The 261,821-nt window shown below is 40.2% G+C and overlaps 4 protein-coding genes and 1 non-coding gene across 11 annotated transcripts; 2 read left to right on the top strand and 3 right to left on the bottom strand.

Annotated features, from left to right (window-relative positions):
• Positions 1-9,109: 9,109 nt before the first annotated feature.
• Positions 9,110-38,413, bottom strand: Rbm10 (RNA binding motif protein 10). 5 transcript variants are annotated; one of them, XM_021626257.2, is made up of 24 exons: positions 38,011-38,413; positions 35,663-35,804; positions 24,749-24,932; positions 22,965-23,210; positions 21,216-21,285; positions 19,434-19,507; positions 17,893-17,979; positions 15,944-16,004; positions 15,634-15,810; positions 15,135-15,295; positions 14,868-14,965; positions 14,684-14,771; positions 13,312-13,495; positions 13,070-13,209; positions 12,842-12,959; positions 12,663-12,754; positions 12,398-12,562; positions 10,708-10,857; positions 10,551-10,616; positions 10,284-10,472; positions 10,124-10,198; positions 9,737-9,843; positions 9,529-9,658; positions 9,110-9,448 (listed from the first exon to the last, which is right to left on the bottom strand). In XM_021626257.2, the coding sequence occupies exons 2-24, from the start codon at positions 35,677-35,679 to the stop codon at positions 9,323-9,325; spliced, it is 2,805 nt and encodes a 934-aa protein (XP_021481932.1). In that variant the 5' UTR covers positions 35,680-35,804; positions 38,011-38,413; the 3' UTR covers positions 9,110-9,322. The 5 variants fall into 5 exon arrangements, with proteins under 5 accessions (XP_021481932.1, XP_021481933.1, XP_021481934.1 ...); XM_021626258.2 differs by having other exon boundaries at positions 15,138-15,295; XM_021626259.2 differs by lacking the exon at positions 22,965-23,210.
• Positions 38,414-38,770: 357 nt separating this feature from the next.
• Ndufb11 (NADH:ubiquinone oxidoreductase subunit B11) lies at positions 38,771-40,783 on the top strand. Its single transcript, XM_021626261.2, has 3 exons — positions 38,771-38,971; positions 40,278-40,408; positions 40,571-40,783. The coding sequence occupies exons 1-3, from the start codon at positions 38,771-38,773 to the stop codon at positions 40,692-40,694; spliced, it is 456 nt and encodes a 151-aa protein (XP_021481936.1). The 3' UTR covers positions 40,695-40,783.
• Positions 40,784-45,643: 4,860 nt separating this feature from the next.
• Positions 45,644-45,832, top strand: LOC132650268 (U2 spliceosomal RNA). Its single transcript, XR_009588639.1, has one exon. It is a non-coding gene; the product is annotated as a U2 spliceosomal RNA (small nuclear RNA).
• A 34,398-nt stretch (positions 45,833-80,230) lies between these two features.
• Positions 80,231-92,727, bottom strand: Rgn (regucalcin). 2 transcript variants are annotated; one of them, XM_021628695.2, is made up of 7 exons: positions 92,570-92,727; positions 91,918-92,095; positions 89,654-89,836; positions 84,796-85,011; positions 82,957-83,088; positions 82,487-82,641; positions 80,231-80,895 (listed from the first exon to the last, which is right to left on the bottom strand). In XM_021628695.2, exons 2-7 carry the CDS (start codon positions 92,078-92,080, stop codon positions 80,845-80,847), a joined length of 900 nt encoding a protein of 299 aa, XP_021484370.1. In that variant the 5' UTR covers positions 92,081-92,095; positions 92,570-92,727; the 3' UTR covers positions 80,231-80,844. The 2 variants fall into 2 exon arrangements, with proteins under 2 accessions (XP_021484370.1, XP_060231177.1); XM_060375194.1 differs by lacking the exon at positions 84,796-85,011.
• A 21,676-nt stretch (positions 92,728-114,403) lies between these two features.
• Positions 114,404-259,789, bottom strand: Jade3 (jade family PHD finger 3). 2 transcript variants are annotated; one of them, XM_060374452.1, is made up of 15 exons: positions 259,489-259,789; positions 251,766-251,854; positions 201,788-201,890; positions 197,707-200,670; positions 176,761-176,817; positions 174,723-174,802; positions 168,927-169,084; positions 155,583-155,660; positions 152,770-152,960; positions 146,648-146,859; positions 140,505-140,672; positions 137,398-137,514; positions 121,191-121,661; positions 120,055-120,172; positions 114,404-117,355 (listed from the first exon to the last, which is right to left on the bottom strand). In XM_060374452.1, the coding sequence occupies exons 5-15, from the start codon at positions 176,807-176,809 to the stop codon at positions 116,451-116,453; spliced, it is 2,547 nt and encodes an 848-aa protein (XP_060230435.1). In that variant the 5' UTR covers positions 176,810-176,817; positions 197,707-200,670; positions 201,788-201,890; positions 251,766-251,854; positions 259,489-259,789; the 3' UTR covers positions 114,404-116,450. The 2 variants fall into 2 exon arrangements, with proteins under 2 accessions (XP_060230435.1, XP_060230436.1); XM_060374453.1 differs by lacking the exons at positions 155,583-155,660; positions 197,707-200,670 and having other exon boundaries at positions 259,489-259,787.
• Between the last annotated feature and the right edge of the window lie 2,032 nt (positions 259,790-261,821).

The raw sequence follows: 261,821 nt of genomic DNA, 5'->3' as shown, positions 1-261,821 counted from the left end.
CCTGGAGAGAAAGGAGTAGGAGACATGGGGAGAGAAAGGGAGGGATCGGATGAGAACACACCAGTAAAAGTACTATTAAGTACTATTAATAGTACTAATAAAAGTACTATTATCCAACTCTGAAACCAGATAGAACAAATTTGAACTCTAGTTCAGCCACTCACTGAGCTGAGCGACTTTAGGACAAATTACTTACCTATCCTGTGTCTCAGATTGCTTATCTATGAAGTAGGGTGACTACTTTTGAGAAGTTGTGAAGATAAAATGGATTAATAAAAATAAATGGATGTAAATTATTGTTATTGTCCTGCATACCATTTTCCGACTCCCAAAAAGACTTGCCAAAGATCCACAACAATAAAGATAATCTGAATCCAGAGTCTCGGTTAGTAATCTAAAATTACTTCGACATAAGGCATGAACAAACATCTGTGCGGCATTATCTCTGATAGATGCCAGGTTTAAATCCTGGCACCTGTGAGGGAAAACTTCAGATCCCGAAGAAACTGTAAAGGCCACGCCCCTCACAAATTATACCTAGCACCCTAGAAGAGCTTAAAAACCCTCTGGGCGCTACTCACCTTCACAGTTTATTGTATGGATTACCAGTGAACTCTAGTTTGTAAGGCAGACTTCGGGATTCCCCGTCAACACGCCCCTTCCGCAGGCTGATCCGCCCCCTAGAGAGTAATTCATAAACTGACACTTCTAGTGGACCAGGTGCGAAGGAGGGTTCGCACCACAGCCCCGGCCCTCATAAACGAATAAAGCGGCAACCAAGGACCTCTCGGTGGCCCAGTAGCCCTGAGTCCGCTCGGAAGAGCCAGGCAGACAGTCTTTCCTGGCCTCCGTTATGAGGCACCTCTGCTGGCGTCGGGGACCCTGAAGTGTCTGGGTCTCACTGCGCAGGGTAACCAGCCGCGGAGACCTCATCAGAGGTCACAAAGGCCACTGTTACCTCCACAGTGCCACGTTCCCACTGTCACCCTGTCCGGTCCCGAAACAACTCTTGCTTTGACTTTAACTTCAAACTTCTTTCCTCTTGGAGAGCCCGAAAGTTCTGTTCTGCTGACAGATTACCCATAGGCAGACCCCAAGCCTTCCCCAAGCATCCCCTAAGCTCTGCTTCCAAGGAGTATAAATCTGCATCTGATAACTACCCCATAAAGCAGACTATTAAGTGCCACCCAGATCCCCAAGCACTGTCTCCTAACGGTCTCCTCAAAAGTAGACACCCTCTGAATGCCACCTGGGCCCCACAACCTCCAAATTTGCCCATTAGAGATGCCCGAAGTTGGGATTAAGGAAGCACCCTCTTCCAAATGCTGTCCAGGGGCTTGGTGGCAATGTGCTCCCGCTCACCCCAGTGCTGGGCGGAAGCCTCGCCTTCCTTCTGGAGATAAGCCGAAGCCACAGGGCAACGGAAGAGCAAACCACCTCCGTCGTGCAAAAGGAACCAGAGTTTGCGCGGAGCTCGGAAGCGCGGGGCCTTAGAGGGCCGGGTCTGGAGTGTACCATAGATACCCAAATAAAAGGGCGCTTCTGCCTACTTCTGTGCTTCTGGTGCCTGTTTCAAGAGAATATATCCCCTACAGGTTGTGGTACGATCCCCATACGCAATGCATCCTGGGAGTGGTAGTTTTGTCCCGCTAATGCCTGGTGCACGTGGTGGGCATCAGCCCCTAAAAGACGGGAAAAATGTAAGCCTGCGTTTATTTCCTAGAACTGTGTACTCTATGAGGGTGGGAAACGGGAACGGAACATGATAGTGCCTCTAGGTTAGAAGACACAACCAACATAAGCTCAGGAAGGCTGAGACTCTAGTGGCCAAAAGTATTCATTTTCTTTTTCCCGTTTGTGGAGTTGAAGATGTGGGCTAGGTGTTCCTTGCCTTCATGGAACAATATTCTATTCCATCGTGAGAAACAGCCCGTAAACATAACAAATAAGAACAAACATATACATATCCATTATAATAAGTAGCCCGTGACTTCATAAATTACATATGAACATAAAAATGTGTGAGTGTTTTTAACAGGAATCCCTTATGCAACTTAGGCTGCCTTGGAACTTGCTGTATAGCCCAGGCTGATCTTGAACTTCTGATTCTCCTGTTTACTTCACCAAGTTCTAGAATTATATACAGGCATGCTCAGCTGCAAATGTTAATATGTAAAATAGTTTACATGTATTTGTATATAATGTATCTTATATTTAGTGCATTGTGTATATAACTGTATGACTGACTATACATTGTATACATAGCATATATGTAACTATTGTATTGTTAAAGGATGTATGATTATATACAATAGTTACATATATGTCATTAGGCAATGTCCTGCGTGAACTTACATAAAACTAAATGGCACAGCTTTGCTCATTTAAGCTAAATGGTTTAGCCAAGGATTCCTAGGCTACAAACTATATATATACATATACATATATATATATACAAATATATATACTATACAAACTATATATATACATATACATATATATATACAAATATATATACAAATATATATAAATATACTGTATATATATATATATATACTATCTATAGTATATGTATTTTATGTGTGGACTAGTGGTATTTGGGCATCAAAACATAGTAAAACTAGAGCAAAAATACTAGACAATATGTGTTGTACTTAGTGGTGAAATACTTGCATAGAATGTGCAAACTCATGCTGGGCGTGGTGGCACACACCTGTAATCCCAGCCATTGGGGAGGCAGAGGCAGGTGGATTTCTGTGAGGCCAGCCTGGTCTACAGAGTGAGTCCAGGACATCCAAGGCTATACAGAGAAACTGTTTCAAAAAATTAAGAGAAAGAGAGAGATTGTGCAAGCTCTGGATTTGATTCTTGGTACTTCAGAATAATAATAACAATAATGCTGGATAATAGGAAATCATGTATAATTTTTGGGAATAGTCAAATATGCTTTCTGTACATACACCACTGTACATGATATTTGCTAAATGCTATGGAAAAAAATAGACCACAGTGAGGTGAATTTGTTAGGATAGGTTGCGGTTTTATATAGAGAAGAACACAATGGTTTTTAGAGTTGGAGAGGAAGGAGGGGCATTAGATGAGGTTTGGGGATAGATCAGCCACGTTCTTATAAATGAGATTGAGATGTTTAGCATTTAAGATTCAAGGAGAAGGGCTGGGGAGATAAGCTCAGTGGGTAAAAGTACTGCTTAAACTTGAGGACATGAGTTTGATCAGGATCTGAGCACACTTAAAAAAAAAACGGGCATGATGGCCTAGGCCTGTAATTGCAGTATTGGGAGGTTGGAAACAGGAGGCTATCTGAAGCTCACTGGCAAGCCAGTCTAGGTAACAGGTGAGTTACAGAGTTAGTAAGCAATTTTTCTAAAAAGTAAAGGGTGTGTGTGTAAAGGAGGGAAATACAGAAGGAAAAGGGAGATAAATAATACTAAAGGTGTTTGAAAAAGCCATAGGGAAATACACTATTTTATAAGCTTACCTGACATACATATGTGTGTGTATATATATATGTAATACATACCTTTACATACTGTAATGGAGGTGGGCCACATGAAGTGATGATGCCCCCCTCCCCTTCCCTAGAGCCATAGCCTTAACAAAATCTCCAGCACCAGGCAAGGGAAACCACCTTCCCAATTTTTGGTCAGGGGCCATCAAGAGAATCCCCCCAAAACACAACCCCTTCACAGAAGGGAAAATCAGGAAAACAGGGTAGAAAGATTGTAAGAGCCAGAAGACCAGAAAGCCTACTGCTAGATAGTGTCTTCTAGACATGACAGAGAAGCTGCATCCAAGAAATCCCAATATGGTTTCCTAAACAAGAATTGCATAATGACAATACCAGTTGAGATGGCAATGTGGGGAGGAGGGGTTACAGACAATCAGTGGTTGCTAAGAGAATCAGTTTTCTGAGACATAACCTCTTGACAGGTTGTCCAAGTGATCAGCCTTACAAGTAACACTAAATGAACTCAGTAGGATATATATATATATATATCCTATATATATTGTATTATAGATGTACCTACTGGGGCTGGGCATCCAATGGTCACTTCTCTGAATTTTGACCAGTTGTGGATCCCTGTAATGGTATCTGTTGCAAAAATAAAGCTTTGGTGGGGAGTGATAGCTACACTTACCTGGATATAAGGATAAGTATGTTAATATATATATCATTCATATATATATATATTCTGTAGAATATATATATATTCTGTAGAATATATATATATATTCTGTAGAATATATATGGGGGTCATGGGGGGAGATGGAGAAGGGAAAAGGGTAGAAATGATGTAATTCAGTACTCATGTATGAAATTCTTAAAAATTAAAATAACCTGGGCATGGTGTTAAACACCTTTAATTCCAGCACTCAGGAGGCAGAGGCAGAGGTAGGCAGATATCTGTGAGTTCAAGGCCAGCTTGATCTAGTGAGTCCAGGACAGCAAAGTTCTACACAGAAAAACCCTCTCTCAAAAAAAAAAAATTTAAACAAATGTGACACAGGTGAAATGGTTCAGCAGGTAAAGGTGGTGTGCTTGCTGTGCAAACCTGATGACCTAAGTTTGACCTTTGACTCTACATAACAAAAACATTGAAAGAACCAATTCTAATTCCAGAGTTGTCCGCTTCATATGTGTGACATGCACATGATGATGATAATAATAATAAAGTTTAAAGATAAGGTGGAGAATGACAGAAGGTACCTGATGTCAACTGGCCTCCAAACTTGTACACATAGGTATGGACACTTGTACATATCGACATATACATACTATCAATGAGGAAAGGTAACAGGATTTTATTTTTCAAGACAGCATCTTACCATAGGTCAGGCTGGCCTGAAACAGCCTTAGATAGCTGGGGCTGACCTAGAATTTCCAGTAATCCTCCTGCCTTAGCTCACCAAAGGCTAAGATTATAGGAATGAGCCACCACACCCAGATGTAACCGGATTTTAAGCACAGGAATAATACAAAAATAATAAAAATAAAATTAATAAATAATAAAAAGTATAAATAATTTAAAAAATATTGCCATGTTGGGCCTTATACAGGCTAGGTTAGCACTCCTTCAACTGTGTCACACCCCAGCTCAGTTGAGAAAACAGTCTGGGTGTGTGGAAAGACCATTTTTAATAAGAAAGGGAAAAAGAAAACCACTGGAAGTTAACTGTCAAAAATCCAAGAGGTAATGCTAAAAGAGCAGTCCAAATCAGTAAAGTGGAAGCAGAGAGGAGGAGTCCCCTTCTGGACTGATTTCAAACTTACACATGCTAGATTTGCTGAGAGATCAATCAGATTTGGAATATGAAAAATAAAGCCATTGCTGATACATCAAATTCATGGCCTGTGTGGCTGGAAGGATGAAATTGTCACCCACAGGCATTGGAAATACCCCATTAGGAGCAGGAATGGGGCAGGACCAAGAGTTTGCTTTTACCTGTACTATACTCAAGATAACCTGTTGGTATAATGTTCTTGTGGAATGTATACAGTTTACCCTTGTTCTGATTTCTCTACCCCACTATCTGGTTTCTACCTGAACATTGCATTGTGATGTTTATTCTAAGAATCACCTATCTCAAGTTTGTGTAAACAAGCCACCATTTGTTCTCTGTATTTTCAATTAAACAACCAGCCAATGCCATGCAATGGAGAAAATACATGCTGGTCCGGAGGGAAGGAGAAGGAAGTGTGTTGGGGGAAGTGGGAGAGTGAGTCTTGGAACCACCTTGGAGAGAGGAGTTATAGCCACCAGGAGTGATGAACCAGACCTAAGATATGACTAAAAATATAAAATGGGGGATATTCTGAATGGTAGGAAACTATGCGGGCTTGGAGGTTTAGGATGGAGTAACTATTGCCCAGCACTGTGCTCTATGTTAATTAAATAAATCTAGAGTGTGTGGTGATTTGTGTATACAGTTGGTTTAGGAATAACCACTGTTTAACTAAATGGTAAATCAATGATAAATATTAATAGCCAACAACAGGTCCCCAAGGAGATACTGCTCTAGAGAAGACCACCAAGACTCTGGAGGCTATGACAGGAGGATTGCTGGCAAGTCTGAGACAAGCTACACTGCTGAGTTCCTGTTTGAGCTACTGTGAGACTCAAAACAGACAAATGAATGCACACAATTTTAATACTTAGGAGTTGGAGATAGGAGAATCAGGAATTTGAGGCCAACCTTGGTAACATAGAGAGTTATAGGCTATCCCAGGTTTCATGAGATCCAATTTAAAATTTAAAAAAGGAGGAAAAATGAGAAGGGTTGAAGAATGAATATTGAATTCAGAGGGTGAAGTCTACACCAGAGCTGTGAACTGAAGATCTGAGTATGTGGCAGCTAAAACTATGCATGACTTTTTAATTGTCTTCACTTTTACCAATGGGGTGCATTACGGATATAGCGTATGGTGTATATACAGCCATATTGCATAATTGAAGCATAACCCAGAACCTTCCTTCCCTCCCTTCTCCAAATGTAGTCTTTGCCTTCCTATGTTGCTAAGGCTAGCCTTAGACTTTTGGGCTCAAGTAATCCTCTGGCTCATACCAACCTTCTGGAATCTCCTGTCCAAGTATCTGGGACTACAGGCTTATGCCACCATGTTTGACTAAAGTTTTATTCAAAATGGAGTCTCAGGGGTGGCAGTGTAGCTTAGTGGTAAGAACACTTGCCTAGCAGGCAGTGGTGGCACATGCCTTTACTCCTAGCATGTGGGAGGCAGAGGCAGGTGGATCTCTGCGAGTTTGAGGACAGCCTGGTCTACAGTGGGAGCTCCAGGAAGCCACAGCTACACAGAGAAACCTGTCTCAAAAAACCAGAAGAGGAGTGAGAGAGGGGGAAGAGAGACTTGCATAGCATGGGTTCAACCTCAAACACCACAGACACAAATAACAGGTTCCTGAGAGATTCAGAAAATTGTGCTTCGTGCATTTACTCCTGCCTCCAAGGTCTGTTATGTGTCAAAGCCTGTTCTAGCTAGTAGAGATATAGTAAGAAGCAAAACTGACAGAAGTCCCTTCCATCATGGTGCTTTTGTTTCAATTCAAGCAACAAATAACAGATACGGAAAATATTTCATATGATTGTACATAGTGTGGAAAGTAACACAAGGGAACACATGGAACATGGAAGGGGAGGCTTGGGAATTTTACATGGGGCAGCCGGGACAGACCTCCCTATGGGAGCACTGCTAGAATGCTCAGACAGCACGTTTCCTTCAGTCTTCCTTTGGTGTTCCTGACCTTAATGCTTTTGAAGATTATAGGCCTTTTTACAATTCATTCCTATTTGGGTTTGTCTAATGTCACCTGACTTGGATAAGGGACTCAACCAGGTGATGGCTGTCTCTTTCTCAGCCAGTCTTTATGGGAAACAGAATCCTAATACACCATAAAGACGGAACCTGTCAGGTTTCTCTCCAGTAAAGTTACTAGTTTTCCTAGGTATTAAGTACATTTAGGAGGCTGGAAAGATGGCTCTGTAAAGAGCACAAGGTGCTCTGAAAGAGAACTGAGGCTTGGTTCCCAGCACCTTCCTGGAGGCTCATATGGGGTGTTCCACATTCATGAGTTCACACACAGATTCAACCATGACAGAAAATGTTTAGGGAGGGCTTAGAGTATCAAGGAAGGCCCTGGGTTGTCCCTAGCACCAGTAAATAAATGAATAAATAAGAAATTACACCTGCCTTTTATACGTACTTTTCCTTCTTCATTCCCTAATACTGTGTAATAACTTACAGAATGTATGTATTGTATCAGATACTACAAATGATCCATAGATGATTTTAAGTGTACACAGGTTCTATATAAATCTCGTATTTTTGTATAAGGAACTTGAGTTCGGCATGGTGTCACATATCGTAATCTCAGCACTTAGGAGGTAGAAGCAGAAGGATCAGTTTAAACCCAACCTTGAAAATATTCAATTTGAAGCCAGCCTGGTTGAGAGACCTGTCTCAAAATAAAACAAAACTTAAGGTGGGAATCCTGCCATTTTGGTTCAGGTGGTGAAGAGCAATAACATTCCCAAAACAATGCCTTGCAGATAAATAAGGGACATTGTGTTTCCTCCTTCTTTTTGTTTTTGTGGTATTTTCCTAACTTATTGTGTAATCTACGTGTAATAAATGCCATCCCCACCTCAGCCCTGTTCTGCCAACCACTGTCAAATTGCTTGGACTTCCAAATTAATGGAATCATCTAGTATGTAACTTTGTGTCTGACTTTTTACCTAGTGGTGTTGGTGAGGTTCATTTGATACATTTATCAGCATTTTCTACCTTTTTGTGTATTTCATTCTACAAAACATAAAGCTTTTGTTTCGTTGGACTTTTGGACTATTCCCAGTTTGGGGCTATTACCAATTCAACTGGTACAAATATGCATATAAGCCTTTTGTCGATGTATTTTCATTTGTGTTAACTAAATACCGAAGAATGCAATTGTTAGGTCACCAGGCACATGCATCTTTAACTTCATATGAAGTTAGTTTGCCATACCATTTTACCCTACAGCCATTGAGACATGTGAGTTCTCTGGGGATTCTGGTAATCCCTGCCAGTGGCATTAAGTATAACCTGGGAGTCACAGGTGGTAAACCAGAGTGAGGCAGTGTTTACACATGTGGATGAAGGAAACAAGGGTGCTCATGAAGACATCCTTAGGCTGGGGACCTACAGACCAAGCTTCCTGTACCTCTTTGGGGTCATCAATATGTGAAGGGTATAGGGACAACCAGGGTTTAAGCACTTGCTGTGTTCTACATAGAGATGCCTGAGAGCACTGTCTCCAGCCCAGAATGGTCCCTATAGTCTAAGGACCATAGGCTAAGAGCAGGTTAGGGTTGAGTGAGGACAGGGAACTGGGAATTCCCAGTCCAGGTTCTGAGTCACAAACTTCTGGTCTCTGATAAAAGATGGGCCATGGCTAGAATCTTGCTAGTTGGGTTTCTGGCTCAAGTATTTATTTATAGCCACCATTGCCATTCAGTTTTGCCTAATAGCTATCTATGCATTCTGTGCCTGTGTAGTAACAGACCATGCTGGGTATGAAGAAGTAGAAATGGAAGATGCAGGCGTTTTAGATTTTATTACAAAAGAAACATGATTTGAGCCCAATTTCCCAGCAAAAGTCACCAACTCCAAGTCTAATTTGGTGAGGGGCTTCTCTGGTTAGGGAGTAGGCTGGTATATAGAAGAGCCTCCCTCAGACCACTCCAACACCTCATCTTCTCTGTCCCTGGATGGACAGCCCATGTCTGTAGAAACTGCTTTCAAAGTTGTTCACTGGGCTTCATTGAAGCGGGTCACCATTGTCTTGTGCAGTGTCTCCTTGTAGGATTCTGTTGATGTAACCCCATAGGAACTGCCCCGGGCGCCCAGGCCAGAACCTCGAACCCGTGTTTGGGCCTGTGTAAGGGAGGCAGGTTTTGTCAGGCTGGTAGAGTTGCACTGGGATTGTTGGGGCCAAGTGGCTCATAGAGACTCACCTCAATGGGCGTCACAATGCCCTGTTTCTTGCGACCCAGACCACTGCCTTCTTTCCAGCCCATGGCCTGGAGCATGCGACTACCAATGTTGTCACTGCCTAATCCATCCCGTGTGGGCTGTTCAAAGTCTCTGCAAGGGACCATGTATAGTGTTAGTGGTGTGCCAGTACCAGACTCTGTCTCACCTTGTACCTGGCCCTGTACTCACACAGAGGCTGTAGATATGCCACCGTACTTCCTCCTTTTGGGTTCTGGTGGCTCGGGGATACCATACTTCTCCCTGCGTTCAGCTGCACGGTCTCGGTACTTCATTTGCTACAAATTTGTACATGTGAGGATATTGGAATTGGCTGTTATTTTCAGCAAACATAAGCATGGATGAGGTGGGGGCCATGTATGTCTCTCTGTATGGCCTGGTCCTAGGTCCTGAGGGTCAGGACATGATAGAATGGGACCTGGGAAGAAGCCTCACAGCAATAGGACCATGATGGCTGTCAGGCTGTACTTGGCTAAGGAACTTTAAGTCTCACTGCCTGGAGGGACAGGGACTTGAAGGGGCATATGGGATAGAACCTAAGAGTTGGTCACACCTCACCTCCATATCATTCTTTTCTAGTGCTTCCAATTCATTTTCTGACAAATGGGCTCGCCGATGAATCTCAAGGTTTTGCTGCAAAGGGGATAATGATAGAGTAAAGCAATTGGGCTGGGATAGGCTTGACATAGGATATCCTGCCAACTCTCTGCTTAATCACCTTGTGGAGCCCAGAGAGCTGCTGGTGCCGGATGAGTGCCTCCTTGCTGGGAAACTGGCGGCGGCAGAGCAGACAGGCTAGTTTCTGCCAATCTGTGAGCTTTTCTTCCCGCTCTGGACCCCCTCGCTCCTGCTCCTCCTCACTGTCACTCTCCCCACTATAGGCTGCCACCAGTCCTCGAGGTGGGCTCTGTAGAAGGTGAGGAAGAATAGTCAGTCAAACTTGCTGAGATCAGGGACCCCTACCCCTTTTTGCCCTGAAACTCACTGGACGGTCATCACTGGCCAACTTTGGGAGATCCATGCTGGTATGTTGTCTTTCAGCTAGCGCTCCCTGAGGTAAAAGACACAGAAATTCAGGGCTTCACAGAGGATCCTAAAAAGTGATGAGATTGAACATGGGGTGATGGACAGTCACAACACACCTTTTTCTCAAGGATGGCATAGCCTGCATCTGCAGTTGCAGACTCCCGCCGTTCATCATCTCGTAGAGCACTAATAGGCTGGAAGCTGTTTTTGAAGTTTTCTTTTTGCTTGTTGAGACTGCGGGCCCACCGCTCCATGTCCTTGGCAATCTAGGGGTTAAAGGTGAAGGTTAAAGTTCCATGAATTCCTCAAACTTGGGGCTCTATTCTCTTACCCATGGCTCTTGCAGCAGCAGTCCTTTCTGCTCCATAGCCTCAAATCTATACCTTTCTAATCGGAGCTACTATAAAAGCCTGTGTGTACCTAGCTTCTGGGCTACAACGTTTAGGACTCACCCTTGTAGAACAGTCCTTTACAAACTATAAAACAAGCTCAAATATCTCCACTTCCTCCAAACTATCCCATTAAAAATTAACTCCCCTCTACTGGTCCCATCCCCAAATATTCCTTGCCTCCCATCTACTCCATGTGGTTTGCAAAGGCACAAATGCAAAGGCAGCAGAAGTAGTCTGGGCAAAGAAGGCAGATACATCTGGGAGGCAGAGCAAGTATGTCAGAAGGACAGTGGCTGTGGCATGAGATCCTATTCTATTTTGGCTAGGGATCCTTTTCAAGACACCCCCTGGTTGCAAACTTCAACTTCTGACTGGCACGTCTATTACTATTTATCCTTTCATTTTTATCTTTTTAAATGTAGAAAGTACATTTAAATGTAGTACTTGTGTACTAGGGGAAAGGGTACTGGGCCTTGCAAGATACTAGACAAGAATTCTTCTACTGAGCCATACCCCCAGCCTTGTGTGTGATGTCCTGGTTGTTTTTTGTCAACATAATACAAATCTAGGCACATCTGGGAAGGACTCTCAATTGAGAAATTGCCTCCAATAGGTTGGCATGTTACAGATTGGCATGTTAGTAAGTGTACGGGGCATTTTCTTGGTTACTTATCGATGTGGGAGGGGCCAGCTCACTGTGGGCAGTTTCCTCCCCTAGGCAAGTAGTCTTGAGTTGTACCAAGAAAGCAGGCTGAGCAAGCCATAGAAAGCCAGTAAGCAGTACTCCTCCATGGTCTATGCATCAGCTTTTGCCTCTAGGTTCCTGCCTTCACTTCCGTTCATGATGAAATAAATAAAACCTTTCATGCCCACATTGCTTTTGGTCAGTGCTTATCACAACAGTAACCTAACTAAGGCATGTGACAGACATCATGTCACATTTACTGTTTGGCATTTTTCCCAGGGCATGAACCATTTTCAGAATTCCTCAGGTTGCTGAGAAAATATTTATTTCTTATTTCTAAGCACTGTGCCTCAATGTCATACCTTTTCTCTGAAGTTCCCTCTACCTTCTCTCTACTAGAAAACGCTGCAGTGTTTCTTCTCCTATTCAACTCCTTATGGGCCTATGAGAATTTCTCTGGGATCAATATACATCCACCAGCAGCATGAAGGTTCCCTTTGTGGGACAAAAAGCTGTCAGAGCTCACTCAGATAGGACAAGTTACTTCATAGTGGTAGGTGGCCCTGCTGCTGGTACTAAAAAAAATAGATCTGGTTCCAGAGTACTGTCTATCTGAAGCAGTTACTATCTCTGTCCATGCTCACCCATCACCCCACTTCTCATAGCAGGAGAGGGCAAGAAGTGACAGAACATAGACTCCAAACATCCAGATGATGGCTGGAGGTTCACCTGTTGGGCTGTCTTCGTCTTATGCTTCTCTTTCTTCTCTTTTCCCTCCTTCGATGATGCCCCTGAGTCCTTATGTCCATCAGCAGACTGCTCCAAGGCAGGTATGTAGGTCCGCCGCTCCCCATCCCAATATAGGTACTGTTGACTCTGAGCATTGTAATAATACTGAGGGAGAGAATGGGAAGAAGGGACATGAGGGAGGACATCTAGAGCTAAATGTCAAAAAACCACACTCCAGCTTTCCCTAGGCCACCCTGTTACCTACCTGAGAGTTGGGGTCATAGTATAGACCAGTCTGGGGGTCATAGTAGTAGCCAGATGTCTCATCATATTGGTAAGTAGAAACATCAGGAACAGCTGCAAGGAGGAAAGGCAAGGTTGTCAAGAATTCCTCTCTGCTTAGAGAAGTCCATATAACCTTACCCACAGGCTATGAATACTCACGGTACTGGCTGTAGGAGTCTGGAGCAGTGGGACTGGTAGCCGGTGGTAAGGCAGAGCTAGGATGAGTAGGGCTCTGGAGCTCAGACTTGAGCACAGCAGGTGACATGATGGTATATGACTATTCATGGGTCACATAAGGGAAAAGGACTCAGTGTCTGTTAATACTATCCACTTACGATTCACCATGCCAGCCCACCAGCCTCCCCAGAGTATCAATATCATTCTCACCTGGCTGTTGGCAGCAGTGCCCTGGCCACTACTCCCCTCAGCTGATTGCTGATAGAGCCCAGGGGCAGCACCAGGCTGGGCTCGGGAGAAAGCCTGCAGTGACACAGAGTCGGCCCCTGCCTCAAGGGAGGCCTCAGGACCTGAAAGGAGAACCATGGAGAATGCCCATGAATGTCAGAGAGCATAAGACCATGGGCAACTAGGCCTGACAATTATGCTTAGCAGGAGAGGATGAGGCTCACCTGCTCCAGCTGGATCCCCTTTGGTCCCAGTCATGACAGGGCCCTTGGTGTTCTTAAGATAGCCATGGGCGTAGAGGGAATCTGTCCCCTGGTTGCTGCCATAGCCTTCATCTTGTTGGTAGTAGCTGTAGTCAACTGGTGGCTCCTCAGGGGCAGCCCAGGCACTCTCTCCACCCTGGGAGGCCTAAAGGGAAGATGGGAGAGCATTAGATCAGGAGAGGACATAAGGGAAGAGATCTACAGAAGCAACTGATCTATATGTGGAGTTAGGATTTGTACTTGACAGAAAAGCATGTAGTCTTAAGTAAAAAGCAAGGGATCACAAGAGAACAATGGAGAAAAAGAGACTAGAAAAAGGATACATGCCCAAATACCCCCTGGACTAACACTGATGAAATACATGTATTGCTCCTTAGACAAATCTCTTGCCTTTCCCCCCCTCTTTTCTGCCACACTCCTAGAACTACCATGCTGGCCTAGAACTGGCAATCCCATTGACTTTGCCACAAAGTCATAACCCACCTCGGTGCTAGGATTATAGGCAAACATCATCATATCTTGCTATCCTCCTAGTCTTTATTCTCTTCTACCATTTTTTTTTTTTTTACTTTCCTTTCTTTTTGGTTTTTAAGACAGGGCCTAACTCTTGCCTCTATCTCATAAGAACTGGGGTTATAGGCATTTACGACCACACCCAGCTTCCATATATTTTTAAAAAAGATATTTATAAATTCCTTTTTATTCATACTTAAACAATGCCTTATACACATATGCATGCAAAACACACACACACACACACACACACACACACACACACACACACACACTTGAAGAATATGTAACACATTATATTAATCCAGGACAATTTAAAAAAGTTCTACCCAACAGCATAGAGAACCAACCCAAAGAGTGCTGTCAAGAAAAATACAAGAGATAAGGACGGAAAGATAGCTTAGCAGATAAGAGCACTTGCTGCTCTTGTGAAGGACCCAGGTTCGGTTCCCAGCACCCACATGGTTGTTCAAAAGCATTCAAAATTCTACATGCAGAGGATCAGATACCCTCTTCTGACCTATGAGGGCACCAGGCACACATATGGTACACATACATAGGTATGGGCAAAACACTCATACACATAAAAATAAAGTAAAAGAAAAATCTTAAGTCCAAAAGGTAACTGGGAAGGATAGAAAGGATGGAGTAGGAACGGATAACTACCTAGAAAGGCAGGAGCAAAATGGAAGGCCCACAACACTTGTTATATAACAGGGCATAATGTTTTGATAACAAGCCAACTTTGTTGTTTGCAGAGAGTACAGAAGGGTTAAGAAAGTCAGGTGCCAGGGTGATGGGGACAGAGGAGATAAAGTACCTGTGAGATTGCCCACTGGGCAGCAGCAATGGCAGTACTGGCCACAGAGGCAGCATTGATGCGACTGCCTTCATTGGAGGCCATATCCCTGGGGAGGATAGTAGAAACTGGAAATGAAACAGGGAGCCCCAAGGTGCATGGGGCAGGGGTACAACCTGTGAGAGGGCTTAGGTGGGGCTCTGACCTCTTAGAACCCTTGGCAAACTCCACGTTGATGGTCTTGCCATCGATGGTGAGCGGAGGGTGCAGGGCTTGCAGGATCTGCAGCAGCTGGGCTGCCTCCTATGGGTGAAGGGGTGGCAGGGACCCAAGGGTCAGGCCCGGGGAGGCCCCCCGGCTCCATTGCCCCATTTCCAGATTTGGACCGCGGTGAGGGTGGGGTAAAGGTCCCTCCTCCCTACCCTGGGGGCCGGGACTGTGGCTGCCCGGCCCCCCCCTATGCCGCCCTCACCACGATGGTGGAGAGCTGGATGAAGGCGAAGCCTCGGTTCAGCTGGGTCTGCTTGTCCTTGATAACACGCACATTGGAAGAGGACAGCACCGCATAAGGTGCTAGGGCCCCCAGGATAGAGTCCATGGTGCTGTGCGGGTTCAGGTTGCGCAAAATAATGGCTGTGGGAAAGGGCCCAGTGTTAGGAAGCACCTCTGACAGTCTGCTGGGGGGGGGCACTTGTGGATCCTCATTGCTCCCTGTTGTCTTGCTCATGTACCTTCCTCTTCCTCTTACCTCTTCCTCCTGAATAAACTCTGCCTGTCAGTCCAGGTGCCAGCTTTGTCTCTTATCTATCAGGAACTCTGTCATACTCCCTTTGCTCTCTACATATGTTTATCCCCATACCAAGTAGAAACACCCGCCCTCAAGATGTATCAAATTCTTTTCTCTGCCCTGAGAGGTCCTAGACCAGAGGCCTTAAAGCATAGAGGAAGGGGGAAAAGAATGACTGACTCACTGTCATTGGCGTTCTCGGAGCTTGGCTCTGAGCCCTGTGACAGGGCTTGGGAGGTCAGCACTCCCTGGGCCTGGTAGGGCTGCGGCAGTGGGAGTAGGCCCTGGCTTAGCTCCCGGCCACCCAGAGGCAGTGCCTGCTGATCCAGTCGAGTGCCAAGGGGCAGCTTCTGCTCTGCCTCTGTCAGGGATTGTGGAAGGTAGGCTGATGACAAAGGTGGAAGCTCCATCGCTGGTCATACTCCCCAACCCTTACCAACCACATACACACTGGTCATTCATGCTTCTTGCCACTCCCAGTTAACACAGCTCACCTGATTTGGGCACACCACATTTGAAGCACTTCTCTCGGCGTTTGAAGTTCTGGACACCACACTGTGAGGCATAGGCCAGGTGGTCAGGACTTTCCATGATATCTTCCAAATGTGGACCCACAGAACAACATAATCCCCAGGAAGGGAGTTTTCAGGGTCAGGGGTGACAGGAGTCTTCTGGAACTTTCTGTTAATCTTCTCTGACAATTTGTTCCCAGCACCAGCCCTCTTACTTCAGCAATCAGCAACTATCACAAGTTATAGCAGTTGCTTCCTCTCCCCAAATTCTTGGGACTATCAACTCTCAGGATTTTATCCCTTCTTCCTGATACTTGCTTAATTAACAGAAACCTTCACTATTTCCTACTGGAAGTCAGCAGCTTTTAGTCAGATCCATTCTCTTCGTTATTGCTACAACTAGATTAAATTCTGCTGTTTTTACATTTTTTCTTGGACATTCCAGCCACCAGAGACCTTGTCTAGCTTCCATCATATTCTATTCCTGTTCCAGTCAGTTTCTAAGCAGTGCTCCTGTGTCAAGCCCAATGCCATGTGATCAGGACACTCTGCTTACACTGCGTTGACAAGACTAAGGGACAGAGAATGGGCTGAGAGGGCCACAGCTCACTGAGCTGGGATATACACAGAAGCAGGGATGTTAGATCTGGGAAACTCAGAGGTTAAGTTTTGCTGGGAGGGACTAAGAGACTTTCTACAGCTGGTAAAAGAGGGCATGCAGAGACAAAAGCCAAGGCTGGCATGGGAAGATGATGACAGTTAAAAGAGGGTCTTCTTGCTAAAACTAGATATTATTAGAGTGTTAGGCAGGGCAGGTAGGGCATAGTCAGAGCTGAGTTTCAGCTGCAACATCACAAGTGAGGCTAGAGAAAGAGGGATGACACTAATAAAACAAACAGGTCTCTGTGTGAACTGGATGGGAGGATTTAGGAATTGGTATAAACTGTGAGACTAGCAAAGGAAGGAATGTGGCTATTCTGAGATGGAAGTGACAGGATCTGGTAACCGAAAGACATGTAGGACAAAAAAGGAGGGGAAAAACACAAGGAACGCTGGTTTCAAGGAAAATATGCAAAAGATGAAGTGCCATTATCATTTTGTCCTTCTTTCCAGAGAGGCTGAGTACCTATACAAAGATGACAGATACTATTCTCTCACTAACCAGACTCCTTCTCAGGGAAAAGACAGGGTCTTCTATTAGGTCTCAGCCTTCCTTACATTTCAGGACTACAGATGGTACTGGGAGATGTAAAACTGGGAAGATCTCAGGGAAGACCTAAGGCCACCTGGGGAACAGGAGGTGGCTATGTGGGCTAAAGGCTCATACATGGTTCCACTTCTCTGAGCTTCACCTTCCTCCCAGGGAATATGGCAGTGATCACACAACCTATAGGGTGGACCTTTGAGGCTTAATATTGGCATGGCTGTATCAAGGTTGAGTTACCCTCAGAACACTCTGTGCCTCCTTTCAAAGGTAACAACAGGCAATTACAGAGTTGAATATGGGCCAGAAGCATTTTTGTGTTATTCTCCCATCAACAGTTTCATTCTTTCAACAACTTAATCAGTTGCTCACTCACCTCTTAAAGACGAGGAAAGTGATGTAGAGATAGGATACACACCTTGACCACCATCAAAGCAGACATGAGATAGTCTGCAAGCAGCCTGGCTTTGAAGACAGGTGCAGCAAAGCAACCTGATTAGCTTCTACACAAAGTAGGCTTATATTGTCAGTGATTATTCATCCGTGTTATTATTTCTTTTAAGTCTACTAGACCTTTAGGCAAGGCTGTGTTTGATGATGGCCATGCTCACTGAGGCTGCACAGCCTGTCCCTGAGACCACACTTTTTCTCATAGGCTCTGAGAGAGAGTAAGGTGCTGCTGGAGCCAATTTTCTCCCCAGCACAAGCTGCCCATCCACCCCTGTACCTTATTACACAGCCAGTCCTCATTGATCTTGGGCTTGGGGTCACTGTAATGCATGGATACCTTCTGGCCCAGGATGTTGAGGGAGTGCTGTGGGAAAAAGCAGAGAACAGTAAGGCCTTGGTAGCAGTGCCCCACACACCATTTCAGCAAAGGAGAAAAGAGTGAGCGAGCCCTTCAGCTGGATGGATGAGGGACAGGGATTGAAGGGAGTTTGGAGAACTGATGGAGGGAAGATGGAACGGAGGGAGGGAGGGACAGAAAGCACCACAGCTCTCAGGGCGCAGCTGCTTGTTGCTTACACACATACATACACACACATACTCAAGCACGCATTTGCGTACACACACACACGTACACACACACACACACACACACACACACCCTATCAGGCACATAATGCTTTGTTGACCAACGACTGCCAATTTTGGAGTACTCCCCCAACTTGGCCCTGACAGTCAGTGCTAGGCCACATCCAGGGCCAGCACTACATAGGCTATACTGGGAATGAGGGGAGATGGGCAGGGAAGAGAGAGGAGGGGAAAGAAAAAGAGAAAGAGCGCACGAGCGCTAATGCTGGAGAGGGGGAAAAAAGAAAGCCAATTTAACAGATGGAGGTTTCCCGCCATGAGGCCACCTTCCCAAGGTTGGCCAGGTCCTGGGCCCACCGCACTAGCCTATTGACCCTACCCACAGAGCCGGCCACAAACTGCCTATCAGGACCCTCCACTTTACCACAGCTGCCCCTTCCTCCCCTGACACTTCTCTGCAATGCTCTACACCAGTGACAGGACAGGGCTAGGTAGCCAGGTTAGACTCTTGAGTCTTGGAAGGTCCCAATGCAGCTGAGTTGGGATCTGCGTTGGGATCCAATGCCAGGCTAGGGGAGCCTGCTCCCTCTGTTGCCTACAGAGCATAATTCCTTACTCAGAAGGTAGAGGTGGGGCCTCCTGAGGGTGGGGAGGGTGCTGTGAATGGGAGGGACTGGTGAGTTGAGCCCAGGGTGTCAATAACACTATCACACTTGACTGGAACTTTCAACCAAAAGCAGTGTTGTCCCTCTGCATGGAACTCAGAGGGTGAAATTTACATGTAGGAGATAGCTGGCAAAACAAGTCTTGCTAGTTTATGTGCCAACATCTACGTTCCCCCAATGGCAGTACTTCCAGTGGTCCTGAGAGCACAACCAAGTTCTGGCTCTGCAGAAGGGTCTTGCTTGGGTGTGGGAAACTAAGGAAAGGAACCCATCCTGGTAGCTCTTTCTCTGAAAGCTCAGCCAGGAGAGGTGAGGGAGCGCTAGTGCCTGGCAGTAGGAAGGGGCCAGGGGACGGTGCTGAGAGTGGGCCCCAGATGGGAAGCCCAGTGGGTAGTGAGAGATGGGAAGAGGAAATAGTGGGGGTCAGGAGGGGGGAAAAAGGGGGCAGGGGTATGGGACACAGGGCCACAGGGCAGGGAACTGTGTCCATAAGATTCAGGCGATGGGGAGCGCTCGATTATAAAGTAATATTTGTTTGGGGAGGGGGGTTCAAGTGCGGCAAAGCAACCTGATTGGCTTCCATCCATCGTGTAGCGTCCTGCAAGTGACTAAACTCGACGAAGGCGAAGCCCCGGCTCTGACCTGGAGACAGCATTCAGATACAGACGCAGTGGGTTAGTCAACAGCTTTGGACACACGGCGTTCCCGGGGGCAGAACCCGAGGGGAGAGGACCAGGGGCAGAGAGGGAAATGGGGAGAGGAGAGAAGAAGAGAAAAAGTGATCAGAGAGAAAGAACAGGGAAGGCAGGAGTCAAGGTAGATGGTTGGGAAGGGCAGGAAAGAGGGAAAAGGGGGAGTGGAGAAAATAAAAGTAGGAGAGTCAGATAAGGATAGGAGACATATATCCCAACTGTGCAGTGAGATGGGGCTCAGGCAATCTTGCCTAGCCAACTTGGGGTGACAGAGAACTGAGAGGGAATGTATATAAGGAGAGATCTGTCTCTAGAAGAGGAGGCTGCTTTGGCTATACATAGGCTAGAGCAAATAACTCATGGGCAAGCCTAGAACAAGGCCAGAAGGAGTCCTAGAATAGGTATTTAATCAAAAGAGCAAAAGAGAAGCCAGGCTAAGTTGGTCTGTGAGGCTACTGTGGGTTCCCAGCCAGCACAGAGGAAACCAAGGGTGGTTAGGGGCACAATCTCAGCTTAACCTTGGTGTAGGAGAAGGGGAGAATAATTGCTAGGGAGCCACTTCAGTGCCACCATGGGGAGACTATAGCCACTGACAGCCAAGGTTCTCCTAAATAGGCAGATGGTGGCTGGAGATGGCCAAGAGGACGTTACAGGTAAGAATCAGCAGGTGCCTACGAGAAATGTCCAAAGCAACTGAGAGGCAATAACTGGGATGCCTCCTTAGGAAAAGAAACACAGATTCTGTCAGTGAGTGATATAGCTGGAGTAAAGCAGAGCAAGACCTACATGTCACCGAGATAGACTCTATACCTGGACAGGGCTGAGAAGGGGCTTGGGGCTTAAGGTTCTGAGGAAGTAACCCCTTCAGAGGTAGCTATGGAAGGAGGTTTTGGATGAGGTGGGTCTGGAAGGGCATGCTTGATCTCCAGAAGAATTGCCATCAGGATTCATGGGAAGATGGGATAGTATAGGGGAGCAGGCAAGGGAGGATGGAGAGACGGAGGAGGTGGAAGGAGGAGAGAGACTGAGATTGAAAGAGAAGTCCAGGCAGAGTGAGGCCCCACTGTGCCTGCCTTTGTGGAGCGTGGGTAGTGGTCCTGCAGAGATAACTACCCCCACCCTGCTAAAACCTCAGGCCAGCTCCAAGCAGCCTGCAAGAGGGAGGTGTGGCTAGAAAGTTCTAGCTGCTCCTTAGGATATACTTTCAATGAAAGCCATCCCTAACTCCCTTCTTGAGACATATAGGTGGGTCCGTTCCAGACCTACTTTTGGTTAGAGGCTGTTGTGAGAGTGATGTGGAGGAGACCAAGGGGCAGAGGAAGGAGAAGAAAACATATGTCCTGGGAAGGGTCACCACCTCAGATACTCAGAGTCCCAAAGAAGAGGTTTTCCAGAGCCTGGCTCTGGCCTTGCCCCCAGGGAGTAGTCGGCTCAGCCCAGAGCTGCATCCCCTTCAGGACAGCACCTCCGTGGTAGGCTGTAGCTGCGAGAGTAGGGGATGGGAGGAAAAAGAGGGTACCACCCCCAAGCTGCCCATTCCCAGCTGTGGCAGGAAGGGGAGTAGGGAGGGGAAGAGAAAGGGAAAGGCAGAGGCAGAGGGAGTTTTGGAGGCTGGGACTGGCCAGCAGAAGGGGAAGACACTGGGAACAAAAGCTCACCTGAGGATTTGTTCCGCATCAGCCGGACCTCCCGTGCTTGGACACCATGGGACTGCAGTTGGCCACGGATCTGTTTAGGAAATACAGAAGTGGGAAGAGTTCAGCAAAGAAAGCAAATGAGAAAACGAGGCCATCTGAAGGCCTCTGAGCCCAAGAGGTCATGAAAGAAACACATACACACACCAATGCCTCCTCTACATTTTTCAAAGCTTTCTCCAGTAACAACAACTGCAACCCACACCAGTACTCAGTCTCACTTCCAGCTCTGGACTTGCAGAAAGTAAGTCAAACAAGACAGAAACACAGTACAGGGTAAAGGATGGCAGCAAGATGACCCCAGGGGCACAAAGACAACAGGAGAGCAAGTGAGGCAGCAAATCAGGAATGGTGGGCAGGATGATCTGACAAGAGGCTTAATAACAGCCATGAAGCATAGAAGGTGGAATACAATTCTTGTCCATCACAAAAGAATTGTTCCCTCTCCTTGACTTACACCAAAAGCTACATATGACACCAAGAGTAAAGGGAAGGACAGGATCTGGAGCCATTCTAGCCATGTGAAGAGAAACTTCACGGCATGGTGGTTGATCTGGAAAGCTTACTGAGTAAAATGAGCCATAGGGACTAATTAGGCAACTTAAGAGCTCATGTGAGGCAGTCTCTAGGCTGGCAGTACCTCTTTTGGTGAATGGGGAGTTTATGCCAGACACTTTTGGGGGAAAAGTCCCCATGCTTCTGGTTATCAGCTCATCAGGGTAATAGACAAGAAATCAAGCCTTACGCACACTGGTATGCAGGAAGATGAAAAGTAAAGATACACAGATCTTATCAAGATTCCAAATAACCAGGGAGGGCTTGAGAAATAACAAGAACATGGGCTCTGGAGTCCAGCAGCAGTCCAGGTTTAGACCCCAACTCTACTCTGCCACTTTCTAGAAAACAAAGCAAGTCACTTTGCTGATTGGGGCTATTTGGGACTGACTACTATGTGTCCCTTTCAGAAAGAGCATCTGTGAGGATTCAATCAGCCTGGCAAGTTGCCCACCCTACCATAAAATCTCAGGTAATGCCAGCAATCAGCCTGATCCTAGAAGCCCTCACATTTCTTATATGGGATTGCTGCTGCTAGAAAATGGGCATCTGGCAGGCCTTCTGGGATGAACTGACTGGGGCTGAAGGTAGAAAGGAGTACAAGGATCAAAGGCTAGTCAAAACTCTTCTTTAGTAATACTCTTGGGTTTTGAATGTAGCTTGCCATAAGACATCTGCATGAGAAGGAAATGAGTGAAAAGAGGAAGAGGGAAGGCAGAGAATGTCAAAAAGGCAAACAGGGTTGAGAAGCATTAAGAACCACTTATGGATAGCTGTGGCCAAGCTGTCACTGCTGACAAAAGGGGAAGAATATGGAAGTTCAGAAAAGCCAGTGGACCCTAACACCTCACTCTTACGGGTTTCTGCTACCAAGAATACCCAACACTGGGCCTGGCCCTCCATCCACATATACAAAAAGGGTGAAAGCCAATGGAATATGCAGGAGGGATGTTCTTCTCTCACACCCACCAGCACTGCACACCTGGCCCATCCTGAAGGATGGATAGTGCTGGGGGACAGGAGCCGGTGGGGAAGAAAAGAGGAAAGGTGCTGTGGTTGGTGGCAAACGATGGGTGGAGAGAAGCTGAGGGCCCTGGAGGAGACCCAGACTGGCCTCCTGCTTTGCCTCCTGCCCAGGGCCATTGGGGGGGCACGTACGTCATCCTCAGTGGCTGCCTGTGGCAGCATCCTCAGCATGACGATGTTACTGGCCTTCTCCTCCTCCTCCTCCTCCTCCTCCTCATCCTCCTCCTCCTCCTCCTCCTCCTCCCCTTGCTCGGTCCGATAGTCCTGGTCCCGATAGTCGCCGTCTCTGGGGAAGCCTGGCGGGCCAGTGGGACTGTGCCTGTGCCGCCGCCGCCGCCTACGCTGAGTCTCGGAGCCCGGGGAGGCCTCGTAGGAATCCTGGCCAACAGAATGAGATGAGAGACACCAGACGGGCAGTCAGTCTGGGTGGGCCTAGTGGCTGGCCGCTGGCTCTCTGAGACAGGCAGGCTCTGAAAGCCAGGGGTGGGCAGGCGGGCTCCGGTTAAAGGCTCAGGCAGGCAGGGTGGGTAGGCCTTAAACTGCAGCCTTTTTAAGGCTGTAAATGTTCCATAGGATACTTTTTGGGAGCGCCCTCAAGGAATGGCAGTATTGGTGTGGAGGAGGAACTCCCAAAGAGAGGTTGACAAAAACACAGCTTAAACCTCCTTGGGATAAACTACCCTGGGGTGAGCAAACTAGACCTTCAATTTCTTTTGCCAGCTCAGGGGCCTGTGTACAATTGTTTACTGTGCCACTGAAAAATACCTGTCTCCTATAATTCCCAGCTCAAGATTGGGTCCTGGGACCAAGCCAGCAGCTTAGAAACAGTGTTTAGATATGGGCCAGAGGCAGCCAGCAGGAGTTGGTGGGCCACTATGCTCCTCCTTGGTCTTTGGTCCTCAGTCCTGTAAAAGTCTCTGTTCACTATCAGTTTCCTTCACAATAGAGTGCAGTTGCTGAGTTCTTGATTTCAATACTAAGCAGGTCAGGCCTGAGCCTACATCCTCCCACCTGCAGAGGATAGACAACCAGATGCTGTATTCCACACTTGTCAATAGTCCCTTCGCAGGACCCACTATACCCATGGAGACATTAAGAGATAGTGCTTAACAGCAGGCAATGGAGAAGTCTAGATGCCTGTAGGCCCTGGCCAAACAAACAAAGCTGGTGGTCCACCAGGGAAATATTCAAATAGCCCCTCCAGCTCAGATAATAGTTCAAATACAATTTCTCACCAGGGTTGGGCTTACAAGTGTATCCTTTCTATTCTACTAGACCGAGATCTACCTGCCTACCTGTTAGCATTAAGTCTCTGACTGGTCCCCTTAGACTGGAGTTCCCCAAGGCAAGAGTGTTTCTAGCCCTCAGATGTGGGTTCTCTCACAGTGAGCTTCATGCCTCACCCTTTCGGCTAGGGGTAACTACCCACATGAAACTGACTTCCCCAGAGGTCCTTTCCTTCCCTTCTGTCTAGGTTTTGTCAAGACCAGGAACAATCACTGTTAGCTTCCCAGAATTGTTTCGCTTGGTTGATAATTCTGTTCTTAGGTTGTCCTCCCAACCCTAGATACTGGGTCCCATGGAAGAGATCTTTTTGAGTGCACTAAATTAGTGGGGGCAGGCAGTATAGAGCTTGCAGTGAACCAAAGGCCAAAACTGAACAACAGGGAAGAAGGGAAAGAAGTAGTGGCTAGGAGCCCTAAGAAATACAGAGTCAAGCAGTGTGGAAGCCAGGGAGACCCAACTCAGGAGAAGAGCCCTCAGAGAAGAGAGCAGGGACAGACCCTCCCCTAGGTGATGCAAAGCAACTGAGCAGCCCAAAGGCAGAGGAGCAGAGCACTGCCTACACCTGGTGCTGCAGCCAGACACACAGGCCTTTCAGGAGCATTGCCCCCAAGGCTTGGCCTTGCCCTCACCTCTGCACTTTGCTCTTCAGATGAGTCATCATACTCATGCTTGCCCTCCTGACTGCCATACTCTCGGGGGTATGAGCGGTAATCCATATCTCTATAATCATGGTCCCGGCTGCGGTTCTCTCCACTATCATCTTGTGATCGATCAGTAGCTCCATAGCGGCCAGTCCTGTCACCACGACCACCTCTAGGAGAAGAAGAATGGGGATTAGAAGGCCATCCTTTCCAAAAGGCTCAAGACATGAGAGTTACCCAACAACCCTCTCTATAGGGTCTCAATCCCACTCCCCAGACAAAGGACTTTTGTAGAGGACCTGAGTTCTTGGCACCCAGATTGGGCAGCTCACAACTGCCTATTCCAGCGTCAGTGTCTTCTTCTGGCTTCTGTGGTCATCTGTATTCACATGCATATACCCACATACAGACTCAAACACCTAATTAAAAATAAAAAAAAATTCTCTAACTATAGTTAACTATAAAATAATTATCTCAAAGTTGATTTAATTTGTAAATCTTTGACCAGTTAAAAGACAGTAATCTTTTAATCATATGGTTATAGCTCAGTGGTAGAGTACTTTGCTAATATATAAAAATTGCTGGTTTCCATCTCAGACACTGGGAAAAAGTATTAGGTCTGTAGTTCCAGCTACTCAAGACCCTGAGGCAGGAGGGTTGAGCCTAAGAGTTCAGGGCTTGCCTGGAAAAAATAATAAGGACACCCCCATCTAAAAAACTTGGGTTGTGGGTGTAGCTTATGGCAAGCATAGTAGTGCATACCAATATAATTCCAGAATTTAAACTTGAGAGGTAGAGGCAGGAAGATCATGAGTTCAGGATTAGCCAAGGTACAAATAAATTCAAGGTTACATGAGCCTCTGTCTTAAAAAACAAACAAACAAACAAACAAACAAAAACAACAACCAAGTATTTAAAAAAAAAAAACAATACATGTTCATTTAAGTTTGGTTCCCTGCACCCAAGTCAGGTACCCACACTGACAAGTAACTCCAGAGATGTGATACCCACTTCTGGCTTCCCATGGGTACATGAACACATGTAAGCATACCCTCACACATACACAAATTTAGTAAATTCAGGCTATAAAATTAATATACAAAAACATATACTTGGCCTATATTCAAATAACCATTGTTTAGGAAACAAGAAGACAACTTACCTCTGATTACATCTAAAAGGTTAAATATTGGCCTAGAAAGATGGTTCAGCAGTTAAGAGCACTGGCTGTTCTTTCAAAGGACTCTGGTTTGATTCTCACCACCCACACAGTGGCTCACAAAAAACAGCCTGTAACTTCAGCTCCTTGGGATCTGTATGCACAATGTGTGCATACACATATGCAAACACATACTCATGAATGAAAATAAATCTTTAAACAAATAATAAAATAGCTACGGATGTGTAAGATCATATGACTATTCTTCACATATATGAAGATTTTCTTCCTTCCTTTGTTTCTTTCTTTCTTTATGGTTTTGAGACAGAGTCTCTCTATGTAGCCTTGGCTGTCCTGGAACTGGCTCTGTAGACCAGGCTGGCCCTGAACTCAGCAAACCCCCCTGCTCCTGACTCTCCAGTGCTGGGGATTAAAGAAATGAGCCACCACCTGGTTATTTACTTTTTCTTGAGATAGGGTTTTTGGTATTTATCTAAGGCCGACCTTAAACTCACTTTGTAGACAAGACTAACTTGGAATTTAAGGTCCTTCTTTCTATACCTCAAATTCTAGGATTATAGGCATGGGCTACTATGCCAACTTCGATCAGGAAGCTGGATGTGGTGGTGCATTCCTTTAGTACCAGCACTAGGGAGGCAGAATCAGGAAGATCACGGCCAGCTTGGTCTATAAAAAGGAGTTCCAGGTGAGCCAGGGCTGTTACACAGAGAACCTTGAATCAAAAAAAAAAAAAAAGTAAATGGAAGAAATTAAACCATAATAGAAAAAGTTCAAGGGCCACCTTTAGTGTCACATGCCTACAATCCTAGCCTTGAGGAGGTTGAGGCAAGAGGACCTTAATTTTGATGTCAGCATGGTCTATGCTGAAAGAAGAAAAACAAAAAACAAAACAAAACAAAACAAAAAAAAAACGACCAAGGGAGTGGGGCCGAGTAGGGAGATGGCTTAGCAGGTAAAGGTGCTTACTGCCAACAATGCAAGCCTGACAATCTGAGTTTGATTCCCAGAACCTATATGTAGATGGACAGAACCAACTCCACAAACTTGTCTTCTGATTACTATATTCACATTGAGATATAGTTCCATGGTAGAGCATGTATCATGGAGCTATGCACAAAGCACTGGCTTCAAATCAGAAAAAAAAAAGTAAATTAGGAAAAAATATATTATTTATATCCACTAAGCAAAAACCTTTGGTCCTATAGCCTTAAAGGGGAAAAATTACTATGTAAAAATAAAATACTTAAGCTTAGAAAAATATAGAGACCTACAATCACAAGTTACATTAAAAGACAAATACTATAAAGAGCTAGGGGTGCAGCTTTATGGTGACTAGCTTGCACGAGGGCTTGTGCCTAGCGCCATAAATAAAGAAAATGAACTAGTATAAGCAAACAAAGTGGGAGTGGTGGTACATGCTGTAATCTCAGCACTCAGGAGGTTGAGACAGAAAGATGGCAATGTTGAGGCCATTTTAAGCTACAGAGGGAGACCAAGACTCAACAAAAAATCCAAACAAGCAAGAAAATATATAAACATGACATTTTTTTTTCCAGCAACAAAGTTAGACCTTTTTCTAAGATGGATGCAACTGTGTATAGTCATATTAAGTGAATTAAGACAATCCCAGAATGACAAACATCATGCTTTCTCTGTGGTTCCTATATTTTATATGGATATATAAAATCGTGTATATATTTTACATATTTAACAAGAAAGTAGAAGCAAAGCTGCCTAAGGTAATAAAATACACTAACATAAAAAGGGGATAAAAGATAAAAAGGGGAGGGCACAGAATATGGTTAACATACATTATACGCCTGCATTAAAATGCCCTTATATGATAGTACCATGAACAATAAATACACACAATAATTTTCTTTTCCTTTTTTAAAATTTTTTGTTTTTTGAGACAGGATTGAAACCTGTTTCAATACAGGTTTAACTGCCTGGATTCACTTTGTAGATCATGCTGGCCTCAAACTCTCAAGAGATCTACCTGCTTCTGCCTTCTGTACTGGGATTAAAGGCATGCACCACTACTCCTGGCTTGCATGTGCCACCATGCCTGGCTCACAGTAATTTTTCTTAAGAAAAAAATAAGAAAACCTACCAGGTATTTTTAATTAAAATATTATTATATATGTGCATATTCTATGTGTGTGGGCACTTGGGCCAGAGCTTGCATGTAGAAGTCTGAGGGAAACTTTGCTGAATCTGTTCTTTCCTTCAAGCTTTATGTGACTTCCAGGGAATTGAATTATGTCTCCAGGTTTGTGCAGCAAGCGTTTCACATGTTTAAACATCTTGGGCCCCAAATCTAGCAGTTTTAAAAGCAGGCACAAACCCAGTTAGGTACTATTGCAGGACATTTGATCCCATTGTGAACCCTGAGATTGTGAACTGTAAAAGCCTGTTTTGTTGTAGAGTGGCTCAGCCCTAGCACACTTTAATCCAAGAGCTTTTTGTAAACAAGAGCTAAATAAAGCCAACCCTAGGTCAAGAGGCAGAGCAAGAAATCAGCTGAAAAGTATTAGGTAGTAAGGAAGGACTTTGAGAGAAGGATATTTAATTCAGTGAGGAGGAAAAAGAGGTAAAGAATGAGGAAGAGGAGTTGATGGTTTTTGGTTTTTAGCTTTCTGGCTTTTCCCATCTGGGATATGAGCTGAGTAAGAAAGGCTTTCTCCTTTGGGACATGAGCTGAGAAGGAATGTCAAGTAGGTGCTTTCTCTGCCTCTCTGAGCTAGTCAATTTTCACTCCTGAGTCTTCATTGATAAAAATCGAACAATTTGGGATTTTCATTTTTACAAGGTACTATAGCACATGCTTTTAACCCCAGCATTCAGGAGGCAGAGGTGGGTGGATCTCTGTGAGTTCCAGGACAGCCAGAGTGTGTGTCGTGTGTGTGTGTGTGTGTGTGTGTGAGAGAGAGAGAGAGAGAGAGAGAGAGAGCCTGTGAGAGAGAGAGAGAGAGAGAGAGAGAGAGAGCCTGTCTCAAAAAACAAAACAAAAAATAAAAAACCAGTAACCTAGAGGAAGGTGTGTGTTGGGGGTTCGCCGGGTCTTCCCAGAGTTGGGTCGCTTGGGAATGCAGCCCAAGGCAGGTGATTACTACAAAACCCCCACCCCTGTTTGGGTGAAACTTTTTCTTCTTCCCCCTTTGACTAACCAGTCTTCCCCTGCAGGAGAGGTGCAAACTTTGGTAACTAAGAACTAAAGAGGCCCCAGCGGTTCCAGAACTGGATCCTGCCCCTGCCCCGACTGTGCCGGCTCCGGCAAGGTGGCTGGGGTGGGGAATACAGCCTCTGCCCAAGCTCACCCAGGGACAATAGATCTTACATTTTTGAGCTCACAGCTGTGATCACCTGAGCAACATCTTACGATTGGGCCCATCACACTCTCACAGAAGTGGGAGATACTCATGGGTCCCATCCCTCCATGAACGTTTAGTGACAGTGAAAGAGCAAGAGCAGAACTAACTCCATCTTGTTTTTCAGACACCATTTTGAATGCCCTGTCTTTTAGGTGACCCAAGTTCTCCCACCAGGAACTTGGCAAGTAAAAAACAAAACAAAACAAAACAAAACAAAACAAAACAAAACAAAAAAACCACAGAAGGAAACTGGCAAGTGAAAAATCCCAGGAGGGATTGGCAAGAAATTAGGCCCTGCACCTGGAGCCAACCAGTGAAATAAAAGTACATATATAGTTCTGGGTCTTGCCCAGGTCAAGGTATTCCCTTTTCAATAGCCTGTTTCCCTCCTTATGGTCTGGCCAGAACCAATCAGCTTAAAGGTCAATCTACCTCAATCTACCCAGTCCCCTCTTACCCAATCCTGTAACGCCAAGGCTTGGAATTCCCCACTTGCGGTTTTTCCCTTTAAAAACTCTACCCTTCCTAGGCTTGGGGCACTCTTTCTGAAGTGCTGTATCAGGGATGATTGACGGCCCAAGCTCAAGCTCAAATAAAGACCTCTGTTTGCTTTCATCAGACTCCTGTTCCTGGTGGTCTCTTGGGGGAGAAGGGAGGTCTCTAGATCTAGGCATACCATTTGGAGGCCCCAGCAAGATTTCCCAGGCTTCCAGGACCCCGATCCGGAGGGTCTTAATCTGGTCAGTAAATGTTTTTTTGTTTGTGTGTCTTCTGCTTTTGGTTTAAAGCATCAAGGTTTCTGTGTAGCGGCAATACCTGGCTAAGGAAGACACACCATGGAGTCACAGCTGTGGAGGAGTCGAGAAGACGTTCTCAACTCTGTGGGGATGGAGGGCCCCACTCAGTTTCTGTTTTGTTTTCAGTTGTGTCTCACTACAGAATCCATTTTGTCTTTCTGTTCTGTTTGTTGGTGTCTTGTGTAGTGTTGAAGGACATTATGGGACTTCCTCTAACCTCTCCCTGTTCCTACTGACCCCTCCACCTTTACGTTGGTCCCCCTCCCAGCATCCTGTCACTGGCGCCCCCTTCCCTCTCCAGTGAGGCTGGGATGAGGTTGGCAGGGACTGCCCCCTGCAGGAAAGTGCATTTTCATCCTGGTGGCGCCAGACCATCCAAATGTTACAGACCCTACAGCAGCGACTGCTGAATCTTGGGGCTGAGGGAGCTTCGACCTTAGATTATATGTGGCGACCCACTGATTTTAAGCATATTAGTCAGTGGAGGAAAAGAAACTAACCAGGATTCCCTCAGTAAGTGAACAGAGAAGAGCCCAGCACTGAATTCCCACACGCCGGCAGCTCGGACATACAGAAGAACCCCGGCCCCTTCGCTGGGTCTTCCCAGAGTTGGGTTGCTTGGGAATGCAGCCCAAGGCAGGTGATTACTACAAAACCCCCACCCCTGTTTGGGTGAAACTTTTTCTTCTTCCCCCTTTGACTAACCAGTCTTCCCCTGCAGGAGAGGTGCAAACTTTGGTAACTAAGAATTAAAGAGGCCCCAGCGGTTCCAGAACTGGATCCTGCCCCTGCCCCGACTGTGCCGGCTCTGGCAAGGTGGCTGGGGTGGGGAATACAGCCTCTGCCCAAGCTCACCCAGGGACAGTGAGCGCCCGGGGGCGGGGTGCCTTCCCCTGAGACTGGGGATCAGGAGGCAGATTCTATAGGACCACAATTCCCATTGATAGCAATGGCAATCAGCCTCACCATTACTGGCCCTTTGCCACCGCAGACCTCTATAATTGGAGACCCCAAAATGCCCCCTTCGCAGAGAATCCTAAAGACCTTATCAGCTTTTTGGAAACAGTTCTTTTTACTCATCAACCCACTTGGGATGATTGTTGACAGCTTTTGCAGGTTCTTCTCACCACTGAAGAAAAGGAGCGCATTCTTTTGGAGGAATGTGCTCGGAACCAATGGCATCCCAACTCAGAATCCAGCTGACCTAACTGGGATTATAACATGGGCAAAGATAAGGGGCGCCTCATCAGGTTCTGTTGGCAGGTCTCAAGGCGGCTGCTAGACAGCCCACTAATTTGGCCTGGGTATATAATGTTAGGCAGGAATCTAATGAGAATCCAGCAGCATTTTGGAGAGGATCATGAAAGCCTTTTGGCAATTTACACCCTATGATCCAGAGCACTCAGACAATAAATTCTCGGTGGCCCTGGCTTTCATTAACCAGTCAGTACCAGATTTTTAAAAAGTTACAAAAGCAAGAAAGACTAGGAGAAAAGTCTCTCAGAGATTTGGTTAAAATAATGAAGAAGGTTTTTAACAATTGAGAAAGTTCAGAGGAGAAGCAGATTAAAGCTAAAAAGAGACTGAGAACTTTAATTGGGTCCCAAAACAAGAAAAGGCCTTCGATGAGCTAAAACAGGCCTTATTGTCAGTGCCAACTTTGGGGCTACCTAACATCACCAAGCCTTTCCACCTGTTCATGGATGAACATAAAGGAATTGATAAGGGAGTCCTAACTCAGATACTGGGACCCTGGAAGCACCCAGTGGCATACCTGGCATACCTGGTAGCTGCCAGATGGGCCCCCGTCTGTGCATCATTGCAGCCACCACTTTATTGGTAAAGGATGCAGACAAATTCACCTTGGGGCAAAGCCTGACCATTACCACTCCCCATGCCATCGAAGGGGTGCTAAAGCAGCCACCAGATAGATGGCTCAGTAATACCAGAATAATTACCAGACCTTGCTGATCAACCCTAGCAGGATCAGTTTCCAACCACCTACTTCCCTGAATCCTGCAACAAAGACCTGGACCCTCCTCTACATGACTGCACTGAGACACTGGCTCAAGTGCACAGCACTAGGCCAGACCTGATTTGGGCTGATCATGCCTGATATACACACGGAAGCAGTTTTGTCCATGAGGGCCAGAGGAAAGTGGAGATGACTCTATCTACTGAGATAAAGGTAATTTGGTCTCAGTCTCTTCCTATAGGAACCTCCACATAGAGCAAGGCTCTGAGATTTTGGGAAAAGACCTTGCAGCCAACATCTACATGGACATCAGGTATGCCTTTGCCATAGCCCATGTGCACGGTGCTATCTACCAGGAACAAGGCCTACTCACAGCTAAAGGAAAAACTTAAAAACAAAAGAAGAGATTTTACAACTATTAAGGGCCTTATGGTTACCAACTAGACTGGCAATTAATCACTGTCCTGGACATCAGAAAGGAATATCCAGCACAGCGAGAGAGAGGAAACAATTTGGCTGACAAAGCCACTGGTGAGGTGGCTCTACAGGAAACTGTGGCCATATTACTAGCTATTGTCCTTCCTGACCAAGGGGACCCCAATTTACCAGAGCAACCAGAATATACCCCCGAGGAAGTCAAATGAGCTCGAAATCTGCCCACAAGTCAATTGTTGGACAAGTACCTTTTGATGTTCGCTGACCCCTTTTCTGGATGGACAGAAGCTTTTCCCACCAAGTCTGAAAAGGCTAAAAATAGTAGCTAAGAAATTGCTGGCGGACATTTTACCCAGGTATGGATTTTTCCACTTGATAGGATCAGATAGAGAACTGGCTTTTGTGTCTAAGGTAAGTCAGGATGTGGCAAAGTTTATTGTGGAATATTGCAAATTACACTGTGCATATAGGCCCCAGAGTTCAGGACAGGTAGAAAGAATAAATAAAACATTAAAAGTGCCCTTAACTGGCCGGGACTGGGTGTCTCTCTTCCTTTTTGCCCTCTACAGGGTTTAAACCAGCTCCCATTGTCCCAACCCTACAAACCTTTGCTATTGCTGAACTAAAAAGACAATGACTTGTTATTTGGGATTAGAGCAACTCAATGGGTTCACAAGCATGTTTGGCCCCTGTATTCTAAATGAGCTTCTACAGTATATGAAGCAGAGGCTGGAAACAATACAGCTAATGGTTATGAGACCCCACCCCCCACCAACTGCATGAAGACAACATAAGACTCTAGAAGAATACCCATGATTGGGCATCAGAACTTTCTAGTAGAGGGGGGAATGAAAGAACAAGAGCAGAACTAACTCTACCTTGTTTTTCAGATACCATTTTAAATGGCCCTGTCCTTTAGGTGACCCACGTTCTCCCATCAGGAACTTGGCAAGTTAAAAAAACCCACAGAAGGAAACTGGCAAGTGAAAAATCCCAGGAGGAACTTGGCAAGAGCAAATTGGGCCCACAGAGGAACTTGGCAAGAAATTAGGCCCTGCACCTGGAGCCAACCAGTGAAATAAAAGTACATATATAGTTCTGGGTCTTGCCCAGGTCAAGGTATTCCCTTTTCAATAGCCTGTTTCCCCCCTTATGGTTTGGCTAGAACCAATCAGCGTAAAGGTCAATCTACCTCAATCTACCCAGTCCCCTCTTACCCAATCCTGTAACGCCAAGGCTTGGAATTCCCCACTTGCGGTTTTTCCCTTTAAAAACTCTACCCTCCCTAGGCTTGGGGCCGCTCTTTCTGAAGTGCTGCATCAGGGACAATTGACAGACCAAGCTTGAGCATGAATAAAGACCTCTGTGTGCTTGCATTGGACTCCTGTTCCTGGTGGTCTTTTGGGGAATCTCATGATCTAGGCATAACAGCAGTTAATAGCTGACGGAGGGAGAGACATTTTTTCTTAGTCATATAGTCACTGGCAAACTGCCAATGCTCCTGTAAACAACCCTAATGAAAAGTAGTACTGGGGCGGGAGACACAAAATGGCTCACTTATTGCCAAGGAAAGAACTGAGTCTCACCAGTTGTCCTCTGACCTCCATAGACATAGGTCCCCCCAAATCAATAAATATATATATGAAAATAGAAGAGAAGATAGTTGGGAAATGGCAGGAGCTTAGCACGATTAGAGTAGGAGGGGGACAAGAGAGTGAATATAAAATATGAAGGTATAATGAAACCCACTGTTACAAAATATGTGCTAATAAACATTAAAAACATGTAAAACAAACACTAAATATTTGAGGTAAATATTACCTCAAATACATATTAGACTCAGAATACATATTAGCTCAATGCACTGCATAATTCTGCTTAGTTGGTTTTATTGAGATCAGTCTCACTATATAGTCCAAACTGGTTTTAAACTCAGCATCTTCCTGCTTCAGCTTCCACACAGTGGGTAACAGGATTCATCATATCAGAGAATGTTCTTGACTTATTAAAAGCTACATTTTAAAAATTCTTGTATATATCATACTTAAAAGAAATTTTGACTGGCCAGGGTGGTACACAATGTGTTTAAGGCCAGTGAGTTCCAGGCCAGCCAAGGGCTACATAGTAAGATCTTGTCTCAAAAATAGAAAGAAAAAGAGGCATTTTGAACATGTTTCTTTAAGACAAGAGACAGTGGTTTACTGCATTTGACACCTACTACTTTTATCTCTCTTCTCTTCCTCCCCTCTACCTTGTGCTGGCAAAGGAACCCAGAGCCTTGCACATACTAAGCATACATTCTACTTCTGAGTTACATATGCAGTCTGCCCCCAATATTCTTTTGTTTTGTTCTATTTTATAGGAGGCAGGGTCTTCAGAAGGCTTGGAACTCACTATGTAGCAAAGGGTAACTTGAACTCCTAATAATCATCTGCTTCCATCTCCTGAGGGATAGTATTACAAGCCCTGTGCTATGGCACCTAATATCCTTAATTATAAAAATCCCATGTGTGAGCCAGATGTGGTAGCACAAGCACTCAGGGAGGCAGAGACAGATGGATCTCTGTGATTTCAGGGCCAGCCTGATCTACAAAGTGAGTCACAGGACAGCCAAGTCTATTATACAGAGAAACTCTGTTTCAAAAAACAACAGCAAAATTCCGTATATGTATGGCTGGAAAGATGGATCTGTCATTAAAGCTCTTGTCTCTAAAGCGCAAAGACCTGAGTTCAGATCCTCAGAACCCAGATAAAGTCAGATATAGGGGCTGGAAAGATGGCTCAGAGGTTAAGAGCACTGTCTGCTTTTCCATAGGTCCTGAGTTCAATTCCCAGAAACCTCACGGTGGCTCACAACCATCTATAATGGGATCTGATACTCTCTTCTGTCATGCAGGCATACAAGCAAATAACGTGCTCATATGTATAAATAAATCTTAAAAAGAAAACAGTCATATGTAGGAGCATGTGTTGTAATCCAGTGATGGAAAGCTTGGAGGAGATAGACGGGTCCTTGAGTATAGACACACATGTGCTGAAAAGAGACCACTCCTTTGCTGTGTTGTTTCTTCTGCCTAGAAGTGCCCCTCAGCATCATCCTGGGATCAGTGTTCATGTCAGGGAAAGAAGTAGATAACTCACCGTCTTTCATACTCCATGTCTTGATAGGATCTTCAGGAGCTGCTGGAGCCCCTCTTCAGTTGCTGGCTCTGTCTCACTTCCCAGCTACCCTTGCTGCTGCCACCATGATCTGCCAGCCTAGGTGATAACTCCTGGAGAGACTCTGCAGAGGATGGACAGAAGAAAGGGGTCAAGGCAACTGGAGCAGAAAGGGCCTCCTTGAGAGACTGTCACAGTCAAAGTTATCTACTGTCTTGTAGCCCAAGGACACTGTTTTCCACTTTCTTGTGCTCCTGTGCATCAGTGCAGGAAGACAGCCCCTACTTGGCTTTCTGCTTCCTTTCCCCACAAGCATTAGGCAAGACTTCACTGCCTTTATCAAACAAAGAGCATCTTACAGATATTTGGTGGAACCACAGGCTATGTGACCAAGGCTTTGAATTCTTAGACTGGTAAACAAATATAAGTCCATAGTTGCTTGCTGGGAGAAGAGGCCAAGTGCTGAATGATAAGACAAATTAGATAGTCACAGAAATAGGACGTCACAAAAATTGGATGGGGTTGTAGTTGAGGAGGTAGAACACTTGCCCAGCATGTTCAAGGCCCCAGCATCACAAAGCAATTAGCAAAACACCAAAAGATAAAACAGTAACAAAAGACATCACGACATAGCCTGGTGCTGTGGCTCTCGCCCTTAATCCCAGCACTTGGGGAGGCAGAGGCAGGCAGATCTCTGTGAGTTTGAATGCAACCTAGTCTACAAAGTGAGTCCAGGGCAGCTAAGACTACACAAAGAAACCCTAAAAAGACTTCACAACAATGGGAATCCCAGACTCCTCCCCATGGGTCAAGGTATCATTTCATCCTACCAACAGGATGTAGCTATACCCCTAACAAGGCAGTCAGAAACCTTGAAAAGCTTTTGGAGAGGTAGGGAGGGCTAACTTGGCAACAAGACAACTAACACCTCCCTGGGCTCCTGGCCAACACAGCTCTGGTCCTCAACAGAGCAAGTGGCTCAGCCCTGATGTGCAGCCCCTAGGTGGATCTCTCCCCAGGGATCTTGGGCTAAGCTTTCCAGAGGCAAAAGGGGCCTCTTTCCCAAGTGGTTCCAAAACTATCTTGTTCTACTAAGAAGGGAGCAGTCACCTTATCCAATTTTGGGGGCTGCCATAAGAACTACAAGTCCTAATGCATGGTGCACATATCTGTAATCCTAGCATTTAGGAGGCAGAGGCAGGCAGATTGCTGTGAGTTTGAGGCCAGCCTGTTCTACAAGGAGAGTCCAGGACAGCCAAGGCTACACAGAGAAACTCTGTCTTGAAAAACCAAACAAACAAAAACACTACAAGCCCTCAGAGTGATGTGACCCAAACAAGAATCAGAATTATCCCTGAATCTTCAGCTGCCACTCCTTGTACAGGAACCAATTAAAGCTAGGCAGTTACAGTACTTGCCACCTTTCCTTCAGGTACACCCTAAGCCAAGGGTAACCAGTTAACTGCTCCTACATGAGGAAAAGAATCACAACCAGGAACCCCAGTGTCTGAGAACCTGATATAAAATGCTCAATGGCAAAAGGGTGAGTCAAACATTGTCATACACACAGCACAGTTAAGATTCAAAGTTACAGAGGAGCTCCCAAATAACCAAGGGCCAAGACTACAGGATACCCACAAGGGACTTAATCAAGCAGCTTCCCCCTTTTAACACTTGGACATCAGTGTCACAGATACAACTCCCAAAACAAAACCATACATACATAGATGTACGTGTCTGTGTTTGTATTCGCTGCACCACCCTTCCATCCATCCCCACACAAGCACTCACTAAATAGGTTGTGGTTGGTCAGTAAGAAGACAGCTTCCTGATAAGGAGCGGAGGTCAGATACACACTCCAAGGATAAAAAAAATACAGTCACTTTCTCCCCGCTCGCCAACCCCATCCCTGCCACATAAATGAATAGAGGCCTCAGCTGGAGTATTTCCCCGTGGACAGTTAAGTAACACAGGGCAGTCAGCACACCCCTGCTCTAACTCCCCCTCGCGTTCCAAAAGATAAAGTTCGGTGGAGCAAACACAGTAAGGCACAGTACCCCCACTTCCATCTGTCCCTCCCTTCCCCCAACCCTCGTGCACCCATCCTGTTTCCCATTCGCGCACGCGCTTTTGCTTTCATAAGAAAAAGCCGGGGTGGGGGACGACACCCCCTCTCAGGTGCAGGCTGTGCGTGCATCCCTCAACTCTGTGCGAACCCCGCGTGCGCAGTCTGGTCTCTGTGCCTCTTCTATGCACATCGGACCCCCTCCCCCAGCGCGCACCCCGCTCCCTAACCTCGGCCCCCAGGATCTGCAACCAACCGTGCTCACCTTCTTGGCCCTGGCTGTCAAGGGAGGGCTCCCAGGCATCACCTCCACCCGCCACCACCGCCTCTAGAACTACTAGTTCAATGGGAGCCGATGCAAGCAACAACCAAGCCCAAGGCTGGGGGCAAAAGAGAGGGAAAGGGGAGGGGAGACGCGCTGCCCTCCCAAGGAAACTCAGTGCCGCCTCCTCCCAGCCGGCCGCAGTCACCAACACAAAATGGCGACGAGAAGGGAGACGGCGCTCCGACCACCATCCACCTACTAAGGGAGCGCGCTCTGGCCGGCCTTGACTATTGGTTGCCGCCCGCAGTGGGCTGGCCCTGGCATTCTCTGATTGGCAAGCATATGCTACCGCCCCATTCCCCGTGAGAACGGCCCAGGAGTCCAGAAAGAGTAGGTATTGGCTACCCCATGAGGCCCGCTTTTTAGAAGCTTGCTTTCCTTTGAAGTTGAAAGACAAGCGGAAGCTCCACCTCTTTCCGCACAGGTCCGTCCAGATGTCACCGCTTTCTTAAGAAGAAAAGGAACAGACCTTTCAAGAACAAATTCCTCCCAGCCTCACAGAAAGGGTAAAGTTGATTCGGTGGGAGGTAAAACAGAGTCCGCACCTCGCTACACTCGAAAACAAACTTAGACCAGGGATCTATTTAGCGAGGCGAAGGCGGAGCAACAAAAATCACACAGGGCTCAACTGCAGTTGCGCACATCGTATTTCCGTCCCCCTCAGTCTTCCCCTCCCCCAGACTCGGCAGTACAAGCTGTCATGGCGGCCTGGCTGTTAAGTTTGTACGCTCGCCGCCTTTCAGCAGCTGTGGCGATACGAGGGCTCCCGGTTGCCCGCGTTCGCTGGGAATCCTCCAGGGCTGTAATCGCCCCATCCGCTGTGGAAAGAAAGCGGCAACAAGAACCGACCATGCTCTGGCAGGAGGACCCAGAACCCGAGGACGAAAACGTCTATGCGAAGGTGAGAGGGAGGGGAAAACGTGACGCCGCAGCGACCAATCTGGGACAGGCAGACCGATGTCAAAGAGGATGTTCTCCGGCCTGAGGCTTGGCGCTGTGGACAAAATCTTAAAAGATTCAGGAATTTTGCCTAGCTTATTTTCCTCCCTTTTTGTTTTGCTGTATTTGGTCTAGGACTCAAAGCGGGATTTTTTTTTTTTTTTTTTTTCTGTAGACAGAAATCACACTTAAAGTGGGCAGGCAGCGCCCTAAGCTCGTTAAAAGCATTATAACCATGATAATACTGAGATGCCACATCTGGCAGGTTCCAGTCTCTGCTAGACACTTTGTATCTATTAAGTCATCTAAATTGTAAAGCAGCATGATTTTTGAGGTAGGCAGTATAACTTGTTACAATTATGTGGATGAGAATACTGAAACATACATTGCTTGCCCAAGGTCACATAATTTGGAGTAGGTAGTGGAGCTGATATTTGAATTTAGGACTGAATTCCTATATTTTATGAATAGTAGAGACTGGAGTCAGAAGCCCTGGTTTCAGAATTATTCGCAAAAAATAAAAAAAATAAAAATAAATAAAAAAAAAAACAATTATTCGTTTGTATTGACCTTGGGCGAGTAGTTTCATCTCTTGGTGCCTCAGGGTCTTTATAAAATGAGAAAAGTAATAGGACAGCTAAAAAAAAATCAAATAAACAAACAACATATGTGCTTTGTATGATTAAAGGAGTCAAAGTGGTCCTGCCACTTTAGGAGTACTCAGAATTAGAAGGTGTTTATTTTTGCCATTTCCACTTTACTGGGATATTGTGAGGTTTGTGTATTTAAAAATGCCTAGCTTTATAAGTACTTCATCAACACTAACCTCTGGTTAAGAGGGTTAAACATACAGGGTGCTATAGAATAAGTGGGCCCATAGGATATTGGCAGTATCCAACCATTTGAAAGCTTTTATAAATAGCACTTTCCAAGGGTGCAACTTAACAGAAAAGGTGAGTACCCCCAAACAAGTAGGTGAGGCCAATTATTCATTTGGAAATAAAGTCAAAACCTTGGATGAGAAGGTCCTGATGGATTCAACAATGATTACATTTGGAAGAAAGGCTTTCTAGGCAGTAGGAGCAGCAAACAGCAAAGCTCTGCAGTGGGAAGGAACTTTACATATCTTAAGACTAGGAAAAGGAATTTAGTGAGGGATAAGAGATTGGCTAGAGATTAGAGGGCAGATTAGAGACCAGGTCATGCAGGGCCAGCATATAGCTTTATGGAGCAACAGGAAGCCCTTACTGACCTTTCCTTCTCTTCAGAACCCAGATTTTCATGGTTATGACAACGACCCTGTGGTGGACGTCTGGAATATGCGGGCTGTCTTCTTCTTTGGTTTTTCCATTGTCCTGGTCTTTGGTACCACTTTTGTGGCTTATTTGCCTGACTACAGGTATAAAGGTTTTCCAAGAGAATAGAGTGGGCAATGGTAGAGGTTAGAGGAGTCTCTGGCCAGAATCCCTGCCCTGCACTGATGGGGGATGGGGTGCTGAGGTGGGAAATTGTTGTCTAATGAGGATTCCTCATATCAGACCACACCTGTTGCTGCTCCTAGGATGCAAGAGTGGTCCCGCCGGGAAGCTGAGAGACTTGTGAAATACCGAGAAGCCAATGGTCTCCCCCTCATGGATTCCAACTGTTTTGATCCCAGCAAGATCCAGTTACCAGAAGATGACTGATGAATTATTGAGAGAACTTAAGAAGCACTACTTTGCCCCCTGTTATTCTCCTGGTTCCTCAGAACACTGTATTAAAGGAATTACATGTATGACTAGTTACTCTTGCTTTTGTTATGGAAGAGGATAAATGACAGAGAGTGTGTGACAAGCTTTACAAGAGCCACTGATGCCGATCTTGATTGCCTGTTGCTGTGTAACACTAAGGTTTGGTGGCTTTGTACTGTATTCCATGGCTCTGTGGATCGAATAGCAAGGGTATGTGGCTCCTGTTGGATCTCAGGTGGTTGCTATTAGGTAGTAGGGCTAGAGTCATCTGAAGCGCAACTGGTCTGTACAGCCAAGGTTTCTAAAAAACATGTCTGGCACTTCAGACTTCAGCACAGTAACCTGAGTTTCTTCAAGCAGTGACTCTCAACCTTCCTAACGTTCCAACCATTTAATATCGTTCCTCATGTTGTGATTCCCAACCATAAAATTGTTTTTGTTTCATAACTAATTTTATTACTGTTATGAATCATAATGTAAAGATTGGGGAGGAGGCATAGAGATTTGTCAAAGGGGTCATGACCCACAGGTTGAGAACCACTTGCTTAGAAGAGTTGAAGGCTCTTCTGGATGGAGATACAGCATATAGAAAGAAGTTGACAGCAGACATCTATACAGACAAGCTACTGCACTGTATATAACCTTCCACATTTGAAGGTGTGCTGGGACAACTGGTGGGTGAGAGCAGAGTTTTTCCATTGCTGAGTATGGGTATTTGGCACCCTGCTTTCTCTGCTTCTCTCTGGGGTTCCTGGCTTCTCTACTTCTGTCTTGTTTTTATTTATTTTTTTTTAATTAAGCTTCTGTCTTGTATGCTTGTATGAGTCTGGATGCTTCTTCTTATCCTTCTAATCTAATTCTGGAGGGTTTCCAACTTGACATACATCTCAGGACTGGGGATGTAGTTCAAGGGTAGAGTATACTGTAAGTTCCATCCCAGAACCACATACTCAAAAAAGATTCTGTTCTTTTTCTTCCTTCTCCTACTCCTTTTTCATTTGTTTTTAGTTTTTCAAGACAAGGTTTCTCTGTAACAGAGTACCTGCTCTGGCTGTCCTGGAACTTGCTTTGTAGACCAGACTGGCCTTAAACTCAAAGAGATCTGCCTGCCTCTGCCTCCCCAGTGCTGGGATTAAAGGTTTGCACCACCACAGCATGGCAAGAGTGTATGTTTCTACTTGCCTTTCCATCTTCCTCTTGTTCTCCCTTTCTCCCTCTTTCTCCTTCCTCTTCTCTCATTATGTTCATCCCTGATATAAGCTGTTTCCTTGCTATTGTCTGTTCAGTCATGTGTCCACATACTGCTTTTTTTTTCAGCATTATGAAAGCTAACCTGATGGGGGCAGGGAGGGTGAGCTTCCAGTTCAGTGCCAGCATGATTTCCTGCAACCAAAGAATGAAGTGTCTTCAAAAAGAATATTACCATTTAGTTATGTTGGGCAATCAAGAGCAGTGACCTGTATTGTTTTGGGAGCCTTCCTGGCCTATAAATTGTAAGGAAATAACCCACTCCTGGCCTTGAGATTTTTGTGAACAACCTATAGTTTCTGGGAATATCTTTTTCCACCCATGCACTGTACCTTCATTCAAACTCTTGTTTGCTTTTTTGAGATACGGTCTCATAGCTCAGGCTGAGTTCAAGAATGACCTTGAACTTCCAATCCTTCATTTACTTCCAAAGAGCTAGGATTTATAGGTGTGTATTACCATGTCTGGCTCATTCAAACTCTAAACATTATTTTGACTAAAATTTACAGACACAGGCTTTTGTAGGATTTTTCTCATTTATCATGGTGGGTATCATCTGCACCTAACCAAATCATGAAGCTTCTAAGAATTTCACAGGTGTGCCCTTATATCCAATGCAATTCCCTTTTGCTTGCTCTTTTTGTTTGTTGCATGTTTTCCATACAAGTTTCTAAATTTGTAAAACATTCAGAGGGGCCCAGGTGCAGTGGTACATGCCTATAATCCCAGCACTTGGGGAGTCAAAGGCAGACAGATCTCTGTGAGTTTGAGGCCAGCCTGGTCTACAAAGAGAATCCAGGACAGCCAGGGCTACACAGAGAAACCCTGTCTCAAAAACCAACAAAACAAAAACACTCCGACATTAGCATTATATGATCTAGGTAATTACATTTTTTATTTATGTGTGTTTGTGTGTGTGTGCCACAGAAGACAACTTTGCAGAAACTGATTTCCACCTTTAGCCATGTAGTTCACAGGGATAGAACTCAGGTCATAAGGCTTGGTGGCAGGCGCCTTTACCTACTTGAGTCATATATCACCTGCTCTGCACTATTTTACAAAATGTGGTCAGGATTATTAAAGGCCCACAACTTAATATTCTACACATTCTAGGAATCAGCTTCTAAGGGGATAGTTAAGAAAAATTTTAGCAAGGTTCAATACATGATTCTGTTGCTTATATCATTTTCTCAAAAGATCAGTATTAGATACACTGGTTTGGATGGGCTAACTTAAGTTAGCCTTCCACAATGCACAATCATTTTCCCTGAGTCTTTTTTACCTCATCTTAGAGTATACCATGGGACACCATATGTCTCCTCACCTCTGAAGGGTTAAGTGGAGCTGGTTCATGCTGTTTTGAAAAGCTTGGGGCCAAGAGTCATAGAGCTGCACTCTCATCTTCTATATCTACAAGGCTCTCCTTGTCTGATATAGCCTTTAGGCTAATGCTACAGCAGGCTGCTACCTCTCCATTGGCCATGCTTGGCTGCTGAAAGGGCCCCAATCTGGATAAACAATCTCCTCTCCAGCATACTTTGAACATTATTTTATTATTTTTAATTATGTATATGTGTGTGCCAGCAGGTGCTCATGAAGGCCAGAGGCATCAGATCCCACTGAAGTTAGAGTTACAGGTGAGCCACCCAACTGGGTGCTGGAAAATGTACTTGGGGACTCTCTTCAAGAGCATGTTGATCTCTTAGCCACTGAGCCATTTCTCCAGCCACCAGAATACATTTTAAAAGATATGTTTATCTTATGTATGAAGGTTTGCCTGCATATATGTCTGTGCATAGCATGTGCAGTGCCCACGTATGCCAGAAGAGGATGAGGATGTTGAATTCCCTGGAACTGGAGCTGCCTATGTGAGTGGTGGGAATTGAACCCAGGTCATCTGAAAGAGCTGAGCCACAGCTGGGGGTGGTGGTACACACCTTTGATCCCAGCACTCAGGAGGCAGAGGAAGGCGGATTGCTTTGAGTTCGAGATTAGCCTGGTCTCTACAAAGCGAGTCCAAGATAGCCAAGGCTATACAGAAAAACCTTGTCTCAACAAAACAAAACAAAAACCTAAAAAAAAAAAAATAGGCTGAGCCTTTCATCAGCCCCATTCCATCTTCATTTTTTTTTTTTTTTTTTTTTTTGAGACAGGGTCTCACTATATAGTTCTGGGTTGCTAAGAACTCACAACTCATGCTGTAAACTAGGCTGGCCTTGAACTCAAAGAGCTCCACCTGCCTCTGTGTTTGCCTCTGCCTTCTGAATGCTAGGGTTAAATACTTGCAGCACCCTCCTAGGCAAAGCCTTTCCCAAGATAGAGGCCCATGGAAATGGCAAAGGCTTCCTTTCTGTTTTAAGTGCAGATGGTGATAGTATCTACAGAAAATGTCCACCATAGCTTTCTATGCACTCCCATATTTACTACCTGAAGATTCCTACTCTACAGAGACTGCTCCCACTAAGATCAGCTAATTCTGTCTTCTCCATCAAGCTATATTCCATATATTCCTAGCTTCTTTTCTGTTTGTTTTTTTTTTTTTTTTTCTTGAGGGGTGTTTGTTTGCTATTGTTAAGCCCTGGCTGTCCTGGAACTTGCTATGTAGACCAGGATGGCCTCAAACTCACAAATATCTGCCTGCTTCTCCCAATACACTTTCTCACAGACAGGTGAGAAAGGTGAAGTTAACTCTAGGTAAGTATAATTGCCTAGTCCTGGAATAAGCCATATTGAGATTGCCTCCACAGATGCCACACCCTAGGATGGCTTAGCTTCAGTTGATTGTCTTTTTACCCACAGTAGAGACAATGCAACTGTTATTCCCACATTCACCATTATCATGTTTCTAGGTGCAGAGTATTGTGTCAGCTTTTTCTGGGGAGACAAGAACAAGCATCTTATCTATTCACTCCAGATATTTCATCAAGGACAAACTGGGGAGCTGAGGAAGCTTTGAGAGTGTGAAGTCCTGAGTGAATACCTGTTGTTGACATGGCTGTAGCCATACTAAGAATCCCAAAGTCTCAGATCCATGGGAAAATGGCAAAGCCTTTCCCAAGATAGAGGCCCATAGAAATGGCAAAGGCTTCCTTTCTGTTTTAAGTGCAGATGGTGATAGTATCTACAGAAAATGTCCACCATAGCTTTCTATGCACTCCCATATTTACTACCTGAAGATTCCTACTCTACAGAGACTGCTCCCACTAAGATCAGCTAATTCTGTCTTCTCCATCAAGCTATATTCCATAAACCCTGCCTCCTTATTTATCTGAATCCCATCTCTGCTAATTCTATACAATAAACATGCTGAGCTTCCTAGGGTGCTATGGTTCTTCCATCAAAGAACCTAGTTTACCAGAAACCAGCTTTTCTTTTTGTTTGTGTTTGCTTTTTCTTCATTCCATTGTTGCCCCTGTTGGAGCCATGCAACAGACTAGAGAAACATTTCCATATGTAGCTTGGTGAACATATGGTCTTAATTGGGATTACTTACAGAAACATGAGTGAGGGGTTCAGCTGTTCTCATTTTAAGACAGCAATAACAATTCCATTCCTAGAGAACAGCATTCCACAAAGATAAAAATTCTAGAGGGACAGGTGTTCAAGTGCATTCTACTCAAAGCAGTGCTCAGCATAGTTTGTGCTTGAACATTTGGTCAACTTCTTAGCCTTTTGGCTAAGATAAAGTGCTGTCTCTGTTCTTAATCAGTTTATTATACAACATGTCCTTTGAGGAAAATATATTAAATTATATGGAAAGAGTAAGGTATTCCATCTCCCTGCATATATATGGAATACCTTACTCTTTCCATATAATGCATGAATCTAGCATTATGAGACCCTTAGGAATGGTACATTTTTTTGAGAATTTAAAATTGGCACATTGCCAGGTGGTGATAGGACACACCTTTGATCCCAGCACTTGGTAGGCAGAGACAGGTGGATCTCTAAATTTGAGGACAGCCTGGTCTACACAGTGAATTCCAGAACAGCCACGCTACACAAAGAAACTCTATGTGTTACAGGATATTTGATCCCACTGTAAACCCCAAGATTGTGAACTGTAAAAACCTGTTTCTTGTTTGGTGTGGCTCAGCCCTAGTTGATGGATGAAGTGTCCACTACTATATGTATCTTCCATGTTCTTAGCTATGAAGAGGTACTATAGATCTAGCAATTACAAAAAAGGCATGGAAAGTCAAGTTTCCAGTCAGGATGACACTAAGCATTTTGTTCTTATCATGTGTGTGATCTACCATACTGATTTAGTGGGAGAAAAGGGGAGGAAGAATATGGTCAAAGTACATGACATGCTTGAAAGAAATTATATAACATTCAACAGAACATACAATGAATATATATCAATTAAAAAGTGAAAATGTAAAAAAAAAGTGAAAATGTGAATAAAGTGTAATTAATAAAAAAGAAAAAAAAGGGAAATGTTAAATCAAAAAGTGTTAAATATTCATTAAGGGAAAAGCAGTCATCTTGCTCTGGTGATAAAAGTGCATTTTTTTCCAATAAACTTAAATTTCTAAATTTTGGTTTTATCAAGATAGGGTTTCTCTGTGTAACCTTAGTTGTCCTGGACTTGTTTTGTAGACCAGGCTGGCCTTGAACTCACATGGATCCACCTGCCTCTGCCTCCATCAGTTCTGGGATTAAAGATATGTACCACCATGTCTGGCTAAATAAACTTTTTTTTTAAATGTGCATGGGTGCTTTGCTTATATATGTGTCTGTACACCACATGCATGCCCAGTGCCCAAAAAGAACAGAAGATGGTGTCAGATTATCCCGGAGTTACAGATGGTTGTGAGCCTCTTTGTGGGTGCTGGGACTCAAACCTAGGTTCTCTGAAAGAGTAGCTAGTGCTTTTAACGCCTGACTCTGCTCTCCAGCCCCGGCAAAAACTGTGTTTTCAAAGCAGGTTTTCACTATGTAGCTTACTCTGGCCCTGAATTCTGTGATGGTCTTGCCTCAGCCTCCCAAGTACTGGGATTACAGGTATGTGACCCTATCCTGGCTCAGTAAAATTATTTAATTAAAGATAATTAATGTAAGCTGGGCATGGTGGTGCGCGCCTGTAAATCCAGCACTTGGGGAGGCGTATCTCTGTGAGTTCGAGGCCAGCCAGATCTACAAAATGAGTCTAGGACATCCAAGGCTACACAAAAAACAAAAACAAAACAAAACAAAAAAATCTCAAAAGAAACAAAAAGAAGAAATTTAATATAGAGAAAAATATATGCAAAGCTCATTTTTAAAAATAAATTAGCCATACCTATGTGACTAGCTTTCAGATTAAAAAAAAAAAAACAGAAAATATTGACTTTTAAAAAAATAATAATAATTATTATTATTGTGTGTGTGTGTGTGTGTGTGTGTGTGTGTGTGTGTGTGTACAAGTGTGTAAGCGTGAGCACATGCATACAGGCTGTGGCTGGAATGTTGAGGTCAGAGGACAACTTTATAGGATTAATTCTCTCCTTTCACTCTGGGTTCCGAGACTTGAACTCAGATTACTAGGCTTGCATGGAGACCACTTTTGCTTGCTGAGCCACGTTGTATGCCCACTCTCCTGACTTCTAAAATATAGACTATTTTGTCTGCTTTTGAACTTTCTATAAATAGGATCACTCTTTGTGATCAGCTTCTTTCATACAATGCAGTATTTGTGAGATCTATTTATATTGCTACATATATTAGTTTCCTTTCTATTTTCAATTTACTATACAAACATATTATACTCTGCCCATGCAAATGTTGCTGGCCATTTGTGTTAGTTTTTGTGTGTATTTGTTAAGAGTAATTCTGTTGTGGAAATGGAACCAAAGGCCTCTTATATGCTACACAAGTGCTGGGCTTCTATGAGCAATATTTTTTTTCTTATCCAAAAGATCTTGGTTTTGCATTGTAATAGGTGTCAAATTGTCTCATCTCAGTATAGGTGACCCTCCTCCCCAGGAAACAGGAATTAGGATTGGAGTCTTTTATGTTGTTATGACCTCCACAAAGCTCTAGGGAATTCCCACATAGTTCTGAGACTTCATAGGAATTCTACAAAGACCAGGCAGAAGGGGAGGAGAAAGCCCTGAGTGAGTAAGAGCCTGAATGGATGTGTATTTTCACATAAGCATATCCTGTCCAGAACTCGGACCAACTGGCCCACGGTATATTTGCAAAGCTACTACCCATGTTGGCTTAGCTCAAGAGAGATGTCAGAGCTTTCCTGGAAGTCCAAGTATGAAGGTTTATGAATGATTGTTCAGTGTGTGTAACTGCACTTTCCTCCTCTAGAAATTTTACCTGAGACTGCTTATCTACAGAAAACTTCCTACTGAGACTTGCTACCCCTCCCTCTCTGCTATACCTAACAAACACACTGAGGTTTCCGGTTGCAGTAGTTAGAGAACCCCATTTGACCCCAGCATCATTTTATGCATGTCTGTTCTTTCTTCATTTCCTCAAAGCCCCTAACCAGGGTTCAGACTCAAGCCTTGGCTGCTGAGGAAACCAAGGTTGCTGAGAAGCAGTGACAAGAGAAGAGTGGTCATAAATTAGAAGGCTGGCATCTGGGAAACTCCATCCATGGGTCTGCTTAACTTACGGGGCTGCCATTATGTGTGATGAAGAGGTAGGCATAAAAATTCCCCCTGTTCTGCAAGTACATCTTGGCCAGTCATGGTTTGATTCTACCAAGGGCTCAACTGAGAGAAGAGCAGGAAACTGGTGTGGTCTGGCTACTTCACAAGGTACTGGTGGCTTGTGCTCTGGAGCCCAAAACTATAGGCAAAGTGTACTAGCAGGCCAATAATAACAGCAGAAGGACTTGGGGCTGCTTCCTGGAGCTTAAAAGATAGGGTGCATCTCCTGCAGCTGCATATCCTGGTCATTCAGGACCACAAGACTGGGTTTAGGGATCTCAAGGAGCCTGTTTTTCATGCTGAAAAGGTTATCAGAATGGTTTTAGGGTGAAAAGGAGAAAGACTTGTCTTCTGGGACTAGAGAGATGGCTTAGCAGTTAAGAGCACTGGCTGCTCTTCCAGAGGACCTGGGTTCTATTCTTAATAGTAGCCCACAACTGTCTGTAACTCCAGTTCCAGGGTATTTAATGCCTTCTTTTGGACTCTGAGGGCACCGGGCACTCATGTGATGACAGTCATTGAAGCAGACAAAACACCCATACATATAATAAAATAATTTTTTAAAAAAAGATTTGGCTTAGGTCAGTCTTTAGTGAGAAGGCAGGAGGTTCTCAGAAGATAGGCTGGTAGGAGGCTCAGGCAGTGAAGGACACTGATGGTCAGTAGCCCCTCTTTCAGTGTCAGGAATCAGATCCCATTACCTGAGGATAACTGCAGAGGTAACATCCTGAGAGTGAGGTCAGCCGATGGCCTGACCTCTAGAGCCCCCTATCTGCCAGGTGGAGGACTTCAAGGAAACACCATATTCCAGACATAACAGGGCTGGTACATATATGAACTCAACAGATACTGTGACAGCACACGTAAGACTGCAGAAATTTAAACCAAACAAAATCCCAACATAAAAGAAAAATGGACACAAAGTCCCAACCCTTAGCAAGAAGCCATATGCAATTGATAGCTGCTGGCAAATGTAAAATCCACTTTTTTCCAGTGAAGTGTCACTGAGTATAACTGAAGCACTCCATGTCAGGCCTCATGCCCAGAAGTAGTTGGCCAACACAAATTGGACTCCATGCTTTTTATGTGCTCTTTGTTGTCATTTGTCTTATTTATTTTGACGTTGCTGCCTGTTTTGACTTTTAGTTTTTGTTTTTTTTTTTTTCTTATTGTGAGGGAGAGGAAGAGAGAGACAGAGACAGAGAGAGAGAGGGATGGGGAGAGAAATTTGGGTAGGTAGGAAAGATCTGGGAAGAGTTAGAGGTGGGGAATGGATATGATCAAAGCATACTGTATGAATATGTATATATGTATATATGAATATCCTACCACTACAAAAAGCAACTTGATAGGAAAGGGTTTATTTCAGCTTACAACTTTCAAATCACACTTCATTCATTGTCTTAGGGTTTCTATTGCTGTGAAGAAACACCCTGACCACGACAAGTCTTATAAAGAAAACATTTAATTGGGGCTGGCTTATAGTTCAAGAAGTCTATTGTCATGGTGGGAAACATGGTAGCATGCATGCAAACATGATTCTGGAGAAGGAGCTAAGAGTTCTACATCTTGATCCATAGGCAGCAGAAAGAGACTGTGTTCCGCATTGCCTGTAGCTTGAGTATCTGAGACCTCAAAGACCACCTCCACAGTAGCACATTTCCAGCAATAAGGCCACAACTGCTCCAACAAGGCCACACCTAATACTGCAACTCTCTATGAGCTAAGCTTTCAAACTCTTGAGTCTATGGGGGAGGCACTCCTATTCAAACTATCACTACCTTTGAGAGAAGTCAGGGAAGGAACCTGGAGATAGAAACTGAAACAGGAGACACGGAAAAATACTGCTTACTGGCTTGCTCTTGATGGCTTACTCGTTGTGCTTTCTTATACAACCCAGGACCACCTACCTACCCAGGAGTAGCACAACAACAATGAGCTGTGCAGGCAATCTGATGAAGTTATTTTCTCAACTGAGGTCCGCCCCCCCCCCCAGATAACTGTAGCTTGTGACAAGTTGAGAAAAAACTAATAAGCACTATTATTAAAATGGCAATAATCAGACATGGTAGGTACTTGAGTCATGTGTTTTACTTCAGTAGAGAAGAATATTAATAACATGGAGTCCCTTGTTAAAAACAATCATCAAATACTGCAACAGGGTGAGCAAGACTACTCAGCATGTAAAGGTACTCCCTCTAAGCCTGAAGGCCTGAGTAATCTCTGGGACTTACAGTGGAAGGAGAGAACTGAGTCCTCCAAGTTGTTCTCTGACTTCCACATGTGTACTGTAGCATATGTGTGTGCACAAATAAATAAATAAGTAAATAAATACAATATAAAATAATTTTAAAAATTATGCAATAGACTCAGCTATAAGAGATCTTGCTATTTAAAAGGAACATGCTGGCTCATCTTATGTCAACTTGACACACAAACTAGAGTTATTTGAAAGGAGGAAACTTCAATTGAGAAAATGTCTCCGTAAGATCGGACTATAAAGCATTTTCTTAATTGGTTATTGATGGGGGAAGACCCGGCCTATTGTGGATGGTTCCATCCCTGGGCTGGTGGTCCTGTGTTCTATAAGAAACTAGAGTGAACCAGGCAGTGGCGGAACATGCTTCTAATCCCAGCACTCGGGAGGCAGAGACCGGTGACTCTCTGTGAGTTCGAGGCCAGCTTGGTCTACAAAGGGAGTCCAGAACAGCCAAGGCTACACAGAGAATTCCTGTCTTGAAAAAACAAAACAAAAACAAAAAGCAAGAAAGAAAAGAAAAGAAAAAAGAAAGCAGGCAAGCGGGCTGAGCAAACTATGAGAAGCAAGCCAGTAAGCAGCATCTTTCCATGGCCTCTGCATCAGCTTCCTGCCCCTGAGTTCCTGTCCTGACTTTCTGTGTTGATAAACAATAATATGGAAGTGTATGCCAAATAAACCCTTTCTTCCTCAACTTGCTTTGTGGTTATTATGTTTTATCACAGCAGTAGAAGCCCTAACTAGACAGCCTCCAACATTTACAGAATCCATTACACAACCATTCTATCCATTCACAACTAAAAAAGAGGCAAGTGGCCAATTCTCTGGTCATTCGACAATTAACTGGCTACCTGGCTGAATTTCCATTTTCAGAGTCTAAATATTATCTTGTCCTGTGGAGTAGATATAGAGAAGGACAAGCTTGATCTCCAGAGCCACACTGAGAAACCTTATTTCAAACAAAACAAAACAAAACAAACAAACAAACAAACAAAGAAGAAGAAATTCAGGCACACAAATTCATTAACGTTTTAATGAATTTAAGAAGGACAAGTGACACCTACACATTGCAATTTCAGGCTTCTCCAAAAGGAATTCTATAAGGCATCTGGTAGGCATTGTTCGCAACCCCTTTTCGTGTATTATAAAGTGTAAAATATTGACATCTGTAAACAAGTTTTTTTTTTTCCAGTGGTAATATGATTCTACCTACCCCTTAAAGACCAATATCCTCTCATAGTAGAGCTTAGGAGAAACATGAGAAGAATCACTCTTGAGGGATATATGCAATTAGGGCCAGAGATTTCAAAGCCTGGAAGACAATACAATTTTCTAGACGTGGTGAAAGTGAGAACTTAAGACAGGACATCTGTCTTCAGATAGAGGTGGACTTAACTTACATTATTAATTCATTAAACGTCTGTCATGTATTCACACTGAGTTGGACACCTCAGATGCAAATGTGAACAGAAGGATATTCTTTCTTCAAGAAGCCCATAGTCTGGTAGGTCAGACAGTGGCACATATAGAATTACCACACCTTGTAGATAATTCACAATAGTTACAATGACCTTTGACAGGCTAGAAAGGAGGGTGAAATGAATAAAACTCCAACAGAGGAAAGACAGATTTGTGAAGAATGGAACCAGAAAAAAAAAAGCTTATACTGGATATACAGCTCCAACTGTTCAGGTTGAAGTAACTATGCACGTAGCAGGCTGCTGTTTGCTTCTCTTCTTGTGTTCTTTGTCTTTAAACTCCAAATACCTTACCTTTTTTTTTCTTGTTTTTTTTTTTTTCTTGTTTTTTTTTTTTTTTTTTTTTTTTTTTTTTTGAGATATGGTTTCTCTGTGTATCCCTGCCTGTCCTTAAGCTGACTCTGTAGACCAGTCTGGCTTCGAAATCTTAAGAGATACTGAAAGGACCAGGCCTGATCCCCTCCCAAAAAAGTCATCAGTCCCAGGAACTAGGCCATAGGTCACCAATTACAGGAATAAGAACATAAAACTCCCTACCCAAGGAACATCCTGAGGATAACCACAAGAATGGGAAGGTATCTTATCTCAGGGTGGGGCATCTATGCTGGGCAGCCCACCGACCTAACATTCCTGAGGTGTATAGATAGCTCACTCAATGTCAGTTATGTCAGTTAGCCAATCTCTCTGTAACAAGCTTGCCCTTGCTGAATATCATCCAATCGTGTAAGTTGTAGGCTGGGAATTCCCGGTTCTTGCTCAAGCCTCAAATAAAAAACCCTGCCATGTAGGTGCTCGGGGCTCTCCTCTCTGATCCACTGCATTGGTGATGGTGGAGAGACTGAGCCTAAGCCCAAATAAAGTTCTGTGCTCTTGCATATGTCGGCCGGCTCCTGGTGGTCTTTGGGGTCCTTAAGATCTGGCATGACAATACCTTGATGGTAACCAACAGTTCTTTATTGGAATTTTAAGACCCTCTTTTTATTTTTTTTGAGACAGGATATTTCTGGCTGTCCTGAAACTCATAGAAATCTGACTGATTCTGTCTCCTGAATGCTGGGATTAAAGGCATGAGCTACCACCACCAAGTTTAGGGCCCTCTTAATAAGAGAGAAATCATGCCTGGTACTAGAAATCTAGCCAACTACCCAGGGCCAGTAAAGTCGCAGATCCTGGAAGAGGATCTACAACCACTATTTTACTAAATCAGGATAATCTCTAATATCCTAAGTATTTGTCCATCTAATATCCTAAGTATTTGTGGGTATAGGTAAAGTGTTGTCTTCACTTCTAATCAAGGAAACTTCTCTTTTCAACAGAGAGAAGTTGTGGAGCCTAGTTTCAATGGATACATCTACAAAACGACTCCTTTATCAGAGAACATTACAAAATGGCATGGAAAGAATTAAGTCTCATCAACATGACTGCCTACACATGAGCTGAACAAGGACAATAATAGATATACTAAGCTGGAAGGGGGAAAGTCCGGGAGTCCTCAACTCTGCACAAAGAATTACAGGCAACTAAGGAATGCTAAGAACCAGAGAATCAGACCACTCCAGAGAATAACACACCAGTTGGTTATCTGTTGTAGGCGACGATTAATATTTACTATTATTTATCTTTTAGGAATGCTGCTGTTAATCCTAATCAGCTTTATAACCAAATCACCACACAGAGACTGGGTTTATTTAGTTAACCTAGAACACAATGCTGGGCAATAGTTACTCCATCCTAAACCTCCAAGCCCTCATAGTTTCCCAACATTTAGATTTCCCACATTATACTTGCTTTTAGTGATATCTTAGGTCCAGTCCATCTCTCCAAGTAGTTCCAAGATCTGTCCTCCAGCTCTGTTCTCCTAGCTCTCCCCACTTCTGGCTCCTCCCTTTGTGCAACACTGTGGCTAGTTGTTTTATTTTGACCTGTTTACACAAGAGTTGAGACAGGTGATGCTCAGAGTAAGTATCACAATGCAATATCCAGATTGGAACCAGAGAGTGGTGGGGAGAAATCAGCATTTGAATGAACAAGGGTAAGGTGTATACATTTCAAAAGAACATTATACCAACACTTCCCCCTTTAAGTCCAATAAAAGGCTCCTTTTCTTTCAATATAATAATAATGAAATTGTTAAAACTTTTAGGTAAAATCTACATGTGCAGTGTCCTGTCCATGTGTATTTAGCACATGGAGAGGGTATCTTAGGAGAAAGTATTTGATTATCCTATCTATCTTGACAAGTTAAAAGTTCTATACCTAAATTAACTTTTATCCTTATTGGTATTACCTATATGAAAGGATTTCTTAACTTCTAAACAACTTAAGCTTAATTGTGGCACTATAACTATTTGGTCTTCAACCCCATCAGAGACTTGAAAAGGAATAAAATTAGTTGTTAGTGTAAGTAGGACGTGCATGTTAGCAGCTTCCAAAAATTAAAATTTTGACAGAGACAGTTTGCTGACTGAATAGTTACCCATAACTCTTTATAACGTTGGAGCATCATCTTCAGCCTTCTGGCTCTGAATATTTGACAGATATATATGTGAAACAGGAACTATTTAGGACTTGCTTACCCTGTCTTGGCAGAGTTCAGCAGTCGACTTGTCCTGCATTTAAGTTTGCCCATTTTAGGCAGAATTTGTCTGTTGTAAAGCAAGGGTATTTTCTTTACCCAAGTGGCTTGTTTGCCACATTTGACACCATTTCCATATGGAGGTTCTTTGATGCTCATTATCTTCTTTGAGGTAGGTGGGATGCTGCCAGGAGATGACTTGTCTCATTGTCAAAGAACCTTTAAAATAATAAAAATATTTTTAAATGCCATATTCCGTAGGTCTCTGAAGTTTTTGAAGACTACCTATCTTTATATTATTGATCTGTATACAAAATCATATCTATCTGTTAAACCTAGGATGTATACTCCTGTTATAAATTAGACTAGTGTCTGAAATGACTATCAGTTGATTAACAATTAACTTGCATTACCTAATACCTTAACCCGTTTTTAATAGCTGTTTAAAGGTATTGAAAGTAACCTTGAAATTGAATCAATATACTAAAGCTTATATCAATGTATCAAAAATAGACTTAATTTTGCATCAGTATGCAATATCCTATACCAGAGTTAAAATTAACCTTATTTGGGAATAACAAATAAAACCCTAGGTTGAGTAGATTCAATAATCTACCTTTTTTCTATTCCTATAAGATATCCCTGGATATTCCTTGTTTCACTTTGAATAAGACCATTAATAATAAACATCTCCCAATGACAATAAAATTTCGTAGCCAAAGCAAACAACCAAAAACATACCCAACCCCTTTAAAGAAAATTCGACGCCGTTCTTATGGATTTCTTCTAGCTGACATTTTGGACATGTAGAAATCCTGTAGGGGGGCCAAATAAAATTGGAAAAAAATGGTTAATTAAGCAAGCAATAATATTTGTGGCCCAGTCTTTGAGTGCTGGGAAATTTTAAGCTTAATAAAAGTCCTCTTTGGAACTGTCTAAAATGCTGGACCAACTAAAATTAGTAGCTTTCTTCAAAGTTCTTTTGGGAACAGGCTTTGATGAGAAAACAGCAACTGAAGCAGTTGAGGCAGGAGCAAGCAGAATGCTGGAACATGCAAGATGCTGGAACAGATGTGTCAATGTCTCAGCATGCTGAAGAATGATTGATCTAGCATTTCTGGTGTCCAGTTCTTTTGTTCTGCAAACATAATTTCTCACAAGCATTATAGAGTTCTAAAATTATAAATGTATGAGATGTGCAGGATGAACCTAAACTGTAAGCCAATTTGATCTATGCAAATTAAAAGGTTAGTATAATACATTTTGAGGATATAGTCAAGGATTTATTGGCCAAGTGTTGTTGAAGTTTTGGCTGGAGACATATTTTTATGTTTCAGTCAGTTTTAGAGTTGTTCCCATGTAAAGGGATCAGCAATATGTTACCATTATTATTGAACATACAATCATTATCATGTTGAAATCAAAACAAGGTTGGATAGATCAAAATATCTTTTTGGGCTCTTGAGTACCTGTTTTATTAGGCCAAGTTGCTACCTATTTCCCTAGAGAAGCCTCCCATTAGAGAGACAAGCTGGTTGCCTTGAGCAATAGAAAACGCATGTTTTAAGTAAACTTTATATAAACTCCTTTTTAATTTAAAATATAAGCATACTGTAGGTATCTTGTACCTGTTTTGAGATTTAGCCCTAGATTTTTATATATGTTGTAGCTATTTGTCCTATCCCCTTGTTTATATAGAATGGGCAGTTACGCCTTTATAGCCAAACTTTATTTAAACACCCTCTTACCTTTATCATTTAAGCATACCCTAGGCATCTTGTACCTTTATCATTTAAGCATACCCTAGGCATCTCGATATTGGCTATTTTTTGGCTTGCCCCTTTTTTTATACAGACTGGGCAGTTATGCCTTTATAGCCGAACTTTATATAAGCTCTCTTAGCATTAGCATATAAACTCCCTCTTACCTTTAGCATTTAAACATAGCCTAGGCATCTTGTACCTGGGCTTTACATTGATAGTGGCTATTCTTTGGCTTGCCATCTTTTTAATATGGGATGGGCAGTTTTGTTTTTTAAACATATGAATATAATTTTTGAGTTTTTAGGACAAAATTAGGTTGGCATGTACTTTGTCATCTTTAAGCCTCTTGTGTCTTTTTTGCATCAGCATAACCAACATTTTTCCCCTGTGAAACTGTCTCACGTTTAAAAGAATAAGGCAGTTTTCAGAGCAGTGTGACATTATCTCTCTTTACATAAACCTAAAATATATATGAATCCAACATTTAGACCAGTAAGGACATAACATCCATTATTAAGAAAAAAAGAATTTACATGGTAACCTTAAGGAAAATTTTGTCATTTTGAATCTCTGCAAATGGCTAAACAGCTGGAGTTGCCATCCTGGCTTTTATTATGTAAATAAGCTTGATCCAGAACTCAGAGATCTGCCTGTTTCTTTTTACTTTGTGTTGGGAAGAAAGGCACGTGTCTTCACCAACTTATTCATATATATATATATATATATATATTTTTTTTTTTTTTCAAATCAGTATCATTGTAACTCAAAGCCTTTAATTGAAAATCAAACAAAGAGACAAGAAAAATTTAAGTTTGGGGTCAGTTGTGCCAATTTATGCTGGAACAACAAAGCCCAGTTGGTTATTTTAAATGATGTTTCAGTGAATTGGGTGACCCTTACCAGAAAGAGCTGACAAGTATCTTGCAGCCAGAGAGCTTTGAATTTTGGCCTTTGTTAATCTAATTATTAGGAAAAGTGCCCTTTTTCTTGTCTGTAACTTAGTACCCCAAACCTTGGCTTTTTCCCCATTTTCTCCTTGAACTTTCTTGGAGAAGAACCATCACCATTAAACATATTGCAACAAGATCCGTGACTATGACAGCCAAAACAAAACCAAAAGGGATTAAAACACCCTCTGTCATGGCAAGTTTTTATTTTAGATGCAGTTTAGGCCAAACTCTGTCTAGAGGTTTGTCTGCCTCCAGTTCCTTTCTTTCCTGCCATGGTTACTGAGTTGAGGCAGCTGAGCCAGCCACAGTATAAAGGAACTACACTTATTTACCCCTCAGTTAGACTGCAGTGGCAGTTTTGTTAAGACTCAGCTCTGCCCACAGGAGGCTGTCTTTTGCTCCTGGGCTGGTTTAAGAGTCTCTCTTAAAGAGACAGTAATTGACCTGGTAGTTTTTAGGTTTTAAGTTTGGGTTTTATCACTGGGAGCTTACGCCCCCCACCAAATTATGATAAAGTATGATTTAAAGGGTGTGGATACTTAAGATTAGTTGGGCACCATTTGTTGTAGGCAGTTAAAATTTACTATGGATTTATCTTCTGGTAATGCTGCTGTTAATCCTAATCAGCTTTATAACCAAATCACCACACAAAGACTGGGTTTATTTAGTTAACCTAGAACACAATGCTGGGCAATTGTGTTCTAAACCTCCAAGCCCTCATAGTTTCCCAACATTTAGATTTCCCACATTATACTTGCTTTTAGTGATATCTTAGGTCCAGTCCATCTCTCCAAGTAGTTCCAAGATCTGTCCTCCAGCTCTGCTCTCCTAGCTCTCCTCCCACTCATTTCCTGCCCTCTGGCTCCTCCCCTCTTTTCTGTCCTCTGGCTCCTCCCTTTGTGCAACATTGTGGCTATTTGTTTTATTTTGACCTGTTTATACACAGTTGCGACAGGATGCTCAGAATAAGTATCACAATGCAATACCTGGATTGAAACCAGAGTGTGTGTTTTTGGGGGGGAGAAATCAGCATTTGAATGAACAAGGGTAAGGTGTATACATCTCAAAAGAACATTATTCCAACAGTTATCAGATATCAAATGGTCATTCCTGAAAACATACATACAAGTAACATTATGCAGAATTAACAGGTTGTATTTATTTATTTAGATGTGTGTGTGTGTATTTGTGAGTAACAACAACCAATGAATAAAGGCCATATATTTGAAAGAGAGCAATGAGGGGGATGTAGGCAGGGGTAGAGGGAGAAAAGGGCAATGATGTAATTATATTATAATATCAAAAAGAAAAGAATTAAAATAATAACTATTTTAAAAGTCAAATGTTTATATATATGAAAATTTCAGTGAAAGGAGAAAACACTCACAACAAAATCTTGACACTGAAATGTTAGGGGTGGTAGAAACTGGCTTCAAACAAAACTCAGATGGGTAGAAGCTATTTATTCAACTCATATTTATTCACTTATATATTTTTTAATTTTGTATGTTGTAAAAGATCAAATCTAGTGCCTCCTATATGCTAAACACAGGTTTACACATTAAACTACACCATCAGCCCAACAATTATTTACCAAAGTGCCCACAGACAATGAAGAACAAAACTATAAGTATTTCTGCCCTCTTAGTTTTTCCTATTCTAGCAGGAATGAGGAGGATGTAGTGTCTCGAAGATAGTCAAGGCAGGGCATCTGGCAGATCATAAGATAGTCATTCATGACCATTTCTCTGACTGGATCACCTTTCCTATTGGACTGAGTGAGCATGAATCAGGAGAGGCCTCCTTACTGACTCTACCATGTATTCACATATAACCAGTTCCAATAAAGATTACCTCAGTATCCATCTAATTCTTGCCATATGACCCATGAAAGACCACTTGGCAGGCAGCACATCATTATTTCTCCATTGAAGCCTCTCCTACTCTAGGGAGTTTTTTTCCCTCAGTTTTGTTTTAAATAACTCTATATTGCCTCTGCTCACTTCTTGTCTGTGCTTTCTTATTCTTCTTGTTCCACCATGCAACAAATTTAAAAGCCACTGTTTCCAAGGGTATAGTGGTACAATCCTTTAATACCAGCACTTTAAAGGCAGAAGCAGGTGCACATCTGTGAGTCCCAAGCCAGTTTGATCTACATAGCAACTACCAGGCCAGGCAGGGATACATGTCTTAGAAAATAGCCACTGTTTCAGGTGGCTTTAATAAGACCATTGATCTTCTGACATTCTGTGATCCTGAGTTAAGATCACTAAAAACCAAAAACAGTTGGTTGCTCTGAAAAACCCACATCAGGGACACACAGAAAATAATCAACATACCCCAAATGGCCAGTCTCAGGAAGGGCAAAGGAGATGCTCATTTCTTACTTATTCAAACACAGCCCTGCACAGATGGCCCTGTACAAATGGCCCATAACATTAGACCAGTTCGGTTTTTTTTGAATTGTTATAAAAGGACCTCATTCCCTCTCAGAGACCCCATTTTCTCTCTGAGAATTTGTTCGCTGTAATCATACAATTTTATGAAGCTGTCTCTTAACCCCTTCCAAAGACTGACTTTTGGTAGACAAGTTTAACATGCCTTTAAGAGAGCAACATAATACCTTGAGTTTCTCATGAATCAGAGTTTACAACATAAGCTAAATTGCATAGCTTTAATCTTAAATTATGTACTCTTCAATGTCTCTGACCCAGAATAGTGTGTGTGTGTGTGTGTGTGTGTGTGTGTGTGTTGTAATCATTTGCTGAGAGAAGCCAACAGGTTGGGAACAGACTTATACAACCAAGTTTGGCTACAATATTTTGGAAAAAAATAATGGATATATATATATATATATATATATATATATATATAACTTTACTATATATATATATATATATATAGTAAAGTTTCATCCCTTGTAAATATCCCATTCCTTTTCTATGTGATCCATTCTTTTCTGTTCAATAAATACAGAGCAAAGCCCTTTGTTAAGACCAGATAGCATTCAGGGAGACATAGTGACAGAGATAAGACAGCATTTGAGCAGACACAGACACAAGTAACAGAAAGACTATAGCTAGGCTATAGATTAGGCCAGTAATGATGGACTAGAGACAAAGGGAAGACAGAGAGAGAAGTGGAGAACTTAAATTTTGGTTCTATCTTGATCAAATTATGCCGAGAGAAAGTACTGTGTTTTTATTCCTTACTGTGATATGGATACATTTTGGTGCCTCTGAGGTTACCTTTAATGTGTTAACCAATACAGATTGCCATGTTTTATTCTTTCCCACAGCATATAAGTATTAGATCCAGAAGAAACTCAATTTCCCCAAATTCTGAAAGGAAGAGGTGAAAAATGGCTATCTGTGGTGCCAATTAGTAAACCAAAGTACATGCTGGCTTTCAGGCTCCCTCAGTATCACAAATACCTGTTACACATTTCAAAGTCCATTCTAGCATTCAAGCTCTTCCCACCTCCTCCTCTACCCTAAACTTCCCTAAAGCTAAACTTTATGTAAAACTAGGTAAACCAACTGTTTTAAAAAAAAAAAAATTTCCTCTTGGGGGAACTCAAGAAGGCTCTTTTTCCCCCAGTTTGAAGGGGAAAAATAAACTATTGGTAATCTTTTCCCAAATTGGCCCAGATACAAAAGGGATTAGTGGACACACCTCTAAATCACTTAAACCATCCTTTAGAAGAGCAGCCAGGTTTGCACACATGTCCTAGCCTTGTTTCCAGTAGAAAGTCGGATTGGAGAAGCCTAAGTTTCATCTTCATTGAGTCTTGTTGGTCTACCTGTGTTTATTTATTTTTAAGTCTTTAAAAATATTTTTGTGTATTATTAGTGCTCTGTCTGCATATATACCTGCACGCCAGAAGAGGGCACCCGATCTCAATATAGATGTTTTTAATCCACCTTGTTGCTGGGAAGTCCTGGAAGAGCAGACAGTGCTCTTAATTACTAAGCCATCTCTCCAGCCCCTTTACCTGTGTTTATCTGCACCACAGCAGTGTTTTAGAACAGGAAAAAAAATGACAAAGTTTGCCACTACTGTGAGAAAGCTTACAGCCCCCTCCCCCATTCCAGCTACTCTTTCTTCTTATAGCCTTTCTATTTCAGCTATGCTCTCTTGCTCTGTCTCCCTCCTCCCCCTCTTTCTTCTCTTCCACTCTACCTCTATGTTCTCCTCTTTATTCCTCTGTTCTGCTCCTGCTTCTTTCATGGCCAGATCTAGTCTGATGGCCATGTTCAATCTCTGCTCTGGACTCTTCCAGGTGCCTCTGGATGTACTCTCCTTCATATCTACAATAAAAGCTTTTTCCCTAAGTTATACCATAGGGCAGTCATGTTGTTAGTTTATACAATAGTCATCTTAAAATTCTTTCTTTGCCTCTCTCTCTCTCTCTCTCTCTCTCTCTCTGTGTGTGTGTGTGTGTGTGCCACACCATTCATTTGAAGGTCAGACAACAACTTACAGTAGTAAATTTTTCTACCATGTGGGCTCTGAGGATGAAACTTAGATTGTTAGTCTTGGCTACAAATGTTTTTACCCACTGAGCCATCTTGATAATCCCAGCACATAGTCTTTACTACAGTGTGATTTTGTAAATACACTTTTTTAAATTAAAATTTTATATTAAGCACAGGTTATTTACTTTGTATCCCAGCTCTTAATAGCCCTCTCCCTCAATCCCTCCCAATCCCACCCTACCTCCCTCTTCTCCTCCCATGCCCCTCTCCAAGTCCACTGACAGGGGAAGTCCTCCTCCCCTTCCATCTGACCCTAGCTTATCAGGTCTCATCAGTACTGGCTGCAATGTCCTCCTCTTCAGCCTGGGAAGACTGCTCCCCACTCAGGGGGACTTTTTTGTTTTTGTTTTGTTGGTTTTTGAGACAGGGTTTCTCTGTGTAGCCATGGCTGTCCTGGAACAAACTCTGTAGAATAGGCTGACCTCAAACTCATAAAGATCCACCTGCCTCTGCCTCCTGAATGTTGGGATTAAAGGCATGGGCCACCACTGCCCACCAGTTGGATATACTTTAATCTTCCCTCTCCCAAACTTGGCTTATTGTTATTATCCTGTGATGACAAATACTAGTCTCATAAATTTTGGTGCTTGTATAATGGAGGGTGGTGCAGGGCCTCAGGTCTTGCTATATTGTCCATGCTGGACTCCTGAACTCAAGCCATTTCTTGATTCCATCTCTCAAATAGCTGGGACTATATGAGTGCATCATATAGTCTGCAAACTTTTATTTAAAATACATTTAACATTTTTGTATTATAAAACTTGACAAGTTGAGACTTTCCTCAGAAGAGGATATGGAGCCTAGGAACAGTTTATAGCAGGAAAGTAACCCTAGCTTGAGCCTAGCTAGATCATGTTTCCTCTGAATGGCCTTGGACAAGTCACTTATTCTATTAGAACCCATTTCCTCTGGTAGGTATTAGGGGTCAGTTATCACCTAATCTGCAGCCAAAACCTTAAATGGCCGTTAACAGCAAAACAAACAAACAGGCACACAAAAATTTCAGAGTTTACTATACATTCTAATCACTTTTCATGGATCACTATCTTCTTTTTACAGATGCACCACTCAGTGTACCCGATCAGACTGCCTTCATTCAAATCCCAGCTCTGCCACTTACACATTTCCGTAGCTATATTACAGGGATGTTAAAAGCTTATCTGTAAGGCTTTGATGAGACATGAAAGGTGTTTAGAATTATTCTTTTTTTTTTTTTTTTAGATTTATTTATTTATTATGTATACAGTATTCTGCCTGGATGTATGTGTGCAAGCCAGAAGAGGGTACCAAATCTCATTGTAGATGGCTGTGAGCCACCATGTGGTTGCCGGGAATTGAACTCAGGACCTCTGGAAGAGCAACCAGTGCTCTTAACCTCTGAGCCATCTCTCCAGCCCCCTAGAATTATTCTTAGTACATATAAACAGTCGATAAATGTCAATCAAGGGCTAAGGCTGTAGCTCAATGGCAGGTTTAACAGATGAGTTCTACCCCTAACACCTCTTCAAAAAAACCTTAGACACTGAAGTCTCTCTGTGCAAAAATCTCTTACAATTTTCTCATAAAGCAACCACAAGAAAAGAAAAAGAGGGACTGGAGAGATGAAGAACAATGGCTGTTCTTCCAGAGGGCTAGGATTTCATTCCCAACACCCACATGGTGGTTCACAACTGTCTGTAACTCCAATCTCCTCTAAGGGACTCCATGGGCACCAGACACACACACACAAATAGTGTACAGATATACATGTAGACAAAAATGACCATGCAATAAAATAATTTAAAATATTTACTAAAAGGGGAAAAGAGAATCACATTTCTGTGAAATATAAGTACATTTGCATGAAATAATAGAGTATTTTTTCTTCCCTTTCTTTCTTTCTGCCTGCCTACCTTTCTTGCTTTTTCCTTCCTTCCGTCCTTTCTTTCTTTCTTCCTTCCTTCCTAAAGGGTTTTTGAGAGAAGCTTTCACTCTTAGATCAAGCTGGCCTGAAACTCACTACATAGTCTAGGCTGGCCTTAAACTCAATTCTCTTGCTTCAGCTTCCTGAATGGTGGAGTTAATAGGTATCAGCCACTATACCTAATGAATTCAGGAGAGTTTCTATGTTATTTTCATTAATTATTATTAATAATTAGTAGTTACTAATATTTGCAAGATTCCCATATGAGACCTTCTTATTGTGAGGTTTTCTCTTTTGTAATCATGTTACAGCCTGATCCTAGGTCCCTTCCTCCACTCCTTCCAATCCTACCCTCATACACCCCTCTCCCCATTGGTCCCTCTCTTTCTTCTTAGAGAAGGGGAAACCCTCAATCGGTACCAACCCACCCTGGAACCTCAGGTTGCAACAGGACTAAGCACATCCTCTTGCACTGAAGCCTGACAAGGCAGCCCAGCTAGGGGAAAGAGATCTAATGGCGGGCAACAGAGTCAGAGAGAGCCCCTACTCCTAATTGTTAGGAGACCCACATGTTGACCAGGCTGCACATGTATAAGGGGTCTAGGTCCAGCCCATGCATGCTCCTTGGTTGGTGGTTCAGTCTCTGTGAGCCCTCACAGGTCTAGGCTAGTTTCCTCAGTAGGTCTTCTTGTGGTGACTTTGACTCCTCTGGCTCCCTCTAGCTTCCCTCACACTCTTCAGCAAAACTCCCCTAGCTCCACTTAATGTTTGGCTGTGGGTCTCTGAAAGTCAAACATCCGTTTCCATCAGCTGTTGGGTGAAGCCTTTCAGAAGACAGTTATCCTAGGCTCCTGTCTGAGAGCATAGCAGAGTATCATTAATAGTGGCAGGGGTTGGCTCTCTCCATGGGGTAGGTCTCAAGTTGGGCCAGTCATTGGCTAGCCATTCCCTCAATCTCTGCTCCACCTTTATCCCTACACTGCTTGTAGGCAGGACAAATTTTGGGTTGAAAGTATTATGGGTGGCTTGGTGTACCCCTTCCTCCACTGGACATCTCACCTGGCTACAGGAGGTAGCTACTCCAGGCTCCTTAACCCTCCCTGCTAGGAGTCTCAGCTAGGGTTACCTTCATAGACTCCCCAGAGCCTCCCCATTTCCAGAGATGCCCACCCCATTTCCATTTTCTCTCCTGTTCTCCCCTCTCCCACCCAGATTCCTTCCTTAATCTACTTCAGATGTCTGTTTTATTTCTTCTTCTGAGTGAGAGTCAAGCATCCTCCCTTAGGCCCTCCTTGGCTTCTTTGGGTCTAACATGGTTTTCCTGTACTTAATGGCTAATATCCACTTATAAGTGAGCACCTAATGTGTGTGCCTTTCTGGGTTTGGGTTACCCCACTCAGGGTGATCTTTTCTTGTTCCATCCATATGCCTGAAAATTGCATGATGTCCTTGTTTTTAATAGGTGAGTAGTATTCCACTGTGTAAATGTACCATGTATTTTCTCTCCATTTTTCAGTTGAGGGACATCTGGGTTATTTCCAGATTCTAGTAATTATGAATAAAGGTGTTATAAACATAGTTGAGCAAGTGTCCTTGTGGTTTGGTGGAACATCTTTTGGGTATACGCCCAAGAGTGGTATAGCTGGGTTTTTCTCTTTTAAACACAGAGAATATATATTTATTAAAGAAAAGAGAGAGAGTGACAGAATGGCTCAGCACATACCTCACAAATATTACCAAGTTCAATACCTGAACATATGTGAAGGTGAAAGAACAAGACCAACTCTATAAAATTGCTCTCTTACCTCCACATATATGTTAAGCCTAGTTCTTTTCAAACAAACAAAATGGAAACAACTCCCAAGAATGAGAGGGATTCTGAGAGAGGAATACCCCTATTGTGATTTTTGCTTTTCGTTTTTTTTTTTTTAAGACTGAATGGATTAACAATATCTTATTGTTATGCCCAGATCGAGAGACCCCCAAAAGACCACCAGGAAGCTGATTCCAATGCAAACACAGAAGAATCTTTTATTGCAAGCTTGAGCTCAGGCCACAAACCATCCTTGTCACATCATGTTAGGCGAGCAGCCCCAAGTCTAAGGGAGCAGAGTTTTTAAAGAGAAAAACCACAAGCAGGGATTTCTAGGCCTTGGCATTACAGGATTGGGTAAGGGTTGAGCAAGCAAGTTGGTGGGTACCATCTGGCAGAGTTGCTGAGGGAAGTAAGCATATCTACAGTAAACATCTGGTCCGGTTTGGCAGTTACCTGTTTGTACATTTGGTGGTTTATCCTGGAACTGGTTGGGTGGAGGGTCATGTGTTTTTTCTTAGAACTGGGTAGGTGGGGGGTTGTTCTTGGGTCAGTACCTTTTACAAAATGGATCCCTAATTCAAAATGGAGTTATCTTAGCCCTTACACTATAGATTATAAGTAGGTCTAACTATATATCCCAAAACTCACTAACATCAGCAGAATTATTTTTTTCAAATTTTAATTTAAAAAATCAGTGGGAATAGATTTTTTAAAATAACTCCAAAATTAAAAATAAAGCAAACATCAAAAATTAAACAGTAAAGTAGCAAAGTTAAAGTTAAAATATGAAAACTAAGTAAAACATAAAATAAAAAGTACATTTTCTTTATCTATTCACTTCTGTAGACTGATTGCTAGGAATAGCTTATTGCAGCAATAAACATGGATGTAATTCCAAGTCTGTGGTATGATTACTTAGATCTAGTTTTCTGGGTATAGACCCAAGAATAGTTAGCTGGATCATATGGTACTTCTATTTTTTGCTTAGTTTTTTTGTTTTTGTTTTTAAAATTTATTCATTTATACAGTATTTTGCCTGTGTGTGTACCTGCAGGCCAGAAGATGTGCACCTCACTACAGCAAAACTAAAAGTAGCCAAGCACACAAACACACGACCACAGCCAACATCAAAATATAAATATCTAAGAGCCACTGGTCATTAATCTCTCTCAATATCAGTGGACTCAATTGTCCATAAAAAGACACAGACTAACAGAATGGATGCATAAACAAGACCCAACAATCTGTTGTATACAAGAAACACACCGAAGACACAAAGATAGACATTACCTGAGAGTAAAGGGCTGGAAGACGGTTTTCCAAGCAAATGGACCCAAGAAGCAGGCCGGAGTCGCCTTTCTAATTTCTAATAAAATAGACTTCCAACCAAAATTAAAAAAAGATGAGGAGGGATACTTCATTCTCATCAAAAGAAAAATCCACCAAGAAGTTATCACAATTCTGAACATCTATACCCCAAATATAAGGACACCCACATTTGTAAAAGAAACATTAATAAAATTTAAACCACACATAGATCCCCACATATTAATCATGGGAGACTTCAATATCCCACTCTCAATAAAGGACAGGTCAACAAAACAGAAATTGAAGAAAAACACAATGACTCTAACAGAGGTCATGAATCAAATGGACCTAAAAGACATCTACAGAACCTTTTACACAAACACAAAAGAATTTATCTTTTTCTCAGTACCTCATGGAACCTTCTCCAAAATAGACCATATCACAAAGCAAGCCTCAGTAGATACAAGAAGATTGAAATAATCCCTTTGTATCCTATCAGACCACCATGAACTAAAGCTGGACCTCAACAACAACAACAGAAATAGCAAAAAGCCTACACACACATGGAAACTGAACAACTCGTTACTCAATGACAACTGGGTCAGGGAAAAAATAAAGAAATTAAAGACTTCCCAAAATTCAATGAAAATGAAGGCACAACTTACCCAAACTTATGGGACACAATGAAAGCAGTGCCAAGAGGAAAGTTCATAGCATCTAAACATCTCATAGAAGCAGCTTAATGGCTCACCTGAAAGCCCTAGGGGGGAAAAAAAAAAAAGAAGCAGACATACCAAGAAGAGTAGATGGCTGGAAATCATCAAACTTGGGGCTGAAATCTAAAAACTATAAACAAAGACAACAATTCAAAGAATCAATGAAACAAAGAGCTGGCTCCTTGAGGAAATCAACAAGATAGACACACCCTTAGCCAAATTAACTAAAAGGCAGAGAGACACTATCCAAATCAACAAAATCAGAAATGAAAAGGGGGATATAACAACAGACGCTGAGGAAATCCATCAATCATTGGGACTTACTTCAAAAGTCTGTACACAACAAAATTTGAATATCTAAATGAAATGGACAATTTTCTTGATAGATTCCACTTACCAAAGCTAAATCAAGACCAGGTAAACAAATAAAATAGTCCTATATCCCCTAAGGAAATAGAAGCTGTCATCAAAAGTCTCCTATCTAAAAAAAGCCCAGGGCCAAATGGTTTCAGTGCAGAATTCTACCAGACCTTCAAAGAAGAGCTAATTCCAGTTCTCTTCAAACTATTCCACAAAATAGAAACAGAAGGAACATCACCAAACTCTTTCTATGAAGACACAGTCACCTTGATACCTAAATCTTATAAAGATCCAACAAAGAAAGGGAATTTCAAACCAATCTCCCTTATGAACATTGATGCAAAAATACTCAACAAAATACTTGCAAACTGAATCCAAGAACACATCAAAGATATCATCCACTATGACCAAGTAGGCTTCATCCCAGATATGCAGGGGTGGTCCAATCAACATAATCTACCATATAAAATAAATGGAAGAAAAAACATAATCATCTCCTTAGATGCTGAAAAAGTATTTGATAAAATCCAACACTCGTTCATGGTTAAAGTCCTGGAGAGATCAGGGATACAAGGCACTTACCTAAATATAGTAAAGGCAATATACAGAAAGTCTATAGCCAACATCAAACTAAACAGAGAGAAACTTAAATCAATCCCACTGAAATCAGGGACAAGGCAAGGCTGCCCACTCTCTCCTTATCTCTTCAACATAGTTCTTGAAATCCTAGCTAGAGCAGTAAGACAATTAAAGGAGATCAAGGGGATTCAAATCAGAAAGGAAGAAGTCAAAGTATCACTATTTGCAGATAATATGATAGTATACATGAGTGACCCCAAAAATTATGCCAAGGAAGTCCTACAGTTGATAAACCCCTTCAGCAAAGTGGCTGGATACAAAATTAACTAAAAAAAAAAAAAAAAAAAAAAAAAAAAAATCAGTAGCCCTCCGGTGTACAAAAGACAAATGGGCTGAGAAAGAAATTAGGGAAATGACACCCTTCACAATAGCCACAAAAGGCATAAAGTACATTGGTGTAACTCTAACCAAGCAAGTCAAAGACTTGTATGAAAAAAAAAAATTCAAGTCTCTGAAGAAAGAAATTGAAGAAGATATCAGAAGACAGAAAGATCTCCCATACTCATGGTTCGGTAAGATTAACACAGTAAAAGTGGCCATCTTACCAAAAGCAATCTACATATTTAATGAAATTCCCATCAAATTACCAACACAATTCTTTACAGACCTTGAATGTAAAATTCTCAACTTTATAGGGAATAACAAGAAACCAAAAATTGCTAAAACAATCCTGTACAACAACAGATCTTCTGGAGATATCTCCATCCCTGATCTCAAGCTGTACTATAGAGTAACAGTAATAAAAACTGCATGAAATTGGAGTAGAAGCAGACTGGTGGATCCATGTAATAGAATAGAAGACCCAGAAATAAACCCACACACCTACAGACACTTGATTTTTTTACAAATATGTAAATACTATAGAAAAAGATAGAATCTTCAACAAATGGTGCTGGTCTAACTGGATGTCTACATGTAGAAAAATGCAAATAGATCCATACTTACCATCCTGCACAAAACTAAAGTCCAAGTGGATCAAAGACCTCAACATAAAACACTAAACCTGTTAGAAGTAAAAGTGGAGAAGAGCCTGGAACTCATTAGCACAGGAGACAACTTCCTGAACAGAACACCAACAGATCAGGCCCATGAAACTGAAAAGCTTCTGTAAAGCAAAGAACACTGTCATCAGAACAAAACGACAGCCTACAGACTGGGAAGTAATCTTCACCAAATCTATATCTGACAGAGGGCTAATATCCAGAATATATAAAGAATTCAATAATTTAAACAGCAACAAATAAGTAATGCAATTAAAAAATGGGGTTCAGAGCTAAACAGAATTCTCAATAGAGGAATATGAAATGGCAAAGAAACACTTAAAGAAATGCTCAACCTTCCTTAGTCATCAGGGAAATAAAAATTTCATCTCAGAATGGGTAAGATCAAAAACTCAAGTGACAACACATGCTGGAGAGGATGTGGAGAAAGAGGAACCCTCCTCCACTGCTGGTGGGAATGTAAACTTGTACAGCCACTTTGGAAATCAATCTGGCATTTTTCTCAGACAATTAGGAATCCCACTCCTGGGCATATAATCAAAATATGTTCAACTATGCGACAAGGACATTTGCTCAACTATGTTTATAGCAGCTTTAATTGTAATAGCAGAAGCTGGAAACAACCCACTTGTCCCTTAACTGAGGAATGGATACAGAAATTGTGGTACATTTACGCAATGGAATGCTACTTAGCAATTAAAAACAAGAAAATCATGAAATTTGCAGGCAAATGGTGGGAACTAAAAAGATCATCCTGAGTGAGGTAACCTAGAAGCAAAAAGATACACATTGTATATACTCACTTATAAGTGAATATTAGACATATAATATAGGATAAATATACTAAAATCTGTACATCTAAAGAAGCTAAGCAAGAAGGAAGATCCTGGTAAGATCAATCCTCATAGGAAAGGCAAAAGGGATTGACAGGGAGGGACATAACAGGGAACAGGAGGCCTACCGCAGAGGGCCTCTGAAAAACTCTACCCAGCAGGGTATCAAAGCAGATGCTGAGACTCATAGCCAAACTTTGGGCAGAGTGCAGGGAATCCTATGAAAGAAGGTGAAGATGAAAGACCTGAAGGGGACAGGAGCTCCACAAGAAGAGCAACAGAACCAAAAATTCTGGGCCCAGGGGTCTTTTCTGAGACTGATAACTCCAACCAAGGACCATTCATGGAGATAACCTAGAACTCCTTCACAGATGTAGCCCATGACAGCTCAGTCTCCAAGTGGGTTCCTTAGTAATGGAAACAGGGACAGTCTCTGACATGAACTCAGGGGCTGGCTATTTGATCACCTCCCTCTGAGGGGAGAGCAGCCTTACCAGGCCATAGAGGAAGACAATGCATCCAGTCCTGATGAGACCTGATAGGCAATGGTCAGAGGTAAGGGGAGGAGGACCTCCCCTATCAGTGGACTTGGAGAATGGCATGGGAGGAGAAGAGGGAGGGAGGGTGTGGTTGGGAGGGGATGAGGGAGGGGGCTACAGCTGGGATACAAGTGAATAAATTGTAATACATTTTTTTTCAAAAGCACACAAAAAGATTTATTTATTTATACAGTATTTTGCCCGCATGTGTACTTGCAGGTCAGAAGATGGGCAACAATCTCACTGTAGGTGGTTGTAAGCCATCATTAGGTTGTTGGGATTTGAACTCAGTACCTTTGGAAGAACAGCCGGTGCTTTTAACCTCTGAGTCATCCCTCTGGCCCTTTTGCTTAGTTTTTTGTTTTTTTGAGGAATCTTCACATTGACTTGGATAATGGTTGCACCAGCTTACAAACCCACAATCTTTCCCCCCACATCCTCAACAGCAATTGCCATTTTTTCCCTCAATGCTAGACATTCTTTTATTCTGCCAAAAATAAATAAATAAATAAACTTGCTCACGTTCAAAGACTCTGGGCCTGAGATACTCCATGGCTTCCATTGGTGATGACATAATGACATTGGCAGAACAAAGAAAGGGGAAAAACAGAATATTGATGTAAATTTTCTAAGGAAGACCTTTATGGGCTATTTACACAGAATTCTTACCCTGATTTTACAACCAGAGAAGTTAAGAGTCTACCAAGTTCACTGCCAAGTGTCAAGTGTCTGAAGTTAATGACTGGATCCAGGATAACAGAGGCAGACTTTTATAAAAAGAGATACAGACTTACGTTGTATGGAAACAATAAACATATCCCTTCTTAATTAATTTTTAATTAAAAATTAATTGTATCAGTCTTTTGTTTACATGTGTGTCTGTGCACCAAATGTATATCTGGTGATCCCCTAGAAGTAGAGTTATGGATGGTTGTGAACTGCCATGTCAGTGCTGGGAATCACACTCAGGTCCCTTCCAAGAACAACAAGTGCTTTCAAGTACTGAGCCATTTCTCCGGCCAAATTGATAATGATTGATAATGTTTTTTTTTTTTTTTTTTTTTTTTTGAGACAGGGCCTCACTATGTATCACTAGTTGGTATGGGACTCACAGTGTAAACCAGGCTGGCATCAGACTCACAGTAATCCATCTGTCTCTGTTCTCCAAGTGCTAGGATTAAAAGCATGTGCACTATCATGTCTAACTAACAATTCATTCTAACTATCAACTATATTTTTTTGAGACCAGGTCTTGCTATGCAGCCCTGGTAGGCCTGGAATTCACTACTGCATAGAATCATCTGCCTCTGCCTCCTGGATGCTGGTATTAAAGGTATGCACCACCAAGCCCTGCTCAAGTTCATTATTTTTTTTTCTTTCATTGAAAATAGATCTTTTTTCATATAATATATTCTGATTATGGTTTCCACTTTCCCTATTACTCTCAAATCTTTCCCACCTCCTTTCCCACCCAGATCCACACCCTTTCTGTCTCTCCTTAGGGAACAAAAACAGGCACTTAAGGAATAATAATAAAATAAATAAAAAGCAAACAAATAGGAATATGACAAAACAAGCAACCAAAAAAAAAAAAAAAAAGACCCAAAGAAAAAGCACAATAAACACAGTATAGATGCAGAGATATACACGTTCACACACTCAGAAATCCCATAAAAACTCCAAAACAGAAGCAAAGGACCTGTAAGGTAGAGGGAAAAAAAATTGCCCTGACTTAACATTATGAGACAGGGAGCCTCTAAAGATGAAGTTGAATTCATTTTGTGTTGGCTTTCTACTGCTGGACATGTAGAGTGGTATGTTTTATAAGTGACACATGGGAGAAAATTAAAATTTTCACTTGCAAGTAGCTATCAATTGGAGATAGCTTCTGGTATGATGGCATGTGTCCACTTTTCCTTTCAGCTCTAGGACCCCATCTAATGCAGACCCTCAGTGTGCTGCATCGGCCTCTGTGAGTTCAAATGAGCTTCGCTTCTGTTGGTTTAGAAGGCCTTGTTCTCCTGCTGTCCTTCAGGCTCTCTGGCTCTTATTCTCTTTCCGCCCCCTCTTCTGTAAGGTCCCCTGAGCCCTGGGGGAAGGGAAGCACTAGGATACCAAGGCTGAGGCTCTGAACTGTGCAGAGTTGTGTTGAGCCTAGAAAGCTCTGAAAGTAAGAGCTAATTGCTCCTTTCTGGAAACAGCAAGCAACTGGGTTGTTCTCTGGCTTCCATACATACAATCTGATTGACTAGCTAACCATCTAATCATTTAAGCAACTGTTTTAGTTAGACTTTTCTAAAAGAATCTTTTTTAAATAATGTTTTTTCTTTTCTTTTTTAATTAATTTTTTGTTTTGTTTTTTAATTGTTTATTAATTAATTCAATTTACATATCAGTCATAGGCCCCTCCTCCTCTCCTACGAGCCCCACCCTCTCCCTCCCACATCCCTTCTTCCCTATTCTTAAGACTAGGGAGTCCCCCTACCCAGACACCACAGCTCATCTATTCACATGAGGACTGAATTGTCTTCTTCCCCTGTGGTCTGGTAGGGAAACCCCATCAGGGGGAAGTGATCAAAAAGCAAGCAACATAATCTGTGTCAGAGATATTCCCCACTCTCCTAACTAGTGGGCCCACATGAAGCCTAAGAAGCCCTTAGGACTTATCTTCTTGGGGTCTGTGCATTGTAATATGTCTATCCTGTACAATGTGACTAAAATCCACTTATAAGTGAGCATATATCTTGTGTGTCTTTCTGAGTCTAGGTTACCTCACTCAGGATGATCCATTAATTTGCCTGCAAATTTCATGATTTCCTTGTTTTTAATGGCTGAGTAGTATTTCATTGTGTGAATGTACCATAGTTTCTTTATCCATTTTTCAGTTGAGGGACATCTAGGTTGTTTCCAGATTCTGGCTGTTATGAATAAACCCACTTTGAATATGGTTGAACAAATGTCCTTGTGATATGGTGGAGCATATTTTGGGTATATGCCCAAGAGTGGTAGATTAAGCTATTTTATTTTATATGTATTAGTGTTTTGCCTGCCTGTATACATGTGCAGTGTGTGTGTGTGTGTGTGTGTGTGTCTGTGTGTGTGTGTGTGTGTGTTGCCCATAGAGCCCACACGAAGGCATCAGATCCCCTGGGACTTGAGTTACAGATCCTTGTAAGGCACCATGTGAGAACTGGGAATTGAACCTGGGTCATCTGCAAGAGCAGCCAGCATTCTTAACTACTAAGACAATTCTCTGGTCCTGTTCTAGTTAGCTTTAACTGTCAACTTGGCACAGTCTGGACTCACTTGAGAAGGGAGTCTCAACTGTGGGTTGCCCAGGTCAAATTGGCCTGTGAGCATGTCTGTAAGGGGATTGCCTTGATTGGTAATTGTTGTAGGAGTGACCAGTCCACTGTGAGCAGCACCATTTCCTGAGCAGGTAGTCCTGGGTTGTATAAAAAAGCTAGCTAAGCGTGAGCCTGAGCGTAAGCCATCAAGCACTGTTCCTCCATGGTTTCTGCTGTATCTTTGGCTGTGAGTTCATCCCTTGATCAGAGGTAATGCTCAGTGGAATAGCAAGCACTCCTGCCTTCAGGTTCCTGCACTTTGTGATGGACTGTGACTTGCAAATGTAAGATGAAACAAATACTTTCCTCTCCTAAGCTATCTTCGGTCAGAGTGTTTTATTTCAGTAGAAAAGCAAACCAAGATTCGCTGTGGTGGCACATGCCTTTAATCCCAGTACTTGGGAGGCAGAGGCAGGAAGATCTCTGTGAGTTCAAGGCCAGCCTGGTCTATAGAGTGAGAACCAAAACAGCCGTGGCTACACTGAGAAGCCCTGTCTTGAGAAAAGAAAGAAAGAAAAAAAGGAAAGAAAGAAAGGAAGGAAGGAAGGAAGGAAGGAAGGAAGGAAGGAAGGAAGGAAGGAAGGAAAACAAGAACAATAACTGGCCAGAAAAGATACACATAGTGCAGAATCATGTCACGGAGGAGGTTTCCAGTACTGGGGAAAGGGTCTATAGTCTGTGTCCACTAAACAGGTTTCCGGATTGGAAGTTCTAGAGAGAAAAGTTGGAGGCTTTTCTTTGAGGTCTGTTCTTCGGAATTTTCAGAATAGTTCACCATGGCCCCTAGAGCTCTTCACACATTCTGTTATGCTCTGACCCACCATGATGGGCAGAAGTGACTGGCTTTGGAGTCTAAGCAACTTTATTGTGGAGAGATGCCTTGTTTTATGCTTCTTAGATCATCCCTGATCTCTTGAGGGTTCACAATGAAGGTTTTATTTGCCCTCTTTGGGGTCCTGGTGTCTGCCAACTTTGTTGCTATTTAAATTTCCTTAGTTGAGGAATGAGGATCAGAAGGAATCAAGTAAAAAGCAAACAATATGTGGACAAGAGTTGGGGTAGGTAGAGGAGACGAGTCTGGGATTCAGATCTACCATGTTCCCTCGAAAGTCCAAACCTTTGCAGGTTGGGCTTGAGCCAAGTGTTCATAAATAAATTTATGGAGGTGCTTTCCATAACTAGTGACCTTTATGTGCAGAGACTAGATTCTTATCAACATACCAAAAACAGAGAACTGAGCTAAAGCTGGACCTCCACCCAACTCCTGACTAACTGCTGGGTGACACATACATAGAACACCCGAACAACACTGCAAAGCTTATGAAAACTGAATTGACATTGAAACCATAACTGCATGAACTTGTGGTTAGAACCTAACTCTATAGATTGCCTACTGAAACAGACATCAACATTCTTCATAGGATTTTAACCAGATGTAGTCTCATAATGTGCTATTTAAATTTCCCAGGAAACAATTCAAAATTACTCAGTATACAAAGCAATGATATGCCCAACTCAAATGGGGAAAAGAATGAAATCATGCACGTGTGGAATTATCTGATATACAATTATACAACAGCTACTATAAAAATGATTGAAAAGGCCACTGTGAAAGTTCTGAGAAAAAAATATTAAAATGGGTTGAAGAGTGTAGTTTAGCAGTAGAACACTTGCTTAGCATGCTCAAAGCCCATGCCCAGGATTGCAAAATAGACATTATTTGGGGAAGTGGAATATGAGTATAACCCTAGCACTTTGGAAGATTGAAGCTGGAGGCCTTGAGCTTGAAGTCAACCTGGGATTCCTAGCCAGACTCTAATTCATGATGCACACTTTCAATCCCAGCACTCAAGAGGCAGAGGCAGGTGGATTTTTGTGAGTTTAAAGCCAGCCTAGCCTGGTCTACAAATTAAGCTCCAGACTAGCCAGACCTATACAGTGAGACCTATCAAAATTAAACAAAACCAGAAAGAAAAATTAATTCTATAATTTAAAATCCACCAGGCATTCATTAAAAAAATTATACAAGGTTAGAGAGATGACTCAACTGTTAAGAGCACTGGATGCTCTTCCCAAGGACTAGGGTTTGATGCCTAGAACCCTACATGGCAATCATATAGGGTTAGGACCCTATCTAAGAATCAAGTCTGCAGGTTATCCAACATTCTCTTCTGGCCTCTACAGTCACTAGGCAGGCATGCAATGCCAACACACATACGGACACACACACACACACACACACACACACACAGGCAAAACACACATACACACAAAAATTTTAAAAGAACAAAAATGTATACAAATAGATAAAGTTAGAATCAGGATTCAAGAATGTTTTGTTTTGTTTTGTTTTGTTTTTCTTTCTAATCCAAAAAAAGAAAAGAAGGGGAAAAAAAAGAATAAACAGGAAAATAGAGAAAATAGATGAAAAAATGGCAGAACAAAACTGGAGCTCATTGGCCAGTAAGTCAGGTGAGTTAATGACCTCCAGGTGTAGTGAGAGACCGGGTCTCAAAGAATAAGGTGGAGAGAGACCAAGGAAGACAGTTGATAGTTTGATCTCAGGCCTCTACGTGCACACATATGTACCTTTCCATGTCTATGTGTATGCCCACACGAACACACAAACACACACACACAGAAACAGAGAGAGAGAGAACACAGAAAAACCTCGTAAATCTAATGGACATTTATATAACATTCTGCCCCAAATAGAACACACATTTTTTTTCTCAAATGCATATAGATCAGTGAGAGTCTATAACCTGGCTCATAAATCCAACTTCAATGAATTTCAAAGAATTGAAATCATAGAAAGTGTGTTCTCTGTCCACAATAGAATTAAACCTGAAATCAATGACAGAGACCATAACAGTAAACTCTCTGATTATTTCGGAAATTATACAACATTCTCTAGGACTGGCAAGATGGCTCAGCTGTCCTTGCTAGGAAGCCTGACAACCTGAGTTTTATCCCTGGGACCCATATGGTGGAAGGAGAGAACAAACTTCTGAAACTTGTCCTCTGATCTCCACAAGTGCACTGTGACATGTGTATGTGTGCACTCACATGCACAATCAACAAATAAAATGTGGTGTAAGTTTTAAAATGGGCTGGAGAGATGGTTCAGTGGTTCAGAGCACTAAATATTCTTCCAGAGGACTTGTATGCAATTCCTAGCCCCCACATGTTGCTCAAGACCATCGGTAACTTGAATTCCAGGGAATGTGACATTCTCTTCTGGCCTCTGCAGGCACCAGGCACTTAAAGAATTTATAGACATACATGCAGGGAAAACATAAAATAAATATTAAAAAATCTATTCTAAGATGGGTGCAGTAGCGAATGCCTGTAATTCAAGAACCCTGGAAGGCAGAGGCAGGCAGATCTCTATGAGTTTGAGGCCAGCCTGGTCTACAAAGTGAGTCCAGGAAAGCCAAGGCTATACAGAGAAACCCCGTGTTAAAAAAACATATTCTATTTTACGAAGAGAAAAATAATCTAGGAAATTAAAAATATTTAGAATCAAACAAAAAAAAAAAACATGAAGATATAAGCTGAGCATGATGACAGGTCTGTACTCCCAGGTACTGAGGGTGCTGAAACAGGAGGAGCTCCGGGGTATGATAATTTAGGCCAGTCTGAGCAAAATAGCTAAACACTGTCCTAAAACAACTGTGAGTTCAAATTGTTTCACTGGTTAACTCTGTTGAATAGTTAAAAAATAAGCAACACTAATTATATACAAACGTTTCCAGACACATGCAAGCCCCATGTGTTTAAACCTATGAAATGCTAATGGAAGTCATTGAATAGTTGGTGAAAATTTCCATGTTCATGTGTTGGAAGACTGAAAAGAGTAAAGATAATGGGGTGTTTAGTTTCTATTGTCAACTTGACAGAACTTAGAATAACCCAGGAAACAGGCCTCTGGGAGGCTGTATAAGGGTGTTCCCCACTAAAGGGGGAAACCCCACCAAGAATGTAGGTGGAACCAGTTCATGGTCTGGGGTCCTAGACTGAACAAAAGATGAGAAATTGAGTATTTTTTTTTTTTAATCTCAGGTTCCAGACAGCAGATATACTATGTCTCACACTCCTGCTTCTCCAGCCGAGAAGGGTCCTGGCATGCCTTCCCCTCCTTAATGAACTGTACTTGCAAATTCTCAGTTGAAGTAAATGAGAAGTTGGTTTTTGTAAGATGTTTTGTCATATCAACAAAAAGTCACTAATTCAGGATCCAACTCTCAAACTAGCCTACAACTTTTAAAGGATTTCCAATTAACATTGGAGTATGATTTATTCAAGGTGATTTAAGAATTTATAAATTGGGGCTGAAGAGATGGCCCAGTGGTTAGAGCACTGGCTGCTCTTCCAGAGGTCCTGAGCTCAATTCCCAGCAACCACATGGTGGCTCATAACCATCTATCTATATGAGATCTGGTGCCCTCTTCTGGTGTGCATGAAAACAGAGAATAAAATAAATAAATAAATCTTTTTTTCAAAATTTATGAATTGGCTGATGCACATTGCATTTCAGTGCTTGAACATGTGTTTAACGCACATCTAAGTTCAATGTCAAGAACCCGAATATGAGTAAATCAAATATTATTGAAGGCCAAACTAACATAATTAAAACAATTTTGAAGTTGGAAGCTGGAAGTGGTGGTTCATGTCCATCATCCCAGTACTCCAGATGCCAAGGCAGAAGGACTGTCATGAGTTCAAGGCTAGCTTGGATGACAGTAACATTCTATCTCAAAAAAAGAGAAACAAAATAAAACAAAACTTAAAAAAAAAAAAAAGAATGTATTTGGGGAAATCACGCTATCCAGTTTTGTGTGTGTGTGTGTGCTTGTGTGTTCACATGTGTGTTCTTGTGCGTATGTGTGTATACTAGGGACTGAACCCAGAGCTTTATGCATGGTGGGCAAACCCTTCACCACTGAGCTTTATCCCCAGCCTGTCACTGCCCAATTTTAAGGAAAATTTAAAGGGACAGAAAGCAGATCAGTGATTTTCAAGGGATAGGGCACAAGCATGCTGAAGGGCAAAAGAAAAGGATAACAGTGGCACACAAGTAAACTTTTGGGAGTACTGAACAAATTTAGTATTTTGTCTATGTGGTTGAAATGAATATATATCACATATATAATTTTATATACTTTAAATATGATTCAGATAATTATAGCTCAAAAATATTGCTTTAAAAATTCTTTTCAAGCTAAGCATGGTAGCACACATCTGTAATACTAGCACCTGGGAAATGGAGGTAGGAAGATTGGAAGTTCAAGGTCAGCCTCACTTACACAGCAAGTTCAAAATCAGCCTGAATTACATGAGAGAGACGTCATTTAAAAGAGAAGAGGAAGAAGATAAAGGAGCAGCAGCAAGTGAAATGGCTCCGCCACCTGAGTTCAGTCCCTTCAATCTGCATAACAGAAGGAAATAACTGAGTCCATAAGTTGTTCTCTGACAGATTTGTAAACACACACACACACACACACACACACACACACACACACACACATATAGACACACAAATAAATAAATGTAAAACAGCATAACGAAAATTCTCTGCAATGTGTTGTATTTGTTTTCATGTCCAGTAGGTGGCAGTAAGAACCATCAATTGTGCCATGGTGTTTGAATCATATCCTCAGGCAGTGTTTTAGTTTGTAAAATAACACACAGAGTCACATAATCATTATAAATCATCACCAAGTTTCTATGCATCGAGTTTTTGAAGCTTTTGACACAGCAAGTATGGAATGTAAGAAAAGAATATACATAGTCCCATTTCAACCCCCAGAGCTGATTGATCATCATCAGGCTGATTGATGGATAGTTAAACTAACTTTTGCATTTCTACAGGATTCATTTTAGAAGAAGACCTAGCGTGTGTTATCGAAAATACTTGTCATTCTCTGGGGAAAAAAATCTTCTACCTTTAAAAAATTGTAAGGAAAGGAATCCAGGGATGGAGGTCACTGTTAGTATATGTTCTTAATTAATATGCCACACCCTGCGTTTACTCCCCAGCACCCAATCAAAACGGTAAATTCAAGCTTGACCATGCTATAACATCATTGCTTCATTTAAAAATAGATTGAAATCTCATTGATGTCAGTCCCTTAATTCTCCAGCTTCAAAGCTTTTTCTTCTGATAGCAAGGAAGAGCTGCAGTTCACCCTGCATAAGAATATGGGGCAATTCCTTTGACCCCGAGACCAGTTACCTGTTGAAAAAAAAAAAAGAGTGAAACTGATGAATTATACATGGTCTTCAAAAACCATTGTTACAAAGCCAGGCATGGTGGATCCTACTTGTAATCCCAGCAGTTGGCAGGCCGAGGCAGGATGACTGCTGTGAGTTTAAGGCCAGTTTGAGCTATATAGTGAGATCTTGACACACACACACACACACACACACACACACACACACACACAAACATCATGCAAGTTTTGATTTACAATGATATGTTCAGCTACTTTTAATAACCCCCATTTTATTTTTTATCATGATAAAGAATTAGCTGACAAGGTATTATATATAATATATATATGTATATACACACACACGTACACACACACACACACACACACACACACACACGCTAGTCCAATGAGCAAGCGTGCACATTAATATAAAACAGTTGATTTCTATCATATTTTTCTCACCTGCCAAAAAAGAAGAAAGTATTATGTTATATAGCCCAAGGTGGCTTTGAGCTTACCAAATTCATGCTTCAGCTTCCCAAGGGCTGAGATTAGAGGAGATTACCACTACAGCCAGTGTTTCCACATGTGTTTTCTTTTCTTCTTATTATTATCATTTATTACAATTTATTCAATTTTTATCCCGGCTGTGGCCTCTTCCTCCCAATCCCACTCTCCTTCCCTCTTCTCCCCTTATGCCCCTCCCCTAGTCCATTGATAGAAGAGGTCCTCCTCCCCTTCTATTTGATCCTAGCCTATCAGGTCTCATCAAGTCTAGTTGCATTGTCTTCCTCTGTGGCCTGGTAAGGCTGCTTCCCCCTCGGGGAGGTGATCAGAGAGCCTGCCACTGAGTTCATGCCAGAGAAAGTCCCTGCTCCCCTTACTAGGGAACCCACATGGAGACTGAGTCTATGGGCTATATCTGAGCCAAAGGTTTTAGGTCCTATCCATGCATTGTCCTTGGTATAATTCTCTTCAGGGGCCCAGGGCTCAGTTTTTATGGCTCTGTTGGTCCAGCTAATTATACTCCTAAAGAAGCTAAATAATTAAGATAATCATCCTCATTCAGAAGGACAAAAGTGATAGACATCGGAAGCAGAAGACAGGGAACAGGACAGGAGCCTACCACAGAAGGCCTCTGAAAGACTCTACTGATTGAAGTATCAAAGTAGAGGCTGAGACTCATAGCCAAAATTTGGGCAGAGTGCAGGGAATCTTAGGAAAGAAGGGACAGATAGAAAGACCTGGAAGGGACAGGAGCTCCAAAAGGACACCACATGTGTTTTCAAATTCAAAAGGTGTGTTTGTTCTGACACACACATACACAAAAATTGTTAAAAACCTGCACATCTTTTTATGGCATCAAAACAATCAGATGACCTTACAAATACTATTGGAGCATGAAAATATTTTTTAAATACTTGAAGTAGGCCAACATACCATCCTGAGCTTTACATAACTTATATTCTAGAAAATTGAAATAATCAAGTTTAATGTGATTAGTTTAACATGCTAAATAGAATTAGGTTTGGAAAGTATATAAAAACACTGATCAATTATTTAACAGAATACCCTCCATAACGACTCACGCCACAAAAAAGACCATATTACCTTGAAAATGCCACCAGCATCAGGCTGCCTCAAAAGGCTTTCAGTGTCCAGCCCGTCCCTGGCACAGGTCACATACATTTCAGAGTAATCCTTCCCTCCGAAGCAGCATGAAGTTGTTTTATCAACAGGCAACTTCACAGTTTGGAGTCTTTTTCCTGGGTCACCAAATATTTTATTTGAAATTTAGTTCTAGAAATTTCTCATATACACAATGTTTCTGGACTTGTTATGAGTGGTACAGATAATCTAAGAGACTGTAGAGGTCAGAATTCATTTCCTAGAGGAAGTTAATGTAAGATTTCACCATAGGAAAAGAAGTTCTGATTATAAATTTGGGGTTCTATGTTTTGCTTTTATTTCCAAAATCATCCAGTTAAGAGCAATACTATGATTCTAACTGTATTCATATTGGTCTCTAGCACTGGTGTTTTCTGGACTGGGAGGGATTTTCTATTTTGCCTCTAGCCTACCTGTCTCAGGATCTAGTCGGATTACTCTTCCTCCATTGTAACAGGCTACCCAAAGCTTTCCCTCTGCATCAATACACATTCCATCTGGGATTTGTTCATCTTTCTCCATCTTGTAAACAATTCTGCGGTTGGCTGTGGTTGAAAACAAAACCAAAAACACAACAAAACAATGGGTCACACAATGCTGAGAAGGAGACAGTGCACTCTCAAGCTGCTTATAAATATTGGTCACTCGTGTTTGTCTAGTGTCTGGCATATGAACAAAGGATTTTTATCACATGATTTGGGATAGATTCAGTCCTTTTTTCTTTATAAATATATATATATATATATATATATATATATATATATATGTCTAGGATTTCAGAAGGAAATAAATGCTTTCTTTTTTCCCTCTTTCTTTTTTCTTTCTTTCTTCTTTTTTTTCCAGTTCTGGGGATAGAATTCAGAGCCTTGTGTAAGCTAGACAACTGCTCCATCACTAAGCCCTATAAAGCTGAATTATTTATTTAGCGACAAGGTCTCATACTATATCTAAGGCTTGCCTACAATTCATTGAGTAGCTCAAGCTGTCTTTAGAGTCTTAAAGAAGTCCTCCTGCTGGACTTCCAAGTGTTAGGATTAGCCTTGAAGAATCAGCCACCATAACATTTTCAGAATTCTTAATAAAGTGTCAATAGGTAACTCTCTGAGGCCAACCTCAACTAAAGCTTTGCAAGCCCATCTCAAACATTCTTTAGTTTGTGGTTAGATCACTATCTTAGTTACCCAAATTCCTATGTTGACCAAGTCTAAGATCTGTAAGGCAGCTTAATTGTACCATATGAACAATGCATGTACAAAACCTGGGGAGACATATATTCTCTTTCTTACTTGCTACAAATAAAAAAAAAATATTTAAAGAGCTTGCTTCCTAAAGGAAGGGCATTCTAAAAACCACAGGCTGCTTAAAGAAGATCCACACTGAAAGGCAGAAAGGGGATAGAATTGTACTTCAGGGCATACAGAAAAAAAATGAGTGTAAACCCCAGCACCTCAAAAAACAATCCAGAAAAACAGCCAGCTACAGAATTCAGGTCATTCCAGCAATCAGATTGAGATATAACGGAAAAATGTTAAAACCATGTGTAAGAAAATTAGGTAAGAATAGTCATAAAAAGAGCACTACATACTTCAAAGAAAAGCATCTGTACTGGAATAGTTTGCCCTTGATTAAATCTACATAGTCTTATGATTTTTTTTCAAGTCATTTTTATGATTGGTTTTGCTCTTCCTGTCTGGAACTTTTCATCAAACAGTTTCAAGGTCTCCCTTCTAAATTCTTCTAAATAATTTCTTTCCTTGAAGTTTCCAGTGATGGCTCATTTTACAGAACATTGATGGAACTGGACCAACCTGGAAGCACTTTTCTGTTATTTTTCCATTTCAAAGGTTGCTCATTTGCCTCTGAATACTGGCCTATGGTTAACTAAAGATCAAATAAGAATCAGGAACCAAAATTTTCAGTCTTCCTTCTTTTATCACATTGGCACTGTCTGATAGGGTGGGATTCATTCTCTAAGGAGACCCTTTTAGTGATGGAAAGGAAAATTAAAAAAGGCCTATCTGCAGTAGGCCATCTACAAGCCCTAGTTCCAAGTACCAGACTTCAGATGTATTGAGGATCACAGTTTCATTGGCAGCATAGCCATCATTATAGCCACCATCATTATATTGGGAAGTTCTCTACAATTTCTAAAATTAAGACTTTTTCACTCAGGCTGAGGAAGAGATCACATACTGATCATGAGCACACACAAATATGAGTGGTATTATGAAAAATAATAAAGATGTTCATACAAATCTGTCCTGTTTGCAGGTCATAGTCAAAGGCATCCACAGAGTAGGAGAGGCTGTCAATGTAGTAGAAAATTTTATGGTCCAGGGACCAATCCAAACCATTGGAGATGTCCACTTGGTCAAAGTATTTCTTCACATTGTGATCAGGAAAGAGGGAGTACAAGGACCCTTGGTGCCGCTCAAGAACTGCTGGGGCTGTTTCCTCAGCCATGGTACCTTTGTGAAACAAAGAACCTTAGCTCAGTCCTGCAGATTTTCATCCTGCGCAAAGTCCCATCCTTCCTCATGAGAGATCATTTTCAGTATTTAAGTCAAGAGAATTTTATACAATCTCAAATGTAAATAATCTCTTTTATATCTTTTAAAGATGGCAATCTTTTTTCTTATAATGCAGATAAAAATCCGCCCAAAGGCTTGTTGTGGTGACACATACCTATGATACCAACACTTTAGATCATAAGACAGGATAGTGAATTTGAAACAGGTTGGTGACTTTGAGGCACAGTTGCCCCCTTCTCCCCACACTTTAACAATTTAGAGATATGGTTTCAAATAAGAAGGGGTAAACATGTACTAACCTCATTTTCTACAACTGAGCACAAGTATAAAACCTGATCAAAACACACAGTTTAAACCAAGTGTGGTGACCACCTCCCCTGTACTCCTAGCACTCTGGCCTGAACACACAGATCAGATTGTAATCAGCATTCCAAAGGTTTTGGGAATAAAGCTAATGAGTAGAACTTTTTGGCCTCATATTAGCTGAGAGGCACACATGTGGGACAGCTCCTCCTTGTACCTAATGCAAAGCAGGTTGGAATGACTGACCTTACTCTAAAAGTAATATGCTGCTTCCTGAAATAACTATGTCATGTTTTAAATGATTTAAACAATGTTCAGGGCCTCACAACATAATGTCTAGAATATAACCTAAAATCATTTGGTGTTATAATTTGGTGTTGAATGTCTCCAAAAGTCCATGTGTTAGAGGCTTGGTACCCTGGGGTGCTGTAGCTCTTTAAGGGGTGGAGCCTATTCAAAGTCTTCAGGACATTGGAGGAATGATCTTTTTTTTTTTAATTTTATTTTTTTCTTATCAGTTACATTTTATTAACTCTGTATCCCAGCCGTGTCCGGATCCCTCATTCCCTCCCAGTCCCTCCCTCCCTCCCTCATCTCCACCGTGCCCCTTTCCAAGTCCACTGATAGGGGGGACCTCCTCCCCATTCATCTGATCCTGTTTTATCAGGTATCTTCAGGACTGGCTGCAAAGCCCTCCTCTGTGGCCTAACAGGACTGCTCCTCCCTTCGGGGGTGGGGAGGCCAAAGAGCCAGTCATTGAGTTCCTGTTAGAAATAGTCCTTGTTCCCCTTACTATGAGAAACCAATTGGTTACTGAGCTACCACAGGCTACATCTGAGCGGAGGTTCTAGGTTATATCCATACATGGTCCTTGGTTGATTTTAAAGGTATTATGGCCAGTCTAGTCACCCTTGCTTGCTGGCTCACAAGGTATGCAGTTTGTTTGACCACACATTCTCAGCATAATGTGTTGCCTCACTAGAGGCCCAAAGCAATAGCATTATTTGATCATGGACTGGAACCTTTAAAAACATGTATCAAAATAACTTTCTCTTTGTAAGGTATTCACCTCAGTTACCTCAGTATTGTGATAGAGAGTTGACTAATACACTTAGAACACAGAGAAAGGTGGATAATTCCATCGCTGTAGGAAATAAACAGATTCTGAAAATTACATGGCACAGATGCTGGAAGGCTTTGGTAAAGACTAATGCAAATCTTATAAAAATAATTATAAATAGTCATGAAATGAAACTCAAAATAGAAAACATTACCAAAGCAGTAAAAGATGAAAAGAATAACCAAACAAAAATAGAGAGTACACTGGACCAACTTATAGCAGAAGAGCATCAACAAGAGTAGAGTCTGTATAGTCAATGTTAGATCAATAGAAATTAGGCAAAGAGAAAAAACTTTGGAAGAGAAATGAACAGAGCATGTAGCCATGGTGAGCAAAAGGGCAATACCTCATTGAATTCTTAGAGAAAAAAGAAAGAGTCCAGAGCCAAAGTTTTCTGAAGATTGTGTGGCTCAAAACTCCTAAGATTGGAGAAAAGCATAAAAATTTTCAGTAGATTTAAGAATTTGAACAAATCTAAAATACAACAAACAGAAAGAAACCCACACTTAACACACTATGATCAAATTGCTGAAAACCAAAGTCAAATAAAGACGATTGAAAACAATGAAGGAAAAATGTCACATTTCATATGGTAGGAAAAAATGGCCAATTCATTAACAATAAATAGTAATTCAAAATGTGTATTATTTAATAGTAGAGCTTTAAAATACACAAAGCAAAACGTGCCATAACTGAAAAGAGGTAGAAAAAATTGAGTTACACTGGAAACAATCAGTACCCTTCTCTCAATGGTAGACAGAAGCAGATAGAAGGTTGGCAAAGCAACAGAAGAACTGAAAGCTGAGTGCTAGTGATGCTTACAGAATGCTTCACCCAGCAACAGCAGAGTATGCATACACCTCAAGTGCTCCATTCACGGAAGTCATTATTCTTTAGTAGTCATGGAGATAGACGTGGATGTCACATGATCTCAGAGGCCAAAGCAGACTCGGATTAGAATGAAGAAACCAGAAAGCCACTATTTCATACTTTACTTGAAAGAAGATGAAAATAGATTGCAAGTATGAGAAGCAAACATGAATGGGAAGAGGACAGAGTAGGTCCTCCTGGAGTGGGCAGGTCCCTCAGCAGTTTCCTCCTATCTCAAAGATGGGTTTGCTTCATGAACATTCTTTCACACTAGCTGCCTCACAGGAAAAGATGGAAGGACATGTGAAAGGGCTATCCTTCTTCTTTTCTCCTTCTTAGGTTGTGCTGTATAGCCCAGGCTGGCCCTGGAATTGCAATATTTCTGCATTAACTAAGTGCTAGGATAACAGGTGTATGGCATTAAGATCAGCTTTATAACTCTTTATCTGGCAGAAATTATTGGGAAAAAAATCTCAGTGGGTTCCCATCTTTAATCTTTCAACCTGTATTGGGTGTTATCTGTAGTTGTACATAGTCCAACAAGATGGGGAACTATATACAGCCAGTTTCTCAGACCTCATCTGCCTTTCATAGTGATAGTGAGTCACTATAGGAAGAGTGGTATTAGCCAATGATATGAGAAAGAGGTGTGGGGACATAAAAACAGAAATGGTGGCCTGGTGTGATGGCACATGTCTTTAATCCCAGCACTCAGGAGGCACAGTCAGGAAGATCACTGTGAGTTTCAGACCAGCCCGTTCTACAAAGCAAGTCCAGGACAGTCAGGGCTCTATTACACAGAGAAACCCTGCCTCAAAAAACAGAGAAGAGAGAGAGAGAAAGAGAGAGAGACAGAGACAGAGACAGAATCCACTTTGGCTAATTTCCAGGGTAGTTGTGATGGGAGGTAAATGAGAAATTAAGTATAAAAAAATAAATTACAATTAAAATTCTTTTAAAGTTATGTATAGACATATGGTGATTTATGTGTATCTATAATCTCAGCATTTGGGAGATGGAAGCAGGATGAGTGCAAGTTTGAGGTAAACCTGGGCTGCAGAGGAAGTTTGAGAGAATCCTGGGCCCCATAGTGAAACTTTTTCTCAAGGCAACAACAACAACAACAAAAACCAGCAGTTATTATTTAGCAGAGGAATGCAATAGGACCTCAATATCACCAGTGAGGGGAAGAGGAACAGTTTATGTCTCCATACTTGATGCCCTGGGAAGGACAAGACATTACCTCCACAATATTCCAGCCACAAATGGCTAACATCAAGCTAAGCACAAAGAAACATCAGACATCTACAAAATGAAAAAATGTTCTATTATTAAAGAGGGTGGGTGGGACCATATTCTTCAAAAATGGCAACGTCATAAAAAAAGAGGGATGGGGGGTGTCAAGGAAATGTTCCATATTAAGAGGATGGCAAGACAAATAAGTACAGTATGCGATCCCAAACTTGATTTCTCATTAGAAGGGAAAATTCCATAACAGACATTATTTGGTCAGTTGATATAACAGGAATATAGATTTATTGAATCAACGCTAGACTTCTGTAAGTTGCTCACTATATTGAGTTCATGTAAAATTATGTCATTTTCACTAGGCATGGTAGCACAGGCATTTAATTCCAGAACCCAAAAGGCAGAGGCAGGTGGATCTCTGTGAGTTCAAGGCCAGCCTGGTGATCTATAAAGTGAATTCTAGATCGGCCAAGGTTGCATAGTGAGACTTTTTGTTTCTGGAAAAAAAAAACTATTTTCATTAGGAAGCACACACACAAATTATTCTAGAGAGAAATAGGTTTAGATAGAGTACGTATTAAAGCAAGAACAAAAAGCCAAGCACAGTAGCACAAGCCTGTAATCTCAGCACTCTGGGAGGCAGAAGTAGCAAGATCTCTGTGAGTTCAAGGTCAGCGTCGTCTATAAATCGAGTCCAGAGGTACCTTGTCTTGAAACAAAGAAACAAACAAAGACAACTGAAAAACAGAACAAAATGTTTATGAGTAATTCTAGGTTAGGGTATATATAGACATGTTCATTATGTAATATTACTTTTTGTGGTAGAACACTTATCTAGCATATATAGGTTTTTTTGTTCCATCCCACAGCAACATACACACATATACACACACACAGATAGAGAAAATGAGAGAAAGATTTAAACATAGCAAATAGAAAAGACAAGAAAGAGAGAAAGAGAGAGAGAGAGAAGGAAGGAAGGAAGGAAGGAAGGAAGGAAGGAAGGAAGGAAGGAAGGAAGGAAGGAAGGAATCATACCAGCAAAGTATCTCCCAGCAGGATCCACCTTCCCATCATTGAATCGATTGTTTTTCTTATCTTTATCCACTGTGGCTAGGACAAATACTGATTGATCTTCCCAGTTCAAAGTGCAGAACTTGGTTCCAATGGTGGCAACATAGCCTCCAAACTGTCGAAGTGCCACTGAACTGACTGGGGCATCTGCAGAGGCAAAGGAAATAGCTAGAAGGTAGTAAGCACTCTGGAAGTCTCACAGCACAGAGGTCATTATGTCATGTAACATTTCTTAGAAAAGGGGTCCAGTGATTTTTTTTTAAAGATTTATTTATTATTTATACAACATTCTGCCTGCACACCAGGCACACTATAGATGGTTATGAGCCACCATGTGGTTGCTGGGAATTGAACTCATGACCTTTGGAAGAACAGTGAGTGTCCTTAACCTCTGAGCCATCATTCCAGCCCGGGTCCAGTGATTTTTAAGGTACCGAAAAGGTGTCTGATGATGTAGCCTCAACCTCAACATTTTCTTGCCTCTACTTTCTGAATGCTGGTATATGATGTGCATTATCATATGCAGTTAATACTATTTTTAAAAGTATTTAATTTTTAATATATTTGTAATTTGTTCCTCATTTCTCAAGTATTTTTGAAAGCATGCATGGTCAAAATAATAGAATTGTACATTAAATGAAATGCAATCTATCTCTTTATTACATTACTATATTTTTATTTTAATAGTTTAGCTTATCTGGTTTTAATACTCTTTCATGCACTGAGAAAACCCTTTTTAAGTAGAGATTACTATGGTGAGTATTCACAGGAAATACATTTATCTTAATTTGTTTAGAAACATTTCCTAAGCACCTCATTAATGCTAAATGCTCTTAGCTCAAAGCCCTGCTCAGAAGTTGACTCAAGCCCTTGGGAGCCCTGGGAATGTACAGGACCCTATAAGGGGGTCATGCTTTTAACAAGGATCCTAACTATAGCTTCAGATGCCTCCTGAAAGCTTAGCTCCCTAACCTCCTGCTAACACACAAACCCTTTGCACGACTGGGAGGCTTTGCAGATTAGGGGTAGGAATTTTGTGAATGCTGGGAATGAGAGACCAGAAAAAGCACAGGCAGAAGCATTTTGCCTGGAGCTGTAAATACGTATATGTAAATTAGATACTGCTCCTAGTAGCATTTGAGAAGTGGAAGCAAGAACCTGTGAATTTCACAAAGAAAGTCCTTGCCTACTAAAGAAAACTAAGGCCTGTGAGATAGCTAACCAGGCAAAGGCTTTTTGCTACTCAGCCTGATGACTTGAGCTAAATCCCCAAAACTCATATAGTGGAAATAAAGACTCCCAAAAGTTGTCCTCTGACTTCCACACACGGTGGAAGGACTGAACTCCTGCAAGTTGTCCTCTGACCTCAACATGTGTACCATGGCACCAGTGCTTCCCACACAAGACAAAATCAATTTTTTAAAAGATAGCTACTGGGAATGGAGTTTGTGGTATGCACAGCCCCTGGATTCAATCCCCAACACCAGGGGAAAACAAGCTTTAAGTTCTCATTTGGATTCATGGGAAGATACCAGAAACCAGAAATTCCTGTAATCCTAGGAAAATCCTGGTATCTCTTCCCATGAATCCAAGGACAGAAACAAACTTGTTTGTCTACTGATAATCACACCCAGCCTACTGCCCTGAGCCATGAAAAGCCCTACAAACTCCTTATCTAAAACCACAAAGCTCTCTTGGGAGTACTGTCAGGGATCTCACATTTGTGCAGTGAACACAGCCCTGGTTGATGCTTTTGAAGCCTAACAACTCTTCTTTTCACAAAGAAGTGAGTAATACATCTTACATCTGTTGTTGGCATTTTTTTTTTATGGAGATTTTGGCCTAAGCAGGGTAGATGGCTTTTGCTATGCCACTAATGGAGTCTTAGGCTATGGATGCTATTATCTGAAGGCAACCAGGAAAGAGACACTATACTACCTCAACATCAAAACAATAATGGGGGACTGGAGGTATAGCATGCCTGAGGCCCAGCATCACAGGAAGCTGGGAATGCTGTGCTCCATGCAAGAGGATGAGGAAAGTGTTGATGATCCATCATTTCCAAGACACAGAGAACATGACAACCCAAATGGTTTCAAAGCATTTTCAGTTAGCCTTTAACAAGAACCCAGGGCAATGGCAAACATGGTTATGCCTGCCCCCCGCCCCACCACTGGGAAAAGATAGCTAACTGCAAGCAAGGAAAGGAGCTCAGCTTTCATTCTTACCAACAGCCACTCGTTGCACTTGCTTGCTGACTGAATCCCATCGACAAATCTTCTTTGCAGGGATGTCTACAAAGAGCAGAGAGTTGGATGCTTCCTCCCATACTGGAGACTCTCCACACCTGCAGTTCTCCCGTAAAACACATTCAATTTTGATGGAAGACATGTTTGTAGGAAAAGCCTGTTATCGGCAACAGAGAACAAATGCAAGGCATGAAGCAAATTCAGCACAGCACTCAGTACAGATGGCAGGCGCATCTTGTTTTATGGCAATGTGCAGGTAGTACAGTTTTCACTAGTTGCAGAGCAATTCTGTATGCACCAGGCTTCCAACAGCTTGACAGTGCTTAGAATTTTGAGCAATAAAGTATTTATTTTTAGTTAAGGTGTGCACAGTAGCATTTCTATACACTGTATAACTTTTATATGCACTAGGAAGACAAAATCTTATTTGTTTTCTTATAAAATTCATTTTATCACAGCAGTCTGTGACCAAATCTGAGATCTCCTTGAGGTATACCATTACTGGATGAGAATAGAAAAATGGATGTCTTTCCCCATCAGAGCAAGGTGTGCAGCATAACAGGAAGTGGTATGCAGGAAGGCGAATGAAGAGCAGATAGAACATGGCATGAGACATCCTCAGTCTACTTACCAGTGAGGGTTTTTTTAAAGCTATCTCTAAAATAGAGAAAGGAAACACTCTGCCATCCACACCTGGCGGTAATGATGCTCAGCAAGACTGTAATTCAGCAATGCCTTTTATGCCAGCACCCTGGCCTCGAAGGGGCGGGTAGCTCCCTCATTGGTGGCCTCTCTGAATGTCTGCAGGTTGCCTTTCTATGCTGTCACCCCTCCCTCATCCATTGATGTTATTGATCTCCTTGGGAGCCAGCCAGATTTTAGAAATGTGTTTATCAGTTATACTGAATTAAGAGGTTTGGAATATGGCTTGGGTAGAAAAGTTTCCTAGTCTGTGCTAGGCCCTGGGGTTAATATCGAGCACTGTCCTTACCCTCCCAACTCTCCCCCCACCAAACCCATGCTCATTTTCAATTCAGACAATGGCAGGTGTGAATTATATATGTATATATACACACATATACACACATATGTATATACATATGTATGTATGTAGAGTGGCTGTGCTGGGGATAGAACCAGGACCTTTAATACAATCTGCTACAGAGCTTCACTTCCAGCTCCACCATGAGTAAATGAACTCATAGCCCCCTTAGTTGCATCTTACTTCCTTGCATGAGGCCAGTTTTTCAGGGAGCCTTGAATCCCACAAGCAAAGAACATTCTATGCTTGGACTTTAGGCCAAAGACTGTGACCAGTGAACTGGGAGAAATTAAAGAAAAGAAAAATTATCAGAAAGAAAAGCGCTCCGTCAAGAATTGTCCCTTGAAGAGGCAAGAAACTTTACTCTGTAAGTCTGCTCCAGCAGGTGCTAATGCTGATGGAAATTGCCAGTACCTTCATGTTTTTTTCCCAGGTATCTACCTGCTTCGAACTAAGCAGTCCCACACATGGGTGGGCAAATGAATACAAGGAGGAGGGGATGGGAAACAAGTTTTGGCTTAATCTTTCCTTCAATAAACTGCATGCTTTAGGAAACAGCTCAGGCCTGTCTGGAAGTATTAACTACCAGCGCTGTAGCATTTGCCATGTCCATAGGCTGTTAAAAATTGGCCCAGGCTCTAAAGGGCTTTCATGCTATCAATCTTAGATAAGCTCCAAGATCAGACGTGGGACTTTTGCAATAGCATTATTTAACCCGCAGTTTGTTCTGCAAGCAGTGTGTGTGAAGGGGGGAGGGGCCAGTGCTGCCAAACAACCCTTTTCGGCCCGGGGTTTCTGGCTGCAAACTGGTGGCTTGGGCGGGAGTGGGAGAAGAGTGGTGATAGAGGGCTGATGTCAGGGGTCCGTCCGCGCTGCACGTAGAGTACCTGGGCCAAAGGGTATTCTTGCACAAGCTGGTAGTGCTGCGCGGCCTCCAGGGTTAGGGTACAGTGACAGCAATGGCAGAGCTCTGGGAATCTGAACCCCGCCTTGCTCCTGGTATTGGTCTCTGGATGCTATCTGAAGACTGGGGTGAGCAAATCTAGCTTCCCGGTCGCCTGAAAATCGTTTTTCTGTCTTTCCTACCAAGGCTGTCCTGTCCTGGATATTCACAGCGCTAGTGACTGCGCAGGTCACGCAGAGAACCTTGGGAAGGGATATTCACAGGGTTAATGACTGCGCAGGTCACGCAGAGAACCTTGGGAAGGAACACAGAGCCTAGGCAGATTGGTAGCCACAGGCATGGGGACGGGCGGAAACCAACAACCCTGAGGGCTTACCCTTCTCCCTCATTTATCCCACGCTGTCCCGTCCCCAACCCCCATCCCTCCACCTCCCATTCCCCCATCCCCCCACCCCCACCCCGTCTCTGGCAACTGGAAGTATCCAGCTGAATCCACTCTGGGCAGGCGTGAGAAGCGGCAGGGGTACAGCAAACGTAAACTTTGGAGTTTGGACAGCTCTCTAAAGTTAATCTCTTAGTTCAGCAAACAGAAAGAAGTTGTTAAAATGCCTAAGGAATTGGGACAGGGATCTGGTTAAACACAAATAGGTTAAAAAGGAAAGAACAAAGCGGTTAAACAAAGCCTTCCTCTCTCAAGCTGGGAAGACCTTGTTGGCAGCAGGCCAACTCTTGCAAAATACTTTTTGAAGGGAAAGAAAAATGACTTTATTTGATTTTTTTAAAATCACATGGAATTAACGATCCTACACAACATATGCCAAACATAGCTAGCTACACTTTCTCCCAAACACCCTTGAGTTTGGGCTGGCGCTAGAACTCAGTAGTATAGTGCTCAACTGGTATGCCTGGAAGTTTCAAAGTACTTTCGTGTTATTTCGCTTCCCTTCATTTTTGTAGGGTTGGGGTGAAACTCAGGGCCACTCACTTCCAGGTGTTCTAACACTGACCCATATTCCTAGCCCCTAAGAAATTGTTTCTTGACATTCTCATTGTGTAGTCCATAATGGCCTAGAATTCACAGTACTGCTTCCTTCATCTAGAATTACCAATCTGTATCACCGAACCCAAATCAAACTTAGCCCCCCCCCCCCCATTTTCTTTTGAGTCAGTCTCAGGCAGCATGGGCTGGCTTTAAACTAGTTACGTTGGTGAGAACAGCCTTGAATCCTCCTGCTTCTGTCCCATTTTTCTTTCTTTTTTTAATATTTATTTTTATGTGTGTATTTTGCTTGCGTGTAAATAAGTGCATTGCATGCATATATGCCTGGTGCCTGTGGAAGTCAGAAGAGAGTGCTGCATCCCTTGGAACTGGAGTTACAGATGATTGTGAGCCAAAACATGGGTGCTAGGAACAGAATCCATGTTCTCTGCAAGATTAGCAAGTGCTTTTGCCTGCTGAGCAATTTTTTCAGCCCTACATTTATTTTTTTCTTAAAAAGCAATTGAGGGAGGTAGGTATAGTGATGCAAGGATATAATCCTAGTACTCCGGAGCCGGAAGCCAGAGGTCACTGAAAATTCAAGGACAGCCTTAGTTTACATGAGGGGTTCCAAGCCAGCCATGGAGGCATAATGAGATAATTTCAAAAATTCAAAATTAAAATAGAGGCTGGGGAGATAAGATAGTTGGTAAAGTACTTACTGTGCAAACAGGAGGACCCAAGTTGGGTTCCCAGCATGTGGCATATGTCCTCATATCTATGACTCTGGAGTAGAGAATGGAGGATCTCTGGAAGCTCATCTAGCTAGGTGAGTTCAATCCCCTTCAATATAGTGGAAAGCAAGAATGGATTCCCACAGTTTTCCTCTGACTTCCACACACACACACTGACATAAACATGATTTCTCTCTCTCCCATAAATAATGTAGTTTAAAATAAAACATAGTGTTTCCCTTGATATTTGTGTGCTTTATTGTGTGTATATACTCTAAGATTACATATCCTAAATATAATGTCCCATTCTTTGTCTTCTATACTAAAATTCCCTGTTACATTCAAAACACCATCAGTTTGGCATTCTAATTTATAACTCACTAAGAATGAAAGGAAGAAAATGAACAACCCCAAGCATAAGAAAACTCCAGACATGTTGGACACAATTAGAATAAAATCAGCTCAATGTTTTCTTTCTTTGGGGACAGTGCTGAGGATGACAACTTAAGCTTTGTCCATATGCAGCACACATAGTACTCCTGTGCTGCACCCCCAGAATATAATCCAAAGTTTAAAGACAGGAAATAGAAAAATCAGATTCTGGCTTTCTTCACCCAAGGATATACTTAAGACAATCACTCTACTGTGTTTTCACACATCTGCAAAGTAAGGAGACTACCCAAACTGTGTGTTCAGCTGCGGAAAAACATCAGCAAAACACACTAAGTCATCCAGAGAAATATGAGAACATTTTTTTGGAGGGAGTGAGACAGGGTTTTACTCTGTAACCTAGATAGATCCGGAACTCATGATGTAGCTAGCCCAAACTGGTTACAAACTCAATGAGATCCTCAACATCCTAAATGCTGGGATTACAGGCGTGTGTCAGCACACTCAACTTTGGCTGTAATTTCTAAGCAGTCTTTTCTTGTTCCTGTGCTGTCTTCCTCTGCCTCCTGGAATGCATATGGCTCCTTTTCTATCCTGTATGTCAGCCCAGATCTTTCCCAAAGCTACATCAGGATATTAGCCTCTTTGAGCAGTGAGCACGATTGGGGAGCAGCCCAAACCAATACTCTTCTTAGCAAGCTTCCTGGTGTGCCTTCATGAATGGCACCATCCAATCAGGGACATCTCACCAGATTTCTGTTTCCTAACGCAAGTCTAGTTAGTCACCACGTCTAAGAAATTCCCTATATTGTAGCCATAGCTGGAACCTGGGTCCTCTGCACTGGGGTAAGTTTTTACAAAATGGTGCAGATGTCAACAAATGCAGTTTGGTGAGGTGCCCAAGATAGCAGCAGCTCCTGACCAAAGTGCAGAGATCAACATTACCCAGAATCTGTGCCTTCTTCAGTACAAGTGCTTCTGGGTTGAAATGTAGTAGCCAGAGCCACCTCTGCTGCGGGGACTGCTTGCTTTCTCAGCAGCTTCTCCACACAGAGCTTATGAAAGCCAGGCCAAGCAAGACAAGGGTCTGCTTCTGTGCCAATATGATCGTTAATAGGTTTGGGGATAAGTCAGTTAATTGCTTGCTCTGCAAGCATGAAAGCATGAATGCCTAGAACCTACCAGGTGTGGTGGAATGTGGCTGTAATCCAAGTGCAGGGAGGTGAAGGCAGAAGACTTCCTGGGGGTCAAAGGACAGACAATGTAGCCTAGTTGGTGAGATATGAGTTAATGAGAGACCCTGCCTCAAAGGAAGGACATCCCCAGGCAAAGGTTAATAATTCCAGTCTCTTGATGGGCAGGGAAGACAGACGTTCTTTGTGCATTTGATCTGACCAGGTGGCCTTTATGAGTCTGTAGCTGGTCCAGAACTGACTAGTGTGGCCTGAAGACTATTGCTGCAACCTCCATGGAAGCTTCTGTGGCCCTCATGCTTGGATCCAGGGTCTTCGTGGTTCTCACCCTACATTAGTGTCATCTGCCCTTTAATGAAATCTCCCTTTAATGGCCTTCTAGTGATTTTGATACTGCTTTAATTCATTCAGGCCTCTACTATTTCTCTTCTAGATTTCTGCCTGGGGACTCCATCTCACCTCTCTGGATCTGCTGCCAAAAAGATTCATAAGACAGGGAGTCATACTGGTTTGGAAGTGGTGTTTGTGGCCTTTATTTTCTGTCATCATCCATGCTGACACATAACGTTTGTTAAAATAGTCACTGTTTTGTTTTTATTTTTCAGGGAGAGACAACCTTATTTTTTATTTTGGCCCTTTTGAAACAGAGTTTTATCATATAGTCCTGGCTGTCCTGGAACTCAGAAAAGTTCTCATAGAATTCAGTTCCATGTAGAGTAGGCTGGTCTTAAAATTCACAGAGATATGATTGCCTGTGCCTCCTGAGTGCTGGGATTAAAGTTGTGTATCACTGCACCTATCTGGGATAACTTTACTTAAAAAAATTCTCATCTTAGAGAAAATTTGTATCCTAGTTTCATTTCTGCTGCTATGTTTGGGCAAGAAGGGGTTTGTTTATTTGACTCAAAATTCCAGTCTATTATTAAGGTGAAGTCAAGGCAGCTAGTCACATTAAATCCACAGTCAAAAGCAGGAAGAAATGGATGCCACATGCATCACTTGCAAGTGAGCCAACTCTCCAGGCCCTATTTAATTTTTTTAAAGTGTATTACGTGTGTGTGTGTGTGTGTTGCCTGTATGTATATATCTGCACAATATGCATGTCTGGTACCTATGGAGGCCAGAAGGAAGAGGTAGATCTCCTAGTTGGGATTGAATGGTGATTAGATAATGGATCAGATAATTGTGAACCACCAGGAATCCAACCTGGGTCTTCCAGAAGGGCACTCAGTGCTCTTAATCAACCTATGAGACTCACTTCTTCCTCCATTTAGGTTCTAGAGATCAATCACAGGCTATCAGGCTTGGTGGGACAAGAGGCTTTTAAAAAAACCTACAAAAACTGAGCCATCTTTTTGGCCCTAGTCTCGTATTTATATTGATCCATCACAGTCACAGAAAAGCCTTGTCTGATGTTGGTAATCTATGAACTAATTCATATTCAGCAAGAGAAGATGAAGGCCTTGGCACTCCATCACTTACCTATATCCCTAGCATGGCACAATTTTTATGAAACCAAATTGGAGTTAATAATGGGAAGAACTTAACAAGTCCTCCAACAAGAAATGGCTCTAGTTTAAGAAGAAAGCCATCAGAGTGATTTTTTTTTCAGCCTTGTATGGTGGCATACACCTGCCATCCTAGCATTTGGGGATGCAAGTGTCAGCAGCAGCAGGGACAGCTCTACATTGTAGCCTGTAGCAGCCTTACGAGTTGTCTTAATAGATTTAGGGACCTAAATACATTTAGGTAAAACTAGAGCCTTGGCTCCACCACAGCAAAGATTTTCAGGATGAGCCAATAAGGAGCAGAGTTGAAGTTCAGGAAAAAAACGTGAAGAAAGGCAGGCAGCCGAAAAAGCCAGCACACCCAAGTGTGTGAGTATGAGATTCTCAGAGAGGAGTCACTTTGAAGTCTCTTGGCTTTGGCTACAGAGACAATTTTGATGGCTCTCAAGTTACATTTCAAAGGGCTGCTAAGCAATCCTAGAATTTTTTTGATAAATGAGATTATAAGGTGGTTCTGGAAGAGCCTTGAATGGGACTACAACTGATAAGATAAAATCAGGAGCCATCAGGGCTGCACAAGGGATCAGGGTGTGTCTTTTTACTCTAAAGGGGTATCTGGTGAGATTCCTAGGAAATTTCAGGTTTTCATCTGGGAAGGGAAAAATGCCTTCAACAGTTGTTAATTATGTTGAAATAAGTTTTAAATTAACTAATTAATTTATTCACTTTATATCCCCACCATAGCCCCCTTCCTCCTCTCCTCCTGTTTCTTCCTCCCTCCTCCCTCCCCTACTCTTCAGAAAAGGGGAGCCCCCTCCCACAAACCCACCCCAGCTCATCCAGTTGCATCAGGACTGAGTGGTCTCTTCCCCTGTGGTCTGGCAAGGCAGCCCTGCCAGGGGTAAGTGATAAAAAAGGAGACAACTGAGTCCATGTCAGATACAGTCCCTGCTCCTCTTACTAGGGAACCCACATGAAGCCAGAGCTGCTGATCAGGTACATATATGTAGGGGGCCTAGTTCCAGTTCATGCATGGTCCTTTGTTGGTCTCCACAGGCCCCCTTGGGCCCTGGTTAGTTGGCTCTGTTGGTCTTGTGGAGCTCCTGTCCTCTCTGGTCCTTCTATCCTGTCCCCCACTTTCTCATAAGACTTCCTGTGCTCGCCCAATATTTGGCTGTTTCTATCCACTGCTGGGCAGAGCCTCTCAGAGGACAGCTATGCTAGGCTGTCTGCAAGCATAGCAGAGTATTGTTAATAGTGTCATGGGTTCGTTCTCTCCCATTGGGTATGTCTCAGGTTGGGCCAGACATTGGTTGGACATTCCTTGAGTCTGCTTTATCCCTGCAAATCTTGTAGGCAGAGTAAATTTTGGGTTGAAGATTTTGTGGGTGTGTTGGTGTTCTTTTCCTTCCACTAGTGTAGTTAGTGGGTGTCCTCTTCAGTCTCCATGACCCCTGCTACTCAGAGTCTTAACTAGAGTCACCCCCCAAATCCTCCCAGAAGCCTACCCTGTCCTAGGCCTCCAGTCTGTCACAGAGATGCCTCCACCCATGGTTTACCTTCTCTCTGCAGGTCCTCTGTCCTCCCTCCCCAACTCTCCCCAGCACTGATCTCTATGCTCATTGCTCTCCGAGCTCCCTCTCCTATCTTGTAAGTTTTATTTTATTTTAAATTATATGTATGTGGGTGTCTTTGTGTGGGTATGTGCACATGACTGTGGGTGCCTGAGGAGGCTAGAAGAAGGTGTTGGATCCTATAAAGCTGCAGTTAAAGGCAGTTGTCAACTGCCTGACTTGATTATTGAGACCCAAACTCAGGTCCTCTGCAAGCACAGTTGACTCCTGAGCAAACCATCCTCTGCACATTATGTTGGGAATATTCTCAGTTGCTGAGGGGTTTCAACCAGATTTTGGGATGAGGGACTCCTTTCGTTTCCTGTGTCCCCATAATTTCTCTTTGTCTTTCTATCCTGATTCAAGGGCAGGAGAATCGAGTTTGAGGACACCCTTGCCACTAACAAACAAAGAAACAAAAATGATTTTTTCCCGTAAAATGGAAGAAGGATCTCAAAGGTAAAACAAACAAACAAACAAACAAAAAAACAAACTGAATGACTGAATAAAATTCCATTTCATGTATACATATGCACCATATTTTCCTTATCTATTAGAACTTCGGATGAACAGTAACCTGGCTTCCTATATAGCTGAGAATGACTTTCAACTCTCAATTCTTCTACCTCTTCATCTAAGTGCTGCTGTTATACGTATGCCCTACCACACCTGGCTTTTTTTTTTTTTTTAAACAATATCTTGCTTCATGGGCCAGGCTTTCCTAGAACTCACTACGTAGCTTGGGTTTATTTCAAACTCTGCCAATCCTCCTGGTTCATATTCCTTGGTCCTGCGATTATAGGCATATGTTACCATGACTGGCAGCCAATCACTGTACAACAAGACATACATTTTCTCAAAAAATTTCTTTCTTAAACCACAGGATCAAGAAAGGAACACATACTGAGTGCCGTTCCAGTTGACTGCTGTGTGAAGTACAATAGGCAAGATAAAGTAGGAAGGGGGGGATTGCTGAAGAATCAAGAAATTAGCCTTGGACTGAAGTGATCTATCTACTTTTTAGTCAGTGGTTTTTGGAGAGTTCCTAAGAATTCTTAGGGATTTTTTGGGGTGGGGGGGGAGGGGGAGGTTAGGGGCTAGGGATCAAACAGTGCATGCTGGTTAAGCACTTACTAGGTAGCTACATTCCAAGCCTGAATTCTTAGTTTAAAGGTGCCCTAGGGAATGAATGTTCAATGGTCACAGCAAAGGGATGTTTATTTGTCAAGTCAGGAAACTCAAATTTCAGCACAAATGCTTTGGAGTTTTGTGTGGTATCAGTAGCTGACAGTGCCTGATAAGGTCTTTTCCTTTAAGGCTCAGGGGCAGTTTTTCTCTGGCATCTTTTAGAAAACTCAGCCTTCAAGTTTGAGATTTTGTACAGGCTTGGGATGTTTTTCCCTCTTTGTGGCTTTGATGGTGAAATTCAGGGAAGTCTTCTCCTGCTGAACTCCATTCTCAACTGAAGGGTTATGTTTGGAAACTGCCACTTATGCCTACTGTGTCTAAGCTGAGGTCATATTTGAGACCTCTTAGGATAGGGCAGAGTTCAGAATTGGGAATTGGGAGTATTTTGCAAGTATCTGGGCAAACATTTTCTTCCTTAAAAAAGTTTTATTTTTACTACTTTATATACATTGGTATTTTGCTTGCATTTATGTCTGTATGAATGTGTCAGATCCCCTGGAATTGGAGTTGCAGACAGTTGAGAGCTGCCATGTGGGTGCTGGGAATTGAACCCAGGTCCTCTGGAAGAGCAATCAGTGCTCTTAACCAATGAGCCATCTCTCAAGCCCTGCAAACTTATTACTAACTCAGAAGAGTGAAAGACAAAGAAGACAAACAAAATGAACAAAAATTTCAGAGGGAGCCACCTTTCTTTAGACAAGTGTACTAAAAGGACTTTGTTTTTTCTTGAATGACAGAAAAAGAGTAGAGATACATAAAGTTTATTTTACTACATGCACTGGGAGGGAGGGGAGCTAGGTTACAGCAGGTTCAGAAGACAACTTGGGCCCTTGACAATTCTTTTTTTGCAGCACTGGGAATGGAAGTCAAGGCCTTGCTCATGTAAGTCAACTACACTCCCAAGGAGCTACAACTTCGGTCTTATTGAAATGGAGTATCTCTTTGTAGCCTTGCTGATGCTGGAACTTGCTGTGTAGACTAGGATAGTCTTAAATTCACAGCTCTCCTGCTTTGGCCTACTAAATTCTGGGATTACAGGAGAAAACCATCATATCCAGTTTCAGCACTTAACAATTTCACCAATCCAAGAATATTTGAGGCTATTTCTTACTTCTTGATATATGAAAGCAAAGAAGTGGAGTCTTTCATGTTACATCAATTGATTTTTTTTTTATATGTTAAACTGACCTTATTTCTGAGACAAATCTCATTTGCATTATCTATTGACCTGTGGATTCAGCTTACTAAGTTTTTGCTTTTATTAAGGTTTTTCTTAAGAGCTTTCCATAGATATTTATGGAGACCATTAATCTGGTTTTTCTTTTGTGTTTGTCTGGGTTTAGTACCAAGGTAATGCTGGCCTACTAAAATGGGTTACAAACTGTTTTTTTTTCTTGCTCACTTTGGGGGAATTTTTTGTAGAATCAGTCACATTTGTTCTTTGAAAGCTGGTTAGACCTCACAAATGATGTCACCTGGACATAGAGTTTCCTTAAGAAAGTTTTCAGGTGTGTTATTCAATAACAAAGAGCTATTCAGGTATCCATTTTCTCTTTAGTGAGCTTTCAGTGTGTCGTAGGCATCTGTCCATTGTCCAACTGTTCATCTGGCATTGACTTTTCAGGTATGATTGTTCTTCGTATTTTGCTGTTATTCTTTTAGTGTTTGTATTATCTCTTCTCTCATTTCCATACTGATAATTTGCCTTTCTTTTTTTTTTCCATGGTAAATCTCACAAGAGTTTTATTTATCTTATTTTAGTTTTTCAAGGAACCAACTTTGGAGCGTTAACCCCAGTATTCAGGAGGCTGAAGCAAGAGATCAGTTTAAGGTCATCTTCTGCTGCATAGCCAGCCTGAGCCTAGTCTGGGCTAATAGTAAGACCTTGCCTCAAGAAACAACAACAAAAATAAAATAAGTAAGCAAGTAAACAGACAAAGCAACTTTTGGTTTCAAGAAATTATTTTTTATAAATTTCAGTGCTAATGTTCATAATTTCCTTTCTTCTACTTAATTAGAATTTCTAAACATTTACTCATATTTTTACTATTTATTTGTGTGTGGGGGCATTTGTAATTGTTAGTGTGATTGTGTGCACATGTGAGTGTAGATGGCAGAGGCCAACATCCAGTGTCTTTCCTGGCTTGTGCTTGACTTTTATTTCTTCAGATGGGATCTCTCATTGAATCTGAAGCTCATCACTCCAGCTGGGTTTGCTGGTTAATGAGCTCTTCCGGCTATCTAGGTGCTGTGGTTATAGGCATGGCAGGCATTTTACATGGTTCTGGAGATCTGAACTCAAGTTGTCTTGTTTGTGTGGTAGGTACTTTATAGACAGAGGCATATTCTCAGCCAGTTGTTTTGTTCACTTGTTTTTGAGATAGGATCTCACTATGTAGTCCAGGCTGGCCTTGAAACAGGTGTAAAGTTTTCACTCTTTAACATCTTAGCATTATAGTCTGGTTGTACATACACTGGACCCTTGATTTCTAATGTAAGCACTAAGTGCTCTAGAATCTCCCCATATATTCTTTTATAAACATCATACTTAGGTTTTCTTTTCATTCCATTCAAGATATTTTTGTTGTTAACATTGAACCTGAGTCCTGTTCATGCTAGGTAACATACTCTACCATAAGACTACATAGCCATTTAAAACGTGTTCTATAATTTCATTTTGAAAAGTTATTTTCTATATCTGTATATCCATCCATCTATCTATCTATCTATCTATCTATCTATCTATCTATCTATCTATCTCTGTCTATCTATCTATCACCTATCTCATCTATCATGGTGCTAGGATTGAATCTGGCATCTTCGTTATACTGAATACAAAGTATGAATCCTGCCACTGAACTGTACCACCAGCCCCTTTTATTTCTTTTGGTGAGTACTCTGATGTATTACTTAGAACTGTGTTTTTCAGTTTCTTCTATTTGGATTTTCCAGGAATGTTTATAATTGATGTATAATTTCATTTCATGTGGTCAAAAAATATACTCTGTTTGACTTGAATCCTTCAAAAAATTCTTGGTTTAAAATAAAAATTTATTCCCTCATAGTCCTGTATAACAGACGTCCAAGGTTACTGACATTGAACTAATATCAAAGTACTGGCAGGAATCACTCCTTATATCAGCTTTTGGTGGCTGTTGGTATCTCTTGGATTATGTCTTTTGAAATTAATCAGAGATGGGCATGGTGCTACATGCCTGTAATAGCAACAGTTGGGAAGTTGAAGGAGGGTTAGAAGTTTGAAGCAAGCCTGTCCTATGCAGTGAGCTCCAGACCAGCCTGGTCTATATGAGACACTGTCTTAAAAGTATTGATTTGAGCTAGGAGTGGTAGCTCTCACTTTTAGTCTCAGGACTCAGGAGGCAGAGGTAGGCATATCTCTAAGAGTTTGAGGCCAGTTTGGTTTACATAGTGAGTTCTAGGCCAGCCAAGGTTACATAGTGTAATGGAAGTTTTAGTTTCTTTACGAACTTAGTTATGTTATGTAAATATGTTTTTGCTTTAATCCCAACTGTGGGATTTTAGTTTGGCCTAATAATTACCTCCTTCAGGGTGTGGACTTTGTCAGCTGGTCTGTGTCATGCAGCATGGAGAGAGGTGTGGTCTAAGACTCTGAGGGATATAAATATGAGAGCCCAGGAAGAGAAGGGTGGCAGTTTGGAGAGGTTAGAGAGAGACCGAGAGAGGTGTTTCAATACAGAGGCTTGGAGGAGACTACTTGCTGCGTTTGCTGTCGATGGAGATTGGTATAGTCCCCAAAGAACCCCTTGACCTTAAACAGCTTGGAAAAGTAAAGGGGTCTTCGGCCCCTCTCCACACTAACCTTTCTCTTACAAAGGGTTAAAGGGTTGGTGGAAGGGAGGTAAATGTCGAAACACCCTTAATAAAATATAGCTTAAAAAACAAGGGCAACAACATGGGTGTGACTCTACCTGAGACTCCTAACAGGGGAGATATGAAGACTGAAGTGACCACCTCCTAGCCATGGCAGGACTAGTGGACAAAACATTTGTTCCAAAAATTACCCTGCCTGCAAGAAGTGCAGGAATAAAGAGGGAACAAAGATAGAGGGAATGTCCAAACCAGAATTGGCCCAACCTGAGACCCACCCAACTGTAGAGAGCCAGACCCTGACACTATTAATGATGCTGTGCTATGCCTGCAGATAGGAGCCTAACTTGATTGTCCTCTGGGAGGCTCCACCCAGCCTAGGATAGAAACAGAAGCTGGGACTTGGCAGCCAAGCAAGTCCTGTGGGAGTGCTGGAGGAAAGATGGAAGGGCCTGGTGGGGACAGGAATTTCACAAGAAGACCAACAGAGACAACTAACTCAGGCCCATGGGGCTTTCAGAGACTGAGACATCAACTAAGGAGCATGTATGGTCTGGACCTAGGTACCCTGTATATATGTGGCCAATGGGGGGCTTGGTCTTCATATGGGTAGCCTGGCGAGTGGAGGTCTGTTTCTAACATGGACTCAATTGCCTGCTTTTGGATCATTTCCCCTGGCAGGGCTGCCTTACCTGGCCTCAGGGGATGAGTATATGCTCAGTCTTGATGTGACTTGATGTGCTGAGGAGGGTTGATATGGGGGGAGGGAGGCTCTCCTTTTCTGAGCGGAAAGAGATTGGGGAAGAATGGAAGGGGGAGGACTAGGAAGAGAGGTGAAAAGTGTCACCTTTGGGATGTAAAGTAAACAAAAAATATGAAATGCCTACAAAAAAACCAAACAAAAATAACACAAAAAAATGAGTGCAACAGTATAGTGAGACACTGCCTTAAAACAAAGCGAAACAGAACATTTTTTTTAATTTTTATTTTTTATGTTAATTACATTTTATTCACTTTGCATCCCAGCTATAGCCCCCTCCCTCATTCCATCCTATGCCCTGCCCCTCTCCAAGTCCACTGATAGGGGAGATCCTTCTCCCCTTCCCTCTTACCATAGTCTGTAGCCTATCAGGTCTCATCAGGACTGGACGCATTGTTTTCCTCTGTGGCCTGGTAAAGCTACAACAGGGGGAGATGATCAAAGAGCCAGCCAGTGAGTTCATGTCAGAGACAGTCCCTGTTCCCCTTACTAGGGAACCCACTTGGAGACTGAGCTGCCATGGACTACATCTGTGCAGGGGTTCTAGGTTATCTTCATGCATGGTCCTGGGCCCAGATTTCTTGGTTCAAAACAGAAGATTTTTAAAAATCGTGTACTGGCCTAGAATGGTCTGTGTTTTTTTTTTTTTTTGTTTGTTTGTTTGTTTTGTTTTTGCTTTAGTAATTTTCTTGGTCTTTTAAAAATTATGTTAAGAGAAAGCCTACAAACTCATGGAAACTGAAGAACTCTCTCCTCAATGATCACTGAGTCAGGGAGGTAATAAAGAAATTAAAGACTTTCCAGAATTCAATGAAAGTGAAGGCACAACAAACCCAAACTTATAGGACAGAATGAAAACGGTGCTAAGAGTAAAGTTCATAGCACTAAGTGCCTTCATAAACAACTTGGTGAGACACCCATACTAGCAATTTAAAAGCACACCTGAAAACTAGAAGAAAAAGAAGCAAACACAACCAAGAGGAGTAGATGGCAGGAAATAATCAAACTCCGGGCTGAAATCAATAAATTAGAAACAAAGAGAAAAATACAAAGAACCAACAAAACCCAGGGCTGGTTCTTTGAGAAAATCAACAAGATAGACAATTCCTTAGCCAAACTAACTAAAAGCCGGAAAGACAGTACCCAAATCAATAAAATCAGAAAGGAAAAGGGAGACATAACAACAGACGCTGAGAAAATCCAAAGAATCATTAAGTCTTACTTCAAAAACCTGTACTTCACAACATGGATGATTTTCTTGATAGATGCCACTTATCAACCTAAAATCAAGATCAAGTAAATAATTTAAATAGACCTATAACCCTAAGGAAAAAGAGGCCGCCATTAAAATCTCCCTAGCAAAAAAAAAAAAAAAAAAAAAAAAAAAAAAAAAAAAAAAGCCTTCAGCCAGGTGGCTTGTAGCACAGTGTTGCAGTGTTGGAGGTTGGTTTGATGCATGTTACTGGCCCTCAAGATCTGGTTATACCTATCCTTGTTTTGTAAACCTGCCTAAGATATACCTGATTGATTATTGGCCTATACCTGGGCAAGGCAGAATGGGGTAGGCATGGCTAAGGTTTCCAGGCTTTGGAGGATGGGAAGTCATGGAAAACAGGTGGACAGGAAGAAAGGAGGTAGGAGGACGCCACAATGAGCTCGTGTGGAGAAGAAATCACATGGTCCTGGAGGAAAGACTCTAATAATGTTGAGAAAAGGCCCAGAGGAAGAATATAAGCAAGTACCATGGAATTATGTATGGAAGGTAGACCAGATATGGAGAATCAAGATGAATGGCATTGGATGGGGGCTGGAAGATGGATGATGATGTTAGTGAGCCAGCATAAGTGAAATATCTGTCCAGCCCAAGGTAAATAAGGGAATTATAAATCTAACAGATGCCTGTGTTATTATTTGTTATAGCAGGTTAAATAATATCACCGCAAAAATCTTAGGACTAATAATAAACATTATATAGCCCAACACTCACTTTTTCATTTACTATAACAGCACAGAATTCTACCAGGCTTTCAAAGAAGAGCTAATAGCAATACTCCTCAAACTCTTCCACAAAATGGAAACAGAAGGAGTATTACCAAACTCATGCTATGAGGTCACAATCACCCTCATACATAAATCATACAAAGACTCAACCAAGAAAGAGAATTTCATACCAATCTCCTTATGAACATTGGTGCAAAAATGGTCAATAAAATACTTGCAAACTGAATTTAAAAACACATCAAAAAACATCATCCACAATGACCATGTAGGATTTATCCCAGGGATTCAGGGATGGTTCAACATATAAAAATCCATCAATGCAATCCACCATATAAACAAACTGCAAGTTAAAAACTACATGCTCATCTCATTAGATGTTGAATAGCCTTTGACAAAATCCAATACTCCTTCATGTTAAAAGTCTTGGAGATATTTATCACCGTGCACAAAACTAAAGTCCAACTGGATCAAAGACCTCAACATAAAACCAGATACACTAAATTGGTTAGAAGAAAAAGTGGGGAAGACCTTGGAACTCATTGGCACAGGAGACAACTTTCTGAAAAGAACACCAACAGCACAGGCTCTTAGGGCAACAATTGATAAATGGGACCTCATGAAACTGAAAAGCTTCTGTGAAGCAAAAGACATTGTCATCAGAACAAAACGACAGCCTACAGACTGGGAAAGGACCTTCACCAACCCTATATCTGAAAGAGGGCTGATATCCAGAATATATAAAGAACTAAAGAAATTAAAAAACAATAAACCAAGCAATCCAATTAAAAAATGGGGTATGGAGCTAAACAGAATTCTCTATAGAGGAATACAGAATGGCAGAGAAACACCTAAAGAGATGCTCGATGTCCTTAGCCATCAGAAAGATGCAAATAAAAACAACCCTGAGATTTCACCTTACACCCATCAGAATGGCACAGGTTAAAAACTCAAGTGACAGCACATGCTGGAGAGGATGTGGAGAAAGGGGAACCATCCTACATTGCTGGTGGGAATGCAAACTTGTACAACCACTTTGGAAATCAATCTGGCGCTTTCTCAGACAATTAGGAATAGTGCTTCCTCAAGATCCAGCTATACATTATGAATTCCTTAGACCAAATCATTTGTCACTTTAAGTGTTCTGAGCTATACATGTTTAGAAAGGACAAAAATTAAGATGGCTTAAGTTTCATCTTAGAGTTTTTTTCGTCCCCTGTAGTTTTAATTCTGCATATACTAGTCTTAGAAGAACACAAGTTAAAAACAACTTGACAGGAATTACCCTTGTGGCTTGTTTTTCGAAGTACTGAAAACAAACCCTAAGCTTCTTCCCTAGGTCTTGTAACTCAGCAAGGCTTGTGAATGGAAATAGTGCCCAACCACATTCTGCTTTAAAAGGTAAATACAGATGAGATAAAAAGAAAAAAAAAAGATTCAGCTATACAACTCTTAGGCATATATCCAAAAGATGCTCAAGTACACAAGGACATTTGCTCAACCATGTTTGAGGCAGCTTTATTTTTAATAGCCAGAAGCTGGAAACAACCCAGATGTCCCTCAATGGAGGAATGGATACAGAAAGTGTGGTACTTTTACACAATAGAACACTACTCAGCAATTAAAAACGAGGAAATCGTGAAATTTGCAGGCAAATGATGGGATCTAGAAAAGATCATCCTGAGTGAGGTATCCCAGGAGCAGAAAGACACACATGGTATATACTCACTTATATAGTCCTATAAGATAGGATAAATATATTAAAATATGTGCACCTAAAGAAGATAAACAAGAAAGAGGACCCGGGGTATGATGATCAATCCTCACTTAGAAAGACAAATGGGTTGGACATGGGAAGTAGGAGAAGACAAAAAACAGGACAGGAGCCTACTGCAGAAGGCCTCTGAAAGAATCTACATAACAGCTTATCAAAGCAGATGCTGAGACTCATAACCAAATCTTCGGTAGAGTGCAGGGAATCATATGATAAAAGGGGGAGTTAGTATGAATGGGAGAGGACAGGAGCTCCACAAGGACAAAATATATTAGGGGATGGGGGTCCTCTATGAGACTGTTTCTCCAACATGTATGGACCTGACTTCTATCTATTCTCCTGGACTTTTTTTTTGACATGGTTTCTGTGTAGCTCTGGCTCTCCTGGAACTTGCTCTGTAGACCAGGCTACCGTCAAACTTAGAGATCTGCCTGCCTCTGCCTCTCAAGTGCTGGGATTAGTCATACACCATCACCGCCTGGTTTATTCTTTTGATTTTTCACTTATTTGTGTCTTTATATTTTAAGATTTCTAATAGATATCATAGAGTTGTGTTATTTAATTCCTAAGCTCTGATCAGGTATCTGGGATCTCCAAGAGCTCCCCCTCAGGTTCACTCACTTTCTTGGAGATTATCCTAATTAGAACATTATTTCCTCACTATGAGTTAGTCCTACTTTCTATCCTCTCTCATCTGAATGAACACTCAAGGATTTATTTTTTACTTTCCAAGGACACTGTTTCAGAGAGTAGGGTCATACATACTTATGCCACTCCAACAAGTAGGCCTGTGTATGATTACCCAAGAATACTTAGGGCTACACTGGAAAAGGGTGGGAAGGCAGGAAAGAGAAAAGTATATTTCTGTAGGAGATTTTACTGATCGAAAAAAAAAAAAGTCGTGTTTTGCATTTCACAAATTTGTTTCAGTTAAGAGCAAAAGTGTGTCTCTATGGTAGAGAGCACTCTCCTAGGTACAGTCCCTAGCACTGCAAAACAAAAGTGGAAGTATAAAACCAATTTCAGGGTATTCCAGTCCAGATAGGTCTGTTGGGGATGAGGAGCACCTCTCTGGAAGGTTGGGGAGCACTTGCTCTATGCCCAATGTATTGTTTTCCTACTTCTGATGTAACAAATTGTCACAAATTCAGTGGCTATTTTTATTCTATAGAAGTCTAAAAGCACAGTGTAGGGGAAAGCAAGGTTCCTTTTGGAAACGTCTAAGGAGAATGTTACCTGGCCATTTGTACTTTCTGGAGACCATTGGATCATGGCTCTTCATTGTCACATATCCTGCTTGGAACTTTCATCTTTCTATCTTCCTACTTTGTATAGAGTACCCCGTGGTGGTATTGGATGGGCCTGCCTAATAATACAAGAGAATCTCTGTAGTTCAAGGATCTTAAATTTAATTACATTTGGAAGGCCTCTTTAACAATGTAAGTAACACAGTGGGTTCTGGAAATTAGGATGTAGTCTTTTATAGCTAGTTAGAAGATTGACTAGTTAGGCAGGATAAAAGACCTCCAGGTTCTCCTGTGGGGTTTACCTTGTCCAGATTTATGTGAACCGTCCTGTTATTTGAATATAAGCATTTTTGCTTTTGTGTAAGTTGTCCAATTTTTAAAAGATTTATGTTCATGACTGTTTTATCTGCATGCATGTATCTGTACTATGTGCATGCGTAGTACCCATAGAAGCTGGAAGAGTGTGTTGGAACACCTGGAACTCGAGTCCTGGATGGTTGTGAGCCACCATGTGTGCACTGAATCTGGGTTCTCTGCAAGAGCAAGTGCTCTTTCTTAATCACTGAACCATCTTTCTAGCCACTAAGATGATTTTGATTTATAAGTTTTATCAAAGATGGCAGTATTAAGTGGCATTAAATCCATTACAAACCCTCAACCAAGGTTGCTTCCTTCAGAGTAGGGATGCTTGGAGAAGGTACCCTGGACAGAGGAATCAAACATGATTGTTTGGACTTCCATCTTGAGGCTGCTGTATACTTAGTTGTAGGGCCTTGAACAAGTTTCAACCATTTGGACTGTTCTCACATTTGCCAAATGGAGCCAATAGACTTATCTTCCCATAGTTGTGGATAGGCCTGGCATAGCAGTGTTTTATTATTTGAAGGCTTATCTGGTCCCAAGTGTGTTTCCTGGTTTGTCCTTGGCTGTTCCATAATGGAAAGTCTTGAAAGTAACCTTTATTTTATTCTTTGCCCACACAGTTCTCAGTCTATTTGGGGATTCTTGAGGGTGACACTGGGACAAATCGTCTGAGATGGAAGCAGTCCTGTTCCTCATTGCTGCATCATAACTATTCAGTTAGCAAGTATAACTGAAAAGGCCAAGTGGCCACTGCATTGATGGAGCCAACAGCAGCCTTTCTGTTTTACCCCTACAGACCCTGTTTGCAGACACAGGAAAAATAGGGAAGAATTTACCTAGAGTTTCTGTTTTTTAAAGTATAAGAGGAAAAATATCAGGTGAAAAGAAAAAAAAATGCAAGGATTATAGTACACAGGACAGGCTTATCAAAGCAGGAAGAAGCATTTAATGTCCACATCCGTATGAAGTAGTAGAATGATCTAGAATAAGGACTGTCCAGCTGAGATTTATTTATTATTTATTTTTAGGGCTGAAGGCATTACTTTTCGTGTAATTTTAATTTTCTGAATTTCAAGTTTTTAAGAGCTTAAGGTCAGGAGGAGAGCTATGAATGGGATGTAATGTGAATAAATAGATAAAATGTAAAACGTTTAAGGTGAGAAAATGACTAAACTAAACTATGATTTCCACATGTGCTTCAGGAAAGTAGCTCCATTACAGCTCAGCACTTCCCAAAACAACTCAGCAAAAGGTAGTTCTGCAGATGTTCTCACCTTCAGCTTCTGGCTATTATGAGCCCAGCTTGAGCAGCTGAAGGTTCATCTTTCCAGACTGTTTCTAAGCTAATTGCCACTTATTTATCCTAACTGAAATGGAAGGGAATTGAAGTAGTAGTGAAGGGAGAGCATGTTTGGAGCCTTGCAAAATGCTCACACCTCAATCAACTTCAACATGATTGGATTCAGAAGCATAAGGCCAAGGAACTCATTAGTGACTAGACACAATAGGTTGTGTAATTCCTTGCACTGCAAAGACAAAGTCTTTAGAACATATAATCTCTTCCATTCTGTGACATAAACTTAACTGAATCTCTAGAGGCCTCCTTTAACGTGCCAAATCAAGTGTTACAAAGTTAGATGGATAAATGCATAGATAGCCCCAGGGTGGAATTTATTAACTAAACATTCTTTTAAAACTTGTATCACACAATTGCTTTTCATAAAACAAACCAAGAAAATCAACTGATATGTAATACATTGTCTTTGAAATATACATCAAAGTTAATATGTGCCGAGTATATACTTTTGCTGTTGTTGTATACTTTTACTTCGGTTTTATTTTCTTTCTTTTTTCTTTTTTCAAGACAGGGTTTCTCTGTGCAGCCTTTGCTGTCCTGGACTCACTCTGCAGACCAGGCTGGCCTTGAACTCAGAGAGCTCCACCTGCCTCTGCCTCCCCAAGTGTTGGGATCAAAGGCATGCACCACCACACAGGTAGGGGCTTTGCAGTTCAGTGGGAGAGTGCTTATCTAACATGCTTATAGCCCTGGTTTCTATCCTCAGCACTGCAAAATAGAAAAAAAATAAGCAAGCATATTGAGGATTTTGATCTTTCAGGGAAAATATTCTGGGACTGTGCATCAGCTGGCTTGCTCTTTACATTCAAACACTTCTTTAACACAGACAAATGTTCACCTCCCACTAGAAATGTACACATTCTTATAAACCCAAAACTTTGTTGGCTGTAACAGGATATATTTGTAGTTTAATGTCTTCAGAATGAAATACCAGAACAGTTACCTATTAACAAGCAAGTGAGGTAGGTAGAGGCAGAAACAATCATCTTTGTCTATTTTTCACTACTGATTTATTCAATGACCTTTGATAACTTGAAATGTTTACTACTAAGTCCTGTCATGAGACCATTTAACCCTCATTACAAGACAGACTCCCAGAGCTCCACATAGAATGAGGATTATAAACAATAGCCTTGTGTATCTTGTCACATTACTTGGGATTCATGTCCCTGGCTATTTTCAATGATGATTCTAAAGTCTATCTTACTGGTCTGATGAAATCTTTGCTTCCGGGCAAAGTACAAAGGGTTGTCTTTGACTCCTGGTATTGATCTGAATCCTGAATATGTGCTCTCTCTCTCTCTCTCTCTCTCTCTCTCTCTCTGTCTCTTTCTCTTATTGAGACAGGGTCCTGTGATGCGTAGCACAGGCTATCCTAGAAGTTATCTTCCTGCTGGGGTTCTAGGTGTGTGTCATCACACCCAGATGATTTGTAGTTCTAAACATTCAATTCTTCCTCTACAACCTCCCCTTCAGTTTGCTTCATGGGTATTATTTTTAAACATACAGTAAATGCATTAAAAGAAATCAGTATGCCAAAATAGAAAATTACCACACTGACAGTAGTTAAGTTTTCATAATTTAATGAAAAAGTATTGATAAAAATGTGACATTTGAAAAAAGACCAAATTCATCTTCAAAACTTGAATTACATAAGACAAGATGAAAAACATTAACAAGAGGTAATACTTCAAAAAACAAAATGCATTTGGAGCATTTGGAATGTATGCAACTGAAGGCTCATTTATTTACCCAGAAAAATCCTGTAAAAAATTACCATTTTAATCTCCCTGACTTGAATGATATTTCAGGCAATACTCTCCTAGTGGTATTACATATAGAATTTGGCTAAAGCACTGTTTCTATGTTTGCTTTCCCCCAACTCAGAATTCAAAGGCAAGAAAGACCACTGGCAACCCACTGGCTTTAATGTAAGAAATTTACAACTCAACTCCATTATACTCTCATTACCACAAAAGTGTCAAATTTATATATTCCCTATGAGTATTCAAATAAGCACTGAAGCCGAGTGTTGAAGAGAGGAAATTCTCTTCCTCATTTTTCAACTAAAACAAAATACAGAACACCTACTACACGTTATGTTATGTTCACACATGTTCATAGGCACATGAGAAACATTTTGAAGATGCAGACAAAGGAGAAGCAAAATACAGAAATTTTCAGAAGAGGGGAAAAAAAAAAACTCAAAAGAAACCTTTAACAAGGCTCTAAGAATGAAAGTGGGGGACAGGTAAACTGCTTAGTTTCCTAGCTCCATAGCATTGGCTAGAGGGCTACTGCCCTCTCACTGGCACCTACTGCAGCTGGCTTTTTTTTTTTTTTTTTACCAGCATGAAACTTCAAAAATTGAAAATGGCCTCTTATTTGAAAATTTTCTCTATGTTCCCAAACTAGAAGAAAGAGAATATTTTTTTTTAAGGCTAAGAAGAAAAGGGAGCTTAGAATTAGTCTGCCTCACATTTTTACAAACTACTACTTTCCCCTTTTTCTTAAATGGGAAACAGACTTGTTTCATCCTCTGCTTCAAATTTCTCTTCCTCTAGAAATGAATCAAGGCTGATTATTTGGTAATGTGGTATAAGCAAGTTCTGAAAAATGGCTCCAACTATTATGCTTGGGAAATTGCCTTAGATTCAAAATTCTTACAAAGCTAAATTATATCCATGTGTTAAACACATGCTTTCAAATTTCTGTCTGATAATAAAAATCTGTTTCAAAATTAAAGCAGGTAAGAATACTTACGCCTCTGTGCATTACACTATATTTTAATTATACCTCAATAAAAATTTTATAAACATTAAAGCAGGTATACAAAAACTGTCAGCAAAACTCTAGTCAAACTTATTTGAAAACAACACAAAAAAACCCTGACCTGGTACAAATATCCCAGAAAAGGTCACACTTTGGGAAAGGCTCTGGCTGTCTTCACATATGCCTTGAGAAGCAGAGCATTTTCCTTGGAAGTAGTACTTTTGTACTTTGTAAACACTATCCACAATTTAGCTTGTTACCTGTATAAGAGAATTGTGAGTATGTCCCCAACAAGCAGGTCTAGGAACAGGCACTGGACACTTAGGAGAATTGACTTTGTAAGATACGATACTGTGAAAGAAACTCAACCTTGCATAAAGCAAGGAAGACACTAGTTAAGTGACAATATCTGAGAATGTTACTCTCCTGGTCTTTCCCTTGAAGAGGTTTTACAGATACCAGTGGCATTAGAAACTTTTTACAGACATGAGCTTTAAGGGAACACGATATAGCTTCAAAAGATAAGAAGTTTTAGTGTCAGTCATGCTCTCTTGCAAATCCATTGACAATGCAAGGATTCTTAATATGTTGATTAATCAGTGTGTTAATATAACTGGCAAGCTGCCCTGAAGTATTCACTGAGGAAATACTCTGGGCCCAATTGTTTCCATCAGCCTCCGATAAAGTAACCCAACAATCTGCAACTCTTGTAATGTGCTTATAAAAACTAGACAAGAAACTTTTTCAAAAATTTCAAATCATTTTAATATCCACTAGAAACCTTTTGGTGTTTAGATTTCCCCCAGCATATAGGGCAAAGGTTATTCTTAGATGTTTCTGATCATCTTTGCATTGAGCTGTGAGAATGGGGATTTGTCTTGCTTTTTCCGTGGCATTCTTGAGCAGAATCATGGGAAGGATTTTCTCGATCAGAACTCTCTCTCTTTACTCTTGTTGCCTCACTATTTACCTCCCCCTCTACTTCTGAATCGCTTAGTTCCAAATCAGGGCAGTACCCATCGGTTTCCTGATAAGAAGCTCTTCCCGTGGACCGCCTGAGAAACTGTCTACCCCACAACTGCTCTTTAGGGCTCACATTTTTAGTTGGCTTAACATAGTACTGGAGATCCTCAGTGGGCCTCACCCATGTATTGGTGGCCTCCTTAAAGGACCTGCTAAAATGTTCTATGCCAGGTTTTCTAACGTTGCCCTGACTGGGCAAGTTGGAGCTGAGCATGGACTCTTGGTCACAGAACACCTCATCTGAATTATCTTTCTGGGTGATGTCCCCAGACCAGTTGCCTTCCAGGCCATTGGAACTGGCAACCCTGGAGTTAGGCTGACTCTTCCCGTTCCCTACAGATGTCTGTCCATGAAGGGCAGCCTGAAGGGCTAGAGGCTTCCCTGATGATTGACCATGATAGAACTCTGCAGATGGAGTTCCCCATGCAGGACTAGAACTCTTGGTTTCACTTCGAGAATTACTTCTGCTAGCTGACAGACAATTACTCTTGCTTTCCAGTGGATATCTTGGATATCTTTTCACATCTCTATTCAGCGGCTCCTCAGGCATCTGTGGGCTCCTTTTATTGTGACCAGGTGAGCTGCTGCCAGAAGAGGAGGGTTGTTGCTCAGTTTCGGTAGAGCTATCTCTGCAATCTTCTGATTTAGGCATTTTTAACTTCAAGGTAATTCGTGGTGGTGGGTAAAACAATGAGTTTTCTAGTGCATTTGTCAAAGGAGCTCCTGAGATCAAAAAGAAAGATCTGTTTAATAACTAATTTAATTATTAGCATATCTGAGTATCACAAAGTGAATTCATAAATATATTGTTTCAAATGTCTAATGAACATCTGTATTTGATGAGCCTGTATACTATGGTGAACAGCTGAAGTGAGCTGTAGTAGAGGATGAACCCAGAGAGCCACAGAAAACACTATCCATATCTCCCAACCTTTTCACCTTTACTTTCCTAACCTACAAAACAATAACAACAACTAGTGTGCTCTGTCTTATATCCCTATCTCCACATCTTTCATTTCTTTGTGTATGTATGAGTGCAATTGTATATGTATGTAGAAGTCAGAAATGATTGTTTTCTTCAATCATTCTCTACCTTATTTTTTTGAGACAGGGCTTTTTAATGAACTCTGAGCTCAACAACTGGCAACACTAGCAAATGTATGAGATCCTGTTTCCACTTAACCAGTGCTGGAACCAAATCACAAGGGTATGTACCACACAGATTTTTTTTGAGTGTTGGAGACTGAACTTCACTAACAGAGCTCTTCCCCTAGACTTTTCCTTGCATTTCATTTCTACAAAGAATGTTATTCTAGCCAGGCATGGTGGTGCAGGCCTGCAATCCCAGCACTCTGGCAGGCAGATCTCTGTGAGTTCGAGGCCAGCCTGGTCTACAAAGTGAGCCCAGGATAGCCAAGGTTACACAGAGAAACGCTGTCTTGAAAACAACAACAAAAAGCAAACAAAAACAAAACAAAACAACAAAAGAATGTTATTCACAGGCGTTTGGAATGAGTTTATGATTGGGCATATGTATAGGTAATGAGCAGGACTGAATATGCCTCAAACCCAGATATTTCTGATCTTATTCTCCTATCCTTTCCAGGCATCCCCAAGGAAGCCAAAGAGAAAACCTTAAAAATACATTACAGGTTTTGGTGGAGCAAAGGTAAATAAGTATTTTAATCTAGCATTAGAAGTGGTGAGAGGTTCCTGAATATTTTATGCCTTTAATCTATAATATTATGATTAGAAATGATCATTAAAGGGGGGTATGGGATAATTTAAATAATATTATTGGACCAATAATAGCATGTGTGTGGAGGTAGATGACAACTTTATGGAGTCAGTTCTTTCCTTCCATCTTTACATGGGTTCTAATTGTCAAACTTAGGCCACCAGGCTTTCAAAGTAAGTGCTATTACCTGCTGAGCCATCTTGCCAGCCCTGGGCAAGGCTTGACAATGGTAATGGCCAGCAGGAAAGTATCATAACATATAGAATTATCCAGGGAAGTATTAATTATCCAGATATATCACCCTACAATTGGTCTTTGCCCATTATTATCTTAATATATATATCTTTATAAAAATGAGATATAGAGAAGATTGTTTGCAGTTATCCTAAAGGGTTTCATGCATTCCCCAAGGGTCCACTTTGAACAACTACAGCTCCCATCTCTGCTAGGGTTTGCCACCTATTGATGCTGCAAGTCATATTATAATCAGAAGCTACTTGGGTGAGTTCAATCTTGTCACCACACAGGGGACAACTCCCTGTTGCCTTTGCTTCTTATTACTTTGGCAGTCATACTGCACGGTAATCTTGTGACTGAGTAGCTCTGCTACTTCGTGTTATACCAGGCTACTATGACCCATAGTCACAAATACCCCAAGAGCTTCTAACATCTGACACCTTGTTTCTACATGTCTATCTTATTTTATGGCTGGCTTTTAGCAGGTGCTGATTCTGTACATTTTGCCCAGATACCCTTAGTGCTCAGGTTCTTCCATCTATCTCTGTATTAAGACAAACACAGGGAGGTGTCATTGTATATGACTGTCATAATTCTAGTCATGCTTCCACTTTGGGTACTGCAATTATCACCACCCATCTCTTTTACCAAGTCTCTTGTTGACTGCTCTATCTTCTAGTTTAGTTCTTAGTCCCTAGTACAGTGGTTTTAAACCTTCCTGATGCTGAGACCCTTTAATATAGTTCCCCATGTTGTGGTGACACCCCCAAATAAAATTATTTTTGTTGCTACTTCATAACTGGAATCTTTCTACCATTATGAATTGTTTTTCAATGGTCTTAGGTGACCCCTGTGAAAGGGCTGTTTGGCACCCCCAAGAAGTGACCATCCACAGATTGAGAACCACTTCTCTAGTAAATTCTCAATAAATATTAATGAATAAATGAAAATATTAAAAAATTTTTAAACTTCCGGCTGAGGATATTTTAACAGATGACTTTTAAGAGTATCCATTATGAGTAACCTTAGAATTAAATGGTTTCTGGGAACCAGGATTTGGTGCTAGCTTCTTGATTTTTTTTTTAATTTTAATTTTTTTTTTAGCTTCTTGATTTTAAGTAAATTTGATAATTAAGAAAATACTTTCATGACTGTAATTAATGGCATCAAATGTTTGTCTGGGATCTAGACTATCTACCTCAGACTAACAACCCCTCTAATCCTATCCTGAAATTTCTTTTCCTTCCTTCTTGTTTAGGGAGGGAGCATGTTTCTTTCCAGGAATTTCTTACCTTGTAAATTGAAAATAAAAGAGGTCACATTAATTATTAGATTGAAGAAAATGAAACAATTTTTAAGTGGCATAACAGATACAAAATTAAATTGTAAAAGTAATATATAACCAGATTTTCTATATTTGCTCAGTCAATTTTAACAAACAGGTTACCTTCTTCAATTTGATCATTGATAAGCTGAACTTGCAAACCGAAGATCTGTTCCTGCACTTTGGTGTGTGACAGTTTAAGCTTCTCTCGCCTGCTTATCATGTAGCATAGATTTCGGACCTGCAAGAAAATCCCCAGCAAATAAAAATGTTTGTCATGTTAAGCAAATTTATAGTTTAAATTGTTCAGCTACTTTGAAGACCATTGAATTCTGGAGGCTGTGGGAGTGAGGAATGAAGACATGATCCAAGGGCCACAGACCATGACCAAACCAAAGGCATTACTACAACATGACAATAATGGGGACATGGTTCCTATGTCAATCTGCTAGAAGAGCAAGTACTCCCGGGTTCTCTCTGAAACCTACTCTCTAGTCTACAGGATCAATATTTATGTACACAGTCCAGGTGAGACGATAATGGTATCATACATTAGTTTTCCCTTTCCATTACTGAGTATGAATGATAGCACTTGGCATCTGTATCATCAGACCTGGCTCATTTCTAGAATTATACAATTATGAAATTCCCTAGGGTAAACACAGCACTTAACTTTTCTTTGAATTTTGTAGCACTTAATTTACCTGATGAATAATATATCACAAGTTAAATAACCCGGTGAAGTGGCTGCCAACCAGAGATGATTTTAATCCCTAGGTGGAATATGGTAAATTTGGAAAACAATTTTGGTTGTCAGAACCAAGTATATAAGGGATACTAGCATCTAATGGGTAGAGATCACTGATGTTGCTAAACATCCTATCCTCCCACTTATAATAAAAGGCAGTACTCCACAATAAATAAATTTGCAGCTTAAGATGTCAGTAGTGCTGAGTTTGAGAAGCCCTGACACAGTGCTTTTCTGGACAAAGTTAACTCTTTAGGCTTTAGTCTCAGGAATATGCTAGTAAAATATAGCTCAGCCATTTTAGCAGTGAATTAAAGTTCATGGGGCAAATGCATGAAGCCTCTCCTGTTACTTGTCAAAATTTAAACAGAACCCAACATCTGGGGCTATAGTGAACTCAGACAACAAGGAAGAACACAGAAGCTCACACTATAAATGAAATGGTCATTTAAGAAATGGAAGTGATATCTCCAATCTCTATGTAGACATTAGTCAGAACTGGTCACCTTACCCTCTCTAGGTCCTGCCGCAGGTGCATAAACATTCTCATGCGAGTATGAATGCTTTCTTCTTTTGGCTGTACCAAGCCATTTTCTTCCTCCTCTTTTGGAGGAATTAATGGCTTATTGAAGTTGCTTTTACGCTTGAGTTTCCAGTAGTTATATATAAAGTCGACAGTTAACGTAGACAGCCCCAGCTCTTTGGCAACATCATCTACCTGAACCAAAGTATAAAATTCTTCTTCTAGCTCTCGAAGCTTCTGTGCCCTTAGGCTGATCTTTTCGCCTTTTGCCTGGCTCTGCTCAGCAACTCTGTGATGATGGTACTCGGCTTCCCCGGGTTTTGGCTTGTTTTGGCTATGCTTGAGGCAAAATGACTTGAATTTTACTTCATCCCCCTCATCTAGAATGGTCTTCATTTCTAGGCCGTGCTCAAAGGCACAGGTGACATGGAAAGCGGTGATACAGCTTTTCACAGAGCACTGAAAGAGAAAGAGTGTGTCAGAGCAGCAGATGGGAAGAGGTTGGAAATCTCTGTATCTCTGGGCCCCAACTGTGAGTTTACTTAATGCAAAGAAAAACAGGGGGAAGGCTTGACCATGACAAATATTTTACAAGAAAAAAAAATGAAATAAGAAGAAAATATTTTATTTACAAGTAAAACTTTTATAAATTATCCAGAAAACTTGCTCATATAGAAAACAGCAAAAAAACAGCTAAAAGTATTAAACTCACATTTTAAGATTTCAATTCAAGCAGCATACATTCAGTTGCCTTTTTTTTTGAGGAGTCTTTGATTTATGTAAAGTTACATGGATATGCTTTTATTGTAGAACTTTTCACATACTACTTACTAATAACTGAAAAATTCCTGGCCATAAGGCTTAAAACAAAAGCTATGTCAACAATTCAGGCAATATCATAAACTACTGAAAAAGCAGTTGCTCAGAACAAATGAAAGAAAAGACATAGTATTGTTGCCAGGACATTCATGGTCACAGGAATTCCAATACCTAAACAACTTAACTTCCTGAAATTGTTCTTATACAGCTGAGCTATTCATTGGACTAGACAACTAGCCATGAAAAAGCTATTTAATTTTAAATTAATTTAAATGGGGCCAAAATGTTGTTCCCCATAACACTTGTGTTGCATGTGTGAGGCTCTGGGTTTCATCCCCTAAACTGAAAAAAAAAAAAAGTTAATTAAAATTACATACAATGAGGACCAATGACTCAGCAGGTAAGAGGGCCTGTCATCAACACTGTTGGCAAAATTAATTGCTAGGTCCTACATGAAAGGAGAGATCTGACTCTTACAAGGTGTCCTCTAATTTCCACATATGTGCTTCCCTCAATAAATACATGTTATTTAAAAAAATGGCATACAATGAAAAAGTTAACTCCTCAGTCATATTAGCCACATTTCAACCAAACTAGACAACACACACACACACACACACACCCCATTTCTATCACTGTATCCAGTTTCACTGGAGAATATGGTTACAGACGTTTTAAAATTAAGTTTGTACTATTCTGCCCTCCACTGATAGATTTAACACATTTATTAAGCATGACTATGGATCACACACTGACTATTCATAGAGAGACAAGAGTAGGAAGAATTTAGCCCCTAGCAGATGCATTCCTGTGCTTAAGCTAAGTTACCATTTGTTCTAAGAAAACAGGATGATATATGTATTGTCAAAACCGTTCTGGCTTAAATTAAATGTCTTTAATTATCTGAATTAAAAATTAAGAGTAAATATTTTTTAAAAGTGAAAAAAGAACTCAGACTGATACTCCAACCAAAACCATGCATGGAGGTAACTTAGAACCTCTGCACAGATATAGCCCATGGCAGCACAGTCTCCAAGTGGGTACTCTAGTAAGGAGGAACAAGGACTGTCTCTGACATGAATTCAGTGGCTGGCTCTTTGATCACCTCCCCCTGAGGGGAGAAGCAGCCTTACCAGGCCACAGAGGAAAACAATGCAGCCATTTCTGATGAGACCTGATGGGCTAGGGTCAGAGGGATGGTGAGGAGGACCTCCTCTAGCAGTGGACTGGGGGAGGGGCATAGGAGAAGAAGAGGGAAGGAGGGTGGGATTGGGAGGAGATGGGGGAAGGGGCTACAGCTGGGCTACAAAATGAATAAATTGTAATCAGTAAAAAAAATTTAAAAAAGTGAAAAAAGAAAATATAGGCTTTTTCATAGTTAAAGCAAGTGTTATTTTTTTTTTTTTTTTAGGATTTATTGAATTAACCTAGAGCACAATGCTGGGCAATAGTTATTCCATCCTAAACCTCCAAGCCCACATAGTTTCCTCCCATTCAGATTTCCCACATAATACTTGCTTTTAATCATATCTTAGTTCCAGTTCTTCTCTCCTGGTGTTTCCAAATCCTCTCCTCCTAACTCTCCCCTCCTTCTGCTCCCTTCTTTTTCCTTCCCTCTGGACTAGGATGTCCCACCCTATTTTCTCCATTGCTCAGCGCTGGCTAGTTGTTTAATTGAAAATACAGAGAACAAATGGTGGCATGTTTAAACTTGAGACAGGTGAAGCTTAGAAGAAACATCACAATGCAATGTCTAGATTGAAACCAGATAGTGGGGCAGAGAAATTAGCACTTGAATGAACAAGAGTAAACTGTATACATTCCACAAGAACATTATATCAACATTTCCTCCTTTAAGTCCAATAAAAGGCTCCTTTTCTTTCAATAAAATAATAATTATAAAAGCTATGAAAACAATTAGGTAAGATTTACATGTGCAACATCCTGTTCACATGCATTTGGCAACTTAGGAAAAACTATCTGATTATCCCATCGTGAAAAGTTTAGCACGTTCTATACCTAAATTAACTTTTATCCTTAGTGGTATTACCTATATGAAAACATTTTCTTAAATTCTAAACAACTTAAGCTTAATTGTGGAACTATAACTATTTGGTCTTCAACCCCACCAGAGACTTGGGAAGGAAAAAAATTAGTTACTGGAGTAAATAGGAAATTCCTATTAGCAGCTTTTGGGAGACTGCATTTGGAGGCCACTGTACTTTTTGTACATGCATTAGAGTCTTGATAATTAAACAGATAAAACCTTGGATATTAATAAAGACAGAAAGAATACAATATATGATAGGTTTTAATTCAAGATACTCAATAGGAATGAAAACAAAACTTCTATATGTGTTTTGATAGCAGCATTATTTTGTAATGGTTGGCTTTTCTTCTTTACCACCCAAATGTACAAACCTCCAATTATAATACACATGACTTTAAAAAATATTTATTTAAGTGAATGTCTTTGTGTATGTAGTACCCGTGGAAGTCAGAAAAGGTGTCAGATCACCTGGAACTGGAGTTACACAGTTGTGAGTAGCCTTATGTGGGTGCTGGCAATTGAATCTGGGTCCTCTGCATGAACAATAAATGCTTTTAACTGCTGAGCCATTTCTCCAGCTACCAGAATTATTTCCTTTAAAATGATATAATTTTATGGTAGTTTGCCAAGACAATTATCATCTATGCACTGTAATTCCAGTTTCAGGTGATCTGACACCTTTTCTGACTTCCACGGGTACAAAACTAAAGTCCAAGTGGATCAAAACCCCCAACATAAAACTAGACACACTAAACTGCTTAGAAGAAAAAGTGGGGAATACCCTTGAACTCACTGTCACAGGAGACAACTTCCTGAACAGAATACCAACAGCACAGGCTCTAAGAGCAACGATCAATAAATGGGACCTCATGAAACTGAAAAGCTTCTGTAAAGCAAAGGACACTGTCCTCAGAACAAAACGACTGCCTACAGATTGGGAAAGGATCTTCACCAACCCTATATCTGACAGAGGGCTAATATCCACTATATATAAAGAACTAAAGAAGTTAAACAGCAAAAAATCAAGTAATCCATTAAAAAATGGGGTACAGAGCTAAACAGAGAATTCTCTGTAGAGGAATATCGAATGGTAGAGAAACAGTTAAAGAAATTCTCAACCTCATTAGCCATCAGGGAAATGCAAATCAAAATGACCCTAAGATTTCACCTTACACCCATCAGAATGTCTAAGATCAAAAACTCAAGTTACAACACATGCTGGAGAGGTTGTGGAGAAAGGGGAACCCTCCTCCACTGCTGGTGGGAATGTAAACTTGTACAACCACTCTGAAAAGCAATCTGGCACTTTCTCAGACAACTAGGAATAGCGCTTCCTCAAGATCCAGCTATACCACTCCTAGGCATATATCCAAAAGATTCTCAAGTACACAATAAGGACATTTGCTCAACCATGTTTGTAGCAGCCTTATTTGTAATAGCCAGAAGCTGGAAACAGCCCAGATGCCCCTCAGTACAGTGGAGGAAAGGATGCACAAATTGTGGTATATCTACCCAATGGAATATTACTCAGCAATAAAAAACAAAGAAATCATGAAATTTGCAGGTAAATGGTGGGATCTGGAAAAGATCATCCTGAGTGAGCTATCCCAGAAGCAGAAAGACACACATGGTATATACTCACTCATATAGACATATAATATGGGATAAATCTACTAAAATCTGTACACCTAAAGAAACTAATCAAGAGGGAGGACTCTTGCTAAAATGCTCAATTCCTATAATCTGTTTTTTAACACCCCATTGATTGTTGCCAAAGAATGTCTTTTATTATTTGTTCTATAATTATTTAATTTCTCTTGAATTGCCAATCCTCTTATAAGAGAATACTGTCAACCATTAAAGCAATAGGGAGGATTACATATTTTTGAAACAAGTCTTTCTACATAGCCCTGGCTATCCTGGAATTTACTGTGTAGCTCAGGATGGCCTTGAACTCACAGAGACCTGCCTATCTCTGCCTCCCAACTCTGAGATTAAAGCGTGCACCACTATGCCTGGTGGGAGAAATACACTTAAACAAGTTCAACTGGATAGAAAAATTCAGGAATGGGGTATAATTCTAAGACCATCTAATCCAGCCTCACATTTATTATTTATTGAACATATTCTATATCTGATTTATACACCTGCCCCTTCCAGTGAATATAGTCACATACTAGATTCTTCAACTGACAAAAGCTCATAATCTTACAAAACAAACAAACAAACAAACAAAAAACCCAACACTCCTCCTTAGCTTTGGGTAGTTCTTTCGGAAACTTTGATTATATTACTTGGAAATATGTATCCTTTAAATTTTCCACATATTTGATGAACTTAAATGAAAATGAGGATGATGCTAAGCTTAAGATGCTTTTTTGAGTTTTTTTTTAAATTTTATTTATTTTATTTTATGTGTACAAATGTTTTGTCTGTGTATATGTTTGAGTGTCACATGACCATGGAAGTCAGAAGAACTGGAGTTACAGATGGTTTCGAGGCACCATGTGGGTGCTGGGAATTGAACTCAGGTCCTCTGCAAGAGCAGCCAGTGCTCTTTACCACTGAGCTGTCTCCACAGCCCCTATTTGAGTATTTTTTTATTATCACTTGGCTAAGAAAATAGACAGATACTTGAAAACCAACTGGTAAAAGGCTTTTTTAACTACCAATAGAACGTTTAAAAACGTAATGTCTCTCACAACAAATTTATAGAATGTAGAAAAATAAATTACATAAAAAGACAAATATATGGCTGATAAGTAGGAACGTCTCTTAGCAAACTGTGCCATAAAACCACCTAAGTTTTAGAAAAGGTCATTCTGTGGTGTTTATAATTGGAAGTTTGTATACTCTGGGGCTAAAGGCGAAAGGCCAGCCAGGTTTTTGGAGCCAAACATTTATTTATTGCTATTATACGGTAATGCTGCTATGAAAATTCATGTAGAAGATTTTGTTTAGATTTATGTTTTCATTTCTTTTGAGCACTGTGTAGCAAAGGATTAACCTTGCCCAAAGAAAGGTTTGTCCCTTTTCTAATACCTGAGAAATGACAAGTAATTCTTGTCTTCTAATACCTCAGAAATGACAAGTAAGTTCTGCCTGATAAAAGCTGTCTTTGTTTACTTGGTGTGTGACTATGGTAGAGGCTTTGGGTTACAAGGTATCTGACTTTCAGAGAGACCAGGCAGTAACTCTTTCTATGTGGTGAATCCCCAATATTGCCTCCAAGGCTCTGGTGAGTGAAGAAATAAACCCTGAATGCATTCAGTCTTGGGGTGGGATGGTGGGGAGCATAAAATGTACACCCCCTTGGACAAGCTGTGGACTTTAGGCAGGGAGTGGAGGACATAGTGGTCACTGACCCTGCCCAATGCAATTAGACACAAACCCAGCTATCTGCAGATTACTGTGGAGGTTGATAGCAGAGTTAGAGCCAGAGGAGTGCGTGGCCTTTAGGGTTGATACTTTGTGATGTGTACTTGGTTGTTAGGCAGGCCCAATCGAGGGTTATCAACTTATTTCTGCAGCCTGTTTTGAGGTTATTATTAACTCCTGGGTGAGATCTAGCAGGCACAGTGGTGAGTTCCCTTAATTCTTTCTTTCCAGTGCTTTGTTTGCTGCCCATTATTTGGTGCACTTGCAGAACACTCCTCAGCTTATGCATAACTGTCCCTGAAAGCCTTAAATCAAGTATGAGGGCTCAGTGTAAATCTTTCCATATTCCTACACAAGTGTGTGTATGTGGTGAGTGGAAACTTGTTTGGCTCCTGGACTGCTCACTATGGCTAGCACTGACTTCTAGTAGCTAAAAAACGGAAGCTTTTAGAGCAAATGCATTCCTGATGTGGATAGGTTTAGCCCAACAGAAACAGCAGCCTTGTCCTGTCACTGATTTTAGTGAGACTGCTTTGAGTTTCTCTCCATTTAGTCTGATGTTGGCTATTGGCTTGTTTTATATAGTCTTTATTATATTTAGGGATGGGCCTTGTATCCCTGATCTCTCTAACACTTTTATTATGAAGGGGTGTTGGATTTTGTCAATGGCTTTTTCTGCATCTAATGAGATGATCATGTGTTTTTTTTCTTTCAGTTTGTTTATGATAGATTTTTTTTTTTTGTTTATTGATAGATTTTTGTATGTTGAACCACCCCTGCCTCTCTGGGATGAAGCCTACTTGATGATGGTGGATTATATGTTAAGATGTGTTTTTGTGTTTGGCTTGATGGTGGGAGTGTAAACTTGTACAACCACTTTGAAAATTAATATGGTGCTTTCTCAAAAACCTGGGAATAGCCATACCTCAAAAGACCCTCCTGGGCATATATCTGAAAGATGCTCCACTATACCACAAGGACATTTTCTCAACCATGTTTACAGCATAGCCAGAAACTGGAAACAACCTAGATGTCCCTCAATCAAAGAATGGATTTTAAAAAAACTGATACATTTACACAATGGAATATGACTCAGCCATTAAAAACAAGGAAATCATGAAATTTGCAGGCAAATGGATGGAACTAGAAAAGAACATCCTGAATGATGTAACACAGACCAAGAAAGACATACATGATATGTACTCACTTATAAGCAGATTTTAGTCATATAGTACAGGATAGACATACTACAATGCTGAGATCCCAAGAAGGTAATTCAGATGGGCATCTTAGATTTCACGTCGGCCCATTAGTTAGAGGAGTGGGGGATATCTCTGACATAGACTATGTTGCCTGCTTTTTGACCACTTCCCCATGACGGAACCTCCCTACCAGACCATAGGGGAGGAAGACAAACCTTAGTCCTCATGTGAATAGATAAGCTGAGGTATCTGGGTAGGGGGACTCCCCTGTTCTGAGGAATAGGGGGAAGGGGATGCAGTAGGGATAGTGGGATTGGCAGGAGAAGAGGGAGGGGCCTATGACTGAGATGTAAATTGAATTAGTTAATTAAAAAAAAAAACTAACCAGAAGCAAAAACAAAAACAAAATTTGCTGGCCTGACTGTATAGCCAAAACTGGATTTGAGTTTCTGTATCTCCCAAATGCTTGAATTATAGGTAGGAATCACATCATATATGGCTCATGTTTAAGTTTAGCTTCCCTTAAAATGCTCTGGGCTCCCAAATGCAGAGACTGTAATAGTCTTAGAACAAGAACAACTTGTATTAACAAATTATGAAACGTGAAAAAAAAAAAACACTGAAGTGTTTTCCTAGGTGGTTGAAAGAGAATGCCCTTTTATCTTGTTCTGTGCATTTGTGGAGACTAGAGGTGTCTTCCTTAATAGCTCTCTTTGAGATAAGGTCTTTTTCTGAACTTGGAGCTCACCATTCAACTGAATGGTTAATCAGCTAAGTGATCCCAGGAGCTATTTGCTTCTGCCCCTGTTACTCCCAGGGCTGTGGTTACAGATGTATGCCAAACATTTAGTTTAAAATAGGTGCTAGGGATTCAAATTCAGGTCCTTATGCTTGTGCAGCAAGTACTTTCAACCACTGAGCTATCTTCTCAGCCTTCCTTTTTATCTCATTATTTTGTTTTCCTCATTATATCACATTTAATAAGCACTGAAAAATGCACTTTCTTATTTAGCAGTTCTTCACTTGTCAAAGATTTTATCTTTTAAGGTCTATTTCCATCACAACTGAACTCATATTGGCCTAACAGTAAACTCATGCCAGCTTTCCCATTTATAGTAAATTCTGTATATTTGCATGTGATTTCAGACAGGCCCATATCTCTCTACCATCAATCTAAGCCACAAATGTTGGATGATCCTATTTAGTTAGGGATTTCTATCAGCATAATCATTTATTCTAGGGAATAATAATATGCACAATTATAATTATTACCATTCCCACTAGCATGCACATTTATCTGTTAGGTACTATGCTTAGCTCTTTGCCATCTTTTAAGTAAGTGCTATTATTGTCTCCATTTATAGACGTGGAAGCCGAAGCCCAGAGATGTTAGGTAACTTTTCTAAGCTTATACAATTAGCAAGAATTAGAACCAGGTTTCAAATCCTAGGAGGCGGGAACCCATGAGTTTCCTCTTCTTTCCGCCCTGCCCCCCGCCCTCTCTTCCTCTTTCCCTCCCTCCATCTTTTCCTTCTTTCCATACTATATTTTTTTTTGTTTGTTTGTTTGCTCTGAGACAGGGTTTTTCTATGTAGTCTTGGCTTTCCTGGAACTCAGTCTGTACACCAGGCTGGCCTCAAACTCAGAGATGTACCTGCCTCTGCCTTCCAAGTGCTGGGATTAAAGGTGTGTACTTCCACCCCCAGCTTCCATACTGTATTTTAAGACAGGGTCTAGCTATATGATTTAGGCTGGTCCTGAACTGGTGTTATTACTGCCTCAACCTTCCAAGTGCTTACAGGCTCAATTAATCACGCCCAGCTTCAAAGCCATTTTTTTTTTTTAGATAGTATCTTTTTATGTAGACTTGGGCTAAGCCTCAAGATCTAGAAATGAGAACTTCAATATATGATATAGAATATAGAAATTTAGGAAATCTGGGATTTAGAGCAAAGCACGTCTAGAATCTGGGCAAAATCCAGGGCTTCCTAATCAAGCCAAGATTTAAACCAAGACTTTAGTGTCTACTGAAGGATTATCACAAGCCTTCATGCTCAGAAAAAAGGCTCTTATTCCCTGATGTAAAAACTATAGATATTGGCTGTTCTGTATCTCAAACCTGACAGTGTTATAGTCTGTCTTGGCCAGGCAGACATTATCAAAGAAGAGGGATAGCACCAGGGTTGGGGCGAGGGACATGTAAATTCCCATTGCTATGAAAGAGAGCCAGAATAAACACTGTACATAGCTCAGAAATTTTCATAAAACAATTACAAGCAAAATACTCAAGATATATTTGTTCCTAATTCTTGCTATAACTCCAAAGAGTAATTAATGCTAAGGAAAGTTGATATCTATTGAATTAATTTCATTGTTCACTGTGTTTCTTATTCTTACAAGAAACAAGATGTTAAATTACCAATGTGTTTGAAATTAACTTTATTTAATCTGGGTGTGGTGGTGAACACCTGTAATCTCAGGAAGTTTAAACAGTAGGACTGATAAAGAGTTTGAGGTTAGTTAGTATAGGCTTCACAGTGAGTACCAGGGCTGCTAGGGTTATATAGCAAGATACGTCAACAAATAAACAAGCAAATAAAAAATTATATTCACCTAGTGGTGGTTAAAAAGAGAAACTTTTGCTTGTTTTGGAAAATTCAATTGCAAACTGGAAACTACTCTATTGGTATAAGCAGAATACGGATTAAAAAAAAAAACCCACAAGAATTAAGATAGTCGTGGGGTAAGAGGTTGCAAAGCACTTGCCTAGCATGTCTGAGGAACTGAGTTTGATTCCCAGTATGATAAAACACCAAAATAACATTAACAAAAACAACAGAAAAACATTTTAAAAGTAGACTTTTGTATGTAGGTAGTGTCTTTACTGCTACATGATTCATTTTTCCTAAACCTTCAGCTGATCTATCTCAGCTGATGATCTCGCTTGCTACCTCACTGAAGAAATGACAATGACCAAAGAGAACTGCAGAGTCTCGCCAGTAAACCTACTTGAATTACTCAGTCTACCTCTAAATCTATTAATCAGAATAACTATATGTGCCATCTTAAGCATCCCCCACTCCTATACTTTGTCTTCTCCTTCCTCACCTACTGAAAAGGCTTCCTCCTCATTGGATCACCCTGTTTTATAAACATACTATTTCATCTGCAAACAAGTATAAGCACAAACTTGTTTCCTCCACCTCAACAGCTTCTTTATTTTATGTTTCCAGTTCTTTGCCAACTATCAAACTGCTAAATTTAGGGATCCAATATGAAGTACTCAACTTATCTGACAAGCTTTTTTTTTGTTTGTTTGTTTTTTTAATAGAAAAGAGCTTTCTCTTCTTGAAATACCTTCTCCCCTTGTTTTTTAAACCTGAATGGTTTTTTTCAATTGTGGTTTTCCTTGGTGGTTTGTTTTCTGTCTCCTCTGCTAAGTTTTTCTCTTTACCCTGATACGGTATTTCCCCTCTATCCTTACTTATTCATTGATCTTACTCAATGCAGATATTAGCACTTTAGGCCAAGGTTTATATTATTAACTTGACAGGATCCAGAATTACCTTGGAGATAGATCTTGGGGAATGACTATGAATGATTATCTAATTTAGGCTAACTAAAGTGGGAAAACTCAACCTAAATATGGGTGGCACCATTCCATCAGCTAGGGGCTAGACTGCATTAAAAAAGAAAAGAAAAGAAAAGAAAAGAGAAGAAAAGAAAAGAAAAGAAAAGAAAAAGCTACCTGAAAACAAGCACTGACAGCTCTCTGATTCCTGACTGTCGGTACAGTGTAACCAGCTGCCTGAAGCTCTTGCTGCCATTACTTCTCCACCATGATGGCTGTATCCTTGAACTATGAGCCAAAATACATTCTTTCTCCCAAGTTGCATTTGCTGAGTGTCTTCTTTTCCCTCTCATATATTACAACCTGACAACAGTTTCCCCTCCTTCTCTTCTTCACTATCTCTACCCCACCAACTCCCTTCTCCCCCAGATCCACTTGTTAGTGCCTCCCCTTATCAAAGAGTAGGCCTCCCAGGGACATCAAGCAAACATGGCCTAGCAAGCAACAACAAGACTAGGCACATACCAAAACATCAAGTCTGGACAAGGCAACTCAACAGAATGATAAGGGTCTCACAAGTAGGCAAAAGAGTACGGGATGGTTCCCAGTGTTATGCTGTGTATCTTATTAGAGCAACATGAAAACTAACTAATATAAAAGGCTTGTCAAGTTTATGTCTTCTATCCATAACTTCCTCCTAATCTCCAGAATTATGTATACAACTGCCAGCTAGACATTTCCTAGAATATATCTACACGTCTATCTATCTATCTATCTATCTATCTATCTATCTATCTATCTTTGATATATATAAAACATAAATGTTCAAAATAGAATTTTTGGTTTTCTCCTTCAAACCTACTCTATCTATAGGTTTTTCATAGAATCCTACTACTTATTATATTCTCAAGACCACATTCATGTGTATAACAGATTATCATAATAGACTTTCAATTGTTTTTCTTATTTCTTTTTATTTCAATTTTTTATTTATTACAATTTATTCACTTTGTATCCCAGCTCCAGCCCCCTACCTCTCCCCCTCCCAATCCCACCTTCCCTCTCTCTTCTCCTCCCATGCCCCTTCCCCAGTCCACTGATAGGGGAGGTCCTCCTCCCCTTCCATCTGACCCTAGCCTATCAGGTCTCATCAGGACTGGCTGCATTGTCTTCCTTTGTGACCTGGTAAGGCTGCTCCCTCCTCAGGGGAAGTGATCAAAGAGCCAGCTACTGAATTCATGTCAGTGACAGCCCCTGTTCCCATTACTAGGGACCTTGAGACTGAGCTGCCATGTGCTACATCTGTGCAGGGGTTCTTGGTTATCTCCATGAATGGTCTTTGATTGGAGTATCAGTCTTAGAAAAGACCCCTGGGCCTGCTTTTCTTATTTCTAAGTTCCTATCTTCAGTCTATTCTGATTTAAGAGCTCACAGTGGGTTCTTCTTTGTTGATAGGATCTTACTAAATATTCTAGGCTGGCCTAGAACCTATGATCGTTTTTCTTGGCTTACAGGCCTGTGCCATGCCATTTGGGTTTATTAGAGAAATTTAAAGACTTATATAATAGATTACAATAATAAGATTCGTATACCATCAATCTAACTTCACTGAGTGTTGGTACATGGTGTATTTTGTTTTACCTTTGACCCACACAGTTCCCTGTCTTTTATATTATTTTTCTCCCATAAATTAGCCCACTCCTCTGCTTGAAAAACTACCAATGACTCCTTTTGTATGTGTGGTGTATGCACACAATGGTTCTTTTCTAAACTCAGTGAAAAAAATAAAAGATCTTACCAGGGAGATGGAAAACTATACCTGGAAGCCTTTACCAGGAGATGGCAAACTATATGGCACTAACTAAATGCAAACACTCATCTGCTTTTACATTTTTTTGTGTGTGTGACTAGACATTAAAACTGGTGCCTTTAATAAACTAGTAAAAATTACATGCAATTTAAATTTTAAAGTGTATAACCACTGGAATATAGGTAATTAGAACATAGCTACGTTTATTGTTTTAAATATTGTTTAAATATTGTCTATGGCTGTTTTTACAGTGCAAAAGTAGTACTGAGCAACTGTGAAAAGAAACTACATGGTCTACAAAGCCTAATATATTTACGATCTTGCTATTTATAGAACAAATTTATTAGACCTTGCCCTAACCTATAAGGCCCCATAAAATCTCTTTGATCTTCTTTTCCTAAACATCCCATTCATCCTGCTGGATTCTTTCTTATTGATCAAATAGGCCAGGCACACTCCTATCTCATGGTCTTTTCAATGGCTGTTTCCTCTGTCTGGAACACTTTCATCCTAAACATCTACATAGCTTTTTCTCTTGCACCAAAGTCTTTGCTCAAATATCAACTTTATAATTAGTCCTACCATACCACTTAAACTTGTAATTCATGCTCCCTGCCTCATACTTCCTAACTTCCTACTGCCATCTACATTTTTCTTTCCAGAGTACTTATCACCTTCTAACATTTTATTTAACATCTATTGCTTATTGTCTACCTTTAAAAAGCTAAAATATAAGCTCTACAGTGCAAAGTTCTGTTATTTCATTCATTGGCAGAACCAAACCCTAGTATACAATTAGGTGTATACATTCATTGAATAAATTAAATCCCTTGCACTATAGTTTGAAATAGAGATGTAGTTCAGTAGTAGAGCACTTTTTAGCATACTTGAGATCTTGGAATTAATCCCTAGCACCACTCAAAAAATAAAAATGCACAATGGCCTCAATTTAGTAAGATTTCTCTAAAATCAAGAATCTGAAATAAAAATAAGAACCAATGTTATGCAGATGTGAAACCTTCTCTAGAATGTCCTATCTACCCATCTGTTCATCCATCATCCATCCATCAATCTAGTATTTATTTATATATTTATTGCCTGTTGGACATGCTGATGTGTGGGGAAAAGCTTAGGACAAAACTAAGGAAGATAAAACTCATAAAAGAAAGAATATGGCACCTAAAGGCTGCAATGCAAACTCATGTCTGCAAAGGTTAAGGCCAATGTTTTCTCCCACCAGTTATGTTACTGATTACTAACCGGTATAAAAATAATCTTTAACAGCAAAATAGTGGGACATATGGGTATTACAATGAGGAGAATAATTAAGTTATTGAATATAGATTCAATGTCCAGTATAAATTAAATAATGACACAGAAAATATTTTGTTTCAATGGAAAATATGGATCATAAATTAATTTAATACTATCAAACATATATACATTTATTCAATGCACCTTAAATGAATACTAACAATAGGATAAATTCACAGATGAACGGTGTAGCACCTTGGCAATTAAGAGGCTCATATAGGGAGAATAAACAGGAGATAACTTAGATAAACAAAGCCATGTGTTAGGCTAGTAGCTTATGATTTCTATTGCTGTGATAAATCACCATGACCAAAAGTAACTTGGGGAGGATAGGATTTGCTTCATCTTACAACTTGCATCCAGGGAAGTCAGGACAGGAACCCAAGGCAGAAACTGATACAGAGGCCCTGGAGTAGTGTTGACTACTGGACTGCTCCTCATGGGTTGTTCAACCTTATTTCTTAGCACCCAGCACCATTAGCTTGGGAGTGATATCACCCATGGTGGGATGAAATATCCTGCATCAGTCATCAATCAATAAAAGGCACCTCAGGCTTGTCTACAAACCAAACTATTTAGGGGCATTTTCTCAATTGAGTTGTTTCCAAAATAACTCTAAAAGCTTGTGTCAAATTGTTATAAAATTAGCCAGCAGAGTCAGTATATATCAGAGAAACATTTTTCCTTTATAAACAATAAAATATATAGTTATGATAAATAAAATGGTCCAAAATAAATTTTAAAAAGCAAGATAAGTATTCATATTTGTCAGTTGACAAATCTGCAACTTATCATGCTAAGCAGCAGTGACTAAATGAAACATCTAGAGTCACTGCCCTAAGTTATGACATTACAGACATCCCTTTCTCTGAAGGTCTGTAGGCAAAACTATTTCTACTTGTCTGCATCTTACATGCGGTACATCTATGGAATGAAAGGTCAGTCTTTCCTTTCTACTTACAAGCAGAGCCACTATATGTTTGGAACAGAAAGTGAATTGACATTGTATCTCAGATATCTCTGAACATTACCTATATTACCATATGTAACATAGATGCCTATGAGAATGGTTTGTGAAAAGATGTATTTACTATATGCATATGAATGCTTTATCTGCAGATATACCTGCATGCAGATGCCAGTATAGATTGATTAAGCCACCATGTGGTTGCTGGGAATTGAACTCAGGACCTCTGGAAGAGCAGACAGTGCCCTTAACCACTGAGCCATCTCTCAAGCCCCTGAGAATGATTTTTAAAACTAGTCACCAGACTTTACCTATTCAGATGTACTTTCCCACACACAAATAGTTTACAGTGCTATCTATCTAACCATTCTGCATCTTAAAGTCATTGACAGTTAATGGATGAGACTTATCAGAACATGGGGTATATATTTTAGAGTTATAGCTTATTCCCACTCACAGTGAAGTCACTCAGCTTCTGAGTCCTGTTAATATATGAGCTTTGCCACTAAAAGATGAAGGTTAAATATGCTATGCATATTATTTTGAGAAGGAGTCTCACTATGCTGTTCAGTCTAGCCTTGAACTGCTTAGCTGAAATGATTCTCTTCTGCCTCAATTTCCTGGGCCTAAGGTATGTATCACTATTCCTGGCAATCAATATGAATGTTGAAAAGAATAGGCCACAGGTTGGAGAGATGGCTTAGGGGTTACAAACATTTACTGCTCTTTGAGAGGATTTAAGTTTAATGCCCAGCACCCATGCTGGGTGGCTCACAACCTACTTGTAGCTCAATCTGCAGGGGATCCAACACTCTCTTCTGCCCTCTTGGGGGCATCCATACACATACAGATAAATAAAAATAAATCTTTGGAAAAAAAAAAACAGGCTAAACACTCCAAAAGCAACATGGGAAAAGATTTCCACAAATGGTATATCCATTTGGCAGCATCCTGCAAATGAGTAGGAAGCCTACAAAGTGATTTCTGGGACAGGAATCACTTTGTGAAACAGGACACTCTGAGATCATGCATGAGTCAGGTCAACTTGGTTTTAGCTCACTTCGTCACTTCTCAAGGCACTTACCTGTATGCAAGCTCCGGTCTTCAACTTGCACAGGCTGCAAACTAAGGCCCATCGCCGAGGTGGAATATGAGAGATTTTTGTGATTGGTTCCATTCTCTCGGGACAGGCAATGCTGACCTACAAATAAAACATCATCATAAGGCAGAAGCACCAAGGCATCTCAGAAGTACTTTTCATCAACTATAAATGATGTTATATGAAGCTAAGAATATTAAAACAATGAAGTAAGCCATATCTCCCAAGTTTAGTATGGAACTAAGAATAAACAAGTTTTTTTCTCCCCCACCACTCAGTCCTTCAACCATTTTTTGTAATGTAAACAATTAATATGTGATGAGAGTGCAAGAGTGTAGACTACGTAGGCATGGTTACCTTTAAAAAATCAAGATATATCCCTCTTTACTTAAAAGCTATTAAGGAAAGGAATCAAAGCTCAAAAATTCTAGAATCTGTCTTAAGTTTGGGATGGTACCATGCATGCCTTGCTATTTCATTTAATCAACTAAAGATAAAGACAGGCAGTGGCAGATCTTTTATATTGTTTACAGAGCAGTATATTATTGTTAGAAAGTGGCAGCAAATTTATGTAATGAAGAGACTGTAGCATGTAATTAAAAAGGAAGAAGATGATACCACTTCTAAAACCCAACTTTAGATTTTTTTTTTCATTTTATTTTACATGTATAAGTGTTTTGCCTGTGTGTGTCTGTTAACCACATGCATAAAGGCCAGAAGACGACACTGGATTCTCTGGGAGTGGAGTTACAGATGGTTGTGAGCTACTATGTGGGTGCTGGGAGTTGAACCTAGGTCTTCTGGAAGAGTAGCCAGTACTTTCAACCCCTGGATGATCTCTCTAGCACCAAAAAGAAACACGTTTTAAAAAGTGAATAACTATCAAACAAAGATGATTCTTCTAGTTCAAGTTCTGTCCTAAACAGGAAAGAGAGCTCTTTAATAATCAAAAATGTATTGGAAATCAAGAATTAGAAGTCTTAGAGAAAGTTAATTAACTGTGAAGTTTTTATTTTTTATTTTTGTTTATTTTTAAGATAGGGTCTATATAGCCCAGGGTGGCCCTTAACTCATGATCTTATTCTAGCCCTTTAAGTGCTGTGATCATTGGTGAATTGTTTTATTTTTATGTGCGTGGTGTTAGGGATCAAGCCTAGGCCTTGCATGTGCTTAGTGAATACTTTGAGCTATGTATCCCAGCTCTTGTTTTTTGTCTGTTTGAGACAAGGTCTCACTATAGCTTAGGTTAGCCTTGAGATTGCTATGGAGCCCAATCCTGCCTTTCCATCCAAATATGCAAGATTTATAGGCATATGATACCAGCCGTGGCTTCAACTTTAAAAAAAAAAAATATTCACTTTATATCCTGATTGTAGTCCCCTCCCTCATCTCATCCTTGTTCTGCTCTTCCTTTCTCTTCTCCCTTTATAGCTCTCCCCTATTCCTCAGGAAGTGAGCCTTCTTTCCCTACCAAATGACCCCAGTCTATCAAGTTTCATCAAGACTGCCTGTATCTTCTTCCTCTGTGGCCTAGCAAGGCCACTCTGCCAGGGGGAAGTGCTCAATGGGCAGGCAACCAAGTTTGTGTCAGAGATAGTTCCTGTTTCCCTTACTGGGAAACCCACATGGAGCCTGAGCTGTCTATTGGCAACATCTGAGCAGGGGGCCTAGGTCCTCTCGATGTATGGTCCTTGGCTTGTGCATCAGCCTCCTGGGCCCAGATTTGTTGGTCTTCTTGTGGAGCTCCTGTCCCCTCCAGGTCCTTCTATTTCCCCCGTATTCCATAAGACTCCCTGCGCTGGAGAGTTGCCTTGCTCATGTTAGGTAAATAGTCTACCACTTACTACACCCTACCCCAAACTATAGGGTTTTTTTTTTGTTTGTTTGTTTACAGGGTCTAGTTAGTTTTCAGTTCACTGCACATCTCCAAAATGGCTTCCAGATCTCACTCCTCCTTCCTTAGCCTCCTAAATATAGGGATTATAGTAATGTACTACTATGCTCAGTTTAGAAGCCATGTTGTAATTAAGTTAATAAAGAATAGCCCCTCAATAACTACTTGCAACTAAAGGACGGGGTAAATAACAAGGAATAGAAATTTGAATCTTAGGTAAATGTTGAGTTTAAGCCCCCAAAAGAACTTTATAAATAAAAGACAACTACGTGTGGAGCTCTTAATAGCAGAATTTGGGAGGCAGAGGCAAGTGGATTTTTGTGAGTTTCAGGGTAGCTCGTCAATAATATCATGAGACCCTGTCTTTTAAATGTAACAAACAAACAAACAAACAAACAAAGTAAAGGACAACCACCATTGCTCATTTTATTTGTAACAGCTTAAAATCAGAGATGCAAAGCAGAACGGATAACAGTATATCTATATAATGGTAAACTACTAAGCAATGTAAATGATGTACTACTGATACATACTACAACATGCAGTACTAGCCAGACAGAAAAGAATACTCACTCTATGAATTCCAATTACATGAAGCTTAAAAACAGACAAAACTTATCTATAGTGATAGAAATTAAAATGGTTGATTCTCAGGAAATAGAGAAAGAAAGGGATGTAAGGGAGCCTTCCAGGATGCTATTTGTATATTTCTGTGGTATTTAATGTTTTATTCTGATTTGTGGTTACAGGTATTTTAAGGTAAGCTTTACTTTAAAACTGTTGTCTCTCACACTTTTTTTTTTAAAGTAATTTATCTTACAAATAGTAAATCATTTTAAAATATTTAAAATTGTGCATATATGTGTGTATGTGTGTGCAGGTGCCTCTAGAGGCCAGAGGTCATCAATTCTCTGGCAGGTGGCGTTATAGGCGGTTAGTCATGAGCTGCTTGACATGGTGCTGGGAATGGAACCTGGTTCCTCCACAAGAGCAGTATTTGCTCCTAATAGCTCAGCTACCTCCAGCTACACATCCTTGTCTTTTATGCTTCCTCTCTCATACAAATTTAACAAATACCACTGAAAGTATCACGAATAAATACACAAGTCTGGACTAACATGCAAAGTTGTGTCCAAGAAGACCTGAGATAGCACAGGAATCTCAGAAATACAATTGAGCAGGAAGCATTTCCACTTACCTCAGGAATCCACAAGGCACAGCTGACATGAGCCCATTTGCTCCCGGTCCTGGTGGTCTTCATGGCTCCACCTTTCTTAGGGCATAAAACACACTGTGGATAAATGCCCAGGACACAGGAGCGACACAGCCAGCTGCCTTCTGGAATCTTGAGGATACCATAGCATGCCTATACATAGGCATGAGGAAGAGAGGGAAGAATGATCAGTATATTTCTATTAGCCTTAACAACTGCCAGAATCCTCTCTGTTTTGGGGAGAAAGACAAATATAGCTCAACGAGCTCATATCCAGGATTTAGTAATTTTTAAACTCTAAAAAGAAATCATGCTTGTAGTAGCATCTGAACCAAGATTAGCATGGGAAAGTGTAGGTAGCTATGGGAACTTTAAGGAAGAGAGAAAAAGACTAGGTGGCGATTCACTCCAAGGTTAATCCAATTACTGAGAGTTGGACTGTAGACAGTTTTCTTTTTTAAATTTTACTGAAAATAATGTTTCCTGTTTTCCAAACTGTCTTTAGTGTTTATATAACAGGTTAGCTAAGAAATAATGGAATAACTTCAACATGTGAGGTACTATTGTGATCAAGAAAAAAATGTTGGAAAAAAGTGAAACTTAGGAAGTACAAACAAGTTAATGTTTATAAAGAGTCTAATAGTACCTGGTACATTCAGTAAATTATGTAAATTATTTGCTTGGGTTGAATAAAAAATCGACTTGTGAATTGAATCTCAATAATCCATAGTGAGTTCTGGGGGCCTTTTCAATTCTTTATGAAATGATATTGGAAAATAAATGAATAACTCAGAAATGGAAGATTTTTTAAATATTATTCTAGATGGCCCCATATTCAATTTTGTCCATTTCCCCCTTTATTGCTCTACTTTATTTCAGAAGAAACATAGGTGCCTCTAGGTTCCCCACATGGCCAAATATATCCTATACCATCATCTGTTTCAACCTACCAGTTCTAAAATTTCTGTGGGTTCCAAGAGAGCCACACTTAGGTAAGATTTATTATGAGTTATCACCATCCATTTCTATTCTTTTTCTTTCCATTTCATACTATGCTTCCTTTTTCATCTCTCAGACCAAATTCCAGACTTTTATTACCCACTTAACTTCATGCACTGGCCCCCTGTACTTACACTTGCTTCTTATACTGAGGCTCAGAGGCTGAACTTCCTTTTGTTCCCTATCCATACCACTATTGCCTCCATCCAATTCCTTGTCACACTATTCTAGGATGGATTTATTTCTAAATTTGTTTACTCATTCTTCACATCTTTAACCTTCCTCTATTTAATTATCAGATTCTTCTCAGTATAATCAAGAACAGCAGCAAATCATCCAGGGCCTTTTTCCTATTCTTATTTTATTTGCCTACCCATCATCTAAACTAGGTGTTGGTTACTGCTTAAGACTTGTTTTGTAAGGCTAACAAACTGAGAATGCATTTTATATTTTAAAGAGTCCTAAAAAGAAAAAAAAACAAAAAACAAAACCAAACAAACAAACAAAAACAAACCACGATGCACCTGGCAAAGTCTGAAGTGTTTCTGACCCTTTAGAAAAAACGTTTGCTGTCCTGTGATCTGAAGTTTGCACCTTACTATTTCTTATCACCTCTCATCACAGTTAAATACACGGTATCCAATTTGTTTAGGTAGGTGTCCCAGTTTTCTACATAACTGTCCACTCTGGTTCTCATGTCCATGTGTCTTGCTAGGCAGTTTCCCTAATCATCTTCCTTTTGTATAATTAAGACACTCCTTACTTCCCATACCTGGATTAAACTCTAGCCCACACTCCCACATTTCACTCAGGTTATGGTGTCCTCTTGGACCTGCCCTACTGCCTGACTCCCATCCTCTACTTCATGTGATTTCCCTCATCAACTACACAGTCATCGTCGGTATTGTACTCTCCTCATTTTGTTCTTGTGCTTCATACCCTTAGTGAGAATGGAAGGTCACTAGCCATAGCATTCACCACTGATTTATCTCAAATGCCCCTTCCCACTGCTTACTTTGAGTAGGTGTGTTGTGAGAACTAATAATTTGGCTTAAGACCCTAAGCCAGACTTCCAACTAGACTGCTCTCATATGAGTAGAACATAATTTTATAAGCTTCCTATCTTTGAAACCCTATTTTTCTCTGAGGCCTAGAATGTTGCCAGGGAAGGACAAAAAAAAATTCCTCCCCAAAATAAAGCCTTTTTGAAGCAGTTGTTGGTTCTAAGAATGTTCTTGGCCTTTATATGGAGCACAAATAGTTTACAGAGTGAGCCCTTTTATAGATAATAGTCATAAGATCACAAAAGCTTATATATCAGTGATTCTCAACTTTCTACTGATCACAAATGCTGAAGGTTGTGAGTTCTGCTAAAAAAATAGCATGTGTGTGCTAATATTTTTTAAGCATAATTTTAGGATGTTAGACTCAGTGTCAACAACATTCATGAGAGGTATAAAAACTCCAAGAGCATGTGACATTAGTCAAATTCAATCCAATATCAATCTAAATATTCAACTTCTAAGAAATAGAAATGGATATACACAAGAGGACTTGGAATACTTTTCTTTATTTCCTTCCTTCTTTCCGTTCTTTCTGTTTGTTTTTTGAGACAGTGTTTCTCTGTGTAGCCTTGACTGTCCTGGACTCACTTGTAGTCCAGGCTGGCTTCAACCTCACAGTGATCCACCTGCCTCTGCTTCCCTCAGTGTTGGTATTATAGGCCTGAACCACTGTGCCCAGCTCTTGGAATGGTTTTAACTTTCACATACTTTTAAAGAAAAAAATCAAGATTTATGATATTAAAATCTAAAGTCTACTGGTACAAACTTCTAAAATATGAATATATTGTTGTCACTGAAGAAGAAATAATGAACATGATATGGTAAATTATGTTGAATCAATCTAGATACCAATATAGGTTTTCAGAGTGAATCTATATTCTATATTATCATTTAAGTCAACAGAGGGAGCTCTAACCTTAGTTATTTATGATCCAAATTATACCCACTTTATAGGAATCTCAGTATTTTATTCATATACTTCCTGTTTTCTTTCTGAGACAGATATATTTATCTCTATCCCAGATTGGCTCACCAAACTCATGAATCTCCTGCCTCAAGTATACTGCCATACCCAGCTTGGAAGTTATTTTAATGAAATGTCATATTGTAGTAAATTCCCAGCATCTACATTTACCAGTTTATAGTCTGGCAAGGCTATTGCCAATGTGTAAGAGGGCTATCATTTATAGGTATATTTCTAAAACAAATGCCATAATTTTTTTTTAAGTGGGGGATTATTATGTAACAGTTAATTCTGTTAGTCAATGAACCTGAAAATAACTCTTAATATTTTTTTCCTAATTGAAAAAGACAAACATAGAAAATATTACAGATGACATCTGTCTTATTTCCTTAAAGCCTACTATAGATTCAATCATTATCTGAAAATTCTTTAATAAGAAACATGAAGTTCAGAACTGTTCAGATCTTAGAAAAGTTATATACATGGTATATTATATAAGCTCAATGGGACCAGGGAAAATACCATATAATATGTTAGTATTTCTCTAAAAAAATATGAGTATTTGCATAAATGGGTAAAGAGTATAAACAGCTTCATATTAGCTAAGTTCTGGTATTGTTCCCAAATCAGTTCTGGTTCAGAATTTCAGATAAAAGTGAAATCTTCAAAAAAAAAAGTGAAATCTTTAATCTTTAGAAGTTTCTAATTTTAGAATTAATTTTATGAGAGGACTTCTCAGAATCTTTAAGTTCATAATCAAGCTATAAGTTTCTACTGAAAATATAATGCAAATACCAATAATTGATACAATGAAGATAAAATTTCCAAATTCACTAACAGATATAACTAAATGAAGGAAAAGCTAAATTGGTGTGGTGGTCTGAATAATAGTGGCCCCATAGGTTCATATATTTGAATATTTAGTCACCAGAGAATGGCACTATTTGAAAGGATAGAAGGATTAGGAGGTGTGGCCTTGTTGAAGGAAGTGTCTCACTTAGAGGTGGGCTTTGAGGTTTCAAAACCCATGCCAAACCCAGAGTCTCTCTCTCTTTGCCTACAGATGTATCTCTTAGCTAATGTTCTAGTGCCTGCCTGCCTGCCACCATGTTCCTTGTCATGATGATATTAGCAATAAAGAGTTGCCTTGGTCATGGTGTCTCTTCACAACATTAGAATAGTGATTAAGATAATTGGTGACAACAATTCTGACTTCTTCCTACAATATAGAAGGTTAAGGTTAGGTGGCCCAGAGAAGTCTGAAGTCCTGGTTGTTTTCTATCCCCTATGTTGTGCAGGCTCATTATTCTAATAGTTTTGACCAAAATGATCTTTCTAGAATACAAATATCCTTTTAGGGTTGATGGGATGAATCAGAAGTTTATGAGTTTTGTTAGAAGATCCTTTTTTTCCCTTCCCTATGCGTATCTTCTTGGCTTTTTCCTACTCTACTCATTCATTCTTAAAGTACTTACAGATACTTCCGACATATTTTATCTACTCTTGGCTACTCTCCATGAACATATTCTCTTCTGACTGAACAGACCTTTCTGGTTTAACTGACATCTGTTTTTAGTCATTAAGATTCAGTATAGGTGCTACTTGCTGGAAGTTGTTTTTGACAACTTCCATGCTTTACCACAGCAGCATGGATTTATAATCTATAAAAGCACCTGGACACTATGGTAAATTGACAGCTTCTTTTTAGTCATTACACTTTGGTTGTCCTGGGGTGGGGGGCAGAAAGCATATCTGGTTCTTCATCACTGTGTTACCATAATGCAACACAGTCCTGTGTGTTTAGTATGTATACAGTATTTGATAGATAAATTAATAATAATAATATGAATAAAATATACAACATGTTCAGAAGAGTAAAAAATCAGGTAAGAGAAATCAAGAACTGAAATGAATACAGCTTGGAAGATATGAACACACTGATAACTTAAGGTAGAATACAAGATTGTGTATGGGTATCCTTATGGGTACATGGGTGTTTGTTCATGTGTGTGGAAGTCAGAGGTCAATGCTGAATGTCTCCTCAATTGCTCTCTACCTTGTTTACTGAATTGGGGTATCTCAATGGATTTGGAGCTTGAGTTGCCTAGGCTGGCTGGCAAGCAAGTACCAGCAAACCTCCTGTCTGTGCCTCTGCATTTGCAGAGCTGGGGATACAGATGTATGGCTTTGCTTTTCAGTTCTCTATATGTGTTTTGGGAATTCAGGTTCTCATGCTTTGGCAGCAAATACTTCACAATTTAAGAAGAGATTTTTAAATTCAGACAATGGCTGTAAAATGGAGACAGGAGAGTGTTAGCAATATTCATCACTGTACCTCAAGAGACCTTGTTTCAAGAGAGCACAGAACATAGGATTATGGACAAAAGTTGAAATGAGTGCTGATATCACTAACATTATCATCAATAATATGATAGTGTGGTAGAAAGTATTTCAAATAACTAACTTTGGTAAAGTCACTTAATCTTTATTTACATTGTAAAACCAAGGCATTAAAACAGTCCTTTAGAGTCCTAGAATCCTGTGGGTTCTGAAAGTAGGGTTGACCTAGGTTTCTGGGAATAGTACATAGGGAGGCCTTGGGTACTAAAATAAGAAATCTTGCCTTCTATTTAAAGGTTACTGATCATGAGTTAGGGATAATGCCCTAGAGATTCTACAGCAGAGAAAAATCTTCAACAGAGGAGATTCTCCTAGGCAAATCAAATGAAACAATCTCAGTGGTCTGGACAAGAAGTGACACAATAAAAATCTATGTTTAACATCTCAAGAACAGGTCATAAAGCAGCTAAAGCTAGAAGTAGTGTTTCTAGAGAAAGTACTAAAGAACAGCAGAGCCTAATTTTTTATTTTCACCTTTAAATGTAAGACATTGCCCAGATACGGGTGTTAGAAATAGTAATTACTGAACTTCAAAATTTCTGATTCATGGTTCATCAGGTAAGGACACTTAAGCCAAGCCTGATGATCTGAGTTTAACACCCTGAATCCCAACACTAGAAGAATCAATACCTAAAAGTTTTGTTTTGACTTTGACACTAATGTTGACCTTGTATGAGGCAATGTTCTCCATTTGCACTAACCTGATGCACACAGACGTTACACTTATCGCAAAATACCATATCATTCCCTTCTTCGCTGTCTGGAGACTGGCAGACATCACAAATCACATCTTCATCATATTCTATTCCTAGACCTTCCTCTGTCTCAATAGCATGGTTCATATTTTCATGGCAGAGGCGTTCCAGGACTTCTATTGTCTTTTCCATAAGAGTCTCATCAATTGGTCCATAACCTGCAAAGAAATAAAAAAGGCAACACATCAGTCAGCTGTCATTCCCAAATCACCTACTGCAGGGATAGAGAGAACACTAAAGGATAAAGCTATTTTTTTTTCTCTGATCTAAAGCAACTAGATTTCAAAGATTTTTTTTTTTTAGGATTATTTTTTCCTTCTTCTTCTGAGACAGGGTTTCTCTGTATAGCCTTGGCTGCCTTGGACTCGCTTTGTAGATCAAGCTGGCGTTGAACTCACAGAGATCCACCTCCATCTGCCTCCCCGAGCGCTGAGATTATAGGCGTATGTCACTGTGCCCGGCTTCAAGGAAGTTTTAAGTAGAGAAAGTCTAACATCAATAACAATAAAATTAGTGTTTGATACATTAATAGAGAAATACATTTTACCGCATTTTCTTAAAAGATTACAGAGCCTGTCATTTGTTTTTCTAAATTTTAGTCAGGGGGCTAGTGAGATGACTCAGTATGTAAAGACATTTGCTGCTAAGTCTGATGACTTGATATTAATCCTTGGGAGCCAAATGGTAGTAGGAGAGAATCGACTCTCAAAAGTTCTTCTTCACACACATGCCACATGAGATGTGGTGTATATATATATATAAAATTAAAAAATAAATTCTTATCACTCTCCTGCTAAAACCTTAATCTATTTTCTTATTCCTACTATAAGACCAACAATTGTAACTTTGAACACTTTAATTTGTTAGCATATTAAATCTCTTATTTTTTGAACACAAATAATGTATTATTAGCAAATTAGCTTCATTGAGAACACCTAATGATTATACTAAGAATTTTTAATATACTATATTAATTCATAGAAGAAAATTCTAGGTAATAGGTATACATGACTATGTATATAAAATACTGTTTTTCAAACCTGATTTTAAAAAAATCCATACCATTTCTTAATGACAAATAGTAACAGAAACCTATTAGTATTCACAAAGTTTTGAATGTAATTCTGAAATTCTCCTTTTGTTTCTGAATCCTTTTTTTAATACTTACATTTTTTCCTCACATTCCGAATTTAACCCAACTAAAATATTCATAGAACTCATGTTGGTTAAAACAAAATACTTTTCTTTTTAAAGAGGATCAATGATTTTTGGGGGGCAGCATATATTTGAATAATTTTCAAAATGATCCACAATAACTTTACCAAATGATATTTTTAATATAAGACATCATAAAGAACATTCAAATCTGTATAAATTACCTTTTAAATTTTGTATCTACTTATGAAGCAAAATTTTTTCTCAGGTTTATTTTTCAGTTAAGACATATCATATGTACATTAAAACATATATACACTTACTTACACAAACACACATATATGTATATATTACATACACACACAGATATGTAGGACCAAAGAGTATAGTATTTAGTCTGGGTATGTACCCAAAGAACTCTATAATCCATATGTGGATATTTGTATATCCATGTTTTTTTTTTCTGCTCCATTGACAATAGCAAGGAAATGGAATCTGTCTAAACAAATGCCCAACAGATGGATTATAAAAATATAGTACATGTATACAGTATAACTTTATCAAGCCATAAAGAAAAATGAAATTCACAAGAAAATGGATGGAGCTGGAAAATATTATATTAAAGTGAGGTGTCAGAAACGTAAATACCATGTTCTCACTCATATGTGGAGCCTAGAGTCTAATTTTAAAATATCTATATTTATGTTAGAGTGATTATGTATAGAGGGCAGGAAAATAGAAACACACCTATAAGAGGAGGAAAAAAGGGGCTGGAGAGATGGCTCAGTGGTTAAGAGCACTGTCTGCTCTTCCAAAGGTCATGAGTTCAATTCCCAGCAACCACATGGTGGCTCACAACCATCTATAATGTGAACTGATTCCCTCCTCTGGCAGGTGTAAATGCAGATAGAACATTCATATACATAAAATCAATAAAATCTTAAAAAAAAAGAAAAAAAAAAAGAGGAGGATATAAAAAGAAGCCTTAGTTTAAAGAGAAGGATAGGAAAGGTAAAGAAACACATGAGATTTGAAAACAGAAGGGAGAATACTGAGAATGGAAGAGTTTAAGAAGTGGGAAGTGGGGAGATGAGGGACTGGAGACAGGGTCAACCAAAACTCAGTATGTAGAAAATATAACAGAGAAACTTTCTACCTTGAAAGCTAATTTTAAAAAGTGGAGTTATCATGTCTAGTTATGAGAACTCAAATTCCAACTTTATCTCATATTAGCTATGTAACATTTTTTATCTTACTGTTCTTACCTATAAAATAAGAATATTATCAAATTCATTATCTTATGAGGATGGGATGTTTGCAAATTGCTTAGTGTGGTACACAGTATGTAGTCAGCATACACATTTAAAATTCTTTAATTTGAGTAAAACTGCTTAATTTAATATTATCTATCTATCTATCTATCTATCTATCTATCTATCTATCTATCTATCTATCTTACAATTTATTCACTTTGTATCCTGGCTGTAGTCCCCTCCCTCATCTCCATCCAGTCCCATCCTCCCTCCCTCTTCTCCTGCTTTGCCCCTCCCCTAGTCCACTGATAGGGGAGGTCCTTCTCCCCTTCTATCTTAAAAGTTTATTTTCAGCTCTAAATTGTTTGAGTACAATATCATTCATCCTAAGGAAAAACTCGACACAAGGCAAAAATCCTCCTCAAAAACTCTTCTAAGGGTCTAAGAGATGGTTCAGTGGTTTAGAGTACTTGCTCTTCCAGAAGACTCAGGATCAAGTCCCAGAAGCTACATGGTGGCTCACAATGATTCACAACTCCATTTGAGGCCTTCTTCCAGCCTTTTCAGACACCAGGCATGAATGTCATTGGTTAGTTAGACACACTGGTTAGTTTTTTAATGTCAGCTTGATACAAGCTAGAGTTATTAGAGAGGAAGCAAGACAATAAGTAGCACCCCTCCATGGCCTCTGCATCAGCTCCTGCCTCCAGGATCCTGCCCTGTTTGAGTTCCTGCCCTGACTTCCTTTAGTGATGAACAGCAATGTAGAAATGTAAGCCAAATAAATCCTTTCCTCCCAACTTGCTTTTTGGTAATGGTGTTTTGTCACAGCAATAGAAATGCTAAGACATACGCTAAACTCTCATACACACAAAATGAAAGGAATATATCCAAAAAATTAAAAACTGAAGTTCAAACAAACAAAAATATCCCTGACATGAACTGATTGGCCTGCTCTTTAATTACCTCCCCCTGAGGGGGAAGCAGCAATACCAGGCCACAGAAGAAGACAATGCAGCCACTCCTGATGAGACCTAATTGACTAGGATCAGAAGGAAGGAAAAGAAGTCCTCCTCTATCAGTGGACTTGGGGAGGGGCATGCATGCAGAGGGTGGAGGAAGGGAGGGATTGGGATGGGAAGAGGGAGGGAAACACGGGGGAGGGGATACAAAGTAAATAAAGTGTAATTAATAAAGAAAAAAGAAAAATGTACTAATTATAACTCATAAAAAAATAATATACTCACAATGTGTCTTCCCCTTTTTTCCTCTAAACCTTCTCATATAACGCTTCCCATTCTCCTTCAGATTCATGGCCTCCTTTTTTCCACTAATTGTTGTTTCATGCACACACACACACACACACACACACATACACACACCTAAATATGACTTACTCAGTCTGTATAATTTAACTTGTATGTATGTTTTCAGTTCTGGATAAGGAATCTCTGTGCTCTTCCCTGGGAAAGTCTTTTTCTCTTACTTTCAGTATTCCTTAGTTGCCTGTAGTTCTTTTTATAGGGTTGATCTTGGCAAAATAACCATAAGGGTGCAGTAACAAATAGCTCTATAATTGAATATAAGATTCAACAAGAGGGAAACTATAAACTACTGGTACAGGAAACCTAGCTAATCAGTGCAATCAAAGTCATGGCTATTGAATGAGAACCTACAACCACTACTTTACTAAACCAACACAATCCCTAACTACATCCTAAACATTTGTCCTTATATCCACAGATAAGAGTAGTTTTCATCAAGGAAACTTGTCTTTGAAACAGAGACCACTACAGGAAATCACAGCCAATCAAAATGCAGCACTGTAGAGCCCAGTCTCAATGGATTGATCTACAAAACACATCCCATCTAAAGCTCAAGAAACATTGCAGAAGAGGGAGAACAATGATTTTAAGAGCCAGAAGACCAGGGAGTTTGCTGTGATATTGTGTATCCCAATGATATCAGAAGCTACATCCATAAAATCTCAATGTGACTTCCTGAACGTGAGCAGAACAAGGATGACACAAACAGGCATGTTAAAATAGACTGGGAAAAATAAAACCTCACCCTTACACACACAAAACACCTTTTCTAAGATTACATAAAATATGGTGAACTGGATGGGATCCTATATCAAAAAAAGATCAGTAGAGAGAAAAGAGGAAAATTCCAATAAAGTCTGGAACATCAGTTAATGGTGATGTTACCTGTGCTGTTTCTTGACAAAAATATTTTGTCTTGACAAAAATACCATGGCAAAGAAATATGTTAATATTAGAGAAACAGAGGTATACATTTGTATTTTCTGTACTGAAATCAAGCTATTCCATAATAAAAAGTAAAATCCCCATCCAAAGAGAATCAATTGTAAAATATTAAGCTTATAGGGGAGTTTTTTTTTGTTTTGTTTTGTTTTTTAATCGAAGGAAGCACTGTGATGACTGTGTTATCTATGAATTCTATAAGCATGAAAAAACCACACATTGAGGTACTGGATTAGGTTGTCATACTCTGCCTTTGTCCCTTTTATATTTCCTTCTCTGTGATTTACAGTCTTAATTGTCCATCCCTAACTCCTCTAAAGGGCAAATAAAGAGAAAACAGAACATACTAAGTTTTTGAGAGCAAAAACTAAAATTTATTTGTTAGCAGAATAACTGCTATCACCAAGGCAAAAAGGATTTAATGTAATTTTAACTTTTAAAAAATACGTATTCATATATTATCTTTAATAGAAAACTCACTGAAGGTAGCTAGGAACTACTTTAGAGATATTTTTCATAGGTCTAACCATTTTAATTCTGGGGAACAAAATTAAAATCCTTGTATTAAAGAACAATTGTCAGAGCAACTTGTCACTTGTAGTGGGCGCTATTAAATGCTATAGATTGACCGTTCCTTCAACACCTGGAAGACAAATCTCTCTACCTCTGGCCCTGCTCATTAACGTTTTCCAGGACTAATCCAAGAACAGATTTCAGTATCCTTTTCAGCCAGAAGTTTAATCAACCATCACCACACTAACAACATTATGAAGCAACTTCATGAAACTTTGAACCATCTGTATTTGTACTGAATTAAGAAAACATCATTTAAAAGTCATTACTCTATTTTAATATAGATTAAAATTAGTACAGATAAATGCTGCTATATTTTATGTACTTAATTATGAATCACCTAAGGACCAATACATGGAAAGAGCCTAGACCCCTGCTCAGATGCAGTCCGTGGGCAACTCAGTCTCCATGTGGGTTTCCTAGTAAGGGGAGTAGGAGCTGTCTCTGACATGGAGTCAGTGGCTGGCTCTTTGATTACCTCTCCCTGGCGAGATGGCCTAATTAGGCCACAGAGAAAGAGGATCCAGACAATCCTGATGAGACCTGATAGGTTAGGGTCAGATAGTAGAGGAGGAGAACCTCCCCTATCAGTGGACTAGCGGAGGGGCATAGGTGAGAAAGAGGGAGGCAGGGTGGGCACAGGAGGAGATGAGGGAGGGGCTACAGCCAGGATACAAGGTAAATAAATTGTAATAAATAATAAAGAAAAAAATTAAAAAAAGAAAGGAAAGCAAAATAAAATCAAATTTTACAGGGTTCTAGCAACTTAAAAAAACTCCCTGAGGTCAAAGCACAATTTCTTTGTAAGAAAACAGATTACCCATTTCTCCAAGGTCTTCATTAAGTTCCTGAAGCCAGAAGATGTCCATGTCATCTAGGTCATATCGGCATGTAGATGCTGCCAGCTCTAGGGTATTGATATAGCCAGGCTCTGCAGACTCTGGGCTAGAGCAACGGATGTATTTCCGGGGCCGGACAAACAGAACATCCTTTACTTTTTCAGATATAATCCTAGAAAAGCAATAGAAAAAGAAATTGGCAACAATCAACAAATGACAGATTTCAGGTGCTGACAGGATAAGCCAAACGACTCTGGCTATACTGGGGATCATGCACTCTGGGAGATATGGTGGATACCTTTCTAGAAGCAAATAGTTCTACAAATTCAGTTTCAACATCTGCAGTGAACTTATTGACTGATAATGATAGGCTACCATTTAGTCTTTTAAAAATGATAATGTATTGTATATTCTTGGTTTAATAAGTTACCAAGTATATTTAGAAGGGAAAATCTGGTTATGAGTCTTGACTGTACAAAGCTACCATTAAACATATACCTCAGCAAAACCCATGATTTTCTTCCATGGATAGAATACTATATGGTAGTGCAGAGCACAGGTTTTAGACTCACACAAGCCTATTTTTTTCTGCCATTCATTTTCAAAGTGGTCCTGGAAAATTACTTAATTTAGGTAGAGTTCATTTTCATTGTGAAAAAGTAGGGACAAAAATAATAAATCAATAAAATAATACCGAACTGGTAAGATTACTATGCTTACATGAAATAAAGTATTTGGTGTGGTATACAACCAAATCAGATTTCAGTAACTTAGTGACCATTACATTTTTATTATTTTCATTATGCAAATGAGTTAGTCAAGAGATCATAGAGTTGCACAAATTCAAGGCCTTTCCCAACCATATATAAGAGCAGCCACAGGTCTGAGCCAGGGCAATATGATGGAATGAAAGATTCCTACTGGTGTGTGTGTATGGGAGGACTGGAGAGATAGATCAGAGGTTAAGAGCACTGTCTGCTCTTCCAAAGAAGCTGGGTTCAACTCTCAGCACCCATATGGCAGCTCACAACTGTCTGTAACTCCAGTTCCAGGTAGTCTGATACCCTTACACCAATGTGCATAAAATAAAATTTATAAAAAAGAAAGAGTCCTACGGTTGCATCAACCTTTGCAGTGAGCTTGAGAAAATCTATAGCAAGAAAACCAATCAAAAGAAGAAATGGAAAAATTTCATGCCCATAACTTATTCTACAATTGATGGTTTAAATACCAGATGAGGCATCAGAAAATATAACCAGGAAGAAATCTGGATTATTATTTCCTGGCAATTTTAAAGAACAGAGTGGGTTATCTAAAAAAGAGAAAGAAACAGACACACTCATGTTATCATAAAATAATGAAAACCATTCCTGTGGAAGGATTTGAGAGCTAATTTAATTCTAGAGTCATTATATATGTAAAAGGGTTAACAAGCATATCAATACATGTAATATTTATAGTCAATCACGTAAGTGTAGAGTAGATATTTTCTTCTAAGCATTCTTCCCAAAGCCCATGACTCCAAATAATTTATTCTGAATAAAGTTAATAACTATATATACATATAAAAATTTCTATCATATGGAGATTCAAAGACAAAATCAGTAAGTATTTGAAGAAAATGAAGAAAACTTAAACATTAATTGAAGCTAAAATTTTGGGAACTGTATTCAGAGGCCTGCTTCCAACTGAAAAGGACAAAAACACATGTTTTTCAGAGACTTCAAGATCAAATATACTGTGATTCTTTGGTGCATAGCCTTACAAGGCAGTTATAGAATATTTGATTTTCCCAAGATATGTCTTTTCTAAAAAAAGACTTTATAGCTAATGATTCATCTCAAATGCTTTAAATTACACAAAGAAAAAGATAGATTATAAATTTTCTTGAATGAAGCTTATGTTTATAAAGCTTCTGGAAGAACACAAGGAGAATATATAACATTAGGGTAGGCAAAGATATTTTAAATGAAACACAAATGTCATCAAACACAAAAGGAAAAGACTGAAAAAAAAACCCACACATACTAAAACTGGTTATTAAAAGAAAAAAAAAAGGCAGTTCATGAGGCAGATGATGTTTGCAATTAAAGACAGACAACAAAGGGTTTACATTTATGATGCATATTAAAGTCTAACAAATCAATTTGGAAAATTCAAACAATCCAATTAAAAACTAGATAAAATATTTAAGAAGACACTTCACAGATCAGGCTAACATGTGGCAAATAAACAATAAAAGGTTCTTAACCTCATTAGTTATCACAGATATTGAAATCATAAACACTGTTATCTATTAGAATGGCTAATATTTAAAAGACTGACCCCACACTGGTCTATGAAAGTGTAAATGATCGTAAGAAACTGAAGCAAATAGACCTGTTATTACATTGCTGGCTTGGGCATGAATTGATATAAGCCACTTTTGGCAGCAGGTATTATAGTTATAAGGTATGCATAGGATATGAACAGATACATGTCCTTTGACCTAGCAAATCTACTCCTTTAAATATTTAATTAAAACATACAGATGTGAAAGATGAGTAAAAAGGCTCAGTTTCTGCAACTGCTGGAAACAACCTAAATGTCTACTGAGGGTGAATGGATAAATAAACTGTGGTATATTCACACAATGAATATGAAATAGGATGCATGGGTGAAAAATTAATGAACTACTACATGCAACAGCATGGATGGATCTCACAAGCATGATGAACAAAACAATCCAATCTCAAATGAATATATACTATAGGATTCTATTTATATGAAGTTCAAAAACTGGCAAAACTGTTACCTACGGTGAGGGAGATCAGTTACTGGCAGGGAGCAGAAGAAAGGCTTCTGGGGTGTTGGTAATGTTCTATTTCTTGATCTGAGTGGCAGTTAAATGAATATGTTTAATTCATGAAAATTCATTCAGCTATACAATTATGCATTCCATATTCTCTGGGTGTACATCATATTTCAATGCAAAGTTTAACATAATTAGAATGGTGATATCATCTCAGTCATCTTTCTATTAAGTATAATGAACTAAAGTCTGAACCTGAGGACTGAAACAGTAACACCAAATGCAAGAAAACACATGGATAAAAGGTCAAAATAATGTAAATTTACAAGGAGAAGTTACTGAATTTATGACAGAGATCTGTGAAAATGTTACTTTGGGATTTTATTTTATTTTGGAATTTTGAGACAGGGTCTCACTATGTAGCCCTGGCTATCCTGGAATTTGCTATGTAGATCAGGCTCATCTCCAAATCACAGAGATCCACCTGCCTGTGCTTCTTGAGTACTGAGATTAAGGGTGTATGCTACCATGCCTGGAGGATTTTATTTTTTTGAAACAAGTTCTTGCTGTGTTCCCTGTTTCAGCTTCCCAAATGCTGGATTACAGATTACAGGTTTGTTAGCAACCCTACGTTGGGACTTTTTAGAAAATAGTTTCATTTACACACACACACACACACACACACACACACACACACACACACACACGCTCACGTGCTAAAATGTCTTGACTATCAAAAGACAGTTAAGACTGTCTTTTGCTTCATGTGTATGTTTGAATGATCATATGTGCATGCATGTGTGCATGTATATGACTGCTATAGCTTTAGAGCAGTAGTTTTCAACCTTCCTAATGCTGAGATCCTTTAATAAATCCTTTAATCTCATGTTGTGGTGACTCCCAACCATAGAATTATTTAGTTGCTACCTCATAACTGTAATTTTTCTACTATTATGAATTGTAAGTATTTAATACATGACCTCCAAAGGGGTTGTGACCCACAGGTTGAGAACCACTTCCTTAGAGACAAACAATAGGCTAATCTTTCTACGATTTTCTTTGCGAGCCATTATAGAGCCCCAATGAATGGCATCAGATCACTGATAAGAATTGGGGTTGGAGAGATGGCTCAGCAGTTAAGTGTGTGTAACTGCTCTTGCAGAGAAACCCAGAGTTTGGTTACTAGTATCACATGTTATTTCCAGCTACAAGAGATCCAATGCTTCTGGCCTCCATAGGCACTTGCATGCATGTGCACATACTCTTTCACTCACATAGTTAAAAATAACAAATTTAAAAAGAATTAACACAAATTTTATATATTCTCTTCTGAAAAAGGGCAATTATTCCTTAATTTTTAAATTTTATTTTTGATATCACTTTCTTTTTAAAATTTTTCTCTCATATATTACACAGTTTCCCCTCCCTCCTCTCTTTATTGTCCCTTTCCTCCGCCTCTCCCCTAATTCACTCCTCCTCCTTTCCCTTCTGAAAAGTGCAGGCCTTCGATATCAACCAAACATGATATATCAAATTGCAATAAGGTTAGGCATCTCCCCTCATATAAAGGCTGAATGATGCAACCCAGTGGGAGGAAAGGGTCCCAAAAGGAGGCAAAAGAATCAGGGACAGCCCCTATTTTCACTATTAGGAGTCCCACAAGAAGACCAAGCTACACAACCATGAAGAGGGTCAAGGTCAGTCCTATGCAGGCTGTGTGGTTGGTAGTTCAGTCTCTGTGAGCCTCTATGATGCCAGGTTAGTTGATTCTGTGGGCCATGTTCATTTTGATTCTTTTTTATTTTCATTTTTAATTTTCTGAGACAGGGTTTCTCTGTGTAGCCTTGGCTGTCCTGAACTTGCTTTATAGACCAGACTGGCCTTGAACTCACAATGATATGTCTGCCTCTGTATCCCCAAGTGCTGGGATTACAGGTATGTGAAACCATGCCTGGCTGTGGGCCATGTTTTTGTGGTGTTCTTGTCCCCTCTAGCACCTACAATCATTCCTCCCTCTTTTCTGCAGTATTCCCCAAGTTCGGCCTGATGTTTTAGCTGTGGGTCTCAGCAACTATTTCTATCAGTTGCTAGGTAAAGTCTCTCCGATGATGATTATACTAAGGTCCTGTCTAATGATATAGCAGGGTTTAATGATATATAGGGTCCTAATGATATAGCAGAATGTCATTATGAAACATTTTATTGATTTTCCCCCAGTCATGTTTGGTTCTATCCTAAGTTTCTAGGCTATCCAGCCTCTGGTTCCTGACCCTCCAGGCAGTGTCAGGGGTGGGTGTCCTTTCATGGCATGGGTCTCAAGCTGGACCAGTCATTGGTTGTCCACTCCAGCAATTTATGCATCATCTCTACCACAGCACAACTTGTAGGTCGAAGGTATTGTGGCTAGGTTGGTGTCCCAATACCTCCACTGGAACTCTTGTTTGGTTGTAGAACATGGTTCTGTATCCCCCATTGCTAGGAGTCTTATCTAGGGTCACCGTCATAGATTTCTGGGAGTTTCCATTGCATTAGCTTTCTAGCTCATCCCAGAAATGGCCCCCAAGTCCAGTTGTCTCTCCCAGTACTTTCTCCCTCTGTCTTCCTCCCACCTGATCCCTTCTGTTTCCATTCCCACTACCCCAATCCACCCATGATATCTATTCTACTTCCCTTTACCAGAGAGATTCATGCGTTCCTGCCTTGAGCCCTCCTTTTCACTTAGCTTCACTGAGTCTGTGGATTGCAGCATGATTACTCTTTATATGTTTCCAATGTATTTCATTATAGTCAGCCTTCATTTCCCTTCTGTATTCCTTTCGGATCTATCCCTTACCTCCCTCCCACCTTCATGCTCTTTTATTTCTGTAATCTACAGATTTCAATTTGTCCTCCCCATATTTATTCATGGGTGGGGGAGTATTCACTGGAGCACGGTTGACCTACCAGGGACTACACCCTTAAAGAAAAATTACTTTCTTCTAACACCCACCAACTAATAGCTCCTAGGACTTAAGAGTCCTTTCCTCTATCCTTGTACAGATATTTTCTGGCCACGACAAGACTGCTGCACTCATGAACTCATAGCTGCTGTTTTATTTGGCCACTATCACTTAATAAAAACACCATAAGAAAAGAACATAGAATTTTTCTCATGTCAAGAACATAGACACAAAAATGATTAACAAAATTATACCAAAAGAAATTTTAAATTCAAATCAAATGGGCGTATGGACTGACTATACTGTTTCACAGCCTAACTTTTTAGGTTGAAAACCTAACCTAAATGTGACTATGTCTGGAGACAGGGTAATAGGGGTAGGGTAGTGAAAGTAAAATGAAGTTATATAGATAAAGCACTAATCCAATAGGACTGTTTGCCTTATTGAACAGAGAAAGAATTCTTTCTGCATGTTCATCAAGAAAAGGTCATAATAAAAAAGTGTCAGGAAGGACTAATGCCCTTATCAGAAGCTGAATCCTGCTGGACCTTAATTCTGGGAAGGTCAGCCTTCAGAATTTTGAGAAATAAGTTTCTGTAGTTATAGGCATGCAACCTATGGCATTTTATTATGGCAGACCAAGCTAATACATTTAGGTTTATTTCAAGAATGCAAGTTTAGTTCAATATTAAAACAAAACAAAACAAAAACTTCCACTCTCGGGCATGGTGGCACATGTCTTTAATCCCAGCACCCCCAGAGGCAGAGGCAAGCAGATCTCTGTGAGTTCAATCTTAGCCTGGTTTACAAAGTGGGTCCAGGACAGCCAAAGCTACACAGAGAAACCCTGTCTCAGAAAATAAAACAAACAAACAAACAAACAAACAAAAAACCCCAAACAAACAAAAAACCACCACCACCAAAAAAAAAACCCTTCTATTACAATCCATGATATTAACACACCCAAGAGACAAATCCATACATGCCTATCACTTGACACAGAAAGAATATATGAGATGATAAAAATTATGAATGGATTAAGGATTAAAAGCAGAGATGAGTTTCTTCAACTTGATAAACAACATTTATCAAAACCCTAGAGTTGGTATCATACTTAAATAGTGAAAGACTGAATGCTTTCCACCTAAGATTGGATAAGAGTTTCTGTGCTTAATGTGATATTGGAAGCTTTAGCTACTGTAATATGTCAACAAAGAACATAAAAGATGAAGAGTCTACGAAGGAAGAAGAAAAACCATTCTTATTTTCAGATGACATGATAGTATATGTAGAAAAATCCCAAAGAACTGAGAATTTGGTGGCTCATGCCTGTAATACTAACACCCAGGAAGATTGCCCACAAGTTCAAGGCCAGGCTAAGTGATAAGTAAGATCCTTTTTAAAAAAGGGGCGCTAGAGAGATGGTTTAGGTGTTAAGAGTATTGTCTTTGTTTTTGGAGGGCCTGGTTTAATTTCCAGTACCCACACGTATATTCACAACCACCTCAAACTCCAGTCCCAGGAGATCCACACCTTCTTCTGTCCTCTGTGGGCACTGGACAGACATATATGCCAGCAAAACAGCCATACACATAAAATAAGTACATACAAATTAAAAAAGACATACAAACAGGAAAACACCTATATGTATATATATGAAACAAAACAATAACTTAAAAAATTAAGTGAAATTATGAAATTTGCTAAAAATGGCTGGAGCTAAGAAATACTGAGGTAATTCAGATCCCCAAAGACAAATGTTCTATGTTCTCTTCAATATGTGGATCCCAGCTTTAAAATTTTTTAGATGCTGACTTAACTTGGAATGTTTGTATAGAGACCAGGAAGCCAGAAAAGTGCCACTGGATGAGGGGGGTTGTGAAGGCCTTAGGAGGAGAAAAAGTGGAATACAAGTGATACAATAGTAGCAAGGAGAATACTGTCATTTACAACTGGTTAAATAGAAATGAGGTGGGGGATGAGACAGATGAGGGAGTAAGAGGGAGGGTTAACTAAAACTCAGGAGACAGAAAAACCCACATGGAAACCCATAACTTAAGAGCTGGAGGACAGGGAGAAGTGCTCTAAAATATTCTTTTTGATATGACATGACTACAGCATTCATGAAGTCACAGCAGCCATAATTAACTTCATAAGACCAACATAAGATTTGGTTCTTCTACATTCCATCAAGGACAGGGGAGGAGCTTGTGAAGCCCTACTCCTCCCACTCCTCCCAACTATTGGCAGTTGATGGCCACTGTGGAAGATGCATTTTCTTCAGTGGTGTAGCTAGTAGATGGCTGCCTATGCTCTAGTAAATAAACTTTTAGCCATATTCATGTAAGTAACCCTAATTAAGCTGAAAAAATACACATGAAAGCAGGAGGGATATTTGTTGGATAGAAGTGCTTTAACAGAAATAAGAGGGTAATTAGAATAATAGAAGATGCATATGATCAAAATATATATGCATGAAATTGTCAAAGAGTAAATTTTAAAAATGAATTTATCTCATTTTGAAGTAGATGGAGGGGGGAAGTGGGTGAAAGAGGGGGTGGGGAATCAGGTGTGAGGAGAGCAAGATGCAGGGTAGGCTGGGAGAAAGGAAATCTGTGTGGTGGGGCATTTCTGGGATACAATAGGCTCCCACGACTCTATGAGGGTGACCCTGACTGAGACTCCTAGCAGCAGGGGAGTCTCTCTCCACCTCCTGTAGCCACGCAGGAGTGCCAGTTGGAGGGAGGTTGACAACAACCCACCCACAAAACTTGACCTCAAAATTGTCCTGCCTACAATTACTGTAAGAGTAAATATAGAGTAGAGATTGAGGGAATGGCCAACAAGTGACTGTCCTAACTAGAGACCCAGCCCATGCGAGAGAGCCAACTATTAATCATACTATTAATGTCACTATTAATGATACTCTGCTGTGCTTAAAGACAGGAATATAGCATAACTGTCTTCTGAGAGGCTTCACCCAGCAACTGAGAGAAACAGATATAAAGACCCACAACCAAACAATAGGCAGAACTCAGGGAGTACTTTGGAAGAGGGGGAAAGGATTGAGGGAGCCGGATGGGTTAAGGGCACCACAAGAAGCCCTACAGAGTAAACTAACCTGGGCCCATAGGGGCTCACAGAGACTGAAACATCAGTCAAAGAGCATGCATAGCCTGGACCTCGCCCCCTACACATATGTAGCAGATAAGCAGTTTGGTCATCATGTGGGTCTGTCTCTAACTCTGTTGCCTACAAAAGTAGGATCCCTTTCCCCTAGCTGGGCTGCCTAGCCTGGCCTCATGGGGGAGGATGTACTTAGGCTTGATATGACCTGATGTGCTGGTACCCTTGGGGGGGAACTCCCTTTTTCCTGAGAAAAGGGGAGGCTGGTAGAGGAGGGGTTTTAAGGGTGAGGCTGGGAGGGGAGGAGGGAGGAGGTGTGAAGGTGGGGTTGGGAGGAGAGGAGGGAGCAGGTCTTTGAACAGGCTGTAAAGTGAATAAATAAATAAATAAATAATGAAAAAGCCAAGCATAGTGGCACATGCTTGTAGTTCCAGCACTAGAAGAGGCAGGCAGATCTCTGTGAGTTCAAGGCCACCTTGGTTCAGGACAGTAAAGGCTACACAGAGAAACCCTGTCTAGAAAAAAATTTAAATATTTTAAAAAATAATGAAAAGTAAAACGGGTCACTAAAAATAGATCATACATTTAAATGTAAAGTGTAAAACTTAAAATTCTGTTTTAAAATATAAAATTCTTAAAAGAAGCACAGAAGAAAATCTTTGGGATGGATATAGGATTAAGTGAAAAATTCACAGATTTGATACTAAAAGCACAATTTAAAAGAAAAAAAAATGACCTCAAGTAAAAACTTTACTTTCTAAAAGACTAAAAATGAAGAAAGGAAATTTACATCTATATTAAGCTGTAAGTAAATGAAAACCATATTTTATTGAGGCAGAAGCTCTCTATATAGCTTTCTCTGCAACTCCTGTAACTTGATATGTAGATCTAGCTTGAACTCCTAGAGATCTGCCTGTTCTGCTAAAATTAAAAATGTGTACCACCTTCCTGGGGAAAAAAAACCCCACATATTTGGCATAGGACTCATATCGTAATTGTATAAACAGTTCTGAAGACTCAATTTTAATAAAATAAGAAAGCTATTGAGGTGGCTCAATGATTAAAAGCATTTTTCACCAAGCCTCATGAGAGAACTGATTGCTAAAAATTATTCTCTGACCTCCACGCACAAGTGTGTGTGGCTATCTTCCCCAAGAAAACCCCCCAAAATGAATCAGAAAATGATCAAATATCATGAAGGTACATTTCACTTAAGAGGATTAGGTCCTATACAGAAGCCAGTCTTTCAGTCACTTCATGTTGTGGGGCCAAATAAGGCTGTTTTTATTTAATAACCCAAAACATTAACTGAATTAATTTAAACTTTGAGTTAGGGTCTCATTATACCAGGCTGGCTTTGAATTCTTGCTTCCCATACTGTGTGCACCAGCATGGCATGTAATTTGAAAACACATATGAAAGCACAGAAATGTATTCTTTTTCAACATTCTATATATCATGTCACAAAGATTTAAGGTGGCCTACAAAGTTCAAAAAGTAAAAACTACAGGACTGTTTAACTCCTGGAAAATGTTAATTACTAAGAGTAGCAGGTACAATAAGCAATTGTGATTGATAACAGGTGTTTCAAACATAAAGCTTAAATCCTATAACTGACCCACCAAATATTGTTGATTAGTATTTAAAATCAAAGGTACAAACTCCAGTGGCTGGGGAGATAAATTTGTTGGTAAAGTGCCTGCTTTAAAAACACAAGGACGTGTGTTTGATTAACAGAACCCTTATTAAAAAAAAAAGCAAACAAAAAGAAGCCAGGCATGCTTATGTGTTCTTGTTATCCCAGCACTGGGGAAGTGTATCACTAGGGTTTACTGGTCATCCAGCCTACACGGAAAATTCCAGATCACACAGACACTCTGCCTTAAAAAAAGAAAAATTAAGGCTTCTTCTTCTACGTAGCCTGAGATGTTTTATGAAAATGGTTCCTTATTCACTTGGCCTAGAAAACTCTACAAAATCATGTAAATTAAGAGGGTCAAATCTTTGTGTTCCCTTTAAGAGTATCCTTGAAACTGTCTAGATCATCAAGGGCATGCACATCAGAAAAGTCACTAAGTATCTGAAAGATGTCACTTTTTTGTTTTGTGTTTTTGTTTTGTTTTTGAGACAGGGTTTCTCTATGTAGCCTTGGCTGCCCTGGAACTCACTCTGTAGACCAGGCTGTCCTTGAACTTATAGATATCAGCCTGCTTCTGCCTCCCAACTGCTGGGATTAAAGCCATGAGCCACCACCAAGAAGTATTGTGTTAAAAAAGAAAAGAAGTATTGTGTGCTTTTCAGTTGTTATAATAGTGGAATAAGTAGGTGAGCCCAGGCCAAAATAGTGGGGCTGGGCACAGGATAATGCTCAAAAAAAAATATATATATATATAGTAATGTTGATCTTAAGGATTTAGTTGTACAATCTGTAGTCATTGAACATATACAAGTGAACAAAGTACCTAAGATACATACAAGTACCTAAATGGGTTATTGAACTTACAGAGTTCATGGTCTTACTAACTCATACATGAATGCCCTCTGTCACTAAGAGATGATCTTCATTAAGAAAGAAAAGGCTGTTTTTAAGCCAGAATAAAAAGGTATCCCTGAAGAAACATAAACATTTATGGTATGGGAATAAATTCAACATAAAATAAATAAAAATCAAATCAAAGTTTATTTTTAAAAATAAAGATGCATGACACCTGAGGAATGAAATCCAAGATTGTCCCCGAACTCCACATGCTTGTAGATACACACACACATACTTCTATTAAATTAAGGAAATATGATTAACATATCCCATAAAAATTATTCCCAAAGTGTCACCCATAGACTATCAGTATAAACAATGTGTAAGGAATGGCTAGAAATTCTTAGCTGAGTATACTGTTTGATGTCTGGAATCCCAGCACAGAAAGTGGCAAAGAACTACATGATAATATCCTATATCAACAAAAATAAAACAAACTTAAGCCTCACACTTCAGATATATTGAATCAAAAGCTCTGAGGATATGGTTTAAAAGTGATTTTTTTTTTTTAAATTTAGGATTTCATATATGTAGATGTGTCTGGTCTGGAACTTGCTATGTGGACTAGGCTGGACTTGAACTTGAGATGTGTTTGCCTGCTTCTACTTCACAAATGCTGGGATTAAAGGTATGTACCACCATGCCCTCAGCAAGAAGTCTCTTTTAACAAATCCTTCAGGAACCTTTGCTAAAGAAAAACATATACTACAGAATAAGTCTTATTTGACATCTTCTAAGAAATTGAAAATACAGTCTATCTAGCAAGACCAACAAGTTCTGAATTTCATTAGGGAATTTAATATGATCAATAACTTAGTAGCTTACCTTGATAAATTAAAATTAAGGGCTTTATAAGATAAGCAAAAAACTATGGGAAACAGAAGGAATTTAATACAAATCACAACATTTAAAATGGTAAATATCCTAAACTATCAGAGCAAATATTGGAGCATTGGAAGGCCTCATATGAATTAAAGGATATGTGTTTAACTGTGAGAGGAACCTAACTTAGTCTCCCAATTTTCTCTTCTTAAACCATCCTAACTTTATTGTAGTACATGAGACATACTCCATGTAACCCCAAAAATTAAACACACATTCATAAAGTACATTTCATAGACTGACTAAACATCAAGACCAAATATCAATTAAGGTGTTTCAATAATTCTTAGAGTGTTAATGGAACATGTAGCACCACAGTTGTTTTATACATATATACCTGTATGAAAAGAATTTCAAGTCTTTGAAGAGAAAAAGCAGAAATAAAACAATACTGGACAATAAAAGAATTTCTGGAGGTATCTCCATCTCTGATTTGAAGCTGTACTATAGAGCAATAAAAAATTCATGGTATTGTCATAACAGGTTGATCAATGAAATCGAATTAAAGACCCAGAAATAAATCCATACACCTATGGACACTTGATTTTTAACAAAGAAGCCAAAATTATATGATAGAAGAAAGAAAGAATCTTCAACAAATTGTGCTGGTCTTAGATGTCTGCATGTAGAATGCAAATAGATTCATATCTATCACCCTACACAAAATTCAAGTCCAAGTGGGTCAAAGATCTCAACATAAAACCAGATACACTAAACTTGATAGAAGAAAAAGTGAGGAATAGCCTCGAATGTGTTGGCACAGGAGACAACTTCTTAAACAGAACACCAATAGTGCAGGCACTAAGATCAGCAATAAATGAATGGGACTCCATGAAACTGAAAAGTTTCTGTACAGCAAAGGACACAGCCAAAGGACAAAATGACAGCCTATAGAATAGGAAAAGATCTTCACCAACTCCATATTTTACAGAGGTCTGATACCCAAAAATATATAAAGAACTCAAGAAACTAGACATCAACAAACCAAATAATCCAATTAAAAATGGACTGTAGATCTAAAGAGAATTCTCAACAAAGGAATCTCTAATGGCTAGGAAGCAGTTAAAAGAAATGTTCAACATCTTTAGCCTTCAGGGAAATGCAAATCAAAATGACTCTGGGATTCCATCTTACACCTGTCAGAATGGCTATGATCAGAAACACGAGTAACATGCTTGCAAGGATGCAGAGCAAGGGGAACACTCCTCCATTGCTAGTGGGAGCAAAAACTTGTACAGCCACTTTGGAAAACAATATGGAGGTTTCTTGGGAAACTGCGAATTGATCTATCTCAAGATCCATCTATACCACGCCTAAGTATATACCCAAAGGACATTGCATCATGCCATAAGCACACCTGCTCAACTAAGCTCATAGCAGCTGGAAACTGGAAACAACCTAGACGTCCCTCAACTGAAGAACAGATAAAGAAAATGTACATTTTCACAACGGAGTATTACTCATCTGTGAAAAACATCATGAAATTTCGAACTAGATCACCTTGAGTGAGGCAACCAAGACTCAGAATATAAGTGGATATTAGCCATAAAGAAAAGGATACAATCCATAGACCCAGAGAAACTAAGTGAAAAGGAGGGCTCAAGGCAGGAATGCATGAATCTCTCTAGTAAAGGGGAATAGAATAGATATCATGGGTGGACTGGGGTTGGGTGGGGATGAAAACAGGAGGGATCAGGTGGGAGGAAGACAGAGGGAGAAAGTACTGGGAGAGACAACTGGACTTGGGGGTCATTTCTGGGATGAGCTAGAAAGCTAGTGCAATGGAAACTCCCAGAAATCTATGAGGGTGACCCTAGATAAGGCTCCTAGCAATGGAGGATACAGAACCATGTTCTACAACCAAACAAGAGTTCCAGTGGAGGTATTGGGACACCAACCTAGCCACAATACCTTCGACCTACAAGTTGTGCTGTGGTAGAGATGATGCATAAATTGCTGGAGTGGACAACCAATGACTGGTCCAGCTTGAGACCCATGCCATGAAAGGACACCCACCCCTGACACTGCCTGGAGGGTCAGGAACCAGAGGCTGGATAGCCTAGAAACTTAGGATAGAACCAAACATGACTGGGGGGAAATCAATAAAATGTTTCATAATGACATTCTGCTATATCGATAGACAGGACCCTAGCATAATCATCATCGGAGAAACTTTACCTAGCAACTGATATAAATAGATGCTGAGACCCACAGCTAAACATTAGGCCAAACTTGGGGAATACTGCAGAAAAGAGGGAGGAATGATTGTAGGAGCCAGAAGGGACAAGGATACTACAAGAAAACTCATAGAAATAACTAAACTGGACTCAGAAGGGTTCAGAGCCTGAATCGTCAACAAGGGAGCTTACACGGGACTGATCTAGGTCTTCTGCACATGTGTTATAGTTGTATAGCTTGGTCTTCATGTGGGACTCCTAACAGTGGAAGCAGGGACTGTCTCTGACTCTGTTGTCTGTCTTTCCTTTCTTCCTACTGGGTCTCCTCATCTAGCCCTAATAAAAGAAGAGGTGTCTAGTCTTACTGCAATTTGATATGCCATGGCTAGTTGATATCCATGGAAGGCCTGCCCTTTTTCTAAAGAGAAATGGAAGAGTGGATATGTGGGGGAGAGGCAAGGTGGTGAGAGGGACTGGGAGGAGAGAAGGGAGGGTAAATTGTGGTCAGGTTGTAATAAAAATAAAATGAAAAATGAGAACAAAAACATGAAAATATGAGTTTTTATTTCATTCATCATGTTCTTCTTTTTAGGTGTTGGGAGGTGGCAAAAGCAAGTGAATCTTAGAATGTGTGTTAAATAAGAAAGGATTTGGAAGATTTCCTTAGCAGAGTATGGGCTACCTGGGCCTGCATTCCTAGAAGTGATCAATAAGCACTTCTAGAACATACATAGGATATATCAACCTGGTAATAGGAACAGAGAAGTTAAGAGTGTTTATCTCTATTCTTTAAGACCCTAACATATATTGGGCATGGTGGCATATGCTTGTGATTCCAGTACTCAGAGGGTTGAAGCAGAAGCATAGTAGTTTAAGATTATTTTGTGCTATATAGCGAGTTAAAGGCCTGACTAATCAATACAGTGAGACTCTATTTAAAACAAACAAACAAACAAAAAAAACCCCAAAATAAAACAAATCAAAACAAAAACACAAACCCTAATTCAGTAGCAGAAACAAATGTACAATTTAGATCTGTACTTTCTCATAGTAAGCAGCAGGTTCTACCAGCCCTGGAGTTGTGTCTTCTATTTATTCATTCTTACATTCCCTCAAACTTAGAGGGAACATCTTACTTCATGTTAGACTTGTTTTAGACTAACACCAAAACCAGTAGGACAAAATGTTTTATAAAACCATTTTTGAAGTGTTTACTACCTGAAGTGTTTACTAGTTCCTCTGGAATCAAAACTCTTTTCCATAAAAATTTACAAGTTGTTTCTACCTTAAGTTTTTAAGTCTTTAAAATGAAGGTCATGTAGTTTTTGTTTTGGAAGCTGTATGTTTTGGCTACTTATTAGTACTATCACTGAGGTTCCATTTATATTGAAACAATTTCCTATGGAAAAGTTATATCTGCAAAGACTAATAATGGCTGAGTCAGATATGAAAATCTTAGAGTCTAAGGCCTTTTCCTAATTTAAGTTGGACTTCAAAGCATTTCATCTTATAAATCTCTTAGATAAATAAGCTAGAATTTATTGATTAATCATGACCTGGTATAACTGTGAGTTAGGTTAACTCTGTATGTTAGAAATGTATAGCTTCTCCTAAGTTTCTACCCAAGAAGTACATAGAAAACCAAGAGAGCTCTTTCCTTAAGTCAAAGTTGTAAACATGCCAATACCTGAGAGAAGGTGTTGGAACACAATCTGGATTGGCAGGTACTTGAACACCTTTTTCCCATTCTTCCTTCCATGTGTCAGTAAAGAGGTAATAACTGTCTGGATTAACATGATGAGAGTCAGGAATTTTCATGGCACTGATGAGGTCCTTTCGGAATACCTGGAGAGATACATTGCATATACTTTAAAATTGCTATGAAACTGATAATATTTAATATCTTTTTTAAAAAAAGAAAAGATCATCCCTTCTCACCATCTATTTCCAATAAGAGAAACATCTCCTAATTCCTAAGTGGGTAGGCCAATTTCTGTTTGAGAAGATTTGACCTATTGAAAGGGAAGCCAGCACTTCTGGAAAGAGACCATCCAGCATTACTACTACTACTTGAATTTAAATAAACAATATTCCAACTGATCTTTTTTTCTTTTTAAATAAAAGAAACAATCCTCAGCTCTCTTAAAGTAACAAATACCTGCTGAAAACTTACAATTATTTAGGCATTTACCTCATTTAAAATTTTACTTAGAAATAATTATATATATATATGAAACATTATAAAATGTACAGTATTCTTATATATCTTTCAAGTTTGACATATTATTAACATCTTAAATGACATTGGAAATTGCTCTAATTTTTGTTTGTTTTCTTTTGAGACAAGGTCTCATTTCATAGCCGTGGCTATTGCTATGTTAACCAGGTTGGTCTCAAACTAAGAAATCCTCCTGCCTCTGGCTCTCAGTGCTGGGACTAAAGCCATGCACCACCATACCTGGCCTCAAAATAAATCCATCTAAACTAGAAATATTTTGATTTAGTTTTGAAACAAGATCTCTATGTAGCTTAGGTTGTTCTAGAACTTGCAGAAATCCTCCTGCATCAGCCTCACAAATGCTGGAATTACAAGCTTGAATTGCTATACTGGACCCTAAACCAAGAAATTAACATAATGATACACCACTACTTAATCTAAAGACTTCATTCAATTTTCACCAATATTTTTAGTCTTTTTCTGTTCTGGAGTTCAATCTAGAATCCTGTATACCTCCTTGGTATCTTCTAATTTGTGACAACTTCTCAATCTTTCCTTGTCTCCCATGACTGACAGAAATTATGCTATGTTCTTATTTTATTTTATCAGGGATGTATAATGTTAAATGTCTTGTTTACTGGTGATAAATTTGACTACTCAGTTCAAACGTATTTTGTTAGATTTCTTCAGCTAGTGTCTTACTGGTTTCCATTGCTGTTAGCTTAGTATATTTTCATTATGTAATATTCTCAAATTGTAAACAGTTGCTTATTTCCTATTAATGAAAATTATTGATGTTTTATAAACATATTTGATCTTATTCTGTATATGTACTTTTAAGGCACTTGAGAAGGTATATTCTTTATTGTCTGTAGTACCAAAATACACACTTTGAGAGATACTAGTGAGATATACCTTAGTGGTCTAAGATAAATGTGTCTACATTTCTATAAGATCAAGGAAAGAGACACATCAAACAATTTTAGTCTTTAACACTTATCAAGTCTCTTAAAGGAGAATGTCAAACTCCTCTGTAACATGAAGTTTACATAGTTTATGACCCAATAAAACATTGAATTCTCAGGAGGCTGCAGTTATGTTTAAGCTGTGATAATTTTTATAAAGCATAGGGCCAAATTATCACATAATCACATGGTACCATTTATATGAAAAAGAGCTCACCTCATTTCTACTTTATAGAGACAAGATAAAATGTTTGTTGCTTTCACTTGGGAAAGATTTTTAGGGCACTGCATGGAAGAAATCTACAAAGGTGGTCAGGTGGCACAAAAACATGATCTTACTAAGAATACTGGCAAACTAAAATTAATTGGGTTGATATACAGGGAGAAAGCTAAGGCTACAAGAAACAAAAATCAGTGGTTTATTATATAATGTTTCATATAAGTGGATAAAAGACCACACACATATCATTTATCATGTTTCACAAAGAGCTCAGTGTTCTAAGTGATTAGCATGAGAGAATGAATCATCATTTTGATGAATACTGCAATACATTTTTGTAAACTATTAGAGTGCCTTTAATTAGCCAGTGGTTAAGTAGCAGTGACAGTTTATAACTAAAGTCTTTGGGGAAAGATAATACTGTGGTAAATCTTATCTTAGATTAGGAAAAGACAACTAGAGCTAAATATTTGACAATTGCTCCAAATACTTCATTATTTTTTAAGTTATGTTCTGTTAGAAAAGGATTTAGTTATTATTATGTACATGAGTGTTTGCCTACATATATGTATATACACCATGTGCCAGGTTCCCACAGAGGAGAAAAGGGCATCAGATTCCTTGAAACTCTTGAGTTACAGGTGGCTGTGAGCTGCTATGTGCATGATAGGAACTGAACCCAGTTCCCCTATAAGAACAGTAAGTGCTGAGTCATCTCTCCAGCCCTCTTTATAAAACATATCAAGTGATTACAAAGTCACACAAAAAAGTCCAGGGTACAATAGAAAATTAGTTGTCAAACTAAGAACTGGGAATAAGAAAAGACAATTAATAGGCACCAACACTAAGATGACAAGAATGTTAGAATTACTGAACAAGAATTTTCAGGCATCCATGATAATTATACTTCAGTACAAAATTACAAACAACAAAATATCAACAAAGAAAAGATAAGCAAATAGAAATCTCAGAATGGAATAATACAATAATACAATAACCAGGACTGGAAATATGGCTTGGTGGTTCAATGCTTCTGTAGCATTGTTGAGGCCTTAGTTTCAATTACTACAACTGCTTTAAACACATACACACACAAGAAAAAAATTGTGAATGAAAGAAATCACAGGATCTCAGGGCACACAGTAGAGCACAGTAAGGAAAATGAGCTCTTAAAAAGCAACACACATGCAATTTTTAAATCACAAAAGAGAAGAAGAAATAAAGTAGAGCTTAAGAAATAGTGAAAAAATAATGGTAACAGTTTCCCCAAACTTGGCAGAAGATATAAATCTCAGATTCAGGATCTCAAAAAGAATAAATAAAAAGAAATCCATAGAGTTAGAGACATGGTTCCAGGGTTAAAAACACTTGTTGCTCTTGCAGAGGACCCAAGTTTGTTTCTCAGCACAGGCGGTACATGACTGTCCATACCATAGGATTTGACACATTACTTTTACATTTCCATGGTATAATCAATCAGCAAAATAAACAAAATGATAACAGATATCATCAAACATAAAATAAATGAAGTCAAATAGTCTTTTCTGACAAAAGGACTCTAATTAGAAATCAGTAGACACACCAAATAAAATAAAAACTTGAAAAGGAAATTAAATATGAAAATTAATAGAATACAGCTAAAATAGTATTTAAAAGGAAACATATAGCACTAAAAGTTACACATTGAAAAAAAAAGAGGCTTGGAAATATAGCTCAGTGGCAGACTCAAGACATTGGGTTTGATCTTCAACACTACAAGCAAAATATGTTTCATTAATAACTGAAACAAGGGCTCAGTTGTAGAGCATTTGCCTAATAGCTAAGTAACCATGTCAAAAAAATCTAGAATAAAATAAACCTGAGGAAAATACTATGAATAAGAATTGAAACTGATGGAACTGAAGAGAAAAACTAGAGATGATTTTACTGATATAATGAAACAATTTCAAAAACACAAAATTATGTAATTACGTAGGATAACAACTTAAAATATAAAGTAGGGTGGGGATGTAGATCAAAACTATAGTGCTTTCACAGCATGTGTGAGGCCCTAGATCTAATGCGTCTAAAAGAAAGCCCTAAAATATAAAGTAAATATATATATATGCTTATGTTGAAATAAGGTATATATATATATGTATATATACATATTACATATACATATGTAGCTATTTTTAAGATAGGGAGAAGACATAAATCTGTAAAGAATATTATCAAATATATTATTAACTAACTCAATCAAGAAGTGAATCCTTGCCTAACATCATCCCTGTATTTTAGTATGCCAGTCGTAATGACTAGTGAAGAAAAAAGGAATATTATACTGGAGAAACCTCATATTAACCAAATGGTAATCCCCTTGATACAATGTGACAAGAAGGGCTCTTTATTTTATTATAGTGTTCTTCCAAACCTTAATTATAGTCTAATCATAAGACAAACCCACAAATTCACACTGGAGAAAAGTCTACTGAACACTCAACAGTATTCTTAAGTTTTTTTAAGATTTATTTATTATATTCTATATGTATGAATGCTTTGTGTGTGTGTGTGTGTGTGTGTGTGTGCGTGTGTGCATGTGTGTAAGATATATGTGCCTATATATGTGTATCTATATGTGTGTATATATATGTTTACTATATATATGTGTATATATATGTGTGTATCTATATGTGTACTATATATATGTGTATATATATATGTGTATATATATGTGTACTATATATGTGTAAGATATATGTGTCTAATGCCTGAGGAAGGCAGAAGGTGTCAGATGCCCTGGAAGTGGAATTACAGATGGTTCTGAGCTGCATGTGGATGCACAGAATTGAACCTAGATCCTCTAGAAGGAATGCCAGTGTTCTTAACTGCTGAGCTATCTTTCAAGTCCCTTTCACTTCTGTTTTTGTATATTATATTCCCTAAGTTTTTCCTGTATGGTAGACACTTGTAAAAATACTGTGACATTCTACCAACCTCACAAAGATCTCTGTCCAAGTGACCTCTGAGGAAGGGAGAAATATTCTCTGCTGGATACACTTAAAAAGTAATCCCCATCAGTTACTTAATTTCTGCTGGAATGAGTGGAACCTAGACTTGTTTCTAGCTATAAACTATGGAACAGGTTTTAGATGATAAAGCTGGGTGGTTTTTTGTTTGTTTTTAAAAACATCAATGTCACACTGTCACATAAAAATTTCATTTTAGCATATGGGAGAGAAAGATTCTCTTTCCTGTCCCTGAGAAAGTAGCCATGTTGTGAGAAAAGGCCAGATGGCAGGAAACTATAAAATCTTTTAGGAACTGAGTGATGTCAAAAGACTGTAGGAAAACAGGAATGTTGAGTCTTTCAGCTTCAAGGAAAGGAATTTTGCTCATAACTTGAAAGTGAATTCTTCTCTAATCCCCATGAGAACATCCCAGTGAGCACAGTGGTTGCAGCCCTGAAAGACTCTAGTCAAACTCAGTATAGATTCCTGACCCAAAGAAACTGAGATAATAAATGTATGCAGTTTTAAGCCACTAATCTTGTGATTATTTGCAATGCAGAAACAGATAATTAATGCACTCTCTTTTTCTTTTCTACTTAAGAATTTCACTTATAGTGAAAATGAAGATACAGGGTCAATTTCTAACAATATAATTTCCACCAAGGAAAGTCTGTATGACCCACTAAACGCAAATATAATCCTAGTAGGTTGATGCTCTTGGAGCAGATGCCCAGCATCAGAGAATTTATCTATTTTTTTTTTTCTGGGCTAGTAGTATTTCAAAAACTGTTAGGGCTCAGTCTTTCCGTTCTCCACTATCTCCCACCCTCTAATGTAACTATTTTCAACATTAGGCTACAAGATTTTGGGATCCTTCACACATAATCTAGCTCTTTTTAATTTCCTGGCTAGCAAAGGACTACAGTAATCTTCAAATGAAATAAGTGTAAAAATTACCATTCTCATGAAGGAGAAAAGACAAAAAAATCTCTCTTGGAAAATTAAGCATAATCATCAGAATGAGCCTATAAATCTGGGTATTATAAGTATGGTTACATTTTTAAGTGTAAAATTGAGTATCTGATCTCACCTCAGCAGATTTCTTATGTTCCTTGGCATCTTTTGACTTCTTCTTATACATTGAGCCAGAAGTAAAAGAGGTGGAAGGACCTGCAAAAGATAATTAGAAAAAAAAATACTGAAAATAGTACCCATTCCTTTAACTAAATGCTAACTAACTAACTAGATATGAAAGATATGATAAAAGCCCACAGAGATCTTATACTACTGAAGAAAGTATTCAACTGTACCCAAGAGAGTCTCAATGGAGTTTAACATTTATTAGTGACAACTCAGATTATAAAAGCCTTAACAATGGCTATGAAGATTCAACTTCATGTAATATTATGGAATAACCCAAGTCATGTTCTGCCTGGAGAAAAAGATCTACTAAGAAAAAAAAATAGAAAAGAAAAAAGAAAGAGAAAAAGAAAGAAGGAAGGAAGGAAGGAAGGAAGGAAGGAAGGAAGGAAGGAAAGCCACCATAGAAAAACTAGACTGTGAGACAAATATCTGTCAGTACTTCCCTAAAGGCTATTGTTAAGGCTTTAAACAAACCAATGGTTTGAACCACAATTAAACATTTAGTACCTTAGTTAAAATCTAAGTCAGGATCTACAGTTTATATTTTCTTTTTATTTATTTATTTTTCTTTATTAATTACACTTTATTCACTTTGTATCACCCCCTGTGGTTCTCTCCCTCCTCCTGCCCCAATCCCTCCCTTCTTCCACCCTCTGCATGCATGCCCCTCCCCAAGTCCACTGATAGGGGAGGACTTCTTTTCCTTCCTTCTGATCCTAGTCAATTAGGTCTCATCAGGAGTGGCTGCATTCTCTTCTTCTGTGGCCTGGTAATGCTGCTTCCCCCTCAGGGGAGGTAATTAAAGAGCAGGCCAATCAGTTCATGTCAGAGACAGTCCCTGTTCCTATTACAATGGAACCCACTTGGATACTGAACTGCCATGGGCTACATCTGTGCAGGGGTCTTAGGTTATCTCCATGCATAGTCCTTGGTTGGAATATCAGTCTCAGGAAAGACCCCTGTGCTCAGATTTTTTGGTTCTGTTGCTCTCCTTGTGGAGTTCCTGTTCTCTCCAGATCTTACTGTTTCCCACTTTCCTAAAATTCCCTGCACTCTGTCCAAAAGTTGCCCATAAGTCTCAGCATCTGCATTGATAGTCTGCAGGGCCGAGCTTTTCAGAGGTCCTCTGTGTCAGGCTCCTGACTTGTTCCCTCTTTTCTCCTTCTTCTGATGTCTAGCCTCTTTGCTTTTCTGGATAGTAACTGAGCAAGAGTCCTCCCTCTTGATTAGTTTCTTTAGGTGTACAGATTTCAGTAGGTTTATCCTATATTATGTCTATATGAGTGAGTATATACCGTGTGCATCTTTCTGCTTCTGGGATAGCTCATTCAGGCTGGAGAGGTTGTGGAGAAAGGGGAACCCTCCTCCACTGCTGGTAGGAATGTAAACTTGTACAACCACTCTGGAAAGCAATCTGGCGCTTTCTCAGACAACTAGGAATAGTGCTTCCTCAAGATCCAGCTATACCACTCCTAGGCATATATCTAAAAGATTCTCAAGTACACAATAAAGACATTTGCTCAACCATATTTGTAATAGCCAGAAGCTGGAAACAGGCCAGATGCCCCTCAGTGGAGGAATGGATGCACAAATTGTGGTATATCTACACAATGGAATATTACTCAGCAATAAAAAACAAGAAAATAATGAAATTTGCATGTAAATGGTGGGATCTACAGTTTATATTTTCAATAATTTTTTCTTTCTTTTTAGAGACATTCTGTTAAAATATTGGTAGATCCAGCTTTTGTTATAAGTAAATTTTAGGTAAAAATCAAAGTGCTATACTCAAAACAAATTCTTCTGTTTAATTTATACAATTCTGTTAAAATTAAAAAAGTAAAAAGTGTATCCTGACCTTTCCTTCTCAGAAATAACTCAACTGTTGAAAGAAGCATGAAATAACTTATTCTGAAGTAAAAAAAAAAAAAAAAAAAATCCTCAAGGGGCACATTTACACAGGGCTACTAGCTGGTTCTACTCACATTCATCTGAACTGTCACTGGTGCTGACGGGTCTATGACGTTTCATCATGGTGCATCCTGGGAAAGAGAACAACACTGAGTAAAATGATCAATATGCACTTGTCCTAGAGGCCAGTTAACATTGTCCCACATTGAGAGGCTGACAACCAAAGAACTGCTATGAATTTAAAAACAGCCTAAATTATAAGAGTGAGACCATCTCAACAAACCAAAATAAAACAATAGAAGCAAACAAAATAAAAACAAAGGACAGTATCCCTTAGGGCCCAGAGTAGCAACAACAGGTAAACTTTAGAAAGTGATTGGTTTACATCAAATACACCCTCATATGACCAAGAGTAATGGGAAAAGAATACTACTAAATCCTACAATAAAAATATCCAAACCTACAGATGTTGAGTGGTACTGCTGGCTAAAATCAAATAAGGAGGTCAAGCTGGGTTATTGACAGTCAGAGACACCAATAAGAACATGAAAAGAAACAGCAGAAAAGAAGATATAGCTTTCAGGGTCCTAGGTTGAAAGGCACAGATGCCTGAAAAGTAGCTGTCTGAAGAAAGTGAAATACACTTCATGTTTAAGAGAATGACTACATAGCTTTTCTTCTTGGCCCCTTTCCTTGTTCTCATTTTCAAAATAAGAAACCGAATCTAAAATATTTCAACATACACATAAGCTTTTTCTTTTCTTTCTTTTTTTTTTTAAGTTCCAATATTGTGACACTTTGGACTACATCTTCCAATGCTTCAAATGTCCTTCCCTGAGTGTTGCCAAGAACAGATTAAAAGAGTCTATCTTTCTGGTAACACACTCACACAAGTTAAGGAAGACACAAATCTGGTACACTAAAAAACAGGAATAGAAGAGAGAAAAGACAAGACCTCCAACTCCAAGGCCCAGAAAATATTTTCAACAAAATTATAGAAGAAAATTTCCCCAACCTAAAGAAAGAGATGCCTATAGACATATAGTAGCTTACAGAACACCAAATAGATTGGACCAGAAAAAAAAAAATCCTTCCACCACATAATAATCAAAACACTACATGTACAGAACAAAGAAAGAATATTAAAAGCTGCAGGAAAAAATGCTAAGTAACATATAAAAAAGAAGACCTATTAGGATTATACACAACAGAGACCCTAAAAGCCACAAGGGCATGGGCTTCTTGGATTCTCTAAGAGATCACAGATGATAGCCCAGACTACTACACCCAGAAAAGCATTCAATCTCCACAGATGGAGAAAACAAGCTATGCCATGACAAAACCATATTAAAGCAATATATATCCACAAATTCAGCCCTACAGATCATACTAGAAAGAAAACTCCAACTGATAGAGATAAAATACACCCCAAAAAACCACAGGAAATAACCCCACACCAGCAAAACCAAAAGAATCTCTCTCGCGCTCCTTCCCTCCCCCACAAAAATAACAGGAATAAACAATCATTAGTCATTAATATCTCTTTCTCAACATCAATAGAATCTATTTCACAATAAAAAGACAAAGACTAACAGAATGATATGAAAACAGGACCCAGCATACTACTGCACACAAGAAATACCCCTCAGCAACAGAGATAAACATTACCTCAGAGTAAAGGACTGAAAATAGATTTCTAAGCAAATGGACCCAAGAAGCAAGCTGGAATAGCCATTTTAATATCTAATGAAATAGACTTTCAACCAAACTTAATCAGAAGAAAAGGGGAAGGACACTTCATTCATGAAAAAAAAAAAAAAAACAAAAAAAAAAAACAAATCCAACAAGATGACACCTCAATTCTGAGCATCTATGCCCCATATGCAAGGGCAAGAAACATTTCCAAAGCTTAAATCACAGAGAACCCCACACATTATTAGTGGGAAACTATGACACAAACACTTAATAAGGTCATGGCAGTACACACCTGTAATCACAGCACTAAGGAGGCAGAAGCGGGCAGCTCTCTGTTGGTTTGAGGCCAGTCTGGTCTACAAAGCAAGTCCCAGGACAGTTTATACTCTATGGTAAGGCATTACCTTCAAAGAAAAAGCAATTTGAAACAGGGCTTCTCTGTATAACAGCCCTGGCAGTCCTAGAACCCATTTTGTAGACCAGAAGACAGTAGCCTTGAACTCAGAGAGACCCACCTGCTTCTGCCTTCCGAGTACTAGGATTAAAGACGAGCACTACCACACCAGGCCCAATATTTTGATTTTATAACTATCTGTGCTGAGACTTACTTCACACAAAGACAAAATAAACAATGTTCGGAACATTTCAGAAATTGTTGAAAATCTGTCCTAATATCAAGCCAAAATTCATTTAATATTTTTATGTGAAATTAAAGCCAATAACTCAAAAAGCATTTTTTTAAAAAAATGTAGCCCTAAACCCTGGCCTAGAACTTTATGTAGACCAGGCTGACATAGAAAGCAATAAGATCTACCTGTAGTATTGGGATTAAAGCAGTGTGCTACCACACCTGGCTTTAAGTAGACATTAAAAAATTAAAAAAAGATTTATCAATTTTTATGTGTCTGTGTCTACATGAGATTATGTATATCATATGCATGCAAGAGACTTGTAGACATCAAAAAATGGTGTTGGATCTTTTGGAATAGGAATTACAAGTGTTTATGAATTGTCATGTGGGTGCAGATAACTGAGCCCAGGTCCTCTGCAAGAGTGCTCCTAACTGCTGAGGCATTTCTCCAGTCCTATAAAACAGCAGCATCACATATTCCAACACAATGTTATCTAAATACATGCTAACTTGATACCGCCATCCCAAAGAATGATAGTAGAAATACGGTGAAAAGTCTTTGCTTGCTATGTTTCTATAAAAGCAGGAAACTGTTTAATAACAGTTAAACATATATATATATATATATATATATATATATATATATATAAAACATCTGAACATCAGGCAGAGTTAACTGGCATTGCATGGTATGACAGCAAAACCAATGTAAAATGTACATGCCATGTATTTAAAACCAAGGCAGCTGTGAAATCATGTGAGGTAACACAGGAGAGTACTGTGTTACAGCACAGAATCATCTGATTCATTATGTACTTGATTTTGAATCAAGTTTGTCACTGAATGTTCAGAAACGTTTTATTATTTCCAAACTTTTCATGATTCTCATATTCAGCCATGGGATTCCTCCCCCATATGGGGACATGACCTACAGCTTAAGAGACTATGATCTAGCATATATAATCTAGCATATATATATATATATACATATATACAAAGAATCAGCCACCCCTTATAAATGAGCCAATCGATAAATGGGCAAATAAAATAAACATACGGGGCTAGAGAGATGGCTTAGTGGTGAAGAGCACTGGCTGCTCTTCCAAAGGTCCTGAATTCAATTCCCAGCAACCACATGGTGGCTCACAATCATCTATAATGGGATCTGATGTTCTCTCTTCTGTTATGCAGGCATACATGCAAATAGAGTGCTCATACGTATAAGTAAATATTAAAAAAACACACTTTCAATTCTCAAAATTAGTACAAAGAGTCAATAACTGTGAAAAAGTGTTTAATGTTCATAACCATCAGGAAAGAAATTAAAACTACACTGAAACTGAGAAGTGGTGATACACACCTGTAATTTCACTTGGGAGGTAGAGGCAAAAAAAAAAAGAGGAATTTACAAGGCCAGCTACAAAGCAAGTTCCTGCCTCAGGTAAATAACCCAGCAACCAAGCAAAACCACTGAAGTTTTACTTCACTCCAGTCAGAATAGTTATCATCAAGAAACAAGAAATGGTAAAAATGTGGGAACTAGGGGTGGACCGAGAAACTTTATCCTATACATTGTTGTAAATTAGTGCAGCCAACATGGAAATTAGTATATGGACAATCCTCAAAAAACTAAAAGCAGAACTACCACATGACCCTGTCATACCACCCCTGAGAATATACACAAAGGAACCTAAACCAGCATATCACACATCTATATTTACTGTGGTACTATTCATAATAGTTAAAATGTGAAATCAGTATAGATACCAGTCAATAGATAAATGAATAAAGAAAATGCAGTGTGTGTATACAAAACAGTTTTATTCATCCACAAATTATGAAATTACATTATTTACAGGAAAATGGATGGAAGTAGAGATCATATTAAGTGAAATAAGCCAGATCAGAAAGACAAATACTGTGTTTTCTCTCATATCTAAAATGTAGGTTTAAATATATATGTGTATATGTATATACACATACAAATTTGTGTGTATGTGACATGAAAGTAAAGGAGGATCTATTTAGAAAGAGGAAGAAGACTAGCAAAAAAGAGAATGGAGGACAAAAGGAAGCAATAGAGTGAATATGATCCAAGTATATGATATATTCGAACAAAAATGTCATGAAACTCATGGCTTTGTCCAATTAATATCTGTTAATAACTTTTAAAAAGAGAATCATAGGAGAAAAAAAATCAGACATAGAAGACGAAGCATAGGCTCCTTACATTCAGAATTCTTAGAATTTCACAGCATGATTTGCCAAAGAAAAAAATCTGCCCTCATCAAAATGAAAAGCTTTTGCTCTGAGTGAAACCATGCCTCAGAAACAAACAAAACAAATAAAAACCAAAGTTCTTTGGTGGGGAGACTGAAACATTATAAAATGTATGCATTTTGATGGTTTCACAATGTGTAAATATGCTCTTCTCTATGGAGTTGTACACTTAAAATAGATGAATTGTATGGCATGTTACTTATTCCTTGATAAAGCCAAGATAACTTAAAATTACCATAACATTTCACCAATGAAAACTGTTTTTGTTGTCTCAAGAATAGCAACAGAAAAAATTATCTGTTGAATAGTCTTCAAGTGACGACCTCATGAGGTAAGAGAAGACAACACATTCTTATTCTCTAAATCTTTAGCTTTAGAAAACAAAGGAAACTCAAAATGATTTTTTTTTCTATTGAATTCTACTATGAGATTACTTTTTCCTTAAATTTTGCCCACATTTATACTAACATCCACCACTTGACTTAAAGTAATCATCAGAATGAGTATTAGGAAGTTACTTTTATACAGGTGTTAGTAAAAATGCCAAGCACAGACTAATACTGTGTTAAGAGAGGGCACTTATTTCCCTAACCATAAAAAAGAGTACAATGAAACAGAAAAACCAAAGACAAAGGAGGAAGACATGTTTCTCCCTAGACTTATAGAAAAGGGAAACAAGTTTAGAGAGGACTATGAAGATAGGTAGTACAGGCCTAAAGTTATCAAGGAATTCTGACTCACAGTTTCAACTGCACTGAAGTGCCAGTGAATGTAGACATGCTAAATTACCCACAGGTCAAGAACCCTTCACAGTTACTGCAGCTCTTGGTTAAGAACCCCACCTTATCATCAGTGGCAGAGCTCTCTTCTCTGTCCTTCACCTGCTGCAACACTCAGAGGAGAGCAGGCCCTGGGGGTGAGAGTGTGGAAGATCTGGCCCTGCTTCTTGTCTGCTATGTGGTGGAAATGGCGAGGCAGAGTACCTCTCCCCTTTCCTCTTCCACTTGCCTTTTCCACTAGCGTCCCCAACAGGATCATGAGAGCAGGCCCTCCCCTGGGCAGCACATTAGAGCTGACCCTGAAGACAGGGATTTGGCGAGACAGCCCTCCCTTGACAGTAATGGCAGGCAGGAGAGCTGGCTCCCGGGGTCCTGAGAATGGGAGAACTGGCCATGTCCCTCACTGGCTGCAACACTCAGGAGAGTGGGCCTTGCACCTTACCGGGCAGCAGGGTAGAGCTGGCCCTGGTTGTGGGGGTTACTGGTGAGCCAGCCCCATGGACATAAGAGCAGGAAAACTGGTGGGCTGACCAGCTCAGATACCTCTCAGGTCCAGATCCAGGGCGTTGAATTGGCCCACCCCAACATCTACCACATTGATGAACTGCTGGAGTGCATGAAGGGCCCTATCCTACAGATGCAGAGCTACAGGATCTCCATGACACAGGGCAACAACAGGATATCGAAGGGGAGTCCCAGTGAGGTTCCAATATCAATAGAGTAGCAGAAGCCAGAGGCCTTGTACCAGACCAATGAGTCACTACAATAAACATTTGCAAGCAAAGAAATGTGGACAAAAGTGTATAATGTGGGACACATTGTGACACGCTACAGCTTCTACAATGAGGTACTTTTCCTCTGTTAGAGGGGAGTTTACAAGGGTGGAGGGTGAGTACAAGGGGAGGGGAAGGTGAGTGGGACTGGGGTGCATGAAGTGAAATTCACAAAGAACCAATAAAAAGTTAAAAAACAAAAACAAACAAACAAACAAACAAACAAGCACTTTAACAATGATTCTAGATGTTGACTACCTGCTCTGGCAATCACGAAAATCCAAATTCTAGAGGCATAGATTTAATCATACTTGTGATTCAAGTGAATAAAAAATGTCATATCATAGTAGATAAATTCCAGAATATAAACATCAAAGGCACCATGCAGTTGGGAACAACTGTAAGAAAGTGCTTCTTTCTTTAGATGCAGGCTGAAAACTTGCCAATAGATTTTAGATTATGACATCCCCATTGTAGCTCTTCAGCCTCTCTCCCCTCTTGGGACAGTTAGAACCCATAGAAAAATGAAGCCATTTATAAATATAAAAAATGATCTATTAATCACTTTTACTTCAATGTATCATTCAATGACCATAAGGAATGAAAATGCACGATAAAAATGGTTTGTGCAAACAAAGAGGAAAGAATGGTTGGGATATAAATGCAGGGAACTGGTTGAGATGAAATGCTATATAGTCTTGTTGTTGCAATAAAAAACGGGAGCAATGAAAACCAACTTTTCATTTCATGCATGGTTGCCATTCAACCCTACCTCTTCAGAACTTGTTTCAGTTTTATGTTTTTACTTTAACCAAGATTTTATGTTTAAAAAGACAACTTATGTGATCAGAAATTTTCTTAGCCCATTTAATAACAGTTCACAACCATTAATATTTTTAGAAATTAACAGCTGTGCTAGTTGATTTTTTTCCTGTTCAGCCTCAAATATAAAACTATATTAAGTACAATGAAAATAATGAACTTGAATGAATGAATGTAGTTTGGTAATCTGTTGTTTTGAGAGAGTTTGATATAATCCATGCTACTTTCTACCTTACACGATTGGCCTATGAGCTCTTGTCTCTATCTCCCATAGTATCTTTATCTGGAGATAAAGTCTCATTATATGCACCCCAGATAGGACTCAAACTTGAGATTCTCTTACCTCAGTCTCATGAGTGCTGGGATAACAGGCATGTACCATCACACTTGACCTAGATTGCTAATTTTTGTAGAGGAAAATAATTGTAGCTCTTCATATATAAATACTGCAAGTACATAGAATCTTTCAGCTAGCACTGTGCACTGCATGGATGTTGCAAAATACCTTGAAGGATGTGTCATAATGAATGTTTTTCATATATATATATATATATATATATATATATATATATATATATATAGACACTATGTGCATTCCTGGTGCTCATAGAGTCAGAAGAGGGTAGCAATGGATCCTCTAGAAGTGGAGTTACAGATAATTGTGAACCACTATGTGGGTGCTAAGAATTGAACTTAAGTCCTCTGTAAGAACAAACAGTGCTTTTATCTGTTGAGCCACCTCTTCAGCTCTTGTGTGATTTTTTTTCTAATCCTCTATTTTATTGTTTTGTTTTATATGATATTAAATGGTGTGTATTGTTGTATGATGATGTATATAAAAATTAGGAAAGACTTGAGGATGGTAGTTAAATATTTGGCAGCTATTCTAGAAGGAAGCCATAATTTCAGGAGTGGTTGAAATATTTCAGAAGGCCCTTCTTCTAAGAATTTAGTGAACAATTTCAATGTTAATATGTTTTTGTGATTTTTTTTTACCTGAAAACTACTTCAAAAATTCAAAAACCACAGCCTTGTCTTAGGAAATTTATTATGAGCTTAAAAAGAAAAATCTACAAAATCCTGTTAGCCAGAATAACAAGATCAGGTAATAAGATCATGGTAACAAGACAGTTACCATGACTTGAGTGATCACAACGTAAAAAACTGATGTGTGATAGGCAATGAGAGTGGGGTTACAGAGTTAATCCTAAAATCAATCAAGGCAGATGTGGGTGTGAAGTGAAGGGGAATTGTTGTTTAGCTTATCTCTAGTCAGAGTGGTAAAGAGGCAGTCAAATATCGACGTTAACATACAAGTCAGGACTAACTTTAAGAGCACTACAAAAAAGAAAGGTTGAAAGGGCAACAAATGAAAGGGTCTAATAAACATGTTAATGCCAAAATATAAGAAAGAATATTTTTGCTTCACATCAGAGGCCCTAATTTCCTATTACATACAAAAATCTTCTAGGGACTTTACAAAAACCCAAAATTAGAATTTCTTGTTTTAAATTCTTTTTTTTTTTTACATAACAATGACTGCTTTAATATATCTATACTCATGCTAAGTTTTGGGTTTTACTTTTCTTTTTCTCATTTTTTAAACTGGGAATTGGAGATTATTCATTTTAGCCTTTCATCTTTCTCTTGTATACACATTTAGTGTTATGATTTTTCCTCTCAATATTAAGTTATATCCTATAGTTTTGGTACATTGTATTTTCATTTATATTCAGGTCATTATATTTAGGTTTTTCCTCCCACTTTAAAAAATATGGCTGACTTTGAACTTAGAACATTCTGACTACTTCTTGAGAGCAGGGGTTATAGGCATGCCTTACCATGCCTGGCTCCTGATTTTCTTTATCTTTTTCAACTCATATAAAGAATCTGCAGCTATGTTTATACCTCCAGTTAAGGTTTTCACATAATCTGTAACCAGGACTAAAAATTATAATTCTGATTTAAAACATGAAGAATATATAGGTATGTAACCATACAAGTTTTACAAAGGACTGTAATCAAGGTCCTTACCACGAACCGTTTCAATATCTTCCTGTTTATTTATAATTTCTTTTAGCTCTGAAATTTAGATTATATACATTTGTAAATGTTACAGGAGGGGCCAGGGATGTAACTCAGTGGCAATATTCTTTGCATGTGCAAGATCTGAGGTTCAATTTCCCCAAAACTATAAAAAGAATTTTAAAGAGGTCATAGTAATAGCATTTAAGAATCTAAAGAGTTCTAGCATACATCTATAATCCCAGAACTTAAGCATCTGAGACAGGAGGGTCAGGAGTTAAAGCCAACCAGAGCTACATAGTGAGATCCTGCTTCAAAACAAGAATAAACCTAGAATGTGAACATTACCTCAGTTCTCTACCTTTTCTTATCATTTTTGGAGGAGGTTCTTATATAGCTAAACCTGGCTTCAAACTCCTGATCATCCTCCCTCAATTTCATAAGTGCTGCAATCACAGTTATGTGCCATCATGCCCAGTTCTATCATTTCTTCTATTGGTGTCATTTCAGGGTGACTTTACAGCACTTTGACTCTAGAATGCCTTCTGAGTTGATTAGAAAAACAATTTTCTAATTGTGGTATAGTATAAGCTCTGGCCTAGGACTCAAGAAGACTTGCTGCTTCTCATTCTTATAAACCTTCCTAGGCACTATAAACAATCCAGGGCGAGTTGCTGATAGACGAATCAAAGACATGTAGCCTAGAATTCTTCTCCTTTATCTATTGTCCCAATTGTCAGACAGCCAGTGTTACCCTTCAATACAGTCCAGTAAAGACAAGGCACATAGCAACTAGAAGATTAATTATATACATGTAACTATAAAATATTTGTTTTAAAAAATAAATATACCAAAACGCATACATCCAATTTTAACCTAGTTTTTGAGAAAGCCTCGAGTAGCAAATATTTATTACTGCAATATTTTCTCTAAATACACAGGCCATTTTTGTTTGGATTTGCCTTCTGTTCCTTTGGCATGGTATTTCTTTAAAAAAGGTCAACAGAGGAATTTTTTTTCCTTTGGAATTAATCAAATGTTATTCCAAAACAAATCAAGAAAACATATTTCAAGGCTGCTTTATAATTTTAATTGTATGGTTCAATTGCCAGTAGGTATCAGGCTAAAATTTGAAATGAGCATACATGCACAAGCACACACACACACAAGCAAACAAAACAAAACCTTATATAGCTCACAATATAAACTTTAAGTTTCTAGACTATGCATCTAAGGCACTTCACAAGGTACTTAGAGCTACCTTTTCATCTCACTTTCCTTATACAATTTATCTTGCATGACATTAAGTCCTTTGCTGTGCACCCAGTCACATATTTGTGTTTTTTTTTTTAAATTAATCATGTTTGTAGCAGCTTTATTCGTAATAGCCAGAACCTGGAAACAACCCAGATATACATCAATGGAAGAGTGGATACAGAAATTGTGGTACTTTTACACAACAGAATACTACTCAGCAATTAAAAACAAGGAAATCATGAAATTTGCAGGCAAATGATGGGAACTAGAAAAGATCATTCTGAGTGAGGTATCTCTGAGCAGAAAGATACACATGGTATATACTCACTTATAAGTGGGTACTAGACCTAAAAGATAGGATAAACATACTAAAATCTATACACCTAAAGAAGATAAACAAGAAAGAAGACCCGGGGTAAGATGATCAACCCTCACTTAGAAAGACAAATGGGATGGACATTGAAAGTAGGAGAAAACAAGTAACAGGACAGGAGCCTACTGCAGAGGGCCTCTGAAAGACTGCCTAGCAGTGTATCAAAGCAGAGGCTGAGACTCATAACCAAACATTCGGCAAAGTGCAGGGAATCATATGAAAGAAGGGGGAGTTAGCAAGACCTGGAGAGGACAAGAGCTCCACAAGAACCTAATATATCTGCGCACAGGGGTCTTTTATGACACTGTTTCTCCAACCAAGGACCATGTATGGATATAACCTAGAACTCCTACTTTGATGTAGCCCCTGGTAGCTCAGTATCCATGTGTGTTCTCTACTAAGGGGAACAGGGACTATTTCTGACATGAACTCAATGGCTGGCTCTTTGACTTCCCCACCCCGAGAAGGAGGAGCAGCCTTGCTAGGCCACAGAGGAGGACATTGCAGCCAGTCCTGAAGACACCTGATAAGCTAGGGTCAGATGGAAGGGGAGGAGGTCCTCCTTTATCAGTGGACTTAGAAAGGGGCAGGGAAGAGATGAGGGAGGGAGGGTGGGATTGGGAGGGAATAAGGTAGGGGGCTGCGGCTGGGATATGAAATAAATAACCTGTGATTAATACAAAAAATTAAAACTATGTAAAAAAGAGGTACCTCCAAAAATTAATTAATTTTATGCATGAGTCTGCCTACATACATATATGTGCACCACACGAGTGACTGGTGCCTTCTGGGGTCAAAGGAGGATGCTGAGTTCCCTGAAACTGGAGTTAGAAATGGTTATGAGCCACCACATGGATCCTGGGAACTGAACCCAGTTTCTCTGCAAGGGTAAGTGGTCTTAACCACCAAAGCCATCTCTCCAGCTCCGTGGCACTTTCCTGAATAGATACATTTGTGCACATTCCTCTCCTGGATCACTCTATATGTCCTTATCATCTCTCTTTCTATTCCTAGATAGTGCCCAAAACTGTAAGTGACTCTGACACTTACTAAATGAAGTAAATAATTAATTTCGTTGGTACTTTAGTGGCTTTGAAAGTAATTTCAAAATGTAGAGTTTCAAAAACATTCTGATAGGGAAAGTAAATAGGTTTAAAGGATGAAATTATGGAATCCTAGGAAGCAACTACTTTGCAGTCATACCTAAGAAGGACTAATGATTCAAATATTGAACAGAAATGAACTAAAATTCCAGCTATACTCCATTCTACCTAGATGATGGATTACATTGAATATAAAATATGATGGATGATGGCACTTTATTTTAGAGAGCAGGGCTTTGGGTTCTGTATTTTAAAGACCCCCCATATCTAAGTTAAGATCAAATACTAATTTTGGTAAGATATGGGCATATCACAAATTATTTTGAAGAATAAATATTCTAGAGCTAGGTGTATTTCTTTGTTACTTTTCAGTTGCTGTGATAACCAAAAGCTACTTGGGGAAGAAAGTGTGTATTTAAGCTTACACTTCCAGGCAACATTAGTGAGAGAAGTTAGGGCAAGAACTCAAGGAAAGAACCTGGACACAGGACTTGATCATGGAGGAGTGCTGCTTACTGGCTTGCTCCTTAAGGCTTTCTCAGCCTACTTTGTCATACACCCTAGGAACCACATGGTCAGTGCTGGTATCACCTATAACATACTGAGCCTTCCTACATCAATCACTAATAAAGATAATCAATTAAGTTGGCCAAAGGCCAATCTAGTGAGCACATTTTCTCATGTGAGGTTCCTTCTTCCCAAATGACTCTAGCCTCTGTTGAGTTGACATAAAACTAGCCAGTGCACCATGGAAGCTGGTAATCCCAGTATTTGGGAGGTTTGCAAATCTGAGGTCAGCCTGGGCTATACAGTGAGATCCCATCTCAAAAAGAAAAAAAAAAAAAACTGAAAAAATACTTAATGAAAACTTTTGCCTTTCAGATGACACTAAATCCAACAAAATACTAGAGAATATTCTCAAACACCAGTATGATGAAATGTCAAATTACTATTACTAAAAGTCAAAAATGTTTGAATAGCAACAAATTCACATGGTTCAATATTTCAAGATTTTGTTCACATATAAAAACAAGAAAAGCTTCCTTCCCTTGCTTTTCTTCTTTTGTCTCCAAAGTCCATACTCACTATAGAGAACTTACAAACTTAAAAAAAACCAAGTATTTTCTTAAAAGTATACTTTTTTATTCTTAATCAAACCCCTAGTTTCCTTAAGGAGTTATATTCCACTTACCAGACTCATGGTAATTGGCCTGTGGGTCCCCAGAGAGGAGTCAGGTCTTTTCACCTGCACCTCAAATTTCTAGGTCATATCTGATCACCATCTTTCCAAATTCCATTTGCACACGGCACACAGGCCATCATACAAAAATCCCTGATGGTGTTTAGTGGAAGAAAAGTTATGTTGACAAAAAAGTGCTCTATCTGTGTGAGCTTAGTGGAAGTTGGGGTTCATGTGTGTCAGATACTCTAGGCTCCTCTGATATTTATGTTTGCCTGTTTGTGTTTTTTTTTTTTCTGTGTGTGTGAGTGTGTGCTTTTGGGTTTTTTGTTTTTGTTTTTGCTATTCTTGCCTTATAGTTACATGCAGATGGCTGCCATCTCTGTGTCTCTTGACAGAGGAAGGGAACCTTCATGAACACATGCATATATGGCTGGCATGCTGAGACTATTTGATGCCATCTTTCTAGGTAGCCACAAAAACCTGTGAGGAGTAACAGGTGCTTCAACTAACTGGCACACTCCCAGGTCATAGTCAACACTACATGCTGAGAACAGAGTTTCAATTTTAATCCTTCTGAGACATCATTTCACAGACCATCCACTATACAAACATCTAATTAATGTAATGCTTTGGTGTGTTCATGGGGTCTTAAACTGCTAAATTTTCTCTATTGACATTTTAAGAACTTTTGCACAAAAAAATTTTAGTTACCTAAGAGAAGTATAAATGCAGTCTTCTTTATGGTAAATATTATTTCATGAAAAACACTACATACATAATTTTAGCTTCAGTTTTCAGAAGATCCTGTGCTTCTAAGGTTTCTGTTAGAAATGTAAAACATAGGAAACAAAACTTTTACCATCTCACTTTTGTTTTTTATCATCTCACTTTTGTTCCCTCAGTACAACATGTTTTACTCCATCAAAGACTCTTAATAGTATCTTTCATCCAGTGTGTTTTATATAGCTTTTCTCTATTTTCACAAGATTATTTTAATATAATTATGTTCTCCTTTAGGAAATATCACTCCAAAACACAAATAAATATGAAAAAATGTTGTCAAATTGTACAAACAGAAACATTTCATTTTTATCAATTTAAAATTAGAATTTCCCAGACTATCACATAGCTATTAATATGTGGTGATTTTAAATAATATAATGAATTCCCAGGTAACTGATAAAAGAGTCTTTGTTCATTTTATGCTTTCCCGGGTTTTACTTTCAGAACCCAACACTCAGACTTTGACGGCTGACAACATTACAACCACCAAAAAAAAAAAAAAAAAAAAAAAAAAAAAAAAAATTCAGAGCATTCCACTGTAGAAAGTATCAATGATGCTTGTATTTGCAGGTCTTAGCTTAGAAGTAAAGCCAAGATGCCTCACATGTTCCCTCTCACAGGGCTCATAGAAGAACTCAATAAAGATTTGATGAAGGAACTTGGGTCGGAACTTGGGAAGCTTGGATGTTAGACTAAATTTTTAGTCCATTGGCAAACCATTTTATTATAATGGTTTCAGGTCTTAACCTATAACCTGATAAAACAAACTCCCCTAACAAAATTTCCTGATTCATGGGCATTTATTCTTTCCAAAATGCAGATCTAATTATAACACTTGTTGAATGAGTCAGTGTCACCCCCCAGAGAGCCCTTTCTCTGCCCTGGTTCTTTTGGTGGTGCAAACCTGTGATCTTACTGCTTGGAAGGCAGAGAAAGAAGGACTGTGACTTCAAGGCCCATTTGGGTTAGATTTCTAGACCATCCTGTGATATATACCCATACGCTGTCAAAAACAAAACAAAAAGCTAAGAATTTAATTGTTTTTTTAAGGGTACCATGGAAAAGATCCCTGTGACCATCTTCAGATTCTGTCATTCACCAGGAAGACTCAAAGAATTCCATATAACTCAAGGATATAATTGGTTTACTACAGTGAAACAATACAAAGCACTATCATCGTAGAGAAATGGTACTATGTGAAAGCCAGGAGAGACCAGCCACAAATTTCCTATTATAGATACAGGATGCAATTTGCCTATCAACATGTTATGACAATATGTCGCCTACTAGGGAAATTCACTAATGATTCAGTGCCCATATTTTATCTTGGTAATAATCACAGACTTGGCTTCTGACTGGCATATACCAAAATCCCAGGCTCCAAGAAAGAAAATAGAGATTCAACATAAACCATATGCTGGTATCAAGAGTGCAGGTACATTAAGCCACCTTTATTAATTCTAGGAATGGTAGAATCCTACTGAAAATCAAGTTCCCAGAAAAAAGTCCAGGGTCAATCCCATAAACAGACGCTTTCAAAATAAAGTGTACTGATAACACTTTTTTTTTTTTTTTGCAATGGTGCCACTCATTAGCCTTGCTGTGTACCCAGATGTCCTCCTCAGACTTGAAAGAGGTAAACAAAACTGTGACAGTACTCTGATCAGGAGACTAAAGGAAAAAGAACAGAGAAATACCTACCCTCCCAGGCATGGTGGCACATGCCTTAAATCATTAACCTTGCTGTGTACCCAGATGTTCATTTAGAAGGCAGAGGCAGAAGGATCACTTTAAAAGTTCAAGGCAACTTGAGCTACATAGTGAGTTCCAGGACACTCTGAGCTACATAAGATCCTGGAGCTCAGGAGCAAGAAAATGAAAGAACTGCCTATCCTCCTTCCTGATAGCAAGAAAAACAACAACAACCCACAAGAACTACTTCCTGGGAGAGGCAAAGCCGGAGCCAGAGCCAGGTTTGGACCCTTAACAGATATTGTGTGGTGCTTGATTTTTGCTTCTTTTCAATACTTACAACATGTTCTTTTCTTCCCCATAGCTTTGTATGTACTATATACTACCTCTTACTCTGGACTGCCCATCTTCACTCTATCTTACTAAATAGCTCACTCTCACCAGTATCAGCTTTCAATTCAGTTAACACTTCCTTCCAGCAGCCTTCTCTCACTTGCCTCACTTGCCTCTAGAGTGGCCTAGAACCCTTGCCATTTGCGTTCTAGAGCCAGTAACTTCTCTTTGTCTCATTGTGAGCACATCAGAGTCTATTTTTAACATGTCTATACTTAAAAAAAATCATTTATTATTTATTACAACTTATTCACTTTGTACCCTGGCTGTAGCCCCCTCCTTTGTCTCCTCCCAAACCCAACACCTCCCTCCCTTTTCTCCCCCTATGCCCCTCCCCTAGTCCACTGATAAGGGAGATCCTCCCCTTCTATCTGACCCTAGCCTATCAGGTTTCATCAGGACTGGGTGCATTGTCTTCCTCTGTGGCCTGGCAAGGCTGTACTCCACAGGGGGAGATGATCAGAGAGCCTGAAACTGAGTTCATGCCAGAGGCAGCCCCTGCTCCCCTTACAAAGGAAGCCACTTGGAGATTGAGTCTATGAGCTACATCTGAGCAGGGGTTTTAGGTTCTCTCCATGCATGGTCCTTGTTTGGGGTATCAGTCTCTGCAGAGCCCTCAGGGCCCAGCTTTTTTGGCTCTGTTGGTCTCCTTTTGGAGTTCCTGTCCCCTCCAGGTCTTTCTATATAACCCTTCTTTCATAAAATTCCATGCACTTTGCCCAAAGTTTGGCTATGCTTCGATATCTCTATCAGTAGTCTTTCAGAGGCAGTCTCTGTGGTAAGCTCCTGTCCTGTTCCTGTAGGAATGTAAACTTGTACAACCACTTTGGAAATCAAACTGGTACTTTCTCAGAAAATTAGGAATAGTGCTAACTCAAGAACCAGGTATACCACTTGTCAAACTGGTACTTTCTCAGAAAATTAGGAATAGTGCTAACTCAAGAACCAGGTATACCACTCGTAGGCATATGTCCAAAAGATGCTCAACTATACAACAAGGACATTTGCTCAACCATGTTCATAGCAGCTTTATTTGTAATAGCCAGAATCTGGAAACAACCCAGATGTCCCTCAATGGAGGAATGGATACAGAAATTGTGGTACATTTACACAATGGAATACTACTCAGCTATTAAAAACAAGGAAATCGTGAAATTTGCAGGCAAATGATGGGAACTAGAAAAGATCATCTTAAGTGAGGTAACCAAGAAGCAGAAAGACACGTATGGTATATACTCACTCATAAGTGGTTATTAGACATATAATAAAGGATAAACATACTAAAATCTATAGTGTTAAAAAAGTTAAACAAGGAAGACCCTTGGGAAGATGTTCAATTCTCATTCAGAAGAACAAATGCGATACACATCAGAAACATGTCTATAATTTAAGAAGGTATGGATCGTGTCTGTGTCATTCATGCTGATAACTACAGAGGCTAATACAGCATTCAGTGCATAATGAGTACTTAGTAACTATATGAATGAAAGATTAATAAAAGCCTACTTCCATGTGATTAGAATTTGAGTAACTTCCCCTTTCCCCCAAACACATATATATATTTTCTGATTCTCAGTCAGAGGACCCAAGCTAGACCAACATGCTATCTTAGGCTTTCTATTCATTCATTCATTCATTCATTCATTCATTTATTTGGCAGTGCTGAGGGTGGAACCTAGCACCTTTTGCCTGGTAGCAAGTACTTTACCAGTGAGTTGTACCTCTAGCTACAACCTAGGGTTTGGAGTAATGGGAAAGATGCAGTGTATTTGATACAGATAGTCTGGGTAGAAGAAAACTTAAATCAGAGAAACTTAAAACCAACAGTAGAAAATTTGGGGCTGCTCTGGATACTGGATATAATCATTCTTAAAAGCAGCAGCAACCTATGGCTTCTATTCACTTATCAGTGAACTCTTTGTTTCTTAGGCTAATTTAAGTTAGATTTTAACATGTGTACCTAAAAGTCCAGTTACAAAACCTGCCAGAACTATACATATAGTTGGTACAAAGAACAAAAGAAAGCCTACCAGCAAATCTAATCTATGATGACTAGCCCAGAGTCCTTAATAGTTCCTCAAACAAACAGACTTGGTTCTGGTATATGACAAAAAGGTGAGCTAGGTGTGATGGCATATACATATAACCTTTGGGCTTGATAAGTGGGTATGGAGGATCACAAGTTCAAGCCAGCCAGGAGTAATGAGCTCTAGACCATCCTGAATACAATGATACTCTGTCACAAAAGAAAAAAGAGAATAAAATAAAAGGAAAAAGAAGAGCTGCTCCAACTGGGAAATATACCAGGTATCCAGGCTGGATACCTTAAAAAATAATGCATTACTAGAAACTAAAACAGAAATTAGATCACCAATAGGCTAGTGAAAGAAAAAGTATGTATTAGCAGCCGGTATAGGATCTCTGAAAATATAATACTCTAAACTTACTTGTAAACTTATTTTTGCTCTAGTCATTCAATTTATTTATTGAGAAAATTACATATACAGTATATAAAGAAGAAACTAACATGTCTAGTAGGATTTTCCTGTTGAGAAGTTGAAGGATCCAGTCTACAGATAGGTAATTTGAAAGGAAGGTATGTTATGTAAGGTGTAGTTTTGCTCTAGTCCTGCCTTAATTAGAACTCTGATCAGTGACCCAGGGTTATTAACCGTTGTAGAAATATTATTAGTCAGAGGAAAAGAGAGAACTCAAAAGCCAATAGCATAACCATAAAAAGTATATAGGACATATGGTAAATTAGTGACTAGATTTTTTTTTAGATTTAAAATAAGTGCTTTAACAATTTATTGTTCAAAAGAATATTTTCTTTTGGTAGAATACCTTTTTATTAATTTTTCTTTTTATTTTATTAAATATTTTGTTTATTATTATTATCACTTATTACAATTTATTCAATTTGTATCCTGGCTGTGGCCCCCTCCCTCTTCTCCTCCCAATACCATCCTCTCTCCCTCTTCTCCCCCTATGCCCCTCCCCTAGTCCATTGATAGGGGAGGTCCTCCTTCCCTTCTATTTGACCCTAGCCTATTAGGTCTCACCAGGACTTGTTGCATTGTCTTCCTCTGTGGCCCGGCAAGGCTCCACCCCCCTGGGGGAGTGGAGAGCTTGTCACTGAGTTCATGTCAGAGAAAGCCCCTGTTCCCCTTACTAGGGACCCCACTTAGAGACTGAGTCTATGTGCTACATTTGAGCCTGTGTTTTAGATCTTCTACATGCATTGTCCTTGGTTGGGTCAAGGACAATGGGAGGTCAGCACATTTGGAAGATTCTGTCACAAATAAGACTATCAAGGCAATAAAAGAAGGCTATTTCAACTGCAAGAAAACGCTCAGGGTATGTAAATATGAAAAAGCGTTGGATTACTGGTAATGCAGAAGAAGAGGGACAGCAGAAAACAGTTCAAAGGTGACATCTGTGATGGACTACTTGAGACTCTCTGCCACTGGTGCTATTCACACTGAGCCAGACCATACTACGAAGAAGCCCTGGAAGAAATGTGATTTCTTCTTCATATTCTAATGCTACAATATTACAGGGAGGAATTTGGGTGGGTATGCAAAATTTTTAAATTTCTTCCTTCATATGACCCTCAAAATTAAAGAGATTTCCTGCAAGAATGTTTTTAATATAACACCGGAGAAATCATAGAAGCTTCACCTTGTGAGGACTCCAAGAAAACAGGTTTTGTTAGTGTCAATGGTATTTTCAAAAATTATAGAGGCTGCATTGATAGAAAGCGTGTTTAGCACACTTAAGGCCTTGGGCTTAATCCCCAGCTTCAAAAATTTTTAAAGGCGTAAAATAAAGTTTGATGGTTTCCAAGTGGCTTATTTTCTGGGGAGGTACTCAAGTTAATATACTTGATGAATGGTTTACCCAGGATTTTGTGAACAGACAGCATGACTTAATGACTCTTAGTTTATTCTGGGCTATTTTCATAGCTTCTTGGAAAAATATAGCAATAGACTTACTATTTGGTGAACACGATTCTTCCATGTTAATACAATTCAAACCACCCAACCCTGCCATATGATTCAACCTCTAGCTAATAGATTACTTATTTATTCTTGCTTTAATTATTCAGACAAATGTTTCTGACAAGAAATCTTTTATCCTTAATATGCTATTTATTCAAAACTGGACATGTAACTCAGAGGTACAGTATGTATGTAGTATGTGCAAAGATAGAAAGCTCTGGAAAGGCTTAATCCCCAGCACCACAAGAAAAAAGTCAGAAGTATACCAAGAAGAATTTCTACAGGTAAACAAACAAACAAACAAACAAAAACAACAACTTAACTGGAATTAAAAAAAATCTGATCAAGTCAAGTTGGGAAGTCATGGGAATACCCATTACTATGTATCAGCTCGTCTTAAAAATACACTTAGTTTTTGAAATAGGAAAATAACATATCTTAAAATTCAAAAGGGAGCTGGGGAGATGGTTCAGAGGTTAAGAGTACTGTCTGTTTTTCCAGAGGTTCTGAGTACAATTTCCCAGCAACCACATGAGAATTGGTTATACATTAGATCACATACTGGGATCTAATGTCCTCTTCTGGCATGCAAGTGACCTACAGATACAACACTCATATACGTAAAATAAATAAATCTTTTTAAAAAAGATTCAAAAGGTATGTACATATGAACTTATGCAGTGAAAAAAGTCTCACTCTCAACCACTAGTGCAGGTCATGTATGCCTCCTGAGCTGTTAGTGCTTGAACATCTCTTCAGAGATATTTCATATCTATGTAAGTAAAAATTTATATACTTAGCCCTCACTCATTATATTTTACATAAATGGTAACACATGCTCTACTCTGTTTCTAATATACAGTGTAATACTCTTAGTATAACTAAGTGGTGACTGATACTCAACATATCACTAATCTTCTGCTACTATATTTCAATTAACATATAATAAATTCTTAGTTAAAGTGCTAAGTCAAATACTATGATTATAAATATGGATGGCTCTTTTCAAGTTTCTGACTTAGATATCAGGAATTCTAAATTTTTATCCTATGAGGAAATAAGAGAATCAAAAGTTCTATCATCACACAATTTTCAGGAGGAATACACACTCCTATGTTGCACAAAATGAGTGTTTTACTCAGTTTCCCACATGTCCAAGGATCATTACATTTTATAGAATAAATTTTAGTCCTCATGCTGTTGAAAAAAATGTTAGGTAAAGAATGTTACCTTTGAGAGCTTCCAGAACAAAGGTCAAAGCCTAATGCCCCCAAATGATGGACTGTGGACTCCACAGTATGATGCTGGATTCCTCACTGCAACCACAGGAATATTTTTCAAATTTTAATAAATAAAACATATTTACAAAGAATCCTTTGTCCATATTACACTGGGCAAATAAGGATTTCTTCTTGTAGGTAAAAATTATATTAAAAGAATGTTGTGGGTTGTTAATATTTATTATTGACTTACCTTTTACTTAAACAGCAGTTATGCCTAAACCAGCTGTATACACAAATCACTATACAGAGACTGGGATTTATTTAATTAACCTAGAGCACAATGCTGGGCAATAGTCATTCCATCCTAAACCTCCAAGCCCGCACAGTTTTCTACCATTCAGATTTCACCCATTATACTTGCTTTTAGTCATACCTTAGGTCTGGTTCATCTCTCGTTGTGGTTCGAAGTCCTCTCCTGCCAATCCTTGCTCTCCTTTCCTCCCACCTGCTTCTTTCTCCTCCCCCCTAAGACCAGGATGTCCCACCCTATTCTCACCAATGCACAGCACTGGCTGGTTGTTTAATTGACAATTACAGAGAACAAATGGTGGTAAGGTTACACAAACTTGATACAGTCACAATGCAATGTAGGATTGAAACCAGATAGTGGGGTAGAGAAATCAGCATTTGAATGAACAAGGGTAAATTGTATACATTCCACAAGAACATTATACCAACAAAGGGGAGAGGGGTTTGAGGCAAAACTGACAATGTTTCTTTCATCACATAATGGAAGATTCCCACGTCATTTTTCTTAAAGACAAAATGTAATGTACAGATTTTGTGATAAAACTTGAATGGGTGTTGAGGAAACATGGGAGCCCTTTTCATAAAAGCTATGTAAGAGCAGAGAACAGTTGACCCATTTCTGAGAATATCTACTTCCAAAACCATACTACCTCCCTATGGCTTTCCATTCATTACCAATTATTATGCTGTAAAGGTTACCAATTTGTTCACAGCTCCTTATACCCACTCTTTGAAAGGTCTCTCACAATGACTCTTGACTTGCTCATAAAAGCACTCTTGTGATTAGCAATGGAACAATAGCAAGTGTGACAGGAGCAGACACTTGAAAAGGTACTTATGTACTGGTTGATATTTGTTCTCCCTTGCTTCTCTCTTGAGACTCTGTTAATAAGTTCAGACTAACCACCTAGAAGAGACCACATAGAGATGAGCTATCCAAACTCAGAGTTTAATTCCTAAAAAACTAGTCTACCAATCCTAAATCATCAAGTCACCAATTAAGCACTTTTTTCTAATCCCTAAAAGCTAACTAGCACAGGCTATTTGAAAGTATGTCTGTGAAGGGGAAGAGAACACCAATTTTCTCTTGTGAGGTTTATGCTGTACATAGAAACAGTTTCAAATATTAAAAACTTCTAGTACCTGAATGAAAATATGAAAAAATATAGTAGAAAAATGTTTCAGTCTTTCCAGAGTCTCACAAATGTGCTGTCTACCATCATAGATGGTACATACACAAAATTTAAAAATGACCAATTTCCATTTAGTCACAGAAGTATCTAATTATGATATATTTAAACCAAAGCCTTATAATGCACAATTCCATTTATAATGCTAAATCCAGGTTTCCATAAATTACTTTTTCTCTCAATTTCAATTGTTTGTCTATTTCACGGGGCTTAATGAAAACTGGACGATTTCCCTTAGTGCAGTCTAAAATGTAAGAGGTATTAAACCTAATTGAACTTCTACCAGCATTCTGAAGTGCCACTTCTTTTACCATCATGGCAACTCTTCTTACCAATATTCACAGAAGATAGTCAAAGTCACCTACCTACAGTTTGGTGTAGGTTTTACACAGAAACATCACCTATATAGGAATGCAAGTGAAACAGTGAAGAAATGAATGGAAACATGGAAGAAATGATTTAAACCTGTTTTAGGCACCACTGAATACTTTTTGAAGTACATACACACTCAGTTTAGAAAAAGTTTAATAAAAATATCTTCAAGTAGCCTCTGGCTATCTTTGGAATAAAGCACAAGCTCTTTAATGAGGTTCCACAAAGCCTGTCAATCTTCTGCCTGGCTCATCTCTCTTTTCCCACATGAAGCCAAACATCTGTGAATCCTTTATTTCTCTCTCCCACCTCAGTGCTATCATAACACCTTCTATTCCTTCTGCCTGGCAATCTCTTCTCTTTACCTTTTACCTTGTTTATTATTATTATTATTATGATTGTTATTATTATTAATTCTTGAGGCTCCAAGGAAACTCCATTGATTTACAGAGGAATTAATTCTATCTTTTAGTTGCTCTTTGACCCTAGGCAAGTTGGCTGTGCTTCACCATTTCAAGATTCACCTCTAAGAGATTGTCTCTGCTCAGAGAGCTATTCAGTACTCAACATAAAAGAAATGGTTACCAAATCACTGTTGCTATTATATTTATTATCCCACAAGATAATCTCCATTATCTCTCCTAGTAAAACTAGCAATTAGATATTTATCTGCTGAAAAAACCAGAAACATCTCCTTGGAGCCCACCTTAATATCTAATATTTTACATGTTATTCCCAACATACCATGTTTTTGTAAGGGGAGTTGAAATGAATATTTACAGAGCAACTATCACTTCAACTAAATTCTCACTACCATCCTCAGATATGATTTGGCAAATGAAAAAACTGAGGCACAGAGAAGTAAACTAGCCAAGATCAAGAGGAAGAGCCAGAATGAGTCCAAGTTTGCCTGATTCCATTGCCTGTGGTGGATGTATGACATCAAAGGATCCCCTTCCTTACTCATGAACTTTGTCATCTAAGAGCAGAAGGTCATAAAGATCGATATGTACAGTTACAACTAGTTAAGTGACTTCCAGATACCTACCCTTCAGATCCTTAACCAGAGCTCTGTTCCCATCAGCAGAACATTCTTCCTCCTGTGAGAAGATACTTTACATTCTTTCCACTGGACATTAAACTCTTAAGAGGATGAGTATCCTTTACCTTTTATACCCCTACCAAATAGAAAGCACTCAATATGTTTGCTGAATGAATTAAATGGTAATTATAATAATGCTCACAAAATTGAGGGTTTTCAAGCTATTAACATTTGACATAGAAGAACACATGATAAGAACCAAGAAAGGGAAAGAGTATTTAAGAAATACTTTTATGATTGGCCAAGATTTCTCTAACATCAGAGACTACACTAGATTTACAAACATATGCTTGGTAGCTACAGGGAGACATTACCTCTGGGGCCTGCGCCACCACCAATGTTCTGCTATACCAGTGGTTGCATCCTATCTTCATGCCAGAATGGCTCTGATAAGTACCACTCTCTCAATGGTTATGCTCAAATGATTTGTAAAAAGAAACAAAGAGCGAATGAAAGCAAACTGCTGATAACTGGTGGCCTTGGAAAAAGGGAATACAGAGAGGTTTCGTATCAATCTTGCTACATTTTTGAAAATTGTAGAATTTTATCAAAATTTAGTTTTCAAAATCTAAAAAAGAATAATACCAAAAAGCTTCCCAGAAGATTTCAACACAGACTGTCCAGTGTATAGGCCAAGCTGATATCACATTCACTTATTAACTAGTACAAAAACAACATTCTAGTCAAACATAGTAGCCCATGCCTTATAATTCCAGCCCTCAAGAGGCTGAGGCAGGAGGATCATAAGTTGGAAGGGCAGACTGGGCTACACAGTAAAATCCTGTCTCAAAACAAACAAACAAACCCCACACTGGCTTAGGCTTCTTTGTCTATCAACAGGTATCTGAGGAAAATGACCTCTTTGGGTAGTGGTGCATAGCCATGACTTCTGAGTTGGGGCAGAAAAAAAATGATGTGTAGCTTGAAGGGTACTCATGATATCATAGATGTCTCTGACCGGCCAAAGTCCCAATATAACTTCCTCTTGCCAGATCCTTTTTCTTCAGGGCCTATCAGGACCCCTCAGTACCCACAAGGGCATGCATGTCTTAAAAAACAACAACAAAAAACAAACAAACAAACAAACAAAAAAACCCAGCACTTTGAATTCTTACCTTCTCTTTTTCAAGTGTGGCAGATTGAATCAGGGAAGTTTTTCCCAAGGACTCAGCACAAAGGCACTTGTAGGAGCCTTGTTTCTACTGTCTATAGAAAGATCTACAGAGAGGACACAGAAAGAATCACCGGGGAGTCACACAAACAAAAACAAACAAACGAAAAAACCTTAAAGCAGTAGTTACTTGGCCTGTAATAATTACCTGCAAGCACACTCTTATTCATTCATTATTTCTAACTACCCATCCTAGATTCTACCCACCCAGCAAACCTTTATAAAGCTGAGTATGCTTTAGTTTTCTCAGCCAGAGTAATTAGAATAATACAAACTTGTGAAATGAGCCAAATGTCCCACTTTATAAAGGTATCAGGGAAAAGGATAGGTAGCTTAGAGGTAGAATACTTGTTTGGTATGTGCAAGGCTCTGAGGTCAATTTTCAACACCAAAAATTGTGGCTAGTATAGCAGCAGATGGGATATAAAGCAAAACCCACCTCGCATCTAAAAAGGAGGCAAGTAAAAATCACAGTAAATTATCCCCTGAAAAGAGATCATCTTAATATGTCAGCATAACAGTTCTATCTTCTTCAGCTTGTTTTTTGTAAGTTGCATTAAAAGGTAGGAACGGAATGTCCTATGACAATATTCAATTTCCTTTTCAGCCTCCCGCTCTGTATCCCTAACCAAAGCTTCTAAGAGTTCTCTATTGTCACATCCTAATTACATCCCCAACCCAAAATAAGTGATTACTATCAAGTAGACCAAAAATTAAAAAGAAAAAACAAAAAAAAAAAAACCCAAAACAACAAATGAACAAAGAAAAAAAAAAAAAAAAGAGATGGATTTGTATGGTTTAAAGGACAAACATTTTTTATGGTTGCTAGAATCCAAAACAGGGAGAAAACAAGCATTAATTATTAAAGATGGCCATACTAAACCTATAAGTCTTCAACATCATTATATATACAATACCTCGAATTTTTCAGGTATGATAACTCCCTGAATCATCATCACCTGTGATTGTCTTAGGACACACCTCTGTAGGCCAGAAGGTGGTTCACAATGTCGTGAAAACTGTTTCCAAGTCATATCTGACTCCTTCCCTGTTTGTGACCAAGATTAATCTACATTACCAAGTTTAGATTCAAGAAAGAGTAAACAAAGGATGGTTTCTAGAACAGTGTAAGAAAAAATAAAAAAAAAGGTGAGGAACTCTGTTAAAGCAACCGTATTGGAATGAGAGCTTTTCTTCTTCTTTTTTTCTTTTTCTAATTCAATTAATTACAGTTTATTCACTTTCTAGCCCCCTCTACCTCGCTCCTTTCTCCTCTCTCAATCCTACCATCCTTCCCCCTTCTCCACTCATGGCCGTTCCCAAGTCCAGTGATAAGGGAGCTCTTCCTCTCCTTTCTTCTGATCCTGGTCAATCAGGTCTCATCTGGAGAGGCTGCACTGTTTTCCTCTGTGGCTTGGTAAGGCTTTCCCCCCTCAGGGTTAGTTGATGAAAGAACATGAAAATTAGTTCATATCATAGACAGTCCCTGTTCCCAACACTATGGAACGCACTTGGACACTGAACTGCCATGCACTACATCTGGTCACGGGTTCGAGGTTATTTCCATCAATGGTCCCTGGTGGACTATGAGTCTCAGAAAAGACCCCTGTGTCCACATTTTTTGATTCTGTGGAATAATAGCTCTTCATTATGGATCAGAAATGTACAGAAGAACACACATCACAAACACCTGATGTCTGCTCATTATCTAACAACCCCCAAAATAAGTGATTAGTTTCAACTAGACCTCAAAGTAAAGAACAAACAAACAAACCAATGAAGGCTTTGTGTAGCTTAGAGGATGATCATTGCTTTTGCTTGGTAGAATAGAAGACAAGGAAAAGAGAAATGGGAATAAAGAAGTTGGCCATGCTAAACATATAAGTCACCAACATCCTTGTACTTTAGCTTAGACTAACATGTATGTCTCTGGTATGGTATCTCACTGAACCATGACCCGTGATTGTCCTGGATCCTCCTCTAAAAGCCAGAAAGTAGTTCAAAGTGTCCTGAAAACGGTTTCCAAGTCATACCTGGCTCCTTCCCTGCCCTTAACCAAGATTCATCTACATTGCCAAGGACACATTCAGGAAAGACCAAACAAAGAAAGGATTCTAGAACACTGTAAAAAAAAAAAAAAAAAAAAGTAAAAAACTCTTTTAAAGCAACACTAGTTGAAAGAGAGCTCTTCTTCCTTTTTTTCATTTTGTAGTTCAATAAATTACAGTTTATTCACTTTCTGGCCACCCTGTCGCTCCCTCATTCCTCCTCTCCCAATTCAACACTCCTTCCTCCTATTACACTCATGTCCCTCTCTAAGTCCACTGATATGGAAGCTCTTCTTCTCCTTCCTTCTGATCCTAGACTATCAGGTCTCATCAGGAGTGGCTGTACTGTCTTCCTCTGTGGTTTGGTAAGTCTACTCTCGGCTTAGTGGGATTTGATCAAGAACGGCCTATCAGTTCATGTCAGTGACCCTCCCTGTTCCCAACACTATGGAACCCACTTGGACACTGAACTGCCATGCACTACATCTGATCAGGGGTTCTAGGTTATTTCCATCAATGGTCCCTGGTGGACGATCAGTCTCAGAAAAGACCCATGTACCCACATTTTTTGATTCTATGAAATAATAGCTCTTCTTTATGGATCAGAAGTGTATAGAAGAACACACATCACAAACACCTGATTTCTCCTGATTATTTCACCACCCCTAACATAAGCGATTAGTTTCAAATAGTCCTCAATGTAAAGAACAAACCAAGTATCAGAAAAACCAAGGCACTGTTTTGTATAGGTCTGAGGACAAACAATTGTTATGGTTTTTAGAACACAAGACAGGGAAAAGACAGGTATCAATTATTAAAGAAGATGGCTATAGTAAACCTGTAAGTTCAACATCCCTGTACTTTTGCTTTGACTAACTGGTATGTCTCAGGAATGATATCTCCTTGAGTCATGTCCCATGATTGTCCTGGAATCCTCCTCTATAGGCCAAAAAGTGGTTCACAAGTGTCCTGAAAACTGTTTCCAAGTCATATCTGACTCCTTGCCTGCTTGTGACCAAGATTAATCTACATTACGAAGTTTAGATTGAAGAAAGAGTAAACAAAGGATGGTTTCTAGAACAGTGTAAGAAAAAATAAAAAAAAGGTGAGGAACTCTGTTAAAGTATTGGAATGAGAGCTTGTCTTCTTCTTTTTTTCTTTTTCTAATTCAATTAATTACAGTTTATTCACTTTCTAGCCCCCTCTACCTCGCTCCTTTCTCCTCTCTCAATCCTACCCTCCTTCCCCCTTCTCCACTCATGGCTGTCCCCAAGTCCAGTGATAGGGGAGCTCTTCCTCTCCTTTCTTCTGATCCTGGTCGATCAGGTCTCATCTGGAGAGGCTGCACTGTTTTCCTCTGTGGCTTGGTAAGGCTATTCCCCCCTCAGGGTTAGTTGATGAAAGAACATGAAAATTAGTTCATATCATAGACAGTCCCTGTTCCCATCACTATGGAACCAACATGGACACTGAACTGCCATGGGCTACATAAGTTCAGGGGTTCTAGGTTATTTCCATCAATGGTCCTTGGTGGACTATCATTCTCAGAAAAGACCCCTGTGTTCACACTTTTTGATTCTGTGGAATAACAGCTCTTATTTAGGGATCATAAGTGTACAGAAGAACACACATCACAAACACCTGATGTCTGCTCATTATCTAACAACCCCCAAAATAAGTGATTAGTTTCAACTAGACCTCAAAGTAAAGAACAAACAAACAAACCAATGAAGGCTTTGTGTAACTTAGAGGACAAACATTGGTTATGCTTGGTAGAATAGAAGACAGGGAAAAGAGAAATGGGAATAAAGAAGTTGGCCATATTAAAGATATATGTCACCAACATCCTTGTACTTTAGCTTAGACTAACATGTATGTCTCAGGTATGGTATCTCCCTGAACCATGACCCTTCATTGTCCTGGATGCTCCTCTAAAAGCCAGAAAGTAGTTCACAAGTGTCCTGAAAACGGTTTCCAAGTCATACCTGGCTCCTTCCCTGCCCTTAACCAAGATTCATCTACATTGCCAAGGACACATTCAGGAAAGACCAAACAAAGGGAGGATTCTAGAACACTGTAAAAAAAGAAAAAAAAGTAAAAAACTCTTTTAAAGCAACACTAGTTGAATGAGAGCTCTTCTTCCTTTTTTTTTTCATTTTGTAGTTCAGTAAATTACAGTTTATTCACTTTCTGGCCACCCTGTCGCTCCCTCATTCCTCCTCTCCCAATTCAACACTCCTTCCTCCTACTACACTCATGTCCCTCTCTAAGTCCACTGATATGGAAGCTCTTCTTCTCCTTCCTTCTGATCCTAGACTATCAGGTCTCATCAGGAGTGGCTGTACTGTCTTCCGCCTGGATTGGTAAGTCTACTCTCAGCTTAGTGGGATTTGATCAAGAACGGCCTATCAGTTCATGTCAGTGACCCTCCCTGTACCCAACACTATGGAACCCACTTGCACACTGAACTGCCATGCACTACATCTGATCAGGGGTTCTAGGTTATTTCCATCAATGGTCCCTGGTGGGCTATTAGTCTCAGAAAAGACCCCTGTGCCCAAATTTTTGATTATGTGGAATAACAGCTCTTCTTTAGGGATCATAAGTGTACAGAAGAACACACATCACAAACACCTGATGTCTGCTCAGTATCTAACAACCCCCAAAATAAGTGATTAGTTTCAACTAGACCTCAAAGTAAAGAACAAACAAACAAACCAATGAAGGCTTTGTGTAGCTTAGAGGACAAACATTGGTTATGCTTGGTAGAATATAAGACAGGGAAAAGAGAAAAGGGAATAAAGAAGTTGGCCATCTTAAAGATATAAGTCACCAACATCCTTGTACTTTAGGTTAGACTAACATGTATGTCTCAGGTATGGTACCTGCCTGAACCATGACCCTTCATTGTCCTGGATCCTCCTCTAAAAGCCAGAAAGTAGTTCACAAGTGTCCTGAAAACGGTTTCCAAGTCATACCTGGCTCCTTCCCTGCCTGAAACCAAGATTCATCTACATTGCCAAGGACACATTCAGGAAAGACAAAACAAAGAAAGGATTCTAGAACACTGTAAAAAAAGAAAAAAAGTAAAAAACCCTTTTAAAGCAACACTAGTGGAATGAGAACTCTTCCTTTTTTTCATTTTGTACTTCAACAAATTAAAGTTTATTCACTTTCTGGCCACCCTGTCGCTCCCTCATTCCTCCTCTCCCAATTCAACCCTCCTTCCTCCTACTACACTCATATCCCTCTCTAAGTCCACTGATATGGAAGCTCTTCTTCTCCTTCCTTCTGATCCTAGACTCTCAGGTCTCATCAGGAGTGGCTGTACTGTCTTCCTCCTGGATTGGTAAGTCTATTCCCAGCTTAGTGGGATTTGATCAAGAACAGCCAATCAGTTCATGTCAGTGACCCTCCCTGTTCCCAACACTATGGAACCCACTTGGACACTGAACTGCCATGCACTACATCTGGTCACGGGTTCTAGGTTATTTCCATCAATGGTCCCTGGTGGACTATGAGTCTCAGAAAAGACCCCTGTGTCCACATTTTTTGATTCTGTGGAATAATAGCTCTTCTTTATGGATCAGAAATGTACAGAAGAACACACATCACAAAAACCTGATGTCTGCTCATTATCTAACAACCCCCAAAATAAGTGATTAGTTTCAACTAGACCTCAAAGTAAAGAACAAACAAACCAACCAATGAAGGCTTTGTGTAGCTTAGAGGACGATCATTGGTTATGCTTGGTAGAATAAAAGACAGGGAAAAGAGAAATGGGAATAAAGAAGTTGGCCATACTAAACATATAAGTCACCAACATCCTTGTACTTTAGCTTAGACTAACATGTATGTCTCAGGTATGGTATCTCCCTGAACCATGACCCTTCATTGTCCTGGATCCTCCTCTAAAAGCCAGAAAGTAGTTCACAAGTGTCCTGAAAACGGTTTCCAAGTCATACCTGGCTCCTTCCCTGCCCTTAACCAAGATTCATCTACATTGCCAAGGACACATTCAGGAAAGACAAAACAAAGGGAGGATTCTAGAACACTGTAAAAAAAGAAAAAAAAGTAAAAAACTCTTTTAAAGCAACACTAGTGGAATGAGAGCTCTTCTTCCTTTTTTGTCATTTTGTAGTTCAATAAATTACAGTTTATTCACTTTCTGGCCACCCTGTCGCTCCCTCATTCCTCCTCTCCCAATTCAACACTCCTTCCTCCTACTACACTCATATCCCTCTCTAAGTCCACTGATATGGAAGCTCTTCTTCTCCTTCCTTCTGATCCTAGACTATCAGGTCTCATCAGGAGTGGCTGTACTGTCTTCCTCTGTGGTTTGGTAAGTCTACTCTCGGCTTAGTGGGATTTGATCAAGAACGGCCTATCAGTTCATGTCAGTGACCCTCCCTGTTCCCAACACTATGGAACCCACTTGGACACTGAACTGCCATGCACTACATCTGATCAGGGGTTCTAGGTTATTTCCATCAATGGTCCCTGGTGGACGATCAGTCTCAGAAAAGACCCATGTACCCACATTTTTTGATTCTATGAAATAATAGCTCTTCTATATGAATCAGAAGTGTATAGAAGAACACACATCACAAACACCTGATTTCTCCTGATTATTTCACCACCCCTAACATAAGCGATTAGTTTCAAATAGTCCTCAATGTAAAGAACAAACCAAGTATCAGAAAAACCAAGGCACTGTTTTGTATAGGTCTGAGGACAAACAATTGTTATGGTTTTTAGAACACAAGACAGGGAAAAGACAGGTATCAATTATTAAAGAAGATGGCTATAGTAAACCTGTAAGTTCAACATCCCTGTACTTTTGCTTTGACTAACTGGTATGTCTCAGGAATGATATCTCCTTGAGTCATGTCCCATGATTGTCCTGGAATCCTCCTCTATAGGCCAAAAAGTGGTTCACAAGTGTCCTGAAAACTGTTTCCAAGTCATATCTGACTCCTTGCCTGCTTGTGACCAAGATTAATCTACATTACGAAGTTTAGATTGAAGAAAGAGTAAACAAAGGATGGTTTCTAGAACAGTGTAAGAAAAAATAAAAAAAAGGTGAGGAACTCTGTTAAAGTATTGGAATGAGAGCTTGTCTTCTTCTTTTTTTCTTTTTCTAATTCAATTAATTACAGTTTATTCACTTTCTAGCCCCCTCTACCTCGCTCCTTTCTCCTCTCTCAATCCTACCCTCCTTCCCCCTTCTCCACTCATGGCTGTCCCCAAGTCCAGTGATAGGGGAGCTCTTCCTCTCCTTTCTTCTGATCCTGGTCGATCAGGTCTCATCTGGAGAGGCTGCACTGTTTTCCTCTGTGGCTTGGTAAGGCTATTCCCCCCTCAGGGTTAGTTGATGAAAGAACATGAAAATTAGTTCATATCATAGACAGTCCCTGTTCCCATCACTATGGAACCAACATGGACACTGAACTGCCATGGGCTACATAAGTTCAGGGGTTCTAGGTTATTTCCATCAATGGTCCTTGGTGGACTATCATTCTCAGAAAAGACCCCTGTGCTCACACTTTTTGATTCTGTGGAATAACAGCTCTTATTTAGGGATCATAAGTGTACAGAAGAACACACATCACAAACACCTGATGTCTGCTCATTATCTAACAACCCCCAAAATAAGTGATTAGTTTCAACTAGACCTCAAAGTAAAGAACAAACAAACAAACCAATGAAGGCTTTGTGTAACTTAGAGGACAAACATTGGTTATGCTTGGTAGAATAGAAGACAGGGAAAAGAGAAATGGGAATAAAGAAGTTGGCCATATTAAAGATATATGTCACCAACATCCTTGTACTTTAGCTTAGACTAACATGTATGTCTCAGGTATGGTATCTCCCTGAACCATGACCCTTCATTGTCCTGGATGCTCCTCTAAAAGCCAGAAAGTAGTTCACAAGTGTCCTGAAAACGGTTTCCAAGTCATACCTGGCTCCTTCCCTGCCCTTAACCAAGATTCATCTACATTGCCAAGGACACATTCAGGAAAGACCAAACAAAGGGAGGATTCTAGAACACTGTAAAAAAAGAAAAAAAAGTAAAAAACTCTTTTAAAGCAACACTAGTTGAATGAGAGCTCTTCTTCCTTTTTTTTTTCATTTTGTAGTTCAGTAAATTACAGTTTATTCACTTTCTGGCCACCCTGTCGCTCCCTCATTCCTCCTCTCCCAATTCAACATCCTTCCTCCTACTACACTCATGTCCCTCTCTAAGTCCACTGATATGGAAGCTCTTCTTCTCCTTCCTTCTGATCCTAGACTATCAGGTCTCATCAGGAGTGGCTGTACTGTCTTCCGCCTGGATTGGTAAGTCTACTCTCAGCTTAGTGGGATTTGATCAAGAACGGCCTATCAGTTCATGTCAGTGACCCTCCCTGTACCCAACACTATGGAACCCACTTGCACACTGAACTGCCATGCACTACATCTGATCAGGGGTTCTAGGTTATTTCCATCAATGGTCCCTGGTGGGCTATTAGTCTCAGAAAAGACCCCTGTGCCCAAATTTTTGATTATGTGGAATAACAGCTCTTCTTTAGGGATCATAAGTGTACAGAAGAACACACATCACAAACAGCTGATGTCTGCTCAGTATCTAACAACCCCCAAAATAAGTGATTAGTTTCAACTAGACCTCAAAGTAAAGAACAAACAAACAAACCAATGAAGGCTTTGTGTAGCTTAGAGGACAAACATTGGTTATGCTTGGTAGAATATAAGACAGGGAAAAGAGAAAAGGGAATAAAGAAGTTGGCCATCTTAAAGATATAAGTCACCAACATCCTTGTACTTTAGGTTAGACTAACATGTATGTCTCAGGTATGGTACCTCCCTGAACCATGACCCTTCATTGTCCTGGATCCTCCTCTAAAAGCCAGAAAGTAGTTCACAAGTGTCCTGAAAACGGTTTCCAAGTCATACCTGGCTCCTTCCCTGCCTGAAACCAAGATTCATCTACATTGCCAAGGACACATTCAGGAAAGACAAAACAAAGAAAGGATTCTAGAACACTGTAAAAAAAGAAAAAAAGTAAAAAACCCTTTTAAAGCAACACTAGTGGAATGAGAACTCTTCCTTTTTTTCATTTTGTACTTCAACAAATTAAAGTTTATTCACTTTCTGGCCACCCTGTCGCTCCCTCATTCCTCCTCTCCCAATTCAACCCTCCTTCCTCCTACTACACTCATATCCCTCTCTAAGTCCACTGATATGGAAGCTCTTCTTCTCCTTCCTTCTGATCCTAGACTCTCAGGTCTCATCAGGAGTGGCTGTACTGTCTTCCTCCTGGATTGGTAAGTCTATTCCCAGCTTAGTGGGATTTGATCAAGAACAGCCAATCAGTTCATGTCAGTGAACTCCCTGTTCCCAACACTATGGAACCCACTTGGACACTGAACTGCCATGCACTACATCTGGTCACGGGTTCTAGGTTATTTCCATCAATGGTCCCTGGTGGACTATGAGTCTCAGAAAAGACCCCTGTGTCCACATTTTTTGATTCTGTGGAATAATAGCTCTTCTTTATGGATCAGAAATGTACAGAAGAACACACATCACAAAAACCTGATGTCTGCTCATTATCTAACAACCCCCAAAATAAGTGATTAGTTTCAACTAGACCTCAAAGTAAAGAACAAACAAACAAACCAATGAAGGCTTTGTGTAGCTTAGAGGACGATCATTGGTTATGCTTGGTAGAATAAAAGACAGGGAAAAGAGAAATGGGAATAAAGAAGTTGGCCATACTAAACATATAAGTCACCAACATCCTTGTACTTTAACTTAGACTAACATGTATGTCTCAGGTATGGTATCTCCCTGAACCATGACCCTTCATTGTCCTGGATCCTCCTCTAAAAGCCAGAAAGTAGTTCACAAGTGTCCTGAAAACGGTTTCCAAGTCATACCTGGCTCCTTCCCTGCCCTTAACCAAGATTCATCTACATTGCCAAGGACACATTCAGGAAAGACAAAACAAAGGGAGGATTCTAGAACACTGTAAAAAAAGAAAAAAAAGTAAAAAACTCTTTTAAAGCAACACTACTGGAATGAGAGCTCTTCTTCCTTTTTTGTCATTTTGTAGTTCAATAAATTACAGTTTATTCACTTTCTGGCCACCCTGTCGCTCCCTCATTCCTCCTCTCCCAATTCAACACTCCTTCCTCCTACTACACTCATATCCCTCTCTAAGTCCACTGATATGGAAGCTCTTCTTCTCCTTCCTTCTGATCCTAGACTATCAGGTCTCATCAGGAGTGGCTGTACTGTCTTCCTCTGTGGTTTGGTAAGTCTACTCTAGGCTTAGTGGGATTTGCTCAAGAACAGCCTATCAGTTCATGTCAGTGACCCTCCCTGTACCCAACACTATGGAACCCACTTGCACACTGAACTGCCATGCACTACATCTGATCAGGGGTTCTAGGTTATTTCCATCAATGGTCCCGGGTGGGCTATTAGTCTCAGAAAAGTCCCCTGTGCCCAAATTTTCAATTATGTGGAATAACAGCTCTTCTTTACGGATCATAAGTGTACAGAAGAACACACATCACAAACACCTGATGTCTGCTCAGTATCTAACAACCCCCAAAATAAGTGATTAGTTTCAACTAGACCTCAAAGTAAAGAACAAACAAACAAACCAATGAAGGCTTTGTGTAGCTTAGAGGACGATCATTGGTTATGCTTGGTAGAATAAAAGACAGGGAAAAGAGAAATGGGAATAAAGAAGTTGGCCATACTAAACATATAAGTCACCAACATCCTTGTACTTTAGCTTAGACTAACATGTATGTCTCAGGTATGGTATCTCCCTGAACCATGACCCTTCATTGTCCTGGATCCTCCTCTAAAAGCCAGAAAGTAGTTCACAAGTGTCCTGAAAACGGTTTCCAAGTCATACCTGGCTCCTTCCCTGCCCTTAACCAAGATTCATCTACATTGCCAAGGACACATTCAGGAAAGACAAAACAAAGGGAGGATTCTAGAACACTGTAAAAAAAGAAAAAAAAGTAAAAAACTCTTTTAAAGCAACACTAGTTGAATGAGAGCTCTTCTTCCTTTTTTGTCATTTTGTAGTTCAATAAATTACAGTTTATTCACTTTCTGGCCACCCTGTCGCTCCCTCATTCCTCCTCTCCCAATTCAACACTCCTTCCTCCTACTACACTCATATCCCTCTCTAAGTCCACTGATATGGAAGCTCTTCTTCTCCTTCCTTCTGATCCTAGACTATCAGGTCTCATCAGGAGTGGCTGTACTGTCTTCCTCTGTGGTTTGGTAAGTCTACTCTCGGCTTAGTGGGATTTGATCAAGAACAGCCTATCAGTTCATGTCAGTGACCCTCCCTGTACCCAACACTATGGAACCCACTTGCACACTGAACTGCCATGCACTACATCTGATCAGGGGTTCTAGGTTATTTCCATCAATGGTCCCTGGTGGGCTATTAGTCTCAGAAAAGTCCCCTGTGCCCAAATTTTTGATTATGTGGAATAACAGCTCTTCTTTAGGGATCATAAGTGTACAGAAGAACAAACATCACAAACACCTGATGTCTGCTCAGTATCTAACAACACCCAAAATAAGTGATTAGTTTCAACTAGACCTCAAAGTTAAGAACAAACAAACAAACCAATGAAGGCTTTGTGTAGCTTAGAGGACGATCATTGGTTATGCTTGGTAGAATAAAAGACAGGGAAAAGAGAAATGGGAATAAAGAAGTTGGCCATACTAAACATATAAGTCACCAACATCCTTGTACTTTAGCTTAGACTAACATGTATGTCTCAGGTATGGTATCTCCCTGAACCATGACCCTTCATTGTCCTGGATGCTCCTCTAAAAGCCAGAAAGTAGTTCACAAGTGTCCTGAAAACGGTTTCCAAGTCATACCTGGCTCCTTCCCTGCCCTTAACCAAGATTCATCTACATTGCCAAGGACACATTCAGGAAAGACAAAACAAAGGGAGAATTCTAGAACACTGTAAAAAAAGAAAAAAAAGTAAAAAACTCTTTTAAAGCAACACTAGTTGAATGAGAGCTCTTCTTCCTTTTTTTTTTTCATTTTGTAGTTCAGTAAATTACAGTTTATTCACTTTCTGGCCACCCTGTCGCTCCCTCATTCCTCCTCTCCCAATTCAACACTCCTTCCTCCTACTACACTCATATCCCTCTCTAAGTCCACTGATATGGAAGCTCTTCTTCTCCTTCCTTCTGATCCTAGACTATCAGGTCTCATCAGGAGTGGCTGTACTGTCTTCCTCTGTGGTTTGGTAAGTCTACTCTCGGCTTAGTGGGATTTGATCAAGAACGGCCTATCAGTTCATGTCAGTGACCCTCCCTGTTCCCAACACTATGGAACCCACTTGCACACTGAACTGCCATGCACTACATCTGATCAGGGGTTCTAGGTTATTTCCATCAATGGTCCCTGGTGGGCTATTAGTCTCAGAAAAGACCCCTGTGCCCAAATTTTTGATTATGTGGAATAACAGCTCTTCTTTAGGGATCATAAGTGTACAGAAGAACACACATCAAAAACACCTGATGTCTGCTCATTATCTAACAACCCCCAAAATAAGTGATTAGTTTCAACTAGACCTCAAAGTAAACAACAAACAAACAAAACAATGAAGGCTTTGTGTAGCTTAGAGGACGATCATTGCTTATGCTTCGTAGAATATAAGACAGGGAAAAGAGAAAAGGGAATAAAGAAGTTGGCCATATTAAAGATATAAGTCACCAACATCCTTGTACTTTAGCTTAGACTAACATGTATGTCTCAGGTATGGTATCTCCCTGAACCATGACCCTTCATTGTCCTGGTACCTCCTCTAAAAGCAAGAAAGTAGTTCACAAGTGTCCTGAAAACGGTTTCCAAGTCATACCTGGCTCGTTCTCTGCCTGAAACCAAGATTCATCTACATGGCCAAGGATACATTCAGGAAAGACAAAACAAAGAAAGGATTCTAGAACACTGTAAAAAAAGAAAAAAAAAGTAAAAAACTCTTTTAAAGCAACACTAGTGGAATGAGAGCTCTTCCTTTTTTTCATTTTGTAATCCAACAAATTAAAGTTTATTCACTTTCTGGCCACCCTGTCGCTCCCTCATTCCTCCTCTCCCAATTCAACCCTCCTTCCTCCTACTACACTCATATCCCTTTCTAAGTCCACTGATATGGAAGCTCTTCTTCTCCTTCCTTCTGATCCTAGACTCTCAGGTCTCATCAGGAGTGGCTGTACTGTCTTCCTCCTGGATTGGTAAGTCTATTCCCGGCTTAGTGGGATTTGATCAAGAACAGCCAATCAGTTCATGTCAGTGACCCTCCCTGTTCCCAACACTATGGAACCCACTTGCACACTGAACTGCCATGCACTACATCTGGTCACGGGTTCTAGGTTATTTCCATCAATGGTCCCTGGTGGACTATGAGTCTCAGAAAAGACCCCTGTGTCCATATTTTTTGATTCTGTGGAATAATAGCTCTTCTTTATGGATCAGAAATGTACAGAAGAACACACATCACAAAAACCTGATATCTGCTCAGTATCTAACAACCCCCAAAATAAGTGATTAGTTTCAACTAGACCTCAAAGTAAAGAACAAACAAACAAACCAATGAAGACTTTGTGTAGCTTAGAGGACGATCATTGGTTATGCTTGGTAGAATAAAATACAGGGAAAAGAGAAATGGGAATAAAGAAGTTGGCCATACTAAACATATAAGTCACCAACATCCTTGTACTTTAGCTTAGACTAACATGTATGTCTCAGGTATGGTAACTCCCTGAACCATGACCCGTGATTGTCCTGGATCCTCCTCTAAAAGCCAGAAAGTAGTTCACAAGTGTCCTGAAAACGGTTTCCAAGTCATACCTGGCTCTTTCCCTGCCCGTAACCAAGATTCATCTACATTGCCAAGGACACATTCAGGAAAGACCAAACAAAGAAAGGATTCTAGAACACTGTAAAAAAAAAGGTGAGGATCTCTGTTATAGCAACACTGAGTGGAATGAGAGCTCTTCTTCCTTTTTTTCATTTTATAATTCAATAAACTACAGATTACTCAGTTTCTGGCGACCCTATCGCTACCTCATTCCTCCTCTCCCAATCCCACCCTCCTTTCTCCTGCTACACTCATGTCCCTCTCTAAGTCCACTGATATGGAAGCTCTTCCTCTCCTTCCTTCTGATCCTAGACTATCAGGTCTCATCAGGAGTGGCTGTACTGTCTTCCTCTGTGGTTTAGTAAGTCTATTCCCGGCTTAGGGATTGTTGATCAAAGAACAGCCAATCAGTTCATGTCAGTGACCCTCCCTGTTCCCAACACTATGGAACCCACTTGGACACTGAACTGCCATGCACTGCATCTGATCAGGGGTTCTAGGTTATTTCCATCAATGGTCCCTGGTGGACGATCAGTCTCAGAAAAGACCCATGTACCCACATTTTTTGATTCTATGAAATAATAGCTCTTCTTTATGAATCAGAAGTGTATAGAAGAACACACATCACAAACACCTGATTTCTCCTGATTATTTCACCACCCCCAACATAAGCGATTAGTTTCAAATAGTCCTCAATGTAAAGAACAAACCAAGTATCAGAAAAACCAACGCAGTGTTTTGTATAGCTCTGAGGACAAACAATTGTTATGGTTTTTAGAACACAAGACAGGGAAAAGACAGGTATCAATTATTAAAGAAGATGGCTATAGTAAACCTGTAAGTTCAACATCCCTGTACTTTTGCTTTGACTAACTGGTATGTCTCAGGAATGATAGCTCCTTGAGTCATGTCCCATGCTTGTCCTGGAATCCTCCTCTATAGGCCAAAAAGTGGTTCACAAGTGTCCTGAAAACTGTTTCCAAGTCATATCTGACTCCTTGCCTGCTTGTGACCAAGATTAATCTACATTACCAAGTTTAGATTGAAGAAAGAGTAAACAAAGGATGGTTTCTAGAACAGTGTAAGAAAAAATAAAAAAAAGGTGAGGAACTCTGTTAAAGCAATCGTATTGGAATGAGAGCTTTTCTTCTTCTTTTTTTCTTTTTCTAATTCAATTAATTACAGTTTATTCACTTTCTAGCCCCCTCTACCTCGCTCCTTTCTCCTCTCTCAATCCTACCCTCCTTCCCCCTTCTCCACTCATGGCCGTCCCCAAGTCCAGTGATAGGGGAGCTCTTCCTCTTCTTTCTTCTGATCCTGGTCGATCAGGTCTCATCTGGAGAGGCTGCACTGTTTTCCTCTGTGGCTTGGTAAGGCTTTCCCCCCTCAAGGTTAGTTGATGAACGAACATGAAAATTAGTTCATATCATAGACAGTCCCTGTTCCCATCACTATGGAACCAATATGGACACTGAACTGCCATGGGCTACATAAGTTCAGGGTTTCTAGGTTATTTCCATCAATGGTCCTTGGTGGACTATCATTCTCAGAAAAGACCCCTGTGCCCACACTTTTTGAATCTGTGGAATAACAGCTCTTCTTTAGGGATCATAAGTGTACAGAAGAACACACATCACAAAAACCTGATGTCTGCTCATTATCTAACAACCCGCAAAATAAGTGATTAGTTTCAACTAGACCTCAAAGTAAAGAACAAACAAACAAACCAATGAAGGCTTTGTGTAGCTTAGAGGACAAACATTGGTTATGCTTGGTAGAATAGAAGACAGGGAAAAGAGAAATGGGAATAAAGAAGTTGGCCATATTAAAGATATATGTCACCAACATCCTTGTACTTTAGCTTAGACTAACATGTATGTCTCAGGTATGGTATCTCCCTGAACCATGACCCTTCATTGTCCTGGATCCTCCTCTAAAAGCCAGAAAGTAGTTCACAAGTGTCCTGAAAACGGTTTCCAAGTCATACCTGGCTCCTTCCCTGCCCTTAACCAAGATTCATCTACATTGCCAAGGACACATTCAGGAAAGACCAAACAAAGGGAGGATTCTAGAACACTGTAAAAAAAGAAAAAAAAGTAAAAAACTCTTTTAAAGCAACACTAGTTGAATGAGAGCTCTTCTTCCTTTTTTTCATTTTGTAGTTCAATAAATTACAGTTTATTCACTTTCTGGCCACCCTGTCGCTCCCTCATTCCTCCTCTCCCAATTCAACACTCCTTCCTCCTATTACACTCATGTCCCTCTCTAAGTCCACTGATATGGAAGCTCTTCTTCTCCTTCCTTCTGATCCTAGACTATCAGGTCTCATCAGGAGTGGCTGTACTGTCTTCCTCCTGGATTGGTAAGTCTATTCCCGGCTTAGTGGGATTTGATCAAGAACAGCCAATCAGTTCATGTCAGTGACCCTCCCTGTTCCCAACACTATGTAACCCACTTGCACACTGAACTGCCATGCACTACATCTGGTCACGGGTTCTAGGTTATTTCCATCAATGGTCCCTGGTGGACTATGAGTCTCCGAAAAGACCCCTGTGCCCAAATTTTTGATTATGTGGAATAACAGCTCTTCTTTAGGGATCATAAGTGTACAGAAGAACACACATCACAAACACCTGATGTCTGCTCATTATCTAACAACCCCCAAAATAAGTGATTAGTTTCAACTAGACCTCAAAGTAAACAACAAACAAACAAACCAATGAAGGCTTTGTTTAGCTTAGAGGACGATCATTGGTTATGCTTGGTAGAATAAAAGACAGGGAAAAGAGAAATGGGAATAAAGAAGTTGGCCATACTAAACATATAAGTCACCAACATCCTTGTACTTTAGCTTAGACTAACATGTATGTCTCAGGTATGGTAACTCTCTGAACCATGACCCGTGATTGTCCTGGATCCTCCTCTAAAAGCCAGAAAGTAGTTCACAAGTGTCCTGAAAACGGTTTCCAAGTCATACCTGGCTCTTTCCCTGCCCGTAACCAAGATTCATCTACATTGCCAAGGACACATTCAGGAAAGACCAAACAAAGAAAGGATTCTAGAACACTGTTAAAAAAAAAAAAAAAAAAAAAAAAAAAGGTGAGGAACTCTGTTAGAGCAACACTGAGTGGAATGAGAGCTCTTCTTCCTTTTTTTCATTTTATAATTCAATAAACTACAGATTACTCAGTTTCTGGCGACCCTATCACTCCCTCATTCCTCCTCTCCCAATCCCACCCTCCTTTCTCCTGCTACACTCATGTCCCTCTCTAAGTCCACTGATATGGAAGCTCTTCCTCTCCTTCCTTCTGATCCTAGACTATCAGGTCTCATCAGGAGTGGCTGTACTGTCTTCCTCTGTGGTTTGGTAAGTCTATTCCCGGCATAGGGATTGTTGATCAAAGAACAGCCAATCAGTTCATGTCAGTGACCCTCCCTGTTCCCAACACAATGGAACCTACTTGGACACTGAACTGCCATGCATTACATCTGATCAGGGGTTCTAGGTTATTTCCATCAATGGTCCCTGGTGGACGATCAGTCTCAGAAAAGACCCATGTACCCACATTTTTTGATTCTATGAAATAATAGCTCTTCTTTATGGATCAGAAGTGTATAGAAGAACACACATCACAAACACCTGATTTCTCCTGATTATTTCACCACCCCCAACATAAGCGATTAGTTTCAAATAGTCCTCAATGTAAAGAACAAACCAAGTATCAGAAAAACCAACGCAGTGTTTTGTATAGCTCTGAGGACAAACAATTGTTATGGTTTTTAGAACACAAGACAGGGAAAAGACAGGTATCAATTATTAAAGAAGATGGCTATAGTAAACCTGTAAGTCAACATCCCTGTACTTTTGCATTGACTAACTGGTATGTCTCAGGAATGATAGCTCCTTGAGTCATATCCCATGCTTGTCCTGGAATCATCTATAGGCCAAAAAGTGGTTCACAAGTGTCCTGAAAACTGTTTCCAAGTCATATCTGACTCCTTGCCTGCTTGTGACCAAGATTAATCTACATTATCCAGTTTAGATTCAAGAAAGAGTAAACAAAGGATGGTTTCTAGAACAGTGTAAGAAAAAATAAAAAAAAGGTGAGGAACTCTGTTAAAGCAACCGTATTGGAATGAGAGCTTTTCTTCTTTTTTTCTTTTTCTAATTCAAATAATTACAGTTTATTCACTTTCTAGCCCCCTCTACCTCGCTCCTTTCTCCTCTCTCAATCCTACCCTCCGTCCCCCTTCTCCACTCATGGCCGTCCCCAAGTCCAGTGATAGGGGAGCTCTTCCTCTCCTTTCTTCTGATCCTGGTCGATCAGGTCTCATCTGGAGAGGCTGCACTGTTTTCCTCTGTGGCTTGGTAAGGCTTTCCCCCCTCAGGGTTAGTTGATGAAAGTATATGAAAATTAGTTCATATCATAGACAGTCCCTGTTCCCATCACTATGGAACCAACATGGACACTGAACTGCCATGGGCTACATCTGTTCAGGGTTTCTAGGTTATTTCCATCAATGGTCCTTGGTGGACTATCATTCTCAGAAAAGACCCCTGTGCCCACACTTTTTGATTCTGTGGAATAACAGCTCTTTTTTAGGGATCTTAAGTGTACAGAAGAACACACATCACAAAAACCTGATGTCTGCTCATTATCTAACAACCCGCAAAATAAGTGATTAGTTTCAACTAGACCTCAAAGTAAAGAACAAACAAACAAACCAATGAAGGCTTTGTGTAGCTTAGAGGACAAACATTGGTTATGCTTGGTAGAATAGAAGACAGGGAAAAGAGAAATGGGAATAAAGAAGTTGGCCATATTAAAGATATATGTCACCAACATCCTTGTACTTTAGCTTAGACTAACATGTATGTCTCAGGTATGGTATCTCCCTGAACCATGACCCTTCATTGTCCTGGATGCTCCTCTAAAAGCCAGAAAGTAGTTCACAAGTGTCCTGAAAACGGTTTCCAAGTCATACCTGGCTCCTTCCCTGCCCTTAACCAAGATTCATCTACATTGCCAAGGACACATTCAGGAAAGACCAAACAAAGGGAGGATTCTAGAACACTGTAAAAAAAGAAAAAAAAGTAAAAAACTCTTTTAAAGCAACACTAGTTGAATGAGAGCTCTTCTTCCTTTTTTTCATTTTGTAGTTCAATAAATTACAGTTTATTCACTTTCTGGCCACCCTGTCGCTCCCTCATTCCTCCTCTCCCAATTCAACACTCCTTCCTCCTATTACACTCATGTCCCTCTCTAAGTCCACTGATATGGAAGCTCTTCTTCTCCTTCCTTCTGATCCTAGACTATCAGGTCTCATCAGGAGTGGCTGTACTGTCTTCCTCTGTGGTTTGGTAAGTCTACTCTCGGCTTAGTGGGATTTGATCAAGAACAGCCTATCAGTTCATGTCAGTGACCCTCCCTGTACCCAACACTATGGAACCCACTTGCACACTGAACTGCCATGCACTATATCTGATCAGGGGTTCTAGGTTATTTCCATCAATGGTCCCTGGTGGGCTATTAGTCTCAGAAAAGTCCCCTGTGCCAAAATTTTTGATTATGTGGAATAACAGCTCTTCTTTAGGGATCATAAGTGTACAGAAGAACACACATCACAAACACCTGATGTCTGCTCATTATCTAACAACCCCCAAAATAAGTGATTAGTTTCAACTAGACCTCAAAGTAAAGAACAAACAAACAAACCAATGAAGGCTTTGTGTAGCTTAGAGGACGATCATTGGTTATGCTTGGTAGAATAAAAGACAGGGAAAAGAGAAATGGGAATAAAGAAGTTGGCCATACTAAACATATAAGTCACCAACATCCTTGTACTTTAGCTTAGACTAACATGTATGTCTCAGGTATGGTAACTCTCTGAACCATGACCCGTGATTGTCCTGGATCCTCCTCTAAAAGCCAGAAAGTAGTTCACAAGTGTCCTGAAAACGGTTTCCAAGTCATACCTGGCTCTTTCCCTGCCCGTAACCAAGATTCATCTACATTGCCAAGGACACATTCAGGAAAGACCAAACAAAGAAAGGATTCTAGAACACTGTTAAAAAAAAAAAAAAAAAAAAAAAAAAGGTGAGGAACTCTGTTAGAGCAACACTGAGTGGAATGAGAGCTCTTCTTCCTTTTTTTTCATTTTATAATTCAATAAACTACAGATTACTCAGTTTCTGGAGACCCCATCACTCCCTCATTCCTCCTCTCCCAATCCCACCCTCCTTTCTCCTGCTACACTCATGTCCCTCTCTAAGTCCACTGATATGGAAGCTCTTCCTCTCCTTCCTTCTGATCCTAGACTATCAGGTCTCATCAGGAGTGGCTGTACTGTCTTCCTCTGTGGTTTGGTAAGTCTATTCCCGGCATAGGGATTGTTGATCAAAGAACAGCCAATCAGTTCAGTTCATGTCAGTGACCCTCCCTGTTCCCACCACTATGGAACCCACTTGGACACTGAACTGCCATGCACTACATCTGATCAGGGGTTCTAGGTTATTTCCATCAATGGTCCCTGGTGGACGATCAGTCTCAGAAAAGACCCATGTACCCACATTTTTTGATTCTATGAAATAATAGCTCTTCTTTAGGGATCAGAAGTGTATAGAAGAACACACATCACAAACACCTGATTTCTCCTGATTATTTCACCACCCCCAACATAAGCGATTAGTTTCAAATAGTCCTCAATGTAAAGAACAAACCAAGTATCAGAAAAACCAACGCAGTGTTTTGTATAGCTCTGAGGACAAACAATTGTTATGGTTTTTAGAACACAAGACAGGGAAAAGACAGGTATCAATTATTAAAGAAGATGGCTATAGTAAACCTGTAAGTCAACATCCCTGTACTTTTGCTTTGACTAACTGGTATGTCTCAGGAATGATAGCTCCTTGAGTCATATCCCATGCTTGTCCTGGAATCCTCTATAGGCCAAAAAGTGGTTCACAAGTGTCCTGAAAACTGTTTCCAAGTCATATCTGACTCCTTGCCTGCTTGTGACCAAGATTAATCTACATTACCCAGTTTAGATTCAAGAAAGAGTAAACAAAGGATGGTTTCTAGAACAGTGTAAGAAAAAATAAAAAAAAAGTTGAGGAACTCTGTTAAAGCAACAGTATTGGAATGAGAGCTTTTCTTTTTTTTTTCTTTTTCTAATTCAAATAATTACAGTTTATTCACTTTCTAGCCCCCTCTACCTCGCTCCTTTCTCCTCTCTCAATCCTACCCTCCGTCCCCCTTCTCCACTCATGGCCGTCCCCAAGTCCAGTGATAGGGGAGCTCTTCCTCTCCTTTCTTCTGATCCTGGTCGATCAGGTCTCATCTGGAGAGGCTGCACTCTTTTCCTCTGTGGCTTGGTAAGGCTTTCCCCCCTCAGGGTTAGTTGATGAAAGTATATGAAAATTAGTTCATATCATAGACAGTCCCTGTTCCCATCACTATGGAACCAACATGGACACTGAACTGCCATGGGCTACATCTGTTCAGGGTTTCTAGGTTATTTCCATCAATGGTCATTGGTGGACTATCATTCTCAGAAAAGACCCCTGTGCCCACACTTTTTGATTCTGTGGAATAACAGCTCTTATTTAGGGATCATAAGTGTACAGAAGAACACACATCACAAAAACCTGATGTCTGCTCATTATCTAACAACCCGCAAAATAAGTGATTAGTTTCAACTAGACCTCAAAGTAAAGAACAAACAAACAAACCAATGAAGGCTTTGTGTAGCTTAGAGGACAAACATTGGTTATGCTTGGTAGAATAGAAGACAGGGAAAAGAGAAATGGGAATAAAGAAGTTGGCCATATTAAAGATATATGTCACCAACATCCTTGTACTTTAGCTTAGACTAACATGTATGTCTCAGGTATGGTATCTCCCTGAACCATGACCCTTCATTGTCCTGGATCCTCCTCTAAAAGCCAGAAAGTAGTTCACAAGTGTCCTGAAAACGGTTTCCAAGTCATACCTGGCTCCTTCCCTGCCCTTAACCAAGATTCATCTACATTGCCAAGGACACATTCAGGAAAGACCAAACAAAGGGAGGATTCTAGAACACTGTAAAAAAAGAAAAAAAAGTAAAAAACTCTTTTAAAGCAACACTAGTTGAATGAGAGCTCTTCTTCCTTTTTTTCATTTTGTAGTTCAATAAATTACAGTTTATTCACTTTCTGGCCACCCTGTCGCCCCCTCATTCCTCCTCTCCCAATTCAACACTCCTTCCTCCTATTACACTCATGTCCCTCTCTAAGTCCACTGATATGGAAGCTCTTCTTCTCCTTCCTTCTGATCCTAGACTACCAGGTCTCATCAGGAGTGGCTGTACTGTCTTCCTCTGTGGTTTGGTAAGTCTACTCTCGGCTTAGTGGGATTTGATCAAGAACAGCCTATCAGTTCATGTCAGTGACCCTCCCTGTACCCAACACTATGGAACCCACTTGCACACTGAACTGCCATGCACTACATCTGATCAGGGGTTCTAGGTTATTTCCATCAATGGTCCCTGGTGGGCTATTAGTCTCAGAAAAGTCCCCTGTGCCCAAATTTTTGATTATGTGGAATAACAGCTCTTCTTTAGGGATCATAAGTGTACAGAAGAACACACATCACAAACACCTGATGTCTGCTCAGTATCTAACAACCCCCAAAATAAGTGATTAGTTTCAACTAGACCTCAAAGTAAAGAACAAACAAACAAACCAATGAAGGCTTTGTGTAGCTTAGAGGACGATCATTGGTTATGCTTGGTAGAATAAAAGACAGGGAAAAGAGAAATGGGAATAAAGAAGTTGGCCATACTAAACATATAAGTCACCAACATCCTTGTACTTTAGCTTAGACTAACATGTATGTCTCAGGTATGGTATCTCCCTGAACCATGACCCTTCATTGTCCTGGATGCTCCTCTAAAAGCCAGAAAGTAGTTCACAAGTGTCCTGAAAACGGTTTCCAAGTCATACCTGGCTCCTTCCCTGCCCTTAACCAAGATTCATCTACATTGCCAAGGACACATTCAGGAAAGACCAAACAAAGGGAGAATTCTAGAACACTGTAAAAAAAGAAAAAAAAGTAAAAAACTCTTTTAAAGCAACACTAGTTGAATGAGAGCTCTTCTTCCTTTTTTTTTCATTTTGTAGTTCAGTAAATTACAGTTTATTCACTTTCTGGCCACCCTGTCGCTCCCTCATTCCTCCTCTCCCAATTCAACACTCCTTCCTCCTACTACACTCATATCCCTCTCTAAGTCCACTGATATGGAAGCTCTTCTTCTCCTTCCTTCTGATCCTAGACTATCAGGTCTCATCAGGAGTGGCTGTACTGTCTTCCTCTGTGGTTTGGTAAGTCTACTCTCGGCTTAGTGGGATTTGATCAAGAACGGCCTATCAGTTCATGTCAGTGACCCTCCCTGTTCCCAACACTATGGAACCCACTTGCACACTGAACTGCCATGCACTACATCTGATCAGGGGTTCTAGGTTATTTCCATCAATGGTCCCTGGTGGGCTATTAGTCTCAGAAAAGACCCCTGTGCCCAAATTTTTGATTATGTGGAATAACAGCTCTTCTTTAGGGATCATAAGTGTACAGAAGAACACACATCACAAACACCTGATGTCTGCTCATTATCTAACAACCCCCAAAATAAGTGATTAGTTTCAACTAGACCTCAAAGTAAAGAACAAACAAACAAACCAATGAAGGCTTTGTGTAGCTTAGAGGACGATCATTGGTTATGCTTGGTAGAATAAAAGACAGGGAAAAGAGAAATGGGAATAAAGAAGTTGGCCATACTAAACATATAAGTCACCAACATCCTTGTACTTTAGCTTAGACTAACATGTATGTCTCAGGTATGGTAACTCTCTGAACCATGACCCGTGATTGTCCTGGATCCTCCTCTAAAAGCCAGAAAGTAGTTCACAAGTGTCCTGAAAACGGTTTCCAAGTCATACCTGGCTCTTTCCCTGCCCGTAACCAAGATTCATCTACATTGCCAAGGACACATTCAGGAAAGACCAAACAAAGAAAGGATTCTAGAACACTGTTAAAAAAAAAAAAAAAAAAAAAAAGGTGAGGAACTCTGTTAGAGCAACACTGAGTGGAATGAGAGCTCTTCTTCCTTTTTTTTCATTTTATAATTCAATAAACTACAGATTACTCAGTTTCTGGAGACCCTATCACTCCCTCATTCCTCCTCTCCCAATCCCACCCTCCTTTCTCCTGCTACACTCATGTCCCTCTCTAAGTCCACTGATATGGAAGCTCTTCCTCTCCTTCCTTCTGATCCTAGACTATCAGGTCTCATCAGGAGTGGCTGTACTGTCTTCCTCTGTGGTTTGGTAAGTCTATTCCCGGCATAGGGATTGTTGATCAAAGAACAGCCAATCAGTTCAGTTCATGTCAGTGACCCTCCCTGTTCCCAACACTATGGAACCCACTTGGACACTGAACTGCCATGCACTACATCTGATCAGGGGTTCTAGGTTATTTCCATCAATGGTCCCTGGTGGACGATCAGTCTCAGAAAAGACCCATGTACCCACATTTTTTGATTCTATGAAATAATAGCTCTTCTTTAGGGATCAGAAGTGTATAGAAGAACACACATCACAAACACCTGATTTCTCCTGATTATTTCACCACCCCCAACATAAGCGATTAGTTTCAAATAGTCCTCAATGTAAAGAACAAACCAAGTATCAGAAAAACCAACGCAGTGTTTTGTATAGCTCTAAGGACAAACAATTGTTATGGTTTTTAGAACACAAGACAGGGAAAAGACAGGTATCAATTATTAAAGAAGATGGCTATAGTAAACCTGTAAGTCAACATCCCTGTACTTTTGCTTTGACTAACTGGTATGTCTCAGGAATGATAGCTCCTTGAGTCATATCCCATGCTTGTCCTGGAATCCTCTATAGGCCAAAAAGTGGTTCACAAGTGTCCTGAAAACTGTTTCCAAGTCATATCTGACTCCTTGCCTGCTTGTGACCAAGATTAATCTACATTACCCAGTTTAGATTCAAGAAAGAGTAAACAAAGGATGGTTTCTAGAACAGTGTAAGAAAAAATAAAAAAAAAGTTGATTAACTCTGTTAAAGCAACAGTATTGGAATGAGAGCTTTTCTTTTTTTTTTCTTTTTCTAATTCAAATAATTACAGTTTATTCACTTTCTAGCCCCCTCTACCTCGCTCCTTTCTCCTCTCTCAATCCTACCCTCCTTCTCCCTTCTCCACTCATGGCCGTCCCCAAGTCCAGTGATAGGGGAGCTCTTCCTCTCCTTTCTTCTGATCCTGGTCGATCAGGTCTCATCTGGAGAGGCTGCACTGTTTTCCTCTGTGGCTTGGTAAGGCTTTCCCCCCTCAGGGTTAGTTGATGAAAGTATATGAAAATTAGTTCATATCATAGACAGTCCCTGTTCCCATCACTATGGAACCAACATGGACACTGAACTGCCATGGGCTACATCTGTTCAGGGTTTCTAGGTTATTTCCATCAATGGTCATTGGTGGACTATCATTCTCAGAAAAGACCCCTGTGCCCACACTTTTTGATTCTGTGGAATAACAGCTCTTATTTAGGGATCATAAGTGTACAGAAGAACACACATCACAAAAACCTGATGTCTGCTCATTATCTAACAACCCGCAAAATAAGTGATTAGTTTCAACTAGACCTCAAAGTAAAGAACAAACAAACAAACCAATGAAGGCTTTGTGTAGCTTAGAGGACAAACATTGGTTATGCTTGGTAGAATAGAAGACAGGGAAAAGAGAAATGGGAATAAAGAAGTTGGCCATATTAAAGATATATGTCACCAACATCCTTGTACTTTAGCTTAGACTAACATGTATGTCTCAGGTATGGTATCTCCCTGAACCATGACCCTTCATTGTCCTGGATCCTCCTCTAAAAGCCAGAAAGTAGTTCACAAGTGTCCTGAAAACGGTTTCCAAGTCATACCTGGCTCCTTCCCTGCCCTTAACCAAGATTCATCTACATTGCCAAGGACACATTCAGGAAAGACCAAACAAAGGGAGGATTCTAGAACACTGTAAAAAAAGAAAAAAAAGTAAAAAACTCTTTTAAAGCAACACTAGTTGAATGAGAGCTCTTCTTCCTTTTTTTCATTTTGTAGTTCAATAAATTACAGTTTATTCACTTTCTGGCCACCCTGTCGCCCCCTCATTCCTCCTCTCCCAATTCAACACTCCTTCCTCCTATTACACTCATGTCCCTCTCTAAGTCCACTGATATGGAAGCTCTTCTTCTCCTTCCTTCTGATCCTAGACTATCAGGTCTCATCAGGAGTGGCTGTACTGTCTTCCTCTGTGGTTTGGTAAGTCTACTCTCGGCTTAGTGGGATTTGATCAAGAACAGCCTATCAGTTCATGTCAGTGACCCTCCCTGTACCCAACACTATGGAACCCACTTGCACACTGAACTGCCATGCACTACATCTGATCAGGGGTTCTAGGTTATTTCCATCAATGGTCCCTGGTGGGCTATTAGTCTCAGAAAAGTCCCCTGTGCCCAAATTTTTGATTATGTGGAATAACAGCTCTTCTTTAGGGATCATAAGTGTACAGAAGAACACACATCACAAACACCTGATGTCTGCTCAGTATCTAACAACCCCCAAAATAAGTGATTAGTTTCAACTAGACCTCAAAGTAAAGAACAAACAAACAAACCAATGAAGGCTTTGTGTAGCTTAGAGGACGATCATTGGTTATGCTTGGTAGAATAAAAGACAGGGAAAAGAGAAATGGGAATAAAGAAGTTGGCCATACTAAACATATAAGTCACCAACATCCTTGTACTTTAGCTTAGACTAACATGTATGTCTCAGGTATGGTATCTCCCTGAACCATGACCCTTCATTGTCCTGGATGCTCCTCTAAAAGCCAGAAAGTAGTTCACAAGTGTCCTGAAAACGGTTTCCAAGTCATACCTGGCTCCTTCCCTGCCCTTAACCAAGATTCATCTACATTGCCAAGGACACATTCAGGAAAGACCAAACAAAGGGAGAATTCTAGAACACTGTAAAAAAAGAAAAAAAAGTAAAAAACTCTTTTAAAGCAACACTAGTTGAATGAGAGCTCTTCTTCCTTTTTTTTTCATTTTGTAGTTCAGTAAATTACAGTTTATTCACTTTCTGGCCACCCTGTCGCTCCCTCATTCCTCCTCTCCCAATTCAACACTCCTTCCTCCTACTACACTCATATCCCTCTCTAAGTCCACTGATATGGAAGCTCTTCTTCTCCTTCCTTCTGATCCTAGACTATCAGGTCTCATCAGGAGTGGCTGTACTGTCTTCCTCTGTGGTTTGGTAAGTCTACTCTCGGCTTAGTGGGATTTGATCAAGAACGGCCTATCAGTTCATGTCAGTGACCCTCCCTGTTCCCAACACTATGGAACCCACTTGCACACTGAACTGCCATGCACTACATCTGATCAGGGGTTCTAGGTTATTTCCATCAATGGTCCCTGGTGGGCTATTAGTCTCACAAAAGACCCCTGTGCCCAAATTTTTGATTATGTGGAATAACAGCTCTTCTTTAGGGATCATAAGTGTACAGAAGAACACACATCACAAACACCTGATGTCTGCTCATTATCTAACAACCCCCAAAATAAGTGATTAGTTTCAACGAGACCTCAAAGTAAAGAACAAACAAACAAACCAATGAAGGCTTTGTGTAGCTTAGAGGACGATCATTGGTTATGCTTGGTAGAATAAAATACAGGGAAAAGAGAAATGGGAATAAAGAAGTTGGCCATACTAAACATATAAGTCACCAACATCCTTGTACTTTAGCTTAGACTAACATGTATGTCTCAGGTATGGTAACTCCCTGAACCATGACCCGTGATTGTCCTGGATCCTCCTCTAAAAGCCAGAAAGTAGTTCACAAGTGTCCTGAAAACGGTTTCCAAGTCATACCTGGCTCTTTCCCTGCCCGTAACCAAGATTCATCTACATTGCCAAGGACACATTCAGGAAAGACCAAACAAAGAAAGGATTCTAGAACACTGTAAAAAAAAGGTGAGGATCTCTGTTATAGCAACACTGAGTGGAATGAGAGCTCTTCTTCCTTTTTTTCATTTTATAATTCAATAAACTACAGATTACTCAGTTTCTGGCGACCCTATCGCTACCTCATTCCTCCTCTCCCAATCCCACCCTCCTTTCTCCTGCTACACTCATGTCCCTCTCTAAGTCCACTGATATGGAAGCTCTTCCTCTCCTTCCTTCTGATCCTAGACTATCAGGTCTCATCAGGAGTGGCTGTACTGTCTTCCTCTGTGGTTTGGTAAGTCTATTCCCGGCTTAGGGATTGTTGATCAAAGAACAGCCAATCAGTTCATGTCAGTGACCCTCCCTGTTCCCAACACTATGGAACCCACTTGGACACTGAACTGCCATGCACTGCATCTGATCAGGGGTTCTAGGTTATTTCCATCAATGGTCCCTGGTGGACGATCAGTCTCAGAAAAGACCCATGTACCCACATTTTTTGATTCTATGAAATAATAGCTCTTCTTTATGAATCAGAAGTGTATAGAAGAACACACATCACAAACACCTGATTTCTCCTGATTATTTCACCACCCCCAACATAAGCGATTAGTTTCAAATAGTCCTCAATGTAAAGAACAAACCAAGTATCAGAAAAACCAACGCAGTGTTTTGTATAGCTCTGAGGACAAACAATTGTTATGGTTTTTAGAACACAAGACAGGGAAAAGACAGGTATCAATTATTAAAGAAGATGGCTATAGTAAACCTGTAAGTTCAACATCCCTGTACTTTTGCTTTGACTAACTGGTATGTCTCAGGAATGATAGCTCCTTGAGTCATGTCCCATGCTTGTCCTGGAATCCTCCTCTATAGGCCAAAAAGTGGTTCACAAGTGTCCTGAAAACTGTTTCCAAGTCATATCTGACTCCTTGCCTGCTTGTGACCAAGATTAATCTACATTACCAAGTTTAGATTGAAGAAAGAGTAAACAAAGGATGGTTTCTAGAACAGTGTAAGAAAAAATAAAAAAAAGGTGAGGAACTCTGTTAAAGCAACCGTATTGGAATGAGAGCTTTTCTTCTTCTTTTTTTCTTTTTCTAATTCAATTAATTACAGTTTATTCACTTTCTAGCCCCCTCTACCTCGCTCCTTTCTCCTCTCTCAATCCTACCCTCCTTCCCCCTTCTCCACTCATGGCCGTCCCCAAGTCCAGTGATAGGGGAGCTCTTCCTCTTCTTTCTTCTGATCCTGGTCGATCAGGTCTCATCTGGAGAGGCTGCACTGTTTTCCTCTGTGGCTTGGTAAGGCTTTCCCCCCTCAAGGTTAGTTGATGAACGAACATGAAAATTAGTTCATATCATAGACAGTCCCTGTTCCCATCACTATGGAACCAACATGGACACTGAACTGCCATGGGCTACATTTGTTCAGGGTTTCTAGGTTATTTCCATCAATGGTCCTTGGTGGACTATCATTCTCAGAAAAGACCCCTGTGCCCACACTTTTTGATTCTGTGGAATAACAGCTCTTCTTTAGGGATCATAAGTGTACAGAAGAACACACATCACAAAAACCTGATGTCTGCTCATTATCTAACAACCCCCAAAATAAGTGATTAGTTTCAACTAGACCTCAAAGTAAAGAACAAACAAACAAACCAATGAAGGCTTTGTGTAGCTTAGAGGACAAACATTGGTTATGCTTGGTAGAATAGAAGACAGGGAAAAGAGAAATGGGAATAAAGAAGTTGGCCATATTAAAGATATATGTCACCAACATCCTTGTACTTTAGCTTAGACTAACATGTATGTCTCAGGTATGGTATCTCCCTGAACCATGACCCTTCATTGTCCTGGATCCTCCTCTAAAAGCCAGAAAGTAGTTCACAAGTGTCCTGAAAACGGTTTCCAAGTCATACCTGGCTCCTTCCCTGCCCTTAACCAAGATTCATCTACATTGCCAAGGACACATTCAGGAAAGACCAAACAAAGGGAGGATTCTAGAACACTGTAAAAAAAGAAAAAAAAGTAAAAAACTCTTTTAAAGCAACACTAGTTGAATGAGAGCTCTTCTTCCTTTTTTTCATTTTGTAGTTCAATAAATTACAGTTTATTCACTTTCTGGCCACCCTGTCGCTCCCTCATTCCTCCTCTCCCAATTCAACACTCCTTCCTCCTACTACACTCATGTCCCTCTCTAAGTCCACTGATATGGAAGCTCTTCTTCTCCTTCCTTCTGATCCTAGACTATCAGGTCTCATCAGGAGTGGCTGTACTGTCTTCCTCTGTGGTTTGGTAAGTCTACTCTCGGCTTAGTGGGATTTGATCAAGGACAGCCAATCAGTTCATGTCAGTGACCCTCCCTGTTCCCAACACTATGGAACCCACTTGCACACTGAACTGCCATGCACTACATCTGATCAGGGGTTCTAGGTTATTTCCATCAATGGTCCCTGGTGGACTATGAGTCTCAGAAAAGACCCCTGTGCCCAAATTTTTGATTATGTGGAATAACAGCTCTTCTTTAGGGATCATAAGTGTACAGAAGAACACACATCACAAACACCTGATATCTGCTCATTATCTAACAACCCCCAAAATAAGTGATTAGTTTCAACTAGACCTCAAAGTAAACAACAAACAAACAAACCAATGAAGGCTTTGTGTAGCTTAGAGGACAAACATTGGGTATGCTTGGTAGAATAGAAGACAAGGAAAAGAGAAAAGGGAATAAAGAAGTTGGCCATATTAAACATATAAGTCACCAACATCCTTGTACTTTAGCTTAGACTAACATGTATGTCTCAGGTATGGTATCTCCTTGAACCATGACCCTTCATTTTTCCTGGATCCTCCTCTAAAAGCCAGAAAGTAGTTCACAAGTGTCCTGAAAACGGTTTCCAAGTCATACCTGGCTCCTTCCCTGCCTGAAACCAAGATTCTTCTACATTGCCAAGGACACATTCAGGAAAGACAAAACAAAGAAAGGATTCTAGAACATTGTAAAAAAAGAAAAAAAAGTAAAAAACTCTTTTAAAGCAACACTAGTGGAATGAGAGCTCTTCCTTTTTTTCATTTTGTACTTCAACAAATTAAAGTTTATTCACTTTCTGGCCACCCTGTCGCTCCCTCATTCCTCCTCTCCCAATTCAACCCTCCTTCCTCCTACTACACTCATATCCCTCTCTAAGTCCACTGATATGGAAGCTCTTCTTCTCCTTCCTTCTGATCCTAGACTATCAGGTCTCATCAGGAGTGGCTGTACTGTATTCCTCCTGGATTAGTAAGTCTATTCCCGGCTTAGTGGGATTTGATCAAGAACAGCCAATCAGTTCATGTCAGTGACCCTCCCTGTTCCCAACACTATGGAACCCACTTGGACACTGAACTGCCATGCACTACATCTGGTGACGGGTACTAGGTTATTTCCATCAATGGTCCCTGGTGGACTATCAGTCTCAGAAAAGACCCCTGTGCCACATTTTTTGATTCTGTGGAATAATAGATTTTCTTTATGGATCAGAAGTGTATAGAAGAACACACATCACAAACACCTGGTTTCTCCTGATTATTTCACCACCCCCAACATAAGCGATTAGTTTCAAATAGTCCTCAATGTAAAGAACAAACCAAGTATCAGAAAAACCAACGCAGTGTTTTGTATAGCTCTGAGGACAAACAATTGTTATGGTTTTTAGAACACAAGACAGGGAAAAGACAGGTATCAATTATTAAAGAAGATGGCTATAGTAAACCTGTAAGTCAACATCCCTGTACTTTTGCTTTGACTAACTGGTATGTCTCAGGAATGATAGCTCCTTGAGTCATATCCCATGCTTGTCCTGGAATCCTCTATAGGCCAAAAAGTGGTTCACAAGTGTCCTGAAAACTGTTTCCAAGTCATATCTGACTCCTTGCCTGCTTGTGACCAAGATTAATCTACATTACCCAGTTTAGATTCAAGAAAGAGTAAACAAAGGATGGTTTCTAGAACAGTGTAAGAAAAAATAAAAAAAAAGGTGAGGAACTCTGTTAAAGCAACAGTATTGGAATGAGAGCTTTTCTTCTTTTTTTCTTTTTCTAATTCAAATAATTACAGTTTATTCACTTTCTAGCCCCCTCTACTTCGCTCCTTTCTCCTCTCTCAATCCTACCCTCCTTCCCCCTTTTCCACTCATGGCCGTCCCCAAGTCCAGTGATAGGGGAGCTCTTCCTCTCCTTTCTTCTGATCCTGGTCGATCAGGTCTCATCTGGAGAGGCTGCACTGTTTTCCTCTGTGGCTTGGTAAGGCTTTCCCCCCTCAGGGTTAGTTGATGAAAGTATATGAAAATTAGTTCATATCATAGACAGTCCCTGTTCCCATCACTATGGAACCAACATGGACACTGAACTGCCATGGGCTACATCTGTTCAGGGTTTCTAGGTTATTTCCATCAATGGTCATTGGTGGACTATCATTCTCAGAAAAGACCCCTGTGCCCACACTTTTTGATTCTGTGGAATAACAGCTCTTATTTAGGGATCATAAGTGTACAGAAGAACACACATCACAAAAACCTGATGTCTGCTCATTATCTAACAACCCGCAAAATAAGTGATTAGTTTCAACTAGACCTCAAAGTAAAGAACAAACAAACAAACCAATGAAGGCTTTGTGTAGCTTAGAGGACAAACATTGGTTATGCTTGGTAGAATAGAAGACAGGGAAAAGAGAAATGGGAATAAAGAAGTTGGCCATATTAAAGATATATGTCACCAACATCCTTGTACTTTAGCTTAGACTAACATGTATGTCTCAGGTATGGTATCTCCCTGAACCATGACCCTTCATTGTCCTGGATCCTCCTCTAAAAGCCAGAAAGTAGTTCACAAGTGTCCTGAAAACAGTTTCCAAGTCATACCTGGCTCCTTCCCTGCCCTTAACCAAGATTCATCTACATTGCCAAGGACACATTCAGGAAAGACCAAACAAAGGGAGGATTCTAGAACACTGTAAAAAAAGAAAAAAAAGTAAAAAACTCTTTTAAAGCAACACTAGTTGAATGAGAGCTCTTCTTCCTTTTTTTCATTTTGTAGTTCAATAAATTACAGTTTATTCACTTTCTGGCCACCCTGTCGCCCCCTTATTCCTCCTCTCCCAATTCAACACTCCTTCCTCCTATTACACTCATGTCCTTCTCTAAGTCCACTGATATGGAAGCTCTTCTTCTCCTTCCTTCTGATCCTAGACTATCAGGTCTCATCAGGAGTGGCTGTACTGTCTTCCTCTGTGGTTTGGTAAGTCTACTCTCGGCTTAGTGGGATTTGATCAAGAACAGCCTATCAGTTCATGTCAGTGACCCTCCCTGTACCCAACACTATGGAACCCACTTGCACACTGAACTGCCATGCACTACATCTGATCAGGGGTTCTAGGTTATTTCCATCAATGGTCCCTGGTGGGCTATTAGTCTCAGAAAAGTCCCCTGTGCCCAAATTTTTGATTATGTGGAATAACAGCTCTTCTTTAGGGATCATAAGTGTACAGAAGAACACACATCACAAACACCTGATGTCTGCTCAGTATCTAACAACCCCCAAAATAAGTGATTAGTTTCAACTAGACCTCAAAGTAAAGAACAAACAAACAAACCAATGAAGGCTTTGTGTAGCTTAGAGGACGATCATTGGTTATGCTTGGTAGAATAAAAGACAGGGAAAAGAGAAATGGGAATAAAGAAGTTGGCCATACTAAACATATAAGTCACCAACATCCTTGTACTTTAGCTTAGACTAACATGTATGTCTCAGGTATGGTATCTCCCTGAACCATGACCCTTCATTGTCCTGGATGCTCCTCTAAAAGCCAGAAAGTAGTTCACAAGTGTCCTGAAAACGGTTTCCAAGTCATACCTGGCTCCTTCCCTGCCCTTAACCAAGATTCATCTACATTGCCAAGGACACATTCAGGAAAGACCAAACAAAGGGAGAATTCTAGAACACTGTAAAAAAAGAAAAAAAAGTAAAAAACTCTTTTAAAGCAACACTAGTTGAATGAGAGCTCTTCTTCCTTTTTTTTTCATTTTGTAGTTCAGTAAATTACAGTTTATTCACTTTCTGGCCACCCTGTCGCTCCCTCATTCCTCCTCTCCCAATTCAACACTCCTTCCTCCTACTACACTCATATCCCTCTCTAAGTCCACTGATATGGAAGCTCTTCTTCTCCTTCCTTCTGATCCTAGACTATCAGGTCTCATCAGGAGTGGCTGTACTGTCTTCCTCTGTGGTTTGGTAAGTCTACTCTCGGCTTAGTGGGATTTGATCAAGAACGGCCTATCAGTTCATGTCAGTGACCCTCCCTGTTCCCAACACTATGGAACCCACTTGCACACTGAACTGCCATGCACTACATCTGATCAGGGGTTCTAGGTTATTTCCATCAATGGTCCCTGGTGGGCTATTAGTCTCAGAAAAGACCCCTGTGCCCAAATTTTTGATTATGTGGAATAACAGCTCTTCTTTAGGGATCATAAGTGTACAGAAGAACACACATCACAAACACCTGATGTCTGCTCATTATCTAACAACCCCCAAAATAAGTGATTAGTTTCAACGAGACCTCAAAGTAAAGAACAAACAAACAAACCAATGAAGGCTTTGTGTAGCTTAGAGGACGATCATTGGTTATGCTTGGTAGAATAAAATACAGGGAAAAGAGAAATGGGAATAAAGAAGTTGGCCATACTAAACATATAAGTCACCAACATCCTTGTACTTTAGCTTAGACTAACATGTATGTCTCAGGTATGGTAACTCCCTGAACCATGACCCGTGATTGTCCTGGATCCTCCTCTAAAAGCCAGAAAGTAGTTCACAAGTGTCCTGAAAACGGTTTCCAAGTCATACCTGGCTCTTTCCCTGCCCGTAACCAAGATTCATCTACATTGCCAAGGACACATTCAGGAAAGACCAAACAAAGAAAGGATTCTAGAACACTGTTAAAAAAAAGGTGAGGATCTCTGTTATAGCAACACTGAGTGGAATGAGAGCTCTTCTTCCTTTTTTTCATTTTATAATTCAATAAACTACAGATTACTCAGTTTCTGGCGACCCTATCGCTACCTCATTCCTCCTCTCCCAATCCCACCCTCCTTTCTCCTGCTACACTCATGTCCCTCTCTAAGTCCACTGATATGGAAGCTCTTCCTCTCCTTCCTTCTGATCCTAGACTATCAGGTCTCATCAGGAGTGGCTGTACTGTCTTCCTCTGTGGTTTGGTAAGTCTATTCCCGGCTTAGGGATTGTTGATCAAAGAACAGCCAATCAGTTCATGTCAGTGACCCTCCCTGTTCCCAACACTATGGAACCCACTTGGACACTGAACTGCCATGCACTGCATCTGATCAGGGGTTCTAGGTTATTTCCATCAATGGTCCCTGGTGGACGATCAGTCTCAGAAAAGACCCATGTACCCACATTTTTTGATTCTATGAAATAATAGCTCTTCTTTATGAATCAGAAGTGTATAGAAGAACACACATCACAAACACCTGATTTCTCCTGATTATTTCACCACCCCCAACATAAGCGATTAGTTTCAAATAGTCCTCAATGTAAAGAACAAACCAAGTATCAGAAAAACCAACGCAGTGTTTTGTATAGCTCTGAGGACAAACAATTGTTATGGTTTTTAGAACACAAGACAGGGAAAAGACAGGTATCAATTATTAAAGAAGATGGCTATAGTAAACCTGTAAGTTCAACATCCCTGTACTTTTGCTTTGACTAACTGGTATGTCTCAGGAATGATAGCTCCTTGAGTCATGTCCCATGCTTGTCCTGGAATCCTCCTCTATAGGCCAAAAAGTGGTTCACAAGTGTCCTGAAAACTGTTTCCAAGTCATATCTGACTCCTTGCCTGCTTGTGACCAAGATTAATCTACATTACCAAGTTTAGATTGAAGAAAGAGTAAACAAAGGATGGTTTCTAGAACAGTGTAAGAAAAAATAAAAAAAAGGTGAGGAACTCTGTTAAAGCAACTGTATTGGAATGAGAGCTTTTTTTCTTCTTTTTTTCTTTTTCTAATTCAATTAATTACAGTTTATTCACTTTCTAGCGCCCTCTACCTCGCTCCTTTCTCCTCTCTCAATCCTACCCTCCTTCCCCCTTCTCCACTCATGGCCGTCCCCAAGTCCAGTGATAGGGGAGCTCTTCCTCTTCTTTCTTCTGATCCTGGTCGATCAGGTCTCATCTGGAGAGGCTGCACTGTTTTCCTCTGTGGCTTGGTAAGGCTTTCCCCCCTCAAGGTTAGTTGATGAACGAACATGAAAATTAGTTCATATCATAGACAGTCCCTGTTCCCATCACTATGGAACCAACATGGACACTGAACTGCCATGGGCTACATTTGTTCAGGGTTTCTAGGTTATTTCCATCAATGGTCCTTGGTGGACTATCATTCTCAGAAAAGACCCCTGTGCCCACACTTTTTGATTCTGTGGAATAACAGCTCTTCTTTAGGGATCATAAGTGTACAGAAGAACACACATCACAAAAACCTGATGTCTGCTCATTATCTAACAACCCGCAAAATAAGTGATTAGTTTCAACTAGACCTCAAAGTAAAGAACAAACAAACAAACCAATGAAGGCTTTGTGTAGCTTAGAGGACAAACATTGGTTATGCTTGGTAGAATAGAAGACAGGGAAAAGAGAAATGGGAATAAAGAAGTTGGCCATATTAAAGATATATGTCACCAACATCCTTGTACTTTAGCTTAGACTAACATGTATGTCTCAGGTATGGTATCTCCCTGAACCATGACCCTTCATTGTCCTGGATCCTCCTCTAAAAGCCAGAAAGTAGTTCACAAGTGTCCTGAAAACGGTTTCCAAGTCATACCTGGCTCCTTCCCTGCCCTTAACCAAGATTCATCTACATTGCCAAGGACACATTCAGGAAAGACAAAACAAAGGGAGGATTCTAGAACACTGTAAAAAAAAGAAAAAAAGTAAAAAACTTTTTAAAGCAACACTAGTTGAATGAGAGCTCTTCTTCCTTTTTTTCATTTTATAGTTCAATAAATTACAGTTTATTCACTTTCTGGCCACCCTGTCGCTCCCTCATTCCTCCTCTCCCAATTCAACACTCCTTCCTCCTACTACACTCATGTCCCTCTCTAAGTCCACTGATATGGAAGCTCTTCTTCTCCTTCCTTCTGATCCTAGACTATCAGGTCTCATCAGGAGTGGCTGTACTGTCTTCCTCTGTGGTTTGGTAAGTCTACTCTCGGCTTAGTGGGATTTGATCAAGGACAGCCAATCAGTTCATGTCAGTGACCCTCCCTGTTCCCAACACTATGGAACCCACTTGCACACTGAACTGCCATGCACTACATCTGATCAGGGGTTCTAGGTTATTTCCATCAATGGTCCCTGGTGGACTATGAGTCTCAGAAAAGACCCCTGTGCCCAAATTTTTGATTATGTGGAATAACAGCTCTTCTTTAGGTATCATAAGTGTACAGAAGAACACACATCACAAACACCTGATATCTGCTCATTATCTAACAACCCCCAAAATAAGTGATTAGTTTCAACTAGACCTCAAAGTAAACAACAAACAAACGAACCAATGAAGGCTTTGTGTAGCTTAGAGGACAATCATTGGGTATGCTTGGTAGAATAGAAGACAAGGAAAAGAGAAAAGGGAATAAAGAAGTTGGCCATATTAAACATATAAGTCACCAACATCCTTGTACTTTAGCTTAGACTAACATGTATGTCTCAGGTATGGTATCTCCATGAACCATGACCCTTCATTTTTCCTGGATCCTCCTCTAAAAGCCAGAAAGTAGTTCACAAGTGTCCTGAAAACGGTTTCCAAGTCATACCTGGCTCCTTCCCTGCCTGAAACCAAGATTCTTCTACATTGCCAAGGACACATTCAGGAAAGACCAAACAAAGAAAGGATTCTAGAACATTGTAAAAAAAGAAAAAAAAGTAAAAAAACTCTTTTAAAGCAACACTAGTGGAATGAGAGCTCTTCCTTTTTTTCATTTTGTACTTCAACAAATTAAAGTTTATTCACTTTCTGGCCACCCTGTCGCTCCCTCATTCCTCCTCTCCCAATTCAACCCTCCTTCCTCCTACTACACTCATATCCCTCTCTAAGTCCACTGATATGGAAGCTCTTCTTCTCCTTCCTTCTGATCCTAGACTATCAGGTCTCATCAGGAGTGGCTGTACTGTCTTCCTCCTGGATTGGTAAGTCTATTCCCGGCTTAGTGGGATTTGATCAAGAACAGCCAATCAGTTCATGTCAGTGACCCTCCCTGTTCCCAACACTATGGAACCCACTTGGACACTGAACTGCCATGCACTACATCTGGTGACGGGTACTAGGTTATTTCCATCAATGGTCCCTGGTGGACTATCAGTCTCAGAAAAGACCCCTGTGCCACATTTTTTGATCCTGTGGAATAATAGCTTTTCTTTATGGATCAGAAGTGTATAGAAGAACACAAATCACAAACAACTGAAGTCTGCTCATTATCTAACAACCCCCAAAATAAGTGATTATTTTCAACTAGACCTCAAAGTAAAGAACAAACAAACAAACCAATGAAGGCTTTGTGTAGCTTAGAGGACGATCACTGGTTATGCTTGGTAGAATAGAAGACAAGGAAAAGAGAAATGGGAATAAAGAAGTTGGCCATACTAAACATATAAGTCACCAACATCCTTGTACTTTAGCTTAGACTAACATGTATGTCTCAGGTATGGTAACTCCCTGAACCATGACCCGTGATTGTCCTGGATCCTCCTCTAAAAGCCAGAAAGTAGTTCACAAGTGTCCTGAAAACGGTTTCCAAGTCATACCTGGCTCTTTCCCTGCCCGTAACCAAGATTCATCTACATTGCCAAGGACACATTCAGGAAAGACAAAACAAAGGGAGGATTCTAGAACACTGTGAAAAAAGAAAAAAAGTAAAAAACTCTTTTAAAGCAACACTAGTTGAATGAGAGCTCTTCTTCCTTTTTTTTCATTTTGTAGTTCAATAAATTACAGTTTATTCACTTTCTGGCCACCCTGTCGCTCCCTCATTCGTACTCTCCCAATTCCACCCTCCTTTCTCCTGCTACACTCATGTCCCTCTCTAAGTCCACTGATATGGAAGCTCTTCCTCTACTTCCTTCTGATCCTAGACTATCAGGTCTCATCAGGAGTGGCTGTCCTGTCTTCCTCTGTGGTTTGGTAACTCTATTCCCGGCTTAGGGATTGTTGATCAAAGAACGGACAATCACTTCATGTCAGTGACCCTCCCTGTTCCCAACACTATGGAACCCAGTTGCACACTGAACTGCCATGCACTACATCTGATCAGGGGTTCTAGGTTATTTCCATCAATGGTCCCTGGTGGACTATGAGTCTCAGAAAAGACCCCTGTGCCCACAATTTTTGATTCTGTGGAATAACAGCTCTTTTTGTGGATCAGAAGTGTATAGAAGAACACATATCACAAACACCTGATGTCTCCTGATGATCTAACAACGCGCAAAATAAGTGATTCGTTACAACTAGGGCTCAAAGTAAAGAAGAAACAAAGCAACAAACAAACAAACAGAATAACCAAGAGAAAGCTTTGTATACCTTAGAGGACAAACATTGGTTATGGTTGTTAGAACACAAGTCAGGGAAAACAGAAATGGGAATAAAGAAGTTGGCTATACTAAACGTATAAGTCTCCAACATCCTTGTACTTTAGCTTAGACTAACATGTATGTCTCAGGTATGGTAACTCCCGGAACCATGACCCGTGATTGTCCTAAGTCCGCCTCTAAAAGCCAGAAAGTAGTTCACAAGTGTCCTGAAAACGGTTTCCAAGTCATACCTGGCTCCTTCCCTGCCCGTAACCAAGATTCATCTACATTGCCAAGGACACATTCAGGAAAGACATGACAAAGAAAGGATTCTAGAACACTGTAAAAAAAAAAGAAAAAAGGTGAGGAACTCTGTTATAGCAACACTAGTGGAATGAGAGCTCTTCTTCCTTTTTTTCATTTTGTAATTCAATAAACTACAGATTACTCACTTTCTGGCCACCCTGTAGCTCCCTCATTCGTCCTCTACCAATTCCACCCTCCTTTCTCCTGCTACACTCTTGTCCCTCTCTAAGTACACTGATATGGAAGCTCTTCCTCTCCTTCCTTCTGATCCTAGACTATCAGGTCTCATCAGGAGTGGCTGTACTGTCTTCCTCTTTGGTTTGGTAAGTCTATTCCTGGTTTAGGGATTGTTGATCAAAGAGCAGACAATCAGTTCATGTCAGTGACCCTCCCTGTTCCCAACACTATGGAACCCACTTGGACACTGAACTGCAATGCACTGCATCTGATCAGGGGTTCTAGGTTATTTCCATCAATGGTCCCTGGTGGACGATCAGTCTCAGAAAAGACCCCTGTGCCCACATTTTTTGATTCTATGGAATAATAGCTCTTCTTTATGGATCAGAAATGTACAGAAGAACACACCTCACAAACAACTGAAGTCTGCTCATTATCTAACAACCCCCAAAATAAGTGATTAGTTTCAACTAGACCTCAAAGTAAAGAACAAACAAACAAACCAATGAAGGCTTTGTGTAGCTTAGAGGACGATCACTGGTTATGCTTGGTAGAATAGAAGACAAGGAAAAGAGAAATGGGAATAAAGAAGTTGGCCATACTAAACATATAAGTCACCAACATCCTTGTACTTTAGCTTAGACTAACATGTATGTCTCAGGTATGGTAACTCCCTGAACCATGACCCGTGATTGTCCTGGATCCTCCTCTAAAAGCCAGAAAGTAGTTCACAAGTGTCCTGAAAACGGTTTCCAAGTCATACCTGGCTCTTTCCCTGCCCGTAACCAAGATTCATCTACATTGCCAAGGACACATTCAGGAAAGACCAAACAAAGAAAGGATTTTAGAACACTGTAAAAAAAAAAAAAAAACGGTGAGGAACTCTGTTATAGCAACACTGGGTGGAATGAGAGCTCTTCTTCCTTTTTTTCATTTTATAATTCAATAAACTACAGATTACTCAGTTTCTGGTGACCCTGTCGCTCCCTTTTTCCTCCTCTCCCAATCCCACCCTCCTTTCTCCTGCTACACTCATGTCCCTCTCTAAGTCCACTGATATGGAAGCTCTTCCTCTCCTTCCTTCTGATCCTAGACTATCAGGTCTCATCAGGAGTGGCTGTACTGTCTTCCTCTGTGGTTTGGTAAGTCTATTCCCGGCTTAGGGATTGTTGATCAAAGAACAGCCAATCAGTTCATGTCAGTGACCCTCCCTGTTCCCAACACTATGGAACCCACTTGGACACTGAACTACCATGCACTACATCTGATCAGGGGTTCCAGGTTATCTCCATCAATGGTCCTTGGTGGACTATCAGTCTCAGAAAAGACCCATGTACCCACATTTTTTGATTCTATGAAATAATAGCTCTTCTTTATGGATCAGAAGTGTATAGAAGAACATACATCACAAACACCTGATTTCTCCTGATTATTTCACCACCCCCAACATAAGCGATTAGTTTCAAATAGTCCTCAATGTAAAGAACAAACCAAGTATCAGAAAAACCAACGCAGTGTTTTGTATAGCTCTGAGGACAAACAATTGTTATGGTTTTTAGAACACAAGACAGGGAAAAGACAGGTATCAATTATTAAAGAAGATGGCTATAGTAAACCTGTAAGTTCAACATCCCTGTACTTTTGCTTTGACTAACTGGTATGTCTCAGGAATGATAGCTCCTTGATTCATGTCCCATGCTTGTCCTGGAATCCTCCTCTATAGGCCAAAAAGTGGTTCACAAGTGTTCTGAAAACTGTTTCCAAGTCATATCTGACTCCTTGCCTGCTTGTGACCAAGATTAATCTACATTACGAAGTTTAGATTGAAGAAAGAGTAAACAAAGGATGGTTTCTAGAACAGTGTAAGAAAAAATAAAAAAAAAGGTGAGGAACTCTGTTAAAGCAACCGTATTGGAATGAGAGCTTTTCTTGTTCTTTTTTTCTTTTTCTAATTCAATTAATTACAGTTCATTCACTTTCTAGCCACCTCTACTTTGCTCCTTTCTCCTCTCTCAATCATACCCTCCTTCCCCCTACTCCACTCATGGCCGTCCCCAAGTCCAGTGATAGGGGAGCTCTTCCTCTTCTTTCTTCTGATCCTGGTCGATCAGGTCTCATCTGGAGAGGCTGCACTGTTTTCCTCTGTGGTTTGGTAAGGCTTTCCCCCCTCAGGGTTAGTTGATGAAAGAACATGAAAATTAGTTCATATCATAGACAGTCCCTGTTCCCAACACTATGGAACCAACATGGATACTGAACTGCCATGGGCTACATCTGTTCAGGGGTTCTAGGTTATTTCCATCAATGGTCCTTGGTGGACTATCATTCTCAGAAAAGAACCCTGTGCCCACACATTTTGATTGGGTGGAATAACAGCTCTTATTTAGGGATCATAAGTGTACAGAAGAACACACATCACAAAAACCTGATGTCTGCTCATTATCTAACAACCCCCAAAATAAGTGATTATTTTCAACTAGACCTCAAAGTTAAGAACAAACAAACAAACCAATGAAGGCTTTTTGTAGCTTAGAGGACAAACATTGGTTATGCTTGGTAGAATAGAAGACAGGGAAAAGAGAAATGGGAATAAAGAAGTTGGCCATATTAAACATATATGTCACCAACATCCTTGTACTTTAGCTTAGACTAACATGTATGTCTCAGGTATGGTATCTCCCTGAACCATGACCCTTCATTGTCCTGGATCCTCCTCTAAAAGCCAGAAAGTAGTTCACAAGTGTCCTGAAAATGGTTTCCAAGTCATACCTGGCTCCTTCCCTGTCCTTAACCAAGATTCATCTACATTGCCAAGGACACATTCAGGAAAGACAAAACAAAGGGAGGATTCTAGAACACTGTAAAAAAAGAAAAAAAGTAAAAAACTCTTTTAAAGCAACACTAGTTGAATGAGAGCTCTTCTTCCTTTTTTTCATTTTGTAGTTCAATAAATTACAGTTTATTCACTTTCTGGCCACCCTGTCGCTCCCTCATTCCTCCTCTCCCAATTCAACACTCCTTCCTCCTATTACACTCATATCCCTCTCTAAGTCCACTGATATGGAAGCTCTTCTTCTCCTTCCTTCTGATCCTAGACTATCAGGTCTCATCAGGAGTGGCTGTACTGTCTTCCTCTGTGGTTTGGTAAGTCTATTCCCGGCTTAGGGGGAGTTGATCAAAGAACAGCCAATCAGTTCATGTCAGTGACCCTCCCTGTTCCCAACACTATGGAACCCACTTGGACACTGAACTGCCATGTACTACATCTGATCAGGGGTTCCAGGTTATTTCCATCAATGGTCCCTGGTGGACTATGAGTCTCAGAAAAGACCCCTGTGCCCACAATTTTTGATTCTGTGGAATAACAGCTCTTTTTGTGGATCAGAAGTGTAGAGGAGAACACATATCACAAACACCTGATGTCTCCTGATGATCTAACAACACGCAAAATAAGTGATTAGTTACAACTAGGGCTCAAAGTAAAGAAGAAACAAAGCAACAAACAAACAAACAGAATAACCAAGAGAAAGCTTTGTATACCTTAGAGGACAAACATTGGTTATGGTTGTTAGAACACAAGTCAGGGAAAACAGAAATGGGAATAAAGAAGTTGGCTATACTAAACGTATAAGTCTCCAACATCCTTGTACTTTAGCTTAGACTAACATGTATGTCTCAGGTATGGTAACTCCCAGAACCATGACCCGTGATTGTCCTAAGTCCGCCTCTAAAAGCCAGAAAGTAGTTCACAAGTGTCCTGAAAACGGTTTCCAAGTCATACCTGGCTCCTTCCCTGCCCGTAACCAAGATTCATCTACATTGCCAAGGACACATTCAGGAAAGACATGACAAAGAAAGGATTCTAGAACACTGTAAAAAAAAAAAAAAAAAGGTGAGGAACTCTGTTATAGCAACACTAGTGGAATGAAAGGTCGTCTTCCTTTTTTTCATTTTGTAATTCAATAAACTACAGATTACTCACTTTCTGGCCACCCTGTAGCTCCCTCATTCGTCCTCTACCAATTCCACCCTCCTTTCTCCTGCTACACTCATGTCCCTCTCTAAGTCCACTGATATGGAAGCTCTTCCTCTCCTTCCTTCTGATCCTAGACTATCAGGTCTCATCAGGAGTGGCTGTACTGTCTTCCTCTTTGGTTTGGTAAGTCTATTCCTGGTTTAGGGATTGTTGATCAAAGAGTAGACAATCAGTTCATGTCAGTGACCCTCCCTGTTCCCAACACTATGGAACCCACTTGGACACTGAACTGCAATGCACTGCATCTGATCAGGGGTTCTAGGTTATTTCCATCAATGGTCCCTGGTGGACGATCAGTCTCAGAAAAGACCCCTGTGCCCACATTTTTTGATTCTATGGAATAATAGCTCTTCTTTATGGATCAGAAATGTTTAGAAGAACACACATCCCAAACACCTGATTTCTCCTGATTATTTCACCACCTCCAACATAAGCGATTAGTTTCAAATAGTCCTCAATGTAAAGAACAAACCAAGAATCAGAAAAACCAAGATAGTGTTTTGTATAGCTCTGAGGACAAACAATTGTTATGGTTTTTAGAACACAAGACAGGGAAAAGACAGGTATCAATTATTAAAGAAGATGGCTATAGTAAAACTGTAAGTTCAACATCCCTGTACTTTTGCTTTCACTAACTGGTATGTCTCAGGAATGATAGCTCCTTGAGTCATGTCCCATGCTTGTCCTGGAATCCTCCTCTATAGGCCAAAAAGTGGTTCACAAGTGTCCTGAAAACTGTTTCCAAGTCATATCTGACTCCTTCCCTGCTTGTGACCAAGATTAATCTACATTGCCAAGTTTAGATTCAAGAAAGAGAAAACAAAGGATGGTTTCTAGAACAGTGTAAAGAAAAAATTAAAAAAAGGTGAGGAACTCTGTTAAAGCAACAGTATTGGAATGAGAGCTTTTCTTCTTCTTTTTTTCTTTTTCTAATTCAATTAATTACAGTTTATTCACTTTCTAGCCCCCTCTACCTCGCTCCTTTCTCCTCTCTCAATCCCACCCTTCTTCCCCCTTCTCCACTCATGGCCGTCCCCAGGTCCAGTGATAGGGGAGCTTGTCCTCTCCTTTCTTCTGATCTTGGTCGATCAGGTCTCATCTGGAGAGGCTGCACTGTTTTCCTCTGTGGCTTGGTAAGGCTATTCCCCCCTCAGGGTTAGTTGATGAAAGAACATGAAAATTAGTTCATATCATAGACAGTCCCTGTTCCCAACACTATGGAACCAACATGGACACTGAACTGCCACGGGCTACATCTGGTCAGGGGTTCTATGATATTTTCATCAATGGTCCTTGGTGGACTATCAGTCTCAGAAAAGAGCCCTGTGCCCAAATTTTTGATTCTGTGGAATAACAACTCTTCTTTAGGTATCATAAGTGTACAGAAGAACAAACATCACAAACACCTGATGTCTGCTCATTATCTAACATCGCGCAAAATACGTGATTAGTTACAACTAGGGCTCAAAGTAAAGAATAAACAAACAAAGCAACAAACAAACAAACAGAACAACCAAGAGAAGGCTTTGTATACCTTAGAGGACAAACATTGGTTATGGTTGTTAGAACACAAGTCAGGGAAAAGAGAAATAGGAATAAAGAAGTTGGCCATACTAAACATAAGTCTCCAACATCCTTGTACTTTAGCTTAGACTAACATGTATGTCTCAAGTATGGTAACTCCCTGAACCATGACCCGTGATTGTCCTGGATCCTCCTCTAAAAGCCAGAAAGTAGTTCCCAAGTGTCCTGAAAACGGTTTCCAAGTCATACCTGGCTCCTTCCCTGCCTTTAACCAAGATTCATCTACATTGCCAAGGACACATTCAGGAAAGACAAAACAAAGGGAGGATTCTAGAACAGTGTAAAAAAAAAAAAGTGAGGAACTCTTTTAAAGCAACACTACTGGAATGAGAGCTCTTCTTCCTTTTTTTCATGTTGTAAATAAATAAATTACAGTTTATTCATTTTCTGCCCACCCTGTAGCTCCCTCATTCCTCCTCTCCCAATTCAACGCTTCTTCCTCCTAGTACACTCATGTCCTTCTCTAAGTCCACTGATATGGAAGCTCTTCCTCTCCTTCCTTCTGATCCTAGACTATCAGGTCTCATCAGGAGTGGCTGTACTGTCTTCCTCTGTGGTTTGGTAAGTCTATTCTCGGCTTAGTGGGATTTGATCAAGAACAGCCAATCAGTTCATGTCAGTGACCTTCCCTGTTCCCAACACTATGGAACCCACTTGGACACTGAATTGCCATGAACTACATCTGTTAAGGGGTTCTAGGTTATTTCCATCAATGGTCCTTGGTGGACTATCAGTCTCAGAAAAGACCCCTGTGCCCACATTTTTTGATTCTGTGGAATAACAGCTCTTCTTTATGGATCAGAAGTGTATAGAATAACACACATTACAAACACCTGATGTCTCCTGATTATCTCACCACCCCCAAAATAAGTGATTAGTTTCAAATAATGCTCAATTTAAAGAACAAAGAATCAGAAAAACCAAGACAGGGTTTTGTATAGCTCTAAGATCAAACTATTGTTATGCTTTTTAGAACACAAGACAGGGAAAAGACAAGTATCAATTATTAAATCTGTAAGTTCAACATCCCTGTACTTTTGCTTTGACTAACTGGTATGTCTCAGGTATGACAACTCCTTGAATCATGTCCCATGCTTGTCCTGGAATTTTCCTCTCTAGGCCAGAAAGTGGTTCACAAGTGTCCTAAAAACTGTTTCCAAGTCATATCTGACTCCTTCCCTGCTTGTGACCAAGATTAATCTACATTGCCAAGGACAGAGTCAAGAAAGAGAAAACAAAGGATGGTTTCTAGAACAGTGTAAAAAAAAAAAAAGGTGAGTAACTCAGTTAAAGCAACAGTATTGGAATGAGAGCTTTTCTTCTTTTTTTCTTTTTTAATTAAATTAATTCCAGTTTATTCAGTTTCTGACCCCCTCAACCTCCCTTCTTTCTCCTCTCTCAATCCCACCCTCCTTTCCCCTTCTCCACTGATGTCCCTCTTGTACTCTACTGACAGGGGAGCTATTCCTCTCCTTCCTTTTGATCCTAGTCGATCAGGAGTGGCTGCATTGTTTTCCTCTGTGCCCTGGTTAGGCTATTCCCCCCTCAGGGTTGAGGTGATCAAAGAATAGGCCAATCACTTCATATCAGAGACAGTCCTTGTTCCCAATACTATGGAACCCATTTGGACACTGAAATGCCATGGGCTACATCTTTTAAGGGGTTCTAGGTTATCTCTATGAATGGTCCTTGGTGGAGTATCAGCCTCAGAATAGACACCTGTGTCCACAGTTTTAGGTTCTGTGTTATAAGAGCTCTTCTTTAGGGAACAGAAGAGTACAGAAGAACACACATCACAAACTCATGATGTTTCCTGATTTGCTCACCACCCCCAAAATAAGAGATTACCTTCACTTAGTCCTCAAAGTAAAGAATAAAAGAATAGAAAAGAGATGGTTTTGTATAGCATAGAGAACAAACATTGGTTATGGTTGGTAGAACACAAGACAGGGAAAAGACAAGCATTAATTATTAAAGAAGATGGCCATAATAAACATGTAAGTCTTCAACATCTTTGTACTTTAGCTTTAACTAACTCGTATATATCAGGAATGATAACTCCCTGAATCATGACCTGTTATTGTCCTGGACCGTCCTCTATAGGCCAGAAAGTGATCCACAAGTGTCCTGAAACCTGTTTCCCAGTTATACCTGGCTCTTTCCCTGCCTGTAACAAAGATTTATCTACATTAACAAAGCCAGATTCACGAAAGACAATATGATGGGTGGATTCTAGAACAGTGTAAAAAAAAAAAAAAAAAAAAAAAAAAAAAACTTGAGGAACTCTGTTAAAGCAAAAGTACTTGAATAAGAGCTCTTCTTCGTTTTTTTTTTTCTTTTTTTAGTACAATTAATTACAGTTATTCACATTCTAGTTTCCTTGTAGCTCCCAGCCTCCTCTGCCAATAACACCCTCCTTCCCCCTTCTCCTTTCATGTTCCTCCCCAAGTCCACTGAGAGGGGAGATCGTCCTCTTCTTACTTTTGATCCTCGTCTATCAGGTCTCATAAGGAGAGGCTGCACTATGTTCCTCTGTGGCCTTGTAAGGCTATTACCCCCTCAGGGGGAGTTGATTAAAGAACAGGCAAATATGTTCATTTAAGAGACAGTCCCTGTTCCCAACACTATGGAACCCACTTGGACACTGAAATGCCATGGGCTACATCTGTTCAGGGGTTCTACGTTATTTCCATCAATGGTCCTTGGTGGACTATCAGTCTCAGAAAAGACCCCTGTGCCCACATTTTTTGATTCTGTGGAATAACAGCTCTTCTTTATGGATCAGAAGTGTATAGAAGAACACACATCACAAACACCTGATGTCTCCTGATTATCTCACCACCCCCAAAATAAGAGATTAGTTTCACCTAGACCTCAAAGTAAAGAACAAACAAACAAAGAAACAGAAAAACCAAGAGATGGCTTCGTATATCTTAGATGATGAACACTGGTTATGGTTGGTAGAACAGAACACAGGGAAAAGAGAAATAGGAATAAAGAAGTTGGCCATACTAAACATATAAATCTCCAACATCCTTGTACTTTAGCTTAGACTAACTTGTATGTCTCAGGTATGATAACTCCCTGAATCATGACCTGTGATTCTCCTGGAACTTCCCCTATAGGCCAGAGAGTAGTTCACACGTTTCCTGAAAACGGTTTCCAAGTCATACCTGGCTCCTTCCCTCCCTGTAACCAAGAGTCATCTACATTGCCAAGGACAGATTCAGGAAAAACAAAACAAAGGGAGGATTCTAGAACACTGTTAAAAAAAATGGTGAGGAACTCTGTTAAAGCAACAGTACTGGAATGAGAGCTCTTCTTCATTTTTCATTTTTTAGTTAAATTAATTACAGTTTATTCACTTTCTAGCCCCCCTTGTAGCTCCCTCCTTCCTCCGATCCCAATCCCACCATCCCTTCCCCTTCTCAATTCATCTCCCTCTCCAAGTCCACTGATAGGAGAGCTCTTCCTCTCCTTCCTTCTGATCCTACGCTATCAGGTCTCATCAAGAGTGGCTGCACTATCTTCCTCTGTGGCCTTGTAAGGCTATTCCACCTCAGTGTGAGGCAATCAAAGAACAGGCCAATCAGTTCATGTCAGAGACAGTCCCTATTTCCAATACTGTGGAACCTACTTGGACATTGAACTGCCATGGACTATATCTGTTAAGCGGTTCTAGGTTATTTCCATCAGTGGTCCTTGGTGGACTATGAGTCTCAGAAAAGACCACTGTGCCAACATTTTTTGATTCTGTGGAATAAGAACTCTTCTTTAGAGATAAGAAGTATATAGAAGAACACACATCACAAATACCTGATGTCTCCTGATTATCTCACTATCCCCAAAATATGTTACTATTTTCAACTAGACTTCAAAGTAAAGAACAAACAAACAGACAAAGAAATAGAAAAAGCACAGGATGGTTTTGTATAGGTTAGAGGACGAACAGTGGGTATAGTTGGTAGAACACAAGACAGGGAAAAGACAAGCATTAATTATTAAAGAAGATGGCCATAGTAAACCTGTAAGTCTTCAACATCCTTGTACTTTAGCTTAGACAAATTCATATGTCTAAGGTATGGTAACTCCCTGAATCATGACCTGTGCTTGTCCTGGACCCTCCTCTATAGGCCAGAAAGTGGTTCACAAGTGTCTTGAACACTATTTCCATGTCATACCTGGATCCTTCCTTGCCAGTAACCAAGATTCATGTACATTAACAATGCCAGATTCAGGAAAGACGAATCTAAAGGTGGATTCTAGAACACTGTAAAAACAAAAGAAAACAAAAGTGAGGAACTCTGCTAAAGCAACAGTACTGGAATGAGAGCTCTTCTTCCTTTTTTTTTCATTTTTTAATTCAATTAATTACAATTTATTCACTTTCTAGGCCCCTTGTAGCTACCTCCTCCTCTTCTCCCAATCCCATGCTCCTTTCCCCTTTCCACTGATATTCTTCCACTAGTCTACTCATGGGGGAGCTATTCCTCTCCTTCCTTCTGATTCTAGTCGATCAAGAGTGGCTGCACTGTGTTCCTCTGTGCCCTGGTTAGGCTATTCCCCCCTCAGTGATGACGTGATCAAAGAATAGGCCAATCACTTCATGTTAGAGACAGTCCCTGTTCCCAATACTATGGAACCCATTTGGACACTGAAATGCCATGGGCTACATCTTTTAAGGGGTTCTAGGTTATCTCCATGAATGGTCCTTGGTGGAGTATCAGCCTCAGGATAGACACCTGTGTCCATAGTTTTAGGTTCTGTGTTATAAGAGCTCTTCTTTAGGGAACAGAAGAGTACAGAAGAACACACATCACAAACTCATGATGTTTCCTGATTTGCTCACCACCCCCAAAATAAGAGATTACTTTTACTTAGTCCTCAAAGTAAAGAATAAAAGAATAGAAAAAAGATGGTTTTGTATAGCTTAGAGGACAAACATTGGTTATGGTTGGTAGAACACAAGACAGGGAAAAGACAAGCATTAATTATTAAAGAAGATGGCCATAATAAACATGTAAGTCTTCAACATCTTTGTACTTTAGCTTTAACTAACTCGTATATATCAGGAATGATAACTCCCTGAATCATGACCTGTTATTATCCTGGACCGTCCTCTATAGGCCAGAAAGTGATCCACAAGTGTCCTGAAACCTGTTTCCCAGTTATACCTGGCTCTTTCCCTGCCTGTAACAAAGATTCATCTACATTAACAAAGCCAGATTCATGAAAGACAAAATGATGGGTGGATTCTAGGACAGTGTAAAAAAAAAAAAAAAAAAAAAAAAAAAAAAAAAAAAAAACTTGAGGAACTCTGTTAAAGCAAAAGTACTTGAATGAGAGCTCTTCTTCATTTTTTTCTTTTTTTAATACAATTAATTACAGTTATTCACATTCTAGTTCCCTTGTAACTCCCAGCCTCCTCTGCCAATAACACCCTTCTTCCCCTTCTCCTCTCTTGTCCCTCCCTAAGTCCACTGATAGGGAAGCTCTTCCTCTCCTTCCTTTTGATCCTAGTCTATCAGGTCTCATCAGGAGTGCCTCCATTGTCTTCCTCTGTGGTCTTGTAAGGCTATTTCCCCCTCAGGGTGAGGTGATCAAAGAACAGGCCAATCATTTCATGTCAGAGATAGTCCCTATTCCCAATACTATGGAAATAACTTGAACACTGAACCTCCATGGGGTACATCTGTTAAGGGGTTCTAGCTCATCTCCATGAATGGTCCTTGTTGGAGTATCAGTCTTAGAAAAGACCCCTGTGCCCACAGTTTTTGTTTCTGTGGAATAAGAGCTCTTTTTTAGGGAACAGAAGTGTACAGAAGAACTCGCATCACAAACTCCTGATGTCTCCTGATTATCTCACCACCCCCAAATAAGTGATTAGTTTCAACTAGTCCTCAAAGTAAAGAACAAACAAAGAAACAGAAAAACCAAGACAGTGTTTTGTATAACTTAGAGGACAAACAATTGTTATTGTTGGTAGAACACAAGATAGGGAAAAGACAAGTATTAATTATTAAAGAAGATGGCCATAGTAAACCTGTAAGTTCAACATCCCTGTACTTTTGCTTTGACTAACTGGTATGTCTCAGGAATGATATCTCCTTGAGTCATGTCCCATGATTGTCCTGGAATCCTCCTCTATAGGCCAGAAAGTGGTTCACAAGTGTCTTAAAAACTGTTTCCAAGTCATATCTGACTCCTTCCCTGCTTGTGACCAAGATTAATCTACATTGCCAAGGACAGATTCAAGAAAGAGAAAAAAATTGATGGTTTCTAGAGCACTGTTTAAAAAAAAAAGGTGAGGAACTCTGTCAAAGCAACAGTATTGGAATGAGAGCTCTTCTTCCTTTTTTCTTTTTTTAATTCAATTAATTACAGTTTATTCACTTTCTAGCCCCCTCTACCTCCCTCCTTTCTCTTCTCCCAATCCAACCCTCCTTCCCCCTTCTCCACTCATGTCCCTCCCCAAGTCCACTGATAGGGGAGCTCTTCCTCTCCTTCCTTCTGATCCTAGTCTATCAGGTCTCATCTGGAGTGGCTGCATGTTTTCCTCTGTGGCCTGGTAAGGCTATTTCCCCCTCAGGGGGAGGTGATCAAAGAACAGGCCAATCAGTTCATGTCAGAGACTGTCCCTGTTCCCAACACTATGGAATCTACTTGGAGACTGAACTGCCATGGGCTACATCTGTTCAGGGGTTCTTGGTTATCTCCTTGAATGGTCTTTGGAGGAGTATCAATCTCAGAAAGACCCTTGTGCCCACAGTTTTTGGTTCTGTGGAATAATAAGAGCTCTCTTTAGGGAACAGAAGTGTACAGAAGAAAACAGATTACAAACACCTGATGTGCAATCGAGAGAAACTTAAATCAATCCCACTGAAATCAGGCACATGGCAACGCTGCCCATTTTCTCCATATGTCTTCAACATAATACTTGAAGTCCTAGTTATAGCAATAAAACAACTAAAGTAGATTAAGCGGATAGAAATTTGAAAGGAAGAAGTCAAAGTATCACTTTTTGCAGATGATATGATAGTATACATGAGCGTCCCAAAACATTCAACCAGAAAACTCCTTCAACTGATAAACGCCTTCAGCAAATTTGCTGGATAAAAAATCAACTCATAAAAACAGAAGCCGTCCTGTATTCCAAAGTCAAAAGGGCCGAGAAAGAAATTAGGGAAACAACTCCCTTCACAATAGCCACTAATAACATAAAGTACCTTGGTGTGACTCTAATTAAGCAAGTGAAAGACATTTTGAGAAAAACTTCAAGTCTCTGAAGAAAGAAATTCAAGAAGGTATCAGATGATGGAAAGATCTCTCATGCTCATGGATTGGTAGGATTAACATAGTGAAAATGGCCATTCTGCCAGAAGCAATCTATAGATTCAATGCAATTCCCTTCAAAATACCAATACAATTCTTTACAGACCTTGAAAGAGAAATTCCCAACTTCATATGGAGAAAGAAAAAAACCTAGAATTTTCAAAACGATCCTGTAAAACAACAGATCATCTGGAGGCATCTTCATCCGTGATCTCAAGCTGTACTACAGAGCAATAGTAATAAAAACTGCATAGTATTGGAATAGAAACAGAAAAGAGGATCAATGGAACCGAATAGTAAACCCAGAAATAAGCCCACACATCTATGAATACTCGATTTTTGGCAAAGAAGCCAAAACCATTCAATGGAAAAAAGACAGGATCTTCAACAAATGGTGCTGGTCCAACTGGATGTCTATAGGCAGAAAAATGAAAATAGATCCATATTTATTACCCTGCACAAAACTAAAGTCCAAATGGATCAAAGACCTCAACATAAAACCAGACACATTAAATCGGTTAGAAGAAAAAGTAGGGAAGACACTAGAACTCATTGGCACAGCAGACTACTTCCTGAACAGAACACCAACAGCATAGGCTCCAAGATCAACAATAAATAATGGGACCTCATGAAACTGAAAAGCTTCTGTAAAGCAAAAGACACTGTCATCAAAACAAAATGACGGCCTACAGACTGGGAAAGGATCTTCACCAACCCTACATCTGACAAAGGGCTAATATCCAGTATATATAAAAAAATTCAAGAAGTTAAAAAGCAACAAATTAAGTAATCCAGTTTAAAAATGGAGCACGGAGTTAAACAGAGAACTCTCTGTAGATGATTGTAGAATGGCAGAAAAACACCTAAAGAAATGCTCAATGTCCTTAGCCATCAGGGAGATGCAAATCAATATGACCCTGAGACTTCACCTTACACCCATCAGAATGGGTAAGATCAAAAACTCAACTGACAACACATGCTGGAGAGGTTGTAGAGAAAGGGGAACCCTCCTCCATTGCTGGTGGGAATGCAAACTTGTACAACCACTTTGGAAATCAATCTGGTGCTTTCTCAGAAAATTAGGAATAGTGATTCCTCAAGATCCAGCTATACCACTCCTAGGCATATATCCAAAAGATGCTCAAGTACACAACAAGGAAATTTGTTCAACCATGTTTGTAGTAACTTTATTCATAATAGCCAGAACCTGGAAACAACCCAGATGTCCCTCAGTTGAGGAATGGATACAGAAATTGTGGTACTTTTTCACAATAGAATACTACTCAGCAATTAAAAATGAGGAAATCATGAAATTTGCAGCAAATCGTGGGACCTAGTAACAATCATCCTGAGTGAGGTATCCCAAAAGCAGAAAGACACACATGGTATATACTCACTTATATAGACTTATAAGATAGGATAAATATACTGAAATCTATACACCTAAAGAAGATAAACAAGAAAGAGGACCCGGGGTAAGATGATCAATCCTCACTTAAAAAGTCAAATGGGATGGACATTGGAAGTAGGAGAAAACAAAGAACAGGACAGGAACCTACCATAGAGGGCCTCTGAAAGACTCTACCTAGCAGTGTATCAAAGCAGATATTAAGACTCATAACCAAACCTTCGGCAGAGTGCAGGGAATCATATGAAAGAAGGGGGAGTTAGGAAGACGTGGAGAGGACAGAAGCTCCACAAGGACCAAATATATCAGTGCACAGGGGTCTTTCATGAGACTGTTTCTCCAACAAGGACCATACCATGTATGGATATAACCTAGAAACCCTGCCCGGATATAGCTCGTGGTAGCTCAGTATCCAAGTGTGTTCTCTACTAAGGCGAACATGGACTATTTCTGACATGAATTCAATGGCCAGCTCTTTGACACCCCCCCCGGGGGGGAGGAGCAGCCTTGCTAGGCCACAGAAGAGGACATTGCAGCCAGTCTTGAAGAGACCTGGAACGCTAGGGTCAGATGGAAGGGAAGGAGGATCTTCCCCTATCAGTGGACTTAGAAAGGGGCAGGGAGGAGATGAGGGAGGGAGGGTGGGATTGTGAGGGAATAAGGGAGGGAGCTACGGCTGGGATACAAAGTAAATAAACTGTGATTAATATAAAAAATAAAAATGAAAAAAGAATTATCTATGAAAAAAACAAACACCTGATGTCTCCTGATTACCTCACCACCCCCCAAAATAAGTGATTAGTTTCAACTAGACCTCTAAGTAAAAGAACAAACACACAAACCAAAAAACCAAGAGATGGCTTTGTATAGCTTAGAGGACAAACATTGGTTATGGTTGGTAGAACACAAGATATGGAAACGACAAGCATTAATTATTAAAGAAGATGGTCATACTAAACATGTAAGTCTTCAATATACTTGTACTTTAGCTTAGACTACCTCGTATGTCTCAGGTATGATAACTCCCTGAATCATGACTTGTGATTGTCCTGGGACCCTTTTCTATAGGCCAGAAAGTGGTTCACAAGTGTCCTCAAAACTGTTTCCAAGTCATACCTGGCTCCTTCCCTGCCTGTAACCAAGAGTCATCTACATTGCCAAGGCCAGATTCAGGAAAGACAAAACAAAGGGAGGAGTCTAGAACACTGTAATCTGTATTATCGAAAAACTTGGTGACAAAAAATGGTGAGGAACTCCTTTAAGGCAACAATATTGGGAAATAAATATTCTTATTTAGGGAACAGAAGTTTACAGAATAATACAAGTGAAAGAAATGTGGCAATGATGTTAACTGATGTTGAGAGGTTAATATGAATTGGGCCTCTCCCCAACTAACATGAAGAGAACCCCCAACTTCCATCCTTGTAGTGGGAGTTTATCCTCTAATAATTCACGTATTTAAACTCATAGCTGACCTTAAATAAAAAAGAAAATGTTAGTTATGGAAGTAAAGTAATCTTAAGGTGAAACAAAAAAAGTAAAACAAAAAACAAAAAAACTATTTTAATTTGTCCAGAATCATCACTTTTCAAAGCATACAATGACTAGGCTCTACATTCCCTCCATTACAGATGTTATAGAAATATTAAACTAAATAAAACACAATGCTTTTTTCAAGTGGACTCTGTTCTCCCCACACCCATCCTCCAACTCCCAGGCTGACAAGAAGTGGCTGCAGGGAGGTATTTAAGAAGTACTCTGGGAAAGTGGATTCTGTTTAGGGAGAACTAGGCAAAGATGTTGTACAACGAGTTTTTACCAATTTTTTTTTTCACTACTTTTCAGAGTTTGGAGAGTAGCAGTTATCTTTATCTGACTGAGTGCAGGGAATGAGGTCACTTTTCCCTCTAGGACACTGGAATCTCTGTCACCACGGTTTTGATTTTTTATACAGTCTAACTGTGGAAGATACAGGGGGGCTATCTCATCCTCAGCCTCACAGATTAGTGCTTCTCACAAGGAAGGGGAGGGGGTCAACCCTAGTGCACATCTCAGAATATGGATTTTCTTGCAACTCAGAATGCTACTAAAGTGGCCAAACAAGTTTCTTGCCAAATCCCTACAGGCTATGTATGTATGCCCTAGGGCTGCACAGAGATAAACTCTTAAGCAGTTTTCTTCATACCACCATTAAGGGCACTCACTTGAGATCCCACCTCACAAATAATGAACACTGGCTGCTCCCTGTAATTTAAAGCCAGACTCCACCAAACCCAAGGCTCTGCTCCGAAAAGCAAGAGAAAAAGATTAGAGGCTTAAAAAATAAAATAAAATAAATGTAGCTCCCTCAGAGAAGGGAATAAAATGAACTCAAGAGCTGGAGAAAAGTTAACAACTGTGCTGGGGCCGGTGGCAGAGTAAAATCTCCCCTTAATTGGCAAAGACCTGGCGATTTTCCCACCCCCAGGACTGCAGGGGCGCTTGGCAGCTGTGAACAGCGTCCTAACAATGACTGGAGAAAGGAAAGTTCGCCGGCCGGCAGGGCGCCCGCGCTCCCGCTAGGTTGGCATTTAGGCTCTCAGGGTGCCTGGTTGCTCCCTGCACTGCTGGTCTTCCCTCCTCAGACACTCAGTACCTTCCGGCTCCGAAAGGCTCAAACAGCCAGGGTGCGCCCTCTCTCTACTCTGACCAGCTAGCCACAGGCAGCTGAAAGAGCATGCCCTCTGGCCCCGAGGTCTGGCCCCAAGAGTCCCCTACAGCACAGGACAAGTATGGGAAGGGGCGCCAGGAGGGGACTCCAAAGGAAACGGCCGCCACAGTTATGGCGCTCAATGCCTCCTGAGGTGGCCCAGAGGCTGCAGCAGAGCTCGCGTGTTCGTGTCCGACCCCCGACCCCAGCTCCGGCCACCAGGCATGGCGCGCTAACAGCAGAGGAGCGACCGGGCACTTTATCTCAGCCCACGCACGCTCTCCGTTCCAGGGCTCTCGGGGGGACACCGGAGGCAACCGTTACGCAGAGCTGGAGCGACACTAAGCGCGGCGAGGCCGGGACCCCTAGCTCCGCGCCACTCGCGTCCCACTCCTCGAGACCGCCAGTCCTGCCGCCAAACCCTCACTACACCCACAATTTCGCCGGTGCGCCGGCCGCCCTCGGGAGCGCCTACCTTGGGCGCAGCGTCTGGCTCCGCTGCTTCCCCGCCGCACACTGAGGGCCCCCTCAACGTGCTGGGCGAGTCCGGCAAGGGTGGTAACCGCCCCCTAGCCGCCTGCTTTCTTCTCTTCCCTCCCTCGCACCTGCCCCCTAATCTCCTCCCCACCCCGCCCTCCTGCCGGGGCCTTCCGAGGAGCCACGCGGGCCGCCCCCTAGCGCTCTGCTCCTGCCCTCGGCCCTAGACGCCTGGCCCGTCAGGCCTCAGCCCTGGGCAGGCTGGCTGCTGGGTGGCGGCAGCGGCAGCCAAGGCAGCGCGGAGTACTATTGTATTCCTGACACTGTGCGCTCCCACGCTCCGCCTCTTCCCTTTCCTTCCTCACCACCGCCACTCCCCGCCTCCCCTCCGCCACCACCACCACCACCACCACCACCCCCCCCCGCCGGCTTCGCTCGCCCTACCCGACCGACTCCCCGCCGTCTGCTCGCCCGCGCGCTCTTCTGGCGGTTTGGTCTCCGTCGCCAGCGCCACCGGCTCTGAGGCTCCGCCCACCTCAGGCTCCCGCACGCGCGGCACACTGCTTCAGGTAGATTCTCCTCCTCTCCTGCTGCGCGCGCTGCTGCCCTGAGGTGTCCATCCCCGCTAGGCGCTTGAGAGAGCGAGGTGGCTCCTGCTCTGTCACAGTCGAGCTTTTCAACCCCCCTCACCTCCTCCAAACGCTGCAGCTCTAAAGTTCCGCGAGTGCAATTCGTATATAAACTCGGTGACCACCATTATTTCTGACGTTTATGCTTGAAGCATGGATAAATAATAAAGGCAAGGAGGCACGTGACAACACATTTATCCAGTTATAAGCAAAAATGCTTTATGATGGTGTGGGGCTTTTTTTTTTTTTCTTTTTTCCGATGTCGACTACCTTCATCCATATTCAAACCCTTATCCAGGTGTTTCTGCGGAGGTATTTTTGTTAATGAAATTAAAGATCTGTTCACTTAAAAGTAGGAGTCCTTCATTATCTTGGATAATTTAGGTGGGCCTCTTAGAATTATTTGGGGAAAAACCTTTAAACCAGGGCTGAGTTTTTCTGAGACACAGAGGATTGGACAGAGAATTGGTCTACAGAGCGAGTTTCAGAACACCAGGGCTACACAGAGAAACCCTGTCTCAAATCTCCCCATCAGATAAAAGTTCGCCCATGGATGCCTGCTTTGATCTATGGCCCTGGATTGCAGCTTCCGGATCTTACCTTCGTGGTTGTGTGCCCTGCAGCTTTTTGTTTTGTTTAGCCATTCTCATAGTTATGGAAGACAGTATTCTAATGAATAAGTGAAAAACGATGTGTAGTTTTAGTAAAATACTAATATAAGTGTATTTTGCCATGCAGTGGCGGCATACACCTTTCATCCCAGCACTTGAGAGGCAGAGACAGACGGATCTTTGTGAGTTTGGAGCTAGCCTGGTCTACAGAGCAAGTTCCAGGATACCCAGAGCTGTCACACCGTCTCAAAATATAAAAATTAAAAGTGAGTATATAATTTACTACTGGTTCTGGTCCTTTAAATTCTGACAAATACAGATGTTTGAAAGCAACTTTTTATTTACCTTTCTAGAACTGAAAATACATCATTAGCAACTAGATGAACCATATAGTAATTTTTACTTATTTCTACTTCATTTTATGTAAATCAGTGAGTAGTAAAATATTTATAGTCCTTCACATTTATGTTATAATAGATTTGTTTAAAAAAAATCACAGGGAGTTGTAAAAATATTACAAAGGGGCCCCATGAGCCATCATAAGTAACTCTCAAGAGTTTTCTCCCAATTGTAATCTTACATAACTATATCAAAACGAAGCAAATGGTACTAGTCCAATCTGAAATGCTCATTCAGATTTCATCAGCTTCACAAGCATCTATTTCTGAACCTGAATATATAGCTTCTACAAAATTTTATCAGTTGTGTAGATTTATTTGCGTGACCAGCAAACCATCTCAAAGTTTCCCCCTGCTATTCTTTAGCATCAGTCACCTCCTTTTCATAACATAATCCCTGGCAACTCCTAACATATTCACCAGACCATCCCTATAATTTTGTCATTTTAAGCATTTTATATAAATGGAATCATACATTTTGAAATCTGTGGCGTTTTTCACCTCAGCATAATTTCTTTAACATCCATCATTGTTTTTATTGCTGAGTGATATTCTACAGTGTGGATATTGAAGGACATTTGGGCTGTTTACTTCACCTGTTAAGAATAAAACTGCTAAAAAAAAAAAAAAAAGAAAAAGAATAAAACTGCTGGGCCATGAAGATGGCACGGTAGGTAAAAGCACTAGCCACCA

This window comes from Meriones unguiculatus, chromosome X (assembly GCF_030254825.1).
Source record: "Meriones unguiculatus strain TT.TT164.6M chromosome X, Bangor_MerUng_6.1, whole genome shotgun sequence".
In the NCBI taxonomy this organism is placed as follows: domain Eukaryota; kingdom Metazoa; phylum Chordata; class Mammalia; order Rodentia; family Muridae; genus Meriones; species Meriones unguiculatus.
This window is presented reverse-complemented; position numbering and strand designations above follow the sequence as displayed.

Coding starts and splice junctions, on each gene's coding strand:
- Rgn (XM_021628695.2), bottom strand. CDS start 92,080: ATGTCTTCCATCAAAATTGAATGTGTTTTACGGGAGAACTGCAGGTGT. Junction 83,089..84,795: donor CCTGCAAACAGGACAGATTT/GTATGAACATCT, acceptor TTTCAACCACAG/CCAACCGCAGAATTGTTTAC. Junction 82,642..82,956: donor CCGACTAGATCCTGAGACAG/GTAGGCTAGAGG, acceptor TTGGTGACCCAG/GAAAAAGACTCCAAACTGTG.
- Rbm10 (XM_021626257.2), bottom strand. Junction 14,966..15,134: donor TCCAGCTCTCCACCATCGTG/GTGAGGGCGGCA, acceptor CTTCACCCATAG/GAGGCAGCCCAGCTGCTGCA. Junction 13,496..14,683: donor CCCAGTGGGCAATCTCACAG/GTACTTTATCTC, acceptor TCTTCCCTTTAG/GCCTCCCAGGGTGGAGAGAG.
- Jade3 (XM_060374452.1), bottom strand. CDS start 176,809: ATGATGAAACGTCATAGACCCGTCAGCACCAGTGACAGTTCAGATGAA. Junction 121,662..137,397: donor AGACCGGAGCTTGCATACAG/GTAAGTGCCTTG, acceptor TTTCTCTTTCAG/TGCTCTGTGAAAAGCTGTAT. Junction 120,173..121,190: donor TGCGGCAGGACCTAGAGAGG/GTAAGGTGACCA, acceptor ATTTTCTTGCAG/GTCCGAAATCTATGCTACAT.
- Ndufb11 (XM_021626261.2), top strand. CDS start 38,771: ATGGCGGCCTGGCTGTTAAGTTTGTACGCTCGCCGCCTTTCAGCAGCT. Junction 38,972..40,277: donor ACGAAAACGTCTATGCGAAG/GTGAGAGGGAGG, acceptor CCTTCTCTTCAG/AACCCAGATTTTCATGGTTA. Junction 40,409..40,570: donor GCTTATTTGCCTGACTACAG/GTATAAAGGTTT, acceptor TGCTGCTCCTAG/GATGCAAGAGTGGTCCCGCC.